This window comes from Cervus canadensis, chromosome 24 (genome assembly GCF_019320065.1).
Source record: "Cervus canadensis isolate Bull #8, Minnesota chromosome 24, ASM1932006v1, whole genome shotgun sequence".
In the NCBI taxonomy this organism is placed as follows: Eukaryota; Metazoa; Chordata; class Mammalia; order Artiodactyla; family Cervidae; genus Cervus; species Cervus canadensis.
The window spans coordinates 31,393,453-31,681,810 of NC_057409.1; the positions used below are offsets into that span (position 1 = coordinate 31,393,453).

At 38.2% G+C, this 288,358-nt stretch overlaps 1 protein-coding gene and 1 non-coding gene across 2 annotated transcripts; one reads left to right on the forward strand and one right to left on the reverse strand.

The window, feature by feature from the left end:
- Positions 1-614: 614 nt before the first annotated feature.
- Positions 615-747, reverse strand: LOC122426910. The gene has a single exon (XR_006265270.1). It is a non-coding gene; the product is annotated as a small nucleolar RNA SNORA70 (small nucleolar RNA).
- A 3,108-nt stretch (positions 748-3,855) lies between these two features.
- On the forward strand, positions 3,856-192,849 carry ABCA12 (ATP binding cassette subfamily A member 12). Its single transcript, XM_043445962.1, has 53 exons — positions 3,856-4,229; positions 19,872-19,965; positions 64,960-65,113; positions 76,685-76,776; positions 78,783-78,880; positions 81,589-81,774; positions 85,561-85,739; positions 91,282-91,394; positions 96,394-96,469; positions 99,739-99,857; positions 101,187-101,293; positions 107,055-107,311; positions 107,410-107,522; positions 108,746-108,870; positions 111,270-111,443; positions 114,682-114,846; positions 115,290-115,500; positions 117,281-117,420; positions 119,177-119,296; positions 125,175-125,265; positions 127,366-127,545; positions 128,109-128,424; positions 131,168-131,282; positions 138,890-139,219; positions 140,272-140,341; positions 140,427-140,561; positions 141,427-141,582; positions 142,488-142,674; positions 144,609-144,827; positions 146,047-146,243; positions 147,016-147,176; positions 148,548-148,784; positions 149,184-149,331; positions 152,512-152,764; positions 154,205-154,291; positions 155,088-155,175; positions 158,695-158,822; positions 162,786-162,873; positions 165,764-165,869; positions 169,597-169,651; positions 170,214-170,391; positions 172,515-172,630; positions 173,766-173,925; positions 175,575-175,828; positions 177,854-178,058; positions 179,610-179,719; positions 180,259-180,400; positions 181,642-181,776; positions 183,795-183,898; positions 184,778-184,870; positions 186,191-186,296; positions 190,002-190,139; positions 191,676-192,849. The coding sequence occupies exons 1-53, from the start codon at positions 4,161-4,163 to the stop codon at positions 191,775-191,777; spliced, it is 7,782 nt and encodes a 2,593-aa protein (XP_043301897.1). The 5' UTR covers positions 3,856-4,160; the 3' UTR covers positions 191,778-192,849.
- Positions 192,850-288,358: the final 95,509 nt, after the last annotated feature.

Below are 288,358 nucleotides of genomic sequence, written 5' to 3' on the forward strand. Positions count from 1 at the left end.
TTCCCTCAGGGGAAATCTTAAAGTATCTGTCAGTAACATCCCAGTCTACAGTCAGGAGTTAGGCACAAAACTACATCTTCCTCTATGCAAAAAAAATAAAATAGAATTCACTGTCATTCATCATCTTGTACATTTTCTCCAACATTTCCTTTTGGTTGGTCTAAAAGTTACTTCAAGTTCTATTTTTTCTTTTTTGGACAGGAAGGTAGCATTTATTGGTGGGCATGATTAAGATGGGGACAGCCCCCAAACTCTCATGAGTGCAGGGTCCACCAACTGTCCAGAGGGCCACAATTATGGATGTATTTGACCTCACAGCCATCTGGGATGAGCCACTTTTCTGCCACCATATTTTCAAATTCATTCATACTAAACTTAGTAAATCACCACTTCTTGAAGATGTGGATCTTCTACTGACCAGGGAAGTTGAACATGGCCCTGCAGAGGGCCTCAATCACATGCTCCTTGTTCTGCAACTAGGTGTGGATGGACATTATGACTCAGCCCATGTGGACCCTGACCACTGTGTCCTAGGGCTTTCCAAAGGCACCACGCATACCTGTCTGAAGCCCAGACCGGGGACAGCATGCCAGTCATGAATGTCCACTGGAAAAAGTTGTCTCCAAGGTCCCTTGGCAACCAGTCCTAGGAACAGGCTGTGTACACAACCACGGAGGCTGCTGTCTGCAGCCATCGCACACTGAGCCCCTATGGGGAAAAGAGCGCAGTCGGCCTAATTGGCTGCAAATTCAAGTTCTATTTTGATCAGAGGTTATGATCCCTATTTATGTAAGCTATAGCTTCCAAAAGTAATGTTAAGCAAGGCCTTTTCCTCAATGGAATTTTAAAAGATGGTTTTAAACTCAAATTTAAAATGAAATCAGAAGATTGGGATTAACATATACACACTACTATTTATAAAATAGATGATCAACAAGGACCTACTATATAGCACAGGGAACTCTACTTGATATTCTGTAATAAGCTACATGGGAAAAAAATCTGCAAAAGAATATATATATACACACACACACATATAATTGAATCACTTTGCTGTACATCTGAAACTAACACAACACTGTAAATCAACTATACTCCAATATAAAATAAAAATTAAAAAAATAAAAGGAGATTTGAAAAGCTTAAAGAAGATATAAATGCCAAGAAATAGATATTCAGAGTGGGGAAAATTTTGGAGATCTGATTGTCTATGTCATCCTACTTAAACTATTTTGAATTATGTTTTGTGAAAGATTACCCCGGTCTTCAAGGAAATGTAGGTGATGTTTGGAGCTATGGACATCGTGTGTCATCAAGTATAAAGGGATGAGTGCTGAGTGCTAAGTCACCTCAGTTGTGTCCCACTCTTTGTGACCCCATGGACTGTAGCCCGCCAGGCTCCTCTGTCCAAGGAATTCTCCAGGCAAGAATACTGGAATGGGGTGCCATACCCTCTTCCAGGGTATCTTCCCAACCCAGAGATCAAACCCACATCTCTTTATGTCTCCTGCATTGGCAGGCGAGTTCTTTACCACTTGTGATACCTGGGAAGTCCATATAAAGGAATATCTTACATATGTTAAATACCTAGTGTATCATTTTGAGATCACTTTGAAGAAATAGATCTCCTGGGAGTCAGGGATTATAACAAAATGCATTATCTTCATCAGAATATTAGAGGTAGTAGATGAAGGTATATGAACAAGGGGACATCCCGAGAGATAATCTTGAACTGAAGTTAAAAAAACAAAACAAAACAAAACATCTCCATGACTTCACTGGAGAGGTCCTGAGCAGCTGCTGGGAAAAACCATCTTGGACTTTCTGAGCTGACCTCTCACCTGCATCAGTGGCACAGTGAGTCAGTGCTTTTTAACCTGAAATAACCTGAATGAATAAACTGATTCTGTGTCTATAACGTCTCTCTCGATATACGGAGTCATATCCCCAGATCCCACCCTGTTGCTCAGCTGAGTAATGTTTATTTGTGAACCAAACCATCAGTGAGTCGTAAACTGTGACAGATGGCAGAGAAAGAATGCAGGGAAGCGGGAGCTCAAGTCATCAGCAAAGCTGGAGAGAGCCTGATAAATTTTGGACTCAGCATCCCAGGAGTGGTGAAGGAGGGTATTTTTGCCGTGGCCCTCGGCTGTCTGAAGAGCACCTTGTCTTTAATCTTGTCCAGAAAAGAATTAAAGGGCCAAATTCTAGATATTCAAGACTGCCTGCCTCATGGAGATTGGGCTTAAAAGGGATTCACAGTAGGGAAACAGCCAGAATTGGAATGGGCATGTGCCAAAATGGCTCTAGTCAGCCCCAGGCCGGCTGCCATCAATATAGCAGAGTTGGCATAGGGACCAGGAAGCTGAATCAGCACTTGCTCTGGGTTTGAAGGGAAAATTCAAACATTGCTTTAACTTATTTCACAGAGTCTGGAGCAGCCATGGAAAGGCGTGAGGACCAATGTGGAGTTTCACTAGTCTTGGCTAGTGAATATTGTCTTCCATTAAATTCAGCAGCCATTACTGAGCATTGATCATGTGTAAAATATTGTGATATAAAATAGTCTATTCTCTCAAAGCATTTACAATCTAGTGTGGGGAAAATGATTGTATAAAAATCACAATGGAGCAAAAATGCAAGTTCCTTGAAAGAAATATGAACAAAAAACCACACTGGATTCAAAGGCAAGAGAGAGGATATCCTCTGGGGTATACCTACAAAGGCTTCATGGAAGATGTCAATTTGGGGATAGTTTTGAGAGGGAGGTGCTTTGAGAGGGAGGTGTGCATCCCAGGTAGAGGAGTTAGCATAAGCAAGTCTGGACGGGAAGGCAGAGGTTATATTCGCGTATTGTAATATATGCCAGTTTGGCAGGTGGCCAGGCACTTAATGATAGACTATTGGATTGTGAAATTGGACTATATTGGCTACAGGCAGATAGTATAGGCATTGAATATCAGAGGGAATGTGTTGTTATTAAGATGTTAAAGCAAAGTTATTCCTAAAAGTTTTCATGTCAGGGTTCTGGATTATATATATACCTTAAATCACAATTAAAATTTGTGATTTATAATAAAATTATATTTATAATATCATTAAGTACTTTATACTTAATTATAAAGTACCTTGAATAATTCAGGCCCGAGACCTTTTACTTTTCCCTTAATCACCAGTAAATTCCTTCTGCTGATTTAGAGATTTCAAGTGCAGTTAGAACTCACTCATTTTATCATACCCTCAGAAATATCCTGGGTCAGCCTATGTCTCCTTTGACCATGAAGTCTGAAACAACATGGCTCTCCTGTAATAGACACATGAATCCCTGGCCCCCAGATGAGGGAATCAATCTACTGTGTCATTATTGTCACCTATAGGTTGCCTTTTATTTTCTGCATTTTTTGGTAACCTATCAAGTTGTGACAGAAGCCAGCATAGTCACTTCCCCCCAGATCAAAGCATTAACTTCACTTTAAGCATTGAAACCATCTCTAGGATATCTCATGATGGGCTGAGCCTCAAAGTGTTTCAACTGAGCTCTGGCCTCATGGACGTAAAACATCTCAATGACACTCTTTTATGACAGCCACTAGTCCCAGAGTCTGTAATGCGCTCTCTGTGCCCTGCCTCTGCCAGAACGGGCACTATGTAGTGAAGAAGGTGAGAGAATGTAGGACAAGTCCTACTGGCCTGGCAAGGGTCCCACCTAATTCCTATGACGTGTCCAGAGCAGGTGACACCTTCTTGAAGGTGTGGATAGGCAGTTAATTTTATGGAGAGTAGGAGGTGTGGGCTCAGCTTTTTTTTCCAGTAGGGCATTATCTGAATGATATTCATTCTCTCTTGAGTCTGGACTTCATGCAACAGGCAGCTACTGGATGTTATTTTAAAATTAGTGAATATCACCACAAGATCCTGGCCTGGCTCATTGTTTGAGAGGAAGAGCTGGTTGAGAAGTGCTCCTTGGGCAGGATTAACCCAAGAGAAAAATCCAGCAGGAAGAGAAGATCTGTGGGTTTCTTAACCCCAGCTCCCAGGAAAGCTATGCCATGAATAGGCTTCTGACCCATTGACACACAGCAAGTTGGACGGGGAACCAATTCTTCCTTTGAGGGCTGGAGGACAAAAGAGGAATTCTCTTGTTTGTGGCATCTTGAAGGATGGCTTCCCAGTTTCATCAGCTTCGGGTTCTGGTCTGGAAAAACTGGCTGGGTGTCAAAAGGCAGCCGGTGAGTAAAACAAAGGAGTGGGGTCATGGGGGCAGTGTTCCAGACCGTTTTAAAATGTAGAGTTAATGAGAGGTAAAAAGAGAAGAGTTTTAAATCACTTTCTAAAGCAGGAATAAGATATTTAGAAATCATCTCTGCATCTGTTTTACAGCTCATGGGGCGAGTCTAAACATGCTCCCAGAGCTGCCTTTTGATTTCAGTAAATTAAAAGAATAAACCAGGACATGCCCTGGGCAAAGAAACGGATACATCTTGTTACTGGTTGAATTGGAACTTGTGCTGAATTCTAGATTTGGGGCCACATGCTTTCAGGAATTTTCTTAACAAATTGTTAAAAATGAGATGAAGAAAAGTTTCAGATGAAAGTTTTCAATAAATGGGACTGAAATGTACTTGAAAACCAAAAGTGATAGAAATGTGGGTTGATAAGAAATATGTAGGAAGAAAGTAGTTTGAGGGCTGTTGGTATAGAAAATCATCTAAGAAATTTTGAGTATTTAAAAATTATTTACTAGAAATGCCAAACAAGGGTCAATATATATGCCAAGCTTTAAGAGTGTTATTGAATCACTTTACTGCTTCAGTCTGCTTATTTTTTGAGCTCTTACATTCATGTTTGCTTTTTAAATTATATAGCCAGCTGTGAAATCCTCACCAGATAGGGTACCAGGAGACAGAAAGGACCTGACTTTTGTGAGGTTATCGCATATTGAGAAGAATGTTAGAAAACTGGAGAAATCCAAAAGGCACTCAGTATAATTTATCCCAGCCTAAAATGAATAATATAAATATTTACAAATAATATGCCAAAGTTGTGTCTATATATCTTATCTCACTCTAGGTTTGCTTGCAGTGCCTGACACTTTACTTAAGTGTTCTGATGTATACATTAATAGGGAGAAGTTGATTTGCCTTTGTGAATTTGGTGGGTAGGATTTAAAATCACAAGGCTTTCTGTGATTGTATGGGTGTGGGTATTGAACATAAAATTTTAAATCATTAGTATTTTTATTTCAGTTTTTAAATTGGAAACAACACAAAAGTGAAACTTTCTATAATTTTCCCATGGTAGGTTCTGTGTGAAATTTAGCGGGGAAAGAGTCTGGTGCTTGTGGTCAGAAGACAAGAATTACCTTCTTGGTTCTGTTCCTCACCAGCCACATGACTTAAATGTCATATCACAATTTCTCTGAGCACTGGTTTTCCCATTTCTAAATATGGAAATGGTCTACCATATCTACCTCCTAGGGTGGCAAGAACCAAATGTGCTGTATAAATGGTGAGACATTTGGCAAATAAATTATAGATGGATTTGGGAAAATGTCTGTGTCATATTTTACTTAAAGAAATGGTGAAAGGAAATTCAGGTGAAGGGAGTGTGGGAGAGAGGAAGAAATTGATATACAGTAAAATTCCTAAGTGATTAAAACTCAGTAGTTAAAACTAAAAGAATAAAGAAACTGAAAACTTGTAACTATTGCTGATAAGCTGAATGCTGAAGTGGTACATTTTCCTTACAACTCCATTTTACCTAAAAATTAAAAATAAAATCCCTCAGGTAAATAAACTTTTTCATTGAGAAATTTTATCTTTAGAAGCTTTAATAAGTTCCTTCCTATTCTGTTAAGTAACTGGCATATCAATATTCTACTCTAGAGCTTTTCTCCATTTTAGTCAATTTCTGCTGGACATGGCACATTTAAAGAAGAAGGACATCAGGCATGCTAAAATGTTTTCACTGTGATGACTTACATTATTCCTATGTAGCCAGAATCCTTGAAAGTCCCCAGTAATATATTTTGACTAGGGAAAGAGAATACATGAACTACTAGTTCATTTTGTGACATCAGATGATTCAGATCTTCAGTTCAGTTCACTGCAGTCATTCAGTCTTGTCCGACTCTTTGTGACTCCATGGACTGCAGCACGCCAGGCCTCCCTGTCCATCACCAATTCCTGGAGTTTATTCAAACTCATGTCCATTGAGTCGGTGGTGCCGTCCAACCATCTCATCCTCTGTCATCCCCTTCCCCTCCTGCCTTCAATCTTTCCCAGCATCAGGGTCTTTTCCAATGAGTCAGTTCTTTGCATCAGGTGGCCAAAGTATTGGATCTTCAGCTTCAGCATCAGTCCTTCCAATGAATATTCAGGACCAATTTCCTTGAGCACCTTAAAAAAATGTGACCTAGGACAGATAAGTCTTGGTTTGCAGAAAGTGAGATCATTAAAAGTCTAAAATTTGGGACTATACCGAAGGCCCACTTGAATCCACTATGAGCAACTAGAGGGACACATGAGACCTTTAGAAAATGGTGGTGCCAAAAGGAGAAGGAAGGACAATTCTAAGTGGAGGGCTAGAGGACAAATAAAGGTGTACTTTCTCATAGTTTTTAGGGCTTCCCTGGTGGCTCAGATGGTAAAGCATCTGCCTGCAATGAGGGAGACCCGGGTTCAATCCCTGGATTGGGAAGATCCCCTGGAGAAGGAGATGGCAACCCACTCCAGTATTCTTGCCTGGAAAATCCCATGGACAGAGGACCCTGGTAGGCTATAGTCCATGGGGTCTCAAAGAGTCAGACATGACTGAGTGACTTCACTTCACTTTCTCATAGTTTTACCTGGAGCCAATCCTCTATCTTGGTACCAGAAAAGAAGCTTGATGACAAAATAGGTGGAAGGAAATACATGGGTCAATGTCACTTATGAGGGAAGAAAGAGAAACTCAAGAGGTTGGAAAATTAGAATTGAAAAATATTGAAGGAGATAAGAGTTTTACAAATATTAAAAGAGAAAATATAGACAAATTAAAAGACTGAATGTTAAAAGGAGGATATAACTTTGAGAGGGGATATAGTCTGTATATAGAAACTGGACTATTGTCATCCATCAAACAGTTATTTAAAGTGCAAGTATTTTTATCTCTATTAGCAGTTATTCTGAATATGGCACTTTAAAAATATACTCTTAGGAAAATAGAAATTAAGTTGTGTGCACTAGAGATGTATAGTCCTTGTGTGTGTGCATGCTCAGTCACGTCTGACTCTTTGCAACCCAGGGACTGTAGCCCTCCAGGCTCCTCTGTCCATTGGATTTTCCAGGCAAGAATCCTGAGGTGGGTTGCCATGCCCTCCTCCAGGGGATCTTCCCAATCCAGGGATCAAACCCACGTCTCCTATGCCTTCTGCATTGCAGGTGGATTCTTTACTGCTGAGCTACCAGGGAAGCCCATGTATAGTCCTTAGTGAATGTTAAAGAAAAATGCTAGCATCACCTCCATGACATCCTCTTTCACTTTGTTTTCAAGAGAGTCTATCACAAAGCAAGGCAATGGAAAGGATAGTCTAGAGGAATAAGTTAGGAATCTACAAATGGAGAAACTAATACAAGGAAAAAACAAGTAGAAATATGGTAAAAATGATTAAAGTTGAATGGGGATTAGTTAGGAAGCTTATTATAAAAGTATGTATTAGACTAGAAACTGAAAGAACAATTTAAAAACACCGTACAGTCTCAGAGGTGAGCTGGCTGCAAAAAAGGGAAGACAGAATCTTTAATTTTTGAGGTGACTTCCATCAAAATTATTCTTAGAGCTAATGTTTCTCTTTTGTAAAATCAAATGTCAGAATTCTGAACTATTTGGAATTGTCTAACTGCCTTGATTTTACAGGGTCCCAGAGAGCTCAAGGGAACCTGTCCAGCATCATATAGTGAATTTTAAAATGCAAAGTTAGATTTTACCAAAAATGGATCTCTTCTTTCTATTACCTCCTGCTGTTTCTCTATTGCTCCTAAGTTTAGTTTCCATTCCCAATATTTTCTAATCCCTGCTCAGAGTTCAGCCCATCAACAAAGAGATCATATTCACTAAGGGGACTTTAGATATTGCTGTTTTTTAACATTAGTGGTAATGTCAATTCTCAATCATATTGCAAAAAATGAATACTTGGAAGAGTGTGAAAAGAATACATTAGACACCAACAGAAATGTTAGGTAATAGAGAAAATCAGTTAGATGAAGTTGCTACCCTGCTGGGCTTGTAATTTAACTCTAAAAAAATAATGGAAAAATGAGCATACATTCCACCGGAGATAGTTAGCAACAGGGAGGCTCACCTAATGATATGCCAGTTAATGACAGGAAGCAGAGTCCTGGGACAGCAAAGAGACTGGCAGCTTGAAGACTAGGTAGTGCAAGGCAAGAATTTATCCTTCGTTAAGAAGATGAGTTCTAAATAGGCATATCAAGAAGTGACTACAAGTCTCTATAGAAGTGGAATCTAATTCCAGACCTATGAGCCGAAGAAAGAAAAGTAACCACACCTATTTATTTTCTGCTTTTGTAACTATTTAGCTGGCGGCTCACATTTTCGCTCAGTTGATGACAGACCTAGTTTTTCTATCATAGATGTTCCCACAACTTGATAAACTTTTAACATTGGATCAAATTTGACACTTCCTCCTTGCTCATTTAACTTTCTCTCACAGTGGCTAAAGAAAAAGGAAGACTTAAAAATTTTGAACAGGTTGGTCCATGCATTAAAATAGTGTTCTGATTAAACACTTTAGAATTAAACTCAAATTCCAAATTGAATTTTAAATCATATTAAATTAATTTGATCTTGCACAATTCACTCAGCTACATGGTCAAATGTTCCAAGCCCTTTTATGACTTTTGGATCCATATACATTTACCCCCTTAAGCCCTTTTAATTGTTCCAAACATTTGAATCTGCTTGTTCTTTATGGTGCCTGGCACATAACAGACATGCACATTTTATTAGTTCCAGTTCAGTTCAGTCACTCAGTCGTGTCCGACTCTTTGCGACCCCATGAACCGCAGCACGCCAGGCCTCCCTGTCCATCGCCAACTCCCAGAGTCCACCCAAATCACGTCCACTGAGTTGGTGATGCCATCCAACCATCTTATCCTCTGTTGTCCCCTCCTCCTCCTGCCCTCAATCTTTCCCAGCATCAGGGTCTTTTCAAATGAGTCAGCTCTTCGCATCAGGTGGCCAAAGTACTGGAGTTTCAGTTTCAACATCAGTCCTTCCAATGAACACCCAGGACTGATCTCCTTTAGGATGAACTAGTTGGATCTCCTTGCAGTCCAAGGGACTCTCAAGAGCCTTCTCCAACACCACAGTTCAAAAGTATCAATTCTTTGGCACTCAGCTTTCTTTATAGTCCAACGCTTACATCCATACATGACCACTGGAAAAACCATAGCCTTGACTAGACAGACCTTTGTTGACAAAGTAATGTCTCTGCTTTTTAATATGCTGTCTAGGTTGGTCATAACTTTCCTTCCAAGGAATAAGAGTCTTTTAATTTCATGGCTGCAATCACCATCTGCAGTGATTTTAGAGTCCCCCAAAATAAAGTCAGCCACTGTTTCCCCATCTATTTGCTCTGAAGTGATGGAACTGGATGCCATGATCTTACTTTTCTGAATGTTGAGCTTTAAGCCAGCTTTTTCACTCTCCTCTTTCACTTTCATCAAGTTCTTTAGTTCTTCTTCACTTTCTGCCATAAGGGTGGTGTCATCTGCATATCTGAGGTTATTAATATTTCTCCTGAAATCTTGATTGCAGCTTGTGCTTCCTCCAGCCCAGCATTTCTCATGATGTACCCTGCATATAAGTTAAATAAGCAGGGGACAATATACAGCCTTAATGTACTCCTTTTCCTATTTGGAACCAATCTGTTGTTCCATGTCCGGTTCTAACTGTTGCTGCCTGACCTGCATACAGATTTCTCAAGAGGCAAGTCAGGTGGTCTGGTATTCCCACTTATTAGTTTAGTCAAGCAAAAAGTAAATGAGATAAAGATGTTTTAGAAATATAGAAATAAATTAGCTTAGAGCCCAATAAAAATGTGCTGTTTTCATAAACACCATAGAAAGTTTGCCAATCTTCAAATTGTATTATAATCTATAAACATGGATTTCAGAACATTGTCTTGATCCCAGTTTTAGATGGGTTTTTATGTAGATGGCAGTGTTCATTAACAGAAAGCCCAATTATCTGAGAACTCTGTGTCACTTTTTGTTTCCTTGTTTTCGGGGTGAAACTAAAGTTTATTCCAGATCTGAAGTATCAGTCTTCTGAAAATGAGCCTTGGAATCCCCTTGCTGACACCAAGTGACAGTCATCCTTGACTTAAGAGAAAATGGAAAAGAAAGGAATAGAAGAGGGAAAAAAAGGATGTGTATGAAAGGTTGGGTGATTTTTACTTTCAAGTTTGTAATAAAAAAGTTATGATTCTAGGTTACAGCTTGACCTTTAAATGACTTTTAGTACTCTCACAGGCTGAACTAATAAAAGTATAGTATTGCAGTCAGAGAGCTAATAATCTGTTCTGTAGTGGTTTGGCCACAAAACTTAATGGTTAACTGTACAGGTGGTGACGTCAGGCTCCCTGGGTCCAAATATCAGCTGTAGCACTTAGTGGCTTATGGAATGAAGGCTTATTTAATCTCTTTAAGATTCGAATTTCCCATCTGCAAGAGGGATAAGGTGATTATATTAAATCAGATAAAGTGTGTGCATGTGATGTGCTCAGTCGCTTCAGTCGTGTCCCACTCTTTGCGACCCTATGGACTGTAGCCCACCAGGCTTGTCTGTCCATGGGAGTTCCCAGGTAAGAATACTGGAGTGGGTTGCTGTTCCAGATCCAGGGGATCTTCCCGACCCAGGGATCGAACCCACCTCTCCTGCCTCTCCTGCATTGGAGGCAGGTTCTTTACCCACTGAGCCACCTGGGAAGCATGTGAAGTGTTTAATGTAGCATCTTGCACAGCTAAATATTAGCTGTTATCATTTATTGTTAAGGCTTTATTTATTTTGATACTAATTTTTTTTTTTTCCTGAGTTGTGAGTTAAGTTTTCTTTGGAGCAAAATGAGGACTGGGAGGGACAACACCTCAGATGGCTCTGAGAAACTGCTCCATTGATACTAATTTTAAGAAGATCACTGACAACAAGAATTCATCCTGGGGAAAATACTTTGAAATCATATTTAATAGGGAATTACTGAAGGAACTGGCATTAGTATCCAGGAGAAAAGAGGACTTTGTCTCTAATTGAATACTTGTACAATACTTCTGTAAAGGGGGGAGGTAAACTAAGACAAAGGAGTGTTAGTCATGGGAAGGAAGACATCACCTTGATATGAGCAAAAATAAAAAGAAAGAAAGAAAGAACAGTGTGAGTTGTCCAGTAATGAGGAAGTCTCATAAAATATTGAACCTTTAGTCACTGGAAACTTTCAAGTACAGGCTGCATAAGCAGGTTGCAGAGACATATTCTCAAATTTTGGATGTACCAGTCGTTCTGGACTTAATTCTTCTCCTGGAATATTCTACCCTCTTTCCCATCTGTGGGCTTCCCTTGTGGCTCAGCTGGTAAAGAATCTGCCTGCAATGCGGGAGACCTGGCTTTGATACCTGGGTTGGGATGATCCCCTGGAGAAGGGAAAGGCTACACACTCCAGTATTCTGGCCTGGAGAATTTCATGGACTGTATGGTCCATGGGTTCGCAAAGAGTCGGACACGACTGAGCGACTTTCACTTTCACTTCCCATCTGTGTCTTCACCCATCTATTTCCTCTGCCTGAGGAAACACTTCTTTCTTACATTCCATCCAGCACACATATCCTTTCTTCTGCCTGACCCCTTTTCATCTTTTAGCTTTTAGATTCAGCTTCTCTTCCTTTATCTTCCTTTGAGACTCTTGACTTCCTATGTCTTGGTGTTATCCATTACATTTGGTTATAATTTTTTTTCATGTTTACCATCCTTAAAAGACTGAAAATTTTAATTGTTTTATCCTCATTGTCTGGTACCAATAGGAGCTCAATAATTTTTTATTGCATTAATGAATGTATAAGCCTTATATAAATGACTACTGTGGTGTATATAAAACCATAAATTTTCTTAAGACTCTCCAAGACTATGGTTTCCTGGAGGGAAAACGAGACTCTTTATGCTAAACATTTTACTCTTATTTTCAGAGTTAAGTAAAAGAATCACCATTGAAATCTGAAAATTGTCCTGATATTCAGTATCATTTATTTCAGACATAATTAACTTCAAACCACTCTAGTGCAATGGGTACAAAGTCAAATTTCAATAAGATGAAGATAGGTAATGTGACTCTGTGAGGTGGGCAAAGAATAGTAGTAGTGTAGTGTTAGTTTGTCAATTGTGTCTGACTCTTTGCAACCTCATGGACTGTAACCCACCAGGCTCCTCTGTCCATGGGATTTTCTGGGAAAGAATACTGGAGTGGGTTGCCATGACCTTCTCCAGGGGATTTTCCAGACCCAGGGATCAAACCTGGGTCTCCTGCATTGCAGGTGGATTCTTTACTGCCTGAGCCACCAGGGAAGCCCAAGCCAAGCACAGACAATTGGAAATGATGACATTTATGATTAAGACTCCAAAATCACTGCAGATGGTGACTGTAGCCATGAAATTAAAAGATGCTTGCTCCTTGGAAGGAAAGCTATGACACATCTAAACAGTGTATTAAAAAGCAGAGACATCACTTTTCTGACAAAGATCTTTCTAGTCAAAGCTACGGTTTTTCCAGTGGTCATGTATGGATGTGAGAGTTGGACCATAAAGAAGGCTGAGCACTGAAGAACTGATGCTTTTGAATCGTGGTGCTGGAGAAGACCCTTGAGAGTCCCTTGGACTGCAGGGAGGTCAAACCAGTCAATCCTAAAGGAAATCAATCTTGACTATTCATTGGAAAGACTGATGCTGAAGCTGAAACTCGAATACTTTGACCACCTGATGCGAGGAACTGACTCATTGGAAAAGACCCTGATGCTGGGAAAGATTGAAGGCAGGAGAAGAGGGCAGCAGAGGATGAGACGGTTGGACGGCATCACCGACTCAATGGACATGGGTTTGAGCAGACTCCGGGAGATGGTGAAGGGCGGGGAATCCTGGCGTGCTGCAGTCCTTGGGTCACAAAGAGTGGGACAGGACTTAACCTGTGAACAACAAACAACAACATGGTTAAGACTAGAGAGTGAATATCTGATTCACAGGCATTCAAATAACAGGAATTTTCTCAAATGTTTAAATATATAGTAATACAGTAGTTTAAAGTTTACTGTATCTTATTTTATTATTTACTTTTAATGAAAATAATAAAAATGGTGGCTACATACAGAATTAGGAGGACTAACAATAATTAAAATAAAAGGTTCTAACAAAGTAGTGGAATGTGAATGACATAAAGTTGAAATTATGTGCTTTGCCAAGGTTCTTTTAGAAAATTAGATTTGAAAGTTTTTTAAAGATTTGAAACAATAGTTCTCAGCAAATACAGAGGTAAATGTTTCTAGGTAATTCAATTGAGTTAAAAATTACTACAGATCAGCATTAAATGGAAAATTTAGAGTGAATTTACATTTGGTTTATTCAAGGAATTTATTAAGATCTAAACCTAGAATTTTGAGTGGATGACCTTACTGATTTCAAGGCCACTGAAAGGCCTGTTATCATCATTAATTCTCCAAACCTTACTGTATGCATGCAAAAGATAGACGTCCTTGGATATAAAGCGTGTTTTTGTTTTTTTTAAATCTCTTTTCTTGGTCCCTCGTCCCTTCTCTTTTGCTGTTTTTTAAAAAGTGGTTCTGGATTTTCAAAAGGAATTAACTTTTATATTGATTTCAATTTTTTTAAATTTTAAAATAATTTCAAATTTAAAGTTGCTCAAATTTAAAGAACAGTACAAATATATATTTTTTCGAGAGCTCATTGAGATTGATGCCCCATTATCTCAGATAATTTTGTGTGCATACTTTACAAACAAGGACATCTTCCAACATAAGCCAGTCATTGTCCTTCAGTTGCTCAGTTGTGTCTGACTCTTTGCAACCCCATGGACTGCTGCACACCAGGCTTCTCTGTCCATCACTATCTCCCAGAACTTGTTCAAACTCATGTCCATTGAGTTGGTGATGCCATCCAACCATCTCATCCTCTGTTACCCCCTTCTCCTGCCTTCAGTCTTTCCCAGTATCAAGGTCTTTTCCAATGAGTCAGTACTTCGCATCAGGTTGTCAAAGTATTGGAGTTTCAGCTTCAACATCAGTCCTTCCAATGAACATTCAGGACTTATTTCCTTTAGGATTGACTGGTTTGGTCTCCTTGCAGTCCAAGGGACTCTCAAGAGTCTTCTCCAACACCACAGTTCAAAAGTTTCAATTCTTTGGTGCTCAGCCTTCTTTGGGCTTCCCTGGTGTCTCAGTTGGTAAAGACAATTGCCTGCAATGCGGGAGACCTGGGTTGGATCCCTGAGTTGGGAAGATCCCCTGGAGAAAGGAACAGCTACTCACTCCAGTATTCTGGCCTAGAGAATCCATGGATTGTATAGTCCATGGGGTTGCAAAGAGTCGGCCACTACTGAGCGACTTTCACATCCTTCTTTGTGGTCTAGCTCTCACATCCATACATGACTACTAGAAAAACCATACCTTTGACTGTACAAACCTTTGTTGCCAAAGTTATGTCTTTGCAATTTAATACACTGTCTAGGTTTTTCATAGCTTTTCTTCCGACGAGCAAGCTTCTTTTAATTTCATGGCTGCAGTTGCCATCTGCAGTGATTTTGGAGCCCAAGAAAATAAAGTCTGTCACTGTTTCTATTGTTTCCCCATCTATTTGCCATGAAGTGACGGGACCGGATGCCATGATCTTAGTTTCTTGAATGAGTGTTGGTGGCACATAAGCCAGTGCCACCATTAAATTCTTAGATCCAATTCAAGCATCACCAGTTCTCCCAATCATGTCCTTTATAGAAAAAAAGACATGATTCAGAATCCTTTTCTGTATCTAGTTTTCATGTCTTTAGTTTCCTTCAGTCTGTGACTGTTCAGTAGTCTTTCCTTGATTTTCATGAGCCTAACACCTTTTGAACATCTAAGACCAGTTGTTTTGTAGAATTTCTGTTGCTTTGTAGCTGTGCTTAGTCGCTCAGTCCTGTCCGACTCTTTGTGACCCCATGGATTGAAGCCCACCAGGCTCCTCTGGCCATGGGGATTCTCCAGGCAAGAATACTGGAGTAGGTTGCCATGCCCTCCTCCAGGAGTTCTTCCTAACCCAGCAATTGGATCCAGGTCTCTGCATTGCAGGCCAATTCTTTACCCTCTGAGCCACCAGGGAAGCCCTGTTTTGTAGAGACTTGGGTTGTTTATCTCTGGAAGGAATACCGCAGAATGATGCTCGTTCTTCATATTACAACACATCAGGTGGTGCATGGTGTCAATTTGTCTCACTTTATGGTGACTCAGAGGGTAAAGTGTCAGCCTTCAACGTGGGAGACCCAGGTTCCATCCCTAGGTCAGGAAGATCCCCTGGAGAAGGAAATGGCAACCCACTCCAGTATTCTTGCCTGGAGAACCCCATGGACAGAGGAACCTGGTAGGTTACAGTCCACGGGGTCGCAAAGAGTTGGACACGACTCAGCGACTTCACTTTCTATGGGGAAATACTTTGAGACCATGTACGTATTTCTGTTTCTCATTAAACTTTCAATGTATCTGTTTCCATATACATTTATTCATATTTACATAAACTCATGGATTCCTAGTTTATACAGTTAGATATAGATATACTCTTTTATTATCAAATATTTTGATGTTTAATTTTGGCCAGTGGGTCAGATTTGATGTTCAAATTTGGCCACTAGTAGGTATCTGTGTTTTATTGATGTGTCTCCAACATTCTCTGAGATTCTCTGAGCAGTATGTCTCGCACCCTTCTATCTATTGATCTGCCTAGCTATAGGTCATGAACTAGTAGTTCATAGCCTTTATATCTTTACTTCTAGCCCAACACTACAGAGTTCATTCTAGTTTCCCCCTTTTCCATGTTTATGATTTCCCTGTTGGATAGTGAGAAGCCCAGCTCCTCTAATGGGGGATATACTTACTTTCAATGAACTTTCTATGTGAAACCAATCACCTGCTCCTTGCCCTGCACAGACACCCTCCTTAACCACCTTGGGTGCTGACACCCCAGTGCCTAGCTGCTGTATTGTGGGTGTCCTCTTCACCTGGGTAGGGACCCACTTCCCTCACTCTGTCATCGTGGTGCCCTGAGTCCTAGTGTGGACTGACCTTGCTTGCTCCACCTAAGGAATTTTGTGCACTGAATTTTTCAGAAAAAAAAGAGTGAAGAGGAAAAAATAGAAGGGAACATATCAATAGAAAATAAACTGTGGAGAGAGAAAAAGAGACAAATGCCACGGTCCACTAAAAAACTGTAAATTAGTGCATATGCCATTAGATATCAAGAATGCAGGGGAGGTGGAATGCAAGTGAGGTATAGAGGCACATGGAACATGATTAAAATGTTAGCAAAAGTATGAAACTCTTAAAAACTACTTTTCCCAAAGTTTTCAAGTAGCCCTGATGTACATTTATATAAAATCAATATTTCAGCATTTATTCCAAACAAACAAAGTTATGGCTCATTGGTTTAGTATTTAGATCCATGACATTGCATTTGCTTCTAGGTTGTTTATGATAATATTTAGAATGGTGTTGCAAGCAGTCCTGCTGCTATGAAAATTTTAAATTTGCTTATTTCTTGCTTTTGTGATTAACTTGTCAACCTTAACATTTCCAAGATCACAATGTGGAGGGCTTTGGATTTATTATCCTTCTATAATGCTGTATGCAGAAATGTTCTCCAGACCTCTCTGACCTAAAATCCTGAGGGAAATCTTGTGATAATACATTGTTTATGGGCTTGCTGTGGATTTTACCTGTAACAGGGTGTAAATTACCTTGAACTACTCCAATACAGATTGCATTTTTTGTTTGGATTTAAATCATGTCTAAAATTAATCTCAGAGTTTACTGAAATGTACTCATGAAACCATCAAATTAGATCAACCAAAAGATAACTTAAAGATAACCCATGACAAATGTCCCTTATTTGAATGTGAATGTACATTTGTGTTGGTATATTTGATTTCAGTTGCTCACTGAATTCTCATGAGGTTGCTATGGAAAATGAATAGATGTTCCTAAAAGTAGCTTTGGGGCATTAAACCTACTCAGATGGATATATTTTTAAAAGAATAACTATGACTTTAAATATAAAGCCAGTAAATCCACAAACATCAAATATTTTTAACCTTAATTCCTTATAGTCTACTTTTCAAATGAGTCACATAGAATAAAAATGGTTCCTTGTATCTAGGATCATCAAAGAATAGACTAATTTTTGAACTTATCAGAGACTAGGCTAGAATAGTAACACATCTTATATTTTCATAGCACATATTATTCCTATACACTTCCTGTAGTACTTTCTGATTTGTTCCTTGGAGCAGTATGATTTTTTTTTTTAATGCTAGTTTAAGTATCAGGTGTCCAGATCCTTGTCCCCTGCCCTGCTTCCCAACTGGGTATCTAACTTTGGATTAATTACGCTAACCTTCTGTGGCCAAAGAATAAAAAAGGGAGCTGGATCAGATCAAGGCTTCTTAACCACTTCTGTGCTATGGATGTCTTGGCCAACATGGCGAAGCCTATGGTCCTTCTAAGAGTAATGTTTTTAAATCAAGAAAAAAAATTGCATTACAAATAAAACAAATTATATAGAAATTCAGTTTTTAAGTATCAAAATGCAAGTTCATGATATGATAATGTTTATATAGCATTAAATAAATAAAGGTGAACCCATGACAATTCTAATTGTAATTCTATGATGAGTATAAACAGTACTTTGAAGTATCTGTAACAGCACTAATATGATTTGAAAATATCTGTGGTTTCTATAGGTGACAAGGTCATAGGTGTAGGTTCCTAGCCTACATTCGTCATTAATGGAAATACTACATTGATTTCCATTAGTGGAAATATTATTTCAGTCATAAGCTGGAGAAATTAAAAATGTAATCTTTTTTTTCTATCCAAGTTTACAAATGCCCAGAATTATGTTCAGTAGGTGAGCTCAAAGGAACTTTCCAACAAAAATATTCCAACACTAAATAGTTCTGCTAGTTCAGTGCATTTAGAATCACTCTATACCAAGAGTGGTCCATGGACCGCAGCAACAGCAACACTTACCTGAGCTTGTTAGAAAGAAATACAGTACCTCTGGCCAGCCTTAGATCTACTGAATCTGAACTTATGTGTTTACAAGATCCTTAGGAGATTTTGCCTGCATATTAATGCTTGAGAATCACTGCTAGAGCTGCGAACCTGTCTGCAAGCTTTTATTTTGTGGTTAAACTTAGTGCCTTAGGATTGATAGTAAACCTGCTCCATTTTTTAAAACTGACCTTAAACCCAAAGCCTAAGAATTTGGTGACATATCTGCCAGCAAGGAGCTCAGTGCTAATGGAGATACATGGAGATGTTCATGGAAAATTTAGGTTGAACATTACTTAAGGATTGGTAGTTGAATGGGTCTAGATTGTTTCGGAGAACTAAAGAGCCCCAGGCAGTAGATTGAGATTTGGCAGAAGCACACCATCTCTGAAAAATGGGGGAGGAATGAAAATGCATCTGACTGCATAATCAGAAACATAGTTTGACTTACAGGCAAATGTTTTGTGTGGTTTGGTTTGAGCACTCTAACTGCTTACATATCACAGTTAATGTTCTTGTGAAAAGAAAAGTGGAAGTCACTCAGTCGTGTCTGACTCTTTGTGATCCCATGGACTCTACAGTCCATGGAATTCTCCGGGCCAGAATACTGGAGTGGGTAGACTTTCCATTCTCCAGGGGATCTTCCAAACCTAGGGATCAAACTCAGGTCTCCCACATTGCAGACGGATTCTTTACCAGCTGAACCACAAGGGAAACCCAAGAATACTGGAGTGGGTAGCCTATCCCTTTTCCAGGGCATCTTCCCAACCTAGGAATCGAATTCAGGTCTCCTGCATTACAGGCGGATTCTTTACCAATTGAGCTATCTTGTGAATACATGTTTTTCACTGCTCTGGAACCAACTTTATAGGTATGTAAATATTAAGCTGATGGTGTCTTATGAACTGAATCATGTTTACATGAGGAGGAAAGCTGCTCCTGAAGTGTCTTACAGTGAAATTCTCTAACAGAAATTTTAATGTAATATACATTCATTGAGGGATTCCCTAGTGACTCAGCAATCATTCATTCATTCACTTGTTCAATAATGTTTTTTGAGTCATTATCCAATGTCACAAACTAATCTTTATACCTGAGCATAGCATGCTAATACTGGAAGTGGTAAGATATGTCTTGGTTGAAATTAGGTTGGGTTTTGTATGCCCTGTTTAGCATGTTAAGCCTTATTCAACAAACAACTGGGAAGATCTAAAAGATTTTCAAGTTAGGAATTTCCTGATCATACTTGTCTTTTAAGACCATCATTCTTGGGGTAGTTAAGAAAGGTCATTGGAAAGCGGGCTTCAGAATATCATTTTAAGATTTTAAACCTGGAAAATTCCTTTTTGCATTTATTTCAAGGTCTCTTACATTTTTAAAAATCTCATTCCTTTCTTACTAATAACATTTATAGGCAAATATCAAGCTTGTATTGGAATTTTGTAGAATAATGTATTTGTTGTCAGGTGTTTTGGTTTAGCAATATAATTAACATTTTTTTCTGTCATTACTTTGCAGCTTTGGACACTTGTCTTGATTTTATGGCCAGTTATGATTTTCATAATTTTGGCTATTACCCGGACCAAATTTCCTCCAAGACCAAAGCCAACTTGTAAGTAAATGACAATTGTTTATTTCTCTAACTTTTGGATTCTGGTTAAGATTTATTTTGCTACCACTTTAGTGCTTTATTCTAAAATTCATTTTTTGAGTAATTTTTCCAATTGGAAATATCAATATTTGTATAAATACTTAATATGCGTTTTCCTCAGTCTTTTGAATTAAAAGAGTAAGGAGTTGAGCCTGTACTGTTTATCTAGAAAAATATAATATGTATAAGCCAGAATATATTTTAACCTTTAACTATAAAATTTTAAATCACTTATCATTTGTCACAGATAACTCATAAATATCACCATGTTGTGTGCAACACAAACAGGCAGCCATCTCAAGCTAGATCATCCTTTACTTTTGTATCATAGGAGAAGCCGTAGACTGGAATTTAATCAACTGAATGATGAAATCCGGAGCATTAATCTCATCTCTCTTCTGGGCTAATATTTGAATGGTGCATATGTATCAAAACATTTAGTTTAAAAGAAAATTGTTTTCCAATTAATGTTGGTTAGTTACATTTAATAATTACCGAGTTATAAAACTGGCACAGTGCCCAACTCAGTTCATGATTTCTTTTGGACCTTGGATGAAATGTCGAGGAGATTCAGAAAAGTTTTCAGAATTGAGCAGGATGAGCTTTTAACCCCTCAGATTTGACCAAGGTTGTTCTTACTTTTGTTTTTAAACTTTGGAGTCAGTTTCTTGGAGAGGAGTAAAGTCAAGTCAGGTGTCTCATGTTTCACAAAGCAGCCATCTCCTAAAAAGCTTGTAACTAAGATTTCTGAGAAATCAAATTGCATTTCAGATTAGTTATGGTAGCTCACCAAATAAAAGAATACTGTGCTGAATTATTTGTAAAGAGAATAATGAGCTAGTGGCTTTTAAAAATAATCACAGTGCTTTTCAATCACCTGGTTTTAAGAAGTAAGACGAGAGCCACGGTGGAATCTACTTGAATCATACACAATATGATAATTCAAAAGAAAATATTGATTCAGTTAGTGTGAAACATTTAAACTCTTGGTGCTAGGATAAATAATTCCTTACATTTGAATTGCACCTAATCATTTCTAAAGGACTTTTGCACAAATCGTTATGTAGAGTTATTGATGAGATTTCATTAGGTTGTTTATAAGAAACATTATAATTTTATTTTCTTCATATTGTTCATATATTAGTTCTTTATAACAGATTCATTCCATTGCATACTGTAGGAAGGGCTTCCCTGGTGGCTCAGATGGTAAAGAATCCACCTGCAATGCGGGAAATCTGGTTTGATCCTTGGATTAGGAAGATCCCATGGAAGAGGGCATGGCAGCCTGGAGAATCCCCACGGACAGAGGAGCCTGGCAGGCTTTAGTCCATGGGGTTGCAAAGAGTCAGACATGACTTAGCGACTAAGCACAGCACAGTAGGATTTAGTGGAAAAGGAAATGACAACTCACTCCAGTACGCTTGCCTAGAAAATCCCGTGGACAGAGGAGCCTACAGACCATGGGATCACAAGAGTCAGACACGACTTAGCGACTAAACCACCACCACCAATAGGATTTAGAGATTCATGGGGGAAAATCATGAAGAGTTCTTATTGTCCCACTAAATTATGAAGAAAAACTTGAAAAAAAAGAACTGTGACAAGTGCTTCATAGATCAAATAAAAGGCTCTGTAAAACACACAGTCCAAAAGGAAATGAATAACCATTTTTAACTGTGAACCTGTTATCATACTCTAATGATAATTGGTTTTGAGGTGATTGTTTGTGGGGAGGAGGGAACAAAATTATAGAAAAATTGAAACATTAAAAGTATTTTGATTGGTCTCTCAGACCTTATAAGGCTAAGTCTAGAAAATTGTCAATTGGTTTGTTATTAGAACTGAATGGGACCCTCTCAATTTACAGATGAGAACACTGGGACCCAAGGATATTTTAATTTTCTAAAATTCAGTCATGTGCAATAAGAGAGAAAGACATTAAAAACTACTTTTACTAAATCATTTTCCATGAGATTTGTGTGGTATTTTATCCTCTTATACATAGATTCAAATGTAAAGTATGTCCAAGATTTCAGCTCACCCTATAATCAATAGAGTATAAAGTGTCATTTTATCATTGGAGGTACTATTCTGTAGAGTAGTGTAGAGAATCTAAAACTGGTATAGATAAAAAGTAAAAAAATAAAACTGGTATAGATGCAGTGACGTTTTTCCCTCCCTTGTGATAGAGAGGGAATAACTTCAAAATGACAGTTTGGATTTAGGTTTTTTAATTCGGTTTTTTAAAAATTGTTGTTTTTCTTTGTTTCTTACATCTACTATACCAAAAGATAAAATGAGCTAGTAATAATCATGATAAATACTTCCTGATCTTCTACTGTGTAATGGCTGTGTCATTCATTTCACAGTCAAGAAAGCCAAGGCACAAAGTGATGAAGTAACTCATCCAAGATTGCACAGTTAATCAGTGGTGGTGTCAGAATCTGAACCCAGACAGTCTGGTTCCAGAATATGGTTTTAAGCTTGTGGACTGGCATTTCTTACATCTAGTAGTCAGTACTAATTTTTTCATGTTTCAATTAGTTAGGTTTTACAAAAGTAGACTAAAAATTAGAAATTAGGGACGTAAATTCCTTCTCCATCTCTATCATGAAATATAAAAATATGGGAAAGAGGAAGATTCTGAGGTATGTATAGTTTTTAATGTGAAACGCTGCCTCTGTTTGACAAATTCTGCATGAATCATTGCAGTTCTGGTATCACAGAAATCAGCTCCTGCGTAGCAAATTAAAGATCCTCTTCAGGCCACAGTGACTTCTTCAGTACTAGTTGGGCAATAGAGAAGTGAGGATGAAACTCCAGACTACACCCCAGTTGAAACTCAGCTATGGTGAAATGGGAGTTGTCATCTCGTGGGCACCGTCTGCTCCCAGATTAGCCAGGGAGGTATGTAGGACTGATAAATCATTCAGAATAAATATCATCAACTGAAAGGACTCCCTCCATAGTCTTTCTGACTGAGGGCTCTGGGGAAGACTGGGTTTCTGGTGAGTAAGGGAGCTGCTGCAGTCCCTGCCGTGGTGATCCCCAGGCAGGGGCAAAATGCGTACTTTCAGCATCATCTGCCTTCACTTACTCCCTTTTATGTTGCCACCAACAGCTTAGGTAACTTGCCCCCGCAAATAATAAGTTCCAAGTAAAGAAAACTTCCCATAGGCTGGCAGGAGTCCCAGATGCTTCTTGTTCACATGGAGAAGATATGGGCTAAGGCGCTGAGTTTGAAATAGCTCCAGCCTCTTGTAATCACTACAGGCAGTGGCTTGTCAAGAGGCAAACATTAAAGCCAAAGTGTTATGCTTAGGGAGCAAAAGCAAACAAAATCAAACCAAACTCCCAAATCACATTTAGGCTAAGTCAAGCTATAATGTGCAGTGAGTTACTTCTGTCTCCCTTTAATACGTACATCCTTCTGAAAGGGCAGGCAAACAGTTCATCATCAGTGAGGAGCCGACTGCTTTTCAAGAGTAGTAAGACCCTGCCATAGTGAGATAAGTGGTCTCCAGAAAAAATGTAGTCTTGCCAACAAGAAGTCACATTTTTATGAAGTTAATGAAAAGCATTATTTTTCTACTGGAAATATCACTAAAAGCATAATGGAAATTCCACAAATATGATCATGAGATGAATGAAACACCCACTGTCTCAAGACTGTCACTTTCGAATATCCCTGCCCCCTCAGAAGAGAAAAAGCCCAACCCATCCCACATCTGGAAACAGGGACTGTTGGAAGGCAAGGGAAAGTGCCAACTGGAATGATATCCAAACTTGTGCTATCAGAGAGTGATATTGATTCCACCTATCCCGATGTGACTTAGTAGCTTTGGGTAAATGCAAGGTTATCATTCCTAGCATGTCTTTTGGCTTCCAAAGCATACCTTTTGCCTTTATGAATGTGATAAAAATAATAATTAAACTTTTATTGACAACTTGACCATCAGCAGGTACCTTGCTAAGTTCTTTGCATATATTTCCTGAATTAATGCTTACATCTTCTCCTTGAATATGACTATTCCTATTTTAAAGATAACGAAGGCATTGAAATGTTAAGTAATTTACTAATGTTCACATAGTTACTATGTGCCCAAGCCTTGATTTTAACCACAGTTCCCTCCCCTCTCCCAACCCACACAGTGGGTTTTTCCAAGTTACAAAGGCCAACAATGGCAATCCTAAAGTTTGACTCATTCGAGTTTACAACCTCTCCATTTTCTTCTTCATACCACCTGTTAGTACTATCAGAGATAGAACAAGGTTGTAAAAGTGAACTCAATTTGGCAGTGGCTCTAGGGAAAAAATGTAAGAAGAAAGGCTGGAATTATTGATTAATTGGCAGTTTGTGGGATCCATGGGTGTTGTTATACCTTTGGGATCTGAATTGTTAAGAGGAAAGAGCTTATGAGGGCTCTCACTGTTGAAGGCTGTGACGGTCCAAGAAATGAGGCTTTTATCTGGCCCTGTTCTTGCTGCTGACTTTTTGTGTGGCGTGTTTTTACGGAAATAAAGACAAGTGCATGAGGACAGAATTCCGGGGTGTATCACGCTCCCCATAACACTCATGATTTAATAGTAATAGTTGAGGGACCTACAGTAAACAATACGCTTTTCTGTGTTGATTGGCTGAAATTAATGTAGGCTTTGTTCTGGGAAGCTCAGAGCTCGTCATCGCTCACCTTCTGCTGAGGCTTGCCCCATCCAGTTTCTCCATCTCAGGTGTGCCAGCCACACTAGGCCGTCTCTCAGGTTAGAACCGTCTGAGTCATCCTGACTCCTCGCTTTACCTCATCTCCCCAAACCACTATCCTTCAGTTCGGAACCCATCTTGTGAAATGCATCCTGGATGTTATCCCTTCCCTTCCATCCTTCCTGCCACCCTTTGGTTCAAGATCTCCTTGCTTCATGCCTGGATTTCTTCAAAAGGTTTTGTTTTGTTTTGTTTTGTTTGGAGGGGTGCATCTCTGGAAGCACTGCCTCTAACACTTCCCACATTTTGTCATCAGGTATATCCCTAAAATATTCTTCAGATCAATCAAGTTTCAACTCTTCTTTGTCTCACTTTCAAGACCTTCATAATTAGGATTCATCCAGCTTTCTGTTTTTTCTGTTGGGCAGTATGTTGCATGTGCCTAAAGAAACCATGTCTGAAAGTCTTCCGCATATCCCATGTTCATAGCTCCTCCTCCTCATCTATTAAACAACAAGCTCCCATCTATGGCCTACTCTTTCACCTTCCTGACCATTCAGACTACAGCTATTTCTCCTTTATGTCTTTCTTGTGAATGTATTAGCTAGTAGTGGTTTTTGAATGACTTCTGCTTAATCTTGACTCATTGGACAGATAGTATGTGTATAGCAGAAATCATATAACTTCAAATTCTTCTCAGATACAGCATAGTTCCCAACATAGCGAACAAAATAGGAGTGCAATATATTGGTCAGAATTTGATAGTTTGAAAAATTGATACGGATGCTTGGATTACAAAAGTCACCCAGAGATGGATAATAATAAAAAAATTATCAGTGTAAATCAGGTGGGTGAAGGACAAGAAGCTAACTTGTTTAAGGTTTGATTTTTACTTCTCTGATCCAAATAAATATGACTGTGCTATGAAAAAGGTCTATATGGTTATATTAGGAAAAGAAAATAGATATAAAGCTCTGTCACTCCTCCCCAGGTAGATTCACCTGGGAATTTCCCTCACAAATTAATAAGTCCTTGTGAATGCATACAAGAGATTTTTGTGTGGGAGAGATTTACAGTCTGCTTCTTGCTTAAGTTCCATAAAATGTTGGAACAGTTTTTGAATTTCAAAGCCAGAGTCCTGTCATTTACTTCTTCCATCTGTAAATCAGTAGTTAACTTTTTTTGGAAACATTACTGACCCTTTAGATGGTAACACGGAGATAAATTCTTGAAATTCATAGACACTGAGTCTGGGGTTAGACGGTGACTGTGCTGCTTCTGGTTTTCGGGCAGATGGTATGGAGCAGAAGGAAGGGGGACGTGAACAGGGCCGGCCACAGCTCCTGCTGGCGGTGGCCCATCGCTCTGACTTGAATTCTGCCAGTCTCTCACACAATCCTGGTGCACACCCTAATGCTACATAACATGACAAAAGGATTTCTCAACTAATCCCCTCTTAGGCTCGGTACCCTGAGTTGCACCAGAGAACCGGAAATACCTTCAAGTACAATAACAATTTAACAAGTAGAAAGATAAAGAGTAAAGAATAGCTGTTGATTGCACAGTGGAGGAGGTGAGGAGGAGGAGGAGATTTTTTTTTTCTGGTCATTTCACATCACCCCTACTTTTGATGATTCACCTGACAAGCTTCCCAGAGTTACTGCCTCACTGAAAAGTGGCTCTGCGAGCCACGTGTCTACTTTTTCACTCCTTTTCCCTTTTCTTCCCTTTTCTTCTAGGCCAGAGGAATTCCTATTATGATCACATAGGGACCTCTAATATCCAAGCCTGTATGATAAATACAAATAAATAAATGATTTCTTATAAAATTCTTACAAGTATAGTAATGGCATTTGCTGAGTTGACTACTATCAGTCGATGTTTCCATTATACCCTTGAAGCTCAGAGCCTGATTTAACGAAGTGATTTCAGCCAATTGTTTGCACTTGTCAGTGGGTATCAAGCCCCCACACAGGCTCACAGGTGAGGGTCTGGCTTCATGGTTGGCTGGCTGTGTGTTTTCCTGAGTGACTGCTTTATTAAACCTTCCTTTAAGCATCATTCAGGAAACCTGGCTTACCAAACCTTATTCATTTTTATACTACTCTCACTATTCAAAATTTTCTCATTCTCTTTGATTAGGTCATATCATGTCCTTTGCTTAGATAAATAAACCAGTGTATTTTTAGAGTGAAAGTATCTCTCACTGAAGAAATGTCACAGCATACAATATTGGCTTGTTTCAGGTCAGTTAGAATTTTGTTGCAGGTTAGAATTAGAGTGACTTATAGTATTTTCACATTTAAAAAATAAAATCTTTATTTCAATTATATATTTACATATTTATGCTTATATATAAAATCATTACTATTGTGAGAGGCAATGTAGGGGCTTAGAGCACAGACTAGAGATCCAAACTGCCTGGATTCAAACACAGTTCAGTTAAGTTCAGTCACTCAGCTGTGTCCAACTCTCTGCAACCCCATGAACCGCAGCACTCCAGGCCTCCTTGTCCATCACCAACTCCCGGAGTTTACCCAAACTCATCTCCTTTGAGTGGGTGATGCCATCTAACCATCTCATCCTCTGTCATACCCTTCTCTTCCTGCCTTCAATCTTTCCCAACATCAGGGTCTTTTCAAATGAGTCAGTTCTTCTCATCAGTTCAGTCTCTCAGTCATGTCCAACTCTCTGCAACCCCATGAACGGCAGCACTCCAGGCTTCGTCCATCACCAACTCCTGGAGTCTACACAAACCCACGTCCATTGAGTCAGTGATGCCATCCAAGCATCTCATCCTCTGCCGTCCCCTTCTCCTCATGCCCTCAATCTTCCCCAGCATCAGGGTCTTTTCAAACGAGTCAGCTCTTTGCATCAGGTGGCCAAAGTATTGGAGTTTCAGCGTCAACATCAGTCCTTCCAATGAACACCCAGGACTGATCTCCTTTAGGATGGACTGGTTGGATCTCCTTGCAGTCCAAGGGACTCTCAAGAGTCTTCTCCAACACCACAGTTCAAAAGCATCAATTCTTCAGCACTCAGCTTTCTTTATAGTTCAACTCTCACATCCATATATGACTACTGGAAAAACCATAGCCTTGACTAGATGGACCCTTGTTGGCAAAGTAATGTCTCTGCTTTTTAATATGCTGTCTAGGTTGGTCATAACTTTCCTTCCAAGGAGTAAGTGTCTTTTAATTTCATGGCTGCAGTCACCATGTACAGTGATTTTGGAGCCCTCCAAAATAAAGTCAGCCACTGTTTCCACTGTTTCCCCATCTATTTGCTGTGAAGTGATGGGACCAGATGCCATGATCTTAGTTTTCCGAATGTTGAGCTTTAAGCCAGCTTTTTCACTCTCCTCTTTCACTTTCATCAAAAGGCTCTTTAGTTCTTCTTCACTTTCTGCCATAAGGGTGGTGTCATCTGCATATCTGAGGTTATTGATATTTCTCCCGGCAATCTTGATTGCAGCTTGTGCTTCCTCCAGCCCAGCGTTTCTCATGATGTACTCTGCATATAAGTTAAATAAATTTAAATATGGATTCAAACACAAGCTTTGGGTAAATCTCTTGGATACTTGGAGCCTCATTTTACATATCTGTATATTGAAGTTAATGATAGCACCTACTTCACAAAGTTGTTGTGAGAATTAAATGAATTAATACTTGTTAAATACTTAGAAAAGTTCCTGGGACATAATAAGAGCTACATTAGTGTTGGATGTTATTTTTATATTATTTATGATATAAAATATTGTTTATATTTTTAATATATAGAGTATAATATCAATAATTGAGCATCATTGATACAATCTAGTCTCTTATTATTTGACTGATAAAGAAACTGGCTCAGAAAATTTAAGAGCTAATTAAAGTTTCACATTTATCTTATTATTGTCACATATTTAAAACATATCTCTTATGTCTGTGCTGATCCAGAACATCATGAGGACTCAGAGCAAAAAGTCTACATCAGACTATACATCAGGAACTATAATCAATAAATATAAATGCAATAAATTCCACAGTGGAGGTAGGACCAAGACCAGAAGCAGCAGAGAAGATGGGGTCCAGAAAATTTTACCTGGAATCAGGGCTGGGGCTACAAGGAGGCATATCCAAGGCAAAATTTGAGAGATTAACAAAAACTCAGTAATCAAGTTCAGTCATATTTTATATTCTAAAATATCAATTAATTTTAAAATTCTGCATATAAAATACCAAAATTTTAAGTAAAATCAAGATCAATATTACTGCTTTTTCTTTTGCCTTAGGCTCCAGTGTGGCTCATATGGCTCCGCCTGGGGTATCAGGAAAGACTTCACAAGAAGATCCAATGTCTTAGCATGGCTCTTGAGTAAGGAGTAGGAGTTTGTCAGCTGGACAGTGTCTTTGCATTCCTAACAGACAGTGGTCAACATGAGTGAGGGCACAAGACATGAAAGAGTTAGATGTGCCAGGAATTTGGAGTTTGCTTTGTCTGAAAAAGGAGAATGTTTATTGCGAGCATTGGGAGATGAGGCTTTTTGGTCAATATTAAAAATATTGGACTTTATTTTGAAGAGGCTGAACTTTTTAGTAGATTACTTTTGTTTAAGTATATTTTTTTCTGACCATAGAAATACATACTTACTATTTAAAAGTTTAGTAACTTAAGTATTAATGTCTCAGAAAGAAGTCCCATATAAGCTTTCCTTCTAAAGATAACCATTGTTAACATTTCAGTATACTTTTTCTCATACTTTTTTCTATGCATGTAACACAAAAACATACACACAAGTAAAATCTGAACATTGGGATCAGAGAACATTTTAGAAAAATCTCCTGCAGCAGAATCAAAGATGGTTTAGTAGAAACTTGTAAGTGGTTTGAGCACAGAATTCTGGTTTTAAAACTTGCACTTCACTTTTCATTTTCATGATCTCTTGATTGCCCTGGAAATGGTAAATTTTTAAACACCCCCTCCTTCAATTCCTCACTTTCTTCCCAGATTTTCAAATCCGGATTTCTTTAGACAGTCCATGGGATCGAAAAGAGTTAGACATGACTGAGCAAGTAAACAACCACCGCCGCTCTTTATAATATGGAGGTTTTCCATGCACGACTAGCTATAATCCTTTAATTTCATACTGCCCAGATGAGACTAACACAATTTAGGGCAACTCTGGGGAGCGAAATTGTAGCTAAAGGGAAAATGGTATAAGAATCACAATACTGACAGTATTTTTTCTTCTTATCTTTTTTCTACTTTCATGATTTACAAACTGATACCCTTAACCACTCTACCTTAATCAAAATCATCTAAATACACTTGATGAAAGATGCAGATTTCAGGGGTTTGACTCTAGGCTTTCTGAATTGTCACCTGGTGATGGAGATGGAGAAGGTGGAAGAGATGATGAGGTGATGAGGTGCTGAATGTGGTGACTGGGAGCGGTGTTGAGGACCTGACAGTTTAAAGAACTCCTTAGATGATTCTTTTGCAATCCAATGTTTGAGAGCTATTTTTTCCTTTCTTTTTAATTATATTTTCTTATTTTAAGTCAGTTACATGAATTTAATTGTTTGTGTAATCTTAAAGAAGAATTTGCTTTCACCCTCAGTTATCTTGTCACCATTCCCAGCATTTTCTGCCTCATTTTAGCACTGAATCTGTTGCTGCAATCCTAAAGATGTCCACAGGTTTACCATTTTTCACGTCTCATGTTGAAGACAGCATTTTCAGGACAGTTAAGGAGAAGGCCTCATCTCAGAGAGTACTGTCTGACTGGTGACTAAGGAAGGAAGTACTAATAATTTCCTGAAGTTTTCTGCACAGGTGTTTCTCCAAGATGATTTCATGGTTAAGTTACATACCCTGGGGAATCCAGTTTCACTTAAACAAGTGCTTCACACTCTAACACTGCATCACTGTGCTGCTAGTTTCATAGATATTAGGAGAATGAGAAAACTGTCCAAAAAATTGTTTCATTGCTTTAGAATTACTGCCTTCTGTGGAGATGATACAAAAATGCTTCTGGAGATTCATATTCTACATGGCATGCCCACATCTGTAACAAACAGGTTGTTGTTGTTCAGTCACCAGTCTTGTCCAATTCTTTACAACTCTATGGACTGTAGCAAGCCAGGCTTCCCTGTCCCTCACTATCTCCCAAAGTTTACCCAAGTTCATGTTCATTGAGTTGGTGATGCCATCCAACCATCTCATCCTTTGTTGTCCTCTTCTTCTGCCCTCAATCTTTCCCAGCATCAGGGTCTTTTCTAATGAACCAGCTGTTCACATCAGGTGGCCAAAGTATTGGAGTTTCAGCATCAGTCCTTCCAATGAGTATTCAGGGTTGATTTCCTTTAAGACTGACTGATTTGGCCAAAGCAGAGTGTGCTAAAGAGTAGAGGAGATCAAGTTGGGAGTCATTCTATCATGTAATGTTTGTGGTTTGTTTTTTTCTTTTAACATTCAAATTTTCCTGGTCCACACCCAACTCTTTTTTTTAACATAACTTTTTATTTTGTATTGAGTAAAGCCAGTTAATAATACTATGATAGTTTCAGAGGAACAGCAAAGGGACTTGGCCATACATATGCATGTTCAGTCATTTATTCCCATTCAACTCTTTGAGACCCCATGGACTGTAGCCTGCCAGGCTCCTCTGTCCATGGGATTATCCAGGCAACAATACTGGAGTGCGTTGCCATTTCCTACTCCTGGTTCTTTTTGAACCAGGGATAGAACCTGCGTCTCCTGCATCTCTTGCACTGACAGGCAGATTCTTTTATCACTATACCACCTGGGAAGCCCAGCCATATATATACATGTATCCATTCTTCTCCAAACTCCCCTCCCATCCAGCCTGCGACATAACATTGAGCGGAGTTCCATGTGCTATGCAGTAGTTCTTGTTGATTATCCAACAATCATGTACAGTTTTTAATACTAGACTTAGGAGTTTGGATCTTCTTCTGTAGTACTAGAAGCCTCGTGAAAGTGAAAATCACTCAGTAGTGTCCAACTCTTTATGACCCCACGGACTATACAGTCTGTGGAATGAATTCTACAGGCCAGAATCCTGGAGTGGGTAGCCTTTTCCTTCTCCAGGGGATCTTCCCAACCCAGGGATAGAACCCAGGTCTCCTGTATTGCAGGGGGATTCTTTACCAGCTGAGCCATAAGGGAACCTCAAGAATACTGGAGTGGGTAGCCTATCCCTTCTCCAGCAGATCTTCCCGACCCAGGAATCGAACAGGGGTCTCCTGCGTTGCAGGCGGATTCTTTACCAACTGAGATATCAGGAAATTGTGAGGAGGTATTTAATTTTTCTTTTTCCAATACAAAAGGTTCAACTAAGGGAAGTTTGAAAGATTTTCTGCTATAATTGTTTATCTTCATCCAGGTGTTTCTATCACAGGTATTAGTTATCTATAACAAATTACCTCCCAAAACTTAGTGGCAACAGCAGTAAATATTTTTTTACTTTATTTATTGGCTGTGTGGAGTCTTTGTTGCTGCGCACAGGCTTTCTCTAGTTGCGGCAAGCAGAGGCTACTCCCTCGTTGTGGTGCCAGGGCTAAGGGCTTCTCGTTGTAGTGGCTTCTCCTGTTGCAGAGCATGCGCTCTAGGGCATGGGGACTTCAGTAGTTGCGGCTCACAGACTCCAGAGCGTGGCTCAGTAGTTTGATGCACGGGCTCAGTTGCCTCATAGCATGGGAAATCTTCCCAGACAAGGGATTCAAAAACCCGTTTCTCCTATACTGCAAGGTGGATTCTTTACCACTGAACCACCAGGGAAATCCAACAGCTAACATTTATTATCTTCCAGTTCCTATGGGTCAGAAATTTGGTTACTACTTAACTGTGCAGTTTTAGCTTTGAGTCTGTCATGAGATTGCAGTTAAAATTTGGCTAGGGTTGCCTTCACATGATACCTTGACTAGGGCTGGAATGTCTGTTTTCCAGGTAGATTGCTTACCTGACTAACGGGTTGGTACCAACTATTGATGAGGAGCCTCAGCTTCTGCCTGTAAGTTGTTTCAGTGTCCTCTTGACATGGCAGCTGCTCCGCCAGACCAAGCAATGCAAGAGACAGTCAAGTGAAAGCTGTCCTTTTTGTCACCTACCCTGGGAAGCCTCAGAGCACATTATCTACCATGTTCTATTCATTAGAAACAAGTCACTAAGTCCGACACATATTCAGGGGCAAAGGAATTAGGTTCTGCCTTTTGGAGGAAAGAGTGTCAAATAGTCTGTGAACACATTTAAAAACCATCACATGGAAGAGCAAGAGGCAGTGGTACAATAATAACATGCACTAGACATGCTTGAAATATCCAGCCCCATCATGCAGAGTCCTCATCTGCTCGAGGCCATACTGCATTCCTTGCACCTGGCACAGATGTCCACACATGGAAGCTTCTTTAAATATTTTTTGAACTGTTGCTGTTTTGTAGATGAAGATATTCATTTCAGACGTTTCAGTGACAGGTCTCACTAAGTAAGTGTTGAAGCCAAGATGTTCTTCGATCTTACTGCCCAATTTCTCTTTCTACTCACCTTGCTATCTGTTAGACAGAATCACTCATCTCTATTAGAAACACTCACTTTGCTCTTGGTGTAGCTAACAGAATCACTCTCTGGAATATTGCAGGGCATTTAGTAGTTACCCAACAAATATTTGTTGAACGAATGAACAAATCTGGTACAATAATACATGAAGACTTGAGATATGAAGAAATCCATTCAGATTTATTTACAAGTCAAAGGAAGACTGGAGAGTACAGGCCAAAATGTTTGTTTCTTGTGCAGGTTATTATTTTATCATATTTGTTGAAAGGACATCTTGTATAAAGGGTAGAAGTTATTATAGATATAAAAATTATAGGAGATATGGAACTCCAAGATTCTGTGTAGAATGAACTTTGTATCATTGTGCCAATATTTTGGATACAGTCTTTTAAGAGTGAAAGCAGATTAGAGCAGAGAAATAAGTGTGGTTCAACTGGAATTCCTCTTCTATGACTAGTACTATGCTTTGATATTTAACCCACAGACAAAGGGAAGCAAATGAATCCCAGAACAACACGGCATACCTAAGCCCTCATACTGTGGCAAAATTTTGCACCAAAATTGAACTCAGTCTCCATTGAAAACTTCACCCACCTCTACTGAATCCTGTTACTTTCAATTAGATATTTTTAAGATTGCATGCTTGACTTCCCTGGTGGCTAACTGGTAAAGAATCCATCTGCCAATGCAGGAGACAAGAGTTTGATTCCTTACCAGGAAGATCCCCTGGAGAAAGAAATGGCAACCCACTCCAGTGTTCTTGTCTGGAAACCCCATGGACAGAGGAACCTGGCGGGCTGCAGTCCTTGGGGTCACAAAAAGTCAGACATGATTTAGCAATCAAAAAAAACAAAAACAAAAACAAGACTGCATGCTAAGCAGAGCTCTGGAAACCAGGGGGAAAAACCCACAGAGCTTTGTTACATGGATTACATTCCTCTCAGCAACATGCCAAGGGCTGAAACTTAAGGTCTTTATTTTGGTGAATTATCTTTAGTTTTTTTTTGTGGGAATTTAGCACTAAATATATAATCTGGAGAGTAAACGATAGGGACCAGTGAATTTCCTAGGCTGGCTCAGTTTTGGGGTTATTATAAATTCTGTGTTAACATTAGGTAATGTAGCCAGACCTCCAGAACAATAGGCCGTCAGTTTTTCTGCAATGTTAATATAAAAAGTATCAGTTTTAAACTCAAATAAAACCTAAAGCAAATGAGCAAGAGTGGGATTAGCTTAATCTCAAACATTAGGAAGGTTACTTAATGTATTAGAACCATGATTCTGGTGCCTACTTTTGTTACTTAGATTTTAGAAATTGAGCTGTGTACAACTCCTGAATATTCAACTATTCATCAAACAAACCCTCATTTATTATAACTCTATGTGGAATCTAGAGGAGAAGAACATGGGATTTTTAGATAAAAATGTCTGTCATCAAGTTGTGGGAGCTGTTTGTTGTTTAGTCACCCATACCTCTCCCTGAAACCCATAATCTATTGCATTATCAACACATAGCAGGAATGAAGAACCACAAATGCATGAGGATTTGTTAAAAAGTTCAATCTTTGGAGGCTGGAGAAGTTAGCAAAGCTTCATATTGTAAGTAGGACTTAAGTTGCATTCTGAGGAAGACTAAAAGGATAGTTGGATTTGCATGGAAAGGATCAGAAGTTTTTCAAGGGAAGGAAGAGAAGAACTAAGTTCATGGTGGTGGGGAATGCAAGATGAATGGTCTTATTTTGTTTCAGGGAAATTTCCCTGAACCTCTATACTAGGTTAGTTTTCACCCTCATTCCATTCTTTCTTTATCATTGTAATTTACTATGTGTGTTTATTTGGTGCGGGTCCTGGTCTCCCTTTCATGAGGTCTATGCCTAAGTCTGTCTTTTCCACCACATAAGAGCAAGGCTTCATACATGACAGATAATGTCCCCTCCCAATTCCATTAGATTCTACTGAGAAATGAGTTTGAATACATAATATAAGACCAACGGACCCAGAGTTCCAAATATCAGGGTGACTATATTAGGATGTCTTTAGCTAATAAGCAGTAAAGAGTGACACATGGTAATGGAAAAATGGTGCTTTGTGTATATTAACCAGATAGTGTGAGAAGACTAGATCAGGGTGAGGAAAGCTGGAGCAAGAAAAATAACCACACAGTTACCAAAATTATAAGAAGTGATGAGCACTCTTGCTTGCACAGTTGGAGAAACTGGAATGGAGAAGAATGAATAACTCTTGAAGATATTAGGAAGAACGGGTCAGTAGGATGTGGGGGGATTGAATTTGGGGGACAAAGGAAAAAAAGCAGTACCCTATCTTTCAATCTGGGAATCAGAGAATAGAACAACTATAACAGTAATCCCTTTTTAAAGTAATATTGCATTTTATAATAATTCTTGGTAAAATCCTGAGAGATTTATGACTATGATTTCTAGTTTACAAATGAGAAAATCAAAATTCCCAGAATCACCAACAGAGCCTAATGACCAAACCTATGGACCTTTGTTCAAGGTGCTCAATTCAAGTTCCAGTTTGACCTTGAGAAATCACTTAACTTCTCTATTTCTTCATCTGGAAAATGTGGATAATCATAGTATCTACCTCAGAGCATTTTGGGAGGAGTTAATATAGCACATCTAATATGATAGCATGTCAAAAGATAGTTTGTGATATTATAGAGGATGCCTATAGTCTATAGAAGTATACGTTAAATGCTCTAGAAAAGATTATCATGATTAGATGACTTTCTCAAGTTTAGACAGCTGTTAAATGGAAGAGCTTCAGACTTGAACTCAGGTTCCATGATGCATTTGTTATACATATCATGTTACTACTGGGGAAAAAATTAAGACACAGGCTAGAGCTATGAAAATATCAGTCATTTACTACCCTCATGACACTACTTATTTATTATTGTCCATGCTGTAAGAATCATTGATCCAGCGTTTGAGACAAAAAAGAAATCAATGGTTCTTGTCTTAGTTCTGCCATTCTAAATTATCCTAAGGTCTGAGAAAGGATATAATTTGTTCATTGGTTTCTATATTTATGTACTAGATCATATATGTGAAATTGTGCCAAGAAAAGCACACTGGATAAAAATCCTCTTAATGTGAGATTTGTCCTGTAATCTTTAGCGACAACCACTATTAATGGAACTTTTCTCTTTTTGAGTCTGTACTTTAAAACTGAAGGCAATAAAGATTGCTGCATCAACTGTTTATAGTTGTGAAGCCAAGTACATTTTAATAGAACCAACATTTGAAAGAATTCTACTCCCTCCAGTAGGCCCTAGACAGCAATCACGCAGAATTAAATTGATGGAAAAATATTTTCTGAGAGCAGAAATATTTAGAGGCTTTCTGGCCTGCACACTGATCTGTAAAAGGGACTTTGTTTTACTATCGTATTTTTGCTAGTATTTGTCTTGATTTTCTTAAACATAAAGATTCCTAATAGTTTTAGAGTAATAGCAGTCTCTCTTCTCCTTTTGAAATGCTCTTTTCCCATTCTTAGAAGAAAGAATATGAGTATCATGAAAAACTAAGCAATATATATATATATATATGGTTTATAAGGAGCTTATTTGAACATAAGTAAACCTTGAGAAAAAAACAAAAAATGTGGGCCATAGCTAAAAACAGTCCAGTCAAACCAGTGCTTGTGCTTAGTCGCTCAGTTGTGTCTGACTGTGACCTTGTGGACTGTAGCCTGTCAGGCTCCTTTGCCCATGGGATTATTTCAGGTGAGAATACTGGAGTGAGTTGCCATTTCCTCCTCCAGGGGATTTTCCTCCTCCAGGGGATTTTCCAGATCCTGGTATCAAACCTGTATTTCCTGTTTGTCTCCTGCATTGGCAGGCAGATTCTTTACCCACTGAGGCACTCAGGAAGCCCCAGTCAACCCTGAGTAGGTGTTAATTCACTTTAATTATTCCTGTCATATCTCTGGATTCCCTATGGAATGGAGGTCTGCATCTTTGAGTGTTCTAACCAAGATTTGTTGTTGCTTCTTTTAAAATTTGTCTAAACTCTCCCAACTCTTTTAGTATGTATGGCTTTTAGCAGATATTCAATAAATATTTATTGGATGGATGGATATACCAATGCTTTATGGAATGACTACATCAGCGCACCACTGAAGTTTCCTCCAAAGCACCAAATCCCCATTTGCTCATTTGAGAGCCTCTGTGTTCCATCACCAACATTGTTCAGCTTGACCAACGACAAATGCAGGAGTTAACAGGCTTCTTCCTACAACACTCGTCTTCACTCTCGTTTCCTTCTCCTTTAATGAAATAAATTTTGCCTTCTCCCATTTATTAAAATTCTACTTTTTTGTAATGACAGATATCCCCAGACTAAGCCTCTGACAGCTCCATTTCCAAATCTCCAAGTCAACTCATGATAAATGAATCTAATCCCACTCAGTTCTAGCTATTGAAATTTAATGGTTCTTGTCACGTTAGACTAACCCAGTTGCGATACCCAAAGAGAGGTAATTAGGAATTGTGGCTTAGTTAAAAGTGTTCAACAAATCTTTTACTAAGCTCCCTACCTTCTCCTTCTTTCAGACTGACCATTTCATAATGTGGGGAATGGATCTACTATCCTCCATCTCACCCAGAGTTGTAAAATGGTAACCATTTTTCCTCTTCACTCACATCCTTTACCACCAAGTGATCTCAGTTTTTTATTCCAAATGTCTCTTGAAATTTTCTTGTCTCCATTTCCACTTTCACTGCCTTGGTTTAGATCATCATCCTGTTCCTTTGCTCTAACTACGATAGCTTTTTATCTGGTTTGCATCTCCCTGTCTTAGCCCTTCAGTTTATCATTTATCCTGATGCCAATTACTTTTCTAAACGCATATCTGTACACACTGCTTCCATGCTTTGTATCCTTCTGACTCAACATTACTTTCAGGTTAATATCCAGACTGTCACATGCCACCCTAAGTCCTGTTATAATCATGCCCTGACCTAATTCTTCAGTGCCGTCTCTGGCCATGAGCCTCTCCCCATCACTCACAGCCACGTACTTCATGCTCTAACCACTTTCAGTGAACTAAAAGAAATGCTGCCATAGCATCATAAGCGGGGTCCAGAACATTCAACCATGTAAAATGCAGGAGCCTGTTTTGCAGGGATAATGAAATGACCTGGTGAGCCAACGCTTTGCATCTGAATTCAAGTTATTGCATTATCACGGGGCTTTATTGTACTTCAGATTCCTCCAGGGCTTTCTTACGTTTATGCCTTTGCATATATTATTCTTCCCCCCATCTTGTCACTCTCTCGGCTAGCTCCAAGCTGTCCTTCAAAACTCATGGCAGATACCACTTCTCTAACCCCCTCCTGTCCACATTACCCCCCGCCAACAAATGGTGTCAGGAGTCCAAATTCCATACTTTAATAGCGTATGCAGTGCATGACCTCATTGTCATAGCAAGCATTAGACCAATTGTAATTGTTCAGACACAAGCTTTTCTCTTTTCTATCTTCTTGAGCCCCTCAACACACACACATACATGTGCACTTGTGTGAGCACACACACAGAAAGCCTGTATGCCCACTTAGGTTAAGAATTTTATTTTCCATATCTATATTTGCTCCTAATACCCAGCCCAGAGGCAGGCACAAAGAATAAATTTGTGGTCTTAAATGGACCTAAAGATCTGGATTTCTAGTCAACCATTTAAATAAATATTTGCTACTTTGTGCTTTCCCATCTGTTTAGAATTTCCTCAGCCAATTTGGCCTTTCATGGTTGTTGGATCTTCTTGGTAGACAACAGGAATAATTGTCTGATAGCTTGAGAGAAATGAGCTCTGTGGGTTCCCTCCCTGACAACCTTGCTGGCAGTTGGTGTATTTATAATGAAAACAAGTTTGTGGTTTGCCACCCATAAAAACATTTATTAGCAAACATGCAAAAAAGAGGTCACACGAAACTGTTCATGAAGCTCAATGCAGTCCCAGCTCTTCATAGTTATAGGCACTCTGACAAGGACCTTGCCAGAAAGGTGCCCTGGAGACATATGCTGCTGCTGTTGCTGCTGCTAAGTCGCTTCAGTCGTGTCTGACTCTGTGCGACCCCATAGACAGCAGCCCACCAGGCTCCCCCGACCATGGGATCCTCCAGGCAAGAACACTGGACTGGGTTGCCATTTCCTTCTCCAGTGCATGAAAGTGAAAAGTGAACGCGAAGTCGCTCAGTCGTGTCCGACTCTTCACAACCCCATGGACTGTAGCCCACCAGGCTCCTCCGTCCATGGGATCCTCCAGGCAAGAATACTGGAGTGGGGTGCCATTGCCTTCTCCAGGAGACATATGCAGCACTCATTTAGCAGCAGTGGGCATTTTCCCCAGAATCTTCTGGTTGGTTTTGGGGCACAGGGCTGAGTGGAAATGCCAGCCTACTACTGTCTGGTGGTTTTTACACCCTGTTCGTGTAAATTTGGAAGTGCATTTGCACTGTTTCTAGCCAAGCCACATCAACTTAGACAGCAATCATTACACTGATGAAAATGTACTTCTGATGTCCCTTATGCTACCTGACACATTCTAGGACTGACTGAAGTTAAGGCCAGAGGAGCACTGCCTTTGCAAAATGCCACCTTGGCTCAGGTCCTCCTGAAGTTTTTCATTTAGATTTAAATATCCAAGGGCTGTGTATTCCTCATTTGGGAACTTCAAAAGTTAACTAAGAGCCTCTGGATTTTAGGTTTGAATTAACTTCAAAAGTTAAAGATAGATGCTAGGTTAAAATTAATGAACACACAATATACTGTATCCTGATGTTTTAAAATATAGGCTATTATATATATATCCATTAACTTTTTGGTCCTTTGATCAGACCCAATGGTTTTTGCCAGCCTTCTCCTAAAAATGGTGGACTATAAGTGCACCAGCGCGGGTGCGCTGCTGACAGCGCTGGATTCCGATGGAAGGATAGGTTCGCTGCACAAATGCTCTCCTTTCACAGTTTAAATCTTCCCCATTCCTTACTCTCTCCCTGTTTTACTGTCACTTGTCTTGTCTTTAATCCTGGTGTCCTGATTCTTCTGCCACCATTATTATCTTTTATGTTTTATATTAATATTAAAATTACATAATTTTTTTTTTCACTTACACGTGAGGTCTGTCAGTTACATATTTCTTGATTCTCCAAGTGCCTATGTGCTTGAATTTTCTTGTGGAAGCAGAATGACGCTTTGTTAGACATTTCTGCCCTTCCTCCTCCCTTCTATTTTCACCCCTCCTAGTAACCGTGCCCAGCAGGCACTCTAACAAGTGCTAAACCATCTATAGAATGAATAGTTATAGAAGGGAGAAACAGAAGGGAGAAACTTATGCTTGTGGGTATAATATTAAAAGGAAGAAGACAGAATTGCTCCTTATAAAAGCAAATTAGCTTAGGCCAGGTTTTGCTGAAGTAAATCCCATTATAAAAAATATTTATGTATGAGGAATTAAAATTTATTGTGCCCAGGACTATGGATGAGCTGTTACATACAACAGCTCATTTGATTTTTAACAATATCACTCAAGGTAGATGCTGTTGCCTCCTTTTTGTCCCTGAAGAAAAAAGGAGGTGAAATCAAATTAGCTCAAGTCATGCAGTGATGAAATCGGAGCTAGCATTATACAAATGCTCATTATAACCTGTTGTCAAGCAGATTTTGAAACCTGGATCTGGTTCACTTCATTTCAGTTAGTATTTACAACAATGAAAGTCTAGCTCATCTGAAATACAGGGAGCTCATTGTAAATCAAGTGTGGATGTCACAGCATTAGCTTCTTCTATATGCACCAAACACTGTGTTGTTCATTTGTCCATTCAGCTATATTTTTTGAGCTCCTACTCCAGCCATCCTATCTATATATGGCATGTATACACATAAAACTTTACCAGTAGGGCAACTTGACCTTCATGGAGAGTTGTAACTATCCATGCATTCCTGGGATCAAATTGGCACATTGCTCTTTATGCAGTTGGAATAATAGTTATGAAAAGTTCCTGGCCAAGCTCCCTCTTTTGAGAGTTAAAGATTTTGATTTGGCCTTGGTAGTTGAAAAGCTTTAATCTTACAGTCATTTCAGATCAGCAGAAGACTGTCTTTGATCTTAGCATTTGTAGTTCCTTCTCTAATTTTCCATTTTTTATTTTAAAGAATTACAGGAAGATGACTGCAACCATTTTGTTTGAGTAGTAAGACAATAAACTATATAGTTGTGGCTCAGATTGACATTTAATAAATAAAGTGTCATCACCTTTTATGGTGTCTGAAAGAATGCTGTTTGTAAGCATAAGTTGTGATTCATATGTAAAGTACATAGTGATGTTTTACGTACAGATTGAAAGTATTATTTGTGAGAAAAATAAAATGTAAAAAGAGAAACCCCATAATAGTAAACATGAAAATCATAAATACCAAGTTATACCAAAAATATTTCCATTTTGAAATGATGGTTTAAGGGGAAAATGTGCATCACAGTTAAAACTAAGGCATTCAGCATGAAATCCCATTTACCTTAGCCACTAGATTGAATATGTATTCTAAACCACTTGACATGCCACTTCTCTGCCTCAGTATACCCATCTGATCTGTGGGTTTCAACCTCCTTGTCCTTGAGAGAGCACCAAAATTGTTAAAGTTTATAGGACTTCTACTTAGCACACTCTAGAGAAATAATGAAAACCTGTATTACGCTTAAGCAAAGGACAACTGAGTGTGGTTAGTTTTTTTTTTTTCCTCTCTCTCTTCTTGCAAATTCTTTCTGGTTGTCCAGTGTAAAGGGACTTTGACATATAATCGCTGTTGATTCCCAAAGACAATTAGTGTTTTCAGACCATGGGACACTCCCAGCCTCTCTCCCTGGCTTCCATGAATCATTCCAGCGCTCTCTGACACTTGTGTATTGAATCTAGAGCTATAATTCCAATGTCCTATTTAGGGACAGTCCCCAGCCTCCTTTCTCGGTCAGACTTTCACTTTGCACTATTCATTGCCACAGAGACCTGTTCTCTGGTAGGTGACTCTACATGTTAACCATCTGCGCCACCAGGGAAGCCCATGTTAATGACTAACAGGCAGTAATCCCTGTGGATATGTCAGATACCCAGTGTCTCAGCCACATAATCCATTAATCTGGTGTAAAAGCACACATGTCTAGAGCAATGCCTATCATAATAGGCAAGTTAGGAAGAGGTTTAATTAGAGGTGGGTTCTTCTATACTTCGATCAGCTTTCAGATCACACAATGTAAATGGTATGGGGAAAGAGTGTGAGATATGGAACCACAACTTGTAGTTTAAAGTTGCTATTTTGTTTACTTACAAATGTCACTGAGCTTTTAATACCCAATCCATAAAAGGGGAAATGATGTTTAGCTTCCATAGTCATGTGAATGAGGCTCAAATGTGATGTTATTTGTAAATCTACTTTTAAAGCTAAAGAGCATTGAAACAGATAAGAGTTACAAATAGTTACATGTTGTGTGTGTGCTAAATTGCTTCAGTCATGTCTGACTCTTTGTGGTCCTATGGACTGTAGCCTACCAGGCTCCTCTGTCCATGGGTTCTCCAGGCAAGAATAATTGAGTGGGTGGCCATTTCCTTTTCCAGAGGCTCTTCACAACCCAGGGATCAAAACCACATTTCTTATGTCTCCTGCATTAGCGGGCGGGTTCTTTACCACTAGTGCCACCTGAAAAAGACACCCTCTTGAGCCAACTCTTCAGGGAGATATAACTTAACTGACTATATATTCTAAGAACTACAGGACTGGTGGTTAGCAAGGGGCTTGTGTGTGGAACAAACAGACCTGGTGTTAATGTGCGAGCCTCGTCTTGACTCTTCATGGGTCATTGATCCTTATTTCCCCTTAGTTCAGCCTTAAGACCTTCAGGCTGGACACAGTGAAGAGAAAGAAGGCAAAGGGCTGAGCAAGGAATATTAACTTCCTTGGGCCTATATTCCTGTAAACCTTATGGCATAATTATAAAATCTTATTGCAAAATAGAAACAAAATTATTTATCTTAGTTGGTGGGAGAGCCATCCTGCGGTTGGAAGTTAGTAGAGGGTGGGGGCTTGCAGTAGTTTTACTCAATGCTGAAGTTCAGACTTTATCTTGAAGATGGGAAGCCTGCTCAGAAAAGATGGCATTAAAATTTTATTTAAGCACAATACCTATCTGCATGTGGACTTGTTAAGAGGGATTCTTATCTTTATCTGAGGTCTACACAACTTGTGTAACACTCATAATGAGGACAGTTCCAGTAGTCTAGTAACAGAAATTTATTCAAGGCCTTTTTGACACTGACTTTGTTTTAGAAACTTCAAGTTCCTCTACTGATTTCATAGAGGGACACAAGTCCATTCTGAATCTCTTCTTCCTAAACGCCTGTCTCTTCCCTGTGTCAGTATCCCCTCTTGCATTCTCTTGGGCTCTCCTAAAGACATGTGTGTTGTGTGTATGTAAACATACAAATATATTTTCAAAATACTATTTAACAAATAATAATATATATACAGCCATACATACACTTAAATGTATTAAGTTTTTAAATATTAAATTGAATTTAACATTAATATTAAGTTAACATTAAAATGTGTTCAGTTCAGTTCAGTCCCTCAGTCGTGTCCAACTCTTTGCGACCCCATGTCTGACTCTTTTGCAACCCCAACTCTTTGCGACTGCAGCACGCCAGGCTTCCCTGTCCATCACCAACTCCTGGAGCTTATTCAAACTCATGTCCATTGAGTCGGTGATGCCAACCAACCATCTCATCCTCTCCCTTCTCCTCCGTCCCCTTCTCCTCCCACGTTCAGTCTTTCTCAGCATCAGGGTCTTTTCCAATGAATCAGTTCTTTGCATCAGGTGGCCAAATTATTGAAGCTTCAGCACCAGTCCTTCCAATGAATATTCAGGACTGATTTCCTTTATTAAGTTGTATTAATGTATTTAAATATATTAAATGTTGTTCAGTCAGTAAGTTGTACCTGATTTTGCAATCCCATGGACTGCAGCATGCCAGGCTTCCCTGTCCTTCACTATCCTGTCCTTCCCTGTCCCAGAGTTTGCTCAAACTCTGTCCATCGAGTCGGTGATACCATCCAACCATCTCATCCTCTGCTGCCCCTTTCTCCTCCTGCCCTCAATCTTTCCCAGCATTAGGGTATTTTCCACTGAGTCAGCTCTTTACATCAGGTGTTCAAAGTACTGGAGCTTCAGCTTCAGTATCAGTCCTTCCAATGAATATTCAGTCTTAATTTCCTTTAGGATTGACTGGTTTGGTCTCCTTACAGTCCAAGGGTAAATGCATATTTTTATTTATTTTTAATTTTTAAAAAATTATTATACTTTTATATATTAGCTCTCTGATGAATTATAAAGTGACAAAACAGCCCACTGTTTTAAATCCACCTTTATTTAGGAGGAAACTAAATCAAATCCTTCCCTCCTGAATTTTTGTTTGTTTTGTCAAGAAGTGAAGGGAGGGAGACTAAAGAGAACTAATGAAGATAAATTTTAACTGGAGCTTTTGATTATAAATATGCACAACAAAAGAATTTAGACAAGATAATTGGTATCTTCCTTTTCCTGGGCCGAAATTGGCACCATAAAACCAAGCTTAGTGTAGAAAGCAAAAATTAATAAGCCAAACAATTCTCAACTTCAATCAACTAATTCTCATTCTTCAATTAACTAATAGGAATAGGAACATCCTAGAACTGGTCCAGAGAAGATTAAAAATAACATGATTCTGAGGGGGAAGGAAAGAAAAGCTTGATTTACAACTACTCCTTTTAAGGGTTACTGGGTACTTCTACTACAGTCTATATGAAACTTCAGTTACTGCAGCAAGTAGAAAAAGGGAGTGGAATAGGGCACTAAAGTCTTGACTTCCCAACAGAGCATTCCGCTGGACATGGGAAAGAGTGGATATTCCTTAAGGCCACTGACTGGTCTGCTTCTGGCATGTCCTTGACTCTGGCAATGTCTTTCTCTTTTAATCTATGAAGTGTAAATAAGTAGTGTTTCTCTTTTAAATAGCCCAGGGCAGTTGCTTTTTAGATTTAGAAATGCTTATTTTTCAAGCATTTTGATAGTTAGGAATATTCTTAGTCCTATGCTGCATGAATACTCAGTCGCTCAGTCATGTCTGACTCTTTTCCCATGGGCTGTGACCCACCAGTCTCCTATATCCATGGAATTTCCCAGGCATGAATACTGGAGTGGGTTGCCAATTCCTTCTCCAGACTTAGTTCTGTGATAGATTTCCTTTTAAAGTTCAGACTCATCTAGTTACATCTCAAAGAAGAGTTTTCACTTTAGTTTTTTAAAGGAGATTTTAAAAATCACACTAGAAGTTACTCATGATAGACCTTATTTTCCCATAAGCAAGCTGGAAAAATGTTTTGGGACTAAAGATGCAAAACAAGCCTTCCAAATACATGCAAAATAGTCCACCCAAGTTACTACATGGTATAAGGAAAAAGTCTCCACCCAGCAGAGCTATTATAAGAATAAGAAACAATATATGTCACATGAAGAAATACATATTAGGAATATAATAAATGGTAGCCATCCAATTATCCATTAAGGAATCCTGCCCCAATTAGTATTTTGATCTTAATCCTTTTGGTACATCTGACTTATTTCTTCCTGATTTTTTATATTGTACTTGATTTCCTCACCTTTTAAAAATGTTGGCAGTCTCTTGCTTGGAGTTTAATTCTATTAATGTTTTTCCTATACATTTAATTAAGGAACACAAAATAACATCTGTGCATTGTTCCCAAAAGGAGTTATTTTTTTTTTAAGTCTGATGCTTATGAAGAAATTGGTGCAAGCCTAGTAGCTTTGAGTAAAAGTTGGAAACTCATTTTGTTGACTTGAATGACATAAAACAACAGGGACAATAATCAGGAAAAACTAATGCTGAATTGGAAGAAATTAACTATTCCTTTAAGCATAGTAAGTGGCCAGTGAAATCACATCAATCTTCAGTTCAGTTCAGTCATTCAGTCTTGTCCGACTCTTTGCAACCCCATGGACTGAAGCATACCAGGCATGCCTGTCCATCACCAACTTGCTCAAACTCATGTCCATAGAGTCAGTGGTGTCATCCAACCATCTCATCCTCTGTCATCCTGTTCTCCTCCTGCCTTCAATCTTTCCCAGCATCAGGGTCTTTTCAAATGAGTCAGTTCTTCACATCAGGTAGCCAAATTATTGTAGCTTCCGTTTCAGCATCAGTCCTTCCAATGAATATTCAGGATTGGTGTCTTTTAGGATGGACTGGTTGGATCTCCTTGCAGTCCAAGGGACTCTCGAGTCTTCTCCAACACCACAGTTCAAAAGCATCAATACTTTGGTGCTTAGCTTTCTTTGTAGTCCAACTCTCACAACCATACATGACTACTGGAAGCACCATAGCTTTGACTAGATGGACCTTTGTCAGCAAAATAATGTCTCTGCTTTTTAATATGCTGTCTAGGTTGGTCATAGCTTTCTTCCAAGGAGCAAGTGTCTTTTAATTTCATGGCTGCAGTTGCCATCTGCAGTGATTTTGGAGCCCCCCAAAATAAAGTCTGTCACTGTTTCCATTGTTTCCCCATCTATTTGCCATGATGCTGAAGAAGCTGAAGTTGAACAGTTCTGTGAAGACCTACAAGACCTTCTAGAGCTAACACCCCAAAAAATGTCCTTTTCATCATAGGGGACTGGAATGCAAAAGTAGGAAGTCAAGAGATACCTGGAGTAACAGACAAACTCGGCCTTGGAGTACAAAATCAAGCAGAGCGAAGGTTAACAGAGTTTTGCCAAGAGAATGCACTGGTCATAGCAAATAGCAAACATCAATCTTGGTATTTGAAAATTGGTGATCATTATGAACTTTCAGATATCTTCCATGTTTCATTTCTATTATTTATCAATATCCTCAGGCCTGGAACTGAGGATATTGATACTGAATATTTAGTAAGGCCCCCTCATTTATATTTTATATTCTCAGAGCCAGAAAGAAAGCTGTGATTTTCAACTTTTAATTCTTCAGTTTCACATACTGTCACCTTTTCCAGGAAAGAAACCCACCACTGTCTACAGAAGGATTTTCTCGTGTGTTATACAACTGCATTTTGTTTCTTTCACCTTTTCCAGAAATTGAATTGGAAAGAGAGGATAGTGTGAGGAAGGCAATTTTTGTTATCTATCATCTCTGAAAGCACTTGAAGACTTTTCACATCCTTCTGTTTCTCTCTAAGTCCTTAGGCTAAGACAAAGGCATCTGCTTGCCTCTGACACAAAAAGGGCTTCTTTGAAGTTCACTGAATATACTTAAGAAGGGACAATGAGGAAGAAACAAAATGCACTATAATATTCACCTAGTTCATGTGCTGATTCTCATCCCAGTTTATTTTAATTATTGGATTTCTGAGAAGAATTTAATTTTATTGTTGCCTCAGAAAGTCTAATCCTGGAAGGGCAGTTCCAAAATACAAAAGAAGGGATAAATTGCCTGGAAGTTACTGATTCAGTTGGATATAATTCTCAGGTATTAAAGCCCCAAAATAAAGATGGGGGTGACCAGGGTTCATTTTGCTAACATGTTGAACTCTATGCTTTTTTCATAACTCTCATTAGTCTCCCTAATGAGAGGGACATTTGGATAAAGACAGTTACAGGTCTCTTGCCCACCAATAACATTTCCGTGTGATGTACATACAAGGTGTTTGCTGGTAATTTGCAGATTGATTGAGTGAATGAGTAACAATGTTGTATTGCTGATATAGAAATGCAAATTGGAACAATATTACCCAAGAATGGATAGCAGAAAAGAAACTTATCTTCTAGGGCTGCATAAGCTTAAGAAGGGATTTAAAGACAAAATTTCCCACAGTTTAAAAGAGTAACAGGAATTCCGTGATAGCATCCATGTGGTAAAGTCTCTTAGGTCAGTTTTGCCTCAGACAGTCCAGGTTAAACACTGTGCTTCTTGATCTTGCACTACTCTTGTCTGCATGATGGTGGAGACCACCGACCTGAGTGGTAGTGAAAGCTATAACAGTCTGGGGAATTGAAATGGCCTTGCTTAACTTGGTTATCATTTTAAGAAACCTGAAGAGATTGCAGAATGAAACTGACTCACTAATAAAGTTGTATCATTTACCAGTAATTGTGAGAATATCTTTAAAGAGCTGCCAGCTGGCTAATGGCTAACCTGCTTCTAAAATGTGAGGAGAGAGATCCTGGGAATTCACATTAGGTGTGAGCACATTTTTCTTTTAGCAAGAAAAAGAAATGACTTCCCAAGCAGCTCACTTGGTATAGTTTTAATAAATTAAGTTATGTCTTTCTAACCTGCTGCAATTCCTTGAAAGAATTAACGGAATATTTGCAGTTGGGAAAGCCAGTGGTTGGCAGTCTGTTGTGATCTTCCCACAGGGCTCAGAATGTAGGGTTCTTTAAATAAGTTGCAGTATAACTTAATAGTGAGGCGCCCTGGTGGCTCAGATGGTAAAGAATAGCCCACAGAGTAGGAGACTCAGATTTGATCCCTGGGTGGGGCAGATCCCCTGGAGTAGGTCGTGGCAGTCCACTCCAGTATTCTTGCCTGGAGAAGCCCATGGACAGAAGAGACTGGCAGAACCCAGTCCTTCGGGTCGCAGAGAGTCGGACACAACTGAGTTACTAACACTGTCACTTTTCACTTTCATAACTTAACAGTAGATAAAAGGTTTGATCCCAGGAGAGTTCCAAAAACCAGATAATGTAAGCAAAAATGTAGAGAGCATGGCAATCAGTTTAAAGAGTGAGATGAATTTTAGAAACCTAGAAACAATTTTAAAACATATTTATTAATAATTCAGAAGCAATGCAAATAAATGGTACATATTTGCCAAACATGTTTGGAGGATTATGAGAAACTCTTGAAAGACTTAATTAAGCTTGGTAATGGAGTAAACACAATAGCAGATGATGCTCAATGAAGAGAAGATAGAGGTAATATATAATGAACAGTTTAGAGTCATGCATATAATGAGTTATGAATTAGCCATGCCTCTCAGGAAGAGAGATTTTCAACTAGTATCATAATACACAGGGCACCGACAGTAAGCAAAAAACCTAGGTCAGTGAGTTACAACATTCACAAAAAGTGGATGTAAGTTATCAATTCAAAGAGCATTGCTTTAAGCTATTTTTAAACTGGCTTGTGGGTAAAATTGCATTATAATGAGTTTTCTCTGGTACTTCAGTAACTAAAACCTCCTCCTTATTGTTGTTGTTTAGTCGCTAAGTTGTGTTTGACTCTTTTGCAATTCCATGGACTATAGACCACCAGGCTCCTCTGTTCATGGGATTTCCCAGGCAAGAATAGTGGAGTGGGTTGCCATTTCCTTTTCCAGGGTGTCTACCTGACCTGGAGACTGAACCTACATCTCCTGCTTGGTAGGTGGGCTCTATCACTGTGCCACCAGGGAAAACCCCCTAGTTCAACCCTAACGTGGTGGTGGCGGTGTTTTAGTCTCTAAGTCGTATCTGAATCTAATGTAATTCCAGCATATTATAATTAAAATAAAGGTGGGAAGTATTTTAATCCCATTAGAAAGAAAAAAAACGACATACTCACATATCCACTACCTAAATTTATCAAACCCTAGCATTTTTATGTTGTATTTTTCAGAATTTTTTGGTTGTTGTTTAAAAGAGATCAAACCCTAAGGTACCATTGAGGCCCTGTGTAAACCTCCAGCATCATTTTCTCTCCCTTCCTTTCTGTCTCCCTCCTTCTGTTCCTAAAGGAAACCATTGTTGTTAACCCAGTGTGTAACATTCCCATGCTTATATTATATTTTCTACTATGTATTTTTTTTTCAATTATTTTTATTAGTTGGAGGCTAATTACTTTACAATATTGAAGTGGGTTTTGTCATACATTGGCATGAATCAGCCATGGAGTTACATGTATTCCCCATCCCAATCCCCGCTCCCACCTCCCTCTCCACCCGATTCCTCTGGGTCTTCCCAGTGCACCAGGCCCGAGCACTTGTCTAATGCATCCCACCTGGGTTGGTGATGTGTTTCACCCTAGATAATATACATGTTTCGATGCTGTTCTCTCGAAATATCCCACCCTCACCTTCTCCCACAGAGTCCAAGAGTCTGTTCTGTACATCTGTGTCTCGTTTTCTGTTTTGCATATAGGGTTATCATTACCATCTTTCTAAATTCCATATATATGTGTTAGTATGCTGTAATGTTCTTTATCTTTCTGGCTTACTTTACTCTGTATAATGGGCTCCAGTTTCATCCATCTCATTAGAACGGATTCAAATGAATTCTTTTTAATGGCTGAGTAATATTCCATGGTGTATATGTGCCACAGCTTCCTTATCCATTCGTCTGCTGATGGGCATCTAGGTTGCTTCCATGTCCTGGCTATTATAAACAGTGCTGCGATGAACATTGGGGTGCACGTGTCTCTTTCAGATCTGGTTTCCTCGGTGTGTATGCCCAGAAGTGGGATTGCTGGGTCATATGGCAGTTCTATTTCCAGTTTTTTAAGAAATCTCCACACTGTTCTCCATAGCGGCTGTACTAGTTTGCATTCCCACCAACAGTGTAAGAGGGTTCCCTTTTCTCCACACCCTCTCCAGCATTTATTGCTTGTAGACTTTTGGATAGCAGCCATCCTGACTGGCGTGTAATGGTACCTCATTGTGGTTTTGATTTGCATTTCTCTAATAATGAGTGATGTTGAGCATCTTTTCATGTGTTTGTTAGCCATCTGTATGTCTTCTTTGGAGAAATGTCTGTTTAGTTCTTTGGCCCATTTTTTGATTGGGTCATTTATTTTTCTGGAATTGAGAATTGAGCTGCAGGAGTTGCTTGTATATTTTTGAGATTAATCCTTTGTCTGTTGCTTCATTTGCTATTATTTTCTCCCATTCTGAGGGCTGTCTTTTCACCTTGCTTATAGTTTCCTTTGTAGTGCAAAAGCTTTTAAGTTTCATTAGGTCCATTTGTTTATTTTTGCTTTTATTTCCAATGTTCTGGGAGGTGGGTCATAGAGGATCCTGCTGTGATTTATGTCGGAGAGTGTTTTGCCTATATTCTCCTCTAGGAGTTTTATAGTTTCTGTTCTTACATTTAGATCTTTAATCCATTTTGAGTTTATTTTTGTGTATGGTGTTAGAAAATGTTCTAGTTTCATTCTTTTGCAAGTAGTTGACCAGTTTTCCCAGCACCACTTGTTAAAGAGGTTGTCTTTTTTCCATTGTATATCCTTGCCTCCTTTGTCGAAGATAAGGTGTCCACAGGTTCATGGATTTATCTCTGGGCTTTCTATTCTGTTCCATTGATCTATATTTCTGTCTTTGTGCCAGTACCATACTGTCTTGATGACTGTGGCTTTGTAGTATAGTCTGAAGTCAGGCAGGTTGATTCCTCCAGTTCCATCCTTCTTTCTCAAGATTACTTTGGCTATTCGAGGTTTTTTGTATTTCCATACAAATTGTGAAATTATTTGTTCTAGTTCTGTGAAAAATACCATTGGTAGCTTAATTATTTTCTACTATGTATTTTTATACCTGACTACATTATATTATTTTCCTGCTTTTAGAGAAAAAAAAAAGCTTTCATGTTTTCTGGACTTCATTTAATTTTGTTGTTGTTGGAAAAGCTGAGTTTATTACTCCTTGGAACTAGGGAGAGTGCACGCCATGAGGAATTGTGGTTATGTCTCAGTGAGAGAGTGTTAAAGAGAACTTATTGTAGGATTTAGACTTTGGGTGATAATTGAGGCAGGTCCTAGGAAGCAGGGCTTTGTTCTGAATTGGACAGGGACAATTCTATAATTCTTTGCAGAAAACTGTTTCTGCTAATTTCCTTACTGGCTTATTAAGTGGCTTCTTTTACTTCTTCTGTTATGAATAGTGCTACCTGAACCTTTATCTTATATGTCTCCTGGCATAACTATAAGTGTTTTTCCCAGTTTTTCCCAGTTTTACTGAGATATAATTGATATATAATATTAGTTTCAATTTTATAGCATAATGGCACAATATATGTTTATATTGCTAAATGATCACCACAGGGAGTTAACATCCCTTGTCTCACATGGTTACAAATTGTTTTTCTTGTGATAAGGACTTTTAAGATCTACTTAGCTAGAAACTTTCAGTTTTACAGTAAAATATTAACTATAGTCACCATGCTATATTATATCCCCAGGACTTGTTTATCTTATGACTGGAAGTTTATGCCTTTTGACCATTGAGTTTTAAAATTTACATAAATGGTACCCCATTCTAGCATCCTTTAGCATCATACTATTGAAGCTGGACATGATGTTTTGCCTCAGTATTGCATTTTACATGTTTATTTCTGTTGATTTATGCAATTTTAGTGTATTCAGTTTGACCATGTACTCCATGCATAGATATATCACAATCTATTTATCCTTGGTCTTTGATGATATCACTTCTTCGTTTTATTTATTTATGATGGTATTGTGATGCATATTCTTTTATGTCTCTCTGAGCGTGTGCACATGTGGTCTAGCATATATACCTAGAGCTATGCATATCTTCAATAACGTTGACTGTGTCCAGATGCTTTCCACAGTGTGTGTGTGTGTGTTAGTCACTCAGTTGTGTCTGACTCTTTGCGACCCCACAAACTGTAGCCCGTGAGGCTTCTCTGTCCATGGAATTCTCCAGGCAAGATTACTGGAGTGGATTGCCATTCCCTTCTCCAGAGGATCTTCCTGACCCAGGAATCGAACCCTGGTCTCCTGCATTGCTACACTTCCACAGTGTAGCTTTACTAACATACTTCTTCCCCACCATGGGATGAGAGCTCCTGCTGTTGCGTATCCTCTCCAGCACTTGGTGTGGTCAGACTTTTTAAACTTTGGCCTATCTGATAGGTGTAAAATGGCATTTCATGATTTCAATTCTACTTTTCTGAGGTACATTCTTTTCAGAAAAAAAGAACTTTTTTTCTTAGAAAAAATTGGAAATACTAATTGCTATGTTAATGTTTTTGACTCTACAACTTAGGAAAATGCCACTGGGGAATTTTTCTCTTTTCTCTCCTAATGAGACAGTGGCTTTGATGAAAAGCCACTTTGTTCTACAGAGAGGTGGGGGGAAGGTCATTAATATGTTGTGGGTTACAAAGCAAGCCACAGGTCACTTAAGTTGTCTCTTTGTGATTGGCAGAAGTCTTAGTAAGAGAATCTTTGGTTTAGGAGAAAGTCAAGTTTGACAAGAAGATGAGACTGCTACTTGTCAGCAGCGCTGCTTGAAAGAAAAGGTTGTGACATACATTTTCCACTGGCAGGTTGTCACAAGAATCATTTGCAAATCGATGTAAAATGAATACCAAAGATATAAATATTACACAAGCTGTTGAGGAATGATCAGATTTGGAACCCTGTGAGCAGATCCTGTTCTTCCCAAGACCATCTTAGAATCAGAGAAGTTACTAAATTCTGCCTTTATAAGACCTAATTCTTTTCTTATACAATGCTCCTAGCAATGCATTGCTCTGACTTTTGTTATACTATAATGCACGAAACTCTCTGTAATCATAACTGAATCAGATTTCTGAATAAAAAAAAAAACCAGTTATTAGTAGCATACTTCTATAGGGATGACAACTGAAGTTCTTTTCTCCGTGTCATAACTCTTAATGGGTTATTGAGATCACATTTTAATTTTCAAACATAATTTTCATCTTAAGTGCTTAATACTTCAACATGGCTAATCACATTTTATAGGAGATTCTTCTACTTGTAATAGTTATGATGGATAGGTATCCAGATTTATTCTTCCTGCATAAGTGAGGAAATGACTCATGGTAGAGGTCATGGTTACATAGTAAATCACTTGCAAAGCTAGGATTAAAAAGGATAATTTTAAACTCTTGTTCCTGTCCTGTACTTCACTCACAAGAGTAATTCCTAAAAAGAAATTCCTAAAAGTTCCTCCAACTAATAAAAATAAATGAAAAAAAAAAAGTAATTCCTAAAAGTTAACTCAGAACTTAACCCAGTTATCAGATAAGCAAAGATTTGGGGGAGAGTTTGCAGGGGACATGTTTCTATCTAACACCAAACAGCTTAATGCTATTTTTATTGCCTTAATCAGTATTTTGTGTACCAGTACTATGATGATGGTGCCCCAACTTGGAAATGACCCCTGTTACTAAATGGTAAGGAGAGCTCAGCTCCTCAGTTTCTCCCTGGTCTTTGCCGCTTAGGGGCAAACACTCTCAGGGTTTGTCAGTCACTCACCATTAAGGATGGGTTACTGGATGGTTAGTCACTTTCAAAGATGCTCCTGTGCTGGGTGGGAGCAAATGCCCTAGGACCTACTGAAGTCTAGCTCTTGATGCCTGAGAGTTAGTATTTCTGTCAATATAGGGAAAGCTGTACCTCTCCAAAGCATTTATTTATTTTTATTAATACTGTGAATTGGCTAAATGATCATTTCTTTCAGTTCCTTAGGACATTCAGACTCAAATTTGTGGTCCACCTCTAATAATATACAGACCTTTGGCACCTATTATGTGCTGATTGTGTTTTTTCTTAATCTTTGTTTGTTCTCATTCAGATTTCCTCATTACCTTATTTTTTTTCCATTACAGAGTGTGTACTTTTAAAAGCCTCCCTAAATCCTTCTGGAATGAAATTCCCTTCTCCAAACAGTGGCTTAGGTTTTGCTGAAGGACTCCCATGTTTGTAATGCACACGTGTAATGGACTCCCACAAATAAATACTAGGGTGTTTGCTGAATTACTCTATCTAAGCTAACTTGGTGAAGGGAATTTTAGTATGGTGAGACTCAAAGCCAGTACATTTCATTATATAAAAATAACACTCCAGGAAGTGGCAGGTGGGGGCTTAGGGGAAATCTTTCTAGTTCCAGGTCCCTTTTCAGTTGGGAGTTCGTGAGAAAATGGGTTAAGGCACTGTTTCCCCATGGAACATTCGTTTGCAGGATAGGAGTCAGTGCTACCTTAAGAAACAAGAAAAAGAAAGGAAATAAATTCTTTTTCCTAAACTCATTTGGTCCCAGAATTGATGGAAATCCTGATGCCTCCTTCTTCCTACTCCCCCAGTCCCAAACATCACATGGAGAGAGGAATCAGTTCCTCAGTTCATTCTTAAAGTGCAGGCTTTGTGGGTTAACTACCCGGGTACCTGGCTTTTATGCAGTGTAGTTAACAATTAGCACAGTCAGAACTCCTTCACAAGTCAGAACAGATGTGGTGGCACTGGAAGAAATATCACTCTTCTGGAGTACCCCCTCTTTTTGCTAAATGTTAGCTGATATTTCTGGATCTGTGTGGGAGGGGAGCATGTCTTAGGGGAGAGGCTGCAACTGATGTGGCTCAGCACCGTGGCTCTCAGCCCACCTCTCTATCAGGTCTTTTTGATATGACCAATCCACACAGTCATACCAATGTATACCCAGCTTCATATCAGCCCTGCCCCAGAGGCCAGAAGGCTCTCTCCTGGTCAACCATATCCAGAGAGAATTAAGAAATTAAGCTTATTAGGAAGAATGTCCTGCAATGAAATGAGGAGTTAAGATTAATTTTTTTTTTTCTTTTAACTTTAACTTAGAAGCAAATAACACTGTTGCCAAGATTCTGTTTGTGAATGGCCAAGTCAGGGAGATTTTAAAAACGCAACTGTGAGTCTCTCTGCCTAAAAGACGAGTTTCAGAAAGGCAAAATACTGGTTATGGTTAGGCCATCTCACAGGACAAACAGACCCACTCACCCAAGATGAATTGTAGAATTCAACATTCTTTGCCAAGTGGGAATATTTTTTAATAGTATTATGGAGATTCTTACTTTTAAATTTCTCCAGAGTCAGTCCATGTGGGAGTTTATTATCTAGCATATATGTGTTCCTGTTGTGTGTCCTAGCCTTGAATCAAATCATTGTTTATGATTTGAATAGATCAGACCATGCCCTTTGGAAGCCATCACCCAGAAGGGTCCCCTTAATATTCAGAAAGGAGGGCTGTTCATTCTGTTCCAGAAACTTAGTAATGTGGGTTATGGAGCCCTTTTGACTGACCATCAACTCAAGTGTGTACCTTGAGGACTGAAGAGATAACATCCAAAGGGATTGCAATATCCCTAGTCCAAATTGCCTCACCCTGTTATCTTAAATAATAATAATAATAATAATAAGCCAAAGATATAAAGCAGGCAGAAATCGTTCCCCACTTCCTCTCATGCCTGCAATGGCATAGCCAGAGCCCAGAATTGTCTCCACAGGGACATTTTTTGCATCTTTCAAAATCCATTGACTGTGGTCCTTAGAAGCTGCTCCAGGGAGTGTAGGAGATGTGGGAAGGATCCCAGCATGCAGAATGCCATCTCAGTCACCCAAAGTCTGTTCTTGTTCTCAATAACTCTAGCCAGTTTGTTGCTGTTCAGTTGCCAAGTCACGTCTGACTCTTTGCGACTCCATGGATTACAGCACACCAGGCCTCCCTGTCCCTCATCATCTCCTGGAGTTTGCCCAAGTTCATGTCCATTAAATTGGCGATTCAATTCAATTGATTGGCCATCCAACCATCTCATCCTCTGCCACCCTCTTCTCCTTCTGCCTTCAATCTTTCCCAGCATCAGGGTCTTTTCCAATGAGTTGGCTATTCGTATCAGGTAGCCAAAGTTTGGAGCTCTAGCCATTAGATATATACAGATGCCAACCTTTTGTGTATAGGACCTCCTTACCCACTGCTTTAAGGATTAGGCATTGTGCCTCAGCCCTCACTGCCAGGAACAGTCTACATTTGCCAATGGATTTGAACTTGGGAAAGCACTTGTGAAACAAGACTTGTCTGAGGAGAAGTAGGAAAGATGTGTCATGTCACCACACCCACTGAGCATGCAGTAATTGAAGCACTACACCAGTTGATACAGGTTCACATTATGAATTACTAGGGGGAGAAACATGTCATGCAATCCTCTTATCCACCCATTGGTTCCCAGCACAGAGATGAGAGACCAGGCAGAACAGCAGAGCCCTAGCCACTGTGTGAGAATTAGACAAATGTTGCAACAACAGTGAGCATCGGTAACTCATGATTCTGTGTGGCCTTTCCTTCCTTAGTGTTCATAGGACTTTACACAAGCTTTATCTAATTAATCTTCCTTGTGTCCCATGAGGTGGCAAGGCCCATTATCCTCAATTTGGTAGATGTGAAAATAGAGATATAGAGAGATTAATTTGCCCCGGGAATTCAGTGAAGCAACAGCAAAACCAGAGGTGGTACCTGTTCTTCAAAGTTTCAGCCTGTTCCTTCCAAGATGTACCGAAACTTAACTGAACAAAATATTTTTTTCATTATTGTCCTATGTCATATAGTTCTAGATCCATCCCTGGCCTCTTGTTTTTCATGTGACCTTGAGTAAAATTGTTTGATCTCTCTGCAGTTATCTGCGAAATGCGGGTGTACACTTGCCTTACCTATCCTATAGAACTGTCACGGGGTTCACATGAAATGATAGCTGTTTAATTCTGTCAAAATGTGAATCTTTTTTTTAAACCAATATTTTACTATATATTTTCAATTATATTTTATACATAGTATTTCTGACATGTCAGGAAAACAAGTGACTTCTATATGCACTTTATTTACTAAAACCATGATGAGCTTTGAAATCAGACACTAATTTGTTTTCTTTCTAACACACAAACACACACAAATAACCCAGAGTTACATTTTAAAATGTTTAAATGAAAGAAAATTTAATAGAAGAATGAACCTTAGCACCTCCTCCGTGCCAGCCACACAGTATCCGTTCAGTAAACTTTTATTTAATAGATGATGGATGAATTCACTTTGTGGATAATAACCTGAGCAGTTGGTGTTAGAGATGTCAATGTGTACTAGCTAGATTTTTGTAGAAACCAAGAACTAAAGGGCCTGTAACAATAAATGTTATTGATTTCATTAATCAATATCAATCTATCTACTTTTATAAGACACATGAATATAATGCAATATTACCCTTTGTACTTACCCATTGAGCTTACTGTTAATATATCCATTGTTATGCTCTGAACTTACTATAATTGGGTGATAAAATTTGAAACTTTGCCTTACAAATAATAAGGATGTATATTATGTTAAAATTCTAAATCATTCTGTCTTACTATGACCCTCAGGGGTTCATCTACTCATTGATTCATTTATTAATATAATTAATAATTATATTGTGCCGAGCATTGTGCTAAGAAATATGTTAGAACTTTTCTTTCTTTCACATGGCTTATTCTTTAGTCTTTCAAAAGGGCAATTTTATTGAGCTGATGTCTCTGAAGATTCTCAGTCCTATCAGTATTTAACCCCAAGCTAAGGCCTCTATGGCTTCCCCGGTGGCTCAGTGGTAAGACCTGCCTGCAATGCAGGAGAAATGCAGCAGACGTGGGTTCAATCCTTGGGTCAGGAAGATCCCCTGGAGGAGATGGCAATCCACTCCAGTATTCTTGCCTGGGGATGCCCACGGACAGAGGAGGTTGGTGGGCCAGAGTCCATAGGGTCACAAAGAGTCGGACACAATTGAAGTGACTTAGCATGCACGCATGCAAGGTCTCTTTGGGCCGTGAAGGTAAAAAAAAAAAAGCAGTTTTTCAGAAGGAGTGAAGTCAGAAAGATCTGCTGTATTTGATTTTACCTTGTGATGGGCAGGGGAACAGGATCAGGACAAGCTGATCCTCTAAGTGGAAAGTGCATGTGGAGGAGAACAAAGACAGCCCTGTAGTGTCTGACAATTTGAAATGTCAGGTTTTTTGTTGTTCATAATTTTCAGTATGTCTTTTACAATGAAACTGAGAAGAAAATTTGCTCAAAAACTAGAAGAAGAAAAAGACTTACTTAAATAAATTATTACATATTTACTTCTGAGATCCATTTTCTTTCCCATATTTGTTTAATTCATATCAGGTTATTTGACCATTTGTAGGTAATGTTTCTAGAAATGTTTGTCCCATTTTGTGTGCTTGTCATGGTGACAGATTGTTGCTGCGGTATTTCACAAGGTGACTTATCATTTGCCTGCTTAGCAGGACTGATACTTTTTCCTCAAATGTGACCCTGTATCCAAAAAGTTAAGAAAAACATAACCCCTCAAATGAATAACTCCATAATTTTAAAAGTCAGTATTTTATTCCAGAATTTATCATTCACCTCTTCACTAGGGTAACGAACAAATTTCTTTCACCTGAGAACACAAAAAATCACCTAGGTTGGGTTCTGACCTGCTTTGAGAAAACACAAAGAAACACAGTGGAAGTTCTCCAATTGTACCATTATTATAATATTTACAAATGTCACCAAGGCAGCCTACAGAATGCTTTCTGAGCCTAATGATGTCAAATGGAAGTAGCTTCATTACCAAAAAGGCTGTGACATTTCTTTCACTAAAAGTACAATAAGTAGAAAATAGTGCTTCTATAGATAGTGCCAGTGAGCAACAAGCTCCTGAATTTATTATAGAAGTAGGCAAAAATCCTTCTGTAGTGGTGAAAAAGAAAAAAGAATAAGAGGGGATGTTGGGGAAAATGCATTTGTGGCTATATCAGTGAGTAAAGAGATAGAGGGGTAGGTGAGAGAAAGGGCAGTAGCAGGAGGAGGAGAGAAAAGAAGAAATGGAAACAAGAGGGTGGTTGTGGAAAGGAAAGACAAAAGACTGAGAAATAGAAAAAAGGGAAGAGTAAGTAGATTAGTTGAGATAAGGGAAGAGGAAAAGAAGGAGTAAGGATGAGTACAGGCAAGAAATGAATGAGGGACTTCCCTGGTGGTCCAGTGATTAAGAATCTACCTTCCAATTCAGGGGATGCAAGTTTGATCCCATTCAAAAAACTAAGATCATGGCATCTGGTCCCATGGCAAGTAGGTGGGGAAGAAATGGAAACAGTGACAGAGTTTATTTTCTTGGACACCAAAATCACTGCAGATGGTGACTGCAGCCATGAAATTAAAAGACACTTGCTCCTTGGAAGAAAAGCTATGACAAACCTAGACAGTGTATTCAAAAGCAGAGAGATTGCTTTGCCAAGAAATGTCTGCATAGTCAAAGCTATGGGGTTTCCAGTGTCATGTATGGATGTGAGAGTTGGACCATAAAGAAGGCTGAGCACTGAAGAATTGATGCTTTTGAACTGTTGTGCTAGAGAAGACTTGAGGGTCCCTTGGACTGCAACGAGATCAAACCAGTCAACCCTAAAGGAAATTAACCCTGAATAGTCATTGGAAGGACTGATGCTGAAGCTGAAGTTCCAATACTTTGGCCATCTGATGTGAGGAGCCGACTCATTTGAAAAGACCCGGATGCTGGGAAAGATTGAGAACACAAGGAGAAGGAGGTGACAGAGGATGAGATGGTTGGATGGCATCATTGACTCAATGGACATGAGTTTGACGAAACTCCAGAAGATAATGAAGGACAAGGAATTCTGGCATGCTGCAGGTCATGGGTCGCAAGGAGTTAGACACGACTGAGTGACTGAACAACAGGGAACTAGTATCCCACATGCTGCGGACAGCTAAGGCCACGCATGACAAATAGAGAGTCCCTAACGAAGAGCTGCTGTAGCCGAATAAATAAAATAAATAAATAATTTTTTAAAAAAAAGAATGAGGCAGGAGAGGGAGAAGGACATGTGTAAGAGGTTATCCCCCTGGGGGTTCAGCAAACTACAGCCTATGGGCCAAATCCAGTCCATTGCTTTTTCTTGTAAATTAAGCTTTATTGGAATACAAGCTGGCCCATCGATGTGTATATTGTCTATGGCTGCTTTCATGCTACAATGGCAGGGCTGAGTATTTGTGATGGAGCCAGTATGGCCCACAGCTTAAAATATTTACTGTCTAACTCTAATGGAAAAGTTTGCAATCTAATGTTCAGTTCAGTTCAGTCACCCAGTCGTGTCTGACTCTTTGTGACCCATGGACTGCAGCAGGTCGGGCCTCCCTGTCCATCACCAACTCCCGGAGCTTGCTCAAACTCATGTCCATCAAGTCAGTGATGCCATCTAACCATCTCATCCTCTGTCATACTGTTCTCCTCCTACCTTCAGTCTTTCCCAGCATCAGAGTCTTTTCAAATGAGTTAGCTCTTCGCAATCAGGTAGCCAAATTACTGGAGCTTCAGCTTCAGTATCAGTCCTTACAATGAATATTCAGGATTGATTTCCTTTAGGAAGAACTGGTTGGATCTCCTTGAAATCTAAGGGACTCTCAAGAGTCTTCTCCAACACCACAGTTCAAAAGCATCAGTTCTTCAGCACTCAGCTTTCTTTATAGTCCAACTCTCACATCCATACATGACCACTGGAAAAACCATAGCTTTGACTAGACGGACCTTTGTTGGCTAAGTAATGTCTCTGCTTTTTAATATGCTGTCTAGGTTGGTCATAACTTTTCTTCCAAGGAGCAAGCGTCTTTTGATTTCATGGCTGCAGTCACCATCTGTAGTGATTTTGGAGCTCAAGAAAATAAAGCTTGTCAATAATCTAATCTTATTGTTCTTAAGCTTTAGTGTGCATCAGAATTGCCCGAAGGGCTTGTTAAAATAAAGATTGCTGAACCCCATCCCCAATGGTTTTGTTTAAGTAGATCGGAGGTGGGATCTCAAATTTTCATTTCTAATAAGTTTCCAGGTGATGCTGGTTCTGTCAGGCCAGGACTTGCACTTTGAGAACTACTGCTTTTATTTTTGCATAATGTCACACACCAATATTGTCCTGAATAAGGACATTTGTGCAGCAAGGGAAAGGAAAACCAAACTTGATCCTCTTTCTAGATAAACATAAATGTATAGATGGATATCATAATTCTTTACAAAGTATCTTTTTAAAAACTCTTAAACTGGATCTTTTTATAATGGCTGTTTCATTCTTAAAACAATGACAACTAAATTTGATTTAGTTAAAAGCTTAGTTAACTGGTAGCTTACTACTAAAAATATTTGGTTTGCATCCATTCCCTGTAATAACATTTCATGGCTACATGGGATACAATAGGTGCTTAATAAATCAGTGTTATTATTGTTGCCACAGACTCTCTTATTTTAATGAGTATACGGTTCTTGTTAAAAGGTGATGGTAAAATAAATAATTCTGGCAGTTCATGTTCAGCACAACACTGTGTTAACTTGTACACTCGTCAGCCAGTTCCTCTTGTTCTCGAACCCCTTGTAACAGGTTAAATATCAATTATCAAAAAACTGTGAAATGTGGACTGTCTATACTTTTTGAACACAGTGGGGTCTTGTTTCTGAAGAGATTCCTTAATGAATTTTCCTATAAAATAGGCATATCTATTATTAATCACATCAAGGAATATTATAGGTTTAAATTCTTTCAAATTTTTCTTTAATAATTTACAAATTGTAATTAGTGCCAGAATAAGTAACACTGGGTGTAACGTTCCACCTCTTCCTAGATTTTCTTCCCCTGACATCTTTTCCTTTCTTTTCCTCTATTCCTCTGTTCCTACGGCTGAACTGCCATTGTTTTCAGCTCTAGGTCAGTCACACCATCTGCCTGATGAGTGCTTTAGGGGAGAGGGGTCGTCTGTAGCCCTTCTATCTGCCTTCCATTCTGATGACCCCCTGCACGTGCTTCAGATGGACTAGGAATAACCTCATACCCCAGATGAGCGGTTCCAGGTGGGATCTGTGTAACAGGGCGACTTACCATTCATGGTGAAATCCCACTGCAGAACTGTAGAGGTCTTGTATGGCAGAATGTCGTGACAGAGTGACGTGAACCGCTAACAGGCAGTTTGCTGTTCTTGAACTTATTCAGGGAATTGTGCTACAATGAAAACACTGAAGGTTCACTCCAGTTATCACTTGTTTAATATTAGGGAAGACACTGGTCTTTCTGGTGTCAGAAAAAGAAGCTTCTGAGAAGGTAGTAATGAGTAGTCTGGTGGATTTCTTTCCAATTTCGTTTGAATTTTCAAAACTTTAATCCATACTGGTGTTATTGTGTTAGTTTTTCCTGTGGCTGCTGTAACAAATTACCACAATTGACTTAGAAAAAGCACTAACTTATTACGTTACCGTTCTAGAGTTCAGAAGTCCAAGATTTATTAGTCTTTGTGAGTTAAAGGTGTTGGCAGGGCTGCATTCTTTCTGGAGGCTCTAGGAGGATCTGTTTTCTGGCTTCTAGAGGTTGCCCACTTTCCTTGGCTTTTGGCTCTTTCCTCCATGTTCAAAGTCTACAGTATTGCATCTTTCAGTCTCTCCATTTTGTTTCCTCTTTTCTTATTTCCTGGCCAATTTTCCTACTACCTCTTCCTTTTTATTTTCAATTTTTTTTAATATATCTGTATTTAAGTTATTTAAATTTCTACTTATTATTATTTCTATTAATAATGCATGCTTAGCCTGATTGCTCTTACTATTTTTTCTTTTTTTTTAAAAAAAATTCTTCTTTATGTTTATAATGAAAACATCTGTACTGCCACTCATTTTAATAGTTTCATGAGAAACTTAAGGTTTCACTTTTCAGCCTTTGGTCAGAATTATCCTCATGGTTTCTAAAGCTTTTTTGAAAATTCATTGTATCTGTATTCCCCAAAGGGAGGAAACCAGTATTTTAGTACCAAACCTAATATTGTGAAAAGATTTGTAATTCACAGCTTGCATATTGTCTTAACTCATGTATGCCATTATCATATTTTATAAAGCAAATGTTAAAGGTTATAAAACCTGTTAACTGCTACAATTTTGTGTCTTTAATATTAGGGAAAATCTGCATATTCATTTATATCATTATTATTCATTTTTAAATAGGAAGAAAATAGTGTGTATAGGATAATTTTAAATTTTGAGGACATAAAAAATATTTCCTGTATCTGGAAGATTGGCTGCATTTATAATGCCTTTGATTACAAAAGAAGATATGTATATTGTAGGAAAAAATAGTTAATATATAGTCAAATGAAAGTAAACAAGGTCATGTGAAATAGACCACTAAGGAAAAAAAATTCCTCCAATTCAAAAGAGATGATACAAATGAACTTATTTACAAAATAAAAACAAACTCACAGACTTAGAGAATGAACTTATTTTTTATTTTTATTATTAAAACTTATTTATTGTTTATTTGACCTTGCCACCCGGCATGTGGGAATCTTAGTTTCCTGACCAAGGATCAAACCCATTCCCCAGAGTCTTAACCCCATGCACAGAGTCTTAACCACTGGACCGCCAGGGAAGTCCTGCTCCAGATTTTTTAATATACTACATATATTTATATATTTTTGAAAAAATTATGGCTATTCTGGTCATACTGTTTTCTGATCTACTCTTTTAAATTAGCATTGTATTATAAATATCTATATTATTTGACATTTTTATTGGTTGCATTGTATTTTATTATATGAATAATATAATATGGATTTATTGTTAACATTCTGGCAAACATTCTTGCAGCTAGTTCTTTAGAATAAATCCCAGGAAGAGAAATTTGTGGGGCAACAAGCATTTTAAAGTCTTTGAATACATAGGGGACCCAAGCAGTCATAATCCAGAAGATAATTTCACAAAATAGTTACTGCACTTCTTTCCGTTCCCAAGGAAACATCATAGTGATTTAATTATTGTTTACTTTTTTGTTTTACTTTCAGGTTATCTCGCACCTCGAAACCTTCCTAGTACTGGATTCTTCCCGTTCCTGCAAACCCTACTCTGTGACACAGACTCTAAATGCAAAGACACACCCTATGGGCCACAAGACCTGCTTCGTAGGAAAGGAATTAACAGTGCACTATTTAAAGACAGGTAGGGGCATTTCCCAAGTGTATTCAGTTGCTTTGAGAGATCAAATCTTGTTTCCTTATGAAATATATGGGAAGCCATCCTAGGTTAGATATACAATTTTATTTTCTATATCTACAAATGTGATGATCTAAATATGAAAGAACAAAGTGGTTACAAACTGGAACTACCATGTTTATGTGGAATTAGGTATAATCTACTTTGGATGAATTACTCAGTTTTTGCTTATGCTCCCTTAAGGGATAAGAGAGGGAGGGACAAATTGGGAGATGGGAACCAACATATACACACTACTATATATAAAATAGATAGCTATAAGAACCTGCTGTATAGAACAAGGAACTCTGCTCAAGACTCTGTAATGGCTTATATGGGAAAAGAGTCTTTGGAAAAGGTGATTATATGTATACACATCTGTACACCTTTGCTGTACGCCTGAAACTAACACAGCATTATAAATCAACTACAGTGGTTGCTTAGCTGCTAAGTTGTGTCCGACTCTTGTGACCCCAAGGACCATAAGCCCGTTAGGCTCCTCTGTCCCTGCAATTTTCCAGGCAAGAATAATGGAGTGGGTTGCCATTTCCTTCTTCAAGGGATTTTCTGGACCCATGGATCCAACCCAGGTCTCCTGCATCGCAGACGGATTCTTTACCAACTGAGCTACCAGAGAAGCCCCCAAAAATTAACTATAAAAAAAATCAACTATACTCCAATTAAAAAAAAACACAACTGGATAGCCAAGGCAGTCATTATAACTTCTCTCAGAGATTCTCTGTCCTACCTCAAATTGTCAGTGGCATTGCCCTAAGACTCGATCACAAACATAAGATGTAGGACAAGGTCAGGGATATTATCTTCTATGTGGTACTTCTGTATATAACAGAAACCAGGAAATGCAAACAAAGAGATCTAGAAATCAAAGTAATAAAGTTGGAAGTATACTTAATTGAAGAACAACCTTTAAATAAGGTTAATGTGTCCTATTTTATGGTATGAGAAGAAGCTGAAGAATAAAGAGAGGGAATCTAGACCATTTGCACCCTCAGTTTTCCATCCTGAGATTTTAAATCTAAAGAGTCAAGAGCCTAGCCATTTGTAGAACTAATAACATTGTAATCTGAATCAACCATGAGATTATTTTGGTAGAGATTTTTGTGTGTGTTTCTTAAGAAAAGATTATATTTATCTGTAATCAGAGATACTTGGTCCCTCGAATTTTAATTTAAATTCATTGGCATGTAGCACCATTTCTCCTTTAATATTATCATCATGATTTTTATCATCAGTCAGTATGGGTAATACTTTGAGAGAGTAAGTAACTACAAGCTATTTAACATAAAATATCAATCTCACGTCAAGAATTATTCTGGGAAATGACTTGAGATACAACATAATTGTTGGGTTGCTGATTCACACCAGTTTTTATTGTGTCAATAAGTTATTTAGTCTTTATGCATAAAGCGCTCTGATGTTCACTGATTCATTTATCAACATATTCAAGAAATAGTGGCTGAGAAATTTCTGTGTGCCAGGCACCATTCTAGGCACTGTAATACAGAGGTGAACCAAACAAGTTCTCTACCCTTTTGTTACTTGCATTCTAATGGAAAAGCAAAAAAGCAGTCAAATGAATAAATAGCATAATCACCAATAATAGTAAATGCTCCGGCAAGAAAATAGAGCAAATTAAGAGGTAGAAACTGAAAGGTGAGAATTAAATAGCAAAATAGGATAGTAAAAGAAGGGCCTCTGTTGGAAGGTGACATCTGAGTGGAGACCAACAGGGACCGGGAGAAGCCAGCACTAGCATATGAACATCTAGAAGAGAAAGTCCCAGGCAGAGAAGCAGTCAGTGATCCTGAAACGGGGACACACTTGATCATTTAGAGGAATAGAAAGTTGCCTAATATGATATGAATAGAACATAGTGCAGAATGATGAAAGGCGCAGGGGATTTGTTGAAAAAATGAAAAACCCCAGAGAAAGAGCATGAAGAATCAAACAGGTAAGGAAACAGAAGGAATTTTCCTTCTGTTTTTAGTATAATGAGAAGCCATTGGAAATTTTTAAACAGGGAAATGGCATTACATACTGTCTATGAGACTAACGTTCTAAGCACATACAAGCATTACCTCAACTAGCAACTAGCTGTGTATCTGCAAGGAGACCAAAAGATGACTAGAGCTTATTGTCCCCCTGGGTACTCAATGTAGAGATAAACTGAATGAATACTTTATTCATTCAACTAGTTCACAGTCTCTGTGTCCCTGTGTGAGTGACGAGTTAGGCATGATTTATGCCTGTGTTCTAGCAGGAGAAAAGTGAAAGGGAAAGTGTTAGTTGCTCAGTCGTGTCTGACTCTTTGCAACCCCATGGACCCATCAGGCCCCTCTGTTAATGGGATTCTCCAGGCAAGAATACTGGAGTGGGTTGCCATTCCCTTCTTTCTGACCCAGGGATCCAACACAGGTCTCCTGCATTGTAGGTGGATTCTTTATCATCTGGGCTAGCAGGAGAAGGTAAATGTTGAATGAGTGATAATAGGAGATAGTGCAAAAAAAGAATGCCAGGAGGAAATTGAAGCAAGACATCCTCCATATTTATAGTAGAAAGAGAGCTTTCGGCTGATGTAATCAGGTAAACCTTCATGGTGAAGTTGTACTTGAGATGGACATTTCGTGAACCAAGTGTTAGAGAAGATATGAGCAAAATTAATGTCTATTATTTACAAACTGGTTCCACTTGGCGCTCTCTTCTTTGTATTTTTTTTCTCATGAAGAACTAAGTAACAACAAGGAGAATAGTTATCAATATTTAAGAAGTCTATCTATACACATTACTACCCCCAAAGAAGTATTTTTCTGTGTATTTCTATGTATATGGTCCTCAGTAACGTAATAGAGGACCAAATTCATGGAGCCCCCTGAGATGAGCCATTGAGTTGATTTTAGAACTAAGATTAAAGTCCAAGTTTATTTTTACCCTCTGTTGGTTATTCTCTAGATAGCTGATCAGATCTCTTTTCTTCACTTTTATTCTAATATCCAGGTATTATATTGAGTTCAAGCTGTATATTGCTGTATGTTCGGTATTTTCTCTAAACTACCAAGTACTTGGAGCTTAATTTGGAAATTACATGCACTAATAAAATTGCATTAATGATATCTCCCACCATGCTATTAATTTTTATGTATTATATAGCCATGCAGTGAAACTGGGATGTGGTTACTAGGTAAGCCGTTCCACACTGGGTAAGTCATTTCATTAAATTGCTTCCCTTTGGTGAAGAAAGATTCACTAGCATAGCCACATTAAGAAACAAAACAGTCTTCCTCTTCTGTTTTGTAAGTGAGGGGGAAAAATGCTATCTTTGGCCTTATCAAAGGAGGCCCACCATGTTTATTTTAATAGAATGCTCTTCTGAAGACATGATCACACCGAGGTCACTGCTTGCTGGCCAGTTGCCAGGTGTTTTGATGCATTTTTGCATTAGCACCAGTCTTCTGTTATTAAATTCATTTCTTTAAGCATTAGCTTCAGGATGAGGTGGTTTAAAAAAAAATTCAACCATCAACTCAGCATCAACTGTAACGAGCTGTCTGAAAGAAGAAATGATTACGTTTATTGTTTTGCTCTTTTGCACAAGGGATGATCCAGCATCATGGGACTTACCCTCATGGTCCCTCGTCCCTGCGCTGCCTCTAAGAAGACATCAGAGCAGCGGGGGCTCCTGACTGTGCTGTTACCCACACAGCTGGCAAATGGCAAAGATCATCTTGCAGAGCTCACAGGGTCATTATTTGGAGAAACAATTCAGCCTTCCCACAGCTCCTGCTGGGGAATTGCCTCCATGGATTCACTCCTTGTCTCTGTCGTGTCGGCACTCATCCATGACCCGTGGTTTCCAAATTCATACCTTTGCTTGGAGTAGTGAAAGGCTCCTATAGAACCTGAAACACAGCTAATCTGATTCTATTCAGAGGCATTTTTTTAAAGTACCAAGGCCTTTGTTTAGTAGTGAAAAATATGGATGTGCTTAGAAACTAAAGATATTACTGGGAATCTAGGGTAACTGGAAGTAGAACAGGTATGCATCCTCATTTGACTATAAACAAGAAGTAAGATGTATTAGGTCTCATAACTGTATTAATTTCAGAGCAATGTATAACCATCTAGTAATCATTTTTGTGAGTATTTGTATAAAAATAAAGGTGAAAAACATCATTTATCAAAAGCAAAGTGGAAGGAAGTCTTTAACTGCCATGCAAGCAAAATTGTTAATTCGTTGACTTAGAGTGTATTGAACATGTACCATGTGCTAGAGACTATCCAAGTTACTGTGGATACAGAGATGACTAAAGGCACATTCCCATAAAAACTTAAAATCTGGTGGGAGAAAGACAAAAACTACTGAACAGGTAAATTAATCTGTCACATGGTAAATGTGATGACTATTTGTTTACTTCTCATGGTGCCTACAACATTAGACAAAAAAAAAAAACAGATAGTGAATAGTTATATAGGCACTCTGGTCCATTGTTTCTGTCTGAAGAATATATATCTGACTGTTGGATATTTTATTGGAGTGGAGAGAGGGTTGGGTGGGGAGATGTCAGAAGAGTTCTCCAGAGACCTGTATGGGTGAGATCATGAAGGTCAGATAGGGTGGCAGTTACCAGACTAGAGGAAGGTGTATTTGAGATAGAAAAAGAAGGGCTTTCCTGGCGGCTCAGTGGTAAAAAAAAAAAAAAAAAAAAAATCTGCCTGCCAATGCAGGAGATGTAGGATTCAATCCCTGGGCCGAGAAGATCTCTTGGAGAAGTAAATGGCAACCCACTCCAGTGTCCTTGCCTGGAAAATCCCATGGACAGAGGACCCTGGTGGGCTACAGTCCAGGGGGTTGCAAAGAGCTGGACACTACTTAGTGACTAAACAACAACAACAACATCAAAAAAGAATCTCAGAACCTAAGAAAGAAATGAATGGTGATCCTTGTATAGTTGGTTTAGAGGAATAGGCAGACAGCTTTGCTACTGACTGTGACGGCAGAGTTACAGATTCCTTTGTAATGTTGCCAGGTTAATCTCCCTGTGTCAGGGCTAGGTAGGACATAATATGTACAGGGTCATCTGAAACCTCCTGCAACGTTGTCTCCTCCCCCCTATTCTACATGCTTCTGAAGTGCATCTGCCCCCAAGACCTTTCCTCATCTGCCCCATCACGGTGCCTCTGAAAACCTTTAGAAATGTATTAGCTCAGATATAACATCTCCAAAGTCCCTCCAAAGAATATAAAAAGCCTTAGGACAGCGCAACATATAAAGGCATTTCTAAATCTTAACACCTTGACTGGTTGTTGATCAGCAAGTGAGCCACCTAGAAGATAGGTGCATGTTGAACATGGGCATGCAGGGATTATATCTGAATCCTGGAAGACCCTGAAGGAATGAACTTGAGGATGAAATTCAGGAAATGATGAAAAAGTTAAAATTTTCCTGTGAATGACTTCTGCTTGGGGGTAGTCAGGAAGGACGACTGTATAACCAAGGAGGCCTCAATGCCATTATAACATTCTTATTTGTCCCTAAAGTTAGTAATGCCTGTCATCTGAAGCTGGAGTCAGAACTGGGCCTGGAGCATATTTCATACCTTCTTTCCAGGTGTCACTGCATTACCTGTATATTTTATGGGGAAAATGAAAAATAGAATAAGTTTAACTAATCCTTAGAGACAAAAAAAAAGTCAGAATTTTCTTTTTAGGATTTGCCATATGTGTCTTTCCTTGAAGCAATTCCTTTCAAAGACAGAATTACCATGGTGCACATGGATGCCACCCACACAGGTAGTCTTTCCCACTCACAGGAAATACAAAGACATTCAGTATAAGTGCATAAATCCTACCGCTATGGTGATATCTATAAATGTGACATTTCCCAAATGGAACTGTTGGTAGACATGTCTGAGAAGAAGTAAAACTATTCAGCCTAGTTTCCCTCCCAGTATCTTAAATTTAACATTTTGAATCCAAGATGTTCCCCTTATTAAGTCCCTTTTGAAGTAGAGCACTATAAATGTGGTAGAGTCAGAATCTACTTCTTCAGCATCTTAGAGGCAATGCTCTTAACCATCTCCATGGTACTGGACATGTGAACTGGGTCTGGTAAAAGTCAAAATGATGCCATGGGTCACTTGAAGATTTGACTCAGCCTTTCTTGCCTCACCCAGAAGATTGAATTTTCTGGATCTAGATGAGCTTACATGCTGGATTCAAGAGGCACCGAAAGTTTTGCATAGTGCCTTAATATACCTCCCAGAGATATCTAGTATGAGAAAGATTCTCTCAGACTTCCTTATACCTATTCCAAATTCCTGAATAGGATTTTTAAATCTCCTGAGTTGGTCCTAGGGAGTTGGTGGGGACTGAGTTGTCATTGAATAAGTCCACTTCTCTATCATAGCCTAGTAGAGTATTGCTACTTGGGGCCAGATAATTCTTTGTTGTGCTGTGCATTATAAAATGTTTAATAGCATCCCTGGTCTCTACCCTTATCCCTGACCTCTAGATACAAGTAACATCACTCCTATCCAGTGTAACAGCCAACATGTCTCCAGATATTGTCAAATGTCCCCTGGGAGCAGGGGAGGGGCCAGAAATTGCCCCCAGTTGGAAACCACTAGTGTAGTGAAAGGATGAACAAAAAGATTTTAAGGTAGCAAGAGCCATGAATTAGGTAATGATTCTAGGATCTTGCTCTATACAAAATGCAAATGATAACTCTAATTTAGCAACCCCGGTCATGTGTGGTCATCATCCCCTGGCCATATCCTTCCTTAGCTATTACCATTTACATATTATAGTCCCTGTTTTTTTTTTGTTGTTGTTTGTTTGTTTGTCTTGCCCCCTATATGTCCTGGGAATTTAATAAATGCTTGTGAGTTTATTAATAAATATGGTGGATACAGTGTAAGATTGATCATATGTTTATGCATGTGTTGCCTTCTTTGGATGCTTCCTTTTCCAAGGGTCTTTGTACAGCCAGGTGTGCAACAAGGGAGGCAGACCAGGCTATTTTAAAAAGTTGCTTTTTTCAGGCAAGAATATATAGTGAGGCAAAGACAGCCTCTTCAGTAAATGGTGCTGGGAAAACTGGAAACTATAAGCAAGGTGAAAAGACAGCCCTCAGAATGGGAGAAAATAATAGCAAATGAAACAACTGACAAAGGATTAATTTCCAAAATATACAAGCAGGTCATACAACTCAATGCCAGAAAAAGAAACAACACAATCAAAAAGTGGGGAAAAGACCTAAACAGACATTTCTCCAAAGAAGACACACAAATGTCTAACAAACACATGAGAAGATGGTCAACATCCCTCATTATTAGAGAAATGGAAATCAAAACTACAGTGAGATATCACCTCACACCAGTCAGAACGGCCATCATCAAAAACTCTACAAACAATAAATGCTGGAGAGGGTGTGGAGAAAAGGGAACACTCTTACACTGTTGGTGGGAGTGTAAATTGATACAGCCACTTTGGAAGATGGTATAGAGATTCCTTAAAAAACTAGGAATAAAACCACCATATGACCCAGCAATCCCACTCCTAGGCATATACCCTGAGGAAACCAAAATTGAAAAGACACATGTATCCCATTGTTCATTGCAACACTAATTACAATAGCTAGAACATGGAAGCAACCTAGATGTGCATCAACAGATGAATGGATAAAGAAGTTGTGGTACATATACACGATGGAATATTACTCAGCCATAAAAAGGAACACATTTGAGTAAGTTCTAATGAGGTGGATGAACCTAGAACCTATTTATTATACAGAGTGAAGTGGGTCAGAAAGAGAAAGATAAATATTGTATTCTAACACACATATACGGAATCTAGAAAAATGCTACTGAAGGATTTATTTACAGGGCAACAATGGAGAAACAGGATGAGATGGTTGGATGGCATAACTGACTCAATGGACATGAGGTTGAGTAAGCTCTGAGAGTTGGTGATGGACAGGGAAGCCTGGCATTCTTCAGTCCGTGGGGTTGCAAAGAGTCAGACATGACTGAGTGACTGAACTAATGGAAAAACAGACATAGAGAATAGACTTATGGACATGGGGAGAGGGGAGGAGAGGGTGAGATGTATGGAAAGAGTAACATAGAAATTTACATTACCATATGTAAAATAGATAACCAACAGAAATTTGCCTTATGGCTCAGGGAACTCAAACAGGGGCTCTGTATCGACCTAGTGGAGTGGGATGGGGAGGGAGACGGGAGGGAGGTTCAAAAGGGAGGGGATGTATGTTTACCTATGACTGATTCATGTTGAGGTTTGAAAGAAAACAACAAAATTCTGTAAAGCAATTATCTGTCAATAAAAACAATAAATTAAAATTTAAAAAGAACAAAAAATAAATAAAAATGTTGCTTCCTTAGCTATCCGTTCTTCCAAACGATATTCTTCATTATTCAGTCTTTGTCGTGTGCCATCTGCCAACAGAGTGCACTGTAGATTGACTCTTCCTAAGAATTTTACAGCCCAAAGAGAAAATTGATCATTCCTTCAAATGGTAAATTCCTCTTACGAGCAAACTGATAAAGAAATTAAATTTAAAAATGAAGAAAGAGTTATAAAATTCTGGATTAGGCCCTTTGCCTCTTCCCACCTCACCAGCCAATGTGTGCAGGCCCCAGTTTATGAATAATAAGGGTTCATCCATTTGGTGTCCAGAGATCCTGAAGCTTCTAGTATTCTAGAAGGATCTTGTGAGGACCATAGATACATAAGTGTGGGGCTTCAGCTGCATACTGATGGTGAAGGTTGTGTCTTTGTACCATCTTTGTGGGCACTTTGACAGTTAATGTTGGTGAGTATCTATGATGACAGGGCCCCAATAGGAACTCGATAAGCACACCTCACACAATATTCATGACAGCTTTGCAAGGTAGGTGTATCATTCCTAATTTATAGATGAGGCTGCAGTTTTTTAGGAAGAGGCAGAAATGGAATTTGAAAGATACCTACTAACTCCAAAGTTCTTCTACACCCTGGCAATACCATCTATTTTTATTTAATCAGCTATTCAGTTTTATGGTTCAGTACCGTATTAGATGTTTCAAATAAAAAGATCATCATAGTGCCTACTTCCAAAGATGTCACAGCCTAAAATGGAAAAGTGATAGGAATAGGTACACAAGCAAACATAGTACACTTAAAATTGATATAAACTAAGTATGAACAAAGTGCTTAAATTGTGTGAAATAATGGAAACCCATTCATTGTCTAAGAAGCACAGAGTTCTCTGTCTATAAGCATGGTCAGAGATTACCCTGAACTCAGTAAGACTGGCTACCTTCCTGTGCTCCCTTAGCAATTTAATAGGGAGCTAAAAGAACCAGTTACCTTTCCTGGAGGAGATAAACTGAATTTCACCTAATAGCCTTAATTCATCTTTTTACCCACAATGCTTGCTGTTGTACATTTACTTTGTGGTCTCCATTTTGAGTTTACAGATAATAGTTGTGCAGGGGCAGAGTACCCATGCCATCACACTACATACTGTAAAGACAAAATAAACCGGGGAAATTTTCAGGATGATGAACTGCAATGCACGTATGATAGCCCATGCTCTCTCCCTGGCAAAAAGCCATACCAGGACCACCTAAGAGGAGGTGAACCACCCCCCACTCCTGTAACATGGGATGCATGGACCACCATGTAACTATGGCCACTTCCTGGTCAAGGCAGGTCCCGTTAGAAAAGAAGCCTCCAGAATTTTCCTTGTCCAGTGGAGACATTTTCTGTTGAGTAAGTTCAGAACTGTTGAGCCAGTAGTTTTCTGGGAAAGGGATGAACTTGTCTTTGGTGTCGAAAGAATATTTGAAGGAGTAGTTTTAGGGCTGTTACCTGAATGTGGGGAAATGGGCAAGATGTCCCCTGTGGAGCAAATGCGGCTTTTGCTTCTCCAAGCTCTTACTTCCTTAGTTTCTTATCACCTCCCCCACTGCCATTTATTACTCAGTTTTTTCTCTTGCTCTTTCTTTGCTCTTTTTGATCATTGTTGCTTTCCCTTTGGTTTTTGTTGCTGTCCCTATTCCTTAAAATTTTTATGAAGGTAGTTTTCCCTTTGTTTTCACAATGTGTTGATATTCAGTAGTACTCTTACAGTATTTCAAGCTGAACTAAAAAAGTGTCAAGAAAAAGAAAAGTGAAACTGACTTTCTCAAACTGTCTAAAACTTTCTGTTTGAGAGAAGGGAAAAGGTCCAGGTCAGTTCTTATTTTTATCTGAACAGTTTCCCCATCCAAATAGTCAGCATAAGGGATATAAGAAGATTTAGAGGAATATAGTCATGGTCATGAATAATTCAAATATACATTAAGAATGTAGAACTTGGGAGCAACCAGTACACTTTATAGAGGATACTGGAAGAACACTAGGGAATAAAGACAAATATCACCTTTTCTTATCATTTTTATTAAAAGGACACACTGGGGAAAAAAAAATTTTTTTTTCCAATTATAAATCATAAAGTACCCTGGAACCAGGATTCGGATCTTGTTTCTAAAAAGGAAGTCAAATCAAACCACAGTAGCAAGCAGAACTTCTTGCTTTTCTGCTCTTGCCTTTTTATATCTGTTCTTATGTACCTTCAATAAGCTTTTTATAAACAATCAGACAAAATTCACATTATTCACTCCAGACATCTGGACTTATTTCATTCTTGAAATAGATACATTTATTTCAGATACTTACTTTAGGTATATCAAGTTTTCAATAAAATGTGATTATTTCTATTTTAAAAATAATAAACAGGAAGTTGTTTTTAAAAAGAAGAAGATGGCTGAATTGTGGGATGGTCCAATAGCGTTTTCTGCCAAAAGGTGGTGTGATCATGTTGTGCAGAGATTCCTGGCATCATATGCTATCATTATAGCCTTGATACATTCAGTGAAATTAAAACGCCGCATGCATCGTTCTTTCTTTGACATCTGGTGCCACCTGCCATGACACCAACCATAGTACCTAGCACAGACTAGATATTCCATAGATGTGTGTTCTGCCCCTTCTTTGAATCTTTCTTGAAAGTATTCATCTTTGATAATCCTCAAAATGCCATCTTTAATTTAACATAGAAAACTTGTTTTCCTTTAAAGGTTGACAAATAAACAGACCTTTACTTCAGTACCCAAAGCAGCCTTTGACTCCCATCTGTTTGGGATCCACCATCTTTTTAAAAGAAAAAATATGTATCGTAAAGATTTTCAGTGTTTAGTTCTATGTCCTTTTTTTCTGTAAGAATATAGTAAAAAAAAAAAAAAAGAAAAAGATTTCAACCTCATCTAGGCCATTTTCTCTGAAGAAAAATTTACTTTGTAGGATGCCTTGTATATTCATTGATATATGGTGAGGTGAGTTTTGTCATAAAATCCTAGAAAGTAGATTAAAAATTTGAAAGTCCTAGGAGAGCCCTGGAATCTGCCACATAATACATTGCTGTAACTAACTGAAATTAATGTGAGTGATATAGAGTTCTTGCTTTTTCTTCTCTAGTGAAATTCTGAGAAAGTCATCCAACCTGGAGAAGGACAGCAATTTATCACTCCACAGTACTGAAGTTCCACAAAAGAGGCACGCATCACTGGGTAAGCTATCCTCTTCTGTCCAGTTTAGAACAGGCCTTTTGGAACAGCCAGAAAAGGTCTCATCTTTAAAAGTTGTACTTTTAAAAATTCAAGCAAAGATGGAATTCCTAGCCTATCCTGAGAGATCTAAACACTCCTTACAGTTGCCTGAGTGTGGTGGTGCAATTATGCAAAGGTCTTGAGAATAATTGGAAATTAAGTTATTACTGTGATACTCTTCAGGAGCAAAAGCCTAAATGGTACTAATGTAATGTTGAGAATTACACACTTTCCCACAGTTGACCAGGAACTCTTCCATTGTCTACAGTTAAATGACGCTGGGATGGTTAGAATGCCCAGCAATAAAACGTATTGAATGGAGTCTCAGAGATTTGTCTGAGCTTTACGTTTTATTTGTGAGGAATATGAGGCCCAGCAAGGTTAAGCACCCTCCCCGTTGCAGTCATCCAGCTGAGCTGGTCCTAGAGCAACTGTCAGGGTGGGACTTGCCAGCTAATAGTCTTCTTCCCCCACTCCACCTCTCAGGGTCACCGTCGTTCATCATGCCTGTGTACTCCTTCATTCACAGCCAAGCCAGTGGCCCTCAGATGTTAGTGTGCAGAATACCCACATGCTGAGCTTCCTGAGCCTTCTGCTCAGGTGCTTCTGCTGCAGATGTTCCTAAGATACAGTCATTAGAAGCCACACGTTGAGAAGAAACTCTCAAGACAGCAGGACTGTTTCATATTCATTAGCAAATATTCATTTGGTATCTGCTATTGTGCAGGTACTGTCCAAGCTATTGGAGATATATTAGTGAACAAAACAGAGATTCTTCCATGTCAGACTATGATTGGTGCTCTGGGGAAAAAAAAGAACCTTTAAATATGCCATGTGATGTTTAAGATTCTATGACACTAACATTCCAATCTAAGTTGATGAGCCACATGAAAAAAAATCTTTTGTTATTGTAGTAGAAATACGTTTGTGAGTGGTTTTGAGGAGTTAACATGCTGTGGTGGATGATCTCCGGGTGTCTGACCGAGTAGGCTGAAGAACAGAAGAATAAGATCATACTATTGTGGTGGTCCAGTTAGCTTTGCTCTGTGCAGTAGCCATGGATTATATTTCTGGCCAGTCATCTCACAAATGTATTGCTTTGGTCTAGAGGAATGTAAATTCTTCAGCCCCATGAGCATTCTGACAAAGTCTAGGCCTTGCTGATGTTGGTCGCTGTATCTTTGAATATTAAGATTCTTTGTTGTGAGGATAATAAAGTATTTCTGTCCAAAATTTATAAAAGTCAATACACTGGCTAATGAACCTCCATGCTGTAGATCTGAACATACTTTTCCAGCTAATGCTCCTAACCCAGAACACTGTGCCACATTATAAATGGTATTGGATGAGACCACTTTGGAAATTACTTAATTAGAGTATACTGTAGTCTGGACTAATTGCTTCCTCCCATTTATTTGATCTGAAATATCATTTAGAAACCACTTTGGGGGGAGAGAATTTATGATCTTAAGCAGATTTTAGCCTCCCAATTGAATAATTAAAAAAAAAAAAACCATTATCACCAGATGTGCATTGCACATTGGCAGATTCTTCAACCAGATGTTGGGTGTGATGGATTGTGGGGCTAGTGGAGGCACCTCAGATCCTTTAGGCTTGCACTGAAATGATTCCGTTTATTAGGCAATAATATTGGTGATAAAGTTTAATGATATAAACTGGAATGAAAGCAAATGACATCTAGAATTACTGGAAGGAACCCAAGAGCAAACCAAAGCCATCAGTTTTATGTGAAAGGAAAAACTGATGGAATTCAGCATTTTGCCAGTAGGAGACTTTCATGGAAGGTGCATATTTGAACACATTTCTTGTTGTGGAGTATATGAAAGCATAAGTGATATTTATGGATTCGTGTGTGTGTGTGTGTGAGTGTGTGTGTGTGTGTGTGTGTGAGAGAGAGAGAGAGTTGTATTTTTATTTTGCTAATCTTTTCTTTCTTTTTACAACAGCCACAATATTTCCTAATACAAGTGCTGATTTGGAAAGTACTGGAACAGATACTTTCAATGGTAGTCAAGTGCTTGCCCGGATTCTTAGTTTGGAAAAGGTAATTTCCATCAACTTTATATTGGACTCATAAAAAAAGCAGGTAAACAAATACCCCTTAGATTAATAGAGGATAGGAAGAGTACTCCCATTTGGAGTAATATCTCAGAGAGATTCTTTTCTTAGGAGCTCTTTGATAAAAAGCTTAATTTAGAGACATTCTAAATTCCTTAAAGTCTTGGATATTTATTTACTTCCCTGTTAAGTCCCTTAATTGAACTTAAGATTTTCATTTGGTAAAAAAAAATAGGGTGGCATTATATGTGATCTTTTAATTTTCTGAAGCAGGGAAGAAAAAGCTGTATGAAAGCAAATGAGGCTATAGCAGCCATCAGACTTGCTTGCTCATCCATACTAATAATGCTTTTGGAAAATTGGAGCTATAAACAATATCTCCCCAAAGTAATAAAATCCCTTTCCTTAGCATGGCTTAAAGAGCTTACCTATGGATTTCTGTCTGGTTTACTCATCTTCCTCTCTAAGATTCCAGATTGCAAAATGATAAACATCATTTTCAGAAGTGTATACTGGCAACCTATGAGCTACATGTGTATGTGTGCACATATACGAGGATTGTAAGAAATTGAATTTGAATGTCTTTAGGCCGAAGAGGTACCCTTCTGTTAACTGAAATCCCCACTTTTCCTTATGGTCTTTTATCCAACCAGATTCATACGTTTAAGTTACTTGGCTGGCCCATAGGCATTTGAGTCCTGCTTTGCATGCTCTTCAGAAATTAAGAGGAGATCATTTTCAACATTTTGCCATAGAGGGACTGTTTCTCTCTCAGTCTCTGTCTCTCTCTGTCTCTCTCTCTCTTTCTGTCTCTCTCTCACACACACACACACACACAAGAATTTTAATAATACAGCCACATCTTATCTAGTAGAGATTTTTTTCCATCTGAAACATGGAGACATAACTCTGATCTTTATTCATGTTATTCATATTCCTGTGACCTTAACCCCTGCTACTTAATATGTGTCTCTTAGTTCCCCTTGAATTGACATTATGTATAACTGAGGCATCTTAATAAACTTGTTTATGTCAGTAAACCAAAGAACAATTCAAAATGTATGGAAAAGGCACCGTACCTATCAAGGCAATTCTGCCAGTGCTGGTTGATATATAAGACCTTCACAGTCATTTCAGTCTAGATTTTGAAATCCTGGTTTATATAATAGTTGAGGTACCTAAATCACCCTGTGTAACTGAGGAAACCCCACCATGTGCCCACTTAATTCCAGTATAAAGCCTCCACAAATCACATCAGGGTGTAAACTAGGAAAAGTTATTTTATTCCATTCCATTTCTTCCATATTCTAATAATTTTATTTTATTTATGATTTTATTCCATTTCCAATTCTTCTATATTCTAATACTAGAAGCAAACAGTCTTGTATTATATCAGTTAAATTCTTTAATAGCTAAAATATCAATGCTATTCTAAAAAAAAAAAAGCACTGTATTGTATTGAAATTCCCAGGTTCTCTTTCTCAGATGAAATAAAATTTCAGAGTTTTGTGAGGCAGCACAGAGTCATATATCCAGTGGAGATAAGTAAGAATGAATTTTCTATGTATAGATACATATTTTCAGAGTAGTTGGAGCAGAGAAAGGATATAAAAATTAGAATGACATATTGATGCCTGTGTCAGCAATCTCTCTGATTCCTCTTTCTTTCTGTTTACTGCTTTCTGCAACCCTTGCAAGAATAAGTAGAGAAATCATTTTGGAGTGAATTTATATGTAATGTTAGGAAAGAGATATAGATGAATGACTAGAAGACCTGGCACTTAGAGTATATCCTAGAATAAATGGATCCTGTCTTATTTCATTATATTTAGAAGTTGAATCACTGGAAGGTATAGTGTAGATTTTGTGATATAAAAAGGGAAGGATGAAGATAGTTAGCCTTCACCTGACAGATTGTAAGAATTAATTATTAGGAAGGGTGCATTAAATATTGCAACCGACTGTAATTGGCTCTATAAATATCTAAACAATAATGCTGAATGTGATCAATATTATAGCTGAAAATTGCGTTACATCTGTGACTGGTCTGTACTCTGAAATATATGGGGGACTTCCATTATAAAATTGCTTTCTGATTATTGCCTTTGGTAATTGTATGCTTTTATGTATCTTCATACATGTGTTTTTCTTTTTTCTTTAGTGCATAACTCCTAAATAAAATTATTGCTTTTCCAATGAAACATAATCCATGTTTCTCTACTTCTTCTAAATAAACACTGTTGATCTTGAGACTAGACTCTGAAGCTCGTCCTCTTTGGAAGTCTTCCAAAAATCCTGGCCAGTTTCCCATGAGGTGTCACAAATTGTTAGGACCCCTAAATCTCTGCTGCTAAATGCCCAGGAAAAACTAAGATTTTTTAAGCCTGAGGATTTTTGTCAGAGAAGCTCTAGTACATTAGGTTGTCTAGTCAGATGCAAGAAATGAGTTCAGTTAAAAAAGATCATATGTAAATATTTTAAATCATAAAGATGACAATAATCACTGTATTCACATATTCTCTCAGGGATTTTCATGGGTGAACTCAATGTATTTTAGTTTTAATTTAATAGTTGCTATAATGGAGGAACTTAAAATGGCTATTATAGAGACAGGTCCGTTTCCTTGAAGACTAATATATTTGATATCTGTATTTACTAACATTGTTATACTGCTTTTCTCACACACATTTTTAGCTTTTACAGCAAAATTCAACTTCAGAAGAGATACGAAGACAGCTGTGTGAGAACTATCCAGGTTATATTGCTGATTATGCCTTCTCTTGGACCACTCTAGGGAAAAATGTTCTTAATTTATTTTGCCTGTCCAACAAGACCCTTTTAGAGTCTTCTCTCCAAGAACTAACAAACCAATTCTCTCAGGTGAGTATAAACATTTTAATATGATCAAGGTCTCATAACAATAGCAGGAAATGTATCATTTCCATTCTTATATGCACAAAGCAACTCAAAGTGATTCAAAGAGCAAGTCCATAGGTCTCATGGGCTGGAAAATACTGACTGAAATATTGGCTCACATTTGGCATGAATTCCACACACAAAGGTTCACATATGATGTCAAATTCTAAGCAATGACTACTTTCCATTTAAATGTGCTGGATTGAAATGATCCATTAAACCAAAAATATTGCTTTATGGTTAATATGGAGATGGAATCTCATCTTTGTATATGAGATTTGACTTTGGTTTGTGGTGAATGAAGATTGACTGTTTTCTCTGAGATTTTTAAGTGAGATTACTCAGGATGTAATATAAGTTTAATAATTAAACTCTCAGAGCCTGGTAATTCGCAGAAGAATAGAATAATGGGTAGTAGAATAGAATAGAATAGAATAGAATAATGGGTAATCATTTAAACGTTTTTTCTAAGATAAAACCTAATTTAAAACTTTGATTTTTATGAAACAATATATCCCACTTTCCAAAATACTATACACTAGAAACAAGAACTTTATAATATGAAGTGCTAATGACCTTTTTTATATGCCAGTCTTAAATTATGGTGTGAAAGTAAGAAAATAAGATACTGATCATCTTCTTTTAATGAAATTCCACATACAATGAGAGTTCACAAAATCAAAATTTTTGAGTTCTCTCAAAATGTTATAAATGAGAATAAATTAAACATATTCACATCTAACATTTTTCCCCTTGATCCTCTGAATTTTATTGTATGGGTTGAGGTTCATGACATTCCAGGAGGTGGTGATCAAGACCATCCCCAAGAAAAAGAAATGAGAAAAGGCAAAATGGTTGTCCGAGGAGGCCTTAAAAATAGCTGTGAAGAGAAGCTAAAGGCAGAGGAAAAAAGGAAAGATATACCCATCTGAATGCAGAGTTCCAAAGGAGAGATAAAAAGTGAATAATGCAAAGAAATAGAGGAAAGCAATAGAATAGGAAAGACTAGAGGTCTCTTCAAGAAAATTAGAGATACCAAGGGAACATTTCATGCAAAGATGGGCACAATAAAGGACAGAAATGCTATGGACCTAAAAGAAGCAGAGCTTATTAAGAAGAGGTGGCAAGAATACACAGAAGAACTATACAAAAAATATCTTCATGACTCAGATAACCACAATGTGTAATCACTCACCTAGAGCCAGACATCCTGCAAAGCAAAGTCAAGTGGGCCTTAGGAAGCATCACTACGAACAAAGCTAGTGGAGGTGATGGAATTCCAGTTGAGCTATTTCAAATCCTGAAAGATGATGCTGTGAAAGTGCTGCACTCAATATGCCAGCAAATTTGGAAAACTCAGCAGTGGCCACAGAGTGGAAAAGGTCAGTTTTCATTGAATCCTAAAGAAAGGCAATGTCAAAGAATGTTCAAATTACCTCACAATTATACTCATCTTACATGCTAGCAAAATAATGCTCAAAATTCTCCAGGCAAGGCTTCAGCAGTACATGAACCGAGAACTTCCAGATGTTCAAGCTGGATTTAGAACAGGCAGAAGAACCAGAGATCAAATTGCCTACATCCATTGGATCATCAAAAAAGCAAGAGAGTTCCAGAAAAATATCTACTTCTGCTTTATTGACTACACCAATGCCTTTGACTATGTGGATCACAACAAACTGTGGAAAATTCTTCAGGAGATGGGAATACCAGACCACTTTACCTGCCTCTTGAGATATCTGTATGCAGGTCAAGAAGCAACAGTTAGAACCAGACATGGAACAATGGACTGGTTCCAAATTGGTAAAGGAGTATGTCAAGGCTGTATATGGTCAGCTTGCTTATGTAACTTATAGGCAGAGTACATTATGGGAAATGCTGGGCTGGATGATGCACAAGCTGGAATCAAGATTGCCAGGAGAAATATCAATAACCTCAGATAGGCAGATGACACCACCCTTATGGCAGAAAGCAAAGAGGAGCTAAAGAGCCTCTTGATGAAAGTGAAAGAACAGAGTGAAAAAGTTGGCTTAAAACTTAACATTCAAAAGATGAAGATCATGGCATCTGGTCCCATCACTTCATGGCAAATACATGGGGAAACAATGGAAACAGTGACAGACTTTATTTTTTGGGGTGCCAAATCATCGCAGATATTGACTACAGCCATGAAATTAAAAGATGCTTGCTCATTGAAAGTAAAGCTATGTCCAATCCTGACAGCATATTAAAAAGCAGAGACATAACTTTGCCAACAAAGGTCCATCTTGTCAAGGCTATGGTTTTTCCAGTAGTCATGTATGGATGTGAGAGTTGGACCACAAAGAAAGCTGAGCACCGAGGAATTGATGCTTTTGAACTGTGATGTTGGAGAAGACTCTTGAGAGTCCCTTGGACTGCAAGGAGATGAAACCAATCCACCCTAAAGGAAATCATTCCTAACTATTCATTGTAAGGACTGATGCTGAAGCTGAAACTCCAATACTTTGGTCACTTGATGTGAAGAACTGACTCACTGATGCAGGAGAAGAGGACAACAGAGGGTGAGGTGGTTGGATGGCATCACTGACTTGATAGACATGAGTTTGAGCAAGCTCTGGGAGTTGGTGATACACAGGGAAGCCTGGCGAGCTGCAGTCCATTGGGTCGCAAAGAGTCAGACACGACTGAGCAACTGAACTGAACTGAACTGAAGTACTCTTCATTACTCAGAGTTTTCCAAATGAACCGGATTAGAAACACTGTTATAATAATGCCAATTCAATGTAGAGCACTTAAAATTCTATCTCAACAAACTCAGCAGTCATATAGAATGTGTGGCTAAGAATACCTTGTTCAAAATCACATTTTCAGCATGAAAGACCTTGAATTAAGATCCGACAAAAACCTGACTACTAGTATGAATGCGCTTATTAAGAAAATTGTTTGGGGTGGGAATATAATGAAGAAAATACCTGAAGGTATTATCTGGGACCTATGATCCAGAGCAAGAGTAAAGATCATGGTTTTCTTTTATTTGTTTGCTTAGAGTACAAGATGTGACTATAGGATATTCACTATAGATCATTATTATAACTAAAGTTCCTTGTATTGCAACAGAACTTTGGAAATATTTTATTAAGTATGTGTAATTATAATAATAAACATTTTCATATATTTGTATATATATTCACACATTTATACATAAAACACCTAAATTTTAAAGGTTTTCTATGCAAATAATATAAGGTCTACTAATGGATCTGCATGAGGAAATGGCAGCCCACTCCAATATTCTTGTCTGGAGAATCCTATGGACAGAGGAGCCTGGTGGGCTATAGTCCATGGGGTCGCAAAGAGTCAGACACAACTAAGAGACTGAGCATGCACTACTAATGGATATAGAGAGTATTTTTCTTTATATCCTAAACTAGGTCCTAGAGAAAAACAAACGTATTACTCAGAAGCTAATTTTATTTTAAGAAATTAATTTTAATTTCCCAAAATCCAATTTAAAGTATTTTGTATAAATAGTTTTGTTAACCAAACATTAAATATGCCAACATCTAAAATTATAGGAAAAAATTCAATTACGTGTAAGAGCATTTGAAATGGTTATAGTTTTTCCAGGTAAAAGATTACTTCAAACTAAATGAAAATCTGAATTACTTAACTGAAAATCTAGACGTTCAGTGTTTTCAAAGATAGTCAGCCATGTGGTTACAGATATTGAAGTCTCGTCTCACCCTGTCTGTGGTTTTATTTTTTAAGCTATCAAGTGATCCAAACAACCAGAAGACAATGTTTCAGGAAATGGTTAAAGTGCTGTCCTTTTTCTCACAAGTACAAGAGCAGACAGCTGTGTGGGAGCTTCTCTCCAGTTTTCCAAATGTGTTCCAGAATGACAGCACACTAAGCAATCTATTTGATGTGCTTCGAAATGCAAACAGGTAAGAATTACTGTTCATAACGAAGTCTTTTTTTTTTTTCCTAACGTTACCTTGAAGATCACTGCCAAGTAGTTAATTTAAACACAGCAAATAACCTTTCAGCACTTACTGCAGATTTTGGCAGTGAAAATAAGGGTATTGGATAAGCAAAGGAGAAAGATACACTGTGGCCATCAGGGTTATTGACATATATATGGGGAAATGAGGAACACTAATCATAACATCAGTAATGTCAATTGATATCCCAGAACTCTGAAAAAGATGGTAGAGCAACGGTTGATTGGAATGGCTCAGTCTCACTCAGGGACAAAAAAGGCTCTGTGCATCCAGTATTTTACATACTCAAGATGAAAATATTTCATTGGATTTTTGGTATTACACAGTAACAAAAAACAACCTTGCATATTGGGTTGACTTTATTTGACATATATGACACAAAGATTTGAAAAACTTGCAGAAGAAATCCCTTTAAATTCTGTTTTCCTAATAAAAGAGATCTGAGCATGCTAGCATTTAGAGTTTGATAAACACATACTTAGGTTTTGGCTATGATGCCTAGCTAATTTGGAAATGTACATTAAACAAAACAACTGCATCAACAACCAGTGATTACTGAGTGCCTGTTACATGCCAAACACTTTACTGGACCCTTCATATATTTCACATTGAAACTTAACAACAGGACTATCATTTATTTCATAAATGAGATAATAGAGGGTTGTAAAAATTAAATAATTGATGTTAAGAGAGTTTGAACCTGGGTTTTTATACTCCAGAACCCAGATGCCTCTCTAATATGTCACTAAGAGCACAGTGGATTCTATTGTTAATGTCTGAATCACCAGAAAAGAGTTTTCTCATCTTCTCTGGAGAACTTCTAAGTGTTTATATTTGTTCAAAGACCTTGTAATAAGCCCTCATGTTGGTACCTTAATTTCAGTTGATTCTCATAACAGTACTTTGAGATTGAGACCACAGATGTCTGCATTTTATTAGAAAGAAAACACACTTTCATGGAGGTCAAATGACTTCTTCAGGAAGGTCAAAAGACTTCCTCAAGATTCTATAACTAAGTAAGTAAGTGATAAAGCTAGAACCTAAACTCAAGGAATCTGAATCCAAGTCCTATGCTCTTTCCACAATAAATAACATGTCATAACTAAACTATGAAAGAAGCAAGATATTAGTAAATTTGATTTGGTCCTCATTTTGGCTCTTCAGGAAATTTTCACTCACTCAGAATTTTGACACTTAGTTCTCTTCCTCCTTTGTATATTCTATTTTAGAAAACAAACAGGTAAATGATTAAAGGAGAAACAGAATTGTTTGAATTGTGCAATGTAGCAAGATACCCTTGAGACCATAATAAGATATCACTAACACTCACTAAAACGGGTTCAGTTTTAAAAGATGAGCGACCCTAGTTACTTGCAAGAATGTGAAGCAAATAGAATCCATACATTGCAAGTTAGAGTGTAAAATGATATAACCATGTCAGAAAACAGTGTGACAGGTTCTAATGAAGCTAAAAATAGAACCATGTGGTGTAGCATTCTATCCCTGGTTATTTACCCAAGAAAATGAAAACATATGTATGCCCACATGAAGACTTGTATGCTAATGCTTATAGCAGATTTATTCACAATAGCTAAAAATTGAGAGAAAAACAAATATCCATAAACAGAATGGATGAAAAATTGGAATTCTACTCAGTTAAGAATAATAAACAGATTACTTAATCACACAACAGCATATATAAATCTTATGAATATTATGCTGGCAAAAGAATCCAGACCAAAAAAAAATGAATACATACTAGATGTGTAGATACTGTATTATTAGCAAAATTAATGTACAGTGTTAGAAATCAGAACAGTGGCTATTGGGGCAACTGTTGGAAGCATGACAAAACTTTTTTAAGGTGATATTTTATATCACCTTAAAATAAGGTATTTTATATCTTATTTAGCATGGGGATTACATAATTGTATATATTGTCAAAGCTTATTGAATAATAACCTTAAATAGACTCATCATGTTGTATGTGAATTATACCTTAATGAAATTTGGTTATTAAACAACAAATAAAAACCAAACTCCCATAAAATAATTCTCACTGAAAGGTGGAAGATCCAAAAAAATACCCTTGGGTCAAAAATAAATTAATTAAAAATACATTAGACATCATTTTGATAGAGCAAATTACATAAGGACATTGCACTGTGGCTGTTTTAATTCCCTTAAAGTTTAAAATAAAATTATTGTATTATACCATAGATATGTTCTCAGGTAATGATTAGAATGTTGTAAACCACTCCACAGACTAATGAAAACAGCTTTTAAAAGAAATAGCTTCAGATTATTATAAAGCAGATGACAGCTGACTTTTTTCTAACCTGGATAACTTTTTTTAAAGCATTTGACTTTTACTTATTATTTAATTAATTAATTTAAATATTTATTGCCAGTGTATATACTTGTTCTTTCTAACATGATAGCCTCTAGCTATTTGTGGGATTTTTTAATTTAATAAATTTGGCATGTTGCATATTGTAAATTTAAGGTGCACAGGGTGTCACATGATTTTGAGCACTTGGTGTGCTACTATCATTAAGGAATTGAATTTTTTAACTTTATTTGTTTATTTTTTTTTAATTTTTAAACTTTATTTTTAATTAATTTAAATTTATTAGAAAAACTTTATTAGAAAAACTTCTAATATATTTGAAACAACATGGGTATGTGAATCTACTTTTCACTGGTAATTGCAATGAAATTCTAATATAGATTAAATATTTTCAGTGAAAACAGCGTCTGAGTTGAGATGCTTCATTAGTGTAAAATATACTTTGAAATCTGAAGATAATGCAATAAAAGATAAAATACAATATATTTTATATTGAGTAGATGTTGAAATAATATTTTGGATATATTGGGTCAAATATAATATATTATTAAAATTAATTTCATCTGTTTCTTTAACATTTTTAATGTAACTACTAGGAAATCTAAAATTAAATGTCTTGCATTATATTTCTTTTGAAAGACCTTTTATATCAACCATTTTTTAAAGTCAAATCTTCACTATTATTATTAAAGTGCCACTAAAAGCGGTAACTTCTTTACAAATGACTTTTGTCACCAAATCACTGGTTTATCTTACTCTTTGTTGATCAAGTAATATGAACAAATAAACCCTATAAAAACTCATTGCTGTTATTTCCTCCAGCAGTTTTGTAAAGTTGTAACTTGTTATATAGTTCAGTCACTGAAACCAGATTGCAAAATGTCAAGATTATGACAGCGGTTAGCAAAAATGAGCAATCTCAAAAATCAAGAAGAGCATATGAAAAAACATAGATAATAGTCACCATTTATGAGGAGGAAGTTGTATACTTAGATATGAATCACAAAAACTCCTTTTTAAATTACCTTACAAGGAGACTTGTTTTGGATAACTTTCATTTGTATATGATGAACAGGACAGAAAAACAAAACCAATGAAGTGAAGTAAAATTATCTTCATCAATAGTTTAAAGGATCTCATAGAGGACAGGGGTCAGGTGTCATTTTTTTAGTCGCATTTTGATAGAAAAAGATGAATTACATCTACTGACATTTTTATTAGTTATACTAATAACAATAATTCTGACAATGAGATTGCCAAATGTCCAGTCTTTGAAGGTATTACTTTGAGACAAAAGATCAGCTGAGTCAAGCAGAGGCCAAGCTGGGTGAAGGCTGGCAGAAATCTCCAATCTCAGAAGGTTTACCTGGTCTCTGTACTCACCAGGATTAATTCAAAGTCTGAGAACCAGGAGATTCTTGGGGTAAATATAAAAATGCCTGAGGCAGCAACTGTTATGTATACAGAGCACAGACGAGAAAAATTCAGCCATCCCACCACGGCCAAACACACAGCTGGAAAAACAAGCTAACAATGGCTGTGGCTCACGGCAGAAATGTTCTGTCCTGTTCTCTGCCATGTTGGGGCAAAGCACCAGAGTTAAGATGTAAAGGAGAAAGAGCAGAAACTTTGAAATTAGACACAACCAGCTCTATTTATCTGGTTAACCTTGTGTAAGTTATTTAACTTTTGAACTTTAGTGTTCCATAACAAGACAAATGAATTGACTTTAATGGAATTATTAGAGAAGCAAATAAAATTATAAATATATATGCATGCTAAGTTGCTTCAGTCATGTCCGACTCTTTGAGACCCAGTGGACTGTAGCCTGCCAGGCTCCTCTGTCCATGGGATCCTCCAGGCAAGAATACTGGAGTGGGTTGCCGTGTCCTCCTCCAGGGAATCTTCCTGACCCAGGGATTGAACCTTTGTCTTTCTGGAGTTCCTGCATTGCAAGCAGATTCTTTACCACTGAGTCACCAGGGAAGCCCGTAAATAAATAGATATATGTTTATATATCCATATACATACCTACTAGAAACTAGAGGACATTCAAAAGTTAGCTCTCTAAATATAATTGTCATTCATGGCTAGGAGCTAAAATTAAAACGATCTTAATTTAAATATTAAAACTTCCAAAAATATTGTAGAAAGTATATGCACATGCTATTGCTGATGTGAGCCTTCAGTTGACTAAGATACATACGGAAGAGCTATTAGCTAACACGTACTACATTTAACTTCACAATAGCAAATCCTTAACAAAGCCTTTTGTTCTAAGTTACCACTCGTGTGTGTGTGTGTGTGTGTATGTGTGTATATATATATATATATATATATATATATAGCCTCACAGTATTTGTGAAATTCAGACATACTAGTACAATGCTAACATTTTTTTAATGTACTAATGACAATAAGGGGATAAAAAAGAGGCATTTCTTAAGTTGGTAATTGATTTTTTGGAAATACTGGATGAACTCAAGCATGAACAAGTAAATTTGCTGATTTTTCATTCCCAGTGTAGACTGCCCATCTTATTAGTAACATAAAAACCCTGGGAAGACAGTGCCAATTAGTCTGGGTATTAATTTTGAGCTACCCCCTGGAGCAGTGCCTGTGGGCTACTTAGAGGATAGAATGCAATCTTTAATTAGGGCAAGATACCATTTTTTAAAAAAAATTAACATTTGTTTAGCAAAAGTATCAAATACTTAATTAATAATTATTCTTGAAAGTGGATCCTTTATCTGGGCTTGATGTTTAATGAAAATAATTTCCAATATTTAATTTTTTTCCTTTAAAAACAAAAAAAGAGGTATCCTTTTATTGGAAACTGCTGTTTCTAACCACTTATTTTTAGATCTTAACAACAACAGCAACAAAAAAAGTGTGTGAACTTCACTCCTTACTTTAAGACCTTTTAGGCTTTAGAATCCTGTATGGTTCAAGAATCCTTTTTGGGATTTTGTGCATGAACAGACAAACAAGCAATTAAATGACAAAGCAGCATCTTGTCTTTTATGTTAAAAGAATAATTTTCAATACTGTAGCTATTTTCTCCTTGAATAACCTTTTGTTTCTGTCTGCAAATGTTGAAATGCAATCTGGTTTAATTGTTTTTCGACTTGTTAGTGTGCTGCTGGTCGTGCAGAAGGTTTATCCACGTGTCACAACTAACGAAGGTTTCAGAACTCTCCATAAATCTGTTAAACATCTGCTGTATACCCTGAACTCCCCATCTGAAGGTATTATATTTCTATCTTTCTGTATTCAATTCTGCATTGCAATTCTGTATTCAGTTCCATTAGGAGTAAAAAACAAAATGCAACTGAAGCAACCATTTATGCACGACATTATTCTTAGGTGGGAACATATGTTACCACTAAATCTGGATCTTTAGCTAACCAAAGTGTGGAGACTAGGAGAAATGGCTGGATAAGAGGCTGTGACTTTCTAGGATTTTTATTTTTATGAAAATGGTCTCTCTTAGCTATATTATAAAGCTATGTTTATTCTCGGTACAAAAAAATAAATACCAGAGTAAGGGACTAAGCCTCAACAAGTAGATTTCTACCACAACTTTTTGAACAAATGCCTACATTGAATTGCAGCATTTTTGCCCTTTTTTTTCCAAAATTTGACTTTTTAATCAGAATGAGTCTTTCTTTGGATAAAACTCACCCTTCAGCCAGCCATCTTGAAAACACATGATGGACATCAGAGCGTGAATTGATCTATATAGACCCACTGTCCACCCAGTAAGACAAACCATAGCATCGTGTTAGTGAATCAGAAAAGATCTTTGCCTATAGAGAATAGCCTTATATACCACACACATGGAAATGCACAGATACAGACACACACACAGCCATATACAGACAAACATTTAGGACTATAAGGAATAAATCCCTACTTCACAAGTCAAATGTTTGGTTAGTATTTACTGTTTCCGAATGAGTTTAGGAATAGGCTTTCTCAACTGAGCTTGCCAGCTTTTAAATATGTAGATTTTACTTTTAGATTACAGATAAGTAATCAGGTCACAAGCTGATTGTTTATTACAAGATCTTAAACTATTTTCATATGAAATGCTGGTTTTAAAGGTTTTGAAGACTTCTTGAAGGAGGATCTAACATACTCTTGGATACCAATTTCTGTTAGTCTACAACAATTTTTATGCCTTCAGTCACAGAATTAATGACTAGCCTGCAGGATTGATTGTTATTAAATTCAATGGTCTTCATGATCATTAGGGTTAAAAAAAAAAAAGTCTTATGCTTTTAAGAAGAGGTCCAGCCCAGAAAAAGCAGACAGTACAATAACAAACACTAATTATTTCCTCTGTATATTTTTCTGTTTGCATTTTAAAGACTTGAGAACTTCAGATTTCTCCTTACCATTCTTTTCCTTTTCATCTTCAGACTCACACCTTATAATTGTATAGAGGGATAAAGTTGGAATTTTTGTTACAAAGGACATAAGTTCTTTAGTGCCTTAGAAGCCAAAGAACCTCTCATTAACTGAGGCAGCAAAACACTTTTCCTAAATTGAACAATATAGCTCAATTTTCAATATTTAACAATGGCCATGCCGCATTTCTATGATTATGTTAATAATTTTGACATGTGTTAAACCATGCCACTGGATAATCAGGATGACAAGGAAATATTAATACATTAAGGATATGTGTTTTTATTTTTAGAATTAGATGTGTTTATATTTGTTTTTAAAAATTTCCTACACATGTGACTTCATCAGTCTAAAGATACCAATGCAGTAGTATTAAGGTCAGTTTCTATGTCACTAACCCCAAGCCCATGCATGCGTGCGTGCTTGAGCAGAAATTTCATGGCCTTTGAAAAATTCTTCCAAGTATTTCTGGGAATCCTCCAGGAAACCCAAACTTGTTTTGAAGTACAAATACCTGCCACATTGTCCAAGCCACCCATGCTTACTCTTCATAGCATTTAGCAATATTTGTGAACACATGTCCTCCCTTGGCTTTACACCAAATAAACTGGAGTGAAATGGTCACTCATAGCAGAGTTGCTCGCTTGGGTCCTCTCTAATGATTGACAGGACTCAGATAGCTTTGAAGGTCTCATTCTCTTCTTTCAAAGAAAGAAAGTAGAAAAAATAAAAAGGTAGTGTTCTTTTTTTGTGTGTCAATGATAAATATTTTATTATCTTAAGTCCGTTCTATCATCAAAACAACTCTATAAGAGGTATTTATTATCCCATTTTGCAGACAAAACAACTGAGGCAAAGGGAGGCTGGGCATTTTGCCTATGTTATGCATCCAGCAGGTGACTAAACCGAGACTGAGAGCCTGGATCTGTCTATGCCCAAAGCCAGGTCCCTTAGCTCTTTTCAACGGCCTTACTCATATTTACCATCTGAGACATGTACACACTTGCTGCTAGCATATCTCACACAAGTACTTGCCACCACCAAGCCTCAGAAGGGCTCCACTTTCAGCCAGTCATAGAGTGTGATTCATTGTGCCAGATTCCTCCCCACATGATACATTTTTCAGTAGCCATCGCTCCATTCCTCTCTGCACTCCATGTCTACTTATAATTCAAACTTCCACACCCCATGTCTACTTTTGATTCAGCCTTGATTCTGAACACACTTTAAGGTTTTTCCAGAAGCCTCCTCAGCAACCATGACAATACGAAGATGCTAATAAACACTTGAGAAGATGTTTTAAGGAATCTTAACTTCCTGTTTTAAGGAATCTAATTCTCAGCTCTGACCCAGTAAAGATCCCTGCTTCACTGTTTAGTATTTCCATTTATAAAACTGAGTTTTGAGGGTGAAGATTACCTTTTTTGGCTCATTGATGTTTACTCTTTTGTCAAGTTGTAAATTACATGAAATTACATCTTTAAACAAAAAGCCATGTTTACTGGTGAAAAGAGGTTATCTGTGCACTAGATTTCTTTCTCTGTCTTTGGGCACCATTTTTATATATGCCTAATTCTACAAATAAAAATAAAACCTTGCTTTTTAAAGGGCTGTAACAATTTCCACTTCGTTAAAACCCATTCAATACAGTACTTCTCAGATACTTTAAAGTCCAGAAGGACAAGTGCCTAGAGGGCAAAGTCCATACTTAACATCAAGGTCAAGCCTATAATTGATATATACAAAGTTAATTTCTATTAGTTATTCATTTTAATAGCCTGATGAGGAAGAGACATTCCATAAACCATACAGTATACAAATTCTAATGGGCTCATTCATATAGTATACAAATGCTGATGAACTCATAGGAGTTCAAATTGAGCAAGATTTGATCTTGGAAAAATGGTTTTATATACTTTTACACTGCAGAAGCATAAATCTTCACAGAGTCCTATCCTGGATTATTCTATACATGTGCTCAGTTGCTAAGTCGTGTTGGACTCTTTGCGACCCCATGGACTGTAACCCACCAGGCTCAGACTCTGTCCATGGGATTCTTTCCTAGGCAAGAATACTGGAGTGGGTTGCTATTTCCTTCTTCTCCAATTCTACATATGGATGCCAATAAATAATTGTTATTACTTCCCTGGTGGCTCAGACAGTAAAGTGTCTGCCTACAATGTGGGAGACCTGGGTTCAATCCCTGGGTTGGGAAGATCCTCTGGAGAAGGAAATGGCAACCCACTCCAGTACTCTTGCCTGGAAAATCCCATGGATGGAGGAGCCTGGTAGGCTACAGTCCACAGGGTCGCAAAGAGTTGGACACGACTGAGCGACTTCACTTTCACTTTTCACTTTCACCATTATTAATTAGGTTTGTTTATACTGAGTATCTTCTTGGTCCTTTCACTCACTGATGCATTAGAGCAATAATACTTAGCTGTCTTGAGCAGAGAAGAGAGGGACTCCTGCCAGAGAGGAAAACTGAAAAAGCCATTCTGCCAAGTAACTCGGGATGGTACAGACATTACTCAGACATGACTGATACCAAGGTAGACAAGGAGGCTTTTAATTCTGTAATCTTTTACACACATGCTTATTTAAATAAACAAAATGATCAGCGTGAGAAAAGTACAGATGGCTGCCTAGTTTTGTGCTACAACCTTTTAGGAAGACTTCAGAACACGCTAACTAGAGACAATGGGAGAAGTAGTAAAGCTGTCAATAAAGTATCCTATTGAAAACGATAAGGCCAGTGTTGAAAAACAACAGCACTGGAACTTCTGGATTATTTATGAGGAATTAAGAGTGTCTGCAGAGAAGAGTGAAATAAGTAATACCGTTTCCTTAAAGGAGTTGAATGAAAGCGTTGGATTTCTGATGGGTTTTTATTTATGCAGTAGCCATTTTTAAATTTTGCATGTGAATGTTGTTGCACTTACTTTTTTTTTTTTTATTCAGGAAAATGTATTTTTGAAAAATTTTTTAATTGGAAGAAAATTGCTTTCTGCCATACAGCAATATGAATCAGTCATAATTATACATATATACTCTCTCTCTGGATCCTTCCTCTCCTCCCCCCACCCAGCCCCTCTAGGTCACCACAGAATGCCAGGCTGCGCTCCCTGTGTTATATATGGAATGTTTCTCAGCTACACTTACCCTACAATGATAGAATGCTATGCAGCAAGCTGACTCAGGGACCCATTTAACTTCTAGGGGCAATTCTCCATGTTGAATTAGATCTTCATATATGGTTTCCATTAGACACAACTTAGTGATTGCCTGCTACACTCCAAACCTCACATTATTTGAGACCACTCAGAATGGTTCTATAAACATTAGCTAATTTGCAATCACAGCTGCATTCAATTGTAATCACTGGCTGCTTTTTGAAAGATAAAAAGTATAGATTAGCGATGGCAGATGTTTCCTAAGGCTACATTCTAGACAACTGGAGGCAAACAAACAAAAAAGCCCACGAGATTGGAATTGGTTTCATTTGGTTAACGAGTCACCGAGGTAGTCAATCTGCATCATGATATTTGAGTCATCTATGCATACAGGTCACAGGATAAAATAATGTAATGGTTTGATGCACAGAGAAATAATTTGTTAGAAATGCATATGCTTAACCATTGGTATTATTTCAGTTGGGGGGCAATTGATAAATAAATATTTTAAATGTTTCCAACTGATCTTAGACATCTCTGTAAAGTCGTTTGGAGAAAAATTCTGCAGACTGTCTGCTTTTCTTCCCATAAATTTGACCTGGGATGATTTTTACTTAAAAAAATAAATCCTTTAATGAAATGCTAAATGTTACCTTTTTAGGTGGCTCTGACAAAACAACACATTTGTGGGGTGAGGAAGATCGGCAGTCACTATCCCCAAGCAGCCTGGCTGCACAGTAAGTCTTTGTTGGTTTGTTTCTAAATTGGTAAGTAACTTGACTGAATAAGCAAGCAGCACAATTCATAAACATCATTCTTTTCATCAGTGTGTAAGACCATGGGATAGAAAAAATCAACTGTTGACTGACGAAAGAAAAAGTTAAAGTTGAAGTGCAGTAAAGTTGAAACTTGTTTTTTGGTATTATTCAGTGATACTTTTAGATAATGCGACATGAAGATCTGGTTTTCAGTTCTAAGATTGCATAACTAGATCCCACATGTTCTGTCTGGATAGGTCACCTTATGTCTATGAGGAAAATCTAGCTGGAGGCCCAATTTCCAACTCTTTTCAAAGTCTTTCATCTTCATAAAAAAGATGTAAAAATCTCCAACTTTTTACATTACTGTTGATCTCAGGTTTTAAAAATTGACATTAAAAATCGACGCCCCAAGGTAATGCAAACTTTGTTGCTTCAGTAGTATTCAAGTAGCCAAAGCTGTTTATAAGTTATTTAATTTTGGACTGTTTGTGGTTCATGTAAATATGTTTATATATTTACCTATTCCTGAGACAGTGAATAGGCAGTGGGAATAACAGCAGTAATGTTGGCTTCTAAGGACCATTAATATAAGCAGTTCTCTGAAGTAACTAATAGTTACTTAACTAACTTAACTAACTAACTTAACTAAAAGTTACATAACTAACAGTTATGGTAGAAAACTCAAGCAGTTGCCTGTAGAAGCTCATTGAAGTAAATTCATATAGTTCAAGGCAAATTTAGAGACTAGGTGACCTGTTATGTAAAAGTTGTTTTGGCCTGATAAATTATACTATTGAAATTATTTGACTTTTGTCCCAAAAGATATGTTTTTGTGGGCTAATGGAAATGGAAACAAAAACCATTCATTTATTTTTCTGAAATAGAATCTATACAATTGTTTATAAACTTTCTATTATTCAGTGAGAAGTTTCCCAACTCTGGGTAATTCTAGGCAAAATTCTTCCATCAACAACCACCTCCTCTTTCTGCTTCCACATTTCTCCTCTAAGGTGCCTGAACCAGATGCTTCTCCCAAGAGCAGTCTTGCAGCCCTGGGCAATTTTCCCCCAGACAGGATTCCATATTCCAAATAATCAAGTCTTTTAAACACATTCCCTATATAGCCAGCAAAATATTAAAAAACAAACAAACAAACAAACAAACACCTCTGACTTGAGACAACTGGATACTTATTGCTAAAGCCGGGTATCTTTATCATAGCCTTGGGGACATCCATAGCATTGATAGTGCTAGCCCTTCAGATGTGAAAATTACACAGCAAATGTAGTTGGTTGCTGACAGCTAGCTGACAATTTGTTGGGAAGAATTCATTACTTTTAAGATGGCTCTTGTGGAGATTGATGAAATTAAGGGATTTCTTATCTTTGGGCTCCCTTTCCCTTCCCACTTTAAAATAATCACAGAGTAGAAATACTTGGCATGCGATGAAAGTGTTTATAGTCCAGAATTTTCTTTGGAAAGCTGCTCAAAAATATTTTTTCCCTCATAGCTCTTCTCCTCCTTACTTTTGCACTCAAGTTACTTTTTTTTGTTGTGTGCATACATGAACACACATGCATGCATCTATCTGTAAGTTCATCTTTTTTTGTAAGCATTCTTAGGATGTATGTAAAATTTTATATAAAATATGTAAATTAAATGGCTTAAAGAAATACTTGGGATGTTTATGCCAAAACAGTTGGCATATGTATATCTATATATAGAGATATATAGATATATATCTTAATTTTTGGTATATATTAAATATAATCTCAAAAATCTTGGTAATCAGATGTTCTTCATAGAACTAAGATAATGGCTTATATGATATTTCAAGGTCACTTTTAGCTCAATATTCTTCTATTTAAAGCTTGAAAATTTGTCATAAGAAGTTCTTATGCTATTTCATTTGAAAAGTTAGACAAATAGTTTGCTACTGAGCATGGCACTAAGATGGAAATGGCTCAATGCTATAATAATTATGACAAAGAGGAAGACAAACACAAAAGAAAGAGAAGCAGTAATAAGATGAGAGTCTTTGGTCAAAGAAGTGCCTGAAAAAAGCAAGAAAGCTCAGGAATGGGTGCAGTTTTTCTAAACATGAAAGGTACGGACTAAATTTAAATGAAAGTCAGCCATCTGACCAATAAGGTATGCCCTGACTGGTAAGTTAGAGACTTTTCTTGCCATGGATTTTCTTATTTAAGTTCCTCAAGGATCCAGTGTCATTAACGCACATCCAAACACCCTGAGATTTTAATGTTAGTGCAAACATCATCCTACATGTTTACTGGCTATGCCAGGATGAGTCTCTTCCATTAGTATTTGAATAAAATCTAAGTTAACATCTAATAGAACTAGTTAATTTGTGTGCTGTGCAGTTTGATTCAAAATAGATGGTACCCAAATCAACCATTGACATTTATTCTATCTCTGCTGTACATCAAGTTCAATAATAGACACTAAGGAAAGAAATTACAAGAGATGCAGCCTCATAGATGAAGTGACTGGGCATGTGTAACATGCACACATTTACTCACAACGGTGTGCCTCAACAATATTAGACTATGTCCTCACATGCAGTTGATTTGAAAGGAAGCCTGAAAGTGGTTAACTGGGGAACTCTGAGTTGGTTGCTTAAAGAAAAAAAGTAACTGACATTATTCAGTTGTATTCTACCATTTTTTTTTTAATCACAACTACATGAATTTAAATTATTTAGAGAATGTTATAAGTGGAAGGGACCTAGCAGGTCACCCAGCCCCCTATCTCTCATTTGAAAAAAGAGGAAGCTGAAGTCCAGAGAGAGGGTTGCCAGATTTAGAGGAGAAAGGAAAGGAAAGAAACACGCAAGACGTGTGGGATATACTTACACTGAAAAATTATTTGTTATTTTGCTGAAATTCAGTTTTAACTGGGATCCCTGTCTGTTATCTGGCAATGCTAGCCCAGTGATTTTTCTTTCATGTAAATGTGCCTAGAAATGATTTTAAGCTCACTTACGATTGGATATTAAAGTAACTAAATATAAAGGTAGTGCCTGTGGAAAAGGTAAATACTCAGAGAATCCAGAGTAGTGCTGTCATTGTGCAGTTGGGCTGGATGGGGGAAGATGTCCTACTTCCCAGTGTTTCAATGCTCAAGTCAGCCGGTGCCAGACAACCAGGGACTCACAGGATCTCAGCAAAATAGCTTTACTTTACTTCTATATGACTTAATTTACATCTTCTTTTCTAATTCTATAGGCTCCTAATACTGGAAAATTTTGAAGATGCCCTCTTAAATATATCAGCAGATAGTCCTTATATTCCTTACTTGGCATGTGTGAGAAATGTCACTGGCAATTTAGCCAGGGGATCAAAAGGTAATGCTCTCCTTTCTTAAGAGTCAAAATGCTACTCATGGTTTTTAATTTTGTTCTAAAATAGTAAGTCTTATGTTTGCTTTAAAGCAGAAGAAATTTTTAAAATCTTCGTTGCCATATGCATCTGTTACAGTGGTTTGATATATGAAGTAATATCTAATCATATTATTTTATTACTACTCCTGTTGCAGCTGCTAGTACCACCTGGCCACCTGGCCAAACTTTAATGTATAATAACCATATAAGAAATAACATGAGAGAAAGTAAGTGAAAGTCGATCAGTCGTGTCTGACTCTTTGCAACCCCATGAATAGTCCATGGAATTCTGGGTAGCCTTTCCCTTCTCCAGGGGACCTTCCCAACCCAGGGATTGAACCCAGGTCTCCCATTGCAGGCAGATTCTTTACCAGCTGAGCCACCAGGGAAGCCCAAGAATACTAGAGTGGGTAGCCTATCCTTTCTCCAGCTTATCTTCCTGACCCAGGAATCAAACCAGGGTCTCCTGCATTGCAGGCAAATTTCTTTACCAATTGAGCTATCCGGGAAGCCCAACGTGAGAGTGACCACCTAGGTAAACTTTCCATGTCTCCAGAATTAGGAGTTCACATACCTCTCCACGACATTTTCTATACCTTTAATCTTAGTTGTCAAAAAATAATAAAAAGGATAATGAAGACTTCCAAAAGCAGATGTAAATTACATAAATAAAGACATTTTTGTGGCAGACTATTTTTTACTTCCTATCCTTACACAGTTTGTTTTCCATCTTCTACTTACATGGACAACTGTGAAGATTAGATTTAATCAAATATTTCTTTTTCTTTTTTAAAGATAAAACATCTATTTGTAGGAGATATACATTCACTATTCTTACACCAAAATAGTTTTTTTGAGACTTAATGGCAAGCAAATAGCACAACAAATATTTGAGTGTGATCTCTCTATACCAGTCATGAATTAATCAAGGGTGGGAGGGCATATTTGTATCACAGTGATTATACAACCTATTCTCTCTCAAACCCTTCAGCTTAATAATATACCCAAAATAAAAGCATATTCAGTTCACAAAGAACCAATACTGTGTAGCACCTTTGCTGGAAATATTTTTGTCTCTAAGCAGAATATCTATGAATATTTTAAAAATAATGAACTCTATAGCCTCCATGGTTCAAGGAAAGATTAAATTTTCACTCATTTTATAGTTAGATTCAAGTAGGTTATTATCTTAGAAAAAACGTAGTAATAAATTAGGATGAAGGTGTCTTTCAAATAGATTTCCTAAATGACCTTGCAGTTCACATGAGGTAATTCTTTTCTCCTCTTTTACAGAAAGTTTAAGAATGCTGCACTCTACAATTCGATTTAAAAAATCTTTTCTTCATAATGGTTCCTATGAGGATTACCTCCCTCCAGTTCCTGAAGTCTTGAAATCAAAAGTAAGCCATGAAAGGGGAAAAAAACCCTCAATACTTCCTGTAATTCTATGGAAAGATATATTTGTAATTTTTAAATCTGTATATTTATAAGTCTTAGTCTTATTTGACCCTAGATTAATGCTAGAAAAGGGGTGACGAGTTCTGGTTGGTGCTATGTAATTGTATTTTGTTTTTAATTGGTGTCTATCTCTGTCTGAAATAACCCATAAGAGCCTAATTACAGAATGCAATATGTAAAGGAATGACTCCTGATATAGTTGTCTCATTAAACTACATGATTTTAAAAGGCATTAAAAATTTGATTTCTAATTTGAGATGTCCCTAGGTTTTAAAGCTATAAATGTTGATTTCAAAGCTAATGTTTTAGACTTCACAGTATACAAAAATCTCAGAAATTGACTCACCTTATTTTTATTATCATCAGAAGCAGAAACCCAAATCATATTAAAATGTATGATATTGAAGAAAGGGGGAAAAAGCCACAGAAAAAAATGTTAACTCTGAAGTTTGAATTGGTTGGCATTTGTCTCTTTTTCTTTGTTTAGCTCATGCATACACTATGCAGGTTACCATGAAATCCACTCTATTTCTTAAATAACCCTATTAAATTTTGAAAGCAGCTTTCTGAGTAAGAACAGCAGTTTAATTGGATTTATGTAGCCATGGATAAAGTAAAATTAGAACTGGTTTATTCAGGGCAAGCAGGATGATGTCTGTATAGTCAACATGGTTTAATTAAGCAGGCATAGAAAACATGTGTCCTTGTATATTACAAATAAATATGCTAGTTATACTAGATTACCTACATTGTAGGCTTAATCTTCTACATGAATAAAATTTCTAGTGTACTTAATTTAGCACTATCTTAGTTTATATGAGAGACTTATATCTTCGTTAAATGAGAAAGAAGTTATGCATTCATCTGGAAAAGACCTGCTCATCCTTCAAGGACAAGTTTAAATGTCACTCCTATAATATCAGAGTATCTCCTTTCTCCCTGTTTCCAAATGATAATGACTTTGTGCACATATTGTTTTTACCCATTCATTCATTGCATCCATCCTCTGTGCTCCTATAATGCTACTCTATTTATTTAAAAGATATAATCTCTAACCCCAGAGTCCTTATAATCAATCCAGTGAAGGAGATGGAAAAGCAGACCAGTGATTATAACACAGCGAGACAAGTGTTGTGGTATGTGGATGGACAGGATTCTGTATATGGAGGTGGTATATCTGACTTAGATTGCAGAGGATGAAGGTGGAGAGAAGAAATCTCATGAAGGAGATACTCTTTACTCTGAGTCTTGCCAGGCTGTGTAGGATTATGTTAATAGTCCTACATTCCAGACACAGAGATGTGAGTTGGTAAGAAAACAGAGTTGTGAATCTGAAGGACAGCTAGGGGTTACCTGAGGTCATCAGTCCAGCTAGAGCACAAGGTTCTTATAAGAGAGGCAGGAAAGAAGGCTCAGATCCCCAAGACCTGGGGGATCAAGGAGTTTGTTTAGTCAAGGAGTTGGAATCTGATCCTGAAAACCGTGAATTTGAAGAAGGTTAATTCCTCATTTTAGAAAAAGATCTCTCTAGGAGACTTGTGGAGGACAGACTGAAAGAAAGCCAAATGGGTGAGTTTTACAATAATGTAAGCAAAATGTGAGGCCCTGTAAGATGTCAGTGGCAGAGAACAGAAGGAAAAGAATGTCAAGAGCATTGGAGGAGGTTGAATTGACACAGCTTGGCAGCCAGTGGCGTGTGAGGCATAGGGAAGTGGAGTCTCCAATTACAGTGAGATTTCTGGCTTTTGGAATTTACTACTTAGTATTATAACTTGTTGTATATGTGGGATCTATTTCTCCAACTAGAGTGTAAAATCTGATGAAATTGTGCCTTCTGCTTTTTCAAAGTATCACATCTAGCAGTAGCATGATCTTAAGACCGGACTCACAAATGTGTGAAGAAATGATGGTATTAAAGCAGAGCCCTGGTGATGTAATAGTGTTACCAGGGCAATTACTCATTGTAGTTCTCAACTTGCAGAGTAACTGGGCAGCACACAAAGTACACTGGGAAATGGAAACAATACATGCTCAATCATTTACACTAATGTCCTGGAAATAGAGCAAAGGATAATTTAAAACAGCATCCACATTTTGAGTATTCTGCTCCCATTGCAGGTTACGTTATGAAAAAAGTTTGAGAAGCCACAGAAGAAATAAACTATAAATCTGTTCCTTAGGTAGAAAGTCCTTTGCCGTTTATAACAAGCATGGCTGCAATTTGCAATTGACAGAAAGCATTTGTTCCTAGACTGCAAACTCCGTAGGAATGTGAATAAGTGTGTTGCTTTGCTATGTACCCTCAGCACCTGGCATTGAGTCCAACACATGGAAAATATTCAATACATATCATTAAAAGGATGAAGACAAAATGGATATTCCCCACATTAAGCAAAAATACAGATAGCACACTATACTGTAACACTCTCACATTTTTTAAGAGGCCTCTTTTTTTTTTCCCATTCACCTGCTAAGAGCCCAGGAGCATTGCTGCTTCAGCATTTTTATGCATATGACATTTTGAGCTCTATGCCATCATGTTACTTACAATTCTGATTCAGATGCATTAGGAACCGTAGACAAAAGGGAATTCAGTCACAGCTGGACATGCAGTTAGTTATGGGTCATTGTTCAAGTTTAGGCTGAGACCTTACTATGTAGGTCAGGGTCTTAATACATAACACTTTGACAAACCTGTAATCTGGACTTGACACATACTTTTGAAGAAACAATTATAATTCTCTGAATATATGTTGATTACTAATAAACTGTGAAGTTTCTAAAAGTTTAATGCATGTATTGTTTTTAGAAGAAAGTAGTAGCTGTTGTTCAGCCACTCAGTCATGTTCGACTCTGTGACCCCATGAACTGCAGCACACCAGGCTTCCCTGTCCATCACCACCTCCTGGAGTTTGCTCAAATTCATGTCCATTGAGTTGGTGATGCCATCCATCCATCTCATCCTCTGTCATCCCCATGAACTGCAGCACACCAGGCTTCCCTGTCCATCACCATCTCCCGGAGTTCGCTCAAATTCATGTCCATTGAGTTGGTGATGCCATCCATCCATCTCATCCTCTGTCATCCCCTTCCCCTCCTGCCTTCAATCTTTCCCAGAATCAGGGTCTTTTCCAATGAGTCAGTTCTTCTCATCAGGTGGCCAAAGTATTGGAGCTTCAGCTTCAGCATCAGTCCTTCCAGTGAATCTTCGAGGTTGATTTCCTTTAGGATTGACTGGTTTGATCTCCTTAATGTCCAAGGACTACCAAGAGTCTTCTTCAGCACCACAGTTAGAAGGCATCAATTCTTCAGTGTTCAGCCTTTTTTATTGTTCAGCTCTTAATGACAAATACTAAATGACCATTATGTTGCTCCTTGGTGACTGTGCCTCACAGTACAGGGCGCATCATTAATCTTGAATTAAATTCTTATTTCAGAGGACAAATTCTACTTCAGTAGCAGGCCTAGATTTCCAATTTCTCTTTCTATATATTTTGCATTATCAAGCCAAGATTATTCTATATGGACTTTTATTGGTTTCTTATACATGTATGTCAAACTTGCAATTAAAAAATATATTTCAGTCTCTACTGAGTAAAATCATTCAAACTTACTACACCCTTAAAAGCTCAATTAAAAAAATAAATTGGGCTCCAAGTATTTATCTTTTTATTTAAGAAATCACCAAAATAAAAGTCACTGGCAGAGAAGTTTGGCTCTATTCATTAGAAGTTTAATCATATCTAGTATTTGGAAAATCAAAGGAAGGAAAAAGTGATAAATATATCATTACATCTGGTAAAATGATTGAGTTTGTTGCAGAATGGAAAATTTCTCATAACAATAAGACTAGTAGGTAGAATTTTAATACATATGAAACCGTTTTAGATAGCTCAAACCCAGAAGTCAATTAGACATTAAGTAGACCAATGATATTTACTGTCTAAAATGATTTGTGTTTAATTGCTTGTGCCTACATGTAGTTACTATAAATCTCTCATCCAAGACACATCATTGTACCTTTCCCCTTTGACATATGCAAAGAAATATTCTTGAACATTTTCTTGTATCATTTCTGTCAAAATGCAGCTGCTGATTGGGAATCTGAGCTGTAATAAATGGCACATATATTTGCTTCTTTAGATGTTGCTCCAAATTATTTCACGTCTTAAAATGAATAGCTCTAGGGTTGCTTCTGAGCACAACAGAACTAGCTTTCCCAGAGGCATAATGTTTTCCCCTAGGATATATAACTTGGGGATATAGCCTCAGAACACACAGAGCATAGTGAACTGCACGGAGGAATATACTTCACTGGGTAGGAAATTAGTTGATTTTCATTTTTCTCCTTTTTTTCTGAGTAAAGGACTTTAGATCCTTTTTAAGCATTCCATAGAACAAAAGTTTCCCTCAGTAAATAAGAGGGTAGAAGAATGTCAGTCAGTTTAGCAGTGTAGACACTTGATAAACCAGGTATATACACATCCATATTTTAAAATATGTGTGATTCTCATGCTGCAGTTTTAAAAAGTCTTTTTTTTTTTTGGTCAATTAATTTTTTTAAACTTGTGGCAAAATACATATAACATAAAATTTACCACATTAACCATTTTTAACTCTGTAGTTCAGTTGTATTAAATATACAGACATTGTAAAACTCTTAAGCTTGCAAAGAAAAATCCTATATGCATTAAGCACCTATTTCTCATTCCCCTCACCCTCTAGTCCCTGGCACCTGCAATTCTACCTTCTGTTACTATTAATTTGACTGTGCTCAGTACTTCATATAATGGAATCATTCAGTATTTGTCTTCTTATGACTGGCTTATTTCACTTAGCATAATGTCCCAAGACTTACCTACATTGTAATATGTGAGAGAATTTCCTTAATTTTTAAGGCTGGATAGTATTCCATTATATGTGTATACCATATACACATTACACATACACACACTATATGTGTTTATCCATTCATCTGTCAATGCACATGGAGTGCTTCCACCTCTTGGCTATCATGAATACAACTGCTATGAACATGAGTCCACAAATATCTGTTTAAAACCCAGCTTTTAATAAATACTTTTGAGTGTATTCCTAGAAGCAGAAATGCTGAGTATTATGGTAATTCTATTTTGAATTTTTGGAAGACCTACTGTAATATTTTTTTTTATAGTGGCTACATCATTTTACATTCCCGTCAAGAGTGCATAAGGGTTCTAATTTCTCCATATCTTACTAACACTTGTTATTTTATGGCTTTATTTATTTGTTTGTTCATTTGTTTGTTTTGACAGTAACCATCTTGTGAGTGTGAAGAAAACCTTTTTGAAGTTTCAAATCAAATCTGCTTTGCTGTCTGCCCTTACACATAATTTTTAAAATATGCTAACATATAAAATTAGTTTAAGTATTTGTGGTTTACATGAGATTAAACTACATTTTTTTAAACCTGTGAATCTATAAGTTATGAATACTGTTGAGAAAGAAGTCTAATAGGTTCAAAAGTTTTATAAAACTTCTTGAGAACAATAAACTCAAGTGACAGAAAACAGTGCTTTGTGGTAAAGCTGTTGCCACATGCCAACTAACTAAACACAAGCAAAACGCTTTTAGGAAGTAAATCAATTTTGGTTGCTTACTATCAACTACGAAATATTTAGAATAATGTTACTAATATTTCCCACTCTTTTCCCCTCTGGAAAGCTGTCTCAACTTCGAAACTTGACCAAGCTTCTTTGTGAACCTGAAACTTTCAATTCAATAGAGGAGATGTGTCAGCTCTCCAGTACGGACTTTGGGAACCTATGTGAAGAGAGTGCATTTCATGTGCAGCTCCTGGAAGCAGCAGAGCTTGGCACCGAAATAGCCACCAGCTTACTGTATCACGACAATGTTCTGTCTGAGAAACTGAGAGATTTGCTTTCTGGGGATCCAAGCAAAATTAATTTAGATATGGATTGGTGAGTTTTTTCATTGTCTTCTTCCTTGGCAAAATCTCTTCTCAAATAATTACTGATATTCCTAGTTCAATTTCTTTTCCTCTTCTGCTTTGTTTCAGGTTTCTAGAACAGGCATTGCAAATGAATTACTTGGAAAATATCACACGGTTAATGCCAACCATAGAAGCCACGCTGCATGTCAATAACAGTGCAGACACCTTTGAAAAACCAGGTGTTTCCCCATCCATATTTTAAATGCTGTCTTATTAGAATGTGTATGATTCTCTTGCTACAGTTTAGGAAAGGCTATTTTAAAGTTCCTAATGAAACCTACTTTGCATCTGCCCTTATACATGAAACACCTGAAGCTTTCAAATATGGTCACTTGTCTAAAATAAACACAGAGCAAGCCAGCAGAGAATGAAATAGTGAAATTTTATTTCATAGCAAAATGTCTTCAAAAATTTAACTAGTTAGACCATTCACCTTTTATTTCTCTCCTGTATTAAAGTGCATTAAATAGTAGGTTGCAAGAGCGAGGATGAGATTTATTTACTTCTGTGAGAATAATCTGATTTTAAAAATAAAGATGCACTGCTGTGTACAGAAATATTGATTCAGAACCTCCTATTAGTATTCTGAGCATGATGCATCATGCAATACATTTCTTCTTTGCATAATACCTCAATACTGAAAAGAAAGACATTCAGAGTTTTGGACAACAGGCAGCCACAAAATTGGAAGGGCACTAAGTCCAAAAATAAAGAAAGTATATTTGCATGAGGGATACTTCATAAAGAAACTGAAAAGGCATTTACAAAATGGAGATCACAATCTCCTAAAATAAAGTCAAAATATCATTTGTTATTCATCAAATGACCCAGATGTGAAATAATTATAATAACTGTTCTAAAAGAGTTTGAAGTTAAACACATTCTATTTGAAAATTGAAATAATGATTGTGAAAATCCTTTATAAAACACAAGGTGCTGGGCAAAGTTAAGAAAAAAATGCTCTGTGGCATTGTTTCAGATTTAGCAAACCTTGTCCCAAGCTGACAATATTATGTGATCTGAGGTGAAAAAGCATCTTGAATTTGTGTGATGTTTTAAATCAAATAGAGAGATATATATTTAGCAAATTGTGTGATCAAAGTCTGCAAGGAAACCATATTTTCTTTGAATCAACCTTGCATTGTACACATTTAAGGAAAATTTATAATCCAGAGCAATCTGTTACCTTGGGTTAATGATATCATAACAGGAATAAGTCTAAATCAGATAGAAATAGATCCTAAAGACACAAAGTTTGCCAAAACTGAGAGACATCTGTTCCTGACACAAGGCATATATGTTGAATATATGTGAGTCTAGAAGGTTTCTTTATATTAGAATGACTAAAAGGAATTACATTGCAACCCACATGTGACTTTTGATTTGTCTTATTTTCTTGCAGGCCAGTTAATAGAAATGTTTAAAAATGTTGATGAGCTGAAAGAAGAACTGAGGAGAGCAACAGGAATGTCCAATCAGAGTATCGACAATTTGCTGGCCATTCCCATTCCTGACAACAGAGCTGAGGTGGGATGGAATATGTTTGTACTTACATTCAGGTTTTTAAAAGTTTAAATAGCATTTAGTGTTTGTTGAGCACTTATCAGTAAAACCTGGAGAAACTGCATGCAAATCTGGTGAATTTTCCATGCAAATGGTAAAATTAGAAGCCTAACTCTTAGGTGAAAATAGAAGGAAAAGTCCTGAAGCAAGAACATTACCACTGTCTGTTCCTTCCCCTCTACTTTTCCTTCCCCTTCCTTTGCCCTCTTTGTCTTCTCTTTATCTTCACCCCCAGATGCTTTTTTTAAATAAGTGGTGCCATCAGTAATTCTTTTGGTTCACTATCACAATCACATTAGCTGAGGTCAGTTTTCACATTTTATTATGATGATGTCGAAGCAAGTTTCAGTAGTGTAATCAGGGGAAAAAAGGAAGGCCATTTACAATTCGTTGGAACTAAAATAAAAATGAATACTCTTTTTTTTTAATCTCTGAGATAAGACTGAGTATATAAATAGATATGGTTGAGAAAACTCTGGGTAAGTTTGTAGGTATACTAAATGTATTTTGCTGTGAAAATGAGTAATGGCATTTCCTCATAGGCTGATAATGGGGTTTTCCATTTGAAATGTTTTATCTTTTATCCCTTTTCCAAGTTCATTGTCTGGAAGTGTCATAGAAATTTTCCAAAAGAACTGCAGAGCTTAAGACTTCATCCATTCAAAACTTACGTGTGACAGAGTGTGTCATTTCTAAACACAACCCAGTTATTCTCCAATATGGGATAAAGTTTTTTAAAATCCCTTAAGGCTGACTTTGGAATATCTATGTTTAGTTGTGTCATTTTAATTGGTTCCCCCAGACAAAAATTAAAACTGCTTTACCTTCACTTTTCTTCCTCTAGTTCTAGCAATTAATATTTCTTTACCTTTTCCCCCTGATTTCACCTTTCACTCATAAGATCCTAAAAGATCTAATTTCAGCAATCACATTTTTGGCTTCTGAAGAACAGGTTCAGTTTAGTAAGTAAAAGCAGGTAGACAAGAGAGCATACATTCCTATTACTTTAAAAAGGAAAGAGAGAAAAGATTCTATATTCTTGAATTTCATAAACATTTTGTTTATTTCACCTCAGTGGAAATAGAAATGACTTCTTAACTTCCTGTAGTCACACGTCACTTTCCAAACAAGCTTTACTGTCCAGGATTCATACTATTATGTGATTCTGGATTTTTTTTCTTCACCATTCACCTCTGGACCCCAGAGTTTACTGGGTAAGATTGTAACTTCAAATGATTATATAAATGAAATGCAATTTAAATAAAGTAAGAATAAAATTTTAAGGCAGCAAGAGTCTTAAACTAGTAATTTTCCCAAACTTAATCCAAACCAATTTTCTTTCTTGATACCACTATTTACCCAGTCTTTCAAGCAAGAAATCTTGGACTCACTATGGATTTCTTCTGTCTCTTTTCCCATGATATTTCTTAAGCTTTCCAGTGAACTATGTACTCTTTAAGGACTTCCCTCATAGCTCAGTTGGTCAAGAATCTGCCTGCATGTTCTGAGAGAACAGCATTGAGACAAGTTTACTATCAAGGGTGAAACAGATCACTAGCCCAGGTTGGATGCATGAGACAAGTGCTCAAGGCTGGTGCACTGGGAAGACCCAGAGGGATGGGATGGAGAAGGAGGCGGGAAGGGGGATCGGGATGGGGAACACATGTAAATCCATGGCTGATTCATATCAATGTATGGCAAAAACCACTACAATATTGTAAAGTAATTAGCCTCCAACTAATAAAAATAAATGGGAAAAAAAAAAAAAAGAATCTGCCTGCAATGCAAAAGACCCCGGTTCGATTCCTGGGTTGAGATGATCTGCTGGAGAAGGGAGAGGCTACCCACTCCAGTATCCTTGGGTTTCCCTTGTGGCTCAGCTGGTAAAGAATTGGCCTGCAATGTGGGAGACCTAGGTTCGATCCCTGGGTTGGGAAGGTCCCCTGGAGAAGGGAAAGGCTACCCACTCCAGTATTCTTGGGTTTCCCTGGTGGTTCAGCTGGTAAAGAATCTGCCGGCAATGCGGGAGACCTGGGTTCGATCCCTGGGTTGGGAAGGTCCCCTGGAGTAAGAAACAGCAATCCACTCAGTATTCTTGCCTGGAAAATTCCATGGAGAGAGGAGCCTATGGGTTACCGTCCATGGAGTCGCAAACAGTTGGACATGACTGAGTGACTGAACACACACATGGACTCTTATAGGACTATTAATAGCAATTAGTGTTTTAAACAAAAAAATGATTTGATTTTTAAGGCTAATTTGTCTTATTTTTAAATGAAATCTAAAAGTATAAGAAAACTCCAAATGGACAGGTGGCTTGAAAGGATTCACAGCTAAAGTATTTTTCTTCTTCCAATTTGCAGATTATTTCTAGTGTTTTCTGGTTGCATTCTTGTGATGGTAATATGACCAATCCCAAATTGGAAGATGCAATGAGGGAATTATGCATCAAGCCTCTTCCAGAGAGATCCCGTCTATCTTACCTCATTGGACTTACGTTTCTGCACTACTTAGACGTTTACAACTTCACATACAAGGCAAGTTACTGTGGATGAAATGATTTTAAATTTATAGTTCAGTATAAAAATATTTTATTAGACGTGTATGCTCTCTGATACTATAAGGAATGCAATCCATTTATGTAGCTTTTGGAATTAAAGCTTTTAGAGCTAAGTTGAATCTAATTTTAGAGCTAAGTGGAACCTTAGAGATCATATATTGCAAATTTACATGTTTAATAGATGAGGAAATTAATGTTATGGCCTTATTAACTCTCAATTTGTATATCCAAGACCAGGAATTAAATTTAATATACACTAGAGAATGAAATACAAATGTTACAATAACTTTTTTTTAAGTGAATAAGCATTAATTTGATAGGATAGAAATAAAGATTAGAACTAAGTTTTTTTTTTCAAGTGAAAGAATTGAGGGATTTTTTTTTTTGTATTATAAAAAAATTTTTTTTGTCTTAGATTTAGATAGAGGCTAGCATTATTTATCCAGTAGAACAAAAGAAATTGTCTTTATTAGAGCTGTAAAGTCAGCAGTAATTCCATCTTGCAATAAATAGATGCTTTATAAGTACTTAGTAAATAAAAAACTGAAATAAAAATGTAAACATAAGAAAATTAAATACCTATATTCACTCAAATCTCTACTAGGTCAAAATTATTTACTTGCTATTAAAAACACTGAAAAAAATGTTTTTCTCTTTAAAGTAAAAGAAAATCAGAAGCAACACAGCAGACTTGTGTTATTGAAACATTTTCTCAAAGGAGATGAAGACTTTTTAGGATTAGTTGTAAATAATCCCGTTCCAGGTCATTGTTATCCTAGTTTACATTCTGCAGTGACCGCCTATCTGATCCCTTCGCCTCCGCACTGGTTCCCACTGAACCAGCCCCACCCTCCTACTCCCCAAGCAGCAGGAGCAGTTCTTTTAAAACTTGAATCAGATCATGTCATTCCTCTGCTCTGCACCTTCCCGTGGCTCCTCATTTTATCCCCGTAACCCCCGATTCCTGCAGGGGCCCCAGAGTCTGCACATCCTCTCCTTGTTTCTCAAATCCCATTTCCTATGTGGCTACTCCCTGGGTCCAGGGCTGCTGCGTGGGACCATTCTAGGAGGTGTCCTGCCTGTGATTTCCGGAACTATGTGACTTTATTCAACATTGACCTCAGTAAGGTACCATGAGAGTTCTGTTTAAAATGCAACCAGCCTCGTCTACAGCACTCTCAAACCTCCTTTCCTTGTTCTGCTCTTTTTCTATTCCACCTCCAGCATACTATGTATTCTGTTTAATATTCACTTTTGTTTATTTTCTGTCTGCCTCTTTTTGGCTATAAGCTCCATAAGGGCCTCTTTGTTCACTGAAACGTTTTAAATACCAAAAGCAGTGCCTGGCCCGTGGAAGAACTTAGCAAATACCCATTAACTAAACAATAGTTATTTTACATAAACTATGACGTATGGCTTGCCAGGTGGCGCAGTGGTAAAGAATCCACCTGCCAATGCAGGAGAAGCAAAAAATGCAGTTTCTAACTCTGGGTCAGGAAGATATCCTGGAGTAGGAAATGACAACACATTCCAGTATTCTTGCCTGGAAAATTCCATGGCCAGAGGAGCCTGGTTTGCTACAGTCCAGGGGATCACAAAGAGTTGGATATGACTGAGCATGAACATGACTAAAAATGCAGAAAAACTGCAATTATTAATTTTTTCATCTAAAATTTTAATATTTATCTTATAATGCTTCTGCAGTGCACATATCAAACTATTTCTTATTGAGTATAGTAATTAAATATGTGCATTTGACAAGCAGAAGACCATTCCTAGTTCTTTCAGGAAGTGCAAATAAAAATAATGAAAAATTTCTCATCATTAGTCAATTTATTTCAAATCAATGTAGGAATGCCTAGAATTTTGGTAGAACTGGAAGAAAAACAATGAATCTGCAGTTAATAGCTATGTTATAGAGACAGCTCTGTCTTTGTAACATTTCTTCAACTGAATCTTGTGCTCACAATAGTGGTCTTTGACCCCCTTGGACATGCCAACAGCTTTCCCTCTTCAGGAACTTCACAGATCTTTACCCCTCTACTATCTATGTCTCCTTATTCCTCCTATGGTTTGTTCATTCTCTGCTTTGTGGTGTCATCTTGGAAAGACTTCTTTTGATTTCTCAGCTAAACTCCCTACCTCCTCATATTACCCAGCCTTTTATTCATTGATTTGTCTCATATCTGTTCCTCCTATTAATACAAAACTCCCTGAGTGAAAGGATGATGCCAGTTTGGGCACTGCTATACCCATCACCTCCCCCAGTGCTGGGAACATAACAGGCACTCAATTAATGTTTGTTGAATAAATGAGTGAAAGAGAGAATAAAATGTACATTAAAAAAATAATTTCAGTGTTTTTTTCCTGCAACAGAAATGCATTGTGGGATTATGATTAAGCCTGATAAACCATGTGAGCTTTTTGACAGAGCTTTTCTGATTTTAAGGAGCAATTGTGATTTTTGAATAATAGTGTACATGAAGAATTATGTAATTGACATTTGCCTTTCTGACTTTTAAAATCACTTATTTTTGGCAAATTTATTGAGGTATAATTTATATATTATAAAATTCACTCACTTTAAGGGTGCAGTTTAATGGGGTTTTTTTTAAAGCCAATTATAGAATTGTGCAACTGTTACCACAATATGATTTTATAATAATCCCAAACGCAATTTTCAACACAAAAAGAAGCTTTCTGTCCATTTACAGTCAATCTCATTCTGACCTCTAGCATAAGCACTGCCTAATCTATTTTATGTCTCCATAGATTTGTCATTTTTAGACATTTTATTTAAATTGAATCATACAGTTTGTGGGTTTTGTATCTAGCTTTTTTCACTTAGTATAATGTTTTAAGTTTCATACATGTTGTAACATGTCAGTGTGTAACTTCTTTCTTTTGTCAAATAGTTTTCCAGTTTACAGATATACATTTTGTTTATCCATTCACTTGAATTGTTTCCACTTGTTGGCTATTCTGCTGCCATAGACATTCCCATAAAATCTTTGTGTGGGTGTATTTTTTAAATTTCTGTTGGGTAAATATCTAGGAATCAAATTGTTGGTTATATGGTAAATTTGTGTTTATTTAGTAAGCTTCCAAAATATTTTCCAAAGTGACTGTACCTTTTGTTATTTTCACCAACAGTGTGGGAGGGTTCCAGTTTCTCCACCAAAAAAATCATTTCTTTTCTTTTTTATTCCTGTTAGGTGTTTTTCCCTAGGGAAAATCAAAAGCCAATAGAAAAGATGATAGAACTCTTCACAAGGCTAAAAGAGATCCTCAATCAGATGGCTTCTGGCACACGACCGCTGCTAGACAAAATGAGATCCCTGAAACAAATGCATCTGCCCAGAAGTTTTCCACTAACACAGGTAGAAAAGTCACCCAATAATGTTCTTGCTGGAAAATTCCTTTTGTCATCTTAGCTTTTGCTGCTGCTGCTGCTAAGTCGCTTCAGTTGTGTCCGACTCTGTGCGACCCCATAGACAGCAGCCCACCAGGCTCCTCTGTCCCTGGGATTCTCCAGGCAAGAATACCGGAGTGGGTCTTAACTTTTGAGATTAGTTATAATACATTCAACTACAGATAGAGTACATTGTCCAAAGTCACTTACAGAAAAACTCTTCTTCTATGGCAAAAGTTTTTGCCGTTTGAATTGGAGAAGTTTAGCATTCTGCATTTACATTTGGGATACTATTTTAAAGAAATTGTGGAACTGAAAGAATTCTCCAGACATTGTGAGGTTTTCGATATTGTTTTCAATAGCATTTATAGCTCATATAATGTTAATAAATCATATATTTTTATCTCACAGGCAATGTACAGAAACAACCGGATAAACACTCCCCAAGGATCATTTAGTACCATTTCCCAAGCACTGTGCTCCCAAGGAATTACCACTGAATATTTAGTTGCCTTGCTGCCCTCTTCTCAGAGGCAGAAAGGCAATCACACTAAGGACTTTTTAACTCATAAATTAAGTAAAGAACAAATTGCTGCAAAGTATGGAATTCCCTTACATGCCAGTGAGTATACTTCAAAATCAGCATGATAATATCACCTCCTAACATTGTTTACTAAACCTTAGTCTTTTTTTTATTGGCTGTATACCCTCTGTTGTACAATATATCCTTGTATCTTATTTTATACATAGTAGTTGGTGCCTCCTGGTACCCTACGCCATCTTGTCTCTTTTTCTCCACTGGTAACCACTATGTTTTCTATAGCTGTGAGTCTGTTTCTTTTTTGTTATATTCACTATTTTGTTGTGGTTTTTGGTTTTCACATATAAATGATATAAAGTATTTGTCTTTGTCTGACATTTCATTTAGCATAATGTCCTCCAAGTCCATCCACGTTATTGCAAATGGCAAAATTTCATTCTTTTTTATGACTAAAATTCCATTTTGTATATATATATACCACATCTTTATCCATTCATCTGTTGATGGACACTTAGGTTGCATCCATATCTTGGTAAATGTAAAAAATGTCTTTATGAACATGGGGGTGCATGTATGTTTTTAAAGTAGTGCTTTGGTTATTTTGGGTATATACCCAGATGTAGAAGTATTGAGTCATAGAGTAGTTTTATTTTTAGTTTCTTAAGAAAAACTCCATAATGTTTTCCACAGTGGCTGTAACAATTTACATTCCCATCAATAGTGTGCCAGGGTTCCCTTTTCTCCAAATCCTTGCCCTCATTTGTTATTTGTGTTCTTTTTGATGACGGCCATTATTACAGGTGTGAGGTGATATCTCATTGTAGTTTTGATTTGCATTTCCTCCTAATTATCTATGTTGAACATCATTTCATGTGCTTATTGGCCATCTGCATTTCCTCTTTGGAAAAATGACTATTCAGGTCTTCTCCCCAATTTTAGTTGTTTTTTTTTTTAAATGGTGCATTGTAATCTTACATTTTATTTTAAATAAAGCATTAATTTTCCCAAAGAAAACATTCATATAGCCTTTTCCACACATCAAGCATGATCTGTGTATCAACTCATTCACTCTTCACAACAACCCTGTGAGGCAGGTGCTACTATAGCTGCAACTTAGCAAGGGAAATGAGGCACAAAGTAATTGAGTAGCCTGGCCGCAGTTGCCCAACGTGAAAGTATCAAAGCTATGATTTGAACCCAGGCAATCTGCCGCAAAGTCTAGCTTCTTAACCACTACACCTTGCCAGTGAATGATACAGTAACATGCCTTAAATCTGCTCAGTGTTTTTTCTTAACGTTTTAGAATTAGAAATTTGTCTCACACATAAAAGAGTTTCATGACTGTAGCAGAACTACAAACGTTCAGTGGCACAGCAAAGCTGTTTATTTGATCTATAAGCTTTGAGATGTGAAATATGATCAACTGAGCTCTTCCAAGCAATATGGGATGTTTAGTAGAGCAATTGGATTGACACATTTATACATCTTTTTATTCATCCAGCAAACATTTATTGGATAGCTCTTATGTATCTGGTGCAATAGCAGAATTTTGTATATTTTGTAAAATTAAGTGAAGAAGACCTGTTGGAAGACATTCTGAAATGTGGTTTTCAACCTTTCTAACTCCTCTTGGTAAAATGCCATCACTTATTATGCACTTTCTAGTTAGATTAAACTTACGCCCAAAAAGGATGTGTTCCTGCGGTTTCTTACTTTGATAGCAGATGCCTTGTGTTTGTTGATAGCAAAGAACATACAAGACATGCATTTTGGGGTGTTGTAACAATAATTTTTGTCAATTTACCATAAATAAATTTTAAATATATATATTAAATGGTTTTATTGTGCTTTCTCTTTCCAGCACCGTTTTGCTTTTCCCTTTATAAGGACATCATTAATATGCCTGCTGGACCAGTGATTTGGGCTTTCTTGAAACCCATGTTGTTGGGAAGGATTTTGTATGCACCATACACCCCCGTCACAAAGGCAATAATGGAAAAGGTTTGACCATTAATACTCAAAGTTTCTATCTTAAGTATTAAGGTGATTTTTAAAGTAGTCAGCTTCCAAATTTACTCTAGTTGGCTCAGATATTTTTCTAGCCTACGTACTATTTACCTTTGGCTTTCTGAAACTCTTAACAATTCTCAACTTCTGCCCTGTATATGTGTAAAGATGTAGATTGGATAGTAGCTCCTTGAAGAGAAATGAACCATGTTGATACTTGAGAATGAGGTTAGTTGTAGCAGGACCTCAGACTTTTCAATTTATCACCCAAAGCAGGAAATTTTTCTACAGCTGGCATCTAACTTTCAAAGTGTGTAAAAATAATGGCACTAGAAAAAATAATATTGGGCAAATATAGCTAGTTTGAACAAAAGCAATTGCTAAGTTATAGCAATTTACATAGGCTTCATATTTGGTTGTACAATTTAACATCCTATAATTATATACAAGATAGATGTTGAGAAAGACAGCATTATTAACAGTAACTATACTTATCAACTACCTAGTATAACCATAATAGCCTTTTTCTTTCATTCTTAAAGTTGACATTAGTGATTTGAACTATAAACATGATACTTTTAAAATGATAAGAATGAAGGTGAAAAAATTATACTTTATCATTACTTGGTCATTAAACTATAGTTTATGTAAATATAAATTATTTTTAGGTCTATATAAAAATAGGCATGAAGTCATCACTGATTTCTGGAATGATCTTTGCTTTTACTATTTGTGTTTTAATATCCTATTTGCTTTATTGGCTGCACACTTCTCCATAATTTTTTACAAATGAAGTCATTAAATGCTTATTTTCTAAGGGTAGTTTTTTTCTGTTTTGCTTGCCTCTCATCTTTTTCTCCTTTCTTGATCCTGCTCTTCCTTTCATGTAAACTAATGAATGTTAACTTTCAAAGATGTGGCTTTTGATAATTTATGTACATTTCTCTAATCTTTTATATATTATGATACTGGATTCACTCATATGCAGAATGGTCATTGTTTGCATTTTTAAAATAAGGCTTTATTATAATACTTTTCTACATATTACTTTAGTCACACAACAATACCTTGTGGAAATTCTTCCAATTCAATAGATACAGTTTATTCATTCTTTTTGAAGACTGAACATTTTTTCACATTCACTCAATTCTCAAATGTTGGGACATTCTTTTTGTTTCTAGTGTTTACTTTTGTTGTTGTTGTTCATGTAAATAATGTGGCAACAAATACTTTGTGTATATGACTTTACACAGTGGTATTTTTATTTCACTGAGGTGAATGTTCAAGATTGAAGGACTGAAGAATATTGTATTCTGTTTTAATGACTGTCATCAGATTGCTTTCCAGAAAAAGCTATACACATCCCTTTCCACCAGCATTACATGAAAGCATCCGTCTTCTTACATCCTTGAACTAGAATGTTTCTCTAGTAGTAAAGTTAAATGTACCACTGGTAAAAGTGGGTAACTTGTGAGAATTCCAGAAGATGTGCTTTCCTTTCAGCTATACATTTTCAGTGGACATGAAGTAAACCTTAAATTTTCCAGAATTTTTATTTGTAACCTTGACCCTATAAAAGCTGCCACTTAAAAAATTTTGATCACGTGGGAAATTTCTGACAATGTTTTACTGACTCTACTTTTTAGAACTGTTTCTTAGAGTTATATAACAAAACAACCTTGAGATACCTTTTAGAAATACAGGAAAAATACCAGTGGGCCAGATTTATTTCTGTTTCTTTGTCTTTTAGTCTAATGTAACCCTGAGGCAGTTGGCAGAATTAAGAGCAAAATCTCAAGAGTGGATGGATAAGTCACCGCTTTTCATGAATTCCTTCCAACTGTTAAACCAGACAATTCCAATGCTCCAGGTAGGAGACAGTTCTGTCATTACCTTTCGTACGGATTATAATTCTTTGAGATTTGAATCACCTTCGTTAGGAGAATGGGCAGTTAGTAATGTAGAATCCGTATTCAACAGATTAAAATTGCCTCTCCTCCAGAGAGCAGGTGTGAGACAGGATAACAGATCTGTCATTCGTGTTTGTAACCTTCCTCACCTCTTCTACAACAGTTTCTCTTTATGTAATTCAGAGATAATCATTTTACAAGTTAATTCTGACACATCCCTAGTGATGTAAATCTATTGTCCAAAACTAAAATGCCAGAAAATCTACTTAAAATATGTTGTTTTATTTCTTTAAATTATGTGTGGCTATTTTAACTGAACCAGAATTCCTAAAGTACTGATATTCTGAAGAAGAATGTTAAATTTGAGTTCTTTGGTTGAGATATCTGACAAATATTTGACAAAGCACCTCAAATCCAACACTCGCTAGTTGAAAAGTATCATCTCAATTCTCATAAAAGATGCAGAGTTCTCTGAAGAGGATGCAAGTCGTGTTGGGAATTGTTCCAATCACCAAGAGAGCTATTGGCAGCTAAATATCAGGCTAGTGATAAAGAACCCGCTTGCCAATGCAGGAGACATAAGAGATGTGGGTTCAATCCCTAGATTGGGAAGATACCCTGGAGGAGGGCATGGCAACCCACTCCAGTATTCTTGCCTGGAGAATCCCATGTAGAGAGAAGCCTGGCAGGCTACAGTCCATAGGGTCGCAGAGACTCGGACATGACTGAAGTGACTTAGTATGTACGCACAAACATCAGGCAGCAGAGTTAGACCCATTATCAGTGGGAGAAGAGAACATTTTCAGGAATGGTAACAACTTAGGAACTTCAAAATAGTATGGATTGCATATTCAAAGAATTGATAGAGGCCCTTGGAAAATTGATTAAACCCTAGAAGATTTTTGCAACAGCAACAACAAAAAAATGCCTTTCTTTATAATCATGGCTCAAGAAGTTAAACATCGAACAAAGAATTTGTGTCATACAACTTTGGTAAAAAAGTTATACCCAAAAGATGTTTTACCCAGTCTTTGTTTTGACTAATAATTAGTCATAATTACAATTACAACCTAAATTTTATTAGAAATGTAGCACTAATTTCTAAATAGATATTTAGCACAATTAATATAAATGAAGTGAGGTGAAAATCACTCAGTCGTGTCTGACTCTTTGCAACCCCTAGGATGGTCCATGGAATTCTCCAGGCCAGAATACTGGAGTAGGTAGCTGTTCCCTTCGCTAGGTGATCTTCTCAACCCAAGGAATGAACCCAGGTCTTCTGCATTGCTGAGCACCAAAGAATTGATGCTTTTGAACTGTGGTGTGGAGAAGACTCTTGAGAGTCCTTTGGACTGCACGGAGATCCAACCAGTCCATCCGAAAGGAAATCAGTCCTGGATATTCATTGGAAGGACTAATGCTGAAGCTGAAACTCCAGTACTTTGGCCACCTGATGCAAAGAACTGACTCATTTGAAAAGGCCCTGATGCTGGGAAAGATTGAAGATGGGAGGAGAAGGGGGTGAAAGAGAATGAGATGGTTGGATGGCATCACCGACTCAATGGACATGAGTTTGAGTAAACTCCAGGAGTTGGTGATGGACAGGGAAGCCTAGCGTGCTGCAGTCTGTTGGGTCACAAAGAGTTGAACATGACTGAGAGACTGAACTGAACTGAACTCCCGCATTGCAGGTGGATTCTTTACCAGCTGAGCCAGCAGGGAAACCCACGAATACTGGAGTAGGTAGCCTATCCTTTCTCCAGTGGATCTTCCCGACCCAAGAATTAAACAAGGGTGTCCTGCATTGCAGGTGGATTCTTCACCAGCTGAGCTACCAGGGAAGCCCATAATTTAAAATAAACTTTTCATCAAATATCTTCCCCACAATTTTCTATTAAATGTAGTTCTGATTTTAAATATGTCCATTTTTTAAATATCCTACTTATCTCTGATCTTAAGAACAATATTATCTTGATTAAATTTCAGTTTTCTCCCTCTCCCCACAGTTTTACTGAGAAATAATTAACATAATCACTGTATCAGTTTAAGGTGTATAGCATGATGGTTTGAGATATATATAGAAATGATTGGGCTTCCTAGGTGGCGCTCGTGGTAAAGATCCCATCTGCCAATGCAGGAGACAAAGACACGGGTTCAATCTCTGGGCCAGGAAGATCCCCTGGAGTAGGAAAAGCCAACCCACTCCAGTGTTCTTACCTGGAAAATTTCACAGACGGAGGAGTCTGGTGGGCTACAGTCAATGGGGTCACAAAGAGTTGGACACACCTGGAGCAACTGAGCATTCTTTGGCATTGCCTTTCTTTGGGATTGGAATGAAGCCAGGCTTCAGTAATACGTTAACTGTGAGCTTCCAGATGTTCAAGCTGGTTTTAGAAAAGGCAGAGGAACCAGAGATCAAATTGCCAACATCTGATAGATCATCAAAACAGCAAGAGAGTTACAGGAAAACATCCATTTCTGCTTTATTGACTATGTCAAACAAAGCCTTTGACTGTGTGGATCACAATAAATTGTGGAAAATTCTTCAAGAGATGGGAATACCAGACCACCTGACCTGCCTCTTGAGAAATTTGTATGCAGGTCAGGAGGCAACAGTTAGAACTGGGCGTGGAACAACAGACTGGTTTCAGATAGGAAAAGGAGTACATCAAGGCTGTATATTGTCACCCTGCTTATTTAACTTCTATACAGAGTACATCATGAGAAACGCTGGGCTGGAGGAAGCACAAGCTGGAATCAAGATTCCCGGGAGAAATATCAATAACCTCAGATATGCAGATGACACCACTCTTATGGCAGAAAGTGAAGAAGAACTAAAGAGCCTCTTGATGAAAGTGAAAGAGGAGAGTGAAAAAGTTGGCTTAAAGCTCAAGATTCAGAAAACTAAGATCGTGTCATCCAGTCCCATCACTTCCTGGCAAATAGATGGGGAAACAGTGGAAACAGTGGCTGACTTTATTTTGGGGGGCTCCAAAATCACTGCAGATGGTGACTGCAGCCATGAAATAAAAAGATGCTTACTCCTTGGAAGGAAAGTTATGACCAACCTAGACAGCATATTAAAAAGCAGAGACATTACTTTGCCAACAAGGGTCCATCTAGTCAAGGCTATGGTTTTTCCAGTGGTCATGTATGGATGTGAGAGTTGAACTATAAAGAAAGCTGAGCACAGAAGAATTGATGCTTTTGAACTGTGGTGTTGGAGAAGACTCTTGAAAGTCCCTTGGACTGCAAGGAGATCCAACCAGTCCATCCTTAGGGAGATCAGTCCTGGGTGTTCATTGGAAGGACTGATGTTGAAGCTGAAACTCCAATACTTTGGCCACCTGATGCAAAGAACTGACTCGTTTGAAAAGACCCTGATGCTGGGAAAGATTGAGGGCAGGAGGAGAAGGGGACGACAGAGGATGAGATGGCATCACCGACTTGGTGGACATGGGTTTGGGTAGATTCAGGCAGTTGGTGATGGACAGGGATGCCTGGCGTGCTGCAATTCATGGGGTCGCAAAGAGTCGGACACGACTGAGCAACTGAACTGAGCTGAAACAACTGAACACACACACACGCATTATGAAATGATCACCATAGTAGATTTAGTAACCATCCATCATCTCATGTAAATACAGTAAAAAGAAAGAAAAAAAGGTTTTTCTCTTTGTGCTGAAATCTCTTAGGATCTATTCTAGCAACGTTCCTCTGTGTGGTACAGCGGTATTAACTAATAGTCATCATGTTGTAGATTGCATCCCTGGTACAGATGTATCTCATAATTCAAAGTTTGTACCTTTTGATCACCTTCATCCAATTCCCCATCTACCCACTCCCTACATCTGATAATCACAAATGTTCATTCCAAGGGGCCTTTTTTAGTGAGTTTCAGATAATAAAGGCTATATTAACAGTACCTTATTGACACATGTATTTCTTCAGTGAAAAATTGCTATTTTCTCCTGAAACTTTTTTTCAGTGAACAGATAATAATCCCACACATATTATTTCATTAAGGAAAGTTTTGCTGGCTAAAGAAGTGAATTAACAAGGGACATGATCTATGCATAATAGTTCCAAAGTATAGTAATTTGGTAAGAAGAAAATCCTGTGACCATGTTCATAAAGGGATCATCATTCAATTCTGTGACCATGTTCATAAAAGTATCACCATCTAATGGGAGTATCTTTATTCTGTTCTAGACCAAAATAAATTATTATTCTCAATTACTGAGGAACATTTATTTCTGAAAATGTGTGTAGAATTTGATATTTCAAAATTTTAGTACATGACCTGGCTTTGTCATTGTGAACTCATAGGCAAGTGACTTACAATATTTTTTATAGTTTGTGAAACTCTAAAATGGGTCTATTGATAACTTCCTCACAGACTTGTGAAGATTACATTGTGTGGAAGCATTTGAAAATGATATTCTATATCATAGACAGGATTGAGTGTAACAGGAACAATAAGAGAATGGAAATAATTTGATGGATCATCTCTGACTTGGAACTAACATAGTGCTTTGTTTATTAGTAATGCTCTGATTCAGATTTTCTACAATGAGCAAATTCCTAGTAAATAATTAGATTTTAAAGAACTTGTGTTATCATGGTATATAGCTGTGTTTTAGCCATCTGTCTTCATTCTGCCATCTACTCCTAGGCTCCTTAGAAGCTATATGTTTAGCAAATTAATTATATTATATATGCTATATTAATACATATTACTCTTAATCATTTGCCTCCATGATAACAAAATGAGATATTGGTAAGAAGGACAGAATAATAAGTGGTACTGAACTGTCTTCTAAAAAGAAAACAACATAAGCCTAGCTCACATAAAAACTAAGTCATGAATTCATACATAAGATGAATAAACATTTCTTTAATCAAGTTGAAATCTCTCTCTTCAACTTTCCCTTTGACCCGTATTAATTGTACATTCTTAAGGAATTTACATAGCTTCTTGAGTCCTAGCCTTGTCATCTATTAACTGGGGATAGTAATAGTACTTATGTCTAGGTATTAGGGAAAACTAAGTGAGAAAATTAAGGTGTATTCTGTTAGACAGTACCTAGCACATAGTAAGAACTCAATAAGTATTACCTAGTAGATAACTTCAGTGGTAGAAGTTATGTCTCCTAATTTGGAAGATAGCTATAAGAGCCTTTATATTTTAAACACTTTTAAAAAAATTTTCAGTCTTGCCATCAGTATGGAGTAATTTAAAGTTTTATGATCAGTTTATTTTTTCTGTGTTCACCTAGCTGCACTTATTACAGAATAAAACAATACCGTAATAATTTGTTTGACTAATCTGATTAGATTCTACTTTACAGAAAAGTAACCTGAAGCTGGAAAAGGCTGAGTGCTTCACAGCCAGGAAGTAGTAGGACTAGAATATAAATCAGTTGTGATGTCAAATTCCACATAGACATCACAGTTTTTAAAGCCTCCTTTGTTTGTTTCAACTGAACAAAGTTCAATTATGAACCATCAAAATTCTATAATGTATGTTAAAAACAATTGATATAGTAGCTATGGGGGAAAAGTGTTTTCAGTTAAACATGGTTTCCCAATGTTGTTAATTATGGTTATATCTGGCTGCTTCTACATGGTGACAAATTTGTGTCTACAGAGAAGCAAAAACTCAGAATTAGCAGTCACACACCTTCTCTTTTTCTCAACGATTTGTATGGGAGCCTTTACAAGATGATGGACTGAGAATGCCCAGTAGTGATACCTCATTTCACTGTGGTGTTATTAAAGAGACAGTGATTAAACATGTCCTTATATTGAAACTGACTCCCTATTATTGTTTGTTAGAATACCCTAAGGAATCCCTTTGTGCAAGTTTTTGTAAAATTCTCCGTGGGACTTGATGCTGTTGAACTTTTGAAACAGATAGATGAACTCGGTGAGTCCAGATTCAAAAAACCTTTATTTACCTGTCATGTCAGAAATGTGAAAAGCATTGTCCCATATAAGATCTTAAAATCCTGAGTATATCTATCCATCTTTTTTCTAGTAAATTGTACCGTTAAATGTAATGATTATTTGGATACCCATTTCCTGTAGTTGGTCTCAATAATTATCATGCAATGTATTCCCTGTAAATGCAGCTTGTCCTTCAATCACAGGTAGATTTCTACCAGAGGACACTTTTTGGGGGTAACTTGGTGAAAAGCAAGTCTTTAAAAACAGAAGATGAAACGGTTTATTTCTGCTACATTTATAATTTTTTATCTCCTCTGGCCTTAGTATTGCTTTGACTAACTCAGAATGTAACCAGAAGAGGCTATAGAGTGAGAAAAACAAAAGCAATGTGGAGACTCAAGAGAAAATAAACCTAAATCACTGTTCAAGGTCAGCTCCTCCTCTCATGATCATTTAAAAGGGACAGCAGGAGAGGGTCAAAGAAAGCTGTCTGAACTTATGCATTCCCTCTACTACATTCCTACCCTCAACCTAAGGGATGCAAGATATGTAATTCAGTCTGTGTCTGATTCCTGGTTGCTATGCAACCATGGGTAAGAGGAAGGGATTGAAAACATCAGAATTTGCCAACAGTAGAGCTAATGCCCCTCTTTCTCCTCTCTAGCGCTACTGGGACTTAAGTGATGTAAGTTGTAAACCAGTGGGGAGGAATTATGCCTATTTATATTGTATATAATTGTATGTATTTTATGATATCAACCCTGTTTGATTAAATAAAGATATTAGTGATTTATCCTCTAAAAGTATCATTTGGGTAAGGAAACACTTGATCAAAATATCAGGGATAAACTATAAAGTTCTTAGATAGTTTTTTTCATTCCTAACTTAGATATAGGAAATGAGTCTCAGAGTTTAAAATAAGGTTAAAATGACCGTATAAGTGAGACTTGCTATCTGTATAATTGTATATTTAATTTAATATCAAAGAGATTTTATACTGTTTGAATTTAAAGGCCACTGACTCTTTATAGCTCTTTGATTCCATCTACCAGCATTTCTGAAGAATCCTTTGCAGGTGTGTTGATTTTCAGTGGCCGCTGGAGGCCACTATTCAACCACAGTTTTACCCCTCCCCCACAAACGTCTATATCAAGCAAAACATTTCATTTTAAGTTATAATGAGAGATGTCCTTTAAGAAGCTGCCCTCTGTGAGAAATTTAATCTTCTATTGGATGATGATAGAGACACGTTTGGGTTCTGTAAAGAGGAATTTATGACATTCACAGCCTTCTCAGTATTCATGATCAAGTCAGTGAAAATTTAATTGGCCAAGTGATTTATGAACTTATAATTTTATATTTACCCTTTGTCTCAGTTGATTTCCTCATAAAGATTCATGAAATTGAAGAGCAATTAAATTCCTTTTCTTCAAGAGTAATTACCTGAAATAAAATCTTGATCATCTAGATTAATACAGATATGAGTAGAGATAACTTACAGAAGACTTTAAATCAAACAATATCAGAAAGTTGTAACTATGTGTCATGGATTGTCACAGCCTCCTAAGAAGTGCTTCTGTATTACAACTTATTGAATGATATTGTTTATTTGTTCCACACACTCTGCATAGACTTTCGTTGCTTAAATTCTTACATCAACACTCCCCAAACAAAGCAAGCATTTCTGTTTATTCAAACTTTTCACCTCTAGTTTTTAGTTTTCTTCCTAAATAATGCAGGTAGAATAATTTTAAAATTATTCACCTTAGTCTTTGGTTAATTAAATTGTAGCAGAGTAGAATTAGCTTTTGAATTAGCTTGTACTGAGCATGCATGCATACATTCTTTGTATGAGTTTACTATATCTATATCCAATTCAAAATTCTTTTCAATAAGCATTTGCACAACTGGCTACATCTTCCCAGATATAGAGTACTTGACATTTTTAGAGTAAATTCTGCAAGTTCATATTATTTATTATCTAGTTTAAGGTTTAATACTTACCAAAAAATCAGTATTTTTGTCCCATTACTACTAGAAACAATATTATAATATGCTTTGTGTCTTTTTTCTTCTTTAGATATTCTAAGACTGAAACTAGAGAACAGCATTGACCTCATTGATCAACTTAGCATACTATCTTCCCTGACAGTGAATATTTCTTCCTGTATATTATATGACCGTATTCAGGCAGCAGAAAGCATAGATAAAATGGAAAGAGAGGCTAAAAGACTCTACAAAAGCAATGAACTCTTTGGAAGTAAGTGTTATTCTACTAGAATTTGAGCTTTTTTTTGTACTAAAATTGGCCAAATTCTTCCCGTCACTTCTTTCATCCAGACCTCAAAAAAAGTAGTCAGGGCTGGGGCGAGCGCACTGTCCCCTTTGATGTCCTTGGAAATAAGATCCTTTCATGTCGTCAACCAACTGTCTTGGTTGAGGAGACTTCAATATGTGTGATTTTGTTGATATTGTTAAAATTAAAGCTGAAAAGAATTACACATTACAGGGTAAAGTTGAGTCCATCCTTATAATCAGTCAAGATTATTCATTTTAATGTATATGTGTGTTTAATTTCAGTAAGTGGCTTAGAGTGAAATATTTAATCTGGCCACTTAGTTTGTCATTATATTCTCAAACTCCTGCTTTGAATCTCTGAGATTGTCACTTTCAAATAACCATCTTTTCTGTAAATTAAAAGTCTGAACTTACTGTCACATTGCTAACTCAATTGCTTGTTTGGCTGCCCCCATGTGGACCCTCCAAACAAAGAATAATGTCAACCATAAAATAACCTTTCTGATGTTGCCATTTTATTTTTAGGTGTTATTTTTAAGCTTCCTCCTAATAGCAGCCGGCACAGAAGCTATGACTCTGAAAACGTCTCTCTTCCTCCAGTTGTAAAATACACCATCCGCATGAGTCTCAAGACCTCACAGACCACAAGAAACATTAGAGCCAAGATTTGGGCCCCAGGGCCACACAATTCTCCATCACACAACCAGATCTATGGCAGGGCTTTTATCTACTTACAGGATAGTATTGAAAGAGCAATTGTTGAATTGCAGACTGGAAGGAACTCCCAGGAAATAGCAGTCCAGGTCCAAGCAATTCCTTATCCCTGCTACATGAAAGACAAGTAAGTCCATGCACTTGCAGGCGTTTTACATAATCAACCACTTTTTTTGGAATTCATTTCTTCTCATTCATTGACATGTTATCAAGTGGAAGGGATAGTATTGACCAAATATTTGTCAAATGCTTATTTCCAGGGAAAGGTTCACAGTATAGGACCAGCTCACTATAGCTGCTCACTGTTACCCAAATGATGCTAAAGTTCTTACCAAATGATCCATGTTTTCTTTATCATAACCCATAACCCTTCCAAGTACTTTGGCCCCAAAGTTAGGAGCTGGACTCCAGACCTGAATACATCACTGCATGATTTTGATGTTACCCACTGGTTTTACCTTTCTCTAGTCAAATGAGAGTATTAAACAAAATAATCTTAAAATCCCTTCCAACTGTCAAATTTAACTAAAAATCCATGAGTGAGGGTATAGTTTTAAGGAAAAAGTTTAATAAAACACAGTATTGATCAACTCTCTAAGATAAATATTATGCTATCTGAAACTATTTGGTAGCAATCTTTCTCTAAAATGTTTTTTCTAAATCAACAAAAAATGTAAAGATCCTGCTTTTGGAAAGTTGAATTTGAACAGAATTTGCCAGTCAGGTGGGCACTGGATGGTTCCTGCATGTCTGACCACAGTGAGACAATAAGATTGGAGGGCTAAGTTTTTCAAGCTCATTCTCCTATACAAAAGCTTGAGGCTGAATATCACTTTAAACAAATTGTACTTGTTATTCAGCCCAGTTATGGCAGTTTATATACAATTCAGATGAGTCTCTTTTGTTTGTTTTGTTTTTTTCTGTTTCTATCAATGCTTCTGTCTCCTTTGGCTGCTTCAAGAGCATTAGAGGAGATGAGTTTATGTAGCCCTTTGTGCAGCAGTGATACGGGACGACAGGATTCTGTCTTCCTGACAGGCGAGGATTCTATCAGCCTGCTGTCAAGGTCAGCCACTTCTGAGCAGCCAGTCCAGACCTTATTGCATGAACCATGAGTGACTTGGAACAGCTTGCATCAATAGTAGAGACCTGTGGGTTCAATTAAATGAAAATCCTCGTCTGTTATCCTGCTGACTTTTTTCCCCTTGTAAATTTTAGTACCTAGAATGGTGGGTACCTGGATGTGTCTTTTGAGAGTAAAGTAGCTGTACTTTGCGTTCTTCATGGGAGTACAAACTAACATCTCAACGTACACATATAAACTCTTTGTTGCGTACAAAGTGCTTTCACATATATTAGTTCATTCGTTCTACCAAACCACCTCATAAAATGAGAACAAATATTATCAGCCACACTTTCCAGATGAAAAAATTGAAATCCAAGTAAATTGCCCAAAGTTGAATACTTGTTACTGCACTGGTCCTTAAATTACAAACCAGAATTTTCTCTTTCATACTATATCAAACCTAAAATACACAGTCACTTGAAGAAACATTAGTGGAGGGTTGTTATTAATGAATGAAGTCCTTTGCCTAATTCTAGAGCCAGAAACAGCATCAAGGTTGGACCTGATCCAAGACAAAATTCATTCAGCAAATATTCTTTAAGTGCTTTCCCCATGCCAGACAGTTCCCCAGGAACCAAAAGAAACTGGATATGGCCCCAACCCTCATTCCCCTCCCACCAAAAATCCTTCATATCCCTGATGGTGATGCACTTCTGATGCTAAAGTGAAACTGAATGATGGTGATGTCATGTTCCATTAATATTTGCATTTTTCATGGGGAACTTCAAGGTAATTCCTTGGCGTTTTAGATTAAATGGAAAATGGCCTTGGGACATTTCTGCAAGTGAAACGTCAGTGGAGCCCAAGGTATAAAACAGCTCAATTTAGAGTTTCTCTCATTGAAAACTATTCCTTTGCCTTAGTCCATAGTCAGTGGCTAATGTAAGAATAATGGTTGTTAGAGTGTGGTTTCTGGACTGGCAGCTTCAGCTTTACCTGGGAAATAGTTTAAAATGCAAATTCCTCACCCCACCTCGATATAAATCAGAAGCTTAGGGGTGGGGCCCAGAAATCTGTTTTAATGAGCCCTTCAGGTGATTCTGATGTGTGTTCAACTTTGAGAAACACTTCATTTGAACATTCAGGTATCGTGGGCCAACGATTCAGGAATATATTTGGGTCCAGTTGTCTTCCAATGACCTGCTAGTTTAGCACATTACCAGAAAAAAAAAAACAAAAACATTTCTATACTGTTTATGAAGCATCCCCTAGAGCATTAGTTTGAGGAATCCAAGTTCTTTGCATTTTAAATATTATTTGAGTTTTATTTTATTTCATTTTTGGAAATTTGGTTTAATAACTATGAGCTTCTGAAGAGTAGTAAATACAGTAATTAGAGAAAATACAGCTTTTAGCTAGATAAACCAATCATTATCTAACTTTGAATCTGCCTTTTAGATAAGAATTTAGTTTAGACAGAAGGCCTTACAGCCTTGCAGTTATATCTATAGAATAATTATTTTCCTAAACAGGACATGCTCAGTCACCCTTTAAACAATTTGGCAATTTTATCTAACAATCTAGAACTGTTTTACTCTTGTAGCATTGTGGCAAGAAAATCATGTACCTACCGTTAAGTCAGCTTCACACTTCATAAATAAAATAGTCATATTAATAATTATTCTCAATATTAAAAAAGGAGTATAATTTTAATGTAGGAGGGAGTGTGTTCTTTGTATATTACAATCAGCAAATGTGGCATTCATTTTGGTCACTGAATTTTTGTTTTTGTTTTTCCTTATAGCTTCCTAACCAGTGTCTCTTATTCTCTTCCAATCGTGCTCATGGTTGCCTGGGTTGTATTTATAGCTGCATTTGTAAAAAAGCTTGTTTATGAAAAAGACCTCCGGCTTCATGAGGTATGTTGAGAATCTCTTATTACAAATAAGTTCTACTTGGATATATAATTAATGACTATGATTTTCATAATACCTGAGCAAACTCAGAAAGCCTGACCTATATCTGGTAAATTAGGTGGAAAAATATTTTATGAATCATTAAGACAGGTGGTATGGCAATATTTTGTCTTCTGAAAAAATTGCATGGAAGTTGTCTTTTAAGTGTTTCTGAAAACCAAAATCTGAATAGATCTGGATAAAATCTGAATACAGTTTATAATTCTGACAGTAATTTTTGCTCAAGAAGTTACCTGTAAGACTTAGGCTTTAGAAGAGGAAGTTTAAATGCTAATAATAATAACTACTAAGGCAGGAAAACTGTTGGCGTAGTATTTAAGTCCAAATGAAGATATATAGATACTATTACAGATATAGATATAGGTATAGGTATAGATATAGATATGGACATGGGCAAAGATACATGTCTTGTTTCAGCTCTCAGAAAGCAAACTCTCATTCTAGTATACCTTGTCTCCTTCAAGTCTCTCTCGCTGATTTGTGAGTTATAGAGACTAAGAATTTCATGTTATGCGACTGATTATGTTAATATAATGACAATGAAACACATGACTTGGGATGTAAAGCATGATCTCTTCTGGAGCATATTCTTCATCATTATCCCCAAATCCAAAATATCTTCTTTTTAGGATTTATGAAACAGCATTGTGTGATTTTTGGATTGTACTGCAATAGAATTATTTTATCTGCTAATCCTATAATGAACCCATTCTTAACACTCGCTCATGAAATGAAAAGATAGGGAAAATGTTTCAAAACCAGGGCACAATAATTATTGCAAGGCCTGCCTGACAATCTGAAATAATGAGATTAGAGTAACCTGTTAGCCCTTGTACTTTTCAAACTTACATTACCAGTGCTTTTACGCAATTAATTATTTCTCCTTACACAGAACAAAACACTGCTTCATGTTTTTGTTAGCTCAACTTCAGACTTCCTGGCTTGTCCTAGAGTTTGAGCCTGTGCTTTGTCAGTTCAGTTCAGTTCAATCACTCAGTCGTGTCCGACTCTTTGCGACCCCATGGACTGCAGCATGCCAGGCCTCCTTGTCCATCACCAACTCCCAGAGCTTACTCAAACTCATGCCCACTGAGTCAGTGATGCCATCCAGCCATCTCATCCTCTGTCGTCCCCTTCTCCCCCTGCCCCCAATCTCTCTCAGCATCAGGGTCTTTTCCAATGAGTCAACTCTTCACATGAGGTGGCCAAAGTATTGGAGTTTTAGCTTCAACATCAGTTCTTCCAATGAAAACCCAGGACTGATCTCCTTTAGGATGGACTGGTTGGATCTCCTTGCAGTCCAAGGGACTCTCAAGAGTCTTCTCCAACACCACAGTTCAAAAGCATCAATTCTTCAGCTCTCAGCTTTCTTTATAGTTCAACTCTCACATCCATACATGAACACTGGAAAAACCCTAGCCTTGACTAAATGAACCTTTGTTGGCAAAGTAATGTCTCTGCTTTTTAATATGCTGTCTAGGTTGGTCATCACTTTCCTTCCAAGAAGTAAGCCTCTTTTTATTTCATGGCTGCAGTCACCATCTGCAGTGATTTTGGAGCCCCCCCCAAATAAAGTCTCCCACAGTTTCCACTGTTTCTCCATCTATTTGCCATGAAGTGATGGGACCAGATGCCATGATCTTAATTTTCTGAATCTTGAGCTTTAAGCCAACTTTTTCACTCTCCTCTTTCACTTTCATCAAGAGGCTCTTTAGTTCTTCACTTTCTGCCATAAGGGTGGTGTCATCTGCATATCTGAGTTTATTGTTATTTCTCCCTGCAATCTTGATTCCAGCTTGTGCTTCCTCCAGCCCAGCATTTCTCATGATGTACTCTGTATAGAAGTTAAATAACAGGGTGACAATACACAGCCTTGACATACTCCTTTTCCTATTTGGAACCACTCTGTTGTTCCATGTCCAGTTCTAACTTGTTTCCTGATCTGCATTCAGATTTCTCAAGAGGCAGGTCAGGTGATCTGGTTTCCCATCTCTTTCAGAATTTTCCACAGGTTGTTGTGATCCACACAGTCAAAGGCTTTGGCATAGTCAATAAAGCAAAAATGGGTGTTTTTCTGGAACTTTCTTACTTTTTTGATGATCCAGCAGATGTTGGCAATTTGATCTCTGGTTCCTCTGCCTTTTCTAAAACCAGCTTGAACATCTGGAAGTTCACAATTCACGTATTGTTGAAGCCTGGCTTGTAGAATTTTGAGCATTACTTTATGAGTGTGTGAGATGAGTGCAATTGTGCAGTCGTTTGAGCATTCTTTGGCATTGCCTTTCTTAGGGATTCAAATGAAAACTGACCTTTTCCAGTCCTGTGGCTACTGTTGAGTTTTCTAAATTTGCTGGCATATTGAGTGCAGCACTTTCACAGCATCATCTTTTCGGATTTGAAATAGCTCAACAGGAATTCCATCACCTCCACTAGCTTTGTTCATAGTGATGTTTCCTAAGGTGACCTTCAGCTATATATTTCAGTTATAATTTGGTAAAAGTCTCATCAACTGGTTTGAGCCCTGTTGTTTTCAGGACTGTGTACAATGTTTTCTTAACCCCAATTTAGCTCAAATCCACGTCGTGGACCATAACTTTGGTTGCAAGCTTGTACCTTATATTTTTCTGTCTGATTCCTAGTACTCAGAAGTGAACCTTTACAAAATAAAGGAAAACTCTGAAGTAGAAAACTGTGATAGACTCTGAGTTCTTTTCTACAGTGAAATAAATATCTACCTTAAAATGTTAGAAATGCAGTAAAGATGTGCATGTGTATATACATGTGTTATGTATCTCTGTTCTATGTGTGTGTGTGTGTGTATGTATAATACATGCATATTATGTTATTTTGGTTTAAAAATAGTACTCTGAATGTATCTATGGATGTCACCAAAAAATATCAAAGCACAATAAAGAGTTTTTCTCAATAGAAGATATGAAAGGCATTTTTAATGGTGAACTAGTTTCTGTTTGGTAGCTCTGTGTTTTCATTTTGCAGGCATCCACTTTCAAAATTTAACCAGCTAGTCTTGGAAGTCAGAGTTACATAGTGGAAGATTATTGAACTTGGAATCAGAACATCAGGATCTGAGTCTTTCAGTTCATATTCATTTGTGCCCAATCCCTAAACTCTTTGAGTCATGTCATCTAGACTTTATTCAGCATTATATTTCCAGAATGTACTTTCTCACTGCCAGAACAGAAGAGGCATTCAATTATTCATTTTTTATCAATTCAAAGATAATGATTTTTTGTTCACATTTTAAAGCTTCTGAAATTGAAATATATTTGATAGGGTGTCATAATTCATTTGGCAGTGATTTTTCTTTCTTGGTGGCAGTTAAAGTAATGACATATCTTAAAATTAGCAGTGTCCTAAATTTAAAGGAATACGATCTATTTGTGAGATGAATTGATGGAAGCAGAATATTCCTAACACGCCTGCTCACCTCCTTCCACCACTGACGGTTCTAAACTAGCCTCCTCCTTTTTCGAGATGAAAAAGCTGAGCCCAGAAACTGAGAGAAGACTTGTTAAAAGCTATACTTTAGTGAATGGTGGATCTGGACTGGCTTTTTTTTAACCCCAACAGACAGTGTGTGTGTGTGTGTGTGTGTGTGTGTGTGTGTGTGTGTGTGCATGCACGTGTTCATCTCTGTGTTGTATTTAGTTAGAGTAATTTTTGGTTAATAATAATTACAAGGCATGCCATTTCTTGAACTTTGCCATGCTAAACCTTTTTTTAACTAAGAGCTTATTTATTTTATTCTATTTATTTTTTACTGAAAATTGATGTATTGTGCAAATTTAAGGTGTACAAATTGCTGATTTGATACATTTATGTTTTGCACTATTATTTAGCACCCTAAAATTACCTTATACCTCTATCCACATCATATAGTTATCTGTTCTTTTATGTAGTGAGGACAATCAAGATATGTTAACAGTTCTTTAGCACTACTGACCAGTCCTTTTCCATATCATAGCTACCTTCCCTCTCACAACTTTATTTTAGTATCATAGACTATTTAGGACTTTTGAAGATAATGGTGGATAATCTCTTAGATTATCAGCAACTCAAGATCATTTCTTAATATTATCATTTTAATATTCACTAAGATCTAAAGCTGCCCATTCTTTACTTCCTTCTCATTCCAACTGAATAAAAAAGTAAAAACAAAACAAAGCACCTTTTTTCCTTCTGTAATTGTTCTCACATTTAGACGTAGAAATCAGGTCAGTTGCTAATTCAATGAAGGCATCCATCTTTGACCTCATTATGGTATGATTCTAGTAAATTCCTTTAACTTGTTAAAGAGACTTAGTACAAATACTAATGCCCAAGAAGTTTAGTGATAAAATTAATCATATAGTTAGAAAACTATTTCAAAATGCCCTTCAGTTGAGCTTTATTCTGCATTTCTTGCTTTTTAAAATTAAAATATAAAACTAAACAAAGGCTGATTTTATATCACACAGAGGAGTTGCTTTTCACACTATGTTCTTGGTTTTATGGTTATTTTCATCTATTTGGTCTAAAATAAGTCATTTATGGGGATTTCATTGTTTATATTCAGTTTGAGACAAAATTTTGGAGTCCTCTCTCTCAGTTCAGACAGGTAACCTAAAATATCTGTAGTCTGAAGAATGATTGCCAAAAATCATGTGAAAGTCTGTAGTTCTGTGGTACTTCACTTGAGGCAATTTTTTTGTCTCCTTTTTTTGAATACCAGTTTACTCCTTTTTATGTCTTATTGGTATATACTATTCATCCTGCTAGTGAGAATATGGAATATTCCAAGTAATGATCACAATATCCTTTATATCCTACTAAAAACAATAACATAAATATCTATAACAGAATATAAAATTTGAAGTACAAAAATATTATTATTAATCAGTTCTTGACATTCTTGTTGAATGAAAACATAGCTGTCAAGTAAATATATGTATATTTATGATTTCTTTTCTTGACAGTATTTAATTTCAGTCCCTGTGCATAAGCTTCTCTTGAATGTGATGACTCATTTATCTAAAATCTCACAGAATCTCTTTCTTGAAGCAGAGTTTGATCACTGTGCAGAGGGGTTTTCCTGAGCAACAGGTGATCAGATATTGATGAATTGCTCCAGCAGGTTTGGGAGACTTGAGACAAGTGGCTGTTTGATGACAAAGCTGGCACTTGCATCTGTCACTCTGAGGAGACACCAGTGGCATCCAAGACAGCACAGCCAGTCATTCTCTGTGGGCCACCTTCCATTAGCAAGCTTGGTCTTGTTGATTATCACAGAGTTGGCAGTGAATCTGGATAATTTATGGATGACCTACATGCATTCATTGCTTTTTCTCTTTATGTATAACAGCTGTTCTTCTCATGGCATAAAATCCTGAAGTTTAACTCTGAAGTTTGATGCTAGAATGCTAAGTAGTAAACACTGTTGGAAGCACCTAATCTGTTCTGTTTTGATAAAAAGCAATGATCAATCTCCAACTTTTACCAATTCTTGGGAATAGAAATCTGATCTTGAGCCTTGAAAACTTCCATATTACCATGATAAACACCTTTGCTCCTGCTCTTTGGGTTTGCTAAATTATTTTTAACAAGGCTATGAATGGAGAATTTTCTAGATATACAAATGTTTTATACTGAAGCTATCTACTGTCACAGAAGGAAAACACATTTATAAACATGAAGTCAGTTCTATTTCATGTCCTTGATAGCATTCTGGATACTTCATATCCACTTTGTAAAATATAGTGATACTGCCTCCTCCTGACATACATTGCTGTTGGGTGGAGGAGAAAATTTTTGCATAGGCCAAGTGAAATTAAGTGGTGAATATCAGCTTTCAGGTAGTTACATGGGTTCTATAACTTCCCATTTAATTATATTCAAATAACATTAAACTCAGTAAAAACATCAAAATACAAATAATGGGAAATGCCAAAATACCAAAAAAATTGGTATCTCTGAAATGAAGGCATCAAGCATGACACAGTAATTTTGCAAATTGGATGGGATACAGGGAAATGGCTAAAATAAGATCTGTGAGGTCTCTTTCACACCAAAATCTAATTTTCTTTTCAATGATAGATACATAGCAATTGGATAAAACCTTCCATAGTGAATCTTCACTCCATGCTGATTTTTTTTTTTTTTTTACTTTGACACACACATCTATTCCTATAGAAACATAGGTTGAATCTTTACTGCAAAGTGTGCAGGGTCTGGGAGGAAAGAAGTAGTAGGGAGAGAAGAGGGTGAGGAAAAGGGCAAAGTTAAGAGGAGAAGTCACAGGACTTCCTTAGTGATGATTAGCTTAAGGCCCACAGCTTAGACTAGTGGCAGTCAGGTAGCGTTTCCATGGTAACAACTGGAGCAACAGCGTTATCAAAATGTGATAAATTGCAAAGGCAGAAAGTAAAAATCACTATTTTTTTGTATAGTAAAAGATTTGGCACATTCCCTATTTTTTTTCATAGACAAGTTAGATTTAAAGGGGAGGACATTGTACATCCTTGATTTTTCCAAAAAAAAAAAAAAATATATATATATATATAGTGGATTACAAAGCTGTTAGTGGAACATTAATTTTGTTCTTTTTAAGATGGAATATTAGATTCATAAACTTACTATTAATCAAGAGTTGTTACAACTAGAAACCAGGTACAAATTCAAGTCACTGATTCAAAACACCCAAGGTCCTGGGGGCTTCAGATCATTCAGAATCCTTTTGAGTTAACGCAAAAACACCTCATGTTGGTCTGTCTTTCCACCTTGATGGAATGCCTTGACCACTAAGGATATCACTGAGATAATACAGAATATCAGTTGAGAGAGAGGTATAGATTATCTGAGATGCATGTGTTCATTTTGGGTGCATGGACTTTTTTTTTTTTTTTTTAAAAAACAAAGATAACAAACCTGACCTAGATTGTTAGTGATTTTAAGGATAGGGAAATTATGCCAAAAAGCAGAAAGTCTTCTTCAAAGTTTGCATAGTTTAACATCTTAGGAATCTGGTCTACTTTATTTCTTACAGGAATATGAATAATTATTGTGTTGTTCATTAATGTTTAGTTGAGAATAGTGGAGTTTTATTATCTCAGTCCATACATTGAATTTGAAATAAATCATGAGTTTTCACCAACTTAAAATATTCTTACCTGCACAAATATCAAATTCATGTTGTAAAATTCTGCAGGGAATACCATAAATTTTTGTGTCTATTCTCAACTAGTTTAATCTGGAAACATCACTGAGATACCAGTTATAAAATGAACTCATCAAAAAATAAAACAAACCTCACCATCCAAATCATTCATTACATTGGGGCAGTCTGGGAGCTACAGTCTAAGATGGGCTGAACTAAACTGCCATGTTAATGTCACATAGTGAGCGTGGACAAATGCTATACTTAGAAGCATCATTAAAATGCCTAGTTTCTTGTGTTTGAAGAGTCTGGTGGACATTTTGGAATGGTACAGGGATAATTGTCATCTGAGAATATATTAGCTTAAGAAGAAACTAACACATTTTCATTTTTACAGTACATGAAGATGATGGGAGTAAACTCCTGCAGCCACTTTTTTGCCTGGCTCATCGAGAGTGTTGGATTTTTACTGATTACTATCGTCATCCTCATCATCATACTCAAGTTTGGCAATATTCTTCCTAAAACAAATGGGTTCATTTTGTTCCTGTATTTTTCGGACTACAGCTTCTCAGTTATCGCCATGAGCTATCTGATCAGTGTCTTCTTCAACAGCACCAACATTGCAGCTCTGATTGGAAGCCTCATTTACATCATTGCCTTTTTTCCATTTATTGTTCTGATTACAGTTGAAAATGAGTTGAGCTATGTAATAAAAGTATTCATGGTAAGTCAGCTGTCACAACTGAATGGCCAGGGTATGAAAGGAATGAACTTTTTTGTGTGTGTTTAGACCCTCTAAATGTACAAGTTCAGTAATTATAAAATATGCATAACTGTCCTAATCATTGTCTACCATACAAGCATAAGACTATGAAAAGAAAACTTTTCCTCCACTGTTTCTAAAATCATAATAGATGATGCTGTAAGAAAGAGCAGTTAAAATGTAATATGTCATGTTTTGAAGATCATCAAGAATTCTGACTTATCTCTGGCCCAGTTCCATAAATATCTTAGAACCTCTATTTACTGGCATTGTTCTCATATATGACTAATTCTTGTGGCTTTTAAGACATGTAACCTACAGGCATAAATACAAATGCGCTGATAGCATATAATCAATTTTGAATTCTTTTCTGCTTTTTCAATTCAAAGTACCAAATTAATTTAAGAATTTTAATGAAAGCATTAAGTTCACTGATATTGAAATTTGGAAAGCAGATGTAAAGTTCACCATTGACTGAGGCTCATATTAGAACTTGTTTGTGGAAATAGAAAGCGATAAATAACTCATTTGACATTGGCCACCTTGTATTTAAACAACATTTAAAAATTTTTTATTGCATTATAAGTACTCAATTGACATTTTAATATATTTTCATGCATAAAACTTCTATTACTTGAAGACAATCTATGAAGTAAAAACATCTTCTGGCCCCTAACATTTCATTTGATGTTAACCTTACATTGCATTACTCTATAATTAGCAATTTTGTAAATTGATGAACAACATTTAATAAGTTTAGATATGTATTTTGGATTTTTGACAAATATTTTCCAAGTTATAATTTTCCTTCTTTTGTTTTCTGCTATTTCCTTCCCTCTTCTTCCAAAGTTGTAGTATGCTTGGTAAGGGACCTCTGTGCCTTTAAATATGATTAGAGAGTTGATGTCAGTTTTACCTATATAAGGGCCCAAAGTTTGAAGTAGGTTAAGACCTCTCTGGGAAAAATGTATGAAATCTACAAGAGCTATCACTGTGGTTGATTTTATTCACAGAGCCTGCTGTCTCCAACAGCTTTCAGTTATGCAAGTCAGTATATTGCACGCTATGAGGAGCAAGGCATTGGTAGGTTCACTTTCTTTTCAACTGGATTTTATCTTTCACACCTACAAAATGTCTCATGGAAAAATAAATATATGTGTTCACTTAGGTCTTCAGTGGGAAAATATGTACAGTTCCCCAGTTCAGGATGACACCACTTCATTTGGCTGGCTGTGCTGTCTAATCCTAGCTGACTCTTTCATTTATTTCCTTATTGCTTGGTATGTCAGGAACGTTTTCCCAGGTATGATCATGCTTCCTACACATACATGCTTTTCATGATTGTCATCATTATAAAACTGCTAATATATATTTTCTAATATTTTATTTGCCAAATATCATCTCCAAAAATACTTCAATCCTAAAACTAACCAAAATTTTCCAAGCTGAGATAATGCACCTTTTCCTCTGATATTCCTTTAAAGGATAGAATGAATTAAGAAGCATAGAGTCCAGTCTTTCCAAATGGGAGGATGAGATATTATAAAAGCAAAAAATCAAGTCTCCTAATTCTAAGGAGAATTTATCAAATTTAATGGAACAAGACCAGTGGGGTTCCCCTCCAAGGTCTCAAATGGTTAAAACTTCAACATGCTCAGAAGGTTTTCCATTAAGTCTTATTTATATTTGTACGTTTTTTATTCTATGAATGAATGAAAGATTGTTACTCTACTCCAGTTATATAAACTTTCTGTAAAAGAGAAAAATGTGGAGACAAAGCAGATCAGTGATTGCCTCTGACTTGGGTTGAAACCAGGAATTATTTGCAAAGCACATGAGATAACACTTTTTGGAGTTATTGGAATCTGGGGATTGTTGTTCTGGTTGCAAAATTTTATTTACTAGAAATGATCACATTCTACACTTACAGTGATTAAATTTTATAGTATATAACTGTACCCAGTGAAGCTGTTTATAAAGGAAAGAATTAAAAAACTGGCTTTCTTTTTTACTTTACTTTGGAAACTGAGACAACTTTAGTTTTATATAGAATCAAAAAAATGAAACTATTTCCTAAATACTGCATAGTAAATACTGTTATTTAACTTCTGATGCTTAATGTTAACAATCAATTTAAAACTACTTTTCCTAATACGTTCTTGTTACAGGCACATACGGTATGGCAGCTCCGTGGTATTTTCCATTCCTTCCTTCCTATTGGAAAGAACGATTGGGATGTGCAGAAGTGAATCATGAGAAAAGCAATGGGCTTATGTTTACTAATATCATGATGCAGAACACCAACCCATCTGCCAGTAAGACAAGTAGGTCAACAACATGCATTATTATGAGAGAAGTGATATAAAATTTACATGACTAGTGATTTTAATTATGTTTTTCTAAATGGTGAAATTATCATCCTCTTAGTCATGGATGAATATGTCTACACATATGTGTTTGGACTCATAGGGAGATTAAATCGTGGCTTTTCCTGGGCTCATTAACTCAGTTGGTTAGCATATGGTGCTAATTAGGCCAAGATTGCAGATCCCTTTGTGGTCCAGTTAGATTCACACAGAGAAAAATTTTGTTCCTTGGCCACAGTCTGCACCCTTCACTCCAGCCATCTGTCATTAGTCATAAGGAGTAACCAAGTAACAAGTATGGATAATTTAGCATAATCCATCACCAACAAAGAACAAACAATTTAAGGCTCGTGACTTACTGACATTGGGTGAGCAGTGTCGGTTTTATAAAGTAAGGATGATCCATATAACTAGTTCTTTTGTGATGCATGAAGGAAATGTAGAGAGTAATTAATGAACTGATTCTATAACCACAGATCTGAGTAAGCGTTGTCCACTAAGTATAGACATTTATTTTATACATATGTATCACCCTGTTCAATTGGAAGACCAAGCCTTAAACTTGTATTTTGAATATTTGAGATCTTTGATTTGAATAAAGGAGAATTCAGTATTATGATACTATATTCTGAGACTACTTTTTCTGACAGAGACAGGTAATATAAACCTTAGAGTGTGGTTTCAACACTCTCATTCATTTTTAAAACAAGTGAGAAGGCAGGAGACTATAATAGACCATTTATATCTGGAATTATTTTTTACTTTGTGTCTATAGTCTTCCATTTTTAATTAAGGAAAAGTCTAAATCTAGCTGCATTTTCTTTCCTTTTGAGCTTACAACTCTTCTCTTGATTTCTCTCCAGGTCCTGAATACAAGTTTTCCTCCAACATTGAGCCTGAACCTAAAGATCTCACAGTTGGGGTTGCTCTGCATGGGGTCACAAAGATCTATGGCTCAAAAATTGCTGTTGATAACCTCAATCTGAACTTCTATGAAGGTCATATTACTTCATTGCTGGGACCCAATGGAGCTGGGAAGACTACCACGATGTATGTTGCTTTTCAATACTTAGGTGTCATGGAAGCATATTACTTAATATTTCCTCAATTCTTTCATAAAAATAGAGTTGTTACAGCTCCCGGATGGATTAAGATACCTCAACTTGCTTACTGTAGAAGCAAGGTCCAACCTGTGAGCTCAAAGTCTGGATCAGCCCCACCAGATAGGTTCATTTTGGTCTACCTAATATTGGCCCACTAGTACTCTTAAAATATTTTATTTCTGTGCCAGTATTTAAAAATAGGAGAGTTTTCAAATAAAAATAAACATTCCTGTCATCTCTTAAATATTAGAAAGTTTTGGCAACATTGGACCTGCAGGCTTAGATAGAGACAATTGTTTTGGACTTATTAGTGACTGTTCTCAAAGAAGGTCTGCTTTCTGGTTCATCCCTGCTCCCCACCAACTTTACTGCCTCATACATTTAGTCTGTTTCACTTATTTGCATTTTTATCCTGGCCTGTATACCAGTTTGGATTCACAAATCTTGATATAAACACACTCAGCCCCATCTGCTCTATTAAATGGATTCTTTGCCTTGATTCATGAAAGAAAGAAAAAAGAAAAGAATCACTAGCTATCAGATATAGATCAAAAAGTTCACAAATAGTACATGGGCTGTTCTTCCTCTCTCTTCACTTAACTAGCATTTTCCTGTGTCCTAATGGAGAAAAGATTCGAATGGTTTTAAAAGTGACATTGCTTTGAAATTTTTTCTGTGACTCACCTCCAGTCTCCACTAGGCTTTGCTTGGAGTGAGCTCTAAGATGCTGCTGGTGTTCTAGCCATATTTGGGAAAAAGTATACATTGTCAGATATGCTGTTTACTGTCATCATGAGTAAGCTCAGCGACTGCCAAAACATTTTTCAGTAATTAATTTTCAGTAACTAAAAGGGGACAAAAGAGAGTTATGAAAAGAGCAAGCATGCAGCTGCTCTCATTTATATGACCTGTTTCAATGCAGAGTTGACTTTCTAGTGAGAATGTACTATGTTTGTGCTAAGTCTCTTTATTGGTGTCCAACTTTGTGACCCTATGGATTGTAGCCCACCAAGCTCTTCTATCCATGGGGATTCTCCAGGCAAGAATGCTGGAGTGGGTTGCTGGGCTGAGAATACAGTGCTTAAAAATTAAGATTTCTAATAGGCAATAAGAGGACAATAAAGAAAAGGGATGGAGAAGGATTTTGATGAGGCTATAATTTTAGCTGAGAAAGTCCCCATTGTAGTTTTCTGAGTATAAAGAATGTACAAAGAAATATGTTACTTGATTTTAATGCATTTTTATGGGAAGAATCACACATTGTATTGATTCCCTATTTAATCCACAATAGTCCTTTAAGAGCTATTATGTGTAAGACACTAGTTAGATAGTAAGAATGGTACAAAAAAAAAAAAAAAACATGTCCTTTCCTTGACTTCATGGGGCTTATATTTTAGTGGAGAAGATGGATATTAAATAACTGCCCAGTTTACTGACCATCTGAAATACGATGAGGAGTTCTGTAGGTAAGAATATTCTAGTCACAGGGTAGAGTGGGGGACTGAAGATGACCAGAATTCATATGGGAAATAGAAATTTGAGGCTTAATGGCCTATGGGAACTACCTGATGCCAGGGATGTGTGGGAGTTTGCTGAAGAAGAGAGTGCATTTACAGTTAAAAAGCCCAACCCTTTCTGTCATTATTGCCACCACCACCCACCATCATCATTACATGTAATGCTTCTGTAACACTCTAAATTATTAGAAGCTTAAAAGCAATTTTAATTTTTACTCCCAATTAATCCGATTTTACTTCATAGCTTGACCTGCCCTGGGAAGAGACACTATAACATTTTTTGCTAACAACTGAGATATATTTAGTCCAAAAATCTACATCAAAGTTTTGGTTCACACCTAACTTACGGTTTCTTCATTTCCAGCTCCATGTTGACTGGACTGTTTGGGGCCTCAGCAGGTACCATCTTTGTTTATGGAAAAGATATCAGAACAGATCTGCACATTGTGCGGAAGAACATGGGCGTCTGCATGCAGCATGATGTCTTGTTCAGTTACCTCACCACCAAGGAGCACCTTCTACTCTACGGCTCCATCAAAGTTCCTCACTGGACTAAAAAGCAGCTGCATGAAGAAGTGAAAAGGTCAGATATGACAGGAATGAGAACATGTGCTGGTTAACTTCTCTCAAAAAGAAGTCAAGTTACAGTAATAATACCAGTAGGAAAGAGTTTCTCAGGAAACAACTGTTTTCAGTTTTTCTACTTTTCTACTGTTGTATGCATTTAAGGGCCTGTGGGTTTGTATAAGGGCCTATGAGAATTGTATACGTTCTCCTCAGAAGCCAGTTATTACACTGTAAATAGCTGCCTTCATTTCTGGTTCCTGCATTGCCGCCATTCCTGTGTTTCTAATCTCCATGGCCACCATACAAGTCTCAACTGGACCCCTGGCTCCTACTTTCCCTTGTACAGTCTATTCTTCAAAGAACAGACAGGGTGACCTTTTTAAACTACAGATTAGACCATGTCACTCCTCTGTCAAAGCCCTCTAATGGTTTCTCACCACATTCAGTGTGAAACTCAGGAAAGTCCTTATCAAGGCCTATGAGACTCTTCCTGACCTGCCCCCAGTCTCGCTTTTCATGTTTTCCTTCAGCTTCGTCCCCATTCACTCTGCTCCAGGCATGCTCGCCCAGGTGCATGCTCGGTTATGCTGGGCCTGCTCCCGCCTCAGGGCTTCCCATGTTCCCACTACTTAGAGCAGCCTTCCCCAGACAGCCCTTAGACTTACTCTGCCACCTTTCTGGTCTCTGCTCAAACATCACCTTCTCTGAGGGAGCCACCGTGTGTAAAACAGATGCCTAAAATAGCACACCCCAGGCACTCATCTCATATACCCAGTATTACTTGTTTTTTATTACATTTATCGTAAAATAGCAAATTATAATCTTCTTGGGAGTATGTTTATCAACTGAATTTCCCCTGCTTTACTCCTGATACACAACCATACTGTGTCATCATCTTCTCGTGGGTTAGAAACATTATCTGCTCGATGCTGTTCCACAGCACCTAAAACACAGTCTGGCAGAAAACAGGCAGGGACTCTAGACATGAATACTTGTCAAATGAATGAATAAAATAATGAACCATATAGTCCTTATGGTGTTTTCTTAGTATTAATTTTGTACCTCCAACTAGTTGATAAACAACAGAAAACTATGTCATGAATCCTCAATAGTTTACCTTGTTGAGCACATAATAGTTGTTCAATGAATGCCTCTTATTTAGGGTGCTTTTTGTATTTTTCCAAAATTCAAATATTCTGTCTGTAAAACATAACAACTGTCCATCATTTCTGAAGGACTTTAAAAGATACTGGACTATATAGCCATCGTCATAAGAGAGTTGGAACACTGTCAGGAGGAATGAAGAGGAAGTTATCCATATCCATAGCTCTCATCGGAGGATCAAGGGTGGTAATTCTCGATGAACCATCCACTGGCGTTGACCCATGTTCTCGGCGAAGTATATGGGATGTTATATCCAAGAACAAAACTGGTATGAGTACCTTCTTATTACTTCTCCAGCCAGCAGTTAGAGTTTTGCCCTCTGGGATGCAAGCACACAAATTGAAGTCTTTTCTGTTTATAATCTCCATTAAACATCTAAGGTCAGGTCTTGTCTTCTCCTAGCTAAATTTCTGGATCAATTAGTGTGTAATTGTGTAGAGCCCACTGTGAATTGAGCACTTAACTGACCTCTGTGAGAGTATGCAAATCCAACAGAAGTTCCAAATTCTGCCTAGAGGAGCTTAGAATCTAATTAGAGATACCAAGCATACACAAACGAAAATAAACTGAAAACAGACTAAATAAGTGCTAACAGGATGTGAGGCAAAGGAGCAATCAGAGTGGAGTGGATTAATCAGAGAGAAATTTTCAAAAAGTCTTTAAAATTACTGCTTTTTCATAGTGAAGAAAAGGAGGGAGGGAGAGAAAAAGACAGAGATAATGGAAGTGAAGCCAAGTGAACAGAATAAGGGATTAACAGAAGTTGCCCCCACTACAGAGTATGGACATTTAGCCTTACAACATATTTGCTGTCAACTTATAAGAACAGCCCCCCACCCCACCCCTGCCTTGCAGATATTTAGGAACACCCCTTCTGAATTTCTCTTTGATAATTTTGGAAGCCTCTCTGATGAGTGTTTCAGTTAGCTCATAAAATGTGACTCTCCCCATAAATCACAGGATTTACTTGTTCTAACTCAGTGTATCTTGGCAACTGTAGCTTCATTTTTCATTTTCGGTTGTTCTCCTCTGTTTTCAAGCCAGAACAATCATTCTGTCGACGCACCACTTAGATGAGGCTGAAGTGCTGAGTGACCGCATTGCCTTCTTGGAGCAGGGAGGGCTGCGCTGCTGTGGGTCACCGTTTTATCTCAAGGAAGCATTTGGAGATGGGTATCACCTCACACTCACCAAGAAAAAGGTTTGTAGGAGAGAAAGTATACCTCATTGTAGGGTCATAAATTCAGTTTGGTATGAAACAGAAGTAGAATCTGTCCAGCTTCATACATTGCTATATTTCACTATTAATATGTTAGATTCATGTTTCTCTAACTTGAGCAAGTGTCAGAACCACTGAAGGTCTTGGTTAAATCCAGACTTCTGGCTCCACCCCCAAGGGTCTCTGATTCAGTAGGTCTGGGAAGGGGTTCTAGAATTTACTACACTTCTACCAAGGTCCACATCACCCATGTGACACTGATGCTGATGGTCTGGGATTGCACATTGAGAACTAAGGTACTAGATAAAAGAAAGTCTATATTTAAGGCTACTGATGAAGGATCAGCCTGTTAGTTTCCCTACATTTCAGCCTGTAAGACTAAAAATTAGATTTTCCGCTCTATAAAAAGCAAATGAAGGAATTTGCAGTCACATATTCACTTTCTGATCCATGTTCCTTGACTGGCAATGTGGAGACTAATTCAGACAGACCAGTGGTGCTTTCACATCTTCGAAGAACAAAAATGCTTACTTACTAAGGCTCCCTTACTATCTCAAATAGTGTTATGTATCTATATTGTGCAAGATGTATATGCTATGACTACTCTCATTTATTTTATATCTGATCATCCTAATGTGACTTCTAAAATATAAAAAGTAGTTCATTGTCACATTACTTAATTCAGTTAAAAATTCATTTATGAGTTATATATGATATCTTAATATATGCCCAAGACATTGTCTTAGGCACTGGGGATACAGCAGTGAACTGATGATGCTAAGATCTCTGCCCTCATGGAGTTTATGTTCTGATGGGAATGTGGGGAATTCAGGTGGTAAAATTGATAAGTATGTAATTTAGAATATTAGAAAGTGATAACTGTTATGGATAGAATAAAGCAGAGGAAAGGGCATAGGGAATTCTAGGAAGTGCCATTTTAAGTAGACAGGGTCTCTGAGAAGGTGACAGATGAGCCAAGAGTTAAGGCCAGGCAGAGAGTGAGCCCTGTCACTACCTGGGGCAAAGGAACAATTGCAAAGGCCCTAAGGAGGGAGCATGCCTGAGCCTGAAGCATTGAATAACCAAAAGTTTGTTGTTGCTGGGGTAAGAGAGAGAGGGAGAAGGTGAGCCGAGGCTGGAGAAGGGACAGGGTGAGGTAGGAGGTGAAGCCATCAGGATAGTGACTGACAGACAACTGTAGGGACCCCCAGTGGGACAGGAAGCATGAGAGAAGTGATATACTCCCTGGTACAGGTCTGTACTGGCCTAGAAGAACTCGCCACCCTCTGACTGGGGCCCAGGGCCCTACAGTGTGAAGACAAGGGCGTGTTTAACTTCTCTTCTCATCTCTAGAGTCCAAATCTAAATGCAAGTACAGTGTGTGACACCACAGCTGTGATGGCAATGATCCAGTCCCATCTCCCTGACGCCTACCTCAAGGAGGACATCGGGGGAGAACTTGTCTACGTGCTTCCTCCATTTAGCACCAAAGTCTCGGGGGCTTATCTTTCACTCCTGAGAGCCCTGGATAGAGGCCTGGGTGACCTCAACATTGGGTGCTATGGCATTTCAGATACCACCGTGGAAGAGGTACACCTAGATATTTCCTTTCTGCTTGAGGCTGATTAACTTGCTGTTCCCTAGAATAAATATGAATGGTTCTTTTTAAAAAGAAAAGAAAAACTTTAATGAATGTTTTAATAAGGAGAGGGAAACAAAAGTAAAGATGCTTTTGATTATATAAAAATTATAAACAAACATTTTACCAGATCAGAAAATCTTAAAATTATCTCAGTACCATTCTTATGTAAGACTGACTTCTGAGAACAAGCATGTTGCTTCATTTAGAGAAAACATGTCTTTTACTACGAGTATGTTCCTTTAAAGTCTCAATAAATGTGACAGAAATTTAAAATAAAAATTGAGCTTAAAAGGTAGAAAACACATGCATGTTTTATGCTAATGAAGTGTTCCTGCTTCTCTTCCTAGGTCTTTCTGAACTTGACTAAAGAGTCACAAAAAAGTAATATGAGTCTTGAGCACTTAACACCAAAGAAAATTGGAAGTTCCAGTACCAATGGCATCTCAACGCCTGATGATTTATCTGTGAGCAGCAGCAATTTCACAGACAGAGATGGTAAAATAAATCTAATGTACACATTTTGCTTAATTCCAATGAACAACATAAATGAGAAAATCACAGGACAGATTTTTTTTTAATTCAACTTTACACTTTCTAAATTTAAAAAGACTAAAGAAATATAAGCTTTCTTTTTATATGCAAAATATTTATCAAACCAAATTGAATTCTCTGTTTCAAAAATATTTTGAAGAACATGAACTTCCTTGTTAGGATATGACTTATTCCAACTTGTTGTGTTCAACAAGTTCAATCCTTCTTATAATTGATGGTGTCCAACAGGGCTTCCCAGGTGGCAATAGGGGAATATGCCAATGCAGGAGACATATGAGATGGAGTTTCTATCCCTGTGTCAGGAAGATCTCCTGGAGGAGGGCATGGCAACCCACTCCAGAATTCTTGCCTGGAGAATCCCATGGACAGAGGAGCCTGATGGCCTAAGGTCTATAGGGTTACACTGTGTTGGATACAACTGAAGTGACTTAGCACACAGCAACAATGGACAAAGTTACCTTGTAAGGAACCTCACTCACTGCTATTAGATGTGTTCAAGTAGTGATCTTCCTGACCCAGGGATCAAACCTAGGTCTCCTGCATTGCAAGTAGATTCTTTACTGTCTGAGCTACAAGTGAAGCCCCTTCAAGTAGTAGTAATAGTAATTTTTTTAAGTTGTTTTTGCCCTTTTTTAAAAAAAAGGAGTCATCACTCTTTATGAAACTTCATTGGAAAACATGTCTAACCTTCCCTCATCTCTGAATGATTATATGCTGAGAAAATTCAAGCTCTGAGAAAGTGCTTTTGGGAGAGTCTCTGAATTGATGAGGGCTTCCCTGGTGGCTCAGTGAATAAAAAATCTGCCTTCAATGCAGGAGATGTGGGTTTGATCCCTAGGTTGGGAAGACCCACTGCAGGAGGGCATGGCAACCCACTCCAGTATTCTTGCCTGGAGAATCCCATGGACAGAGGAGCCTGGCAAGCTACAGTCCATGGGTTGCAAAGAGTCAAACAGACTGAAGCATCTGAGCATGCACTGAATTCATGAAGTCAGACTTAACAGTGAAGAATCTGTAATAATATGTTCCCCCCACCCAAATTCCTCACACAATATATGTTTGGAAAATGCTGTTTCTTGTCACAGCTTTGAGGAATTGGGCTCTTTTGAAAATAGCTTTTATCCTGTCTTATACTCTTTCTGACAGTTTATGCCTTTGGAAATACTATTTACTTAAGGAAGCATATAGTAAAACCATATATAAATTATGGAGTAGTCATTTCAATAGTTTGCTTAAATTGGGAAAATCTTTAGGAATAGAACTTATGATTAAACATTTGCTTGACTCTAAAATTCAGAAAATATAATCTCTGGTGTTTGTATAACTCTGGAACTTGGGAGTCTCATTTGTCGTCTGCTAGATTCCTCAGATGTCACCTTTTGGAAATATAATTGTTGAGACTATGGAATTGAGGACTGAGAACGGGGTCATCTGCTTCAGGAAGCAAATGTTATGCATTTGCCTCTGCATTTGTCTCATAATTTGAAACTATTCTTCAGTCAGAATGTTTCCCTCCTTGACATTATCGTTTGGAAAGCACATATTTGCTCCATTTGATACACCTGTAAGTCATCGACATGTAATTTCTCAAGAAACAGAAAAGCATACTAATTAACTTACAATATTTAGCTCCTTCTGCAATTCCCCTTTGCAGAGATATGAGTTCTCATTTAAACTTGTTCACTCTATTTAATTGGAATTCATTTTAAATTAAGCAGCTTTGTATTTTTTCTTATCAGCTAAATGAAGATCATGATTTTTGTGCCGCATAATTTGTGATGGAGGATTAAAAATATCCACAGAGTTGACAAATACTATCATTTTATCACATGTAAAGGAATGCTTTGTGGCAGACCTTCAGAAGAAATGTCATATTTGAAACTATTTTTAGAGGGGACTGCTGAAATTACTTGTTGTATAAGCACTACTGAGACATGCATAATTCTCAGTCACTAAGTTGTGTGACTTGCAACCTTATGGACTATAGCCCACCAGATTCTTCTACCCATGGGATTCTCTAGCCAAGAATACTGGAGTAGGTTGCCATTTCCTTCTCCAGGGGATATTCCCAACCCAGGAATCCAACCTGTGTCTCCCCCGACTCCTGCATTGGCAGGTATATTGTTTACCACTGAGCCGCCTGAGAGGCCCAAGCCACAGTTTACGGCCTCCACCGCTCTGCGGCTCTCTCTCAGAAGCCATGGGAGTGGGGCAGGCTTGTGGGGGAGGAGGGTAGGCATTTTTTCCAATGAGCTCTTTTCTGTTGCTGAAGTGGTAGAAATGGAGTTTTAGAATCAGTCCAGATTTCTAAAAAGAATGCAGCAAATAAGTATTTGAACTGGAATTGTACTTTGGAGGAGAGCATTTTCCTTTTCCTATGTTTAAGGTGACTTCATTGGGCCCCCATAATGAGGGTCATTAGATTTACCATCACTACGTTACCGACAACAGGATTGAGTTATGCTAGGCTGATGTTTTGCTCTCTTGTTAAATTTATTTGAATTAAATCTCTTCAGAGAAGCTACCTCTTGAATATTAGTAGTCAGAAACACATATTGATTCTGCACTGAGACTTTAGGAGACTAGGGACAATATTCACTTATAAAATTCTAGATGTCTCACTTTGACATTAAAATTACTATGTCTATGACAAAGAATATTTTGTGTATAGTCATTTATAATTTTCAAAGAACTTTTACATATGCTCCTTGAGATGGAGAGACTCAGGCCCAGAGCTGATCAGTGGAGAAAGTGAAAGTGTTAGTCATTCAGTTGTGTCCGACTCTGCGATCCCATGGACTGTAGCCCACCAGGCTCCTCTGTTCATGGAATTCTCCAGGCAAGAATACTGGAGTGGATTGCCATTCCCTTCTCCAAGGAATCTTCCTGACCCAGGGATTGAACCCAGGTCTTCTGCGTTGCAAGCAGATTCTTTGCTTTCTGAGCCACCAGGGAAGCCCAATCAATGAAGAGGTGAACCTCAAATCCAAATCTTTAAGATATCAGCCTTTCCTACCGTGTCACATTATACCATTCATCCATAGTCTTTGAAGTTACTTTATTTCTTGGTTTATCAAGATTTCCCATAACTATGGTAAATCTCTGTCTCTTTTTTAAAATCAGACAAAATCCTGACCAGAGGAGAGAGATCGGCTGGTTTTGAACTGTTACTGAAGAAGATTATGGCTATTCTCATCAAGAGGTTTCATCACACCCGCCGGAACTGGAAGGGCTTCATAGCACAGGTTATTCTCCCCATTGTCTTTGTAACAACCGCCATGGGCCTCGGCACGCTGAGGAGTTCCAGCAACAGTTATCCAGAGCTCCAAATCACCCCATCTCTTTATGGTACCTCGGAACAGACAACGTTCTATGCGTAAGTGTCTTCCCTTTAACTGAAACCACATTTTCCTAATGCCTCCAGAGGTGCATTGTGGCTGAATGAATGTCATAAAATGCTGAAGAATAAAGAACTTAGGAGCCACAATACCTGATCCTGCTAAAGGAATAGACAGTTTGATTTATCACAACATGACACTTCCCTCACCAGCAAACAACTGTAGGAGGTTTTTTTTTTTTTTCATTTATTTATTATTAGTTGGAGGCTAATTACTTTACAATATTGTAGTGGGTTTTGCCATACATTGATATGAATCAGCCATGGATTTACATGTGTTCCCCATCCTGAATTCCCCCTCCCACCTCCCTCCCCATCCCATCTCTGGGTCATCCTAGTGCCCCAGCCCTCAGCACCTTGTCTCATGCATCCAACCTGGACTGGCGATCTGTTTCACAATTGATAATATACATGTTTCAATGCTATTCTCTCAGATCATCCCACCCTTGCCTTCTCCCACAGAGTCCAAAAGTCTGTTCTATACATCTGTGACTCTTTTTTTGTCTTGCATATAGGGTTATCGTTACCATCTTTCTAAATTCCGTAGATATGCGTTAGTGTACTGTGTTGGTGTTTTTCTTTCTGGCTTACTTCAATCTGTATAATGGGCTCCAGTTTCATGCACCTCATTAGAACTGATTCAAATGAATTCTTTTTAATGGCTGAGTAATATTCCATTGTGTATATGTACCACAGCTTTCTTATCCATTCGTCTGCCGAGGGACATCTATCTAGGTTGCTTCCATGTCCTGGCTATTATAAACAGTGCTGCAATGAACATTGGGGAACACGTGTCTCTCTTAGTTCTGGTTTCCTCGGTGGGATTGCTGGGTCGTATGGCAGTTCTATTTCCAGTTTTTTAAGGAATCTGCACACTGTTCTCCATAGTGGCTGTACTAGTTTGCATTCCCACCAACAGTGTAAGAGGGTTCCCTTTTCTCCACACCCTCTCCAGCATTTATTGCTTGTAGACTTTTGGATAACAGCCATTCTGACTGGCGTGGAGTTTTTGTATTTGTCTAAAAATAAAGTTAAGGTAGATTTTTATTTTTAATGAATATTTAATCAGGAAAACCAGATTAAGTATGGCTTCTCAATCTGTTGTAATACATGACAAATAACTTTTTATTAAATATAGAATAGCAGTATCAGAATTCTGTATAATATAATGTTATGTATACAGTAGGTGATCACTAAATGCATGTGACAGGAAAATAATAATAATAATAACCCAAAAAGAGACATGTGCTTATTTTTTTGTGTGTGACCTTTTTTCTGAGTCTACATCTCTCTTAGATTTTTAAGAAAATAGTCCTGTACACAGCATGTGTCATTTCTTCAAATTATTCATGAGCATGAGTTTAATATGGAAAACTAGTGAAGGAAACATGAATTTGTTTCTGTCCTTTAATATTATAGAAATTATCACCCAAGCACAAAAGAACTGGTCTCAGCAATGTGGAGCTTCCCTGGCATTGACAACATGTGCTTGAATATCAGTGATCCGTAAGTAGTTCTTTTTTTTTTTTCCAGCATTCCAGTGTGTGTGCACATGCATGCATGTTTGTGCATGTATGTGGCAGAGTGTGGATGGGTGAGTGTGTGTTGTTTGACTGAGGAGGTCAGCACTCTGATTGAAGTCTATCTTTTAAGACTTTGTCAATCTCCTTTAGTTCATTCTGTGGTGATGCTGTACTGAAATAGTAAGAGGTGCTTTATAACTTGAAAAGTTTGTTTGTATACATATTTTCATTAAACAATCACAAGCATCCTGTGAATTGTTAATGTCATTTTTAAGATGAAGAAACTGAGGCTCATGTGAACTAGGATACTTGTCAAAAGAAATCTAGAGAGTAGGTTGTGTAGCTAAAGCCAAGACCCATGTTTTCTGACTCCAGTCCCCAGACTTTTGCACTATATAGTGTTGCTTACTCAAAATGATGTAGTCACTGGACAGCAACAAAAATTCAAACTTCCGAGATATTACATGACACATGCAAACTTGACATTAGTGCATTGTCAGAGGAGAGGATGAAAAGAGCAAAGAAAACAAAGGGATCAAGAAGTCCCATCCTGCCACATTGAGGCAATGAGCTTTGGTCTCAGCACTACCTAATCGTTAAGTACTCTCCCTCAATCCCCCATAAGATGTCAGAGCACTTGGAAATGGTAGTGCAATGTATATTCAAGTTGTGAAAAATCAGTAAATTGAACTGAATTCAATACCAATACCCACTTACACACTCATACATAAACATGAGAATGTACACACATCTCACTTTAATATCATTCTTACTTGCAGGAGGTGTTTAAACAGTCTGGGAAAATGGAACCACAGTGGAGAACCTATCACTAATTTTGGTGTTTGCTCCTGCTCAGAAAACACTCAGGTGAGATGGAATTCACTTTCAGTGAAGTTAAAAAAAAAATAAAAAGGAATAAATATCAAAGCTTGAAAGATCTTTCTAGGTTACTGAAGAGTGGATAGAATTTCATTTTATAGAAGCTGGTAGCTCAGCGATGTGGATCTGGACCGCTCAGAAACACTGAACTTCAGGCTACTGCTTTAAATCCATCTTAGGACAGACTTCCTGGGGTCGGTGATTCTATGGCAGTCTTTGTGGAAACTGACTAAAAGTGAGTTTGGGGCTCAGTTCAGTCGTAACCAGAAAGCTCTGAGTTTCACACAACAAAATGCCCCCATAACGTAATATTTGAAAGCACAGTGAGACTGCTGTCAGCTGGGAAGTTAGGAGTGTTTAAGTCCAGAACAGAACTCTGTATGCCTCCAAGCAACACCTCCAGGATGCGAGAATAATTCATGTCCTGAAAGAAACATTAAAGATTTTCCAACCAACACCCTGTCTGTATTCTATAGAAACACACTTTTGTTTTCTGTGCTTAGTTACTCAGTCGTGTCCAACTCTTTGCGACCCCATGGACTGCAGCCCACCAGCCTCCTCTGTCCATGGGCATTCTCCAGGCAGGAATACTGGAGTGGGCTGCCATCCCCTCTTCCAGGGGATCTTCCCAACCCAGGGATCAAACCCAGGTCTCCTGCATTGCAGGCAGATTCTTTACTGACTGAGCCACCAGGGAAGCCCTAGGTCTATCAATTCAGTAAACTTTTAAGAAATTAAAGATTGCTGAAGAAAAGAGGTCACTGTTAGTTTCTGAGAGTCACTATGTTATCAACAGTTCCCTATGGGGAGGAATCTAGCAATATTTTCTTCAAAGTGGCATATGATTACATCTTATACTGTCTTGGTACACTATTTTAGAATAAAGATGTTTTCAGTAAATGCAACCATTTTTTGTGGTCTCATGTAAGACAGTTACTAACAATAAAAACTGGAATCCAGCAAGCATCTTTTGAAATCCTTGCATTATAAATATTATTCTTACCCAGTTCTCAAAGTTTTTTCTAATCTCTCATCTAACCTAATTCTCTGTGTGTTTTCTTTAGTTCATAGTAAAAGTCTACTAACTTAGTATTTAAAAATGGAATCTGGATAGGTTTTAATTTTTAAAAAAAGTAGATTAAAATTTTTTCAACTTAATATTCTGCGGATGGGAATCCAAATTTGTGTAAACAACTTTTAAAAGCATTGATAGTATATACTAATGCTGATGATATATATATATCCTATGAACTCACCAATTCCATTCCTATTATATACCCATCAGAAGTGCTAATTCACAGAGAGACATATACTGGGATACTCATAGTAATAATATTTGTAATAGCCTCCCAAATTCCCAGCAACAGTAGAATCAGTTCAATTCAGTTCAGTCATTCAGTCATGTTTGACTGTTTGCGACCCCGTGGACTGCAGCATGCCAGTCCTCCCTGTCCATCACCAACTCCCAGAGTTTACCCAAACTCACGTCCATTGAGTCGGTGATTCCATCCAACCATCTCGTCCTCTGTCGTCCCCTTCTCCTCCTGCCCTCAACCTTTCCCAGCACCAGAGTCTTTTCCAGTGAGTCAGCTCTTTACATCAGGTGGCCAAAGTATTGGAGCTACAGCTTTAGCATCAGCCCTTCCAATGAATGTTCAGAACTGATTTCTTTTAGGACTGACTGGTTTGATCTCCTTGCAGTCCAAGGGACTCTCAAGAGTCTTCTCCGGCACCACAGTTTGAAAGCATCAGTTCTTCAGCGCTCAGCCTTCTTTATGGTCCATCTCTCACATCCATACATGACTATTGGAAAAACCATAGCTTTTGACCATAAGGATCTTTGTCAGCAAGCGATGTCTCCACTTTCGAATATGCTGTCTGTGTTTGTCATAGCTTTTCTTCCAAGGAGCAAGCATCTTTTAATTTCTGCAGTGATTTTGGGGCCCAAGATAATAGTCTGTCACTGTTTCCAATTTTTCCCCATCTATTTGTTGTGAAATGATGGTACTAGATGCCATGACCTTTTTTGTACAGTTTTTCTGTGTGTTCTTGTCACCTCTTTTTAATATCTTCTGCTTCTTTTAGGTTCATATCATTTCTGTCCTTTATTGTGCCCATCTTTGCATGAAATGTTCCCTTGGTATCTCTTATTTTTTTGAAGAGCTCTCTAATCTCTCCCATTCTATTATTTTCCTCTATTTGATCTACAACTACACACATCATATTCTCACAAACAAATGATGAGTGAAAAAAATCCAGATATGAGAGAGTACATATGATACAATTACATTTGTATAAAATACAAAAACAGGCAAAACTCCTGAGCTGGTTACTTTGGGAGTGGTAGGGTTGAAAGGAAGCATGATGAGGGGGGCGCCTAGCATACTAGCTTTGTTTTGTTTTCTGATCCAGTTGCTGGTTCAAGGGTGTTTTCAGCTTATCAAAATTTATCAAACAGTACCCTTATAGCATATATGCTTTTCTGTATGTATAATTCAATAAAAAATTGAAGCTAAAAATTACATTCATACATATCTCTTTTTATGAAACCAGAGGCATTATAGAATGTGATCTTCAAGTTTTTACAACTTGATGCAAGGTAAAATTCAACGTTCTTTTTTTAGAGCAAGCTGTAACTTTATGCTCTTGATCCATGCATGTTTTGCTAGTCTCAGGCCCTGAGACACTATGTGAAAGATGGGAGAAAAAACTGGAAAAGTGCTAGGCTTTTTCCAAACTAACGTTCATGGCAGCGAAGCATGATACTCTCCGATGGAAAGTAGTAGTCAGGAAGTGCAGAAAGCTAAAAACATATAAGTAAGGGGTTTAAACTAAGCTCTAAGGTTGGTTAATAGTAATGGACCCAGGCACTGAATTTTGATGGTAACATAAGATGCCAACAATGGGGAAAACTGGGTGACAGGCATACAGGGACTCTCTGCACTATATTTGCAGCTTGTATATGAATAATCAACATGTATATAAGACATATATATAAATTAGATTTAGATGGGGTAAAACTGAAATCTGACACCTAGGTTTAGTCCCTTAAAACTAATATAACATAAACTTTTTATCTACTGTTGTTCATCCCTGAGAACTTATATCTGTTAATATTATCTTTTCAATTTGGGGCAAATATTTTTTTCTTCCCTGTGAATTACTGAGAGAATTTTGAGTCATCTTAAACTTTAATGTTGTTTTCCAGATATATCAAGCTTGTCAGTACAGTGAAAGAAATATCTAACATTGGTTAACTTGTGTGCTTTTTTGGCTTTAAGCAAGTCTTAAACACAAGTATGTGTTCTATATAAATAATAACTTTGTGTTATTTCTTGGCAAAGGCAAGATGACTTCTTTTTCATAGCTCTTTAGATGCAGAAGACACCCTTATCACACTCTACCAGTTGCACTAATAGGCAAATCATGAGACTGAAGAGTCTTGACATTGTCTATTTAATTTGTACAGCATTGTCCAAATTGAACTTTTTTAATCTTATTTTTCAGGAATGTCCTAAATTTAACTATTCACCACCTCATAGAAGAACTTATTCTTCCCAAGTAATTTATAACCTCACTGGGCACCACTTGGAAAATTATCTTATATCAACTGCTAATGAGTTTTCACAAAAAAGGTAAAAAAAAAAACTGTTTATAAAAAATTTAATTTATAATATCTTGTTTTCTAATTTTAAGTTAACTGTCTTGAATTTGTGACAATAAAATGCAAATTTCTATTGATTATTTATGTGGGTAAATTGTTTTTTCTAAACATCCTTACATATTAAAATTTAAGTAAATTAATTTAATAACTAAATTAAGATTTATTTGAGCACATTGTAAAGCATTGTTTTGGGATTCAAAAATGTATTGTTAAATTTGTACATATTTTTTTCTCGAAGCAAAAGACAAGTTATTGACTGGATTGTACAAACTTGGAGAGTTTTAAGGCAAGACTTTTGGTGGCAGTTGTCCTTAGTTCCAGTTTGAACATCTCAAAACTTGGAGTATGATATCTGCATGTGAATAAAATGTATTCTTGTATAGCAAGTTCACAGGCTTGTTCCTAAGCCACCTGACCATTTGCCATAGATGCAGTGTGGCAGGCTTACATTTCCAACAACATGGATGGACCTGGAAGACACTGTACTAAGTGGAATAATAGAGACAAATACTGCGTGATTTCACTTTTATAGGGAATCCAAAATAGTCAAATGCGTAGAAACAGAAGAGTAGAACAATGGTTATTAGGGTCTGGGGGAAGAGTGAGGTGGGAAAATTTTGGTCAAAGGGTACAAAGTTTCAGTAGAGAAAGGTGAATACATTCTGGATGTCTAAGTACAGCAATTCTAGTTAAGAGTATTGATTGTTACATAAAGTTTGTTAAGTGGGTAGACCTTAAGAATTCTCAGCATATACAAGAAAATGGTAACTATGTGAGATAATGGGTATGTTAATTAGCTTGATTGTGGAGATTATTTCACAACATATACATATAACAAACATTGTTTACCTTAAATATATACACTTTTTATCTGTCAATTATTCTTAATAAAGCTGGGAGAGAAGGTGGCAAGTACACTTGAATATATATTAAATATTTTCAACAAAATGAGGTTTATTATAAACAAACCATTCTAAAGCCTACTTTTTTTTTAAAAAAAGTGACAAATATCCTGTAGTGTTCTTTGCACATCAAAAATATAGCTCTGCAGCATCACATTTAGGAATAGTCACAAGAAAATTATTTTAGTATAACTACTAAAATATTAGTTAGTATTTAGTACTTAACCCATTCTTATTTATTTATTTAACCCATTCTTAATGTGGTCAATATTTAAACTAACCTATCCTTAAAATTTCTATTTGAATTTTTTAAACCTACTTTTTATTTTTAAGAGTCCATGAATTTCCAGTTATGATATGTACTTTAGACTAAAATATGATAAAAGAAATCGATAAAACTGCAAAATATTTGTCAGGCAGTATTTATTTCATACTACAAATGTGTTCCTAGTGGAAAGAAAAAAGTAGGCTCTTAGTTAAAAATTTTAGATTTCAGTTCAGTTCAGTCGCTCAGTCGTGTCCGACTCTTTGCAACCCCATGAACCGCAGCACGCCAGGCCTCCCTGTCCATCACCAACTCCCGGAGTCCACCCAAACCCATGACCATTGAGTCGGTGATGCCATCCAACCAGCTCATCCTCTGTCGTCCTCTTCTCCTCCTGCCCTCAATCTTTCCCAGCATCAGGGTCTTTTCAAATGAGTCAACTCTTCGCATCAGATGGCCAAAGTATTGGAGTTTCAGCTTCAACATCAGTCCTTCCAATGAACACCCAGGACTGATCTCCTTTAGGATGGACTGGTTGGATCTCCTTGCCATCCAAGGGACTCTCAAGAGTCTTCAACACCACAGTTCAAAAGCATCAATTCTTTGGCGTTCAGCTTTCTTCACAGTCCAACTCTCACATCCATACATGACCACTGGAAAAACCATAGCCTTGAATAGACAGACCTTTGTTGGCAAAGTAATTAATGTCTCTGCTTTTTAATATGCTGTCTAGGTTGGTCATAACTTTCCTTCCAAGGAGTAAGTGTCTTTTTATTTCATGGTTGTAATCACCATCTGCAGTGATTTGGGGGCCCCAAAAAATAAAGCCTGTCACTGTTTCCACTGTTTCCCCATCTATCTGCCATGAAGTGATGGGACCAGATGCCATCATCTTAGTTTTCTGAATGTTGAGCTTTAACCCAACTTTTTCACTCTCGTCTTTCAATTTCATCAAGAGGCTTTTTAGTTCCTCTTCACTTTCTGCCATAAGGGTGGTGTCATCTGCATATCTGAGGTTACTGATATTTCTCCTGGCAATCTTGATTCCAGGTTGTGCTTCCTCCAGCCCAGCATTTCTCATGATGTACTCTGCATAGAAGTTAAATAAGCAGGGTGACAATACACAGCCTTGACATACTCCTTTTCCTATTTGGAACCAGTCTGTTATTCCATGTCCAGTTCTAACTGTTGCTTCCTGACCTGCATACAGGTTTCTCAAGAGGCAGGTCAGGTGGTCTGGTATTCCCATCTCTTTCAGAATTTTCCACAGGTTGTTGTGATCCACACAGTCAAAGGCTTTGGCATAGTCCATAAAGCAGAAGTAGATGTTTTTCTGGAACTCTTTTGCTTTTTTGATGATCCATCGGATGTTGGCAATTTGATCTCTGGTTCCTCTGTCTTTTCTAAAACCAGCTTGAACATCTGGAAGTTCCTATTTCACGTATTTCTGAAGCCTGGCTTGGAGAATTTTAAGTATTACTTTACTAGCGTGTGAGATGAGTGCAATTGTGCAGTAGTTTGAGCATTCTTTGGCATTGCCTTTCTTTGGGATTGGAATGAAAACTGACCTTTTCCAGTCCTGTGGCCACTGCTGAGTTTTCCATATTTGCTGGCATATTGAGTGCAGCACTTTCACAGCATCATCTTTTAGGATTTGAAATAGCTCAACTGGAATTCCATCACCTCCACTAGCTTTGTTCATAGTGATGCTTTCTAAGGCCCACTTGACTTCACATACCAGGATGTCTGGCTCTAGGTGAGTGATCACACCATCATGATTATCTGGGTCGTGATGATCTTTTTTGTACAGTTCTTCTGTGTATTCTTGCCACCTCTTCTTAATATCTTCTGCTTCTGTTAGGTCCCTACCATTTCTGTCCTTTATCGAGCCCATCTTTGCATGAAATGTTCCCTTAGTATCTCTAATTTTCTTGAAGAGACCTGTTGTCTTTCCCATTCTATTGTTTTCCTCTTTTTCTTTGCATTGATCGCTGAGGAAGGCTTTCTTATCTCTCCTTGCTATTCTTTGGAACTCTGCATTCAAATGGGTACATCTTTCCTTTTCTCCTTCGCTTTTGGCTTCCCGTCTTTTCACAGCTATTTGTAAGGCCTCCTCAGACAGCCATTTTGCTTTTTTGCATTTCTTTTTCTTGGGGATGGTCTTGATTCCTGTCTCCTGTACAATGTCACAAACCTCCATCCATAGTTCATCAGGCACTCTGTCTATCAGATCTAGTCCCTTAAATCTATTTCTCACTTGCACTGTATAGTCATAAGGGATTTGATTTAGGTCATACCTGAGTGGTCTAGTGGTTTTCTCCACTTTCTTCAATTTCAGCCTGAATTTGGCAATAAGGAGTTCATGATCCGAGCCACAGTCAGCTCCCACTCTTGTTTTTGCTGACTGTATAGAGCTTCTCCATCTTTGGCTGCAAAGAATATAATCAGTCTGATTTCGGAGTTGATCACCTGACGATGTCCATGTGTAGAGTCTTCTCTTGTGTTGTTGGAAGAGGGTGTTTGCGATGACCAGTGTGTTCTCTTGGCAAAACTCTATTAGCGTTTGCCCTGCTTCATTCTGTACTCCAAGGCCAAATTTGCCTGTTACTCCAGGTGTTTCTTGACTTCTTACTTTTGCATTCCAGTCTGCTATAATGAAAAGGACATCTTTTTTGGGTTAAACATTTTAGATTTATTTTTAGTTAAACATTTTAGATTTATTTATGTATATTTTCTCACTAAAACAAATATCAATTTTTCCATGTAGATATGGAGGTTGGAGTTTGGGGCTGCCTTTGACTAAAGATCTTCGTTTTGATATAACGACTATTCCAGCTAATAGAACACTTGCCAAGGTAAATTGTGATCTTTTTTTTGGGATGTCATATAAATGAGAATATGAACTTTAAATGTTCAAGCATTTTCATGAGGTGAAAATAAAACATGGGTCATTTGATTTGAAAAGCATTTGGAATAATGTATACTCCATAATACAGTGGTTCCAGTCTTGTGTATTTAACCTAAAGAAGTGTGTGTATGCTAGTACCCAGTTCAGTTCAGTTCAGTCACTCAGTCGTGTCCGACTCTTTGTGACCCCATGAACTGCAGCACGCCAGGCCTCCCTGTCCATCACCAACTCCCAGAGTTTACTCAAACTCATGTCCATTGAGTTGGTGATGCCATCCAACCATCTTATCCTCTGTCGTCCTCTTCTCCTCTGCCTTCAACCTTCCCCAGCATCAGGGTCTTTTCAAATGAGTCAGCTCTTCTCATTAGGTAGCCAAAGTATTGGAGTTTCAGCTTCAGTTATCAGTCCTTCCCATGAGTATTCAGGACTGAGTCCCTTTAGGATGGACTGGTTGGATTTCCTTGCCGTTCAAGGGACTCTCAAGAGTCTTCTCCAACACCACAGTTCAAAAACATCATTTCTTCAGCAGTCAGCTTTTTTCAGAGTCCAACTGTCACATCCATACATGACTACTGGAAAAACCACAGCCTTGACTAGACGGACCTTTGTTGACAAAGTAATGTCTCTGCTTTTCAATATGCTGTCTAAATTGGTCATAACTTTCCTTCCAAGGAGTAAGTGTCTTTTAATTTCATGGCTGCAGTCACCATCTGCAGTGATTTTGGGACCCCCAAAAATAAAGTCATCCCATGATCTTAGTATCCGGTTACATATACAAAAATGCACATAGTAGCATGTCTCATATTAGCTGAAAATGCAACCCCAAATGTCCATACACAATAGCATAAATAAATAAATTGTTATATACCCATTCAGTAGAACTCTCAGCCATGAAAATAAATGAATTCATTTCCATACAATAAGTAGGCTAACTCTTCCAAGCACTATTAGTAGGCAAAAGCAAAAACAGAAAGGAATACACAACTATAATTGCATTTACTATAAACTTTGAGAGTAAGCAAAACTACCACATCATCTAGAGCTGAGAGAGCACATTATGATTTGAAAGGACACAGACTGTCAAAGAGAAGATGTTCTAGGTGCTGGCAATTTCTGTTTCTCAGCCTGAGTGATGGGTATAGCCCCTTGGTAATATTTTGTCAAAGAGAAGATGTTCTAGATGCTGGCAATTTCTGTTTCTCAGCCTGAGTGATGGATATAGCCCCTTGGTAATATTTTGTTAACTATACCTTGATGTTTTAGGCATTTTTCCGGGTATGTGTCATATACGTTGAGCTTTGCTTCTTGCGTGTTAATCGCTCAGTCGTGTCTGACTTTTTCTGACCCTGTGGACTGTAGCACACCAGTCACCTCTGTCCATGGAATTCTCTAGGCAAGTGGGTAGCCATTCCCTTCTCCAGGGAATCTTCTTTACCCAGAGATCGAACCCAGGTCTCCTATACTGCAGGCAGATTCTTTGCTATCTGAGCCACCAGGCAGTGCTTTTAAAGAACATGGACACTTAACAATTTGATGGATATAAACAATTCTGTTGGTGTTTTTCCTTCTAGACTATATCTATGCTTTGAATTTGAAACAAGCTAGAGTCACAGAATCAGACACATATGATTACCCATACGATCACAAGTAGTCTTTAAATCTTGAATTGGTCGTAACATATTTCCCATTTGTTAGTAAGAGACAGGTACAAACTTGTGGGAAGTGAAGAAACAAATACTCATTTAGTGACTCATAAATGAAGCACTGGTGTCACATTTTATACCAACTACCTATACATCCCCTTAACATCCCTGAGAGATAGGTACTACCGAGTATATTTTAGCTGGCTTTTGTAAGTTCATATAGAACGTAAATAGGACAGCCAGGGACTTGAATGCTCCCCCTTGATTCTTTTCTTCCTCTCTCCACACATAGAGTAAATATTCTTATATAAGGGAGTTCTAACATTAAATAATTTCTCTTTAAATCAGATTTGTAATTTCGAATTACTAACTGCCTTTCTTGATTGGAGGTATACCAATATTTTAAATATGGGCTTCCCTGGTGGCTCAGTGGTAAAGAGTCTGCCTGCCAGTGTCTGCCAGTGCAGGAGACGTGGGTTTGATCCCTGGTTCAAGAAGATCCCCTGGAGAAGGAAATGGCAACCCTGGAAAATTCCACGGACAGAGGAGCCTGGTGGGCTATAGTCCGTGGGGTCAGAGAGAGTTGGACATGACTGAGCGAATAAGCAACAACAATATTTTAAATTGTTAAATATCCCTTTCCTTTTGACATAGAAGATAAAGTAACTCACTTTCTTTTGGGTTATAACTAGGAATAAAAATTTAGTGGAGGTATTTCAAGGTTATCAATCTTGTTGCTAAGGACACAGTGCTTGTATATGTATTAATATTTTATTTCTTTCTACAGCCTGGCCTATATGCCATTTGTTTTTATTATTATTATTATTATTAAGAGACAGATTGCCTTAGTTCTAGTTCCAGAATCACCATAGACCAGTCACAGAGATGAAGATAATAATGACTTCTTCTGTTTATTTCAAGCTTTACCGGTAGAGAAAGTCTAGGATAACTAATAACTCAGTGCTATAAGTAGGAAAAAGTTGTTTTTACGATCTCCACCCATCTCTAGGTTGGAAACTTAGAGTTCTATGGTCCGCACTCTGGCGGATGGTTCATAATCTGCCAAGATGAAATAAGTTACTGAGGAAACTGGTGCACTTATTTTAAATATAAATTATATAGTCTGTAAGATATAAAGACTGCCTAATTTATTTGAACACCATACTGATCTTGTCTTCTTTTGGAATGTTACAGGTGTGGTATGATCCAGAAGGCTATCACTCCCTTCCAGCTTACCTCAACAGCCTGAATAATTTCCTCCTGCGAGTTAACATGTCAAAATACGATGCTGCCCGACATGGTAAAGTTATTTACATAGAAGCCCCTTGTATTGAATCTCTTGCTATTCTCCATGTGAAAATGTGCTTTAGACCCCATTTCCTCCCTGTGGCAGTTATTTTATGGTATGTAAACCACAGATCTTTAAAAGGAGTTTAGAAGTAGTACTACCACCAGATGGAACATTCTGGATAATCCCCTCAATTTCAAGTTAATTTAGCTTCTTTGTTTATCAAGTCAGGATAATAATGCTGACTTTATACGTATTTCTGTTCTCATACCTCTTAGTTATATCTCACAGGAAAGCATTTTATAGCTATTTACTTGTACATAGGCTAAAAAATAAAGTGATAATGTTAATAAATATTATTTCCAAATCTAAATGTGAAATCAAAACTTTAGAAGTTCTACCAGAAATGAAGTGTTACCATTAATTGAGTATTTACCATAAGGACGCATGCTGTGTGTAAAATATTGCTAATACTTAGCACCTTCTTGTGATGAGTAGTATTGTTTCCTACTGTTATTTCTCTGGGAATCAGAAGTGGGATTTGAACCCAGGTTTGTTTGGCTCCTGCCGCTTCATTTTCCCAATATTTCTCTGTACTCAACAAAGTCTACTTCTGGGGTTTCTCAAGAAGCTTCCGCATAGTCATTTTTTAAAAAATATTTACTTCTTTATTTGGCTGCAGCAGGTCTTAGTTGCAGCACATGGGATCTGTTAGTTTCAGCATGTGGGATCTAGTTCTCTGACCAGGGATTGAACCCGGGCCCTTTGTATTGGGAGCGTGGAGTCTTAGCCAACTGGACCACCAGAGAAGTCCCTTCCATATAGTTTTTTTAAAGGGTTTGGAATTCAAAAGAGGCTGATTTTTTTTTTCTAATTCAATTATTCTCCATTTCATCTTCTTAAGCCTTGCTCAGATTATTTTCCCATATAGATCCCCAAAATAATAATAAAGATGGAGAAAATAAAATAACATATTTGCTTGTCAACAGCCTAATAAATAGACTAACAGACTGTTTAAAAAAGAAATGCTGTTGTCTTCTCTTCTTTCACCTCCCTACTGTCAGGCATAATAGCATGTGCTGGGTGTTCTGGCAATTATGGAAGTAAACTGTAGTCGAATACTCATTCTAGAGACGGAATCTTTCAGAGTCTTCATTTCTGAGAAAACAGTATTTTTCCCCACTGCTTTGACATTTTCCTAGCAGCAGGAACCATGAAGAAAATAACAAGTTTGATAGATAGTGCTTAGATCCAGAACATCAATAAAGGGTGTAGTCAAAAGTGGTAAATTAAGTTAAATGATGAGTAAAGCCAGGTGAGTCTAGTGTAACCTGGTTTGAAATACTATTCAATGTTTGACTTTCACCAGGATGTCTTACTGAGAACAAAAGATGTTTGTTGCTGTGACAGTATAGGAACCATAGAAATGACTAGGAAGAAGCGTTGCAAAGGTATATAGGTAAGAAAAAGGGACAGTGCCACTTTGAAGAGTCAGCTTTTGAAACCTTTATTCAGGTTTCATTTATTATTCGTGTTCTTTACCAAGATGAAAGCAGTCAGAATCGCCCTGGATCCTGGCAGGCTTGTAGTTCTAAGTTACAGAGTATAAAGAATTAAGAATTCTGTAACATAAACTTTATGTATTGACCCTAAAAGGAAATGTTTTTAATTAAAAAATAAGGCTTAGCTTGCATTACATGTGGAGACTGGTAGTAGTGTGCCTTCTATTTTTTTATTAACTTTTCTTATTTAGTCTTGTGAAAGTGGTAACTTTCTACCCTATCAGTAAGGAGCTTGTTTTCTTTCAAAGAAGAAAGCCATGTCACCGTAAAATACTTTTATTATATTGTAATGAGTATATGGGATATACCATAATAATGTTGTTTTTAAAAATCAGTTCAAATAGCCTCCTGCCACCTCCCCCTACTACACGAGCTATTTTAAGCCATCTTTGTTAGATTCTACATGAATTGAGATTTTGCCTTTAGTTGTAAAATTGATTCTCTGAATTTTAACATGCTAATAAAAACCTTTTAATTAGCTTTCCTTTGCAAGTCAATATCTGTTATATTCATGTGGTTCCCTCTAGTGGTTAATTTAACTTGAAAATTCTGTTTTCTTCACCTAGAATACAAATTTACTTGTTTTCAATAGCAAATGTTGTACAACCAGGCTCTTCTCCAAAAATATTAACACATTGTTCTCTCTACCCTGTTTATTCTTATTGCATTACTAGCATTGGTCAACGGGAAGTTACTCATTTTAGGCTTACAAGTGTAGAAACTACAGAAAATGTGTTATTTTTAATGTATATTACATATGGGGGGATAATTGAAATTTTGAGGTTTTATTAGAGTCAATAAGCATTCATCGACTACTGACTGTGCTCAAGACTGTGGTAGCTGATAGAACCCACAGAAAAGATGGTAATATAGATTCCAAACTCTGATAACTTGATGCTGCTGCCAAAGATATAGAAAAAAAATGTTTCAGCAGCATTTTTCATATTGGAGTAAATGTATTTGTAAAGATTTCTCTGGTGAAATAGAGTATTTCTTGATTCCAAAATATCAATATAAGTCAGGAATAAGAGACTTGCTCTTGTCTATATTATAATCCAGCAACAAGGTTTAAGTAGGTCCCAAGGAAAATTAATTCTCAGTAAAAGACAACCCATTAATTTGCATAAAAGAAAGGTGCTTTCCCCCAATGATTTAATTAAAATTATATGTCAAGTTGATTATTATTGCTGTTAGTTTCTTTGTTTTGCTTTAACTTTTATATATTTTGCTTCAATACAGAACAGTTGCAGATTTTAACCTCAAAACATGTCATAATCTACTTAGTAAAAATTATTAATTTAAGTTAATGGAAAGAATAGAGCTTTAGAATAATCTATATTTGGTACCATGAAAGGGTCTTAATATCTAATATAATGAACATATACTATATAAGCAGTAAGTGAGAAAGTTCGTGCTCAGCTTTTGACTATACGGGAAAAAGTACATAGGAGATATCCTCACTCCTACCCCTACTGTTTCTAAAGTTACTCAGACAGCATAGGCGGGGTGGAAAGCATCTGTTCTTTAGGAGATCCTCATGTAACTGGTCTCCCTTTGACTTGTTTCTTCAAATGTCATACAGTTCTAAAGTGCTTTAATACAAACATACCTATTGCCAGATGGAAAGAAGAAACTGGAAAATAATAACTTAAATGTAGTAGATGGGAAGCATGCTATATTAAAAGTGTAAATTCCTGTCCCTTCCCCCCAAATTCCAAGCACAATGTGAAAAATGGTTTGGGTTTTTTTCTGTGTGTGTTTGAGTGCCATCAGTTGTATAGTATTGATGAGATTGGGGTTGGGGGGCAGAGGGAATCATTTCATTTTAAAAGATAGTCACCAAAGTAAAATTCTTTTGCAAGTATTACATATTATTCATGGAAAAATATTGGTATTCCTTTTTAAAAGTTTTATTGGAGTATACTTGATTTATAGTGCTATGTTAGTTTCAGGTGTTTGCAAAGTGAATCAGTTATACGTATACATGTATCCACCCTCTTGGTTTTTTTAAGATTCTTTTCCTATATAGGCCATTGCAGAGTACTGAGTACAGTTCCCTGTCTGTGCTATGCAGTAGGTTCTTATTAGTTACCTATTTTATATAGTAGCATGTATAAAAATTAGTGTTTCTGATTAACTGAATACATACTAATGAAAAGAACTGTCTCCCCTTTAAGGTATCATCATGTATAGCCATCCTTATCCAGGAGTGCAAGATCAAGAACAAGCCACGTAAGCAGATATATCTGGCCTGACTCCTTTCTCCTTGGCATATTGAGAAGTGCTATAATTAGAAATCACAGTTGTATCTGAATGAATGTTAATCTAGAAGAGCTGGTAATATAAGTCACTGACTGGGATAAAAGGCAGTTTCTGAAAGCGTGTAGAGTGAGGTTGTGAAGTAGAGCTTGTTGACTGTAGCTTCACAGAATCTGCTGTGTTTATAAGTCAAGTGCATAAGTGTTTCATCATTTCAACTTCCCTGCATAGCATTTAAGTATTGTATGATTTCTATGCTCAAAATCTATGTATCTCTTGCATATACCCTGTAACCCTTGGAGACTCAGGTTTTTCTATCAAACATCCCTAGTCGATTCAGATGCATTCAAGCTGTTTATCCCAGGGTCATAGCTGAGTCATGTGGAAGATATTATCTGGCTGCCCTGTAGGAAAACTTATTTGTGTCACAGCCAACTCTTGTACTGTTTTGTTGATGGCTTTTTCCATGAACTTCCTGAAAGGAAAAGAGTTCCCCAAGCTTATGTGTGCTCTCCTCCCCTATTGCTCACTGCAGAATGAGCAGCTTGATCGATATTTTAGTGGCCCTCTCCATCCTGATGGGCTACTCTGTCACCACTGCCAGCTTTGTCACCTACGTTGTGCGGGAGCATCAGACAAAAGCCAAGCAGCTGCAACACATTTCAGGCATCAGTGTCACCTGCTACTGGGTAACCAACTTCATTTATGACATGGTGAGTCACTTGTGTCTTTGCAAGAAAGACAGGGCTGATTTGGATAGTTGTTGTTGTACAACTGCTAAGTCGTTCGTGTCTGATTTTTTGCAACCCCATGGACTGCAGCACAACAGACTTCCCCTCCTTCACTGTCTCCCAGAGTTTTCTCAAACTCATGTCCATTGAGTCCATGATGCCATCCAACCATCTCATCTTCTGTCGTCCCCTTCTCCTCCTCCCCTCAATCTTTCCCAGCATCAAAGTCTTTTCCAGTGAATTGGCTCTTCTCATCAAGTGGCCAAAGTATAGTAGCTTCATCTTCAGCATCAGTCCTTCCAACAAATATTCAGAGTTGATTTCATTTAGGGCTGACTGGTTTGATAGCCTTGCAGTCCAAGGGACTGTCAAGAGTCTTCTCCAGCACCACAGTGCAAAAGCATCAATTCTTCAGCGCTCAGCCTTCTTTATAGTCCAACTCTAGAAGACAGGTTTTTTCTTTTGTTTTTTTTTTTTTAAAACAAGTTTACACTTTATTTCTCAGGCATCCTTCTGAAAGTTGCTGGAAATAGGGATCGCAACTTTGACAGAGGGCAGGGGTCGGGGAGACCAGTCTCCTCTGTCCATGGAATTTCCCAGGCAAGAATACTGGAGTGGGTTGCCATCTCCTTCTCCAAGATGACAGTTTTATGTTTGAGACTTATTTGTTTCAGTTTGTTCAGATTATTACCACAAAGACAGTAAATTAAGGGAAAAAATTTTCATCAGGCTTATATTCATCCAGTGGTTGGAAGAAAGAGAAATCTACCTGCCCTGCCCTTATCTCTGTGGTCTGAGGACCTTGCATCAGATTCCCCAGGACACTTGCTAAAATGCAGGTCACTGGTCCTCACTCCAGACTCATGTGATCTGTATCTTGGGAGTGGAACCTGGAAAATATGCTCCAACCCCTTCACCAAGTTATTTTAAGTATTTTGAAGTTTGAAATGAGAGAAATGGAAGCTTAAAGCAGAAGAGTCTTGCCTAGTGGCAACATATAAACAAGCTTATAAAAATCTAATCAGCTAATAGTGAAAGATCTGAAGTAATAGCCTCTGCTGAATGACACATTAGAAAAGATTAATAGGGAAAATAAAGGATGAATTTCATTGATAACTCTCTTATTTGCATAAATTGGTCTCAAAGTTCAGATGGTTTTTCTTGACTCCAAATGTGCCAGCATTGACCAAATGCCTGGGATGGGTATGTATTTGCCTGGTAATTATGGCAAAATTGTCTGAGTTGCTATAAAGACCATTGGCTTGAAGGACTGAAGAGTAATTAACTGCCTATCCATTTGGTTAATGACTCCAGTGAGGTCTGAAATGCATTTGTTGTAGAAGTCAAATCTTAAAAAAAAACCGGTAATGAGTCCTGTGGACTTAATTGGAGCTTTAATGTGTCAAGAAAGCTTAAAGTGCATACTCCTATGAAGGGCTACTTACTACTCAGATTCTGTTATTATATTTCTGGTCTTGATTCCAATTTTAGGACCTTTTCCTCTCTAATTAGCTTACCATCTCTTTCATTGTGTACATCTTGCTGCAAACTCCTCAGCATTTACTTTTTTTCTTGCCAATGAAACACTGAATTCTTTGTTCATATCCCTGTGATTCCAAGAATGTGTAGTACCCACTGTCCTACTGTTTTGCACAGAGTGGCTCTGATAACCACAGAGTGGTTACCAGTCACACTGCTCACCAAGCCTTAGAATTCGGCCATCTGAGAGAGTTCCAGCATTCAAAATAAAATCAATACTTTGAGGACTGAATCTAATACCAAGATACCTGGCTGTCTTATCTTTTTCACTGAACCTCTGTCACCAAATGATCCCAAGTCTCAAAGTCTGGAGGCAGGAACGCCAGGGACTCGGAGTCACTCTATAAAGATGGAGACTGGCTTGACCTCTTATTGCAGGAGATGAATTCAAGAGTGAGATCAGTGTAAAATGAACTGAATGTTACAAGCAACAGGAATATAGATAATAATTCATTTCTTGAAGCGTTTCTAGGTCATTTTGTTACAGTTTTAAACTAGATGGGCTATTGATTCAAAAAAAGAAAAAACTTGCCATATGTTAAACGTTGTTTTGCATATTCCCACAGGCCTTCTACTTGGTGCCCGTGGCATTTTCAATTGGTGTCATTGCGATTTTCAAGTTACCTGCCTTCTATAGTGAAAACAACCTAAGTGCTGTATCTCTCCTACTTCTGCTGTTTGGGTAAGCTGTGGTGAAAGAAGAATTTATAGAATTAAATGCTCCTAGATGCAAACCTAAATCTCATTAGCTAATTTACAAATGTCTTGGGGTTTCATTAGCCATGAGTAATGATTAGCAATATATTACACTTGCTAGTCCATAGTTTGTAAAGTGTAATACTTGTGAAAATTAATGTTGTTATTAATAGTATACCTATTATTAACGAGCACTTACTGGGTGCCGAATGTCACACTTAACAATTTACATTCGTAATTTAATTTACAACAAATGGAGTCTTTAAAATGATCAGAAAAATGTACAGATGTGTGTGAATTTATGTACTAACAAATTGTGAGTATATATAAATATATATGATGTTAAAAAGTGAATATATTCATGTATATTTATTTTTATTATTATGGGTGCCTAAGAAAACAGACATAAAATTGTTTCTGAATTAAGGTAATTAATATGAGTAGTATAGTTCAATATCAATACTTTAGTAGCACTTCTTTTTGCCCTGAATGCATGAGTAGTATCCATTTAGTTAGCAATTGTAGCTAACTAAATTGTAGCCTGATGAAGGATCTGTCTCTAGTTTTACTTCTCTACCCCAAAGGTTACTCAAGTGTTTGCTCAAAACAGGACATGTAACTTCTAAGCATGCTCTGCCTTCTTAGCTAGCCAACAATGATGTCATTTTTTTCTCAACTTTAAATTATAATATATTATATATATATATATATATATATATTAAACTCATATTTCCATCCAAAAAAAAAATCTTGCCTGGGTGAGGTACCAGTATTGTATTGTTTAGTCACTCAGTCATGTCTGACTCTTCACAAGTAAAAATTAATTTGTGGTTGTAACGACTACTCAAGATTCCTTAAAAGTACGCTTCATGATTTAGTCATATTGTGACATTGTAAAATACATAACATCTTTATTGTAGGGGTAAAAAAAAGTGTGTGCTTTAGATTTTTTTTTTTTTTGGCTGTTGTTAAAAAGAGAGATAAAAAAGAGGTCTAACTACAAGGCTTGACAACTCATCCTAATGTTTATTTTCACTTTGGAACACCATCTAAGCTATTTATTTATTTAGTAAAAGAGTAATCATGGTATGATTTTAATTCTTAGTATTCTTAATATAAAGGTATGCCACATTTTCTTGGATGTACTTGCTGGCTGGGTTCTTCCATGATACAGGAATGGCTTTCATCACTTACGTCTGCATCAACCTTTTTTTTGGCATCAATTCCATTGTTTCCCTGTCGGTGGTGTACTTTCTTTCCAAGGAAAAGCCTAATGATACGGTAAGGTCCTTTATTAGTCTGCTAAACTTCAGTGATTGGATCAAATGCTTCAACATGTTCAAGGTGGAAAGATTTTTTTGTATTTCGCATTCTCTAAATAGAATAGAGGAATTTCATTTGATTGTATTAAATGTAGTGGAGGGGAAACTATGGCCTTTAAAAATTCTTTTTAGAATTTTTAATTTAATGTCTCTGGTAGTATGTATCTAGTTTAATGTCTCTGTATTTTCTGGTGAAACACAGGCATCATTTTATTGTAGAGCACCAAGCAAGGAGTCGAGTCAACTAAGGCTTGAAGGACATAAATTCCCCTAGTGACTTTCAGAGAAGGGTTTTTATTAAAGACAGGGTGAGGGAGACGAGGTTGTGGGGTATGTGATCAGCTCATGGACATTCTTCTGATTGGTTGGTGGTCAGGTAATTGGGGTCAATCTCATCAGTCTTCCAGTTCCAGTCATCTGGGGTCTTTGTGCTTGTGGGCAGCTTACAAGTTAACTTCTACCACCTGGGGTTTCAGTATCTACAAAACAGCTCAAAGGATTTGGCTCCCTGATTGTATTTATGCAATGACAAAACTATTGACATTTGATAGGGCTTGAGTAGGGGAATGGAGATATTCAGTCAGATACTTTGTATGGCAGTAGAGAAATCATGCAGCCAATCAGTCAGCTAAACTTCTTACTTATTAATAAATTGTTATGGTATGGTAGGGACAAAGACAACATGTCTTAGTTGTATGACTATGAGTTAAGATTCATTTGAACATCCATAGAGAAAAAACCCAACCCATTCCCTTTCAGTCATGTAGTGGAATCTACTTCTTTGTAAGCATCACTTTCCACTCATAGCTAACAATTATGATTAGTGAGGAGGGAAGCCCTAACAATGCTGGACAATTGAATGGAAAAGAATAAAGAGAAAATGAAGGAAGGAATAGACAAGCATACTCCAGGAGGAATAAGAAAATTCATGAGCTGCAAGTGGTTGGTCCCAAGTATGAATAGCATGAAAATGTGCCATTTGCTCCTCTTTGAGATAGGTTGTTTCTCCTTCCATATCATTTTACCATTTTATTCCCTCTTCAAGTAGGAATTACCTTAGTTCCAAAACTTTACTAAATCCCTCTTTACTCAGGCATCTACCTATGTGTTAGTTGCTCAGTCGTGTACAACTCTTTGTGACCCCATGGACTGGAGCCCGCCAGGCTCCTCTCTCCATGGAATTCCCCAGGCAAGAATACTAGAGTGGATAGCCATTCCCTTCTCCAGGGGATCTTCCCAACCCAGGGGCTGAACCTGGGTCTCCCACATGCAGGCAGATTCTTTATCACCTGAGCCACCAGGGAAGCCCCACAGATACTCTATCAGACCCCAGTACCCTTGCTATTACTACACTCTGAAGTCCCCAGGGTTTGGCCTGATGCCTTAGACCATCTCAAAAATGTATATAATCCTTTTCTGCTTTTATTTTGGTAATAAATCTCCACCATTTGGTTATAGTAAATGTTTATATGTAAATTCAGCATGTACTTGCAATAATTACCAATCTAGATAAGCTTCTCAAGTTTCAGTATTTATCTACATCTAGTTTCACATTTTCATCAATTTGTTGAAAACTTAACACTGAACTTTTTTTTTCTCTTATTTCAGACTTTAGAACTTATTTCTGAAACCCTCAAGCGCATTTTCCTGATTTTCCCACAATTCTGTTTTGGCTATGGTTTGATCGAACTTTCTCAACAACAGTCGGTCCTAGACTTCTTAAAAGCATATGGAGTGGAGTATCCAAGTGAAACCTTTGAGATGGATAAACTAGGTGCAATGTTTGTGGCTTTAGTTTCTCAGGGAACCATGTTCTTTTTCTTGCGACTTTTAATCAATGAGTGGCTAATAAATAAACTCAGGTAAATACAATGAAAACAGTGTTTGACATCCATGACAAAACTCAATGCAAAATGTTCAGAGAACGGTCTAAGCTTTTCCATTAGTGAAATGGAAATGTTTTGCTCAAAAAACTTTAAAAGTTGTAGCACAATTCACAATCTCTTTCATTCAGTAAATAGTTCTCAAGCCTTATTATGATTCTGCAAGTATTGTAAAATGAAGTAGTAAAATTAAATTAGCCCAGTTGTTAGCCTAAAAGAGATCAAGATTCAGTGGTAGAGAGAAAACATGTACAGAAACATAAGATACAGTCTTTGAGTTGTGTTTAGAAGGATAGAAAGTAGAAGTGGGAAAAGAGAATTGTGTATGTAGATATTAGTAATATATTCAGAAAAAGAAGATTGAGTAAAATGATGACAGAATCATAAATAAACATCATTGACCCAACAATTCTATTCCTAGGAATTTTCCCTACAGATATGCTAACAAATATGCAGAACTATGTATATATAAATTTATTCATCATAGTAACCATTCCTAATAGCAAAAGAATGGAAATAACCCAAATGTACTGTATTTGGGACTGGTTAAATAAATTATGTTCATAATTTATAAGTGAAACACTATGTAGCCATTAGAAAGAATGATGCAGTTCACTATGTAATATTTGGAATTACTTCTAATATTTGTTAAGTGAGAAATGCAAGTTTCAGAGCTACACATGAAGTATATTACCATTTGAGTTTTAAAAGGGAAATACATTTTTATGCATTTGTATGCATAAACTATTTCTAATTATGAATGCGTCTGCTAAAAAACTGTATGTATTTGAAGACGACTTTTCACTAAATATTCTTTAGTACCATTTTAATTTTAATGAATGAAGTGCATGTATTACTTATTGGAAATTAAGATTTAAATTAATAAAAGAAAAGACAAAAACAAAGATAGAAAAATGGGGGGGCATATTTGAGAAATAAGTAATAAAATTTGATTAGAGCATAGACTAAATATAATGAAAGAGTAGGAGCTGAAGCATGGGGTTGAAAAATTATGGAGTATACTGATTGCTTGGTTAAAGAGTGATAGCTTGGACTTTACTCAATAAACAAATATTAATAGTAGCACATTGAAGGTTTTTTAACAGAGACCAACAATCAAATGGTGCTTTAGGAGCTATGATTTTGTGGAGGTAGTGCAGACTAGAAGGAAAGATTCAGAGACAATGGAGTGGTTTGAGGTTCCCTGATAAACCTAGTGAGAAAGAAAATGAAAGCCTATGATGGTAACAGAAACAGAAAATGATAAATAACTGGCTGTTTTTAAGGTATTTCCAGTATTAGGATGCTGACTGCATTAGTGGATTTTAGAATGGGGAAGATTCAAAGAAAACATCACAATTGGAATCTCTAGGGATGTCATTAAAAGAAACAGGGACATTGGGAGGAAGACCTAAATTGACTTGTTGGTTTTGTTTTTTTTGGTATTCAGTAGACAAGATACTGAAGTGGGTTTGAGATTTCTTAGAGTTTTCAGGACTGATAACCTTAATATATTGGCTAGGTCCTAGGCAAGACATTCATAGTAAAAAAAAAAAAAAAAAAAGACTATAGAATTACATTAGTATTATTGATGACCAAAGAATAAATAGGACAAATTAAAAAAAAACAATGATCATTGATCATGGTCTTCTAAGTGTTGAGTCCTACTAATGACTCTGGTCTCTCTGTTAGGAGTAACTTTCAAACCCAAACTAAAGTTCCCGGTTACTGAAATTAAGATTCTGACTTGTAATAGGGAATCTGTAAGTATTTAAGTCATTGAAAGCAAAAACTGTTTCTCAAATATGATAACAAGTGTTATTATAAAGAACACCCGTGCTAATTTTTAAGTTATTTAGCAAAATGCATAAAAAATTTAAAACAAACTTTTAAAACAAAATTTAAAACTTCACTTTTGTGAAGTGAGAACTTTTAAAATGATGTCAAAACCGAGTGGTGTCATTTCAAAATTATTGATGCCAAATCATCGGGTTCATTTTTTAGGCTCTTCTTTAGAAAATTTAGCTCTTCATCTGTTATTGAGACAATAGATGAAGATGAAGATGTGCAGGCTGAAAGATTTAGAGTTGAGAAAGGTGCAAATGATTATGACCTGGTCCAACTCCATCGTCTCACAAAGACTTACCAACTTATCCACAAAAAGATTATAGCTGTAAACAACATCAGCATTGGGATACCTGCTGGGGAGGTAAGGAACAATGTTTTGTTTCTAACAATCCTTTATATGGAGGAGGAAATGGCAACCCACTCCAGTATTCTTGCCTGGAAAATTCCATGGACAGAGGAGCCTGGCAGGCTGCAGTCCATGGGGGTTGCAAAAGAGTTGGATATGACTGAGCATGCAGGCATGCATGCATCCTTTATGTTGACATGGTAAGTGACAAAAATTTTGTCTTTCCTTAATTTTTTTCTGGAAATATGAAGTCAGTCTTTGAATATTTTGATGAATTCTATATATATATATAATTTACATGTGTCTATGTGATACTTATCCTGTAACCTTCCCCTCTTGGCAGGGAGGACTCACCGTATCCTGATCCCCTTCCCAAGTTAGTATCCTTCTTGAATGGACTTTCAGTCAAGAAGTCTGTTCAGGGAGCTCTTTTCAACTCTTAGTTTTTAGGCCTCTTCAAAAGACAGCATATAGAAGTCAGTTGTCAGAACTGAGGTCCTAGAATTGCATTCATATTCATATTATTGCTGTTTTCATAGAAGCAATAGTAAGACAGCTTTGAAAGCAGAAAGAGAATGTGGGTATTTCCGTTTTTGCCGAGGCGGGCTGCAAACTAAACGCATCAAATTTATTCAATCGGATAAAGAGATTATTTCTTCAGTTACTTATTTAGTAAAGTTGTGATTTTGTGTGAATAATTTTAAATTTGTAAATGCAGTTACTTTGTCAGGTTAGCACATCTGCCTTATTGGATATTCTATCATGTCACACAGAGGCATGCTAGAGTATAATATGTAAAACAAGTCCTAGGTATATACACAAATATTCAGATGGTTAAAGGAGAAAAAGATACTTAAGCACCCATTTGTTTTAAAAGTGAAAGCTTAGGAAGCTGTGGTACATATACACCATGGAATATTACTCAGCTGTTAAAAAGAATTCATTTGAATCAGTCCTAATGAGATGGATGAAACTGGAGCCCCTTATACAGAGTGAAGTAAGCCAGAAAGATAAAGAACATTACAGCATACTAACACATATATATGGAATTTAGAAAGATGGCAATGATAACCCTATATGCAAAACAGAAAAAGAGACACAGAAATACAGAATAGACTTTTGAACTCTGTGGGAGAAGGTGAGGGTGGGATATTTCAAAAGAACAGCATGTATACTATCTAAGGTGAAACAGATCACCAGCCCAGGTGGGATGCATGAGACAAGTGCTCGGGCCTGGTGCACTGGGAAGACCCAGAGGAATCGGGTGGAGAGGGAGGTGGGAGGGGGGATCGGGATGGGGAATACGTGTAAATCTATGGCAGATTCATATCAATGTATGACAAAACCCACTGAAATGTTGTGAAATAATTAGCCTCCAACTAATAAAAAAAATTTAAAAAAAATAAAAGTGAAAGCTTTATCCAATGCCAACAAAGCACTGCAATATCCAGTGATTTATTTTTCTTGATAATTTATTTCACCAAAGGAAAGGAAGAAAAGAGATATAATAGAAACGTGTCTTTGGTTTGAATTAGTTTACATCTTTTTTTTTCTCCCTCAAACCAGTGCTTTGGACTTCTTGGGGTGAATGGAGCAGGAAAAACCACCATCTTCAAGATGCTGACTGGAGACATAATTCCTACAAGTGGAAACATTCTGATCAGAAATAAGACTGGGTATGAAAAACAATTGCTTCAAATTACCAAACAAAACGTAATTAAATGAGAAAAATAATTAAAGTGAACTTTTGATGTTATTTTGTGGTTATATTATGAAATCCTTAGGAAAAAACCAGCTACTCAAATGAGTGGAAATTTTTAAATTTTTCAGTGTGACTATGATGGTGGGATCATTTTACATCTTTTTACGACTCACCAATTGCCACAACCCAAACAGAACTACCCTCTCAACATCTGAGGGGCTTCCCAGGTGGCGCTAGTGGTAAAGAACCCACCTGCCAAAGCAGGTAGACGTAAGAGGTGTGGATTCGATCTCTGAGTTGTAAAGATACCCTGGAGGAGAGCACAGCAAGCCACTCCAGTATTCTTGCCTGGAAAACCCCATGGACAGAGGAGTCTGGCAGGCTGCAGTCCATAGGATCGCATGAAGTCAGACACAACTGCAGTGACTTAGCATGCACACATACCCAGCGTCTGAGGGCTAGGAGGGAAACATCTTTAGAAAGTCATTCATGTTTTTGATGCTTTTTATTCAGGTCTCTGGCTCACGTTAACTCTCACAGCTCATTAATTGGCTACTGTCCTCAGGAAGATGCTTTGGATGACCTGGTAACCATAGAAGAACATTTATATTTCTATGCTAGAATACATGGAATTCCAGAAAAAGATATTAAAGAAGTGAGTATAAATGTGAAGAACTAGTTTATTTGAAAACCATTTTTGTTTATGCTTCCCATCCACCCACCCTCAAGACCAAGTTGATATCTGGAAAACTATGACAATTTTCTCCTGACAGTGATAATGGAGGCAGTATTAGCTTGATTATATATATATATATATAATATATATATATATATAATAAATGCACCTATGAACTCAGCTTTAGAAACATCTTGGCCCGTATTTATTCCATTATCTTTTAAAAACTGTAGAATAAAGAATGAGATTTGCCTTAGGCTCTGGACTGAGCCTTGGTTGGTGAATGCTTATATATCTTTTAGTGTTCATATAAACATTGAAACTTGGAACTACCTACAAAATGGGCTTCCCAAGTGGCTTGTGGTAAAGAATCCGCCTACCAGTGCAGGAGAAACAGAAGATGTAGGTTAGATCCCTGGGTTGAGAAGATCCCCTAGAGGATAGAATGGCAACCGACTCCAGTATTCTTTCCTGGAGAATCTCATGGGCAGAGGAGCCTGGTGGGTCCATAGGGTATCAGAGAGTTGGACACAACTGAGTGTCCGACTGAGCATGCACAAAATGCCCAAGTGAAATAGAATAGGTTACAATTTGGTTTTTGAAATGTGCTTTTGTACCTCACTGCAATTATTTGCCTTTTTAATGGAAGGACTAATCTTTTGGGCAGTTTTCTCTATTTTTGCAACCCTCGGGGACTACTTAAATCCTCCTAGGATTCCACTATTTGCCAGAGCTATTTAACTACTTAAATAGCCACAAGAACCCAAGATTCCTAAGTTAATACACTACAGTTTTGATCCTGGGTCATTTTTAAATAGACCTAAAGCCTTTGTGACAGCTCACCCCACAGTAAGAAAAAAGATGAAACAGTGATGACAAGCAATAAGAAACCTGCCTTGTAAAGGGATGGATTCTGTTTTAGCTCTTTGAAGCTTAAAAGTAAATCCTGTGTCAATACAGCAGAAAGAACCATTGTAAACACATACACACATACACGCACATGTACTGGGGGGACAAGAAATCCCGTTTATGAATGAGCCTCCACAGAATTGCATTTATCTCTAAATGAACTATTCATCTTTAAGTGAACCTTTGAAAATAAAGCTAAAATACGTATTTCTCCATTATAAAACTTTCTGTTCACAAGTAGCTCTTTTCCCATTTAATGCTTTAAGGGTTTTGGTGAGGGAAAATCAACAAGTCCTTTTTTCCACCCACAGACTGTTCAGAAACTCCTTGGGAGACTTCACCTGCTGCCCTACAAGGACACAGTTACCGCTATGTGTAGTTACGGCACAAAGAGAAAATTGTCTACTGCGCTGGCCTTGATAGGGAAACCTTCCATTCTGTTGCTGGTAAGAGGATCATTATGAAAAAGGCTACTGCCCATTTAGAATCACATATTCAATTGTGTATATAACATTTCATTATCATTATTGCAATAAGCACTTACTGAGGTCTCATTAGGGGCTGCCCTGGTAGCTCAGCTGGTGAAGAATCCACCTGCAATGCAGGAGACTGCTACTCGATTCCTGGATTGGGAATCACTATGCTGGTTATTTTGTAAAGCACTTCACATATACTGTCTCATTAAGGAAATTTATACCAGGTAATTTGTTGCCATAATAATATGCCCTCAAAAATATTTTTTGTCTGAAGCTATGGCTCAGGTAATTTCAGAGGAAACGTGGGAATAGGAAGTAGCTGAAATAAATTCAGGATGTTCAGATGAGTATGTAAAACTATGACAGAATTTGATTCCCAGTTATTGACGAAATCAGTTGTATTGGTAACTGGTCAGGTGAATTAACACATTTTCCAACTTCTACTAAAAAGGAAATATACGATTTAGGACAATGTGTTGTGCTAAAATGTTATCTCCTTGTTGCTTAAAAACATGAGTTACCTAGCTTGAGATGCAATCTTGAAAATATGCCATTCTATTTTACCTGAATTTTTTGGAAGCAAGAAATACATGTCATGTTAATATTTTGATTAAAGTCTGAAAAATTAAATTGATCACCTGGAAATATAAGTTACCCTAGGGGTGACATAGCATTCTGTTCCCCAAGCCAAACCTTGTGAAGTGTTTATTTCAGAGAAATAAGCTGCCCTTATTCTGGAAGATCCCCTTCATTCAGGGACTTCCAAAACTTCAAAAGAGGCTTAACTATGCAATAAAATCACCAGTTATAAATCACCACATTATTTCAGGGATTAAGTAATATAGAAGATCAAATCATTTAAACTGCCCAGTTAGAGTAATGCATAAGGCCTCTCTTTATAATACCGGAAGCATATAATGCATTATCTTCCTGCCAATCGACACTTATAATGGAATTCTATTGTATAAGTGTCCCTTAAATTGAAGAAAACAATCCTTAGGCACCCCTATGAGATAATAGATGTAAAGTGCTTTAAAATGCTAAAAAGCTCTATGCAAATATTATGCGTTAATGAGCTGAATTGAAATCAGGCCATGAGAGAAAGATACTATATATTTTTTATATATATTTACTATATATGCCATTGTCTTCAAAAATAGGAACAGTAACAATATAATCTTTACTGTTTCCCCAAGCTAATACTCATTTCTTTCTCTTAATTTCAAATTAACCCCTTGCTATAAAAATAAACCTCTGTTGATCCTATCTGCATACTTTCCATTTCAGACATATATTTTTAATTTTTACTTAATCTTGACCTACAGTTTGATTTTTTTAATCATCTGTCAAGATCTATTATTGCTTGTTTAGCTTCTCCATTGCTGCATTTCTAAGTTTATGCCTGAATAATTTTTCAAAATGTCATTTATTTTAAAATGTAATTTATATCTTTCTATTTGGCATTTTCTGCAAATCTTGCTTTTATTTCCCCCAGGAGTATTAAATTTCAATTAATAACATAAAACTGAAAATACACCTCAATCATATTAACAAAAAAATTGCATTCTCTGTGCTTCACATGGCATATTATCTATCACTCATAGGCACAATTCTACCATCAGGACCAAGGCAGCAATCTTGTTGATGTAGCTTCAGATATATATGTGATGATATAGTATTAAATATCAAAACTCTGGCTTTGTCAGTAATTGAAGCAGATTTTTTTCCAAGAAATATAAGAGACATGTGTAAAGTAACAGAGTGTCAACTTCACTGAGGCACTTTTTAAAACAGATTGACAATTTAAAATGATTAATTTTGAGCTTTTTGACAGCAGCAGAAAGAAGCCCATTAAGTATAAAACAAGTTAGTCACAGGACCTCGAAAAGTGATTTCTGTTCTAGGCAAGTGAGATGCAATGATTCATGTAAAGAACCTCATCAAAATTTAATTAATTTGACAAATTCTTCTTGTAACTTTCTATTAAGGATGAACCAAGCTCTGGAATGGATCCTAAGTCAAAACGGCACCTCTGGAAGATCATTTCAGAAGAAGTCCAGAATAAATGTTCCGTCATCCTCACTTCTCATAGGTAAATTGGGTGTGGAACTTTAGAGTCAGATGACAGATGAGTGGACATAATCCTGTGTAACATATACTGAGAGTGAATTCCACAATTGGATTAAAGTATTTTATGTTCATAGTCAAAAGAGCAAGTCAAGAGGATTTCCTGGTGAGATCCCAGCTGTTGCGGTTGGACAGGGCCTAGCAATCTATTAAAAAATAAAATTTTCATAACTTTTGACCCTCTTAACTCAATCATTCCTCTGATTTTCCATTAACTTTTGTGTTTAAGTGGACCTAAGATCTCAAGATGATACCTAAGATCTCCTCTAGTATCATAGTCCATGAAGTCAGAATTATATAATCAAGTACAGGTTAACTGGTTATAAATACAAAAACATAAAAGCTAACTGAGGGACTTCGCTGGTGGCCCAGTGGTTAAGACTCTGTGCTTCCATTGCAGGGGGCACAGGTTTGCTCTCTGGTCAGGGAACTAAGATCTTGCATGCTGTAGGGTGTGACCAAAAAAAAACTAAAAAAAGTCATCTAAATATTGAGTATAAGGCATGATGAAAACAACTTAGTATTGTTTTGGAAATATTTCGTACGAAATGTAGGTCTTAATTCACAGCTTGAAAGAGCTTGAAAGAAATACTGTTTGATAGAGCAGCAATCCAGGTGAGCAAGATGGCCTCAAGTTTGAAAAGAAACAGTAATAAACCCTATGCAAAGACATTTACGTTATATGTTAAAAGATTTTTTTGTTCTTCAAAGGAAAAGACAGTTTAAGGGACTCAAATATTCAAACAGTATTTCTAAGGTGCCATAAAGAAAAGAGTTAAACTTATGCTTATGAACTTAAGCCAATTTTCTGTGCCCAGAATGCTGACATGATTCTGCCTTTCAGCATGGAAGAATGTGAGGCTCTCTGTACAAGGTTGGCCATTATGGTGAATGGAAGGTTTCAATGTATTGGATCACTGCAGCACATTAAGAGCAGGTAAAGAACAAATGCATTGTTTAACACACGCTGTAGAGTAATCGATCTACCAGTGCTATACTTGCCTTCAAAGATTATCTCAGCAGCCTATCCTACAATGCGTAGTAAAACTGGAATGGAGAAGCTAACCATTGATTCACTTTGAAGTTAAATAACAGTACTGAGGATTGAATGTTTTTTAATTAATAACGCCCAAACCTAGAAGGCCTAAAAGCTAATAATAATGATAATATAATAATGATATGATTATTATTCCCCAACCAAAATACTCTCAGGAAGTAGTTTCAAGAGTTAACTCTGTAACAAATTAGATCTTGACAAGTACATGAAGGCAGTGATTTTTGTCTAGTATGTTTATTTGTCATTTGCATAGGCTTTCAGTAAGCTATTTAACATTTTTACTACATTTAAAATCTTTTAACCAAAATACATTGGGGATGTGTACATGAATATCATGCTATCAAATTAAAATTAAATTAATATATTTGCCAGAGTACATATGCATGTTAATCTTCAAACACCATGACTTTCCTTTATATCTTTATCTGTACAACAGCTTGACTTTCTTACAAAACAAAGTTGATCAAGATATGAAAAAAGGATGAAAAAGAACTTACATGTTATTCTCAGAGAGTCTGCCGCGACTTGTTTACAAACACTACTTTTGATGCAAAAGTATAAAGTATAAAAGTTAGCAGTTATATTGGTTTATTATTTATTTTTAAAACTCCAATGATTTTAATCTCTACAGTTGATACCAAATCTTCAATAATTTGGCTCTCAAGACCTTCTTTGATTTAAATTATAAAGTATTTAGCCCCAAAATTGACATCAATTCCTGGTGGCTTAGATGGTAGAGAATCTGCCTGCAGTGTAGAAGAGCCAGGTTCGATCCCTGGGTTGGGAGGATCCCCTGAAGAACAGAATGGCTACCCACTCTAGTATTCTTGCCTGGAGAGTTCTATGGACAGAGAAGCCTGATGGCCTACATACAGTCCATGGGGTCACAAAGGGTCAGACACAACTGAAGGACAGAAGACACACCAGTTCATGGATGCCAAAGAAAGCCAAGACTTCATATTTTATTTCTAATGCAGCTTTTGTCCAAAGGATCTGACTTTATATACTGGTAGAAATAAAAAGTCATGGCAGTGCACTATTTCCAGTTTGCAACATGCCCTGAACTTTTTATTGCAAAGTGATAGTCTTTGTGTAGGAAAAGGGCCTGTAATGGTCAGCTTGGGTCCTGTGTCATTATTTAGAATTCCAGAAGAGCTATTTCAGCAAAACATAACTCATATGTTTTGCACTTCTTTCTAGGTTTGGGCGAGGATTTACTGTTAAGGTTCACGTGAAGAATGCCAGAGTGAGCATGGAGGCCCTCACAAGGTTCATGCAACTGCACTTTCCAAAAACATACTTAAAAGTAAGTAAGAGACTGACTGGTTTTGATAGTTGTAATAGGGTAGTGGATGTTTGTTGTTTTCAAGTTGACCATATCTTTATTATTCATCTTAATATATTTATTAGTTCAAGATGGTTAAGATATTCTGAAGCATACTTAGTATGAACAAATAGAATCTTCAAATTAAGTTATATATTTTTGTAGCTGCTTAAGAGTGTCATAATCCTTTTACATACCATTATTTCTTCCTCACAAAGGCTTTATGACCATATTGTATTAGTTTTCAGGTTGGATTGTATACTTAAGTAGTTTATTGGTTATATATGTTAGAGAAGTGAGGGATGACAAATACATATGACGGAGGGCTTTTCTTCTTAGGAAAAAAAAAAAAATTACAGAGTTCCTGTCTGTATGTCACAGCTAGAAGAGATTATCTCCTTTGCTTTCCTCATTTGAAAAATAAGCCCACAAAGTTTTGAGGAGAACTGCTTGGAAATCAAGTGCTCCAATCACATACTACCTGAAATATCACTCAATTAATTTCATCTTACATATATGTATTAACAGAATGGGCACACACAAATGTATACACATAAATCTCACATAATACACATTTAAATGCACTTGGCAAAAAAGTTATCATTATATCATCTTTGATGTGCAGGTAATTTGTACAAGATGATTATAGCAAATAATTATTTTAAAACGAAAATCAGTTGTGGAATGATGAAAAGAAATTATAAGACTTGGACTGAGATCCAGCTCTACCTGTGTGATTCCAGCAAGAGATTTAAAGTCTCTAAGCCTCATATTCATATTTTATAAATACTGTTGACATCTTCTTCACAAGACTGGTGTGAGAACGAAATGATAAAATGTCCACAAAGATGCTTCATGAACTGTCAGGCACCATATTAACATAAAGTGATTCTGGAAAGCAAAATAGAGAGCATTTTTAAAAACAATTCTTTTACTTCTACAAAATACTTTTGCCTCAACCTCTGAAACCTAAACTAAGTTCTCCAGGAAGAAATAGCTTTTACGATTCTTATCAAAGACCATTTTCTATGATCTAAATTAAAATCAAATTTAAAATGAAAGAATGCCTTATTTTTGCACAAATCCAATTGGTCATAGTGTTTTTCTTTCAGTGAACTTGAGATTGTATTTGTCCTGGTCTGTTCCTCATGGGACAGAGCTTACAAGACAAGTGCAGTGATGATCAAAGTTTGATGTCTTCCTATGTAGACCATTCTTTACAAGTACATGATGGTTTCCAGATCTCTAAAAGGGAGATAGCAAAACAATAATTTGAAAGTAAAAATAAGTAAGATGGCCTGACTGCAGTGACAGGTGTGATGTAAACACAAATCCATGGGAGGGACTAGACAGTAAGCAAAGGTGTGAGAAGAGGAGTTTCCAGTAATAATCTTGATCTGACCCACAAGGGTTACAGGGGTTGATTATGGAGTAAAAAAACATCCTAACCAAACTAGTATTTAGGAAAGATTATTCTAGCTACTTTGTGCTGGAACATATGAGTGTATATGGTTTCTAGGCTTCTGAAGAGGCTCTTGCAATAACTCAGATATGGAATGATAAGCATCAAGTTAATAATATTGATGGTGCACATAGAGAGGAATGGTTACATTTGAGAGTAAAAATAAATGGAAAAATAAAGGAAAATAAATGGGACATGATAACTGATAAAATATTCAGAAAAGCAAAATGTTAAAGATACTCCAAGGAAATAAGAATAGAGTACTAAGTTGATGGTAATACTATGGACTAAATAAATTGAAAGGATTTTTAGAGTTAAGAAAGAATGTGGCATTATTTGAATGAGATTTCTCCTAGACAATGCTTTTGAAATCTTCCAACTTTAGCCAATATAAATTGAACAACTAATCCTTCGCCTTTTAGAACAATTCTAGTATTAAAAAAAAAAAAGACATTTCTAAAAGTTATCTCTGAAAAAGCTTATGTGAACTTATTGTAATCTGACATTAGCAATATCATTCCACAATATTTTTTCTAGGCAACATTATAGTCACTTTCTAGGTACACATGAATGTAGAATGTTTTGAAATTTTTATTAGCTTTTTAATTTGTTTTCTCTCAGACATTCACAAAACTTATCTGTCTTCAAAAGCCGTTAGTTTCCAAGCATACACATTATTTTTCCAGTTGAGCTATTTCAAATCCTAAAAGATGATGCTGTGAAAGTGCTGCACTCAATATGCCAGCGAATCTAGAATACTCAGCAGTAGTCACAGGACTGGAAAAGATCAGATTTCATTCCAATTTCAAAGAAAGACAATGCCAAAGAATGCTCAAACTAATGGACAATTGTACTCATCTCACATGCTAGCAAAATAATGCTCAAAATTCTCCAAGCCATGCTTCAACAGTACATGAACCATGAACTTCCAGATGTTCAAGCTGGATTTAGAAAAGGCAGAGGAACCAGAGATCAAATTGCCAACATCTGCTACATCATCAAAAAAGCAAAAGTGTTCCAGAAAAACATCTACTTTTGCTTTATTGACTACGCCAAAGCCTTTGTGTGGATCACAACAAACTCTTAAATTCTTAAAGAGATGGGAATACCAGACCACCTGACCTGTCTCCTGAGAAATCTGTATGCATGTCAAGAAGCAACAGTTAGAACTGGACATGGAACAACAGACTGGTTCCAAATTGGGAAAGAAGTATGTCAAAGCTGTATACTCTCACCCTGCTTATTTAACTTATATGCAGAGTACATCGTGCAAAATGTCAGACTGGATGAAGCACAAGCTGGAATCAAGATTGCCAGGAGAAATATCAATAACCTCAAATATGCAGATGACACCACCCTTATGGCAGAAAGCAATGAATTAAAGAGCCTCTTGATGAAAGTGAAAGAGAAGAGTGAAATAGTTGGGTTAAAGCTCAACATTCAGAAAACTAAGATCATGGCATTCGGTCCCATCACTTCATGGCAAATAGATGTGGAAACAGTGGCAAACTTTATTTTGGGGGGCTCCAAAACCACTGCAGATGGTTACTGCAGCCATGAAATTAAAACACACTTACTCCTCGGAAGGAAAGTTATAACCAACCTAGATAGCATATTAAAAAGCAGAGACATTACTTTGCCAACAAAGGGCCGTCTAGCCAAGGCTATGGTTTTTCCAGTAGTCATATATGGATGTAACATTGGACTCTAAAGAAAGCTGAGAGCAAAAGAATTGATGCTTTTGAACTGTGGTGTTGAAGAAGGCTCTTGAGAGTCCCTTGGACTGCAAGGAGATCAAACTAGTCCATCCTAAAGGAGATCAGTCCTGGGTGTTCATTGGAAGGACTGATGATGAAGCTGAAACTCCAATATTTTGGCCACCTGATGTGAAGAGCTGACTCATTTGAAAAGACCCTGATGCTGGGAATGATTGAGGGCAGGAGGAGAAGGGGATGACAGAAAATGAGATGGTTAGATGGCATCACCGACTCACTGGACATGATTGGGTAAACTCTGGGAGTTGGTGATGGACAGGGAGGCCTGGCGTGCTGAGGTCCATGTGGTCACAAAGAGTCGAACACGACTGAGTGACTGAACTGAACTGATCACTTCCAGAGGAATGAATTTCAGTGTGTTTCTTAGCTCTTGGTCAAGTTTTGTCTAGTCTACTCAGTATTACCTGACATTGATAAATAAATTCCACCCCCCCCCTTTGGTTCCCACAGGATCAGCATCTCAGCATGTTAGAATATCATGTGCCAGTCACTGCAGGAGGAGTAGCAAACATTTTTGATCTTCTGGAGGCCAACAAGACTGCTTTAAATATCACAAATTTCTTAGTGAGTCAGACCACTCTGGAAGAGGTAGGCTGGATACCAAGGTCCATGTACACAATGTCACATTAATACATTCTGATTATTTATTTATTTTTTAAATTTAATTATACATAATTATTTCTTTTTAATGACCTTCAATTTATTTTTAATTGAAGCAATATCTAATCTTGCACCTGAAAAATTTAGGTTAATTTATTTTTAAGTGCATTTTGGGATGTTATTAAAAAATGTGAAGAGTTAACTAATTTTAATGGAGAAAAAAATTTTTTTCCTTCTCTAAGACATCTGTACCCATAAGTTGTCTGTATATGTAAAGCAACAATTATTTTCATCTATAAAACAAATAACTGTTAACACTTTCCTTCCTTTCTCCTTGGAATGTTTCTTAAATAACATTTCTATTGATTTGCTTTCTAGATTGGGGGAGGATGGGGTTATCTAGTGAGATTTTGGTGCCAAAGCTTTAGATCTGCTAGATTAAGGCAACCAAAATGGTAAATGCAGGATTCTTTTCTTTCATTCAAATCATCTGTCTTAGTTACATTTATATACAGTAAGTGGAGGCTTCATGGAGCATCCTCCTTTACCTTTGCACTGTTTTAGTTTTATACAGTTCAACCAATCTGACATATAGAGCATCTGATTGTACCTGTCACTGGAGAGGGCCTGAAAGGGAGGCTAAAGTGGCCTCCAAATCTTGCTGCATCTTACAGAGAGTTTTATTTATGGAGAGTTAAGGCAATTATGGCTTTGCCAACACAGATTTATCCTTGAACTTGTAAGCAGTTACCAGTATCATGTCTCTCAAAATTTTCTGGATGAATCTATGACTAATAGAATTGATGATTTTAAACAAAGTCGTAAAGGTCTGCCTGTTAAATAGTAAGCATAAGGAACATAATGTGATATTTGCATACAAATTTTATTTCAGATTATTAATTCTTAAAACTAGTGAAATTTCTCTCAACGTCATCGTAGAAATGTGTGATAGGAGCTTGGATTGGGCTCCTTATTTATACTTGAAAGATATTGATACAGATCAAATAGACACAAGTATATGGCTATAGGTGTTCAATTATAGTTTTAGATTTTATCATTTATTATGATTATAAATGTAGTCAAAGGTACTATTTTCAAACTCCAGTTAAATTTCAACACCTAGAGGAAGGATTCCTAATGAGAGTTTGTGTATATATTTGGGTGTGCCCCTATGAAATCTGGGGCTTCGCAGGTGGCACTAGTGGTCAAGAACCTGCCTGCCAGTGCAGGAGTTGTAAGAGACACCACCAGTTTGATCCCTGGATCAGAAGAACCCCCCTGGAGGAGGAAATGGCAACTCTCTCCAGTATTCTTGTTTGGAAAAACTCCATGAACAGAGGAGCCTTGTGGGCTATAGTCCATGGAGTCACAAAGAGTTGGACACAACCGAAGCAACTTAGCACTGTGAAATCTAGTTTTCTTTTTATTTGCTCTCCCATTCTGCACACACCACACAAATGCACACCCCTTATTTCTTCCTTTGGTTTACAAGTGCTAATGGCTTCATTTCCCTTGAAAAATCAGGTTTTCATCAACTTTGCCAAAGACCAAAAGTGCTATGAAACTGCCGACACCAGCAGCCAAGGATCCATCGTAAGCACTGACTCTCAAGATGACCAGCTGTAGACTCAGTACCTCCAGCAAAATCAGTCTCAGCAAGTGGCCAGTGGCTTCATTTTGGGGAAGAGGCACAGAAGATACAAATTCCTCAAAATATTTAATCTTAAAGTATTATACTGTATTGGAAAGTTGCAACTGTATAAGACTAGCCAGTAACTATAAATGGAAAGTTTTCTTTCTAAGGTCAGTGAATGTTTTTGCTACTGAATTGAATTCCTGTCTGCTTAACACTGTGAGCATGCTAGTGTGTAAGTTGCTGACTCTTATGCAAAGGTGAAACCACTGAAGATGAATGTCTTAATTTATTACTTTCAATAAAATGGCAGCTTAAAAGGAACGGTTATGAGTAGTTGAAAAGTAAGAGTGGAGAAGAAAAGTAAGGTAGCTTGGTAGAACTGGGAAAGCAAACAAAATAATTTATTTTCAGAAAATAACAGAATGGATATCATCATAAATACACGAATGTTATGAGGTCTAAAGCGCCAAGGGCCAGATTAATTAACCTTGGCAATAAGGAGTGGGTGAAATGTCTAGAGTGTGTGTGTATGTTATTTTCAGTACCTGTAAATAGAGGGAGACTTTACTGAACCCCCCAAAATGCCTTTCTACAAGAATGTTATAGGAGGGCAGTTTACCCTGGTGGTAAACAGAACTACAATGTATTCCCGCACCGCCTTACCAATAGTAAGGCACAGGGCAGAGCAAGAAGCTACTTGCTCTACAGGGGAAATGGATGTGTCAGCTGGGTGGATACAAGTCCTGAAAGACAATAGAGAATAGTTGCTGGCAGGCAACATTTTTCAAAACTGTTCTAGAAAGCTTCATATTCTGGGTCTTTCTGCAGGAAACATTCCTAGGGAAGGAAAATGAATATGAAGACAATTTTCAATTAATTACCCAGCTGACCCAGAATCATATATGTGGCCATAGAATAGACTTGTAACAATGCCAAACTATATGGCCCTCGGGGAAGGTCTCTATATAATGTGTGTGGGGGAGGGGGTGTGTGTGTGTGTGTGTGTCTGTCTGTCTGTCTGTTTGTCTGTATGAATTGTCAGCTTTAGTGCAACTGTTTCTGTTTTGAAAGTCAATAAAGTCAAAATTTAGTAAAAATAATTCATGGTGTCATTTTATTTGTTAGATAAGAGCCAGAAACTTACAAATTGGAGTCATACGGATGGCAGCGTCACATGGGACCTAGCTACTGCATACTTCTCCACCTTCATCACTTTCTTTCTCCTCTTCCTCTTTAGGGTGTAGCCATACTGCCCTCTCTGGTTTGTCCAGTGCACCAAACTCCTTCCTCTCCCCACACCTTCATGTGTATTTTAGTATGCCCCCCTGCTGAAGTGCCCTTCCCCCACAATTTGTGCCTAGCTAATGCACTTCAGAAATGCTATTCTTTCTCAGGGAAATTCCTTTCCCTAATTTTTCAGTTTAACTCCCCAGTCCTAAAACTGTATTCTATTGTACTTCCTAACTTTCTTTTGACTACGCTAAAGGCTTTGACTGTGTGGATCACAACAAACTGTGGGAAATTGTTAAAGAGAGATGAGACTACCAGACCACCTTACCTGCTGCTCGAGAAACCTATATGCAGGTCAAGAAGCAACAGTTAGAGCCAGACATGGAACAATGGATTAGTTCCAAACTGGGAAAGAAGTACATCAAGGCTATATATTGTCACGCTGCTTATTTAATTTCTATGCAGAGTATATCATGTGAAATGCCAGACTGGCTGAATCACAAGCTGTAATCAAGATTGCCAGGAGACATAGCAATAATTCAAATATGCAGATAATACCACCCTAATGGCAGAAAGCTAACAGGAACTAAAGAGCCTCTTGAGGAAAGTAAAAGAGTAGAGGGAAAAAGCTGGCTTCAAACTCAACATTCAAAAAACCAAGATCATGGCATCTGGTTCCATCACTTTATGGCAAATAGATGGCGGGGGGTGAGGGGGGCAAATGAAACAGTGGCAGATTTCATTTTCCTGGACTCCAAAATCACTGTAGATGGTGACTGCAGTCATGAAGTTAAAAGACACTTGCTCCTTGGAAGAAAAGCTATGACAAACCTAGACAGTGTATTAAAAAGCAGAGACATCACTTTGCTGACAAAGGTCTGAATAGTTAAAGCTATGGTTTTTCCATTAGTCATGTACAGATGTGAACGTTGGACCAAAAAGAAGGCTGAACACCGAAGAATTGATGCTTTTGAACTGTGGTGTTGGAGAAGACTCTTGAGAGTCCCTTGGACTGCAAGGAGATCAAACTAGTCAATCCTAAAGGAAATCAACCCTGAATATTCATTGAAAGGACTGATGCAAAAGATGAAGCTCCAATACTTTGGCTACCTGATGCGAAGAACTTACTCACTGGAAAAGACCCTGATGCTGGGAAAGATTGAAGGCAGGAGGAGAAGGGGATGACAAAGAATGAGATGGTTGGATGGCATCACCAACTCAATGGACATGAGTTTGAGCCAATTCAGGGAGATAGTGAAGGACAGGGAAGCCTGGCATGCTGCAGTCCATGGGGTCTAAAAGAGTCAGACACAACTTAGCAACCAAAAAACAACTTTCTGCTAGAGCATGCATCCTAATTAGTAATATATCCTGATAAACTAAACTATGTATATACATATATCTTAACAGATGGCAACAGAATTTCTCTTAGGATAGAAAATATCCTTGTTCCATATAATACACAGATAAGCCTTTTGGAGTAGAAAGTGTAATTCTGAGAGTATGAGTGTCTTTAGGAATCTAAATAAGAAAAAAAAAAAAAAAAAAATGGTCAGGCTCCATGAAAGAATAAAGGGATTTGTTTACTGTTCATTGTGTTTGTTATTGGGGTGGTTGGTTGCTTGCTTCTGAGCAGTCGTGGGAAGGGAAACACAGGAGGAGGAAAGGAAGTGGAGAGAAAGGAGGAACCAGTGATGTGATAGAAGGCTGAGTATTGAAGAGACATGAAAGTCCAATGAGAAATTCGATGGTTGAATGGACTTCTAAAATCATGAATATCCAAGTATGTTTTCACATTCATTTGCTGTGCATCCGTGCTGTGGACTATCCTCCTACTCCCAAATCTTGGTTAAAGTCAGTCCTACTTACACTTTATGTGAATGAGTGTCCAGTGGAAATTGCGGAAGGGATGAGTTAATATCTTCTTTGAAAGAACCACAGAACAGTGGAGGCTTCATCACAGAACAGGAGAAGCCTGGCAGGAGGGGAGACCATGAGTGACAGGGGCCTGGATATGTGCTGAGCGGAGCTTCTGGCCCCAGGATGTGGATCTGGGGGCTCCAGCCAATCATTCTCAGTAGGCCAAGTTCAAACTGGCCTCTGGAAGACAGGGATTGCACTTCTGAGTGTTTATGTAGTATTTCTCTCCCTCATTAGACATGAAACTCTATGAGGACAGGAGATCTACTTAGATCTTCCTGATTTTCCCATCAGTACCTACATACATGATAAATATTTGTTGGTTAAATGGATGAATATATAAATAAGTGAGAGACAAAGAGAAGTTGGCATGGTTGGTATGGAAACCAGGAATTTCTATTCTGTTTATGAAATGCAGTGAAGTTTCCTCTGAGGTAGTTTACTTATGAAGAAGAAAAAGGAAAGATGACCATAATACATTCCATAATACAGAGATTACAGTGAATCCATTAGAATAGGAGGATTTGGGTACCTTCTTTGGAATCAGAATTCCAATGCTTTGCTTTTGTACACTCCTGCACATTTATTTCTTGCCTTTTTGTCTGTAAAGATGTGCTGTATGAGTTTCACAGCACATTTCTACATATAAGTAAGGGACATACATTAACAAACTATTTCAACCCACATCCCTTTCGGCTTCTCTGCAGTAGAGAAAATGTTTTGAGAATTCCCAGTTCTCAGAGGACTGTCTCCACTCTGGATAACCTGTACAGAACCTGATTTTTCATATGAGTCACCTGAATTACCTCTGAGGATGGTAGCAATCTTTGCTTTACCTATAAAACCTGATTTTCATAATACTAAAATTTTGGGGAAAATTATACATACAACTATTTTTTCCAAATATACTCTCTGCCTGAACAATTCATTCTTTTCCTCGGAGATGACAGTTCCCTGACAACAGCAAATGCTCTCCTGGGTGCGGGTGAGGGAGGTGCCTCAGGCTTGCATCTCCTTACCCCCAGGGGCCCCTGGGAGCCTCCTTGCTTCATTAAGTTTTCAAGTGTAATAACAAGGTAAAAGGAAACCAACTCAATGGCATGAGTTTAAGCAAACTCTGAGAGATGGTGAAGGACAGGGAAACCTGGTGTGCTGCAGTCTATGGGGTCACAAAGAGTCGGACACGAATTAAGGACAGAACAACAAAAGGGAATGATATTATTTCCTCTGGCATCATTTGTGACAGTTAATCCTATCCCTCCCTGTTTATAAACCCAGCCTGGTTTTCCACACTCTGTGGAATGAAATGCAGACTCCTTAACTGATCTGCAGAGTGTTTCATAATCCAGTCCCACCACAGCCACCTATCTCTCCCTCATGCAGTCTATGCTTGACTTCAATGCATTTCTTGCTGTTTCCTATGATGACAGATCTTTTCTCACACTTGTGCTACTTTGCTCACACCACTCTTTTTTCTTGAAAGACCTATTCCCACTTAGCTTTTACCTAGAAACTCCTCTTCTTCACCTTTCTCATGGGTCTTTTCCTTAAGGAAATCTTTCCAGAGAGCCTCAGGCATTGTTCCACCCTCATTACAAAAGCTGCTCAGGCCTCTGCAGAAGCACTTCCCTCTGCATTATAAGCATCTCTCTACTGTCTCTCTCTTCCCATTACATTCCAGGGCCCTCAAGAGTAGTGACCTGTCATTCCCTCCTCATTGTATCAACCATACCCAGCACAGTGCTAATGTATGTTGTTCCACAAATCTTTGAAGGACCAATGATGTCTATTTCAATTGAGAAATATTTTCATAATTTTTGCTCTGTATTTTTCACAATTTAGCTTTATAAGACTAGCTATTATACTTTAATGTTAACTGCTGGGGGAAAATGTGCAGATGACCAAAACATTTTACACTTAAATGTTTCTGCATAAAGCACAGTTCATCAAAATGCCAAGCATTGAACATATCATTATTTTATTAGTAGTATTGCTTAATGTGGTATTTTCCCAAAGACAGTAAAATAAATATTATATTTAAAAGCAAATACTTTTGCCAATATAGAGTTATGTTTAGTCACTCCCATTGCACAAGTGGAAAAACTAAGGTGAAGACACATAAGTAGTTATAAGAACACCAGCTATCAATTACTCAGAATTTGTTATGTGTGAAATACTAGGTCAATATTCTTACTTAATTCTCCCAACATACTTTCAATTCATTGGCCCCTTTTATTGATGAGGGCACTGAACTTTGGAAAAAAAAGTAATTATCTTGCTCAGAATCATATAACAAAAAAGTAAATTTGACTCCACAGACTATATCCTGACATAGTCTCCCTCCCCAAAAAAATAAAAATGAAGTCTTTAACATGTTGACATTTTCATATGTAAATTCACTAATAATTTAAGAATGAGATGTATTTATGTGTTTATTGACTTGATAAGGGAACTACTAACCTTATTGGCCTCAATTACTGCTCCCTTGACTTCTGAAGTTCAGACTCTGGCACAAACAAGAAGACTCTGTCCCTGACTACACTTTCCCCCCAGAAACCCTCAGGAAGACTCTAATCTTCCATCCTACCTCCCCCACCCCAAAATTCTTCACAAAGAAACCCAGGACCATAGATTTATTAATCCTTTACATTTATTTGAGCACAAAAGATTTTGCTTTATACTTACTGGGATTTTGTGTTTGTAACTGAACTATATAATTGTTGTACAATATTATATAAGTTACAGGTTTACAGTGTAGTGATTAACAATCTTTTAAGGTTCTATTCCATTTTATATTTATTATAAATATTGACTATTGTTTTTAATGAAATAGATAATTTTTTATTTCCCCATATTATATCTATTTCCACTTTATGTTTTATTATTCTATTCAAATGGGAATAAAACTCCCAGTGTAATGGAGCCAGCACTATGAAAAGGTCTATGCCCTGAACAAGTTATGTCTAAAGTGGCTCTTTCAATATCTCAGAACAGATTTTCAATTCTTGTTGCATGGAGTTCATTGAGAAATCTCTAGTAAAAAAGGAAAGCCCCCTTACTTAAACTACCATTCTTGGCAATTCAGTAGAATAATAGGCCAAAATCCTCAAAATTTCCAATAACCAGGCCAAAAGAAATATTTAGTTACTATCACAGAAGTTTTCCCTGTCTTTGTCTAAAAGTTCAGTACTAAATGAAGATATTTATTAACTAAATATTATTGGGCTAAAATACTGTAAGCAAGATGTCCCAACCAATGTACTTTATAGATTAAGAAGGAAATAAATGGAAAGTCTTACCAAAGGAAACCCTCAGATACGATTCCAGAAAAACCCGAAACCTTCTTGTCAGATTCTTTGGTGAGACGCACAAACACACATTAACTAATCTAGGGAATGCTCTTTTTTATGCTCACTTTTATTCTCACTGCTTTAAGAACTTTTCTGTCTCCGTCTCAAGTTGAACTTCAAAAGTACTCTCCCATTATGGAAGTCCCAAATGCTGGATGATGAAATTAACATATAGCTTATTCTGTTAAATAATTTATCTTTATTTAAAGAGAGAGTTGATCATCTTTTTTTTATAAGTGTTACCTGTCTAGCATTTCAAGAACCCTCCCTGAATAGGGGAGCTGTACCATGATGTGAGAGTTGGACCATAAAGAAGGCTGAGTGCTGAAGAATTGATGCTTTTGAACTGTGGTGTTGGAGAAGACTCTTGAAGACTCCCTTGGACTGCAAGGAGATCCAACCAGTCCATCCTGAAGGAGATCAGTCCTGAATATTCGTTGGAAGGACTGATGTTGAAGCTGAAGATCCAATCCTTTGGCCACCTGATGCGAAGAACTGACTCATTTGAAAAGACCCTGATGCTGAGAAAGATTGAAGGCGGGAGGAGAAGGGGACGACAGAGGATGAGATGGTTGGATGGCATCACCAACTCGATGGGCATGAGTTTGAGCAAGCTCCGAGAGATGGTGAAGGACAGCAAAGCCTGGCATGCTGCCGTCCATGGGGTCACAAAGAGTAGGACACGACTGAGCAACTGAACTCCAACTACAACATGACTTACACACGTACTGTCATCTATTGAATATAGAAAGTTAAGCAAGTTTTTTTTAAAACTTATTTTTTCTGCAAATCTGACCAAGGAGAGAAAAATAGGTTGTCATAGTACAGTAGATACTCTAAGATGGCCCCTAATTATCCTCACCTCCTGTTTTCCTTTACTTAAGTGATCAATTCCCTTAACTGAGTGTAGGCAGGAACCATTTCTTGCGAAGGTGATTAGTTACACACAGTTGTAATATTTTTCTTGTTGGGAGCCTCTCTCCCTTGTGGCTTTGATGAAGTAAGAGACCATGCTAGGGGGGCCGCTTGGCTGGAAATTGTGGGCAGTCTCTGGCCAACAGTTGACAAGGAACCGAGATGGTCTTCCGCTGACAGCCAGCAAGAAGCTGAGACCCTCAGTCTGACAACTTGCAAGGAACTGAGTGCTGCCAATAAACAACCAAGTTTGAAAACAGACTCTTTCCCAGTTGAGTATGTTGATAATAATCCAGCCCTGACCAGCACCTTGGTTGCAGCCTTGTTTGATAACATTTTCCCTCAAATAATCCTTCCCGAAATATGTACCTCTAGTCATCACTCACTGTAATGTGTAACTAACAATCCTATTTACCCTGACTTTCAAGATGAGTTTTCTCCCTCTCTCTCTTCTTAAGGTGTTAATCCTTGGTTAACTTTTGTCTATACTCATGCCACTGAGTAAGTCATCAAGGGTTGTCCTCTGTATCCATCTATATTTCATCAGCCACTGATGGACTAATCTCAGTTTAATAATAGCTAACGTATAAAATATTGCATATAATTTCATATTTCATGAAGCAACCATATTTGGACCTCACGGCAACCCTAGGGTTATTGCCCCAAGATGCAGAAATCAAGTCAAGAAATAAACACAGTGTATTCAATTATGGTAGCTAGCTAAATTTTCTGTCTGATCTAAATTCTTTCCCTTTTCTAATTTCCGAGGTCCTCTTGCTGCTATTCCAGGTCATCTCTGTGAGGTTGTCAATGACTGTGACTCTGCTCTATCCCAGCAGTTAAGGTGGCACATGACCCAGGATGGCCAGGTTTCTCATGACCACTTTGATTAGCTTAGAGGTTGACACATGACTCCAATAAAATGAGTCAATCATCCTTGAATTAATATTTAAATTTTGGGAGAGAGCGTTTCTTTGCCTGGGATTGCTAAACTAAATGGAAGTGAGTCAGTCTAGGGCTCACAACTGCCATGTTCTTTACAACATAGGAAGAGCTCACATACTTAATAAAGTCAAGCAGAGACCAGCAGGACTGAAAAAATGGCATAACAAAAACCATGTCCTAAGAACATTTTGTAATCACAGGTACAGCAAGCCTGAAGGACCACTCCGATAGCTTGGAGGACAGACTACAGGGAGGTAAAGTGAAAGTCAGAAACTAGCACAGCAGAATAAATGTGAGCTGTGGAGACAGTATGACATGGTCAGATTCTAGATGTATTACTTTGACTGCCATACTGCCAGATTAGTGAGAAATATGTAAGAAAAAAAAGTCAAGAATGAATCCAAGGTTTTTTACCTGTGCAGCTGAATTGATAGAATTATCATTTATTGAAGAAGGTGTAAACTAGAGAGGCAAAGGCAAGTTTAGGAGGGAATATTAAGAGCTGGGTTTAAGGCACATTAAGTTCAAGTTGCTTATGAGACATCTAGAGGAAATGTTGATAAGCTGATAGATCTATATACCTGGAATTCAGGAAAAGGTCCATACTGAAAAAATAAAGCATGAAAATCATCGGCATAGAGATGGGCACTCAAGCCATAAGTCTGAACGGGGTTATTCAGGGAGATGAGTGTGTCTAAAGCAGAGAAACCATCTAAAGAGAACATCCTGGGGTACTGCAGTATTTTTGAAGTAGAGAAAGAACATCCAGAAATAATGTGTAACATGCAAACTGAGAAGAGAAAGTGTTTCTAAAAAGGAGGGAGTGGCTGACCTTGTCCAGGCAGCTGCTGGAAGGATTAAAATAGGAACTGAAAACTGACCACTGGATTTGACATACTCATGAGTGACCTTGACAAGAGACATTTCTGTGGAATGATAGAAGAAAAAAAAAAAACAGGAATAAGTTTAATAAAAAATAGGAGTTAAGGTGAAGACGAAATATACAAGATAGTAAGGGGAAAGGATGGCTTTCCCCAGTGGCTCAGAGGTAAAGAATCTACCTGCAATACAGAAGACAAGGGTTCAATCCCTGAGTCAGGAAAATCCCCTGGAGGAGGAAATGGCAACCTGCTCCAGTATTCTTGCCTGGAAAAATCCCATGGACAGAGGAGCCTGGCAGGCTGCAGTCTATGGCGTTGCAAAGAGTCGGACACAATTTAGAGATTCAACAACAACAACAAAGGGGAAGGGAAGCAGAGGACTATTAATAGGTGGTGGCTGGTGGGGGATTTCCACTTATGTCAAAAAAGGGATCTTATGAGTGAAGATCTCCTAATGAGTGAAGGAAAGGGTCAAATTTGCCACGGGCAGTGTCCTCTGCCTATGATAGTCTCTAGGGTGGGCAATGCCCCCTGTTCTGTGGGCACTACTTTCTTTGTTAGAATTAATGACTGAAGTCAGGCTGACATATTTAATAACTTGTGATCTGGTCTTCTTGGCTTGACCAGCGTGTGGTAATATCAGTATTTCCTGGCTGACTTGACCTCACCGTTGAGTGTTTGTTATATCTTCCCTTTTTCCCATAGGCAACACAGTTCACTCTTAGCTCAGAGGTCCCCTAGTCATGCCAGGGTTAATACAGTGTTAGGAACACTGGTCTCAAGTGCAAGACCACGTCACACTCAACTTGAGGTGGCTACCCTGTGGCCTGATGTCTCCTTCATTGTGTCATCCCGTGTGGTCTAGTTCACGTTGAAGCGGCAAGGTCCAAAATGATACACTGGGGCTCACCTTCCACATTCAGCTCATTCAATAAATATTTAACACAGAGACACACACTCCCATGTCAAAACCAGAGCAGAAAATTAGCACTACGCTCACTCTTTTCTCCATTTACCTACTCTCTCTCCCTTCTCCTGCCTTTAGTTACCCAGGATGGAGAGCAAGCGAGCTTTGTCTACATCTGATCCCCATTCTACAAATGAACAGCACATCTTAAGACGGAAAATGTGTTTTCTTTACTTGATAAGAAATTGTGTAATTGACAAGAAGTTCTGTAATTCTGAACTCACTCCCTAGTTTTCCAGGCTAGATTGTTAGTCTACTAAATGGAAGGAGAAGAGTCAAAGAAATTTAGCAAATCCCTTCTTAAACTAATACTCTGTCCTCCTGGGTTACTGTCCTGCAAGCTCACCCTACTAGCAGATAAATGCCTTAAGCTACAGAGGAAAGGCATGGTAATCAGCAAGGCAAATGAGAAGCTTCAAAGGAAGAGGGCTGTGTTAAGTGTATCCATGCAGGTCTTTCCCACAGGAATGACAGGCATTACTTCACACCCCACCTCGGCTCTGAGGGCTCAGAATCATACCTTACCAGCATAAAGGGGCATATCTCCCATAGGTGGACTGATACTAAAGCCCAGAACACTGATGGTCAAAATCTGAGGGCCAGGTTGTACATTCACCAATGAGAACTGTAACTGAACTTTTCTATTCCCCAGCCAATGCATTTTCTTTCCCTGCAAGCATAATACACAGAAAGTCAAATCAGAAGGTTGCTTGCTGACCAGAGAGACTCAGGGCAAGGCATGTTAATTACATGACTTCAGTGTTCAATGTCATCAAGCTTCTCCAGCCTGAAGCATCCATCTCCATGGTAGGATACACCTTCAAAAGATGCTTCTTTGATTCTGGAAACTTTCCTTTCTTATCAGAGCTGACTGAGCCCTGAGTTCTGCTATCAAAAGTTTTGTCTCTGAGAAGTTCTTTTCATTGCTTCTATGGTCAATCAACTCCCTTTTGATGGACCTATATTACTTTAGACATAATAATAGTACTTTTGATCAAGATGGAGTTTTTCAGATGCAGTGATTTTATGTCTTCATTATTTATTGATTGAAAAGCTTAACTCAGAGCAGTATTTCCAAACTTCCCTCCTAATAAGAATCACTTACAGCCCTTTGTTTTTTAAAAAAAAAATTAGTTTTCTAGGCACTTCCCCTGGATATTATGATTTAGCAGGTTAATGATAAGGGAGTATTTATTAACAAGTGCCCAGGTGAATTTTATCTTCAAGGAGTTTGGAGAATCATTGTTTTAGAGAAGAATCTAATTTACCTTGTTTCTATGACTGGGCTCCTTATTATGGCCGACATATACCAACAACATGTACATTAATTAAATCTGCCCTTTTATAAGCAGCTCATAAAATTGATCCCATCAGACCTGGGAGGCACTATAAAACAGGGATTTAGAAAATAGCTTTTCAAATTTAAGTGTGCATATGAATCACCTGGGTATCTGACTAAAATGCAGGGGTTGGTGAATAGGTCTGGGAAGGGGTCCAGGACTCTGTTTCTAACAACCTCACAGGGATGCCCACTCAGACACACTTTGAGGTTCAGTTCAGTTCAGTCGCTCAGTCGTGTCCGACTCTTTGTGACCCCATGACTCACAGCATGCCAGGCCTCCCTGTCCATCACCAACTCCCGGAGTTTACTTAAACTCATGTCCACTGAGTCGGTGATGCCATCCAGCCATCTCATCCTCTGTCGTCCCCTGCTCCTCCTGCCCCCAATCCCTCCCAGCATCAGGGTCTTTTCCAATGAGTCAACTCTTCGCATGAGGTGGACAAAGTATTGGAGTTTCAGCTTCAGCATTAGTCCTTGAGAGGTAGGCTTTTGAACCAACCGTCTTGGTTCAACTTCCAGTTTTGAAGTTCATCACCCAGCTTTGAGGTTCACTTTCAGTCTTCCTATCTGAGTGATCTTGGACATTCCACCTGTCCTTTCTGTAACTCAGTTTTCTTGTTTTAAAAACAGCGTTATTGCTAGTATCTACTGCACAGAACTGTTATGAGAATTGCATGATGTTAAAGGTGCTGTAGGGAAAGAATGAATTAGCCAAGATGGCGGTGGTCAGGCTCTCTCGCCCGACATCCTCTCGCTCACGCCTGACGTCCGGTAAACAATGACTTTACATGGTAACAGCTGAGATCACTTATAGCACTGCGCATGTGCCTCAGGATGCACTCGATTGGCCACGGGACACTTACGTTCCGTAAACCTAGCTGAAAAGCCCTTGTGGCTGCCTTATGGCCGTGTGGGCTGCCATCAGAGAATACAGTATGGCTGCGTTCTGGCAGCCGCGCCAGCCATTAGAGAATAAACATGTCTATGGTTCCTATGGCTCCTGGAATCTTCTTCCAGTTTCCCAGCTTACTCCATGCCTACCCTGGGTTCAGCAACAGTGCGAACAGCGAGACAGGTGCTTAGAAGAGACCCTATGGTAAGTTCTGCACAAATAATAGCTCTCCTGGCCTGTTGGTGCCCTGGCTTGGTTCCAGTTATAAAGACCAGTAATAAATGCAAACTGGAAAACATTTTTGCTTACAGTGCCTCTTCAAAAGGAAAATCCTAAAATCAAATTTTTCTATGGACCACATGATGAGTATTTTCACATAGCAGTTTTACAAACTTTCTGCAGTTTTTAACAATTTCTGAGAGACTAGATCTTTTTTATATATAATTTTATTTATTTTTGGCTATGCTGGGTTCACCGTTGTGCGGGCTTCTCATTGCTGGCTTCTCTTATTGTGGAGCAGGGGCTCCAGAGCACAGGCTCAAGGGTTGTAGCTCATGGGCTTAGTTGCTTTGTGGCATGTGGGATCGTCCTGACCCAGGGATTGAACCCTTGTCTCCTGCATTGACAGGTGGATTGAGGCACCAGGGAAGCCCTTGTACTTTGTTGATTCCAGGAATCCTTTTAACTAGATTTTATTCATTCCATTCCCCTCAAAGCAAGGGTCCTCACCCCCCTGACCTGGGACCGCTACAGGTCAGCCACCTTTTAAGAACCAGGCTGCGCAGGATGAGGTGAGCAGCCGGTGGATGGACAGGCAGACAAGTGAATAAAGCTTCACCTCTCTGCCACTGCCCATCATTCACATTACCCCCTGACCCGTTCCCCCCCAAACCCCCATGGAAAAATCTACCTTCCACGGAACTGGTCCCTGGTGCCAAAAAGATTGGGGACCACTGCCTTAAAGTGTCTATTCAAAGAGAAAAGAGTCAAAGCAGAAGATCTCTAGTCAACAAGATTATTTCCATCTCAGTCTGAGCCCCAATTGTCAAAAAACTGTTCCTTCACTTTATTTCTTCAGATTAAATGCTCCCAAGAAAGGATCAGTATAGTCTTGCCTTTAAAAAAACAATTACCCTAGATCGAATTGAAACTAAGCCAAATTCGGCACATATCAGAACTCAGTAAGTGCTTGCTGAATAAATCAGTGGATAGATGGACAGATGAAGGTATTAACATTCCTAAAAACCCTGTTTCAACTTTCCTCTCAACAGAATCTGAGTACAACTCACATTTTATAAGGATAAAATTATTTTACGCGTGTATTTTCCATTATGGTATATGATTCTCAATTTGAACTGAACATAGAAATTACCCAGGGAAATTACACTGACTTCCGAGTTTCACCTTTTCTAGAAATTTTGATATAATTGGTCAGGGTATGTTGTAGCCACTGAAGTCTTAAAAGGTTTCCAAGTGTTTCTAATGTGCAACCAAGGTTGAAATCCATAGTTCTATCTGCTATGGATAACTGATATCTTATCAAGAAAATTTCAAAAATAACATAAAACTCCTCAGTCTTAATAAATTTATATTAGTCTTTGGTGCCATAGATAGAATTACATATTTTATTGCTGCAATATAGATCCCAGGTACTAATACCCCTTGGAAATGTGTATTATAATCATATCACTAATATCAATTGGAAAGAGCCTTTTGAGACATCAAATAGTGGTTTTAAATAATGTGGAAATCAAGTTATACCCTCACATTCTTTTTCTTTTAAAATAATATTTTAAAACTAATGGAGCTTTTTTAACAATGGAAATGCACCCCACTGCAATAGTCAAGAAGAAGACACCACAGACACTGCTGAGTTTGTTTGGGGTCAATTTCCAAAAGAAGCTCTTCCCAACAACTCCGCTATATGAGACTATTATGATGAACATTCTTTTGCTTTTTTAGCCAGGTGGTTCTACAGCACTTACAGGTACTGAGACATCTTCTAAAGTATTTGTCCCATCTGCTTTCATAGTTGTTGCTCTATTCTTTCTTGTTTTCTTAAAATATAGCAGAGTATGAATCATGTTGAGCTGTTCTTAGAGAAGAGGCTTTGTCTCAGCATCACATGTGAATCATTTAAATCCTACCTAACAATCCAGTTAAGGCATTAAGGCATTATGTTATGTATCAGTGAGTAAGAACTGCAGAGAAATGAGTTTTCTTAGTAAATTGATTACTTTCAGAAAAATGGTGACCCAGATGTATACTATTATCTCTGTAGATTTTAGTACCAGAAGGGTAAATGATTCATAACAATATTTCAGTGAATTGTTCTTTGTGAATAATTTTTCTATTTTTAAAATTTAAACATTTTAATAAAAAGTAAAACTGATATATATTTTTAATATTTTTAAGGCTCTGTTAAAGTAACATCATGTAAATAGATGGACTGAGGTTTAATAAAGGTAAAAATCATGCTTCTAAGTTAAAATCTAAAAAGAATAAAGTAACAGTTATTTATAAAATATCTCCTCATTATGTTTTATTTCATTTATGTTTAAGTGAATTATTAAACTACTGAATATTTCTATAGTCTCCCTTAAAAATAGTACAGATAAAAGTGATTTTGACACTGTTTCCAATTTGAGCATCCTCATCTCCTCAGAGAAAAGAACCATCATGAATTTAGTGCATTTCCTTCCAGAATTTTTTAGAGTTTTAAATAACATTACAGATATGCACATATATGTACCTGCCAATGAAATACAGAGAAGCTGGCTCATAGTCCAAGCTCTGCCGGACTCATCTTTACTACAAAAATAGAATAACAGATAAAATGCAAAAGATACAAACCATAACTGGTTTCAAAAACAAGATAAACATGCTCAGAGATCAGAAACAGAGCTGAAATAAGAGGAAGGGTGAAACTAAGGGTAATCATCAGTAATATCCATTATACCTGGAAGCTCCCTTGCTGCTCAATCTGGCTTTAATTGTTGCTTCAAAAAGCATCCAAGCATCACCTGCAAACAAGAGGTTTGCCCAGTTGATTTGCGAGTGCTAGGACTCAGCTGTGTCTAGTTTGAGCTTCAGCTAGTTAAGACCAGTTAGGACCACAGGCCCTCTAACTGTGAGAGTGATGGCTCAGTGACCTTTTAAAGTCACAGAACCCTGAGCTCTGCCCTCAGAGCAAGTTACTGCTGCCATTTTTCTGGAGGAGCATCCTGTGAACACAACTATATCTTGTTGTGCCTGTGCAGACCAATGATTCCTTCAGCTTTTCCTATCTCCAGTTCCCTTTCCCCATGCTCCCCAGCCTCAGCTTTATCCCATAAATCTCCAGAGCCCCTCGACTTTAGAAAGGTGAGATTTGTTCTTCTATCATCTCAATTATCTGCCTCATGAATAAACCCCTTCTCTGCTGCAGATGTTGGCATTTCAGCTTTTGGCTGGCTGCACATTGGGCAATATTAGGTTACGGAGCTCTGAGTTCAAACGCAGGCAATGGTGGCCCTGAATTAAGCCCCTGGAGGACAAAGGGGATTAAAATGACTTCCAGTGAGATGAGGGGTACAAGAGCTCACTTATTCAGCATCCTTAGTGAATCCTTCTTTAAATAAAAACAATGACTTACCTTAGCATTTGTAGGCATCAGATCCAGAGAGTAAACATGAGACAGTCTGCAAATATCTCCTGGAAAAGTGGAGAGGGAGCATGTGGGAAAGATTTTGCGAGTATATCGCACTCTTTCTAATGTATTTCTTTTCCTCCTTCTGCTTACTACTCCTTTCCTGTGACCTTTCAAGAGTGGCAGTGGAAATCCGTCTACCTCATGTAGACGAAATTCAGTTCGGTTCAGTTGCTCAATCGTGTCCAGCTCTGAGACCCCATGGACTGCAGCACACCAGGCCTCCCTATCCTTCACCAACTTCTGGAGCTTACTCAAACTCATGTCCATCAAGTTGGTGATGCCATCCAACCGTCTCATCCTCTGTCATCCTCTTCTCCCCCTGCCTTCAATCTTTCCCAGCATCAGAGTCCTTTCCAATGAGTCAGTTCTTCGTATCAGGTGGCCAAAGTATTGGAGTTTCAGCTTCAACATCAGTCCTTCCAACGAATATTCAGGACTGATTTCCTTTCGGATGGACTGGTTGGATCTCCTTGCAGTCCAAGGGACTCTCAAGAGTCTTCTTCAACACCACAGTTCAAAAGCATCAATTCTTTGGCTCCCAGCTCTTTTTATAGTCCAACTCTCACATTGTTACATGACTACTGGAAAAACCATAGCTTTGACTAGATGGACTTTTGTCAGCAAAGTAATGTCTCTGCTTTTTAATATGCTGTCTAGTTTGGTCATAGCTTTTCTTCCGAGAAGCAAGCATCTTTTAATTTCGTGGTTGCAGTCACCATCTGCAATGATTTTGAAACCCAAAAAAATAAAGTCCGTCACTGTTTCCATTGTTTTCCCATCTATTTGCCATGAAGTGATGGGACTGGATGCCATCATCTTAGCTTTCTGAATGTTGAGTTTTAAGCCAACTTTTTCCCTCTCCTCTGTCACTTTCATCAAGAGGCTCTTTAGTTCTTCTTTGCTTTCTGCCGTAAGGGTGGTGTCTTTTGCATATCTGAGGTTATGATGAGATTAGGAATTTAAAAATAATGATAGAAACACTTAAAGACTCTTAAAAATTTCATCTAGCTCCAGCAACTCCAAACATCAGTCATAAAATACTCCTGCCTAAAACCATCTTTTGCCATATAATTTCTAAACAATTGATGTGGTTACTAAGCTTTAATAATATATATGCAAACTTCAAATTAGAAGTTAAAAAATTATTTATCCTTTGATAAATATTGTATTCTACATGAAGGAATATTTGGAGAAAACTGGGTTATATGATCAAGAGGGTTCAGAATCCTTTCAACTTGCCTCAGTGGGATTTTGCCTCCAATGCCTCTGAAATTATATATTCCAGCATTTAAACAGTAGGTTTTAAATAAACAATGATAACACTGTAATTGTAAAGGTGAATAAAGGGCATTTTTTACTTCAATTCTGTCATTCTATGTAGGCTCCTCAAGTTTTTAATTTATGTTCAAAAAGTCTTGACTACATAAACACCTAAAGTCTGCTAGTATCAATCCCACAGAAATAAAAGATGTGATGAGTATTGGGTTAGCTAAATTTATTGTGAAATGAAATTTTTATAAATCTGTGCCAAACAATTTTTAAGGCTTTTCCTGACTATGTAATTGTTGCTCTGAGTGAGAAAACTATTTTGAAATTAAAATTAAAGTGTTCTTTGATCAGCTGTGAGCAAAGATAGATTACTGGCTACACTTGCTAATGAACTTAAATGCACAAAAAATTATTTTGATGAAGTCATTGATAAATTGCAGAAGGTAAGGCATGAACACAGAGAGTGTGTTATTCATTTAGCAGCAAATTGCTCAGTCATATCTAACTAGTTGCGACGTTATGGACAGTAGCCTCTGTCCATGGGATTCTCCAGGCAAGAATACTGGAGTGGGTAGCCATTCCCTTCTCCAGGGGATCTTCCTGACCCAGAGATGAAACCCAGGTATCCTGCATTGGTAGGCAGATTCTTAACCATCTGAGCCACCAGGGTAGCCCAACTAAAAAGATGTTTTTTCCCTGTTTTCTAACAAACAAGGAATTAAGATCATTAAAAAGTATCAATCCACTACTCTGTTGAACATAATTTTTTTCTCTAAATTTATTGATTTTCTTTCTTTTACTGGCATGACTATATGTGAAATTCAATAAAAGATAAATCTTCTAAAGTTTTCATTGCTTTTCTAGCTACTGTTTTATTTCATGATAATTATTTTTTAAATAATTTTGTTATATTGAGAAGGGAGACATAATAAATGATTTTGTCATGTTGAGAAGGGAGATGTTTATAAATAATGATCCATTCTCAAAGTCAGGTATCTTATAGGTAAGTCCCACAGTCAAATATCCAAGTTCTGAAAGTTAATAGCTACAAATATATTGATGCAACAAAAGTCATTGTTTTGAAACTGAGAATAAGAGGGATGATACTCTCAGCATTATTTATATCAGGAAAGAAGAATTAATTCATCCTAATGAATTTCAGGGAGAAGACAATGGCACCCCACTCCAGTACTCTTGCCTGGAAAATCCCATGGACAGAGGAGCCTGGTAGGCTGCAGTCCATGGTGTCGCTAAGAGTCAGACATGACTGAACGACTTCACTTTCACTTTTCACTTTCATGCATTGGAGAAGGAAATGGCAACCCACTCCAGTGTTCTTGCCTGGAGAATCCCAGGGATGGGGGAGCCTGGTAGGCTGCCATCTATGGGGTCGCACAGAGTCGAACACGACTGAAGCGACTTAGCAGCAGCAGCAGCAGCCAGCAGCAATGAATTTCAGTGGATGGAATTAGGATTACACCAGAGGTCAAAATTGTGCAGCTAAAAAGCCAGATTCTACATGAGATAGGTTTCACTTAATCTACACAGTGTTATAGAAAAGATTAAAGATAAGAGAGCCAACACGTTGCATCCTAGGTATTGACTCAAGATTCACATTTCTGGTCTTGAAAACTTGCAAGATCTGACAGCGCTGGGCTCTCCACCTTTATTTATTTAGTTCAGCTACTGGCTAGAGCTGGTATGCAGCTGCAGGCTTCAGTGGACCACAACCCCCACAGCCCCCACGTTGTAGGCAAAAGGATTTCTTCCGTGTTCATTTCATTCTTTACCTGCCCTAAGAGACACTGGAAGTTGTGGCCCTACAAAACCTGGCTGAGAATATCGTCCTGTCTATCTCCTTTTCAGCTTTTAATTGAATAATACTTAGTGCATATGGACTTTCATCATTCATTCATTCAACAAGTATTTGTTGAACACCTAATATGTTCTGGGCAGTAGGAAGACAGCAATAAACAAGAAAAAGTATTTATCTCTATGGGGCTCACATGGGTGGTTGGGGAGAAGTGGGGGACAGAAAGCAAACTGGAAAACAAATGTGCAAGTGATATTTTCAGATGGTGGAAAAGAGTGGCGGAGAGAGCAGAACAAGAAATTCTTGCTACATCGTCCCTCCATTTTGGTGAAGTTGTGATGTGTATAGTCTAGTTACATGCATGTTGGAGGAAGTTATTGATACTGAAAATTTGAGTAGACAGGGTTTCGCTATTTGTGGGGATTGGGAATTGATTGTTTTATTTGCTTTCAAATATGAACTCTAAATTCAAATGAGAGAAAGTTGCCTGCTTGGCTGAGGAAATTTAACTCTTCTTTAGCTTGAGAATGTGTTTTGATAAGCAGGGAGAACATGCATGCTGTTTTGCACAGGACAGTCCTGGCTTACATCCTTGGACCGAGCTTGGTTACTCGTAATGCTCCTTTACACTCTCAAAACCATTCAAAAACTTTGTGGGGAATCGTTTATTAAGAGGGCTATACCATATTAAGTTACTTCAAATCTCTTTAAAGTTATATGGTTACATGGGGGATTATTTAGAGGGCAATAAAATATCACATAATTTAATATTAATATGTCAAATACCATTAATTATATGCAATGGCAACCTATTCCAGTATTCTTGTCTGGAAAATCCCAGATGTCCGTCACTCCAAATCATTGTTGTGATGAGACAAGAACCAAGGAACATACACTCACCTGACAGTTCCCTGTCTAGTTCTAACTGTTGCTTCCTGACCTGCATACAGATTTCTCAAGAGGCAGGTCAGGTGATCTGGTATTCCCATCTCTTTCAGAATTTTCCATAGTTTATTGTGATCCACACGGTATATCCAGACAATGGACTTATTCAGCACTAAGAAGAAATGAGCTATCAAGTTAAGAAAAGACATAAAGGAAGTTTAAATACATACTACTAAGTGAAAGGAACCAATCTAAATCTTGTTATATGATTCCAATTCCATGGCATTCTGAAAAGGGCAAATCTACGGAGACAGTAAAAAGATCAGTGGTTACCAGGGGGTTAGAGGAGGAGAAGAGATGACTAGGCAGAGCACAGAGGATTTTTAGGGCAATAAAAATATATACTTGGTGTGATACTACAGTGATGAATACCTACTATTATACTTTTGTTCAGATCCATAGAATGTCGAAACCAAGAGTGAACCCTAAGGTAGAGTACAGACTTTGGGTGATGATGGTATATTCATGCATTCAGCCTTGATTTAAAAAATATAGATGTGTCACTCTAGTGAAAGATGTAACTAACAGGGTAGGCTGTGCATATTTAGGGGGCAGAGAACATATGAGAAATCTCTGTACATTCCTCTCAACCTTGTTGTAAACCTAAAATTGCTCTCAAAAGATAGTTTAAAAGAAAGAACTAATAGAAAATTATTTATGATATTTTCTGTGCTTCAAGTTGGGAAGAGTACAGGCTTTACTTAGAAATGGTGAGGCATTAACACTATGTAGCATGATTTTTCCAAGACTCAGAGCCAAGGTCTGACATTTATGCTGAGACATGATGAAGGAGTTAGACAGATAAAAGAGGCAATGGAAAATGATTCCAAGTAGACCTAAAAAGGAGCAAAACTGAAAATGCTACAGTTAAATATCATTTGCTTCTTGCTATAAAGCATATGTTTTAATTTAGTTTCATTAAGGATTATTGACAATATCTACATAATATTTCCTTATTAAACCAAGTAACCTGTGTCCAACTTTTATTTTCTTTTCTTCCACTTCTTTTAATTTAAACCATAGGGGAGGAGATGACCGAGAAATTAACACAGTTGGAAATATACGTGCAGTGATCCATTAAAAAAAAAACAAACTCTGAACAATCTTAATCATCATGCTAATTACCATCAGTTTAGTTCTCATTGTTTTTGTGTCCACAAGTAGAAGGAGCATTACAAGAGATAAAGTGGGTGGAGGTCTATAGCTGTGACTTGAGATAGAGTGAGCCAGACCTCTCCAGATCAACAATTTCCTTCCAGCCATGTCTTACAGCTCACATTTTAAGGGACATCCCAGCCAAACTGTAAATATCATCTCTAGAAGATATGTCTTCATCTGCTATTAATATTTTTTGCCAGATTATTTTATTAGATCAGTGTTGGTGGTTTAGTGACTGTTGTGTCCAAATCCTGAGACCCTATGGACTGTAGCCTACCAGGCTCCTCTATCTGTGGGATTCTCCAGGCAAGAATACTGGAGTGGGTTGCCATTTCCTTCTCCAGGAGATCTTCCTGACCCAGGGATCAAACCTGTGTCTCCTGCATTGAAGGCAGATTCTTTACTGACTGAGCCACCAGGGAAGCCCCCAAAATGCCACTAAGTGGGTATACTGAGTAAGAAACTGGAGATGCTGGGGATTGAACCTGGGGCCACATACATGCAAAACCTGTGCTCTACCACTGAGCTACATTTTTATTAGATTAGTCCTAAGTAATATAGACCCAAAGAAAGATGTAGAGCAGAGATTCAAAGCACAGGCAGCCCTCTACTCTGATCCCATGGACTTATAGTGTTAATGGGCAAAATATTTTAAATTTTATTTGACAATATTTTGAAAGCAATTTTCTTTGAAATCAAAATCACTGGCTTCTCTTGAAGCAGCCACGTCTGGCACTGTGGTCTCCCCGACCCTGCCCCATATCCCTCCATGACCAAGTGGAAATAGTCTGCACAAGTTCAATGGCCCTGTGGGTCTCAGATGAAGCATTCTCTTACTTCTCTAGTTTGTCAAGTTGCCTCCACCTCAGAGTTTCTTCTAGCTCTGAGGCTAGTGTCATATCCCTTAAAGTGGCCTTTTTTGACCATTTGAGCTAAAGAACTCCCCCATCCCCTGAACCTGATGACTTTACCCCATTTCACCCTCTTTTCTTTTCCTGATGTTATGTCTGATTCTCTGAAATACCCTCATTCACCCACTTGCTTACTTGTTTATTCTCTGACTTCATTTCCACTCTAGACTCGAAGTTTCAACCTAGGAGACATTAAAGTTCCCCCAGAACTTAGAACACTGCCTGGTAAACTGCAGGCACCTGATAAATATTTGTCAGATAAGTGAACAAATTTATCGTCATGCCCACATTGTTCTTTCTCACGGAGCAGAGAATTACGTCTCCATACCTACACCATGACTGAAAGTTCTTGAGAGAAGGAACTCCAATCTAAGAGAAAATTCCAACGGAGCTTTGGTTCTGCTGGCTTCTGGTTATTTGGCTGCTTGTAAGAACAACGGGAACTAATTTGATGGTAATTAGCACAGCAATCAGGATCCTTCAGAGGTTTTATTATTGATTGCTGCAGATATACCTCCAACATTTCTCAGTCATTGTCTCTCCTTTAATTTAAATTAAATGGAGGGAAGTATTTTTACAAAATACTGGAGTTTAGGAAAGTCTGACTGATTTATTAAGTTATGTGTTTGAAGGAAGGAAAGTCTAGAAAGTTTCTCTGTATAAGCTTTACTTGAGCTGAAAACTGAAAGGTGTATATGTCATCCACATGGGTGATTGTTATTTAGTCGCTCAGTTGTGTCCAACTTTTTGCGGCCCCATGAACTGTAGCTCTCCAGGCTTCTCTGTCTGTTGAATTTTCCAGGCAAGAATACCATGGGTTTTCTTTCTAAGTGGTTGCCATTTCCTTCTTCAAGGGATCTTTCCAACCCAGGGATCAAACCCTAATCTCTTGTGTCTCCTGTATTGGCAAGTGAATTCTTTACCACTAACACCACCTGGGTGATTATTTTTTTAGATCCGTTAGCATCCGTTGAGATTCTTGCAAAAACAGGTTTCAGAATTCTTCCCTAGATCCTAAAGAACAAGACAAAAGAGGAGGGAAAGGGGACTGGAAGTTGAGGGCAGGACCGAGGATTCGTTCACTGCTGTGTCCCCAGTATCCGTGTCCACTTGTTCAGTCACTCAGTCCTATCTGACTCTGTGACTCCATGGACTGAAGCATACCAGGCTTCCCTGTCTTTCACTGTCTCCCAGAGTTTGCTCAAACTCCTGTCCATTGAGTTGATGATGCCATCCAACCATCTCATCCTCAGTTGCCCCCTTCTCCTCCTGCCTTCAATCTTTCCCAGCTCCATCAGGGTCTTTTCCAATGAGTCGGATCTTCCCAACATGTGGCTGAAGTATTGGAGCTTCAGCTTCAGCATTAGTCCTTTCAATGAATATTCAGATTTGATTTCCTTTCGGGTTGACTGGTTTGATCTCCTTGCTGTCCAAGAGACTCTCAAGAATCGTCTCCAGCACCACAGTTCAAAAGCATTGATTCTTTGGCACTCAGCCTTCTTTATGGTCCAACTCTCACATGTACACTAGTGTTCAATAAATATTTACTGGATTTTTGATGGTGGTGGTGGTTTAGTCATTAAATCACGTTTGACTCTTTTGCAACCATATGGACTATAGCCTGCCAGACTCTTCTTGCCCACAGGATTTCCCAGGCAGGAATACTGAAGTGGGTTGTCATTTCCTTCTCCAGGGGAATTTCCTGACCCATGGATTGAACCCTCGTCTCTTGCGTTGCAGGCGGGTTCTTTATCCACTGAGCCACCAGGGAAACCTTTTGATGGACAGGAGAAATAATCAGATGCTGGATTTTTCATGACTGCTGCTGATTCAAACACTCCACCGACAATTAGTCTGCAATGAAATGACTACTGGCTTTGCTGTGTCGTCTTGGGGGTAAAGAAAAGTTTGTTACTGTGAACAAGCTTGATTCTTTTAAGATCTTTGAAATGGCATGTTAAGAGTACATCCAGTCCCAGCATGAGTGTGATGCCAGTCTTATTTTTCATGTGAGGTTCCATGCACTGTTTAAAAAGCATGTAAAAATGTTCTGTGTCTTGTCACCAAGTAAATCCAGATAGAAGTAGATATAAATATTCATTAGAACTTTCTTCCACCTCCCCTTAAAAGCCCTCTATTGAAATGGAGATTTTGACTTTTAGAATAATGAATAAAAAGGCCTTTATTCTTGAAAAATTAATGGATTAATAAATGGTATTTCTCTATTTTCATTAGGATGAGCTTTGTTTTTAAAGAAAATTTCAATATACTATGCTTATTTTCATCAGAAAAGCACCTTATCTTTCAGGGGGTGGAATGGTTCCTTAATAATGTGCTATAATTTCTGCATTCTCTACTAATCCCCAATTAAATGCAGCCAGAATTGCATTCTTGTTGGTGCTTAGAGGAAACTTTGAAGCTTGCCTTTGTCTTTCATAAACATATAGGTGGGTTTAGACTCTGGTCCTATAGTAAAGGACTTAACAAACAAGTCATTTCAAACCCCCTTTGCAACTCTCAGAATTCTTTTCTTTTTTTCACATAAAAGAGGGAAACAATAAAGGAAGTCATTTTGAGGACTCATAAATCCTTGCTTACACAGTGTTCTTGAGTAATATGTTGCATTAAGGCTTGTTTTATATTCACTTTGAATAAAAACTAGAAAATTATGAAAAGAAATATGCTTTCAAAATATTTTGGAATAGAAGCGTTCAGAAGAAGGAGACATCTCTGTTTTAGTATTTTGTTTTCATTGTTGAACTCTTTTCAGTTGTCTCTTTTTTCCTCAGTGGAATTGTCCCACCCTCAGAAAATCTAGATGCTTCCCCAGTAAGCCAAGCCAAATGAAGAGAGATGATTTGATGTTGTCCTCTGCCTCTCAAACCATGTCTGTAAAATCCAGCTTTGGTTTGAACAAAACAGGTATCTTACTGTTTTTAGTTCTACATTTGCTGTGGAATGTAATAATAAGACTGGTGTCTAATTAATCTGATTGGTTTCCATTATGCCTTGTGTATGTTCAGGCTCTTTTTTCCTAATTTTTTACCAGTCAATTGATCTTTGCCACATTCCATTGAAAGAGTGTGATTTGGTTTCTCAATTCATCACATCCTCTTGTTTTTTTGTTTCTTGGAATAGTACATCACAGTAAAGTTCCTTTTCTCTTTCCAAGTACATTTAAAGGGGACTTCTAAAATTTACTTGAAAGGAATTCAAGAGGTTTAATTAGAATTGCTCTGTGAATCTCTTATGAAAAATATCTGCAGTGTATTAATACAAACGTATTTGCCAAAAGACAAAAAGTTTAAATAAAATTACACTTAATTTTTGGTAACTTTATATGACATTTTGCCATTATTTTTGTAAAATATAAGTGGTGACTGCTGTCTTCAAGTGGCATAGTTCTCATTTTTCCCACTTCTTTTACATTGGGGTAGTGTTAGAGAGGGTTTCCCAGGTGGTGCTAGTGGTAAAGAACTTGCCTGCAGGATACATAAGAGACATGGGTTGGATCTCTGGGTCGGGAAGATCCCTTGGAGGAGGGCATGGGAACCCATTCCAGCATTCTTGCCTGGAGAATTCCGTAAGGCCTGGTGGATTACAGCCCCTGGGGTCACAAAGAGTCGGATACAATGGAAGCAATTTAGCACACACGCAAGTAGGGCTGGAAGTGTTTCTATACTGTCAAATAGAGCTCAGAATTAAAACACACTGACAGGAGGTTTTTTTTTTTTTTTTTAATTCTTAAGATTTTGTATAATTGTGTAGGAACACACCCAAAACTGAAAACTACAAATTACCGATGACTGAGCAGTTTTTAAAGTGTGCCCTAGCGTTAGTTAGAGCTCAGTTAGCTTCGAGTACACAACGAGGTCTTTCCTTATTTTTTTCACAATCTTTAACTTACGTTTCTGAAAAGAAAAGCTTCCAGTTATGTTAATACCAACAAAACAGGTGGTTAACCGATAAGCCTATCACCACACAAATTTACTGATGACTCAGATGGTAAAGAATCTGCCTACAATGCAGGAGACCTAGGTTCGATCCCTGGGTCAGGAAGATCCCCTGGAGGAGGGCATGGCAACTCTCCATTATTGTTGCCTGGAGAATCCCGTGGACAGAGGAGCCTGGTGGGCTACAGTCCATGGGGTTGCAAAGAGTTGGACACGACTGAGCAACTAACAGTTGCACACATACAATCCAGAGTAACTGAGTCCCCTGCTTTCTTGAAGCAAGGTCAGAATAGAATCCTAAATCTACTATAGGTAATTTGGATGAAGAGGTGGACTTTAAGAAAAAAGTAAACAAGCACTCCACTTTGGCTGATAGCCTAGATAAATTTAACGTGTGAGTGGAGTCACAGAAATGGGATAAGGATTAATGGAGAGAAGGAAACATGAATTTCACATTAAAAAGATTAGGGAAATCCCAACCTTTATTATAAAATATCTGTGAGCCTATAAAGATGATTTATAACACTGGAAAAGCTTTAGATATGCTTTGGCTAATGCTCTTGGGAGGCTCAGAAAACATAATCCAATTTACTGGTGGTATACCAAAGAGACATACTTTAAAATAATTGCGATTTTAAACTGTAAGCTTCATGGAGCCATTGGCATCTAACCACAACATAAGGGTACCAGGAACTGTTAAACTACTGCTTTAAAATGTGATATTTTTGCATCACATATTCCACAGTGGATGGCATAGAAAAGCCAACTGCATTAAAGAATTATTGCAATTAGTGTGTACACCTTACCTTGGCTGAAGTACAGGAAACAGAAACAAACTGGGAGTCAGGATCACCTCTCAGTAATCTTTTTGAGTCATCTAATTGCTCTTTGAGAAAACAGAGCTGAGGCTATCACACACAAGGACTTAGGTTTTCAAAAGCACATCCTTTCTTTTAGGTTTTTTTTTTTTTCAAAACTCACTGAGATTCAGAAGAATTTTGATTCAGGATTAATTGTAGGACCAAACTGGGGGAATATGGGAGGTGTATTTATGTGTCTAACTTCTAAGGCAGTCTTATTTATCTCTTAACCAATAGAAGAACGTGTTTTTTGAAGCATTATGTTATGAATTATGCCTTAGAATGAAGTGGGCTGCAGAAATTTGACTTACATCTTCTTTACTTTGGCCGAGTCATCAGTCTATGAATGTTTTCTGCTACAGGCTATTCTGATTGTTTATTCCATCCTCACAGCCAGTTTTACAATTTATATATTAAAGCAACATGAAACCAAAGTCAGTTTTGTTCTCAATCCATTATCGGTATGATGGACTGTTCAGTGTTCAACCTAACACAGACTTTAATAAACAGCTTCTGAAAGCTAGAAAGCTGCCATAATGGCCATTCATTTTCATGGCTGATTTATCCAGAGATACTTCTTCACAACCAAAAATCTTGGCCCCCAGTAATCAAGGGATGTTGATCTGCTTAAAGAAATTTCAATATTCCTGAGCTTTAACAATCCCTCTGACAGTGACAGAATGGGTACAGTTTTTAAAGACAGCTTATGAAATTTCTATTCAAATTTACCAAAAAAAGTTCAACTCCATTAATCAACTGACTCAAAGTAATGGTCTGTCTTTGAGGTAAGACCATAAGGTAAAGTAAGTTAAATACAAAAAAATAGTATCTAGCCATTCAAATAAATAGTGCTTTCCATTTTGGGCATCATGCTAAACACTAGGGATAAATCTGTGAGCAAGAAATATGAAATATCAGACCTTTTGAAAAATGAATCTCTGTGTATGGTGTGGCAGGGTGATTTGGGAGGTGGTACAGACCAAACACAAAAAGCTTGGCTTGATAATTCTTACATGTGCGTTGTGAATGCTCAGTGTTTGTAACTCACAATTTTTCTCTGTTTTTGAAATATTCTATTAAAACATTTTTAAAGAATGAAGAGCATAGATGTCCTGAAATTTAAAAAGACAAAAGAAATAAACCTTTTTTTTTTTTTCCTGTCATGAAGTTTACAGTCTAGCAGGGAGAGAAGACAGACATTCTACAAGTACTTAAAGGTATTTAAGAGAGAATTAAACTCAATAGCATTAGGCATGAAGAAAAACAAAATTAAAATCACAATGAATACCACTAAAATACCCACTAGAATGAATAAAATTAATGACTGAAAATGCTTAGTTTTGGTGAGGACATGAAATAAATGTTAACATTTAAACACCTCAAATGGAAACGGGAAATTGTACACTTTGAAAAAATATTTGGCACTTTATTAAAAAGGTTAAATATATACTTACTATATGACCTAGGGGCTTCCCAGGTGGGACTAGTGGTAAAGAACCTGCCTGCCAGTGCAGGAGGCATGAGACATGAGTTTGATCGCTGGGTTGGGAAGATTCCCCTGGAGGTGGGCATAGCAACCCACCCAGTAATCTTGCCTGGAGAATCCCACGGACTGAGGAGTCTGGTAGACTATAGTCCAAATGGTCACAGAGAGTCGGATGTGACTGAAGTGACTTAGTTGAACCAAACATTCCATTCTTAGGTAATGATCCAAGAAAATAAAATCATGTCAGCGTAGAATTGTATGTGAATGTTAATAGTAGCTATTTATAAAAGCCAAAAACTGGAAACAACCCAATTTTGCTATTTATAATAGTCAGAAGCTGGGGGAAAAAATAACCAAGAATGTTTATTAATTCTCAAATGGATCAAACCAATTGTGGGATATCCATATGATGGAATTCCAATAATAAAAAACTACTGTTATGCATACTCTAGGTGATGCTCAAAAGCATTATGGTAAATGAAAGGAAGCAGTCATAAAAGACCACATACTGTATGATTCCATTTATATGAAATTCTAGAAAAAGCAAACCAATAGTGATAGAAAATAGAAAAGTGATTGCTTGTGGTAGAGAGTATTGATTGCAAATGGGTTTAAGGGATTATTTTTAGGGTTATAAAAATGTTTTCTATCATGATTGTGGTGGTGGTTCTGTCACTGTATAATTTGTCAAAACTTGAACTGTACCCATAACGTTGGCGAGCTTTATTGCATATCAATTGTACATTAGTAAAGCTGACCAAAAATCCCTTCACATAATAAAGGAATTGCAGGGTGTCTTGATGAGCAGCGTGTCCCCGTCGGCTCAGACGGTAAGGCATCTGCCTGCAATGCTGGAGACCTGGATTCTATCCCTGGATGGAGAAGATCTCCTGGAAAAGGGGATGGCTACCCACTCCAGTATTCTTGCCTGGAGAATTCCATGGACAGAGGAGCCTGGTGGGCTACAGTCCATGGAGTCACAAAGGAAATCAGTCCTAAAGTAAATCAACACTGAATATTCACTAGAAGGACTATTGCTGAAACTCCAGTACTTTGGCCACCTGATGTGAAGAGCTGGCTCATTGGAAAAGATCCTGATACAGGAAAGACTGAGAGCAATAGAATGGGGAGTAGACAGAGGATGAGATGGTTGGATAGCATCACCAACTCAATGGACATGAATTTGAGAAAAGTCTGGGAGATAGTGAAGGACAGGGAAGCCTGGTGTGCTGCAGTCCATGGGGTTACAAAGAGTCAGATATGACTCACAACTAAACAACAGCAAAAGTACTTAGAGCCAGGGTTTGTAAAGAGGTGATAAGTTTAAATGAGGTCATATAAATGGGCCCTAACTCGTGTGATTGTATCTGGAGATAGGACCTTCAGATAGGTAATAAAATTATGCTGAGACCAGTAGGATGGGACCCTAATTCAACCTGACTGCTAGTGTTATGAGAAACACCAGGGAGGCCTAAACAGAGGAAAATCCCTGTGTGGACCTAGTGAGAAAGCAGCCATCTTCAGGCCAAGGAGAGAGGCCTCAGGATAAATCAAACCTGTCAACAACTTGATCTTGCACTTAAAACCCTCAGAGCTCTGAGAAAATAAACTTGTTTAAACCAGCCAGTCTGTGATAGTTGGTTATGGAGTATCAGCAAACTGACACTGAGTATGAATTTCTGAGTATGAATTTCAGAGAACACCGTGAAAGGATCCAGGAGGAAGAAGAGGTACGGGAGTTGGAATCAAGAGAAACATAGACATTGGAAGTGAAAGATGCGTGATGTTACATATCTTTATTATCCTTTATCTTGTCAGGTATATGAAGATATACATAAAATTCAAAATACTTGTGTATAATTTCCATATATTAGGGTGGTATATTAAGCTGTCTAACCAACATCACATACAAAAATAAAAATGTTTAAAAATGGCATAGTTCAAGTTATCTTGGGTGATTAATGCTCTTCTCTTGAATTAAGATATAATCATTTAAAGCTGTTTATCTCATTCATATTTACAATGGGTTATTACTCAGCCAAAAACAATGTAATAATGCCATTTGCAGCAACATGAAAAGACCTAGAGATTGTCATTGAGTGAAGTAAATCAGACAGAGAAGGACAAATATCATATGATACTGCATATGTGTGGAATCTGGGGGAAAAAATGGTACAAATGAACCTATTTACAAAACAGAAATACTAACAGAGGTAGAAAGCAAACTTCCAGTTACCAGTGGTCTGGAAAAGGGGGAGGGATAAACTGTGAGATTGGATTGACACATATACCAATTATAGAGAAAATATCAACTGTTGAGAACTTACTAAATAGCACAGGAAACTCTACTCAATGCTCTGTAGTGAAATATATGGGAAAATAGCCTAAAAAAGAGTGGATATATGTACATGTAAAATTAATTCACTGTGCTGTACAACAGAAACTAACACAACACTGTAAATCAACTCTACTCCAAGAAAAATTAACTTAAAAATATGTGGAAAAGACATTAAATTTGTACAATAGGGTATTTTGAGAGGAAACCCATTTTCTTATCATTTTTACTACAGTGTATTGTTATAATTGTTCTATTTATTATTTGTTATTGTTTTTAGTCTCTTTCTGTGCCTAATTTATAAATTAGTCTCTATCATGAGTATGTATATATAGGGAAAAACATAATATTTGGGGGTTCAGTACTATCCATGGTTTCAGGCATCCACTGAGGATTTTGGAACATAACTCCAAGGATAAGCGGGAACTACTATTACAGGGAGGCCTGGCGTGCTGCAATTCATGGGGTTGCAAAGAGTCGGACACAATTGAGTGACTGAACTGAACTGAACTATTTCAGGAGATAAAACAGAAATGCTCACAGATATAGTTCTGGCAGTTTGATGCTGAAATGCTGAGTTTAGTGCCTGGAGAAGGAGCTTGGTGGTGCCTCTCTCATTGCTCAGGATGTGAGCTGCCTCTGAAACAGTGAACGCTATTTTCACTTTTTGCCTTTTTTCATAAAGTGAAAATCCTCTTGGAATTTCTTTTCACTGGCGAAAATGTAGGTCTTTGGTAAAATCGAAATGGTGTAAAGTGAATCTTTCAAAAGTTGAAGACACTTGCATTTAAATGGCTGGGAAGGAGAATGGAGCAGAATAACATATCTTAAAAGTCTACTCGTGACAAGTTATCATGTGTTCATTGTCGTTGTTGTTTAGTTGCCAAGTCATGTCTGACTCTTTGTGACCATATGGACTATGGGCTTCCCAGATGCTGCAAGTGGTAAAGAATCTACCTGCCAATGCAGGAGATATAAGAGACAAGGATTCAATCGCTGGGTCAGGAAAAGCACCTGAAGAAGGAAATGGCAACCTACTCCAGTATTCTTGCCTGGGAAATCCCAAGGACAGAGTAGCCTGGTGGACTACTACAGTCTTGGGGTGGCCAAGAGTCAGACAGGACTGAGCATGTATGCATACTCAACTGCAGCTTGCCAGACTCCTCTGCCCATGTTCATAGAGTGTGTTAGTCCCTCAGTCGTGTCCAGCTCTTTGCAACCCTATGGATGTAGCCCATCAGGCTCCTCTGACCACAAGATTTCTCAGACAAGAACACTGGAGTGGGTTGCCATTTCCTTCTACAGGTCCCCTGCTTTCTAGGCAGAATCTTTACTGTCTGAATCACCAAGGAAGCCCCTCCAGCTTCACACTCGGACATAATTCTTGCAGTAAGTCTTGGAGGAAGGTAGATAATGCAAAAATAAGTAACTCACCTGAATATTCTAGAAAAGTGACTTGGAACTAGGCTTGACCCTAGTCTGTCTGGATCTTTGCCCTGCACCACAGGCAAAACAAGTGCATGAAAAAGTGGTGAGCAAACGTAAAAAATACTTGACAGTAAGAGAAAGCGATCAAGTTGGCAAAGTATTAGAAATGTGATTATAGAAAATACCTATGAGTATCTATCCTTGGGAATCTTTGAAAAACATAACTGACACCTCCATCTGTGGAATCTGGGAATTGGAAACTGAGAAATGGGGTCTGTCATTCATTAATTTATTGTCATTTATACATTCAAATAATAAACAGGATAAATATCTACTCTTTGCCCAACGCTAAAGAAACAAAGATGAACAAAGTCTTCTTTTGACTTCATAGGCCTCCCAGTTCAGTTGCAAGGAAGAATGAACCATATCGACATTCAGAGCCTTGTGTAACAAGTGCTATGAGGTGGATCTGATAAGGCAGCTTAGAGGAAGGTTTTGCCAAGACTGAAGGTGAGAACGTAAAGGAGTTAAGAAGCAAAATACAAACAGTTAAATTGGTTTTGTGCAGAATTTCTACTTGTGCATGTACAAGCTATAAAATAGAAATTGTGTCGTTTTGGTGGCTCCACATTTGAGTTAGACACTTATTTTTATGTTTAAAACTGGCAGTGTGCTATATAAACATGAGCAGTAAAATTTGTTCTAGTAACTTAAGCTTTTAAATTATCTTTATTTAGAAAGACACCCCTGGGTCAGGAAGATACCCTGGAGAAGGGAATGGCAATCCACTCCAGTATTCTTGCCTGGAGAATTCCATGGACAGAGGAACCTGGTAGGTTACAGTCCATAGCGTCGCAAAGAGTCGGACACTACTGAGCAACTAACACACTTTACATAGTAAATAAAAACATTGTGACAAGTTGAAAGACACAGCGCAGAATAAGGAAAATATTTATATTCCATTACCTTTAATGGCATTATTTTCCCTGCTTTTTTAACTAGGGAACTCTACATTTTCATTCTGTAATGGGTCTTACAAATTATGTAGTCCTGTCTGGACTTGACCCTGAAGGGCAATGAGGAGCTTGAGGAATCATGGAAAGATTTTAAAAGGAAGTCGACAAGACCATGTTTGTGCATTAGAGACTTGCCCTGGGAACAGGGTGGTACATGGATTTGGGGGACAAATGCATGGAGACAAGGAACCCAATTAGAATAATGGCAGTAGAGATGGAGTGAAAGGATTGATAGAGGTTGTGGATTTTAAGATATTAGAAGTTAGAATTGCTAAGACTTGTCCTCATGCCTTTTGTTTCATGTCCCATATTGTGATTTAAAGTCTGTTTGCTCTCAAAATTACTTATTTTAGTTAGTATTTCTCAAGTTTTTGTCACCTGTGCACTGTCTAGTGTATGTTTGGCCCGACAATTTTTAGTGTTCTTGCCTGGAGAATCCCATGGACAGAGGAGTCTGGTGGGCTATACAGTCCATGGGGTCGCAAGAGTTGGACACAACAACTAAAACACCACCACCAAAGATTTACCACAATTTAAAATAATAAAATGTAATCTCTGATTTAAAATGGCAGCATTTTATTTACAACATGTATGTGCATGCATGTTCAGTCATGTCCAACTCTTCAATCCTATGGACTGTAGCCTCCTAGGCTCCTCAGTCCATGGGCTTATCCAGGCAAGAACACTGGAGTGGGCTGCCATTTCCTCCTCCAGGGGATCCTCCTGACCTAGGGATCACACCCGTGTCTCCAGCGCCTCCTATATTGGCAGGTAGATTCTTTACCACTGAGCCCTACTCTTCCCTAAAGTGATGATATCCATCTGGCTCAATGATTTGTCATCATTAAATCAGAATACATGCTGAGATTTTTTTTATTTTATTTCTCTTTATCCTAAATTTAAAAATGCTCACTCAAATTGTAGATCAAAATTAAAGTGACTATTGTCTCAATTTTCCAGATTCTACCAGTTGTCCAAGTACATCTATTAATAGCACCTCTTTCACTCTTAACTGTCCCTCTGGCATGTAAATTATTGATTCACCCCAGCCATCAGATATGACAGCAAATGTTTAGGTGACTCTGTTCTGTTAGTTTTGGATATCTAAGTCAAGCACTAAACTTATGATTATAGAGAGATTTCTAAATGGAAATTATTTTCTGTTTTCCATTGTAAACTAAGTCAGTGAGCATATCATATGCAAAAGCTAAAGTTTCAGATGTTTTAACATAAGAGATAATGGCATTCTTATCTGTCCTTGGTTGATTTCTGATCCAAAGAGTATTTTTTTCTGTTCTGTTTCAGTTCAGTTCACTTGCTCAGTCGTATAGTCTCTTTGCAACCCCTTGGACTGCACCACGGCAGGCCTCTCTGTCCATCACCAACTCCCGGAGCCTACTCAAACTTAGGTCCATCACGTCGGTGACGCCATCCGACCATCTCATCCTCTGTCGTCCCCTTCTCCTCCCACCTCAATCTTTCCCAGCATCGGGGTCTTTTCCAATGAGTTGGTTCTTCACATCAGGTGGCCAAAGTATTGGAGTTTCAGCTTCAGCATCAGTCCTTCCAATGAATATTCAGGACTGATTTCCTTTAGGATGGACTGGTTGGATCTCCTTGCAGGCCGAGGGACTCTCAAGAGTCTTCTCCAACACCACAGTTCAAAAGCATCAATTTTTCGGCACTCAGCTTTCTTTATAGTTCATCTCTCACATCCATACATGACTACTGGAAAAACCATAGCTTTGACTAGATGGACCTTTGTCGGTGAAGTAATGTCTCTTCTTTTTTAATATGCTGTCTAGGTTGGTCGTACCTTTTCTTCCATGGAGCAAGTGTCTTTTAGTTTCATGGCTGCAGTCACCATATTGCAGTGATTTTGGAGCCCCCCCAAAAAATAGTCTGTCACTGTTGCCATTGTTTCCCCATCTATTTGCCATAAAGTGATGGGACTGGATGCCATGATCTTAGGTATCTTGAGTATAATATTTAAATATGAAAACAGACTGATATAAAGATTTCTTTCAGGCATCCAATATCTGTATTCCTCTTTTCCCTTATAGAAATAGAACATTTGAATTTTAGCTGAGCAAGACCATCATAATAAGGACTACATTTCCCAGCCCCTCTTGCTTCTACGCAGTTCCATGTGGCTAAGTTTTAACCAGTAGGATATAAGTGAAAATGGTATGTAACTTTCTGGAAGGATAATTAAGGGGGGAAGAGACATACTGTACTTCTAAACCTTACCTTCTCTTCTTTTGAGCAAATTTAGCACATTTAAGTAACACCACTCAAAAACAGTGATGTTACATCAGCATATAGCAGGGATTGGCAAACTTCTTCCTTAAAGAGTCACATAGTAAATGTTTTGGGCCTTTAGATTCTCCATCTCAACTGCTCAGCTCTGCCCCTGCAGCCCCAAAACAATTGTAGACAATATGGGTATGAATGGGTGTTGCTGTGGTTCCAGTAAAACTTTATTTACAAAGTGGCTGGGCCAATAAGCACAGTTCGCTAACCCCTGGCTTGGATCAGTATTCTTAAGTTTGCTGTATGTTAGAATTAACTGAGGAAATTTTAAGTACACCAGTACCCAAGGCCTACTTCCTGAGTTTCTGATTTAATCATTCTGAGGTTAAGCCCAAATATTTGTTAAGAAGGCTTGCTGAAATTTGTAGGTGATGATTTCCCTTTTAACCATTGCCAATGTTGGACACTTCTTAAGAAGGAATATTTAACGTCCTGGATGGTTTCTTTGTTATTTTTATGTGTTTTTAATAACTCCATCTGTCCTTCTTGAGAAAAGATTTATGATGGCATAGTTTATTTAGTTAGACTTTCAGTCTCCCAAAGGCTGTGGATGCTAACAAGATAATTTGGCAAGAAACTCTAAACTGATGCAATTAAATCATGACCTGTAACAAACTATGCCTGAATTGTGAGGTAATTGGAGTCCATTTTTTAAGAAATACAATGTAAGGAACATCATTCTTTTTAGTCACTTGGCCGAACTGTTAAAAGGAGGAAATTAATAACTATTGTCTAAGTTCTACAAATATGATATGGAAGTTGGGGGGAGAATGACCAATTATTTTCAGTTTGAGGCATATTGTCTTTTACATGTTTTACATGTGATTCTAATGTACTACTTTTAATTATTGTTGACCTTAGGTCTGAAAAGAGCTGCATAATCCAAAAATTATGTAGCATCAAAATTTGTTACCCCACAAATACAAATGTTTCTGGTGTAACTCCAGAAATATACTAGTGTGTTACCTATTCCCTGTAAAGATTCAGGTCTCAATTAATGATGTGGTATGTCAGGATAAATAGAACTGATGGAAAAAGTGAATGGTCATAAGATAGTAACAACTCATGAGTTCATTTTCCAGATGACAGATGCTGCCCCTTTGAAGTCCCATCAGTTTTTAATCAATTTTTAGATACTTATTTGAAGTTATCTTATACAATTTTACCCTCTAGCATTGAACTTATATTTTTGAAGACTCGCAACCATCATTCTGGACTTGGGTTATCATACTAGACTAGGACACACTGACATCTTTTGAGGACTTAGAAAAATGAGTAAAAGTGATGATTCTGGGGAAACATTGCGTTTGAAACTTATCCCCCCTCCCCCTTACTTAACCATGTAACCTGGACTAGTTACTTACAACTAGTGCTTTAGTACTACCGTATCAAGTTTTTGTGAGAATGAAATGAGTTGAAATTTATGAAGGGCTTAGAAGAGTGCCTGGTGCATAGAAAGTGCCTAATACTGTTCTCATGATTCTTGGGGTATTTATTTGTTCATAAAATAATCCCACACTCTTTCTTTTGCTTTTGTATTTGTTTTATAGATATTTGTTTTCTTCCTGCTTCTTTAAATTGGGGATGGTGAGGGCATCAAGAGTCTGTCATACAGAGTGAATTAAGTCAGAAAAAGAAAAACAAGCATCATATATTAACATATATATGTAGAATCTAGAAAAGTAGTTAAGATGAAAAATTTCCAGGGCAAGAATAGAGATGCAGATGTAGAGAATGGACATGTGGACGCCAGTGGGGAAGGGAAGTGTGGGACAAATTGGAAGATTAGGATAGACATAAATATACTTAGTCAGTTCAGTTGCTCAATCGTGTCCAACTCTTTGCGACCCCATGAATCGCAGCACACCAGGCCTCTCTGTCCATCACTAATTCCCAGAGTCCACCCAAACCCATGTCCATCAAGTCGGTGATGCCATCCAACCATCTCATCCTCTGTTGTCCCCTTCTCCTCCTGCCCCCAATCCCTCCCAGCATCAAGGTCTTTTCCAATGAGTCAACTCTTTGCATGAGGTGACCAAAGTATTGGAGTTTCAGCTTCAGCATCAGTCCTTCCAATGAACACCCAGGACTGATCTCCTCTAGGATGGACTGGTTTGATCTCCTTGCAGGCCAAGGGACTCTCAAGAGTCTTCTCCAACACCACAGTTCAAAAGCATATATATAAATACACTACTATGTGTAAAATAGATGGTTGGTGGGAACCTGTTATAAAGTACAGGAAGCTCAGTTGGGTGCTCTGTAATGACCTAGAGGGGTGGGATGTGGGATAGAGGTGGGGGGGAGGTCCAAGAGGGAGGGGATATAGTAGACATTTAGCTGATTCACTTCATTGTACAGCAGAAAGTAACACAACATTATAAAGCAACTATAATCCAGTTTTAAATAGGGAATGATTATTCGCCAACCTTGTAGAGCATGGTGGGGAAGGCAGGGTGGAAAGCACGGGACCTCCCGCTAGGGGAGATAAGTCCGATCAGACAGTGCGAAGTGCAGACAATGGAGGATCAGCCAGAGTGGCAAACACGGGGTCAGAATTGGTCACCCCCTCAATTCTTCAGCTGTGACCTGAGCAGTCAGCAGGAAGAGTCTGTCGGTGAAAAATCAGGACATGATAACTTAAGGAAAATTTGACTTTGGGGTCTTGGATTAGAGACACTTAGCAGCTCAGCTGATAGGAATTGGCTTTGGAAATATCTTTCACAGGGTAAAACAGCCCTGCTAACTAAACAGGGATTCCTGGGCTGTGGGACCCCTCAAGAGGGCAGAACCCCAACCCAGAAGAGATTTTGACATCAGGGATCAACGTAACACCCTGAAGACAAGGACCTAGACTGAAGCCCAGTTAGAAGAATTAGAATTGAGAGACTCAGTTATTACAACAGAGGCAAAACTTAAGGGTCAGATCCACACCAAAAATAACTCAATGCTGAGCCTCAGAAAAAGGTTTTACCAATGTTTAAATTTGTTGACCTTGGGAACTGGGAATGAAGATGAGCCTGTGCAGTTGGCTCCAGGGTTTTCTGTGGCAAAGAATAGAGCATGTGAAAGGTGAGGAAGATACTAGGGCCTGGAAGCTATTTAGGCTTAAAATCTGAGTTTTTCCTTATTGCTGTCACTGAACTTACTCCTGCAGCATTTCACATCCCTGTTCCCACCAATCAACCAAGACACTTAAAATTTATTATCAGCTAAAATAGCACAAGCTGTATTTATGCTAATTGCATGTAAAGTAAGAGAGAATGAGCTCTCTCTTGAGAGTCAAGCCTGGAATGGCCCTCTTACAATTAAATAAGTACACATTAACATCTAGACATTCTACTACTATTTTGCCTGCTATGAAACCTTTTCAATTTTCTTCAGTGTTATATCCTGTGTTTGAGATAACCAGTTAAGTGTCATCAAGATAAGTGAGATGTTAGCATTATTACAACTGATTCACTGCTTTCTATTCAACAAGCTCACAGAAATGATTAAGCCTCCCTCCATTCCCCAGTGTCAGCATTCTTGCCTTTTTTAGGAGCAATCCAAAGGTTTGATTTTGCTGTCTTGGCTGAGAGGGTTCCCTGCAGAGTTTTCCTGTAGTGTTATGGATCATGCCCCTCAATACCCAGCCCGACTGTGGAGTTTCCCTTCTGTAATGTTAATGACTACCTGAAATCTGTGTCACACTGTACCCAGGAAGCTTCTAAGGCCACAGTGGTAGATTAAATATATCCACAAATTCTTCGCTGCTTCTCCCATTGAGAGGTATAGTCTAATTCCTCCCCTCTTAAATCCTTGCTGGTCTTAGAGGCTGATTTGAGCAATGGGATGTTGCAGAAGTGACATTTTAAAATCTCTAAGGTGAGAATGTTGGAAGTGTTGCACTCACCCTTGAAGTTCCCAGCTGGAATGTAGAAACCCTGATCTCTTTAGGTCATCTTGATGCAGAAACTACATGAAAAGACTCTGTGGAGGGGCCCTGAGACTGCATAAAGAGAAGGACATACATGGGGGCTGCTCCAGCCCTCAGCCACGTGAGGACCTGCCCATTGCTCAGATGTGTGAGCATAATAATATGTTTGCTGCTTTGTGGGTCACATTTTAAATGTGCTTGTTATTTAGCGATAGGTAACCAGAACTGCCACTCTTCTGGGGTGCCAGAAATTCCTGGAATAAGAAAGCCTCCTTCCCTGTGATTAACCCATCACTTCAGTCTCTCAAAGACTACTACATCAGCTATTTAGCCAAATGTATATTTCTTTACTAAAATTAGAGAAATTTCAGAAGAGAGGTATATACATCAAGGGTTATACTTGAGAACTGAAAGTGAAGACACCTAAGAACTGGATCCTACAAAGGAGTTCCCCTCCTGGGTTTCTCCACAACTCTTTTAGCTCCCATGTCCTCAGGTAACATCCTTGCCTTCAAACATCTTTATCTGCTAGTCATCTGCCTGAATTTCTACTTACCTCACAGAACGCTCAACCTCTTCCTGAATCCATCACCTTGTTACTGAACCAAACTTGTCCTCACCTGCCATGCAGCAAAGCTACTCCACTGACACCAGGTTATCATTGAGGAAAGTGTAGGGTCTATTTCAAGGCACCTAGCAAGGAGAACAGGCAGCTCATGCTCAAAAGACCAAACTCCCTGAGGGACTTCAGGGAACAGTTTTTAAAGGCAACATTTGGGGGTGATGTTTCAGGAATCTTGATCATCAACCTTCTGATTCCAACCAGTTTGGGGTCTTTGTTCTCAGCATGAAGTCATCATCCTCCACCTGGGTGGGGATGGGGGTTGGGTCTTAGTTCTGCAGAACAACTCAACGATATGCATCGCTTGTTATGTATATCCCTTGAGGAGGAACTAGGACTCTGTTTTACGCTATCATTACTTTTCTTGGTTGACTGCTTTTCTTTCATTTCTGTATTTCTTCAACTCCTGCATTAGCAACTGCTTGAGTCTGTGCTTTGGAACTCAGGGAAGGTTCTAGGAGACTAAAGCCTTTTTCTACAAACAAGAGATGGGGGACACAGAGGGGCTTTGTACCTAGGAGGACCTCATGGAGTCCTGCTTGGTATCACCTTCCCTCTCCTAAAACAAATACCTCACATCTGATGCTTGAAATGGGGTAGCAGTCCTAGGGTTTAGCATGATGGCCAGTGAAGCAGGTGGATAACCCAGCCTCACAAGACAGATAAGGGAAAAATTGTTCTGAGCCATTAGCAATGGTAACGCAGGAGCCTCTTTGTTGGATTAAATTTGATACTGTACCAGTATATGCTGTAATTGAACAGATCTCCATAGTTAAAGAACATTTAAGTAAAACACAAATCCAAGGAAAGTCATTAATTGGGGGGAAATAGGGCATTCTAATCCAAGAATCATGAATTGAAGCATTTGGACCTTAAGCAGATAATATAAATTAGTGAAATGGACTTGGTGCTATTAACGGGCACAGATGGGAATTATGGCAAAGTGGAATGAGTTTGCATGCCTTTGTAAAGGGCACACCTATGATGCGCTTCCTAAAAATGGCTGTTTTGCAGGGATATAGAGAGAGCTGTCACCTCTCTCTCCTGTCCATTCTCTCCTGTCCATCTCCTGTCCATTCTCTCCTGTCCATCTCCTGTCCATTCTGAGATCTGGATTTACATGTGAAATGTTCAATTTTTAAACACTGAGGAGGTCAAACAAAGCACATGTCTATCCACTGAATTTGGGACGTGTGCATTCTCAGTCACTCAGTCGTGTCCGACTCTACTTGACCCTATGGACTGTAGCCCACCATGCTCCTCTGTCCATGGGGATTCTCTAGGCAAGACTACTGGGGCAGGTTGCTATCCATGCCCTACTCTAGAGGATCTTCCCAACCCTGGGGTTGAACCCACGTCTCCTGCGTCTCATCTCCTGCATTGCAGGAGCTTTACCTACTAAGTCACATACCAGATGAGAATATTTCCTTAATTATCAAGACATGACTCCCTTTACATTTTCCTGGACTGTATAACTGTACTGATTAGCATTTAGAGCATTACTGTGCCTGAAGAGGAGGGAGGGCCTACCTGATGGAATAGTTAATTCCATTAGTCTTTAATACTGACTCGTCTTGAAGAGAAACTCTGAGATAATGATTAAATCCTAAACTTTAGCTATCTCCTTCTAGTGTGGAGAGTGGAGTGTTTACCAATTTTTTTCACTACAAAAATGTTAATGATTTAGAGATGAGACCTTCACTGAAGTGAAGTGAAGTCGCTCAGTCGTGTCCAACTCTTTGCGACCCCATGGACTGTAGCCTACCAGAAACCTCAGTCCATGGGATTTTCCAGGCAAGACTACTGGAGTGGGTTGCCATTTCCTTCTCCAGGGTATCTTCCTTCACTAGTGTATGTTAATTCTGAAACTCTGCCTCCTTTCATTCTTTGTTAAGCACTAGCTCAGTCGGTAAAGAATCTGCCTGCAGTGCAGGAGACCTGGGTTCGATCCCTGGGTTGGGAAGATCCCTTGGAGAAGGAAATGGCAACCCACTCCAGTATCCTTGCCTGGAAAATCTCATGGACAGAGGAGCCTGGTGGGCTGCAGTCCATGGGGTCACAAAGAGTTGGGCACGACTGAGCAACTAACACACATTGTATTAACTAGGTAGTCACTGGTCCCTATACTAGGTATTTCTGCTATATTCAATACTCAGTTAAGCCTCTTAATTCTACCCACTCCAGGCTAGAATATTGGAGGGGGTAACCGTTCCCTTCTCCAGAGGATCTTCCCAATCCAGGGTTTGAACCCGGGTCTCCCACTTTGCAGGTGGATTCTTTACCAGCTGAGCCACCAGCAAAGCCCAAGCATACTGGAGTGGGTGAAAAAGAAAAGTGAAGTCGCTCAGTCGTGTCCAACTCTTTGCAACCCCATGGACTACTGGAGTGGGTAGCCTATCCCTTCTCCAGTAGATCTTCCTCACCCAGCAATTGAACCGGAGTCTCCTGCATTGGAGGCGGATTCTTTATCAGCTGAGCTACCAGGGAAGCCTGACTGGTGGCATTAGGACTTAATAAAATCCACACTTAGAAAGAGTTGTGAGAGACAGCAAGAAACGGCCTAGTTGTGCTAGTTCAGAGGCCCAGTTTAAAGATGTTTCAATGAAACAAAGACATTATCAACACTAAAGTGGACTATATAAATGATAGCATCTTTGCCATACATAAATTTATGTGTTAAAGACCTGAGGAAATTCAGGTAGTAAATAATAAAGTATGAAAAAAGAAGAATGAAAAATAGTGAAATCAATAGGATTTATCTTGACATCAAAAAGAAAATTAAAGCAACAGCAAAAAAAAAAAATAAATAAATAAATCAGATCATATCCAAAGCATTAACTTCTGTTTGAGGCCCATACAAGTGAGGTGCCCTAAAACTTGATCATCATGGACCTCACAGTAAATCTACCTTTTTTTATACTCTCTTTCATGTGGAATATATAGGTTTCATAAAATCCAATGACAATTTTCTTTTGTCTTATTTGGGAATGGAAAGGTACACATTTCTCCTCATCTGTGAGGCATGCACATAAAGATTAAAAAAAGAGTTTCTAACAAAGGCCCTTTAAAATGAAAGTCGTAGATGTTTCTCAGGCTCCCTTGGGGACAAATATTCAGCACATATTTCAGAAAGGAGATGACTTGTGTGAGAACAGTTGAATATCCATAGTTTCGCCGGCTTTCTTAAAAAGGAAAAATCTTCCCATCTGTTAGTGACAACATTTTCAGACTTCAGTCACAGATTTTCACAAGGGTCTCGGTTAAGTCTTTTTCTTCTGTATTTTTTATTATTATTTATTTTGGCTGTGCTGGGCCTTTGTTGTGTTATACGGGGTCTAGAGTGTACAGGCTCAGTACACTGTGGCGTGTGGGCTTAGTTGCAGTATGTGGGATCTTAGATCCCCCACCAGGGATTGAACCTGAACTCCCTGCATTGGGAAGCTAGAGTCTTACCCACTGGACCACCTGGGAAGTCCCTTCTTCTGTCTTCTAAATCAACTTCTCTCCTTACTTCTCTCACAATGTCCTAACTCATTCTACCACTTGAACTATCCCTTATCTCCAGGAGACCATCTCCCTATATTTGTATTCCTCTTGTGTGTAAGATAGACATACGCCTCTGCAATGAGCTCAGTGTCTAGATATAACCATTTTTACTAAACTCCTGTTACCTTTAGTGTAAAACCTTAAAGTTTGCTTTACTTTTCTCTTTTTCTTCCTTTTTAAAACATGTTTATGGGACTAATTGCCTCAATGCTTTGACTTTTCTGACTCAAGGTTGTTTTTATTGAATTATTTCCTGTAATCTGTACCCTCCATGCTGTTTCTGATTCTCTCTGCAGGATTTCCCTCTTGTTCCTAACATTTGCCCTCAGGCTATGCCTTTTATGTTTTCTCCTTTGGTTGACACAATGAAAAGAGATATTTATATGCTTGTTGGTTCACAGACTTCCTCAGGATCTTCCTGGGTATAATCTAAAATCACCCCCATACTTGGAGGGCAGGGAGAGACTGAAGAAAGAGGCAGACCCCTCCAGGTTGGTGGTGGCAGGATTGATAAGCAAGGGAACTTGCCTACCAGGCTTGTCTTGGGTGGCTGCAAGATGAGTAGATTTCCAGATCCTCCCACCAGATCTTAAAATTTTTATAGAGAGGCGTTAACTGGGTTCTGTTGCATGTACCATCTCGATGGTCTCAACATCACACTGCTCTCTCAACGTTGAGTCCTTGAAAGCCACTCCCATTGTGGGAAAATGGAGAGACAGTGCATTTTAGGCACCGGGAAGGTGGGGGAAAGTGAACGTGTTAGTTGCTCAGTTGTGTCTGACTCTTTGCCACCCCGTGGACTGTAGCCTGCCAGGCTCCTCTGTCCATGGGATTCTCCAGGCAAGGATGCGGGAGTGGGTATACCAATTCCCTTCTCCAGGGGATCTTCTGGACCCAGGGACTGAACGCAGGTCTCCTGTGTTGCAGGCAGATTCTTTACCACCTGAGCCCCCAGGGAAGCCCCAGGGAAGGCGGGTGGTGCCTCTTATTGTTCAGGCCCAGTTCTTGGATCAACTGATAGTCATGACCTTTTGATGACCTTCTCCAAAAAGGCCCTTTAGGAATTGTGATCACTTAGGCTGTTAAAAGACTGATCCTACTTTCTCTCCACTTACTCTGCCTACCCTTTTAGGATATTATTTGTCATTCACTCTAAAGCATCATTTTGGTCAATGATGTTCTATTTTGAGAGACAGAAATGCCATTTTGGAGGCTTTGAAAAGCTTTTTCTGACTATGCAATTATTTTTAAATGCACATTAATTGAGAATAACCAGAAACAAATAGCTGACTAAAAAGGAAATTTCCAGTGGTGCTACGTAGCCCTCAGGTAAATTTGCTAAGACTCCACTGCAAGGAGTGCAGATATGTATGAGCAGAAATTCTCTTCTCTGTACCCAGCATCATCCCTTCTAATAAGGGGAATAAGCATAGAATATTTATTCCTATGACATTCTCTTTCAATGTCATAGGAATAAACTGTTCACAAAATATTTTTCTTTTCCATTCTCCACCCAGATAATCCATAGTGTATCTTCTGTCGAGATCCATACAACACTGGAGATAAGATTGTTATATAAAATAAAGAGTAGGCTCTCTGTTTGGAAAGGATTTCTAAAGGATGTGGTGGTGGTCTGTTCTGTTTCTCACTGGCAGTGTCAAGGCAGTGGTTAAGGTGCAGAGGAGTAGCATTTGGTCATATGAGATCTGTAATCCATTAAGGAAAGCATAATTGAGTTGTGTCACTGATAACAACACAAATTATACAAACTAACTTACATATTAAATAATCAGTGCTATGAGAAGTTGTAATTATTTTTTTCTACCTCACTTTGCGAAACTGACTTTTGAAAATTCACCAGAAATGAATTTGCTATATTTTCAGGGGAGCCAATTTGTATGCTTGCAGTGACTGGTTTGAATTGTAATTCATCTTATGCACACATCCAATTACTTCTTATAGAAAGGGTTCAGAAAAGTTCCCAACCCACTAGAGCAAAGCCTTGACTTGAGAAAAAGATGAATACTTTAGTGTTTTTCAACTTTTTTCTTAATAAAGGAAAAGAAAAAGTAAATACCAGCCATTCTGTAACAAAGTATCATGTTTCTTCAAGTTGAAATGACATTAGAAATTTTTGAATTTTTTAAAGAATTTGTCCATAATTAATATAGTTTCTCTCTAATTTTTAAATATTGTCTCAAACTTTAAGAAGAAATTCAATAATACTCTAATAACTGGGATAATTCTCCTAGAAAGACATGGAGTAACCCTAACAGTGAACCAGAGTCTAGGCCAGGTTAGATTTCTGGGATACAGTGAAGATTTAGTGTGAACCAGTCAGAAGTTATGCCAGGAAGCTGTGAGAAATGAATTGCAATTTATTGGTAACTGAGACGATGGGATTCAAGTCACAGTAATATACTATGGATTGGTTCAGAGGTTGGCACTCTATTTAGTTCTGAATGACTACAGCAAAGCAAGCTAGAAAACTAAGAAAAAGAAAGAACATCAATAGGAGATTTGGAGAGAGATACAGACCACTAAGAGGAGAAAGGAACGAGGAACATAGGAAAAGAGCTATAAGAGTAACGGCAGGTAAAACTAGAGTGTCATGAACTGTCAGATTTTTAGGGTCAAAGTGTGCCTGTGTGAGTTCTCAAGCTTTCCTGATTGCTTGTCTTCTTGTGTCTTGCTGTCAATGCAGGCAGGAAAAGGAGTTTTGACTTCTCAGATTCACAATCTCTGAACCCCAGGCACAGGGGAAACTATAGTCACATTCAAACACTGAGCATTGACCACAAATGTGACTGGGATCAACCATTGCTTCCTGATTCAATAGCCAAGAATATCACAAAATACTGCCACCAAGGGTGCTTCCAGCTATGACTATGATCAGTTCTGCCCTCTCTCCGGTTAACTAGTAGCTTAGGAAACCAACCCGTCTTAGCACAACTGAGCTGAGATTAAATCAATGCCCTGAAAACCTAACTGAAAGTACGCATTTTTCTGAATATTCCTGAATGGTAAAAAGAGGCAACTATACCAAATTGAAGATACACCTGAAAGCAATTTGACCTACACCAGGATAACACTGTGTAGAATGGAGGTCTCATCATCTTTGTAACAATTCTGTTTCATTTTCCCTTGTGGAGACATCCTGTATCCTAATACATACTGAGAGTATGTGCTCCCTACTTCCACACAATGCAAACTTTTTATTCCTTTCAAGGTACAATTGGCTGACAATCTTTTAGAGCATTACCCACGCTAGAGATGCCTTCATTGCAATAAGAATCAAAGCAGTAATCTGAAGAACACCATCAATATACATGTGACTACTTTTCCTCTTTAATCACGGCAGACCTCTTTGATCATGGGGCTTTGCAGGTGGTGCCAGTGATAAAGAACTCGCCTTCCAATGCAGGAGACATAAGAGATGCAGGTTTGATCTCTGGGTTGGGAAGATCGCCTGAAGGAGGATATGGCAATCCACCACAGTATTCTCGTCTGGAAAATCCCATGGACAGAGGAGCCATGTGGGCAATAGCCCACAGGGTTGCAAAGAGTTGGATCTGACTGAAGTGACTTAGCACACAGCAGGCAAACTTAAGGAAACAAAAAACTCTTGTCCACTGAGAATAGAAGAAGGACAGGAAATTTCTCAATATTGCTGTTCCAGTAGCTACAAGCAGCTCAACAAAGTGAACAAGCAACATAAAAATCTATCTATAATTCAGTATCTATGTGATGAAACTGTAATAGTTAGTTCAGTTCAGTTCAGTAGAGTCTCTCAGTAGTGTCCGACTCTTTCCGACCCCATGAAACGCAGCACGCCAGGCCTTCCTGTCCATCACCAACTCCCGGAGTCCACCCAAACCCATGACCATTGAGTCGGTGATGCCATCCAACCAGCTCATCCTCTGTCGTCCCCTTCTCCTCCTGCCCTCAATCTTTCCCAGCATCAGGGTCTTTTCAAATGAGTCAGCTCTTGACATCAGGTGGCCAAAGTATTGGAGTTTCAGCTTCAACATCAGTCCTTCCAATGAATACCCAGGACTGATCTCCTTTAGGATGGACTGGTTGGATGTCCTTGCCATTAAAGGGACTCTCAAGAGTCTTCTCCAACACCACAGTTCAAAAGCATCAATTGTTCAGGGCTCAGCTTTCTTTATAGTCCAACTCTCACATCCATACATGACCACTGGAAAAACCATAGCCTTGAGCAGATGGACCTTTGTTGGTAAAGTAGTGTCTCTGTTTTTCAATATGCTGTCTAGGTTGGTCATAACTTTCCTTCCAAGGAGTAAGCATCTTTGAATTTCATGGCTGCAATCACCATCTGCAGTGATTTTGGAGCCCCCAAAAATAATGTCTGACACTGTTTCCCCATCTATTTGCCATGAAGTGATGGGACCAGATGCCATGATCTTAGTTTTCTGAATGTTGAGCTTTAAGCCAACTTTTTCACTCTCCTCTTTCACTTTCATCAAGAGGCTCTTTAGTTCCTCTTCACTTTCTGCCATAAGGGTGGTATCATCTGCATATCTGAGGTTATTGATGTTTCTCCTGGCAATCTTGATTGCAGCTTGTGCTTCCTCCAGCCCAGCGTTTCTCATGATGTACTCTGCATATAAGTTAAATAAGCAGGGTGACAATACACAGCCTTGACATACTCCTTTTCCTATTTGGAACCAGTCTGTTGTTCCATGTCCAGTTCTAACTGTTGCTTCCTGACCTGCATACAGGTTTCTCAAGAGGCAGGTCAGGTGGTCTGGTATTCCCATCTCTCGAAGAATTTTCCACAATTTATTGTGATCCACACAGTCAAAGGCTTTGGCATAGTCAATAAAGCAGAAATCAATGTTTTTCTGGAACTCTCTTGTTTTTTCAGTGATCCATCAGATGTTGGCAATTTGATCTCTGGTTCCTCTGTCTTTTCTAAAACCAGCTTGAACATCTGGAAGTTCACGGTTCATGTATTTCTGAAGCCTGGCTTGGAGAATTTTGAGCATTAGTTTACTAGCATGTGAGATGAGTGCAATTGTGCAGTAGTTTGAGCATTCTTTGACATTGCCTTTCTTTGGGATTGGAATGAAAACTGACCTTTTCCAGTCCTGTGGCCACTGCTGAGTTTTCCATATTTGCTGGCATATTGAGTGCAGCACTTTCACAGCATCACCTTTTAGGATTTGTAATAGCTCAACTGGAATTCCATCACCTCCACTAGCTTTATTCATCATAATGCTTCCTAAGGCCCACTTGACTTCACATACCAGGATGTCTGGCTCTAGGTGAGTGATCACACCATCATGATTATCTGGGTCGTGATGATCTTTTTTGTACAGTTCTTCTGTGTATTCTTGCCACCTCTTCTTAATGTCTTCTGCTTCTGTTAGGTCCCTACCATTTCTGTCCTTTATCGAGCCCATCTTTGCATGAAATGTTCCCTTAGTATCTCTAATTTTCTTGAAGAGACCTGTTGTCTTTCCCATTCTATTGTTTTCCTCTTTTTCTTTGCATTGATCGCTGAGGAAGGCTTTCTTATCTCTCCTTGCTATTCTTTGGAACTCTGCATTCAAATGGGTACATCTTTCCTTTTCTCCTTTGCTTTTGGCTTCCCATCTTTTCACAGCTATTTGTAAGGCCTCCTCAGGCAGCCATTTTGCTTTTTTGCATTTCTTTTTCTTGGGGATGGTCTTGATTCCTGTCTCCTGTACAATGTCACAAACCTCCATCCATAGTTCATCAGGCACTCTGTCTATCAAATCTAGTCCCTTAAGTCTATTTCTCACTTCCACTGTATAGTCATAAGGGATTTGATTTAGGTCATACCTGAATGGTCTAGTGGTTTTCTCCACTTTCTTCAATTTCAGTCTGAATTTGGCAATAAAGTGTTCATGACCTGAGCCACAGTCAGCTCTTGGTCTTAATTTTGCTGATGGTATAGAGCTTCTTATTAATGGTTATATTTTAAGTATTAGTCAAAATGTGTAACTATGGAGAAAGTAAGAGGTATATAGAAAAATGAGAGGATATGGACTGAGTGATGGGTCACGTAGTTATAAATCTAGTCCTTCTATTAGACATGATATAGAAAGAAAAAGTTACAGAAATCAATAGTTAATGACAGAACTCCTAGAAAGAGTATTGTAAACCCAAATAGCTGATAACTACAAAATGCAAAGAGGATATATTCAGGATCATAGGTATAAATGGTTGAGCAAAGATTGAAGCACTGTTTAAAACCTTTGATTTAAATTTTCATTGTTGTAGTTGCTCTGGAATGGATGACTATTGTTTTCTGTGCAGTTGACATATAATGTTTCCACTCTTCAAGAAGCAAAGCAGAAATTACATATCCAAATTACTATCCTTCATGCAAGTAGCTGCCCTGACAGGATATACATTTATTCCAGTGAGACTGCCACTGCTTAAAATGGTTTTAGAACGCCTTCTGAAATTGCTTTCAGAGCCTGAAGCTAATTTCTTTGACTATCCTCAATAGTGTCAAATCTCCATCCTTTGACAGAGGATTTGATTTTTTAAAGCTTACCAAAAGTCAGGACTAGTGAATAAAGTAGCCAGTTAAACTGAGTTATACTGTTTGGGGTTTCAAAAATAAGGTGAGCTAAAGCAATGAGCCGAGTTTTCTCATGTAGCTCATAAACCACTTTAGAAGGCAATTACAAAAGGGAATTTTTCAAAGTAGATTTTTATTTCCTTCCTTTGTAATACTGGATACCACTAGTTGACTCTAAATGCCTTTCCAGCTTTATGATTCCATGATTCAATAATTCATCTATTTAAACATCTTGAAAGATTTGGTGCTATTTTTAAAGAAAAATAAAACATCTCAATGTGATTAAAAACTTTTTTACCCTAAAAAAAATGTTAAAAAGAGCATGTTTAATTACACTGGGGTTCATTTTCCTCTGCTGTAAAAGGAGGGAGGGTCTTGAATAGATGACCCTCAAGCTATACAATGATATGCTAGTATATTAACTGGGTTTTTTTTTTTTTTTTATAACAAATTACTCCAAAATTTAGTGTCTTGAAATGACATGTTATTTCACAGTTCTTATGCAATCAAGAATCTTGGCACTGCTTATCTCTGTCCTCTGCTTCAGGATTTCCCACAGGCTACAATTATGGTGTCATCTGGATTGCAGTCATTCCAAGGATCAACATGGATTTGTCTCCAAGCCCACTCATATGGTCATTAGCACTATTCACTATTCAATTCTTCATGGGCCTGGGTTCTTGCTGGCCCATGATTGAAGGCTGCTGTAGGCACCTTTCCACACAGGCTTCTTTATTAGGCATCTCATGATATGGCAACTTGCTTTGTCAAAACAAGTAGGCAGTAAGAGCCAGGGGAAAAGAGTCCAATCCAGAAGTTATGATCTTTATAACTGAATCTGAGATGTGAGAAGTCTTGACTTCTGCAATATCCTGTTCTGTAATTAGGTACAGTCTATACTCAAGGGGTATAGAACAACCTAGATAGCATATTAAAAAGCAGAGACGTTACTTTGCCAACAAAGGTTTGTCTAGTCAAAGCTATGGTTTTTCCAGTAGTCATATATGGATGTGAGAGTTGGACCATAAAGAAAGCTGAGTGCTGAAGAGTGGATGCTTTTGAACTGTGGTGTTGGAGAAGACTCTTGAGAGTCCCTTGGACTGCAAAGAGATCAAACCAGTTAATCCTAAAGGAAATCAGTCCTGAATATTCATTGGAAGGACTGATGCTGAAGCTGGAACTCCAATACTTTGGCCGCCTGATGTGAAGAGCTGACTCATTGGACAAGACCCTGATTCTGGGAAAGATTGAAGGCAGAAGGAGAAGGGAATGACAGAGTATAAGATGGTTGGGTGGCATCACTGACTCAATGGACATGAGTTTGAATAAGCTCTGGGAGTTGGTGATGGACATCCAGGCCTGGCATGCTGCAGTCCATGGGGTTGCAAAGAGTTGGACACAACTGAGTGACTGAACTGAAATGATACTCAAGTGGAAGGGATTACACAGGAGAGAGAGAACTGGAAGGTGGGAGTGACAGGAACCATTTAATAAGCACATATTCCCCCCCACCCCTGGTGATTCTCATTCTTCTCACATGAAACTATACTCACCACCTCCAGGTACCTATAAAATTCAATCCATTACATCATCAGATCAGAGTCAACTATCACCTTACTTAAATCATGTTCAAATGTAAATGAGTCTCCTTGAGCATAATTTCTTCAGTTCACCCCAGGAGTCTAGTCCCTTTATATCTGTGGACTTGTGAAAGCACAAGTTCTGGAACTGTGATTCCTCTATTGTCATTAACTTCACAGCTACCGTATCACAAGTGCCTCTAGATCACAGAGTCAATTGCACAGAATTTATTGCTCTGAGCCCTACTGAAAGTTGGCAGAGTATTTATTATTGCCACGTGTGCCAAAAAGTGCTCTGAGTCCCCTAAAGCCACCAAATGTTGTGTTTCTTCTAGTGATAGAAAATGTGGGGACATGATAACTTAACTATTTTGGAGATGTTTTAGGTTGCCTCAAACCAATGAACCTCTAAACATTTGGCTTGTGGGGCAGGTATCTGAAGCTTCATAATGTTTATCTCCTCCTCTCTAGAGCATGTGTCTTTTTTTTTTTTTTTTTTTGCATTTAATGTAATTTAATGTGCATACATTCATCTTTTTATTTTTATTTTTTCATTTATTTTTATTAGTTGGAGGCTAATTACTTTACAATATTGTAGTGGGTTTTGTCATACATTGACATGAATCAGCCATGGTTTTACACGTATTCCCCATCCTGGTCCCCCCTCCCACCTCCCTCTCTACCCGCTCCCTCTGGATCTTCCCAGTGCACCAGGCCCAAGCACTTGTCTCATGCATCCCACCTGGGCTGGTGATCTGTTTCACCCTAGATAATATACATGTTTCAATGCTGTTCTCTCGAAACATCCCACCCTTGCCTTCTCCCACAGAGCCCAAAATTCTGTTCTGTACAACTGTGTCTCTTTTTCTCTTTTACATATAGGGCTATCATTACCATCTTTCTAAATTCCATATATATGTGTTAGTATGCTGTAATGTTCTTTATCTTTCTGGCTTACTTCACTCTGCATATTGGGCTCCAGTTTCATCCATCTCATTAGAACTGATTCAAATGAGTTCTTTTTAATGGCTGAGTAATAGTCCATGGTGTATATGTACCACAGCTTCCTTATCCATTCGTCTGCTGATGGGCATCTAGGTTGCTTCCATGTCCTGGCTATTATAAACAGTGCTGTGATGAACATTGGGGTACACATGTCTCTTTCAGATCTGGTTTCCTTGGTGTGTATGCCCAGAAGTGGGATTGCTGGGTCATATGGCAGTTCTATGTCCAGTTTTTTAAGAAATCTCCACACTGTTCTCCATAGCGGCTGTACTAGTTTGCATTCCCACCAACAGTGTAAGAGGGTTCCCTTTTCTCCACACCCTCTCCAGCATTTATTGCTTGTAGACTTTTGGATAGCAGCCATCCTGACTGGTGTGTAATGCTACCTCATTGTAGTTTTGATTTGCATTTCTCTGATAATGAGTGATGTTGAGCATCTTTTCATGTGTTTGTTAGCCATCTGTATGTCTTCTTTGGAGAAATGTCTGTTTAGTTCTTTGGCCCATTTTTTGATTGGGTCTTTTATTTTTCTGGAATTGAGCTGCAGGAGTTGCTTGTATATTTTTGAGATTAATCCTTTGTCTGTTGCTTTGTTTGCTATTATTTTCTCCCAATCTGAGGGCTGTCTTTTCACCTTGCTTATAGTTTCTTTTGTTGTGCAAAAGCTTTTAAGTTTAATTAGGTCCCATTTGTTTATTTTTGCTTTTATTTCCAATATTCTGGGAGGTGGGTCATAGAGGATCCTGCTGTGATTTATGTCAGAGAGTGTTAGAGCATGTGTCTTAATGAGGCTTCCAATGTGCTTACCTTGTTACTTTTTGCTCAAGTGGTCAAATTAATATGTCATCAATATTATAGACCAAAGTGATGTTGTTGTTCAGTTGCTAAGTCGTGTCTGACTCTTTGTGACCCCATGAACTGCAGCATGCCAGGCTCCTCTGTCCTCTTCTATCTTCCAGAGTTTGCTCAGATTCATATCCATTGAGTTGGTGATGACATCCAACCGTCACATCCTCTGTCACCACCTTATTCTTTTGCCTTCAATCTTTCTCAGCATCAGGGTCTTTTCCAGTGAGTCAGCTCTTCATATCAGGTGGCCAAACACTGGAACTTCAGCTTCAGCATCAGTCCTTCCAATGAATATTCTGGGTTTATTTCATTTGGGAAAGACTGACTTGACCTCCTTGCTGCCTGAGGGACTCTCAAGAGTCTTCTCGAACACCACGGTTCAAAGGCATCAATTCTTTGGCACTCAGCTTTCTTTATAGTCCAACTCTAACATCTACACATCACTACTGGAAAAAACATAGCTTTGACTAGACGGACCTTTGTCGAAAACTAATGCCTCTGCTTTTTAATATGCTGTCTAGGTTTGTCATTGCTTTCCTTCCATGGAGCAAACGTGTTTTAATTTCATGCTTGCAGTTATCATCCACAGTTATTTTGGAGTCCAAGAAAATAAAATCTGTCACTGCTTCCACTTTTTCCCCATCTATTTGCCATGAAGTGATGGGACTGATGCCATGGTCTGAGATTTTTAATACTGAATTTCAAGCCAGCTTTTTCACTCTCTTCTTTCACTCTCATCAAAATGATGTTGTGTAGATGACCAAACTGTCCAGGTGCTTCTAGACAATAGCAAAACGGAGGGTGTGAAAATTAACCTATGAATGGGGCAAGTTTATAGATGTTTATCCCACATGAATACTAACTGCTTCTGACCCTCCTTTCAGAAGTTATTCTAGTGCTACTACGTCGTTGAGTTTGAAACAGTTTATTTTTATTGACCAGGATCCATCTGGGGTTTTTAGGGGAACAAAATAGTAAATTAAGGGAACATGTGGGTACATGCTTCCCAGGTGGCACTAGTGATAAATAACCTGCCTGCCAATGCAGGAGACATAGGATGCAGATTCAATCACTGCATTGGGAAAATCGCCTGGAGGAAGGCATGGCAACCCACTCCAGTATTCTTGCCTGGAGTGTTCCATGGACAGAGGAGCCTGGAGGGCTACAGTCCATAGAGTCACAAGGATTCAGACACAACTGAAGCAACTTAGCACGCTGCACACAATGAGTACTATTCCTCCTATGATGCAATATGTATATATTTTTTCACTTAATATGTTTCACAAGTGTGGCATGGGGGAAGGGGGAGTTTTAGAAATTTCTACCTGGCCTTCCCGCTGGAATAACTCTTACTCTGCAATTTAATGAACACTGTCTACCACGGATATTCATTCCAACTACACATCCTGGAACCAAGGAAGCAGCCACTTTGTCAGTCAGTGGACCAACTACTGTGAGCTGGACTTGTGCAAGAATTCTATGAATTATCTGGCCTCCATATGCCTTCACTTTAACATATTTATACATTTAGCAAACTTCACAGCATGCTATTCTTCAATGGAAAATATCTTATTTATCCTGTAAACAAATAGTAGTTTAGAGAAGAAGAAATGAAAGTATGACTTGCACATTCAATAAGGTATTCCATTTTATTAATATCAGAGATGCAAATTGAAGTAATACATTGAGATATCACTTCTTACCTATCAGGCAAAAATTCAATGTTTGACATAGTCTGTGGATTAGGCTGTGGGGAAATAGCCTGTCATGTGTGGCCGGTGACAATGCAAAATGTTATGACTTCTCTGAAGGAGAACGTGGTGATGTATAGAAAAATTACACAGGCATTTACCCTTTGACTTGGCAATTCTACTTCTAGAAACCTTTTTCAAATACACACTGACAAAATATGAAATTACTTTTTATGCTGAGTAGTCTTTGTTCGCCCCTTCAGAATTTTTCTCCAGCCTTCTACTCTGTGCCTTGAGAAACTGAATCTTGTGAACTGTATCAATGATCAGCAAACATTTCCTCTGAATGGCTACAGAGTATATGTTTTAGGCTTTAAGGGCTATATGGCCCGGATTGCAACACCTAAACTTTGCTGCCATAGCAAGAAAGTATCCACAACAATATGAACACATGAATAAAGTTGCAGTAAACTTTTATTTTGGGGCTTCCCTGGTGGCTCAGTGGTAAAGAATCTGTCTGCCAATTCAGGAGATGACTGTTTGAACCCTGGGTCAAGAAGATCCCCCTGGAAAAGGAAATGGCAACCCACTCCAGTTTTCTTGCCTGGAAAATCCCATGGACAAAGGAGTCTGGAGGGCTACAGTCCATGGTGCTGCAAAAGAGCCGGACACAATTTAGCAACCAAAACCAACAAACCTTTATTTATAAAAACAGACAATGGGGTAAATTTAGCCTGTGGGTCACAGCTTGCTGACCTCTAGAGTGCAATAACCATACTCTTCTGGCTTCCAGTTAGGTTTAACACATAGGAGGCACCCTCAAGAGATTGGAAGACAAGAGGAAAGTAACTTTGGAGTATTAATTCTCACCTCCCATCTTGCCAAGCCTGCCTTCCTCTATGGATGTTCCAGCTCACTTCAACTACAGTACCTGCTATAGACATCCTGAGATGCTTTAAGAAAATACCATAGATTGGGTGGCTTATACAACAGACACTTATTTCTTGCGTTTCTGGAAGCTGGGAATTCCAAGATCAAGGTATCAGCAGATTTGGTTCGCACCGAGTCCACTTCCTGGCTCATAGACATCTACCATCTCCCTGTGTGCTCAGATGCCTTGTCCTCAGTATGTGTATACATATGCAGAGAGAGGCCGCATGCTTCCTCCTCCTCTTTAGTTCCATGGCACTAACCCCATCACGAGGGCCCCACCTCCGTGTGCAGTGTGCTCCGCTAAGTTGCTTCCGTTGTGTCCGATCTTTGCGATCTCATGGACTGTAGCCCACCAGGCACCTCTGTCCATGAGATGCTCCAGGCAAGAATACTGGAGTGGGTTGCCATGCCCTCCTCCAGGGGATCTTCCCAGTGCAGTGATTGAACCCGCATCTCTTACATCTTCTGCATCATCAGACAAGTTCTTTACCAGTGGTGCCACCTGGGAAACCCCATGACCTCATCTAAATCTAATTACTTCCCAAAGGCCTCACATCCAAATATCATTATATCGAAGGTTAGTGCTTCAGAATATAGTTTTGAGGGGACACAAAAATTCAGTCCATGACACTTGACTTAGAACCTTTCCGTTTATACAGATCAAGTAAGAATTTAGCAGACTTCCTATCTATGTCACCTGCAGGAGCATCGTGATCGGCTAGTCAAGGCTGTAGGTCTGTGGGAGTTCCACTATTCCGATTGCTACTTTGACTCTTTCACAGTGATCATGCCTGTCTGGACTTCCGCGGTTGAGTGCTGCCACCTGACCCCTGCCATCTTGGGATCTTATTTGCTCCCAACGAACTTAGATTTCTCAATTCAGCAGCTGCAGTTCCCACTGTGTGAAGTCTGGTCTACAGAGAATGGTGATCACAGAACTCAAGGATGCCAGGGCTCATCTCACAGATTTATTTCTCATAATATCTGTGAAAGGCATGTATTCTGGACCCTCCCAGTGTGGGTGAGTAGGTCTTAAAAGACAAATCCACTCTAACATTCTCATCTCCCTAAGCTTTTCAATTGTTTCCTCTTTAAACCTAAGCAGGTCCAGCATTTCTAATGCGTTCATTCTGGGGCATCGTGTGCTCCATGTTTCAGCCAATTAACTAAAAAAAAAAAAAAAAAAGACACATATTAGCAGAAGTGACCCCAAATCCATTAAAGAGATTGAATTCCCAGTTAAAATCTTTTTCACATAGAAAATTCAAGGCCTCGATGGCTTCACTAGTGAATTCCTCTCAACATTTAAGGGAGAAATAACGCTAATCTCACATGAGCTCTTTCAGAAAATAGAGGCGATAGGAGCACTTCTAATATACATGTCCAATGTATACATGTATACATGTCCAATCATGTATGCATCCATGTGCGTGTGCTAAGTCACTTCAGTTGTGTCTGACTCTGGGCGACCCTATGGACTGTAGCCTGCCAGGCTCCTCTTGAGGTCCACTGGAGTAGATGGCCATTTCCTCCTCCAGGAGTCTCCCTGACCCAGGGATCAAACCCACATCTCTTATGTCTCCTGTATTGGCAGGTGGGTTCTTTACCACTAGCACCACCTGGGAAGCCCCATAGACATCCATAAATGGCTCATTTTATACAGCCAGTATACACTGATACCAAAAAAATAGGACAAAATAACAGCTTTAATTTTCAATCAAAAAAATTAAAGAACTTTGAATATATGATATATATTAACTCTAAACTCAACTCATTTTGACAATCACTGAGCATTTCATAGGCACAAAATATTGTGCTAGACACTAGAATAATTCAGAGCCCCTGAAAAAGCTTCTCTCCCTCTTTTCCTTCTCTCTCCCTGCCTTCTGATTTTCATTAACAAAACTTCTCCACACTAGCTCTGAAGATGGAAGTGACCACCCAGCTTTACTGTTTCTCTGCTTCGTGAAAACTATTTGATTTTGTAACTGCAAAATAAAATGGAGGGGTTGTCAATCTGTTTGAATTTTGAAGGAAACACCGAAGTACCCCAAAAAATTAAACAAATTTAAGAACAACCTGGTTCAGTTTCTTTAGTATAGATAAGATATCAATCATCATCACCAGTAACCAATTTTTTTTTTTTTTTTTTTGCCACTAACCAAAATTTTCACAATCTATCTTACAGGTATACTTAAACCTAACTATAAGATTTATTAACCACATCATTTTGCTTTGGGGTAAATCTTATTCATAAAGTCAAACATAAAACTGAAGAAAATAGAAAGGTCTCATCCTCTCTTTTGTGAACATTTCTAAGTGACAGAAGATAGTCTGCTAAACTCATTCAAATGCTTCCATGCTTGTTTCTTAATTGCCGTTCCTATCCCTATAAATTAAAACCATAAAAATTAATATGGTGGCTGATAACTGGGTCAATGGATCATTATTTTAATTTGTGGTTGTTGTTCAGTCACCAAGTCATGTCTGACTCTTTGCAACCCTATGGACTGCAGCATGCCAGGCTTCCCTGGCCTTCCCTATCTCCCAGAGTCTGCTCAAATTCAATTATTTTAATAAATCATATCAAATATGTAAAATCCAGAAAACCCAAAAGAAAGGAGGAATTAACACAGAAATCGTACTTCTGGTGGGTAAGTAAAATATGTACTTTTTTCCCTATTTTAAATTTGTCTTAATAGTGTAGCTCTCAAGCAATTATTTGAAGCTGACTGCAGGGCATTAAGAGATGAATGAAACATGGCACACTTTACATTATGGAAAGTCACCAAGAGGAGAAATGGATTCTATCAGTCACTCTTTTACATCGTAACTTTCCTTTTAAACGTCTAATTTCCTTAAACTAGGGTCTCTTCTTCTTTCTGATGATAACAAAATCTAGGAATTATGCACTTGTCTAGGAGAAATAGTTGCTGTCACATCTCCAGGCACGGCTCCTGTGTCCCCTGAAACTCCAAAGCCGTCTGTAGTGACTCATGTTCTGGCCTCAGGCCTTTACCATTACTCACCTAGGTCTGCCAAGTTCAAGATTCCCATCACTTCTGCTACTGCATCTCCCAACACTGCCATTTTTTTTTTTTTTTTTTGGTCTAACCTACAGACTATTATCCCTTGGACTGCAAAGAGATCCAATCAGTCCATCCTAAAGGAAATCAGTCCTGAATATTCATTGGAAGGACTGATGCTGAAGCTGAAACTCCAATACTTTGGCCACCTGATTCAAAGAGCTGACTCATTTGAAAAGACCCTGATGCTGGGAAAGATTAAAGGTGGGAGGAGAAGGGGATGACAGGATGAGATGGTCGGATGGCGTCACCGACTCAATGGACATGAGTTTGAGTAAACTCCAGGAGTTCGTGATGGACGGGGAAGGCTGGCATGCTGCAGTCCATGGGGTTGCAAAGAGTCGGACACGACTGAATGACTGAACTGAACTGAACTGAACAGGCTATTAAAGTGGCAGTCTTAGTGTGTCATAGTGTTGCTCATCTGATACTTTTATCTTCCCCAGGATAGTGTAGTGTTGTACTTTCTCATCCCCCTGCAGTTATCTGTGGCCTTGGTCTTGCTTTGGCAATAAAGTGTGAGTAAAATGGATGTGTACGACTCTGGAGGTACCTTTAAAAGCCAGTGTGCAATTCATCATGCTCTCTCTGCTGACTTTGGGTGATTTGCAGTGTTCCAGACAGTGGTTTCTTGTTCAAATGGTGCTCCAGAGCCAGGACAATGGAGCGCAGAGACCAGAGCCAACACGCAACAGATACATAATGTGAGCCAGAAATAGAGTTAGTGGTTTTAAGTCACTGAGATTTTCAGATTTTATCTGTTTTAACTTCAGAACAACCTAGTCTATTCTGATTGATACCTATAGTGATAGTTTTTGCCACATCACTCAGGCATTGTCTGTGAATAATGTCACTCCTCTGTCCTCAAATCTATTCTTATATTTTAAGAGAGTTGTTATTATTTTTCTTTCTGCATGTGGTTGTAGAGTCAGTAAGTCATATTCAACTCTTTGCAACCCCATGGATTGCAGCATGCCAGGCTTCCCTGTCCATCACTACCTCCTGGAGTTTGCTCAAGTTCATGTCGATGATCCTATCTAACCATCTCATCCTATGTTGTCCTATTCTCCTTCTGCCTTCAGTCTTTCCCAACAACAGGGTCTTTTCCAACAAGTAAGCTCTTCACATCAGGTGGCCAAAGTATTGGAGCTTCAGCAACAGTCTTTCCAATGAATATTCAGGACTGATTTCTTTTAGGATTAACTGGTTTGATATCCTTGCAGTCCAAGGGACTCTCAAGAGTCTTCTCCTACAGCACAGTTCAAAAGCATCAATTCTTTGGCACTTCACTGTCTTTATGGTCCAACTCTCACATCCATACATGGCTACTGGAAAAACCATAGCTTCGACTATAAAAACCTTTGCTGGTGAATTGATGTCTCTGCTTTTTAATATGCTGTCTAGGTTTGTCATAGCTTTCCTTCCAAAGAGCAAGCATCTTTTAATTTCATGGTTGCAGTCACCGTCCACAGTGATTTTGGAGCCCAAGAATATAAAATCTGTCACTGTTTCCATTGTTCCCCCATTTATTTGCCATGAAGTGATGGGACTGGATGCCATGATCTTAGTCTTTTCAATGTTGAGTTTTAAGCCAACTTTTCACTCTCCTCTTTCAGCCTCAACAAGAGACTCTTTAGTTCCTCTTTGCTTTCTGCCATTAGAGTGGTATCACCTGCATATCTGAGGTTGTTGATATGTCTCCTGGAAATCTTGATTCCAGCTTCTGATTTATCCAGTCGGGTTTGTGTGATATAATCTACATATAAGTAATAAGCATGTGGCAATATAGAACCTTGATGTACTCCTTTCCCAATTTGGAACCAGTCTATTGTTCCATGTCCAGTTCTAACTGCTGCTTCTTGACCTGCATACAGGTTTCTCAGGAGGCAGGTCAGGTGGTCTGGTATTGTTGTGATCCACACAAAGGCTTTAGTGTAGTCAATGAAGCAGAAGTAGAAGTTTTTCTGGAATTCACTTGCTTTTTCTATGGTCCAACAGAAGTTGGCAATTTGATCTCTGGTTCCTCTGCCTTTTCTAAATCCAGCTTGTATATCTGGAAGTTCTTGGTTCATGTACTGTTGAAGCCTAGCTTAAAGGATTTTGAGCATAACCTTACTAACTAACATGTGAATTGAGCACAATTGTCTGGTAGTTTCAACATTCTTTGGCACTGTCCTTCTTTGAGATCAGAATGAAAACTGATATTTTCCAGTACTGTGGCTACTGCTGAGTTTTCCAAATTTGCTGGCATTTTGAGTGCAGCATTTTCACAGCATCATCTGTTAGGATTTGAAATAGCTCAGCTGAAATTCCATCACCTCCGCTAGCTTTGATTGTAGTAATGCTTCCTCAGGCCCACTTGACTTCACACTCCAGGATGTCTGGCTCTAGGAGAGTGACTACACCATCAAGGTTATTTCAGTCATTAAGACCTTTTTTCTCATGGTTCTTCTGCATATTCTTGCCATCTCTTTTTAATCTCTTCTGCTTCCATTACCGTTTCTGCCCTTTCTCGTGCCCATCCTTGCATGCAATGTTTCCTTGATATCTCCAATTTTCCTGAGAAGATCTCTAGTCTTTCCCATTCTATTGTTTTCCTCTATTTCTTTGCATTGTTCTTTGAAGAAGGCCTTCTTATGTCTCCTTGCTATTCTCTGGAACTCTGCATGTACATATTCTAATTTTCTATCTCTTCAGATCAGTGTATAACATAATATTAGTCATGAATATTTATCTTTCTCTGATCAGATTAGTGTATACCCAGTGGATTACTTTTGTAATGGGAATGAAAGCCAGATTCTCAGGCTTAGAACAATAACAAGCAGCACTGCCTTTTTCTGGCTCCACGACCTCAGCTACCATTTTAAATCAGGTGTATCAGCAATATTTGGAAACCCACATTCAATCCACATCACATGCTGCAGCCTTGATGAAACTTGGTATAATGAGTTCATTTTTCAGCCTATAAAGATGATGTGAGCATGTCAGTAAGTTCATAGCTTTGATCTCACCTAAAACTGCGTTGGGCTTCCCCTGATGGCTCAGCGGGTAAAGAATCCACCTGCCACTGCAGGAGATACAGGAGATGTGTGTTCAGTCCCTGAATCAGGAAGATCCCCTGGAGGAGGAAATGACAACCCACTCCAGTGTTCTTTCCTGGAGAATCCCATGGACAGAGGAGCCTGGCAGCCTACAGTCCATGGGGTCACACACAGAGTTAGACATGACTGAAGTGACTGAGCCCACACACAAAACTGCATGCAGCCATTTGGGGTTCTGCAGTTGAGCCTGTTGATAGGCAAACCAAATGCCATAGGATACAACATCTGTCTTAGATTCTTTTTTTTTTTTTTATGATGGATGATAGCATGTTTTTGAAAGCTTTGGCATGGAAATGAAGTTATCTTTGACCTTTCCTGGCTCTATTTGTAGCAATTATGTCTCAACTCTCACAAGAAAAGTGATATAAAGCAGAATTTCAAATCTCATCAAGAGCCCCTAATGTGCCTTAAAGCAATAATATGTGACTTACATTCTTACTTTGGAAGTATAAATGTAAGTGATATATCATTACCCAAAAGATTATCTTTTAAATCTGACAGATATTATCTTTCTGAAATCTTATATGGCCTACGTAAGTTTCAAGAAAAATAGTAAATTTTCCCATGTAGAAGCTAATATGTAATTACTAGGTTGATCCACTTGAAATTACCAACATTTGACAGTTTTCTGACCTACAAAAATGGCAAGTTCATGTGATTTGGCCTAGTAACTTTATACATATTATATTGTTGCATTTTCCTTTATATACATGATGAAAATGTACACAAAAAATCGGTTATTTTCTCCCTCAAATTCTCCTATTTCTATATTCCTTATCTTGATGAATGCATCACTGCCAACCCAATTGTCCAAGTAAACCTAGAAGTTATAATTAAGTCTTCTATTTTCCCTTCCTTTTATATCCAATTGGTAATGAACTCTGTTTTTCCCTAAAATATTCTAAAATGGCCATGCAGGCTTTATTGTTATTGCTACTGCCTTGGCTCAATTTATAATCTGTCACAGATGGGGTTCTGCAGGAAAAAGACTGCAATAGAGGTTATATGCATGGAATTTATTAGGGAGTGTTCTTGAGATTGCAAGTGCTGTAGAGAATAGGTGGAAGTGATGGTAAATGGGCCACTTCTTTTTCTTATTCATGGATCCCAGATGAGTATTGATCTGGAATCCATGAGTAAGTTGTATTACAACTCCAGGGAAATTGCACCATATGAGTCCATCAATTTAAAGTCAGATTACTCAACTTTGGTACTATTGTCATTTGGAGTTGGATATTTCATTGTGGGGCTATCCTATGTAATATAAGATGTTTAGTGGTATCTTTGGCTTTCATCCATTAGAAGCCAGCAGTAATCCCCTTGGCTGTGACAACCAAGAATATCTTTTAGAATTTGCCAAATGCCTCCCAGGGGACAAATTTGCCTCTGGTTGAAAAGCACTGATACATACTGAAGGCAAAAACTTGAGGAGGTATTCCATCATTGCAAAGCTTTGCCTCTGGGCTCTCATCCAGCGTGATGTCAGCTTTCTTGCTGGTGTAGAGTATGGCATGCCCAGTGGATCCATTGGTCATGCCCTCACCCCCACACTGTGTCATCAGATGGGCTCCTTGTCTAACACAATATACATAAGATGCCACATGAATAGAGCAAACACTATATAAACCTGAGGCCTTATGGGCAAGGAAGGTAAATCAATGCCTGCCATCTCTGTCAAAAAAGTCAGCTGCTTCTTTCAGAGTAAAGATGATCTAATGTAATCAACTTGCTACCAAATAGCTGACTGTTGTCTTTGAGGGATGGTGCCATATTGAGGAACTCAGTATTAGTTTCTGCTGCTGGAAAATTGGACATTTGGTAGCATCAGTAACTACATCAGTCTTAATAAGTGAGAGTCTATGCAGTTGGGTCCCTGCATAGCCTTCAAGCTTGCCATCATAGCTACTCATTCCTGTGTCCATTGAGACAGCACTGCTCTAGATGAAGAAGAGGCTGGCTTATAAATTATCAGTTGGATGAATTTTTGATCTACCTGATTGTTTATTCCCTCCTCTGTGGTGAATGCTTTGTGAGTACATGTGATACAAATATTTTTACACTCTATGCCCACATGCTTGTATCCACACATATGTCTCTTTTCTAGACCTTCCAGCTCCTAATCCAGTTAGCCTGGGCACAATCTTGTCTGTGTTCTAGCTGCATAATATGTCTCCTTTCACATAAAATAATGACTCAGTGTACCATCCAAGGTTCCATTCATTGGAAGAATTTCTCCTCACTGTTTTCTTCAAGGCCCTGTCTGAGTGGGCAACTCTGGTATAGCTACCACCCATATGAGCGTGCATCTATAACAACCCAGCTCATCCATGAACCAAGATTAGATGTTTTGCTACATTAGCTTGTCATCAGGGACCCAGCATTATAAGTGTGAACTGAAGGGGAGGTGTGATGAAACTGGTGTGTGTGCAGTCTTGTGTAGCGCTCGTGTGCTTCCAGTTTTACTCATGCTTAATCCCAGGTGTGCCACCCCCATCTTACCCTACACTACCTGACTTCATCACATACAGAGTCCCTCAGCTCACGATGGGGAATTCTGACTACATGATCCACTGATGTCACATGGTCAGGCATTTGGTTTCCACAAAGGCCTAGTAGCATGCCAGACCTTCGTTTTGAAAGTGCATAATTCTCTACTGTAGATGTTATAGTTTTTCTTCATGACCCTAGGAACCAATGCTGTGATTCTTCCATTGGGACTTGATATAAATGCCATAGAGCATCTCTTCCCACCACCAATACCTCTAATACAGGAGGAAGCCCAAGACTGTGTGGCCAAAGAAGCAGGGCTACCATCACCATAGCCTGGACCTACTGCAAAGACATTCCTTGCCCATTTTCTATTACCTGATATATAGCTTGGAGTAGTAGAGCAGTATTCCTAAATGTGGAAACTTCTGCCTCAAAAAAAAAAAAAAAAGAAAGAAAAGAAAAAGAAAGAAAGAAAGGCTTATCAGACATTGTATTGCCTTCTTCATTATAGGAAGTTCAAAATATGATCATGGGTCCTTTGATGCCCCAGAACCTCCACCAAATGTATGGATGTGTTGGGTCCAAGAATCTTTGTAGATTTATCTCCCACATCTGGAGTGTTTGTGTCTTACAACAGCCTCCTAAACTGATGTGCTGGTATCCAGAGAGTGAACCAGAGAGGTGTTCTGTGGAGAGTGCAGCCAGTCCAGTTCTGTTCTGACCATATTATAAAAAAGGACAGCAGAAGAGTTGCTGCAGTCCTAGAGCAAAACTTTGAATGTGTACATTTGTCTGTTCTAAGTGAATTAAACATTTTTTGATCCTCTTTTTGACAGGGATGGGAAAAAAATGCAATTAGCAGCTCCTTGTCTACAGACCATTTACCTGTGGCTATGTACATTGTTGTTGTTTAGTCGCTAAGTTGTGTCCAACTCTTTGTGACCCCAGTGGGCTGTAGTCCACCAGGCTCTTCTGTCCATGGGATTTCCCAGGCAAGAATACTGGAGTGGGTTTTCCTTTGCTTCTCCAGGGGCTATGTCCATACACTCTAGCAAAGATCCCATAGATCTTAGATGTAGAAGCTGCAACTGGGAATACTATTTTGTTGAGTTTATGGTAGATCACCATAACCTTCAGAATCTGTCTAATTTTTGCAGGAACCAAACTGATGAACTAAGTGGAGATAGGAAAGGGACCATGACCCCCTACATCCTTTAGGTATTAGAGGGTCACACTAATCTCTGACATTTGTTTGGGATGCATTATTGGTTCAGTTTCCTATATTGCCTGGGGAGAGGAGCCATTTCAGCACTTGTTCCATTCTCTGAGCCTTTTTAATCCTTTCTCCCACTGTCTACTGTGGCAACTGGGGTATTTAATACCTCATTTGTTGTGGGTTCCCACCATTTCCATGCTTCTAGGAAAGCACCAGATCCTGTGGTCTTTTCCAAGTATTAAATGCTACTAAGAGAGGTCTCAAATCGATAAACAACACAATATTTTGCTCCCTTTAATCCAGCACTCTCAGAATCCAGTCCCAAGTGTACTCCCCAACTTTTGCCTGTATATTTTGACTAAGTCTTATAGCAATATGTGGGTGATATTAGCTTTTATTTGCTGCAAAACAAGCTATTACCAACTTAGTGGCTTAAAACAATAACTATCTCCTAAGTCATATTCTATTGATCTGAAGTCCACTACAGTGTGGCTGGGTTTTGTGCTCAGAGAATCACAAGTCTGAAGTCAGGGTGTCAGCCAGGCTAGGTTCTCATCTGGAGGCTCTGAGGAAATTTAAGTCCTCCAAAATCTTACTGTTGGCAAAGTTCAGTCTTTGAAGTTGTCAGACTGAGGTCCTGATTCTCGTACTGATGGTCAACCAGGATTTTCTCTTAGCAACTAAAGGCCTACTGCATCCCTATACACATAGATGCCTACACCTTTCAAGCCAGCAATCCTTCTGTGTCTAATCTTTCTCCTGCTTCAAATCTCTGACTTCCTCTTTCCCAAACATGTGGAGAAAGTTTTCCTTTAAGAGATTCATTTGAATAGGTCAGACATATCCAGATAGCCTCCCGACTTTAAGGTGAACTGATTTAAGGCCCTAATAATATCTGAAAAATCCCTTCACGGCATGACTGAGCACACATACATACAAGCAATACTTAGTTTCATGTCTGATAGAATAACTGGGAGAAGATAGTAATGTTTATATTCCTTTGTATCTTTTAGACTGGGAGCTACTTGAAGGTAGAGAATTTTTCTTTTTGCCTTTGTATCCTCATCACATCTCTAAATCTCATCCATCCGTGTATTTGCTACTTATTTGACACTCATTAAACATAAAGGTAAACATATTTTCAATGATCCCATTTTTGTTTCAATAAATATTAATAGAATACCACAAAAGATAAATATCAAGTTATGAATACTAATTATCTCAAGGTAGTAGGGTTATGTGATTTTTATTTTTGGCTTGAGTTGCATTTCCAAATTTGTGAGTAATAACCAGAAAACATTACAATAAAAATTAAGACCAAACACAGCATTTACCCAGTTTTCTGCCCAGGAATTTTTACATAACAGAAAATATATATTTTGCTTGGGACACACCAAATGGCATGTAGGATCTAAATTCCCCAACCAAGGATTTAACCCATGCCTCCTACAGTGGAAGCTCAGTCTTAACCACTGGACTGTCAGAGAAGTCCCAGAAAATATCTTTTGAGAAGACATTTCCATCATGGAGCTAAAAAACAAGGGTGCCATCAGTGAGACAGAAGGTCCCGAATGGTAGAAAACAGATAGGAGCATGTGGACAGAGAAACAGACTGAAAAAAATAAAAGCACAAGCAGAAATGACTGGAGAAGTAAGAGAAAGTCCATAGATATCCCAAGTTCAAAGAAACAAGAGAGATTGAGAAGGCATCAAAATACCATCAGGGTATTAATTCACTGTGTTTGGAACATGGGTGTTGGAGCATGGATACTGTTCTACAGGTAACACTCTAAACTTCAAGAACTGTCTACCTAGAATAGAAGGTCTCTGAACATGAGCACTAGACAGGCAAACAAGGCTCTGAGTCCTCAATAGTGTTAAGAATAGCAAGACTGAAGAAAAGGCAAGAGAGAATTTGACTCCTCCTTGTTGTTGTTGTTCAGTTGCTAAGTTGTGTCTGATGTTTTGGGACCCCATAGACTGCAGCCCACCAGGCTTCCTTGTCCTTCACTATCTTCCAGAGTTTGCTCAGATTCATGTCCATTGAGTTGGTGATGCTATCTATCTCTTCTTCTGCCACCCCTTTCTCCTTCTGCCTTCAGTCTTTCCCAGCATCAAACTCCTCCCTAGACTGACCTAAACCATAAGTATTATTTTCTAAAGCAGAAATGCCCATAGGGGAGGCACATAGAATGTGTGCTTGAGCTGGTGGAGGCCAATGTCCTAAGACTTACGTTCTCCGGGAGGAATGAGAACTCAAATGCCCTAATACCAAACCACCCCCAGGTACCCTCGCTTTTCATACTCCCCCCTCCTACAGTCACCAAAGATAAGCTGCTGTAAACAGAACCCAGAGTTCCTGAGCCAGAAATATCAATTTTCAAATACGAATATAACAAAAACTAATAAAATCACCAAACACTGAAGGAAAAGCTATGAGACAGAGGCGCCAAACTCTAGAGGAAACTCTCATCAGAGAAGATAGTTAACAGAAAAACAAGAGGGCCTCCCCTGGCAGTCCAGTGGTTAAGACTTCACCTTCCAATGCAAGTGGTGTGGGAGTTAGGGTCTGACATGCCTCATGGTCAAAAAACAAGAAACATCAACAATGGAAGAAATATGTAACAAGTTCACTAAAGACTTTAAAAATGGTCCATATCGAAAGGAAAAAATTTTAAAGGAAAAAAGAAAACAAGAATTCACATCTATGGAAAGAACAAATAAAGATCACAGAAATGAAAAATACGACCCCTGCAATAAAACAATCAATAGGTCGACAGACTGGGAACCACCCAAGGCTAACTTAGTGAGGGGCCAACAGAGCTAAGTAGATTTCTGAGAATACAGCTCAGGAGAAGAGGCAAAATGTACAGCAGGAAAGATAAGACTGGATAATTCATTCAGATGTTCCCACAAGCAGTACAAAAAGAGAAAGCAAAGGAAATGAAAGAAAGGAAATTATAGACAGAGAAGGAGGAGGAAGAGGAGAGGAAGGAGACAGAAAGTAAGGTAAAGGAAGAAATTCACCAGAGCTAAAAGGCCCAATAACACTGAAAGTCTGATGTAAAAAGACCCATATACAGACACATTGTACAAATATTTCAGCACCCTAAGAATAAAGAGAAAACATCTAAAGACGTTTGGAAAGAAAAAATATATACCTATGTACGGTTGTGAAAGCTGGACTGTAAAGAAGGCAGAAATGTCATAGAATTGATGCCTTTGAACTGTGGTCCTAGAGAAGACTCCTGGAAGGACGTTGGACAGCAACGAGATCAAACCAGTCAATCTTAAGAGAAATCAACCCTGAATACTCATTAGAAGAACTGATGATGAAGCTGAAGCTCTAGTATTTTGGTCAGAGGATGAGAGTCCCTGATGCTGGGAAAGACTGAGGGCAGAAGGAGAAGAGGGCATGAGAAGATGAGATGGCTGGATGGCATCACCAATGCAATGGACATGAACTTAGGCAAACTTCACATGATGGTGAGGGACAGGAAGGCCTGGCATGCTGCAGTACATGGGGTTGCAAAGAGTCTGACACAACTGGACAACCAAACCACAATGGGAAGGAATGAAAATTGAATAAGTGTCAGGCTCAGGGCCCCTCCTGAGATTTTACATCCCCTGGGGAAACTGCTCACTCTGTGCTCCTGAGGGACCAGTCCCATAAGACAGCCACACACGCTGCTGCCTGTGGTTGGGTAAGACAGCACCTTAGCCAGGCCTGTAACTGCTAATAAGAAAACTAGAAAATGGTGAGGCAAGCACTTCAAAATTCCAAGGGAAACTTCTATGTCCAGGTCAATTCATGGTGAATGCAAAAAATAGACATTTATCAGACATGCAGGGCTCAAAAAGGTTACCATCTATGAGTTCTGTCTGAAAGAACTCCTAGGAATAAACTCCAGTAGGAGAGAGAAAAAAAATCCAATTAGCAGAAGTAGGAAGAGATATCTGACTTGACAATGTACAATATTTAAGAAAAGCTAACGCAACCATGGGAACTGCTGAGAAAGGAATGCAGGCTGTAACTGAAAGCAAACTATTGTTGTCTTGTTCAGGGGAGACAGTATAATTAAGAAATGTACTCAGCTTCAAGAAATAGAGAGATCCAACTCACTGAGGGATTGATTTTTCTCAGAACAGTTCTGAAGAAGGGAAACTGCTGGCTCTTGGTCCAGTAGCTTGATGATGTCAGGCTCCAGCCTGTAGGATTCTCATGGCCTTCAATTTATCATCTCATGGTTGCAAGGATGCTGTCTGCATCTTCTAATGGTACAGCCACACTGAAAGTCACAATGAGTAGAATGGATGGCAAGTCATAACTGTCCTCTTAATAAGGAAGTCAGAGCTTTCTAGTATGTCTTATTGACCACCCCCAACTCAGAGGGAACCTGGAAAAAGAATATTCAGCTTTTACCAGCCCTACATGGAAGAAGGCAAGGGAGGAAAGGTTTGGGAATAACAATGACTCTTCTGACCAGAGTATTTACTCAGAGGCTGAAACTGCTGATTCACTGCAGATGTTGTTAGTGAAGGGGACTGGATGTGACACTCCAAAATATGCCACTTTGGCATAAAGACTATTCTGAGCTGAAAGCAATTAGGAATCAACAAATGGAAGAAGAGTTCTTTGCCCTCCATTTATCTGCCTAAAAGCAAGACATAATTCTCAACCCCCCATACCATCCTGTGTCAAGATGACTCACCAGAGTCAGAAGTTCAGTTGCTCAGTTGTGTCCAACTCTTTGCGACCCTATGGACTACAGCATCTCAGGCTTCCCTGTCCATCACCAACTCCCAGAGCTTCCTCAAACTCATGTCCATAGAGTCAGTGATGCCATCCAACCATCTCATCCTCTGTCATCCCCTTCTCCTCCTGACTTCAATCTTTCCCAGCATTGGGGTCTTTTCTAATTAGTCAGTTCTTCGCATCAGGTGGCCAAAATATTGGAGTTTCAGCTTCAACATCAGTCCTTCCAGTGAATATTCAGGACAGATTTCCTTTAGGATGGACTGGTTGGATCTCCTTGCAGTCCAAGGGACTCTCAAGAGTCTTCTCCAACAACACAGTTCAAAAGCATCAATTCTTCAGCTTTCTTTATGGTTCAACTCTCACATCCATACACGACTACTGGAAAAACCATAGCTTTGACTAGATGGACCTTTGTTGACTAATGTCTCTGCTTTTTAATATGCTGTTTAAGTTGGTCAGAGCTTTTCTTCCAAGGAGCCAGCATCTTTTAATTTCATGGCTGCAGTCACCATCTGCAGTGATTTTGGAGCCTAACAAAATAAAGTCTGTCACTGTTTCCATTGTTTTCCCATCTATTTGCCATGAAGTGATGGGACCAGATGCCATAATCTTAGTTCTTTGAATGCTGAGTTTTGAGCCAACTTTTTGACTCTCCTCTTTCACTTTCATCAAGAGGCTTTTTAGTTCCTCTTCACTTTCTGCCATAAGGGTGGTATTATCTGCATATCTGAGGTTATTGATATTTCTCCCAGCAATCTTGATTCCAGCTTGTGCTTCATCCAGCCTGGCATTTTGCATGATGTATTCTGAATGTAAGTTAAATAAGCAGGGTGACAATATACAGCCAAGATGAATATCAAGAGCACCAAGATGAATCTGTGTTTAAAAAGCTTTCTAAAATGACCCTTATTTTCCATTAGTTTTCCCATATATTCCCTATCACTTCTCCACAATTTGTCATCCCCTGAAGCTCAAACCTTCTTTCCTTTATTAAAAAGGGTATATAAGCTCCTGTGTCTGACTGCTTCATTGAGTTTCATTTCTTTTCAGTTAGCTCCTGTGTTTATAAAAATATTAATCAATTTGTTCTTTTTCTCTGATTAATCTGTCTTTTGTCAGTTGCATTTGCAGGCCCCTGGTACTAAACCTAAGAGTGTAGAGGGAAATTTTTACCTTCCTGACAATAGAAAAGTATAAGTTCAGACACCTGTATTTACAAATCAAGAATAACTACAAATGTAAACATACAGAAAAAAAAGTTTTACTAGTAACAGGATGCCAAATATCTACCTTCTAACTCCCAAAGAGGAGACTGCATAGTTTGCTCCGTCACTTGGAGATGTGTATGTAACTGCAAAGATGCAGGAATATAGTCCCTGAACTAATTCTTCACACAAGTAGACAAATTTAACTCTAGGACTTCTGTTTTGCAGAATGTCATACCCAGAGCTGAATTGTTCAAAATTTTGGGAAGCAGAATGTTCCTCCTTTGGACAAGGAGGAAAAATGAGATAAATTAGTTGCTGAAAGACAAAACTCAGGACTTCTCTGATGGTCCAGCAGTTAAAACTCTGCACTCACAATGCTAGAGGCTTGGGTTCAATGGCTGGTCAGGAAACTAGATCCCACACGCTACAACTAAAGATTCTTTTTACGGCAATGAAGACCTGTGCAGCCAAAATTAATTAATTTAAAAGAAAGACAAAACTCAACTGCAAATCTCTCAATACTTTGACTATTCATCAAATATTTTCTGGTGCTCTAAACAAGTGCCTCCAAACATGTAAGCAACATAGTCCTATCTGTAAAAATATATGAGTATGTACCCATTATGTAGGTGTTTTCAATTTATAAATATACACGTGAACTATTATATGAATATTGTGTAAGAATGCCAATGTCAAATGATGTTTTATTACTAAGAGATTAGGCTTAATTTCTTATTTATTTTTAAGATGCAAAATAAATGCACATATTCTAATATTTTTGTATTCACTCTAGAGACTGGTGCTCTTGACACCAGGTTTGGAAATAATTTTGATTTCCATTTGGAAAAATAGACTGCTTGATGGAAAAACCCAGGCATAGCATAATATGCTCTGTCTGCTCCAAGGAGGTGTTCTGATCCCAGCAACATAAGGTATTAAGATGGGAAGGCTGCCTAAAAGCAAGATTGTTTAGGGATTTCTTTGCACTGTGATTGTTCACCCTGGTGATTGTGAACAGAATTCAAATCATTTTAAGCGAGCAGAGGAGTTGCTGAGTCACCTTGACTGTAGGCTTGTAAAGCGGCAGCAACCACCAGGAGAGGCAAGAGTTTAAAAACTGTTGAAATTGTTAATGAGCAAAATGCAAAATTATATTTAAAATATTTAATCATAATGAATTGTAAGTGAAAAAATTATTACTTGCTGTTCTTTTGGCTTGTTAATTATTCACAGGCAAAAATTAAGATCTATTTACAGTACTAATATTTTTAAAGAAAGGGCCCATCTTATTTTAGTATGTAAGATAAAAACTCCTAATTTTCCCTATACGGTGTTATCATTTGAGTTTACCGTTTTAATAGCATAAAACAAGCCTATAACCTTTACTTGATGCATATTTAAATGATGTCAAAATCTAATAAAATTTATGGCCCAATTCTTTGCAATTGTTCCAATATATTTTCTTTCTTAAGCCTGTGTTATAAATAAAAATAAATTTTTACTTAAAATAATTTCACATCATAAAAAATGAAGTCTAGATTAAATTGATTTTTTATGACTGTTTATTTTGCTATATTCTCTTTACCAAATTGATATATTGTGTTCAATTCTTTAATTTCAACTGAAATTGGAAGACCAAAGCAACTTAGGCTATATAATAACAAAATTGCCTCACACTGATACAGTTTCATATTTTCAAAAGCATTGTCTCATTATTGAATTTTGTCTTGCAACAAATCTATTTATTATTATTTCCCTTTTGATATATGAGGGAAATGAGGCACCAAAATGTTAAGTGACTTGTTTTCATAACTGAAAACATCTAATTAGCTAAGGCTGGCACAGAGTGTCCCCATGTCTGCTACAGAGTTCTCCACTCTGACTATTTCAAGAGTCTTCATATTTTCAGGGAACTGAGCCAGGCAGGAGTGTACCTCACCAGTGGAACTCTGAGTTCTCAAAGAAGAGTTAAACAGATTGTCACTTCTTGGAACAGTGTTCCAAATTCTGCAAGAGACTGTGGAAACTAGGAGGACATTGACAATCTAGTCTTTGGGCAAATGACAAGGTTCAAGATTATATGGGTCTTACTGAGAATCAGATAAATACAGCATCAGGTGAATGGGTCACATTCAAGGGCAAGAAACAAGCTCATGAAGTAACAGACTAGAAATTGATAGTTAACCTGGTTTCCATGGAAGTTTTTAGAAAGTGGGGTGTTCCTGGAGAAAGATTGGAATCTGAAACTATGAGGATAATTCAGGTCCTTTTCCATACTTCAGCAGCTGAAATAGGACTGTGTAGCAGGTGCCTATTGCCTGGAAAATCCCATGGATGGAGGAGTCTGGTAGGCTGTAGTCCATGGGGTTGCTAAGAGTTGAACACGATGGAGCAAGTTCCCTTTCACTTTTCACTTTCACGCATTGGGGAAGGAAATGGCAACCCACTCCAGTGTTCTTATCTGGAGAATCCCAGGGACGGGGGAGCCTGGTGGGCTGCTGCATATGGGGTCGCACAGAGTTGGACACGACTGAAGCGACTTAGCAGCACCAGCAGCAGCAGGTGCCTAACAAGTGAGAGCTACATGTTTTTTAGAAAACATAAGCATTTTCAAGGTACTCAGTGCCAGGAACTGGAGGGGAGGATTTGGGGATAAAAATCAAAATATCAAGGCCTGGCACTCAGAATTAGTCAGAATTTTAAGACCTGGAATGTCTCTTGTGGGTTGCTTCTCAAGTGGTACTAACGCTAACGGTAAAGAACTGGCCTGCCAATGCAGATTAGATGTAAGAGACACAGGTTCCATCCCTGGGTGGGGAAGATCCCCTAGAGGAGGAAATGGCAGCCCACTCCAGTATTCTTCCCTGGGAAGTCCCATGGACAGAGGAGCCCAGTGGGCTACAGTCCACAGGATTGCAAGAGTCAGATAGGACTTAATGACTAAACAACAACATTTATGGGCTGGGTAGTTTTATAGGCTAACAAATGGGATAATTATTTCAACTTTTTTGGGGAAGGGGGAGGGATTTCCAGGAATTGGGTCAACACCCACTTTTTAGCCTTTTGGTCTGCCTCAGAACTGTCACGGCACCTGTGGGTATGTTCTTTAGGCTGTGCTATATATTATAAGGATTTCCTTGGTGGTTCAAGTGGTGAAAAAACACCACTGAATTTCTCCTGCCAATGCATGAGACACAGGTTTGATTCCTGGTTGAGGAAGAACCCCTGGAGTAGGAAGTGGCAACCCACTCTAGTATTCTTGCCTTGGAAATCCCATGGACAGAGGAGCCTTGTAGGCTACAGTCCATGGTGTCACAAAAGAGTCAGACATGACTTAGGGACTAAACAACAACAACAATGTATTATAATGATCACACAATGAGGCTCAAGATCTGCTGGTAGTCAGGCATCTTGGGCCTGACTGATTCTAATCAGTTTGTGTCATATTGTCAATAGCTGCGTCATTCTTCTTAAGGCTATGCCCTACCCCCTCCCTTCCTGTCTATTCTAAAGAAAAAGGAGTGCTGGGAACTCTGGGTTTGTTTTTTTTTTTTTTTTCCTATTATGAGATGAGTAGGCATCTTGAAGAAGTATATCTTTGAGGCAAATTTTACCCTTGTCCTCCAGAAATTGAGACAGGGAAATACTGCAGCTTGTAAAGTATTCCAGCTTGAAGGTAGGCTAGCTTGTTAGACTTCATACCTTCTCAGCTTCCTTTCCTCCTGCTAGAGACAGGGAGCCTACAGGTGGAGCAGAAACAGGCCAGGTGTAGCCCTCAGAGAAAATGGGAGTTGGGGCCCAGGATGAAAGGCCAGAGATAAGCCCTGGGCCCTCAGGTAACAGAGGTCAGAGCCTGGGTTTCCCGGCTACTCTCCCAGACAAATTTATATCCTTGAGTTCCTGTAATGAACCAATAAAAATGTATTGATTATCCACTTCTGCACGAAGAACAGGAGAATTCTCCAGAGTAGCAGTGGGGCTAGGAGGTAGAGAAGATATCCTAAGAGAAGAGGTGAAAACATTTCCTATATCTTGTACCCTTGCCCATCCTAGCACCTGTGGCTAAACCCTGAGGCTTGGAACCACATATAAATCTTGTGTTTCTTTTCTATTCCTTCAGCCTAAAGGGACAGAGTGTCTATAAATGATTTGTCAGCGAGGAAATATTTTCTCAGGGGAATATGTAGTACCTGGAGAAAATGCTTCTTTCTTTGCAGTTAGTAGGAAAATTTCTTTGTGGAAAAAGACACAGATTTGTTGAAGAGATACCAGTATCTGAGTCCAAGGAAGCTTCTTGAAAAAGGAAACTAATTTGAATAGTGTGAAGTGAGGGGCAGGGAGGGGAGGACATAGAGGCTGGTCTGATCCTGAATAAAGACTATGTTTGTAGGAGACCCTGGTTCAATTCCTGGGTTGGGAAGATCCTCTGGAGAAGCGATAGGCTACCCACTCCAGTATTCTTGGGCTTCCCTGGTGACTCAGCTGGTAAAGAATTCACCTGAAATATGGGAGACCTGGTTTTGATCCCTGGATTAGGAAGATCCCCTGGAGAAGGGAATGGCTATCCACTCCAGTATTCTGGCCTGGAGAATTCCATGGACTGTATAGCCTCCATGGGGTTGCAAAGAGTCAGGCATGACTGAGCGACTTTTGCTTTCACTTTGCTGAAGAAATATCTGGCAGTCTATATACTTTAGGTCAACACTAGGATGCAGAGCATTTCCACTGCCCTATAAATCTCCTCTGCCCTCCTATACATCCCCCTCCCACAATGACCACTGATCTCTTTACTGTTTCCATAGTTTTACCTTTCCCAGAATGTCATATAATTGGAAGCATACAGTATATAGCCTTTTCAACTTGATTTCTTTTACTTAGGAGTGAGCATTTACAGTTCCTCCATATCTTTTTATGGCTTTCAACTTTGATTCTTATCAATGAGTTTGGGTGAAAGGAACTATACTCATACTTGTTAAATAAAAGCTCTCAGTGGTAGGCAGGTAAATGTTTAACAACTAGTTTCCATGGGGGGGAAAGGCTAGGATTTGTGGCATTTGCTAGATTTCTGTGCTGTAAATGTTTCAAACTACCAATGGGGATGTCACCTAGTGCAGAGTTGGTAAGAGATGGGTATGATCAGCAAGAGCAGGGAAGAATCAGTGCCAGATCACCACAGGGTGTTTTATAGAAGGACACAATAAGCAATGCCAGGGACATCCAAGGACAAGGAACAAATTATTGCTTCTCGGGTAGCTTCTCAGGTAGCTCAAATGGTAAAGAATCTGCCCATAATGTGGAAGACCTGGGTTTGATCCCCCAGTTGGGAAGATCCCTTGGAAAAGGGCAAGACAACCCACTCCAGTTAGAACATAAGTGAAGTATATAGAGGGGCTTACTTTTGAGCCAAAACTGCAGTTCAAATTATTGCTAGATCTCCTTTTAAAGCATTTGATGAGGAATCTTGTACCCTTCTTCACTTTGGTTTGGACAGATCCACTGGTGTTACATGCCGTTGGCACATTTGCCTTGCTAAAGTACAACTTTCAGACTCCAAACCAATAAAGGGAGCTAGTGTATAGAGTCATTTGCCAAGGTATCTTTCTCTCTATTAAGACTATGTAGGACCAAATTCCTATTGTTAATGGAGTGCAGAGGTGGGGAATATCAATGCTCTCCTGTGAAACTCAGTGGTGTGCCACCGGGGATGACCATCTGATGAAACACAGCTCTGAAACATGCAGCAAGAAAAGCTAAAATTCACAGACTCTTCTCTTTTCTAAGTCCTGGAACTTCTATCACAGCCTAGAGACAATTCTCTAAAGGATACTTTTCAAATCCACTGAGAATGGACAGTTTCCCTGTTAGAATGATGCTGAGAAGAAAAACTAGTAATATAATTATACTACCTTGGAAACTCCACTGACAGCAATTATGAGAAATAATATGTTGTTTCTAGCACCCTTTGAGATAAATACTAGACTCTTAATGGATATTTTTGAATTGATAATTCTTTGAAGACTAACACATACAAGTATAAAATTTATTTCATTTGACAGAATTTCAATGTGATCAATCAAAATATTTTAAAATTTCACAAACACCTTAAAGTAAATGTTTCTGTCTTTCTAATAGTTACCTTCCCATATCTTGGTGGATAATTATTAGTAATGTCTCTGGCCAGTGGCGATGTCACTGTGAACCAGGTGAAGGGCTAACCACTGCAAAGGACTGATAGAAAACAGTCTTTTAGGGGCTTTAGACTAGTTTGAACTTTTCAATTAAATCTAAAAACAAGATTATGAGACTTTTTTTCAATATTAAATTCAAATAAATAAAAAAGGCCTGTTTTGGTCATCTTAGTTTTCTGTCTTTAGGAGAAAATATCTGATAGTAATGAACTTTGTATGGCTTTTCTCCCTTCCTTACAAAAGCAATAGGAGTAATTCTTGTTAACTGCTTAGCACAGATGCCTGACCAATTACACATCTGTATATCTTTTATTTAGCACTATGATGAGCAAGTTATGACAGCCAGTGACCAGAGCTCACCCTTACTGTGGACTTTAAAAAAAATTAATTAATTTTTAATTAATTTATTTATTTTAATTGGAGGCTAATTACTTTATAATATTGTGGTGGTTTTTGCCATACACTGACATGAATCAGCCATGAGTATACATGTGTTCCCCATCCTCAACCCCCCTCCCTTGTCCCTCCCCATCCCATCCCTCGGGGTCATCCCAGTGGACCAGCCCTGAGCACTTGTCTCATGCATCCAACCTGGACTGGCGATCTATTTCACATATGGTAATATACATGTTTCAATGCTATTCTCTCAAATCATTCCACCCTCGCCTTCTCCTATAGAGTCCAAAAGTCTGTTGTTTACATCTGTGTCTCTTTTGCAGTCTCACATACAGGGTCAGCATCACCATCTTTCTAAATTCTGTATATATGTGTTAACATACTGTATTGGTGATTTTCTTTCTGACTTACTTCACTCTGTATAATAGGCTCCAGTTTCATCCACCTCATTAGAACTGATTCAAACGCATTCTTTTTAATAGCTGGGTAATATTCCATTGTGTATATGTATCACAGCTTTCTTATCCATTCATCTGCCAGTGGACATCTAGGTTGCTTCCATGTGCTGGCTATTGTAAACAGTGCTGCCATGAAAATTGTGGTACACATGTCTCTTTCAATTCTGGTTTCCTAGGTGTGTATGCCCAGCAGTGGGATTGCTGAGTCATATGGCAGTTCTATTTCCAGGTTTTTAAGGAATCTCCACATTGTTCTCCATAGTGGCTGTACTAGTTTGCATTCCCACCAACAGTGTAAGAGGGTTCCCTTTTCTCCACACCCTCTCCAGCATTTATTGCTTGTAGACTTTTGGATAGCAGCGATTTTGACCAGCGTGAGATGGTACTTCATTGTGGTTTTGATTTGCATTTCTCTGATAAAGAGTGATGTTGAGCATCTTTTCATGTGTTTGTTAGCCATCTGTATGTCTTCTTTGGAGAAATATCTGTTTAGTTCTTTGGCCCATTTTTTTGATTGGGTCATTTATTTTTCTGGAATTGAGCTGCTTGTATAATTTTGAGATTAATCCTTTGTCAGTTGCTTCATTTGCTGTCATTTTCTCCCATTCTGAAGGCTCTTTTCACCTTGCTTATCATTTCCTTTGTTGTACAAAGGCCTTTAAGTTTAATTAAGTCCCATTTGTTTATTTTCACTTTTATTTCCATAACTCTGGGAGGTGGGTCACAGAGGATCCTGCTGTAATTTATGTCAGAGAGTGTTTTGCCTATGTTTTCCACTAGGAATTTTATAGTTTCTGGCCTTACATTTAGATGTTTAATCCATTTTGAGTTTATTTTTCTGTATGGTGTTAGAAAGTGTTCTAGTTTCATTCTTTTACAAGTGGTTGACAAGTTTTCCAAGCACCACTTGTTAAAGAGATTGTCTTTTCTCCATTGTATATGTTTGCCTCCTTTGTCAAAGACAAGGTGTCCATAGGTGTGTGGATTTATCTCTGAGGTTTCTATTTTGTTCCCTTGACATATATTTCTGTCTTTGTGCCAGTACCATTCTGTCTTAATGACTGTAGCTTTCTAGTATAGTCCGAAGTCAGGCAGGTTGATTCCTCCAGTTCCATTCTTCTTTCTTAAGTTTGTTTTGGCTATTCGAGGTTTTTTGTTTTTCCATGCAAATTGTGAAATTATTTTTTCTAGTTCTCTGAAAAATACTATTGGTAGCTTGATAGGGATTGCATTGAATCTATAGATTGCTTTGGGTAGTATTCTCATTTTCACTATATTAATTCTTCTGATCCATGAACCTGGTATATTTCTCCATCTATTTGTGTCCTCTTTGATTTCTTTCATCAGTGTTTTATAGTTTTCTGTATATAGGTCATTTGTTTCTTTAGGTAGATTTATTCCTAAGTATTTCATTCTTTTCATTGCAATGGTGAATGGAATTGTTTCCTTAATTTCTCTTTCTGTTTTCTCATTGTTAGTGTATAGGAATGCAAGGGATTTCTCTGTGTTAATTTTATATCCTGCAATTTTACTATATTCATTGGTTTGCTCTAGTAATTTTCTGGTGGTGTCTTTAGGGTTTTCTATGTAGAGGATCATGTCATCTGCAAACAGTGAGAGTTTTACTTCTTCTTTTCCAATCTGGATTCCTTTTATTTCTTTTTCTGCTCTGATTGCTGTGGACAACACTTCCAAAACTATGTTGAATAGTAGTGGTGACAGTGGGTACCCTTGTCTTGTTCCTGATTTTATGGGAAATGCTTTCAGTTTTTCACCATCGAGGATAATGTTTGCTGTGGGTTTATCATATGTGGTTTTTATTACGTTGAGGTATGTTCCTTCTATGCCTGCTTTCTGGAGGGCTTTTATCATAAATGGATGTTGAATTTTGTCAAAGGCTTTTTCTGGATCTATTGAGATAATCATATGATTTTTATCTTTCAGTTTGTTAATATGGTGTATCACATTGACTGATTTGCAAATATTGGAGAATCCTTGCATCCCTGGGATAAAGCCCACTTGGTCATAATGTATGATCTTTTTAATATGTTGTTGGATTCTGTTTGCTAGAATTTTGTTGAGGATTTTTGCATCTATGTTCATCAGTGATATTGGCCTGTAGTTTTCTTTTTTTCTGTGGCATCTTTTTCTGGTTTTGGTATTAGGGTGATGGCAGCCTCAGAGAATGAGTTTGGTAGTTTACCTTCCTCTGCAATATTCTGGAAGAGTTTGAGTAGAATAGGTGTCAGTTCTTCTCTAAATTTTTGGTAGAATTCACCTGTGAAGCAGTCTGGTCCTGGGCTTTTGTTTATTGGAAGTTTTTTGACTACAGTTTCGATTTCCTTGCTTGTTATGGGTCTGTTAAGATTTTCTATTTCTTCCTGGTTCAGGTTTGGAAGGTTACACTTTTCTAAGAAATCATCCATTTCTTCCAGTTGTCCATTTTATTGTCATATAGTTGCTGATAGCAGTCTCTTATGATCCCTTGTGTTTCTGTGTTGTCTGTTGTGATTTCTCCATGTTCATTTCTAATTTTGTTGATTTCATTCTTCTCCTTTTTTTCTTGATGAGCCTGGCTAATGTTTGGTCTATTTTATTTATCTTCTCAAAGAATCAGCTTTTAGTTTTGTTGATATTTTGCTATAGTCTCCTTTGTTTCTTTTTCATTTATTTCTGCCCTAATTTTTATAATTTCTTTCCTTCTACTAACCCTGCAGTTATTCATTTCTTCTTTCTCTCATTGCTTTAGGTGTAGAGTTGGGTTATTTATTTGACTTTTCTCTTGTTTCTTGAGGTAAACTTGTATTGCTATGAACTTTCCCCTTAGCACTGCTTTTACTGAATCCCATAGGTTTTGGGTTGTCATGTTTTCATTTTCATTTGTTTCTATGCATATTTTGATTTCTTTTTTGATTTCTTCTGTGATTTGTGGTTATTCAGAAGCATATTATTTAGCCCCCAAATGTTTGTATTTTTGATAGTTTTTTTCCTGTAGTTGACATCTGTTCTTACTGCATTGTGATCAGAAAAGATGCTTGAAATGATTTCAATTTTTTTGAATTTACCAAGGCTAGATTTATGGCCCAGGATGTGATCTATCCTGGAGAATGTTCTGTGTTCACTTGAGAAAAAGGTGAAATTTATTATTTTGGGGTGAAATGTCCTATAGATATCAATTAGGTGTAACTGGTCCACTGTATCATTTAAAGTTTGTGTTTCCTTGCTAATTTTCTGTTTAGTTAATCTATCCATAGGTGTGAGTGGGGTATTAAAGTCTCCCACTGTTATTGTGTTACTGTTAATTTCCCCTTTCATACTTGTTAGCATTTGCTTACATATTGTGGTGCTCCTATATTGGGTGCATATGTATTTATAATTGTTATATCTTCTTGGATTGATCCTTTAATCATTATGTAGTGTCCTTCTCTGTCTCTTTTCACAGTCCTTATTTCAAAGTCTATTTTATCTGATATGAATATTGTTACTGCTGCTTTTTTTTTGGTCTCCATTTGCATGAAATATCTTTTTTCAGCCCTTCACTTTCAATCTGTATGTGTCCCTTGTTTTAAGGTTGGTCTCTTGTAGACAGCATATATAGGGGTCTTGTTTTTGTATCCATTCAGCCAGTCTTTGTCTTTTGGTTGGGGCATTCAACCCATTTACATTTAAAGTAATTGTTGATAAGTCTTATCCCATTGCCATTTACTTTGTTGTTTTGGGTTTGAGTTTATATACCTTTTCTGTGTTTTCTGTCTAAAGAAATCCTTTAGCATTTGTTGAAGAGCTGGTTTGGTGGTGCTGAATTCTCTCAGCTTTTGCTTGTCTGTAAAGCTTTTGGTTTCTCCTTCATATTTGAATGAGATCCTTGCTGGGTATAGTAATCTAGGTTGTAGGCTTCTCTCTTTCATCACTTTAAGTGTGTTCTGCCATTCCTTTCCGGCCTGAAGAGTTTCTATTGAAAGATCATCAGTTAGCCTTATGGGAATCCCCTTGTGTGCTGTTTGTTGCTTTCCCCTTGTTTTAATATTTGCTCTTTGTCTTTGATCTTCATTAATTTGATTAATATGTGTCATGGGGTGTTTTGCTCTTGGTTTATTCTGTTTGGGACTCTCTGGGTTTCTTGGACTTGGGTGGCTATTTCCTTCCCCATTTTAGGGAAGTTTTCAACTATTATCTCCTCAAGTATTTTCTCATGGCCTTTCTGTCTTCTTCTTCTGGGACTCCTATGATTTGAATGTTGGGATGTTTAACATTGTCCCAGAGGTCCCTGAGGTTGTCCTCATTTCTTTTAATTCTTTTTTCTTTTTTTCTCTCTGCTTCATTTATTTCCACCATTCTATCTTCCACCTCACTTATCCTATCTTCTGCCTCCGTTATTCTACTGTTGGTTCCCTCCAGAGTGCTTTTGATCTCAGTTATTGCTTTATTTATCATTGATTTGACTCTTTTTTTTATTTCTTCTAGGTCCTTTTTAAACATTTCTTGCATCTTCTCAATCCTTGTCTCTAATCTATTGATCTGTAGCTCCATTTTGTTTTCAAGATTTTGGATCATCTTTACTATCATTATTCTGAATTCTTTTTCAGGTAGACTCCCTGTCTCCTCCTCTTTTGTTTGGTTTGGTAGGCATTTATCATGTTCCTTTTCCTGCTGAATATTTCTCTGCTTTTTCATTTTGTTTAGACTGCTGTGTTTGGTTTGACCTTTCTGTAGGCTGGAAGTTTGTGGTCCCTCTTTATTGTGGAGCTTGCTCCCTGTGGGTGGGGTTGGACTAGTAGCTTGTCAAGGTTTCCTGGTTAGGCAAGCTTGCACATGTGTTCTGGTGGGTGGACCTGGATCTCTACTCTCTGGAGTGCAATGCAGTGGCCAGTAATGAGTTTTGATGTGTCTATGGGCTTGGTGTGACTTTGGGCAGCCTGTATTTTAATGCTCAGGGCTGTGTTCCTGCATTGCTGGAGAATTAGCATGGTATGTCTAACTCTGGAACTTGTTGGCTCTTGGGTGGGCCTTGGTCTCAGTGTAGGTATGGAGGCTTTTGGATGAACCCTTGTCAATTAATGTTCCCTGGAGTCAGGAGTTTTCTGGTGTTCTCAGGTTTTGGATTTAAGCCTTCTGCCTCAGGCTTTCAGTCTTATTCTTACAGTAGCCTTAAGACTTCTCCATTCATATATCACAGATGATAAAAATCTAAGTTAATGGTGAAACAATTCTCCACAGTGAGAGATACCCAGAGAGGTTCACAAAGCTACATGGAGATGAGAAGAGGGAGGAGGGAGATAGAGGTGACCAGGAGGAGAAGAGGGGAAGTCAAAAGGGGAGAGAGCAATCTAGCCAGTAATCGATTTCCTATGTGCTCTCCACAGTCTGGAACACCCAGAGGTTCATGGAGTTATATAGAGAAGGGAAGTGGGAGGAGGGAGATAGAGATGACCAGGAGGAGAAGAGGGGGAGTCAAAAGGGGAGAGACAAATCTAGCCAGTAACCAGTTCCCTAAGTGTTCTCTACAGCCCAGAACATCCAGGGAGATTCACAAAGTTAAGCAGAGAAGAGAAGGGGCAGGGAGGAGATAGAGGTGACCTGGGGGAGAAAAGGGAGAGTCAAAGGGGAGAGAGCAATCAAGTCAGTAATCACACCCCTAAGTAAAACTGGGTACTGAAGATTGGATTCTTAAAGGTACAAAATGGATAACAAATACCAAAAAGCAAAGATTAAAAGTCTAGATAGAGTAAATGTTCAGTTCAGTCGCTCAGTCGTGTCTGACTCTTTGCGACCCCATGAATCGCAGCACACCAGGCCTCCCTGTTCATCACAAACTCCTGGAGTTTACTCAAACTCATGCCCATCGAGTTGGTGATGCCATCCAGCCATCTCATCCATCTTCTGTCGTCCCCTTCTTCTCCTGCCCCCAATCCCTCCCAGCATCAGGGTCTTTTCCAACGAGTCAACTCTTCACATGAGGTGGCCAAAGCATTGGAGTTTCAGCTTCAGCATCAGTCCTTCCAATGAACACCCAGGACTGATCTCCTTCGGGATGGACTGGTTGGATCTCCTTGCAGTCCAAGGAATTCTCAAGAGTCTTCTCCAACACCACAGTTCAAAAGCATCAATTTTTTGGCGCTCAGCTCACATCCATACATGACCACTGGAAAAACCATAGCCTTGACCAGACGGACCTTTGTTGGCAAAGTAATGTCTCTGCCTTTTAATATGCTATCTAGGTTGGTCATAACTTTCCTTCCAAGGAGTAAGCGTCTTTTAATTTCATGGCTGCAGTCACCATCTGCAGTGATTTTGGAGCCCCAAAAATAAAAAGAGTAAAGGTTAGACTCTCGAAAATACAAAACTAAACCAATCACAAAAATTATAAAATATATATATATATATATATATATATATATATGAAATTTGCTTTAAAAATAGGGTCCTTTTTTTCAAGACAATAGTAGGTTATAAAAATGAAAATTAAAGGAGTAATAAAGAACTTAAAAATTAAAAAAATTAAAAATTGATAATAGTAAAAATATATCTAGGAATTTCTCTGGAGCTGTTGAGGGTAGTGTGGTCTCAGTTCAGTTTCAGATAGTTCCTTGTTTCAGCTTATACTTCTTCTCAAGGTCTATAGGCCCCTTCCAATGCTTAGTCAGTGCTAACTACTGGGTTTTAATCTCTTGTCACTTCCAGAGCGGTTCCCTCTTCTTTGTTTATTTTGGCTTCCTCTTTTTGCATGTCTCTTCAGTGTCTAAGTTCCGCTCTGACACAAAGGGGGTAAGGTGGTCACTTATTTAGGCTCACTTGTTCAGTTGTGCTGTGGGGAGGGAGGAACGCTGCAAACAAATACACTGGCGTGTGGAGGGAGTGCTCGCAGTGTCTGGGCCACACTGGGTTTGCCCCAGCTCACGGCAGTGCGTGCTTTCCAGGTCTACACTGCTCAGGCACCAGGGTGCTCTGCAGGGGAACTGTCCAAAGCGGGCCCTGCGTTTTGTGCACTTCCCAGGTCTAAGCTGCTCAGGTTCAGGTTCTCAGGTACTCCACAAAGGCACAGACTCGGTTGGGCCTGCGTTTTGTGCCTTCCCAGGCCCGAGCAGCTCAGGTGACCAGGTGCTTGGTGAGTGCACTGTCCCAGGTGGGCCGTGTGTCTTAATCACCTCCCCGGTCCGGCTGCTTGGTTTCCCAGGTGTATTGCAGGAGCACCATCTCAGGTGTGCTGTGTGTCTCCTCTGGAGAGCTGATCTCTGGCTGTGACCCTCCTGGCAGATGTCAACCATCCAGGATCCCAAGACTTAGTAGGCAACTGGGAGCCTGCTTATAGTTTGGTGGAGGATGCCGGTCTCTGCGGCCAAGACTGCCCCTTTGCCTTCCGGCTCTGGCTGTTGCCCACCTGCTTGTCTGCCTCCCTGCCTCTGGCAGAGGGGTGGGCCAGTCTGCAGCCAGCTAGCTCTCCTTTGGTATTTGCTCAATCCTTTGTTCTGTGAGCAGGCCAGGCTGTGCCTTAGGTTAGAGCTTTTCACAGGAAAGTTCTCTCTCTCTCTCACTCTTTTTTCCCTGTTTCTGGCTATCCCGTAGTTTGGGTTGCTAACTCACATTAGCTCCCTCAGATTGGCCTCAGGGCATTCAGACCCAGTCCTTACCCTAAGCATGCAACCAGACCCTCCCTGTCCAGCCCCTGCTCACTGGTGGCAGATGTGAGCCTCTGGGCTACTTCTCCGCTGGGAGTTAGGGTTAGGCACATATTCCGTGGGTTTTTTTTTTTCCTCCCGGTTATGTTGCCCTCTGAGATTCCAAAACTCCCCACAGACCCACCGGTGAGGGGGTTTCCTGCTGGTTGGAAACTTCTCCACCTTCATGACTCCCTCCCCAGGACAGGTCTCCATCCCTAACTCTTCGGTCTCTCTTTTTGTCTTTTGTATTTTGTCCTACCTCCTTTCGAAGAGAATGGGCTGTCTTTCTGGGTGCTGGTGTCCTCTGCCAGCATTCAGAATTTATTTGGTGGAAGTTGCTCAGCATTCAAATGATCTTTTGATGAATTTGTAGGGGAGAAAATGGTCTCCCCATCCTATTCTTCTGCCATCTTAGGACTGCCTCCTGCTATGGACTTTTTAAGAGAGTGTGTGGAATATGCTTCAGAACTATACCACTGAGTTCCAGGCAAGGCCCTTCCCCTCTTTGTTGAGAGTTGAGTCAGCACTACTGATACTAACCCTCTAGTGTCTGTGGGAGGCATGAGTACCTCCTTCCCTTTTTCTTTCCATTGCCTGGGGCTCGTGCAAAGACCTCTCCCAAGGAAGATGCCTCAAAAAATGATGTTTCTCCTCCTCAAGATCTGTCTTCACCTCCCCTCTTTGCTTCTATACTAATGACTGGGGTCAGGTCTCAGCATGGATCAAGTTGGGGAAATGCTGGATATAGAAAAGGCAAAGAAACCAGAGATCAAACTGCCAACATCCATTGGATCATCAAAAAAGCAAGAGAGTTCCAGGAAAACATCGACTTCTGCTTTATTGACTACACCAAAGCCTTTGACTGTGTGGATCACAACAACCTGTGGAAAATTCTTGAAGAGATGGGAATACCAGACCACCTGACCTGCCCCCCTGAGAAATCTGTATGCAGGTCAAGAAGTAGCAGTTAGAGCTGGACATGGAACAACAGACTGGTTCCAAATAGGAAAAGGAGTATGTCAAGGCTGTGTATTGTCACCCTGCTTATTTAACTTATATGCAGAGTATATCATGCGAAATGCCAGGCTGGATGAAGCACAAGCTGGAATCAAGATTGCCAGGAGAAATATCCTCAGATACGCAGATGACACCACCCTTCTGGCAGAAAGTGAAGAAGAACTAAAGAGCCTCTTGATGAAAGTGAAAGAGGAGAGGGGAAATGTTGGCTTAAAACAACATTCAAAGAACTAAGATCATGGCATCCAGTCCCATCACTTAATGGCAAAAAGATGGGGAAATAGTGGAAACAGTGAGAGACTTTATTTGGGGGGGGCTCCAAAATCACTGGAGATGGTGACTGCAGCCATGAAATTAGAAGATGCTTGCTCCTTGAAATAAAAGCTATGAACAACCTAGACAGCATATTAAAAAGCAGAGACATTACTTTGCTGACAAAGGTCCATCTAGTCAAAGCCGTGGTTTTTTCAGTAGTCATGTATGGATGTGAGAGTTGGACTATAAGGAGAGCTGAGCACCAAAGAATTTATGCTTTTGAACTGAGGTGTTGAAGAAGACTCTAAAGAGTCCCTTGGATTACAAGAAGATCCAACCAGTCCACCCTAAAGGAAATCAGTCCTGAATATTCATTAGAAGGACTGATACAGAAGCTGAAATGCCAATACTTTGGCCACCTGATGCAAAGAACTGACTCACTGGAAAAGACCCTGATGCTGAAAAGGATTGAAGGTGGGAGGAGAAGGGGATGACAGAGCATGAGATGGTTGGATGGCATCGGTGACTCAATCCACATGAGTTTGAGTAAGCTCTGGGAGTTGGTGATGGACAGAGAAGCCTGCCTTGTTGCAGTCAATGGGGCCACAAATAGTTGGACATGACTGAGCGACTGAACTGAACTGAATCCCTCTTTGCTTCTAGGCCAATGACTGGAGTCAGGTCTTAGCATGAATCAAGTGGGGGAAATGCTGTCTCTGTTTTGAAGGAGACAGTTAATTTCCCCAAAGGTCTTCAGAACCTGGCTAGTATGTGTTGTCAAGAACCAGGAGATTCATATCATATGAATTTGAGGGGGTTGGATCGGGACTGGGGGTAAGATGGGGACAGAATATTAACTTACTAGTGAAGAGTTTATCAATATGGGCTATTCTCCTGTGACTTATAAGGCAACACCTTGACAAAGATGCCTGGAGTCAGTCTCAGTATGCTGCTGGAATGATGCCTTGAAGCTTGAAAAATAAGGACTATCTACAGTGGGGATGGAGATGAAAGCATGGGCTCAAGAGTGTTTTGAGAAAGGGGTTCTGATACTCAAAAAGATAGGCTTATTACTTAAGTCCAAGGAACCCACTAGCTGCCTCTGTTATGTAGAAGGACCCAGGCAGACACTCTTCAAGAAAACTAAAGGATGCATTAGTTAGGGGATACTGGTATCATTGAAAAACAAAGTGATGGATGTTATCTCTAGATCAGGATTGACAATAGAGGAGTCTGAACTTCCTCATGATGCTGGAGATGAAAAATGTTTGGAATAATTATAGTGGGATCATTTAACTAATACAGGTAATTACTATAACATAATTACTACAACAGGCACAGACGATAGTGGGAACCAGGGAAACCTGACCCACAAGGATCTGTGGTGATGGTGAATTAACCAGGGTGTGCCTTGGACTAGATAAGTAGGCAATCAATAATAATTATTGCTTGATTTGTATGAGCAAAAACAAAAGCTGGAAAGCAAATGTTTGATGTCAGTCATTGAAATAGCAAATCATGATCACTTACCTTGTGTTCACATCTGAGTCTCAGACCCAAGGCTCATTGATCAAGAAGAAGAAGGCCAGGTTTTCTTCAAAAAGGGACTTGCAATGTCATAGCAAGTATGTAGAATAAATATTTCGCCAAATCTCCAAAAGAACCTCAGGGCTTTTATCACGTTAATAGTCCACTAGACAGATGGTAATACCCAGACCTTTCAAGGATTTGGCGTCAAAGATGACGCTGATGCTGAGAGACACAAAATGGCTTTAGAGCCCCTGTTCAATTTGGAATACATGGAGGCCATAAGACAAATAGAGGTCCTGTCCATGTCTATCTCACAGTGAGTCCACTGAGTCCCCAGGTAATTGATCATTTCCCCGTTATAAATGCAAAACTGGATATCTTTTGCAGGTAGAAGAAATCTCCATTCATTCCTTGACTTGATAAGTAAGAGCCATGGTGGCAGGAAAAGGCAAGAAGTCTCTGAAACTGGACCTGCCACCTGGCCAAAACAGTAACTCAATATCAATCTTTATCAGTTGGAATGCCAGAGATGTGTGCCATCCTCAAAGTCTTAAAAGATGGACTCCATTGCATTCTCATTTTTTTTTCCATTTATTTTTATTAGTTGGAGGCTAATTACTTTACAGTGTTGTAGTGGTTTTTGCCATACATTGACATGAATCAGCCATGGATTTACATGTGTTCCCCATCCCAATCCCCCGCCCGCCTCCCTCTCCATCGCATCCCTCTGGGTCTTCCCAGTGCACCAGCCCTGAGCACTTGTCTCATGCATCCAACCTGGGCTGGTGATCTGTTTCACGCTTCACAGTATACTTGTTTCAATGCTGTTCTCTCTGAACATCCCACCCTCGCCTTTTCCCACAGAGTCTAAAAGTCTGCTCTGTACATCTGTGTCTCTTTTTCTGTTTTGCATATAGAGTTATCATTACCATCTTTTTAAATTCCATATATATGCATTAGTATATTGTATTGGTGTTTATCTTTCTGGCTTACTTCACTCTGTATAATGGGCTCCAGTTTCATCCATCTCATTAGAACTGATTCAAATAATTCTTTTTAATGGCTGAGTAATATTCCATAGTGTATATGTACCACAGCTTCCTTATCCATTTGTCTGCTGATGGGCATCTAGGTTGCTTCCATGTCCTGGCTATTGTAAACAGTGCTGCCATGAACATTGGGGTACACATGTCTCTTTCAGATCTGGTTTCCTTGGTGTGTATGCCCAGAAGTGGGATTGCTGGGTCATATGGCAGTTCTATTTCCAGTTTTTTAAGGAATCTCCACACTGTTCTGCATAGCGGCTCTATTATTTGCATTTCCACCAACAGTGTAAGAGGTTCCCTTTTCTCCACACCCTCTCCAGCATTTATTGCTTGTAGACTTTTGGATAGCAGCCATCCTGACTGGCGTGTAATGGTACCTCATTGTGGTTTTGATTTGCATTTCTCTGATAATGAGTGATGTTGAGCATCTTTTCATGTGTTTGTTAGCCATCTGTATGTCTTCTTTGGAGAAATGTCTGTTTAGATCTTTGGCCCATTTTTTGATTGGGTCATTTATTTTTTCTGGAATTGAGCTGCAGGTGTTGCTTGTATATTTTTGAGATTAATCCTTTCTTTGTTGCTTCATTTGCTATTTTCTCCCATTCTGAAGGCTGTCTTTTCACCTTGCTTATAGTTTCCTCTGTTGTACAAAAGCTTTTAAGTTTCATTGGGCCCCATTTGTTTATTTTTGCTTTTATTTCCAATATTCTGGGAGGTGGGTCATAGAGGATCTTGCTGTGATTTATGTTGGAGAGTGTTTTGCCTATGTTCTCCTCTAGGAGTTTTATAGTTTCTGGCCTTACATTTAGATCTTTAATCCATTTTGAGTTTATTTTTGTGTATGGTGTTATAAAGTGTTCTAGTTTCATCCTTTTGCAAATGGTTGACCAGTTTTCCCAGTACCACTTGTTAAAGAGGTTGTCTTTTTTCCATTGTATATTCTTGCCTCCTTTGTCAGAGATAAGGTGCCAGTAGGTACATGGATTTATCTCTGGGCTTTCTATTTTGTTCCATTGATCTATATTTCTGTCTTTGTGCCAGTACCATACTGTCTTGATGACTGTGGCTTTGTAGTAGGGCCTGAAGTCAGGCAGGTTGATTCCTCCAGTTCCATTCTTCTTTCTCAAGATTGCTTTGGTTATTCGAGGTTTTTTGTATTTCCATACAAATTGTGAAATTATTTGTTCTAGTTCTGTGAAGAATGCTGTTAGTAGCTTGATAGGGATTGCATTGAATCTATAGATTACTTTGGGTAGTATACTCATTTTGACAATATTGATTCTTCCAACCCATGAACATGGTATATTTCTCCATCTGTTTGTGTCCTCTTTGATTTCTTTCATCAGTGTTTTATAGTTTTCTGTATATAGGTCATTTGTTTCTTTAGGTAGATATACTCCTAAATATTTTATTCTTTTTGTTGCAATGGTGAATGGTATTGTTTCCTTAATTTCTCTTTCTGTTTTCTCATTGTTCATGTATAGGAATGCAAGGGGTTTCTTTGTGTTAATTTTATATCCTGCAATTTTACTATATTCATTGATTAGCTCTAGTAATTTTCTGGTGGTGTCTTTAGGGTTTTCTATGTAGAGGATCATGTCATCTGCAAACAGTGAGAGTTTCACTTATTTTCCTATCTGGATTCCTTTTACTTCTTTTTCTGCTCTGATTGCTGTGGCCAAAACTTCCAAAACTATGTTGAATAGTAGTGGTGACAGTGGGCACCCTTGTCTTGTTCCTGATTTTATGGGAAATGCTTTCAATTTTTCACCATTGAGGATAATGTTTGCTGTGGGTTTGTCATATATAGCTTTTATTATGTTGAGGTGTGTTCCTTCTATTCCTGCTTTCTAGAGAGTTTTTTTTTTTTTATCATAAATGGATGTTGAATTTTGTTAAAGGCTTTTTCTGCATCTATTGAGATAATCGTATGGTTTTTATCTTTCAATTTGTTAATGTGGTGTATTACATTGGATGATTTGTAGATATTAAAGAAACCTTGCATTCCTGGGATAAAGCCCACTTGAACATGATGTATGCTCAATTTAATATGTTGCTGGATTCTGTTTGCTAGAGTTTTGTTAAGGATTTTTGCATCAGTGTTCATCAGTGATATTGGCCTGTAGTCTTCTTTTTGTGTGGCATCTTTGGTTTTGGAATTAGCGTGATGGTGGCCTCATAGAATGAGTTTGGTAGTTTACCTTCTTCTGCAATTTTCTGGAAGAGTTTGAGTAAGATAGGTGTTAGCTCTTCTTTAAATTTTTGGTAGAATTCAGCTGTGAAGCCATCTGGCCCTGGGCTTTTGTTTGCTGGAAGATTTCTGATTTCAGTTTCTATTCCCATGCTTGTGATGGGTCTGTTAAGATCTTCTATTTCTTCCTGGTTCAGTTTTGGAAAGTTATACTTTTCTAAGAATTTTTCCATTTCTTCCAAGTTGTCCATTTTATTAGCATAGAGCTGCTGGTAGTAATCTCTTATGATCCTTTGTATTTCAATGTTGTCTGTTGTGATCTCTCTATTTTCATTTCTAATTTTTTTATTTGGTTCTTCTCCCTTTGTTTCTTAATGAGTCTTGCTAATGGTTTGTCAATTTTGTTTATCTTTTCAAAAACCAGCTTTTAGCTTTGTTGATTTTTGCTGTGGTCTCTTTTGTTTCTTTTGCATTTATTTCTGCCCTAATTTTTAAGATTTCTTTCCTTCTACTAACCCTGGGGTTCTTCATTTCTTCCTTCCCTAGTTGCTTTAGGTGTAGAGCTAGGTTATTTATTTGACTTTTTTCTTGTTTCTTGAGGTAAGCCTGTAATGCTATGAACCTTCCCCTTAGCACTGCTTTTACAGTGTCCCATACGTTTTGCATTCTCATTTAAATCATTGCTATAGCCCCTATAAAAATCAGGTTGATGACACGTGATAGTGGACTACCATAATACAGACCTTATTCTCAGCTGCTGTCATATGTGATACTGCTACTAGAACAAATCAACATAGCTGCTTTTGACCTGAAAAATGAATTTTTAAACATCATTACCAAGAAAGAGAATCAAAAGCATTTTGCATTCATGGGGATGGACTTGTGGTTGTTCAGTCACTAAGTCACATCTGACTCTTTGTGACCCCATGGACTGCAGCATGCCAGGCTTACCTGTCCTTCACTATCTCCCAGAGTTTGCTCAAACTCATGTCCATTGAGTCAGTGATGCCATCCAACCATCTCATCCTGTATCTTTTCCTGCCCTCAAACTTTCCCAGGATCAGGGTCTTTTCTAATGAGTTGACTTTTCATATCAGGTGGCCGAAGTATTGAAGCTTCAGCTTCAGTATCAGTCCTTCCAATGAATATTCAGTGTTGATTTCCTTTAGGATGGACTGGTTTGATCTCCTTGCAGTCCAAGGGACTCTCAGGAGTCTTCTCCAGCACCACAGTTTGAAAACATCAGTTCTTTGGCACTCAGTTTTTATGGTCCAACTCTCATATCCATACATGATTACTGGAAAAACCATAGATTTGACTAGATGAACATTTGTCTGCAAAGTGATGTCTCTGCTTTTTTAATATGCTGTCTAGTTTGGTCATAACTTTTCTTCCAAGGGGCAAGCATCTTTTAATTTCATGGCTGCAGTCACCATCTGCAGTGATTTTGGAGCCCAAGAAAATTAAGCCTGTCACTGTCTCCATTGTTTCCCCATCTATTTGGCATGAAGTGATGGGACCAGATGCCATGATCTTAGTTTTTTGATCATTGAGTTTTTAAGGCAGCATTTTCACTCTTCTCTTTTACCATCATCAAGAGGCTTTTAGTTCCTCTTTGCATTCTGCCAGTTCCTCTTCACTTTCTACCATAAGGGTGATGTCATCTGCATATCTGAGGTTATTGATGTTTCTCCTAGCAATCTTGATTCCAGCTTGTGATTCATCCAGCTCAGCGTTTTGCATAATGTACTCTGCATATAAGTTAAATAAGCAGGGTAACTGTACACAGCCTTGACATACTCCTTTCCCAATTTGGAACCAGTCTGTTGTTCTATGTCTGGTTCTAACTGTTGCTTTTTGACATGCATACATTTTTCTCAGGAGGCAGCTTAGACAGTCTGGTATTTCCATCTCTTAAAGAACTTTCCACAGTTTGTTGTGATCCACATAATCAAAGGCTTTAGCATAGTAAGTGAAGCAGAAGTAGATGTTTTTCTGGAATTCTCTTGCTTTTTCTGTGATCTGACAGATATTGGCAATTTGATCTCTGGTTCCTCTGCCTTTTCGAAATCCAGCTTGAACATCCGGAAGTTCTCAGTTCTCATACTGTTGAAACCTAGCTTGAAGGATTTTGAGCATGACCTTACTAGCAAGTGAAATGAGTGCAATTGTGTGGTATGTCGAGCATTCTTTGGCATTGCCCTTCTTTGGGATTTGGAATGAAAACTGACCTTTTCCAGTCCTGTGGTCATTGCTGAGTTTTCCAAATTTGTTGGGATATTGAGTGCAACACTTTCACAGCATCATCTTTTCAGATTTGAAATAGCTCAGCTAGAATTCTATCACCTCTACTAGCTTTGTTCGTAGTAATACTTCCTAAGGCTCACTTAACTTCACACTTCAGGATATCTGGATTATGGGTGGAGAGCCATATACTTTTAGAGTCCTGCCCCAGGTCTTTGTAAACTTTCCTGCTTCCTATTGCAGTAGAATCTAAAGCAGAACTCCACAGAACTTCACACTGCTCCTGTATGTGAATGACATATTCATTGAACTAGTGAGCACGAAGTGGCAAATGCTCTGGATGCTCTGATGAGTCATATGTCAACTGGAAAGTACATAAACCTCACAAATATTCATGGTACATCAGTGATATTTTTATGGTCCAATGTCTTGAGGAATGCCAGGATATTCCTTCAATGCTAAAGGACAAGTTATTACACCTCTTACCTTATAAAAAAGAGGCACAGCACTGTAACTCTCTTTGGATTTGGGAGATATCCTATTGGTAGGGTTAACTATCTCACATTCCTTGCTCCTCAGTGGTAAAATTCAGAAATATGTTTTGCTCAGTTTCTCAGAAGATCACCAGTAAGATTGAGCCCCAGTTGTTCACATGCTGACCTTCTTATTAACATTAAATCTTTTATTGGCTTTTCTTCTTACTCTTCTCTCTGCACCTCATCCTACAATGGTTCTTAGGAACATCTTCTAAATAAATTACACCCAAATTTTCACTCAGGATCTGTTATTGGAGGCACCTAAACCAAGACAGTTTATAGGGCAGAGACAGGGAAAGCAGCTACAAAGTTATTGCAGTAATCCAATAGGAGATGATGATGATGGCTCATTTGGTGTGGTATTACTGTAGATAATTGGATGTAGTCAGGAGAGGTTGAATTCTGGATGTATTTTCAAGTTAGATGCATAAAGTTGGATGTATGGTATGAGCTAATGAAGGAGTCCAGGATGTTTCCAAAGATTTTGCCTGGATTAGTTGGAAAAATTGAGTTTCTTTCTAGTGAGACAGAAAAGATTTCAGGAGGGACAGATTTTCTGAGGAACATTCAGAGCTCAGTTTTTGTCAGCCTAGTAAACACTAGGCTGAAACCTGTTAGGCTTTCAAGGAAGTAGTTGGAAACATGAGTCTGGAGTTTGGGAGGAAGACCCATTGAAGGGATACAATGACTGTCATGGGTATATAGATATTTCCAGCAATGAGATCATCAAGAGAGTGATTATAGAGAAAAAGAGAAGACAACCAAACTCTGAGCACTGCATCCCTCCAATGTTAAAAGACTAGAGAGAAGAGAAGGAACAAGGGAGACCAGAAAGAAGTTAGCAGTGGAA

Coding starts and splice junctions, on each gene's coding strand:
- ABCA12 (XM_043445962.1), top strand. CDS start 4,161: ATGGCTTCCCAGTTTCATCAGCTTCGGGTTCTGGTCTGGAAAAACTGG. Junction 78,881..81,588: donor GGATTCTTAGTTTGGAAAAG/GTAATTTCCATC, acceptor ACACATTTTTAG/CTTTTACAGCAAAATTCAAC. Junction 149,332..152,511: donor CAATTTCACAGACAGAGATG/GTAAAATAAATC, acceptor TTTTAAAATCAG/ACAAAATCCTGACCAGAGGA.